Here is a 288,358-nt window from a genome sequence, read left to right as displayed (position 1 = left end):
GAGGGAAGCAGAGGGAGATTTCACACACACACACACACACACACACACACACACACACGAGGAGAAGGCAAAGTGACCACAAAGGCAGAAACTGGAGTGATGAGGCCACAAGCCAAGGAATTCTGGCAGCCAGAAGCGGGAGCGAGCAAGGAATGGACCCTTCTTCTAGAGCCTCCGCTGGGAGCATGGCTCTGATGATACTTTGATTCAGATATCTCTTGGGGAATTGAGTGTGTGTTGCCTACTTCCTGCTTCTGAGCAGACGGAAAAAATCCCCACTGCACAGGGACAGCAAGTTGGGACAGGAAATTGGGACAAGAAGAGGCCATAAGACACAGATGTGAAGCACCTCCTGAATCCCAGAGATTTTTTGCAAGAGGATTGTTGTGATTTTCCTTCTAAAGAGCAAAGTGGTAAGTCATGGCCAGAAAACTTAGGGACGCCACCTGCTGTAGGAAAGAAGGGGATACATTCTTTGTAATACCATGGCTCCAAACCATAGGGCACAGGACAGTGAGCTGAGTGGTGCCGACTCCACCACACCCCTCCTGGGCTGCCCCTCGCTGATTTAAAAGCCACAGAGCTGCCAGCTTGGCCTTGCCCAGATCCCCACCAGCTTTCCTCCCTCAGGGGTAATGCCTTGCTCACAAAGGGGCGTGTGCCACCCCGTGACCTTCCTGGAAATCCTCCCACAAGGCTCGTGTGCCCGGCACCTGACCTTGGCCGTGCCTGGGAGAACCTGAGATCAAAGGAAGGAAAAGTGCTCCTTTCTGGTACTTCAATCAGGAAGAGAAGCAATTAAAAAAAGGAATTAATCTAAGTGAGATGAAAATGCAGATGTAGAACAAAAGCATCTCCATCACCTTGAACCTGCGCTGCACACCGTTTAGCTCCTGTGATTAAAGGCATTTTCACGCCATTAAAAAACCTTCTCTTCTAATGTTACAAATGCTATGTCAGTCAAAGACCCAGAGCAGCCTTGGTGAGGACTGCCCTCTCCTCAGCTGCTTCCCTTGATCCTTTCAGAGGGCTGTTTCAGGGAGGGGGTGGGGAGGGACGTGGAGGGCTTGGGGAATGATGGGAGGGCAGGAGTGTGAACTGAATGGAAAGAGCTATCGCAGGCGTCTCCTCTCAAACAGATCCTTTCTAGTTCCTTGACTCTATTGTGCAGCCTGAGTCCTGGCTGCCAGACGGCACGAGGAAGACAGAACTGGGAAACCACAGAAGGGGCACCTTCCCACCACTCCACGATCCCATCTTTCCGTCTAGTTTGCTGCCTGGTTTTTTGAAATGAGTGGTAACAGTAGTACTCTCTTTCACTTGTTTCTGCTTCTCTAAAGACTTAAGGATACTCTGTTGACCCTCCGAAGGGCAGGGTGAGGCTGAGACCCCAGAGGAAGGGATGTATGCAAAGAAGTGTCTGTTGATAATTCTTTAAGTCATTGGACCTTCCAAGCCAGCCATTCACACGCCCGTCTTGGATTTGCTTCCTCCTATGCGTACCCTAGATCTGACCTGGGCTTTTCCTCCTCTTTCTGGCTGCACATGCTCACCTTGCTGTGGTCAACAGCAGCTGTCAGTCTCAGGATCTGAGGCTCGGGACTTGAGAGAACTTACCCCGCACCTCCCTTTGTCACTCTCCAACACGAGTGCTCCATCCAGCCCTGGGGAACAGCTGACCCATCCTGGGCTGGATCTGAGATGGTTTCTCTCTCTCTCCTTCTTGGACTCTCCTTAAAGAACTACCAACTGGATTGGTCCTGGTGGAAATCAGAACATGTAGTATGGCCTGCTCTAAGCCTGCTCTAAGAGTAAGTCAGGGAAGAGTACTATGGAGGTTGTGTGGTGCGCTCTGGGCTGAGTGGTGGCCCTCTGGCAGTTGGCATCCTGGGTTTGACAGCTAACTCCACCTCTGCTCTGCTCTTTGTGTCTCCAGAAGCTCCTGTGTAGGCCATGCAAGAACCAGGTCCCAAGGACACCTAAGATTTAGTGAATAAGTGTCTCTTACCCTAGGGCCTTTCAAGAGACATCCAGAAGCTTCACATTCATGCACACCTAAACAATGATGGGCTACACTTAAACTACAAGATTTGTCGTGCAAACAGTGTGAAGAGCTCCAGCGTTCTGAAAAGTCATGGTGAATTTTTCACAGCATTCTGACTTAGACAAAAGCAAGGCAAGGTGCTCTCCACGTTTCATCTCCACCTCCCATACCTTCCGAGAAACAGACAGTGCCCTGCTGTGCTATGACACCACTCTTCTTTGGGCCTGTCTGCTGGCTGCTGCACCCCATAGACTCTCACTCAAATTCATCCTCCTCGTGGGTCTCCAGGGAGAAAGAAGTTTTCTGGGCAGAAGGTACTACCGGCCCCTGAAAGGGGTCTACAAGAGAGCCTCCTCTTTAATCTGAAGTCTCAAGTAGAGCCTCCCAAACTCCTGAGTTGTTCCAACCTGAGGAGGGAGGAGAGAGGAGGGCTTGTGGGCTTTCTTTCTCACCATTGTGCACCCTCTTCTTCCACTCCTCAGTTTGGCAATACCTTAGCAGGTAGGAGGAGGAGAGGACCTCAGCTTAGTCCTCTGCTTCCTGCCACCGGGTCATATGTCCTTCCAATCCTCCCAAGCTTGGCTGTTATTTTTCATGTGGTGTCTTTGAAGACTATCATGTATAATAATGATTAAGAAAACAAGCATCAATTGACTGGATAAAGAAGTTGTGGTATAGGCATACAGTGGAATACTACTCAGCCATAAAAAGAATAAAATAACGCCATTTGCATCAACATGGATGGACATAGAGATTATCATACTACATGAAGTAAGTCAGGCAGAGAAAGACAAATATCATATGATATCACTTATATGTAGAATCCCAAAAAATGACACAAATGAACTTATTTACAAAAGAGAAAGAGACTCACAGACACAGAAAACAAACTCATTGTTACCAGAAGGGAAAGGAGGGGGCAGGGATAAATTAAGAGTTTGGGACAGCAGATACAAATTATTATGTAAAAAATAGATAAACAACAAGTTCTACTCTATAGCACAGGGAACTACCTTCAATAGTTTGTAATAAACTATAATACAAAATATAAAAAAGAATATGTATGGTATAACTGAATCTCTGTGCTGTACACCGGAAACTGACGCAACATTGTGAATCAACTATATTTCAATTAAAAACAAACCAACTTCATTAGTTGCATGTATCCTTGGCTTGAGGATTATAATTGTGCCTACCTCAAAGGATGTTTTGTGAAATTTAAATGAGATAATACATCTATAAAGTGCTTAGAAAACTCCTGACACATAGTAGGTATTTGATAAATGTCAGTTGTTGTTATTATCACTATCATTATTACAACTTCTGCCATGACCAGGGCCCCCTCTTTGGAACTGATTTCTCATATTAGTGTGGGGCCCTATGTCTTTGTGTTTGGGCTTCCATGCAAAGTGCCCCCTGATACTTCACCCTCGGCCAATAGCTCTGTCCACCTTGGCTGTTAGGTCTTCAGGTCAGTCACTGGTCTCCCTCTCCCAGACCCGCCCATTGCTGATCACAAACACCTTGGGATCTGTACTGCAGGACTCACTTGGCTGGAGTCGGGCAGTCTTGCAAGAGTTTCCTCATCCATTTGCTTTGTGTTCTGATCCTCTCAACCCCTCATCATAATTAGGTACCAGGTGGACACAGCGAATCACTACATGAGGAGACTTGCTTCCCTCTTCAGCACACGGGGCGATAGGTGAGTTAGTAGTTTGCCTTTGATACTGGGACCAGAGCTTTATTTCACCCAGTTGGGTGGCCTCCTACCTGTGTAGTTGGAGGGTAATAGAAACAGAGGGACCTGGAATGGAGAGCAGTTTTCTCTCTTTCAACTTGCTGCAAATAGCAAGCTGAAACCTGGGCAGTGGCTGGCAGGTAAGGACACAGCATTCTAGAAACACTGCACAATGTGCTAAAACTACTGCAATTGATAACTTGCTTATCATTAGTCAATAAGCCATATTTAATCCGCATCGAATTTCTGCAACATGAGACTCCAGCCACTTCACCCCTAAATGTGTGTGTGTGTGTGTGTGTGTGTGCATGCACACCTGTGCCCATGCTCCATCCACAACTGAGAACACCCCTGTCATCGGTGAGATGGATTGGGCCGTAATTGATTTTCCATAGACAAATGCTTTAAATTTTGGTAAACCCTTTGTAACATCTTAGTCAAATTAAACAGCCCTTTCAAGTCAGATTTATAGTCCATAGGATTCCACTTAACTGAGACAAGCAATGCAATTTCAGGGCAATTTAAAGGGTATTTCATTTAGAGACAGAACCAATCCTTGTCAAGGCCCTGGAGGTAACAAGAAATCTTCCTCCTCTCATTCGGTTGGAAGCGGCAGCAGCCCAGTCCATCAGAGCAGGCAGCCCGTGGAGAGCCGAGAGTGGCTCAGAGCAGTTATATTTCCTGACCCAGGTTCATTGATGAGGAGGTGACCAACGGGAGAGGATGGAAAAGAAGGCAGGATGTACCTACAGCATTGAGAGCCTTTCTCAGACTTAGGAAAAGGTGTCCAGTCTGGGAGCACATAGACTATGAGGCTCAGCCCGGGCTGCAGCCTCTGTCAGGGTACAAGGCTCAGGATCTGAGTCCTGGCTGGAATTCTGCCCTCATCTGCCCCCTGGACTGGCACACTTGAGCAAGATGCAACCTGAGCAACTGTCCCCAGCGGCCCTGGGGGGAGGACCTCAGGAATTTCACACACACATATTACCTTCCTTCACGTTCATCACACTAGGAGGTTTTGATTACCGTCCTGATTTTACAAATATGGATGGCGGGGGTAGATTCAACACTGGGTTCATGTAAATGTAGGTTGAGCTGGGGTTCTAGCCCAAGTCTGTCTGATTCTAAAATCCAAGCTCCCTCTTAACTCACCGTGAATTCAGTGAGTTCAGCTGGAGGCCTGGTAGGAGGAAGACCTGGCAGGTCTGAGACTCACCTCCTTGAAGGTGCTGTCAGAAAGGGGAGCAGATCTTTTCAGGTGGCCGTCCAGCTTCTGCCACGAGGCTCCTGTGGTGGGGAGACAAACAATTTTTGTCTGTTGACAAAGTTCTGTCTTACATCAAGCTGAAACTTCCCTTCCATTGCCCCAGAAGAATGACAGGACTAGTGTCTGAGCCAATGATTGCAGATCTCTGTTCTACAGGACCCGCCGGCCACTTCACCCTCGAGTCTGTGCTCCAGAGAAATGCAACTAAAGGTCCTGCCCATCCTGTTACAGGGTTCTGATAATCAAGAGATGAAGCAAAAAAAAAAAAAAAAGAATCTCCACTCACTGGAATTTGACACAACATTGTAAAATGATTATAAATCAATAAAAATGTTAAAAAAAAGAATCTCCACTGAAGCATTCTACTTAAAAAAGAAGAGATTAAGTAAATGGACTACAACTTTGCAAGTGAGATGAGGAAATAAAGAAAACATACTGAGTTTTTAACTTTATAAATTTATATTCTTATATATTGTTATATATTCTGTAATATATTGTTACCTATTTATATATGTTTATGTTGAGTTTTAATGTATTGAGTTTTTACTGTATTAGTTTTTAAGCAAAATTTATATCATTTAAAAGGCTATCTTTTATGCTGATTAAACCTCTTTTACCGTTTTTTTTTAAATACCCTTTATTAAATCTAAGAAGGTAATCCATAGTTGTGTGTGTGTATGTTTGTGCACAGCTTTATTGAGGTTTATTTGTGTTTCATAAATCCTTTGCCTTGGACAAAATTTAAAATTTGGCAAGTCTGTCATTATCATGAACATGTGCAGGTGTTTTTATGTGTGTGTAAATGTATGTGTGTGTAAACACATGTATGTGCATGTATGTGTCTGATTTACATTTACAGGTCCAGGGTCTCAACATTATAAGAATCACTGCCTTAGCTGCAGAGAACGAACATTTACTGAGGGCCAGTTCTTTCTTTTAACACTCATGACAACCCTGCACAGTAAATTCAAGATAGTGCTGTTTCTCAAAGAATTTCTGTATCCCATCCAATCTTTCACAGTTCGATACCTGAAGATTCAAACCCGAGTCCCTCTGATGCCAAAATACCAGGAATTTGTATTGGTTTTAGTAATTTTTTATTTTTAACTTCACCGCATTATTCAATAGCTTCCTTTCATTCCTGTATGTCTACAGTGGGGTCCTTAGAGTAAATTTGCTGGCTTCCAATATAATCAGTAAATTTCATTAATTCTTTCCCTTGGTGTCCACGCTGTCAAACGCACATGGCTGCGGAAAACATGTGAGACCCAATAGGACAGATGTTTGGAGTCTATAATTCAACACAACCAAAAGAGAGCTATTGGCAAATTTAAACACAGTCCATTTGCTTCTTGGTTTCCTTGGATCAGTGATTCTTAGGAGTTTTTAGGTCCACTGGAAATTAAATTCCATAAAGGCAGGGCATTTTGTCCTGTTTTATTCATTGCTGTATTTTCTACACATAGAACATCATGAACACTCCAAAAATGTTTGCTGAATGAGTGAATGAATGAAAGAAAAGAGACTCATTTGAGCATCTGATAAGACCCATGGACTATCTTCCCAGAAAACGCACAGAGGCACGGGGACTGCACTGTGCATGACATTTTCAGGTTCAATGACCCCTGGAAGCTTATTCACAATGCACAAAAGCTTCGCTCATTTTCTCATGAAGAAAGAGCCTTTGGCAGTTTCCTTGATGGGAGGAACAGGCTCTCTGGCTCAGGCCTCTCTTCCACCTGCCTGGGCACCTGGATAATGTGAGGTCATCAACACATTGGATCCTCCATTGTTTCACCTATCTGATCTGAATGTCTGGGGGCTTTCTGGAACTGAGAGGTAAAGAGAGCAATAACAGCCACCATTCAGTGAGGTTATAGAGTCTGTCAGGCCCGATGTGAAGCATTTTATGTGTAATTACTCTAATCCTCATGTTAACCTTACCAAGTACGGACTGTTATGCCTAGTTTTCATTTATTTTATTTTATTTTTTAATTGAAAAAATATTTATTTTAAATTTTAATTTGCATATAACATATTAGTTTCCAGGGTACAATATGATGATTCTATATTTATATACATTGAGAAATGATCACCAAAATAAGTCTAGTTAACAGCTGTCACTACACAGTTACATTTTTTCCCCTTTTCTTGCAATGAGGACTTTTAAGGTCTAATCTCTTAGCAACTTACAAATATATAGTATAGAATTATTAACAATAGTCACCATTACATCCTCATGACTTATTTTATAACTGGAAGTTTGTACTTTTTGACCCCTGTTACCCATGTTGTCCCCTGCTCCCTGCAATCACCAATCACCAATTTGATAGCCAGACTTTGAAAATCCAGAACCAGTTGTTTCCATGGCTAGACAAAATAATGAAAGCTTAAGAACACCAGGATCTTGCACACTTTGTGAAATGGGCGCTCCTAACTGCCATTCTTTCATTAAAAACCCAACGAACAAACAACAGAGACACAAAGCAAGTGCCCAGATCTGAGTTCAAATCTGCGTTGATGTGACTGCAGACTTAAAAAGTCTTCATTTTTATTACGGAAAATTTCAAACGCAACACACAAGCAGAGAAACTAGTACAATGGAGCACCATGTTGCCTTAGCAACCATCCGTTTCTGCCAATCTTATTTTATCTACCCTGCTGTACTTTTATCACAATTTTTTAAACCAGCTTTTTCTTGATGCCCTCATTTGCATCCCAAGGAAGACATCCCACTAGAGACCACCTGACTCACGTTTAAGTTAGCCATCATTTCGTAGAGTTTAAAGAGCAAGGAATTTGAGGACCATGCAATCTGCTTACTAAATCTAAACCAGAAGGCAGTTTTAAGTTACGCATAGGTGTAAGTAAAGGAGAGAAGAACCAGCACCAGCACACCAAGTAGACTGAAACAGGTTTCCTTTCAATCTGGCGATGCGGGTTCCCCGGGGTCTGTTGAGTCATGCGCTATTCCCCAAAGAACTTGGGTCTTCTGTATTCGTTTCACTAAGGTAGTTCTGGGTCTTTCCTGGTAGCAGAGCTTGGTAAATGAGAGGCCACCTGAGAAGCAATTAAACTAAACCAGAAAATCTTTCCTGTTCATTTCATCTTGTCCTTAAATAGTTTACACATCAATTGAACTGGGAAGAGCTCATGGTGGTTTATGATGATTGCTCCAGTAGGGGTCAGCGCCTAATGAGTTGGGTACTTATCTGTGACCCCAACAAGCTGACTGTAAATGAACGGATAAGAGGGCCAATGGGACGAGTTCTCAAAGCTGCCCAGAGAAATCAAGGTAACGGAAGTCAGTGGAGTGAGCTCTTCAGGTTTCTACTGAGCAGTAGAAGCTGGTGGAGTCAGGTAGATTGAAACACCTAGGGTTTATCAGTTAGAAAAATAAGGTGCTTATCTTAGCTCTTGACAAATTACAAGATGCCTATTCAACCCACTCTTCCTGGGGGGTTCCATGCTTCCTCTTTTTTCTTCACGATATCTGGTGAGCTTGTGGTTCCCATCCTACGATGCCACCGAGGTGGGTATCTTCACTTATTACAGAAGATGTGTGACAGCATCAGTCTAGCGGAGTGGCACAATGACGCTTACTTGCGTGCACCACCACAGAAACATACTGAAAATGGCAAAACAAAATTAACTTACTAAAAGCTTCTGTGGATGCTAATGATCTTTTTGGCCCTGTTTTTCCAGAGCACAGCTCTCCAACTGGAACTGCATGAAAGTAGGACCCTTGGAGGCTTGGGGCATGCAGACCCTGCGGAGGAGATGATGGGCTGGTGGCGTAAGGCAGACAGTCAAGGAAAGAGACGTGCTAAAAAGAAAGAAAATAGGCTCCATAATTTTGCTTTAGCCTCACTTTTCACGCTGTAAAATTACACTCTTTGGAAAGGTTTAAAATTGAGAAAAGCAGGTGGGCTGGATTTTTTGCGTCATCAGCCAGGTGTCTCTGAGGAAGGAGCTTAATTTATTCAGTCCTCAGTTTCCCCATTTATGAACAGTAACATTTAATTGTCTGAGAGGTACTCAGAGATCCTTGGAAGAAAGGCATTCCATAAAAACAAACGGTTCTCAGGATCCTTTGGGGTCTTTGGTCCCAGCACTCAGGCAGCCTGTGCTGTCGATATGAGAGATGGATGTGGCCTGAGAGGGCAGTTAAAAGAAGGACATGGGGAAGCAATCTGAGCTGCTGGGGAGCAGAGAGAGAGCAGAACGGCAATGTTTGGCTGGTTGCTCAGAGAGCCCCTCTCTCCAAAGGAAAAGCTGGCAGAAAGCTGTGTGTCCTATGCGCAGAGTCCCCAGACAATGAGAGATGAGAAATTGGTCTAAGTGGGGCTTCACTTGGGGGAAGCTTCAGCGGAGAAGCAGGGGTACCATCTGCTACCTCCCGCCCAGTACCTGGCTGAGAGGGCCCCCAACAGAGCACGGCCTGTTCTGGAACTCAAATCATGAAAAGCAGCTGTGCTACACCTCCTTAGGCAACCGGTCAGCAACTGTCCACTGCCCCTTGAAATTGTGTCACCGGCCTTGTGCAGTGATAGCCTCTGATGTGTTGAGGGGGGTGAGGGTGCTGAGCTGCTAAGGGCTTGGAAAGTCTACCTCCAAAAAGTATCTGGGTCCGTGGGCATAAAGCAAACATGAATGAAGAGCTGGAGTCCAAAGACAGGCACACACATGCACACACATTCTGGCACGAGTGCCTAACCAAACACAAACACACGTATACACACGGACCAAGAATGCATTCCTGGACAGAGCTGCAGAAGGTTGTCTACTCCAGAAAAGGAGAGTGAAATTACAGAGCTGTTTCATTATTTGCAAGGTATAGTGTTATTCAGCCTAAGAAGTTGAGAAATGAAAAATGTATTTAAACAGACCTTTTCAAATCAATGCCCCATACAATGCAGTCTGCACATAGTTGAAACTCAATATTGATTGTATGGGATAAATGGGGGCAAGGAAGGAAGAGTGGGGGCTGGGGAGATGGAGGAAGCCTGGCTAATTTCAAAGCAGAAAAGATTCAAGATGAAGTGAGGATGCCCAATCTCTCTTCTTTTATCCTGATTAACCACGAAGAGGTAAGTCCCCTTCTCAAGAAATACTGAAGAGGGAGAAGGGTGATTCAGGGTCCAGGGTAGCTTGGACCCGATATTTTCCCCATATCCTATTCTATTCTAGGATGTTTTCCTTCTCGTTGGGTGGGGAGGGGCAGATAGCAGAGTTAAAAATCTTTCTTCTATGCCTTTGCTTCAAGAGGTGGCTGAGTACCCAGCTCCTTTGTGATGGAATCAGAGCAGGTTCAGAGATGGAGGAAAACTGACCCCGGGAGGTAAAAAGAGCCCGGGGAAGGGAAGGACCCTGCACAACAGGACCAGAACTTGGGGACCGAGTGTCACCCTCTGGCTAGGGGTTCTGGATTGTTTTTATGCCTTTGTTACTTTGCTGTTGTTGCTACTGTTTTTTATTTTATTTTATTTTATTTTATTTTATTTTATTTGCTATTTGGGTAGGTTCTTTGTTTATTTTTAACATTTCAGCATCTCTCAGCTGTGCTAAGGAAAATAAGAGAACGTTATTTCTGTCCACACTAGTACACACACAACGGATAAAAGGGGATGCAACTCTGTCAAGGAGGAAGTGTGGTGACAGCAGTGGGAATCCAACTAGAACCCCTTGACCTGAAGGGAAGGCAAACCTCCAAGGAACAGAGCTATTCTGTGAGCTACTGTTCCCTTCCCTGAGTGCTGGAGCCTTGAAGAGTCTGGCCTGCTTTTAAATAACGGTGGTAGTGCTCCTGTGAGAAGTCCCAGAAAATAATGGGATGTTTTCAAGGAGCTGCAAGAAAACACAAGGCTAGATAAAGAAAATCAATCTCGAGGAGTCAGCAGCATTCCTAACCTGGCCCACCAGCACCACTGCAAAGACACAGATCCAAGCCAGAAGGCACCCTCCTTCCCGCCGCCACAAAGCAGAGGTGAGAATCAGGGTGGGGGCCCGGCAACATGTGCTCTTTTGATAAACGTTACTTGGGAATAACAAGCACAGGGGAAAGTGAACAATTATTTTCCAGGAGCTGAGAAGCCAAGTCCCTGCCAGCATTTTTCTGGTCCTGAGGGACACCTGTTTCCACAGCAACCACGACTTGGGGATAAGGCTGCCTTCCAGTTATCCATCCCAGAAAGACATTCAGTCAGGGCTGTCAATTCTGGATGGGCAGAGAGAGCAGAGAATACGAGTCATGAACCTCACTTGGGCTTAGGGGGTCTGAAGAAATCAGTCTGAGGTTCATCCATCCAGGCAACTGTCAGAACCAATCCTGAACTCCACCCTCCTGATGTCTTGCTGAGTTCCTGCAGCTCCTGTCCCCCCCATGAGCCTGGGTCCTCATCCTGACAACCTCCACCTGATGATGACAATGACAATGACGATATGATGACAATAACAAGGATGACAAATGATGGTGGTGATGATGCCACTGATGACAGCATGATGACATCATGATGAGCATGATGACATCATGATGACCATGCTGATAACAGGGGGTTGATAATATTGAATAATGATAAAAATAACAGTCATAATTACAGAAACGGACACTGATGGCTGAGTGCTTCACATGCATTTTCCTATGCTGTCTCACAAAAGCCCAGTGACATAAATGTTATTCCTGACCTGCTTCACTAGTGAGGCAACAGCAGCTCAGAGAGGTTAAATAACCTGTCCAGAGGCACACAGCCAGCAAGGACCTGCTGTATGAACCCAGCTCTGTGTAACACCAGAGTCATTTCTCTCAGGAGCAGGATAGCTTGAGAGCCCACATTCCACAACAGACCACCTCAGCACCATCCTGGTTAGACATCTATCAGCTGTGGGATTTGATGAGTCACTTCCTCCCTCTGTGCCTAAATGTTGTTGTCTGTGAAACACGAGTAACAATAGTAGCTCCCTCCTTGTTTTTTCACAATTGAAAGAGCTAACACATATAAAGCAGTACTTTTCAAATTTTGACCTGCAGGTAAAAGATCTGGCGATCCTGTTAAACTACAGCTTCCATTTGGTAGGTCTGGGATGAGACCTGAGAATGTGTATTTCTGATGGTCTTCCAGGTGCTGCAGGTCTGCAAACCTCACCTTAGTTAGCAAAGCAGTAGAACACTTGGAATTACATATGAGAAGCAATAAAGAATTGCTGGCTGTCACTATTATTATTTTATCTCCCCCTGGCTACAGCCCCCTCTCAGACCTCATGAATGTGTTTTGAGGGTTTTATCCTGATAGCCAGTTCACCTCTCCAAGAACAGTTAGCTTATTTTTAGTACGCAGACATAAAGATAGACAAGCCTCCAATCTGGAGTAGGCACGAATGGTTTAACCCTGTGAAAAGCCTCCTTCTTCTCCATGTGAATAAATTAACTGAACACATGGAGGCTTAACCTCTGCTGGAAACTTCACAAAAATGCCTTTGTCCTCAAGAGCAAAGCAAGGGGACATACCCAGATTCTCCACCCTCGGACCCAAGCAAGAAGTCAAGGAGGAACAGAGTGATTGTGCTACTGACCAGGGCTCCTTAATCAATAGAAATTGATGAGACCAGATGAGAAATTCAGGCAAGGCTTTATTGGGACTTCTGCTGCAGTGGGAGGGAGCGAAAACAAATAACAGGTTCCCTTGCTTGTTCCCTGAGTGGGGGCAAGCTGGTCCTTTAAATAGGGGAGGGCATGGGCGGGTCCAGAGGCCACAGGGTGGCTTAGGTGGTGGCCCACCCCCTCGGTGGTGCTGTGTGCAGGGATAATGCACAGTACCCTGCGTTTTCTCCCCAGAAGTGGTAGTTGGGTTTTTGGTCTTTTTGTATTGTCATTTATAATTTACCCCAACTACACATGTATGCAGTTATTTTTTAATCCCTTATAGTTTCTTTGTATTCTGATGCTTAACCAGATGTTTGTCGAGGAACAGGCACTGCCACAAAGGGTCCCGGGTCCCCAGGTCCCAGTCTGTCTCAAATGTGTCCACAAGCTGACCTGTGTGAATACCAGGATACAATGCCCAAATCCCCTATAAGGAAGTGAGACAGGAGGGAAGGGGGCAGGACACAGCCATTAAAAGAATGACACAGCAATCAGTACCAAGATGGTGGAAAAGTCAATTCCCAGTAGACCCTGAGGCCCAAGATAGCAGGAGATTCGACCTCCAGGGGACCTTGAGCTACATTATACACACTGTAATGTCCTAGCATGGTGACTACATTGTAATGTCCTAGCATAGACCTGCAGGCACCATGACAGCTCCGAAGCTAAGCATGAAAGTTCAAAGAAAGGGCGGTGGCTCAATTCCTGGGAACCCCCACCCCTTCCCCAAAGTAGTTGGAATAATCTTCTCACTTGTTAGCATATAGAAACTAGCAACACTGCAGCTTGTGGTCTAGCTCTCTCTCTTGCCTTCCAAGATGGCCTGCACTCTGTCTATGGAGTGTGTGTCCACCTTTACTTTAACCTTTACTGTAACCACCACCCTCTACCCCATGTGCATGTCTCTAAATAAATCTACTTTTACTCAACTACGGCTCCCTCTTGAATTCTTTCCTGTGCGAAGCCAAGGACCTTCACTTGGCAGGGCGCATGCCAGGGACTCAACCAAGACCTGGGACACAGCCATCCTCTTGCGCTCCCCCACTCTTTTTCTTATATCAGAAGAATCTGTATCCCCAGAAGCTGGGGGGTGTTAACAAGTAGCTCTCGGTGGTCAGCCACTTCCTGGTTGCCTCTGCAGCAGCAATGATGGGTAGAGACGGTGAAACCAAGCAGGACCCTGCGGGACCCTCCCAAGTACACAAGCTTTTCTGTGTCCCCCATTACTTGTTTGTAGTATAAAGGTTTCAGCCTCCTAGGCCTTCCCAGAGTTCTAAAGGGCAGACTCAAACAGTCACTATTAGGGGAGTGAAGGGAATGCAGAAAGAAACAATAGTGCAGCCTGGGGCCTGGGCCCGGTTCCACCTTGGGGAATGAGCATCACACTCTGATACAGATCTCTGAGTTCTTCTACAGGAACTAAGCCCCCCGCCCAGGTGGAGGATGGTAACTTCAGACTGAGCACAAGCACGTGGACCCCAGACTGGTTGGAACCAGAAGGCTGATGACTGAGTTTTCTGGAACACAACCCTGTTACCTCACCACCAACCAGTAAGAGGAGAGTCACACACCCTGCTGTCTTCTTCCCGAATTTTATCCATAAAATCTTCTTCCCTGAAACCCACCAGGGAGTTTGAGTCTTCTGAGCATGAGCCGCTCCATTCTCCTTGCGTGGTCCCTGCAGTAAGCCTTTCTCTGCTCCAAATTCCCATGTCTTGGTTTGTTTGTTCTCACTGCATTGGGCATGTGAACTTGGCTTTGACAACAGCAGGGGCGTGAAGGCCTGGCCATCTCAGCCCAACCACAGGCACCTCTGCAGGGCTCCCTGTCTCTTGAGCTCCCTGGGCCATTGGTCAAGAATGCTCTTGAGCCTTTAGCATCACTGCTGGCCTTGTCTCTCTCCCCACGCCTGCTTCCTCTCACTCCCAAAGGTGCTCTGTTGGCTGCAACCAATTACCACAAACTCAGTGGCTTCATACAACAAAATGTATTCTCTCACAGGTCTGGAGGTCATAAGTTCCACTGGGCTAAATTAGCATGTTGGCAAGTCTGTGTTCTTTCTGAAGGCTCGAAGGGAGAATTTATTTCTTTGCTTTTCCCAGTTTCTTGAGACTGGCTTCTTCTTTGGCTCAAGGCCACCCCTTCCTGCATCTTCAAAGCCAGCAGTGCAAGCATCTTCAAACCTCCTCTAAACCCTATGCTTCTGTTGTCACATCTTTACCCAGACCCTCCTGACTTCTGATCCTCCCCACAGTCCAAACTCTTGAGATTGTGTTGGACTCATCCAGATAATCCAGGATAATCTCCCCATCTCAAGATCCTTAACTTATTCACATCTTCAAGTCCCTTTTACCATGTAAAGTAACATAGTCACAGGTTCCAGGGATTAAGAGGTGGACATTTGTGGGCGTAATCTTCTGCCTCCCACAGGTACTTCTTAATAAATGTGGTGCACACATGACTCCATCTCAGAGACTGTTTTCCAGGGAACCCAAACTGCAACACTACTACCTAGAAACACTGTTTCCAGTCTGTCTTATTTCAGCTGTAGATTCTTGCTAACAAGGGGCGAGAAAGAGGAATAGTCGTGTAGAATATCTAAAGCATGTAAGGATCCAAATGAGCAATCTTCATACACTATGACATCCTGCAAAGTTGACTTTAGAAAATCCGAGTATGTCTGTTTGTGTGTTAAGGAAATACCTTTACCCTAAGACAGGTCAGGTCTTTGACCTTGACTCTTAGGAAGCGATCTCTAAGCTCTTGGAATGACCTGCCTGATCAGAAATGTCTTTGTTTACCTGGGGACCTTGGGCCATGGCTTACAGTTTAGGTGATTTGTGGTGGGGGCCTTGGGCCAGGTGGTATAAGCTAAAACTTCGGAGGAGCTCAAGACGGAGGTCAGCCACGTGGGTGGTCAAGTATGTCTACAAGATGAAACCCCAATGAGCACTCTGGACACCAAGGCCTGGGTGAGCTTCCCTGGTTGGCAGCACTCCTTGAGCACCGTCACACATTCTTGCCAGGGAAGACAGTGCTGTCCGTGACTCCAGTGGGAGGGGACCACAGAAGCTCTACATGTGCAACCCTTCTGGCTTCTGCCCCATCTGTCTTTCCCCTTGGCTAATTTTAATTGGTATTGCTCTGCCATAATAAACTGTAACATTACATCTAATGTCTTTCAGCAAGTCCATGAGTCCTTCTAGTAAGTGACCAAACCCGAGGGTGGTCTTGAGGACCCCGATCTTACAGTCAGTGTCATAAGTGGTCCTGGGGACTTCCAAACCCTGCTTTAGCTTATGCACAGTATTTAGAGGGAATTTCCTCCCCAAACTTTTCCCAGCAGGAACTCCGTGTCTTCTGTATTTTTTTTTCATTCCGATTGTCTCATCAGTGATTCTCTGTACCCACTTTCAAACTAGAGGTGGGTCTTTTCCTCTATGGCTACTGTAAAGCTCCAACCCAGGGCAATGCTGGGTCACTTTGGAATCTTCTTGGCACCTAAGAGGGCAGAGAAATGTCTTGCCTCAACAGCTGAGACTCAAAGTACATTAAATGCCAGAAACTGCTCAGTTGAACCCTTTTTACCATGCCATTCTCATAAATGGGAAATATAAAGATGAGAGGGGCACACTCTAGAGAGGCAGTGCACCAAGAAGACACAGACCAAGACCGCAATGTGATAAATCATGTGCCCCTCCAGGTGCTGATTACAAACAGAGACAGGTGAGGTGTCAACAGGGGTCTTCCTGTGCTCTACCTGCCAGTAAGTTCAGGAGAAAAACCTCACATCACTGCCAACGATGTTTACCTATGTAGTCAGCAAAGCTTTGTTTTCCCTTTTCCTTTTGACCCTGCATTTCCATTTATATCTTTATTTTAATATATTTAGCATGAGTTTGCTGTTTATCTTTATATCTGGACCTCAGTTTTACAGAACTCATCACAATTCTGGCTCATGACACACCTCGATCGTTACTCCCTGCAGGATACAGTGCTTGTTTGTTTGTTTGCTTGTGTCCTGATCTATGTACTGTTAACAATGTAATAAGCAACCATGAACCCACTCCCAAAGCAAAAACTAGATCCACAACAATAACTTCTATTGTGTACTTATTCCTTATTTCAAAACACCTAAAAGAATTTGTACTTTTTTTTTGAGAGTAAACTTAATAAGCTGCTATATAGAAAATTTTCCAAATAATGGCTAACATAAAGAGAGAAATATTAGCTAGAATCCACTCCCTCTTGCCCACTCACCTCATCAATAGTAGTTAATACTCTATTCTGGCACATTTATGTTTAAATATTTTCCAATGGACAGAAAGTTTCACATCCTGTTGTTTTTTTTTTCCAACCACTTGCCATTATGTATTAAACACTTCATTTAACATCATGTATTACATCATTTCTTCTTATTTTTGACACTGAACATTACAAGCCATGTTTGGAAAGCACCATAACTGATTTAGTCATTGGCTTATTGTTGGACATTAGGCTGTGGTTTTTTGAGGGGGATATGATAAATAATATTACCAAATAAATTGTATATGTAAGTATTCTTTCACTTTTTTGTTGAGTTTTTTGTATAGAACTCCAATTCTCAGAGACTGGATGCCTGGGGCTTAGTTTCTAGGAAACAAAGACACACTGTCCAATTGTTTCTCAGGAAGAGAATACCTGTTATTACTGACCTTGGTGAGAAGCATCCCTAGTCTGGTCCCACACTGTCCTGGGCCCCTCTCTGGCCCTCCTTGGGCCACGGCACTTCCTATGGGTCAAGCAGATAACCCACTGGGAGCCCATGATCCCTGACTTTCTAGATCTTGCTCCAAGTGCCTGGGGTCCTGGCATTGCCTGCCTCACCTGACTTCAGGGCTTCGGAGTCTCTTCCCTGGAGCTGTCTTCTCAAGAGCAGACCTTAACTGCAGTGTGCACACCTCGGCCTGGGTGGGGTGGGTGGGCACTTGGAAAGATCTCGGATGTGCAGTTGGGGTGTTCACACACATGTGTACAAAGTCTCTCACGGTACAGATGGAGCTGGGGGAGGGAAGAGGAGTGTGACAGGCCAGGGGCCAAGAGCCACCAAGTCCTACCGAAGAACTCCTGAGAATCCAAGAATTATAAACTCATCCAAGTCAGTAGGAAGGTGTATCTGTCAAGGTAGAGAGACTGAAAATACTTAAGAGTTTGTTATTCTTGTAACTTTTAAATATGTAGACACACGGTGTGTGGGCCTCCAGGCATACTCCTGTCCTGGGCCCCGAGCATGTTGGGTGGAGTGGGGGGGATCTGATATCCATTTCTGCTCCTACCAGCACCTTCAAAAGTGCCTGCTCGCCAACGTTACAAATTATGATCCTCCTTTGTTAATTTGGTGGATGAAAAACAGTATCTCGTGCTTGTTTTAAAAAGTATTTTAAACATACTTGGCCATTCATACTTTTATTTTGTGAATGATTTATGTCCTTATTTATCTACTGTAGCCTCAAGGTTTTCTTATAAGTTTGTAAAGACTCTCTTTACATTAAGGATAGTAAACTCTGTATGTGTAACCACCAACCTAGAGTTGGTAGGTGGTGTCTGTCCAATCCCTACCCCGCCTCCAAAAAAAACCCCAAAACTGCCTGTGATTAGTAGGATTCTGAGGCGGGAAGCCCCATAAAAAGACCAGCAGGACCCCCAGGCAGGGCCATTACTCTTGTGCCAGCACCATCCGGTTACCTGGCCCAGAGGATCTATCTCATTTTGCCTCCGAAACAGCTTACTTACCCCTAAAATTCTATTGGTTCCCTGAGCTCACTCCTGATTGGTTATTTCCCCCACTCCTGGTTGGTTATTTCCCTCACTCCTGATTGGTCCATTTCCCTCACTCCTGATTGGTTATTTCTCTCCCTCCTGATTGGTCTATTTCTGCAAAGCTTGTTCCTAATTAGTCAACTTTTGTTATACCTTATTTGCATATGATGTTGCAAAGTGTAAACTGGCAGCCTATAAAAGCCTGTGTAAACCTACAGACCAGGTCCAGAGCTTGGAGTGTTAACTCCTTTGGGCCTTCTGGCGTAATAAACCTGAGTTCTCCAACTCTCCGAGTGCTGCTTGGTCTCTCGCCTGGATCCAGGTTGTTGTCACAGCTGAGCTATAACCCCGAGCTGTAACACATTTTCCCGCAACAATACAAAGTGGGACCAGTGAGAAAGGAGCAAGTAAAATCTGAGAGAGTTGGAGTGAGGAATCACTAAACCAGCCAACCAGGAAGATGAGGGCAAGGAAAAGACCAAAGAAGGGCATGCCAAGGCAATTCTGAGCGTGCGGACTGTCTCCTGTGACTGGTTCACCACTTGCCAATTCCTGACTGGTGAGCAGGAGATTTCATGTAAAGGTTCTGCCACTGGGAATGCAGTGTGGTATTTAATAAATGCCCGAAGAGTCGAATTCTTGAACTTAGCTGTAATCGAGCTAAACTGAATATCCAAAAGCAGAGTCAGTTCTTCCTCTTAAATGATCTCTAATCAACAGGGGGCTGATCTTGTTGAACCACAAACAACCAAGTCACCACCTCAGGGGCCTTCATCCCATTTTCTTCTTCAAACAGCCAAGCAGAGCCTCTTCCCTTCTTTCGGCTAGTTGGCCAGTGAACGCTTTAATTACAAGTTGAAAGGAATAGAATAGAATCATCTGGTGGAATGGTTTTAATTAGAATTTAGAGAGCTGGGTGAGCAATTAGCGCATCTAAGGACGGGGACTGTACACATATTTGTCTCTGTTGGGCCTCACTGACTTCAAGGAACACTTGACTCAGATTCCTCAAAGTTAAATAAAGGCCATCTAATAATAATGCAGCCAGAGCCAACAGAAGATGATCAAAGCCATCACTTACTCCATGACTTCCAGGTCCCACGGCAGGACTTCATGGCAGTGCCACCACAGACTTAGTTTTAGGACAAGCTGTGACATTCTTAAGATTCTAGCTTCATTGTAAATCCAAGCACAGGGAGTAGAGGGCACAGTGAGGGAAGAGAAAGGGAACGATCATGTTTCAGCACCTGCTATATGCCAACTGAACACCATCTCCTTTCCCCCCTGCACCAGCCTGTGCAGGGGGTGTTAGTAGAGATGCAGTTAAAAAGCAAAAAACAAACAAGCAAAAAACCCCTGAAGCCCAGAGGGATGAAGTCATTCTCAAGTGTGGGCGGCAGTAAGGGCAGAACCCTGGATGGTCCAAGACCACAGTCTTTGCTCCTCCTAAGGGACTGAGACTCCCTTAGAGAGAAGGGGGTTATTTTAACACCAAGAAGAGTTCTTCTTGGAACAGGCTGACTGCTACATCTCAGGTGTGATCTCACGCTCCAGAGGGGAGGTGAGAGGTACAGGCACGAAGAGCAAGGCTGATGCTTCCTGCAGGTCCAGCAGGGGCCACACCACTGGTTCTCAGTCTTGAAATCACTGGGGAGCTTCCCGAAATAGCAATGGAGGGCTCCCACCCCTGGCGGCCTTGAGTTCACTGGGATGGCACACAGCCTGGATGGGAGCACTCTGTAAAATCTCCTCCAGTGACGCTCACAGGCAGCCAAGGTTGTGTACCACGGGGCTCCATGCACAGTGTGCACTGAGGGGAGGGTGTGGAGGTCTCATTTAAGAGTGGAGGTGACGCTCCCCTGAGCTTCAGGAGCGTGGGCCTGTGATGCTGCCCTCAGCTCTAGTCTAGTCCCTGCAGGAGACCTGGCAGACAGGCATCAAGTAACAGAGAGCAAGACCCCAGGTGGGAGCCAGGTTCAGTGTCTAACGGGTACTGTGATTTTTGGCTGAGCAAGTTCACCTGCGTCTTAGCTATCTACAAAATGAAGATGAGAATTACCGGACTGGACTAGAGTAAAGATTTAAAAAATCGCATTCCTGCCATGCCTAGCAGATGACAACTGCCAGTAACTCATGACTCTTTGTTTCAATCGTGCGGTCCTTGAAGGAAGACGTGGACCATACCTGTATGGTTCTCTATCCACAGCACCTGCAGTAATACAGGCCCTTTGTGTGGTAATTGATGCTCCTGCCCCTGAACTTTCCCACTCCAGAGCCACTGCATGAAAGGCGTTTACGCGGTGTACCTCTTAAAATGCAGTAAGCAACATTATCACTCATTTAACATCTTGGTCCAGTGTTTCCTTGTTAATAGGTGTTCCTGAAAATGGAAGCAAATAGGTTTGGGATACATCACATACTAGAGTCTCCCTTTTGGAGAATCACAAGGCATATCAGCAACTTTAATCCTTTAAAAAAAAAACAATTTTTTCAGTGACACAATCTGTCTAACATTGAGTATACCAATTCCAAAACATTTTTTTCCTAAATATATTTAATGGACCACTTTTAGTATCTAATGGAACTAACATTCTATGGGACTCTGTCTGGGGAACCTCATCCTAGTTTAAATTATTTTAAATGGTGTTCACAGGAAAGAGGCCAGGGAAATGGCCAGTCACCTGGGCAAGACCTCGAAAGCTGCCTGCCTTTTGGGAGAGTTTGGCAACAAGCTTTCAGGCTGTGACAGTTGATTTTATCAAGTCCACCACACGTTTGCTTTTACTAGGAAAAAAAAGGTTCACAAATACAGAAAGCAAAAGAAATTGAATTAAGGCATCAAAACACATTGGATTTTGATGAAGTCAATCAAGTCCTCCTAGCTTTAGAAACCTCATTTGTAAAATGAGAATAATATGGCAACCCTGTGGGCTAGGCACTAAGAAACTGTGAAAGCCTCTGGTGCTTTTTGGCAAGTATCTCCCACTCTCTGCCTTCTGGGCACAAGGCAGGATTCTGCCCTGGCTCCCTTGGAGCAGGGTGGGGTCGTGTGACTACCCTGTAATGAGTCGTGAATGGAACTGAGCATATGTCACTTGGGGGCAGGAGACCTTTACTGCTGGTGTGTGTTCTCCAGAGCTACCTTTCTATGGCGAACGGCCACCAGTGCCACTGAGATGAAGGCTCTTCCCCCAGCCTGGGTCCCACAAGAAGCAGAGCCCACCTGCAACGGACATGTAATGTGAGCAAGAAATAAACACAACGTTCAAGCCCCTGAGGTTTAAAAGTTGCTACTGCAGCACAACTTAGCTTAACCTGTGTGATTCAAGAGCCCGATGAGAGAATACACAGCAAATGTCTATCACAGTTCTGGTATGTACTAGGTGTTCCATAGATGTTAATTCTTCCTTTTCTAAAATCGGGAGTAGGGATACACTGTCGACTCACAGCACACATCTGAACACCGGTCACTCCGTCCTGACAAGTAGGTGCAGCCAGGAAAACAAATTACACATCAGAAAGTATGTGCAGAGCATTTTATGCAAACTTGTTAGAAAGATCTTCGTTTTGGGGTTTCCTCGTTTGACTGTTCCTCCCTCCCTCCATCCCTTTCTTCCTTCCTCTCTTCTTTCTTTCTCTTTCTTTGCATAATAAGCTCCTAGAAAATGGTTGATAAACTGAATTGAATTCCATACCTTGGACATCAGCTAATCCTGCTGTTTCTCAAAACAATGTGAAAAGGGAGCACACACCAGATTTCAAAGGCTCCAAGCAGCAGAGAGGACCCTGACTCCAGATGCTCCCCCCTCCTCACGCCTTCCTCTCTTTCTTTCTTCCCTCTCAAGTGGTTCTGGATTTAGCACTTCACCCCCTTTTACATAATTAGCTGCATTTTTACCTCTGCCTTGGGATAACAGCCCAGTCCTCGTTCACACATGCTTATGAACACAAACTAGAGATGTTTCTCATTCGTGTCCCCTAGGGAGGCTGAGCAAGGTGAGCTGCAGGGGGCTCAGGAGCGCGGTGGGTTCACTTGTGCAGACACCTGACCCGTATTCTTTTCCCACCAGGGAGTGAAAGTGAGCCTCTGTTATCCTAACATGAAGGCCAGGCAGCTTCCACGGGAGCTGGGCTGCTTCCCTGCCTCCCAGCCCTCCTCTCCCTGCAGCTGGAGCCTCAGACATCCACCTGCAGATCCCATCCACCTGCAGTTACCCCCCTGCATTCAGGAAGGCCCAGAAACAGGGAGACTGTGGGAACTCTGGCTCCAGAGTCAAGTCCTGCCCTCAAGCCCCTGACATGTGGGCTTTGGCAGAGAGTTCCAGCCTCATTTCCTGCCTTGGCTTCAGTTCTAGAAACAGAGCTCAACCCTCTTTCTGTGCTACCCCAGCCTCCCCGACCTGGCGCGTGTCCCAGCGCCCAGTCACTGTGCCCGTGCTCTGCTCTGGTCAGCGCCTCCCAGGGACCAAAACCCCACATTCAAGGTCACCACTGAGGGTGTCAATTGATGCAGATTACTTCCTTCTCCCTGTGGGCTCCCCACAGAATCCAAGCTTTGTCAAAGCTTTGTCCCTCCTTCACTTATCCTTCAGTGCTGTCTGCTGCCTTCTCCGTGCCTCATCTCAGATTCTGAGACACTGCAGCCTGTCCAGACCACAATTCAGGGCTTTTCTTGATGAACTCTACTTCCTACCTGGGTCAGCATAACTCAGGTGGGACGGGACCTGGTCCAGGGCCCAGCTCCTCTCAGGCTGCATGGCTCTGCTGTGTTTAACTAAACAAAACCTGGGCAAGATGAACAAATTGATTGAAAGATAAGTAAACAATAAAAAAATATATACAGTGCGTGGGCAGGAATCATAAAGATGATTCTCAAAGAACCAAATTTTAGGAAAGAGTATTTGCTGGAACGATGTAATCCACATTTCTTGTGCACTAAGGCAATGAACTTCTCTCTCTTCTTCTCTATAATGGGGCTAAGATCACCTACCTGGAGAGGTTATTGGAAGGGTCAGAAAAAAGGTATGTGGAACACTCACTCAGTACCTGGTATAGACATTTTATCTGGCATTACGGTGTTGTTATCTTTGTGGTTGTGGTTGCATAGCCCCAAATCAGGGCTGCACCCCTGCCCTTCTATTTCCTGCAGTCTGGAGCCTTCACAGCTGCATGCAAGGAATGCAGGAAAGATGCTCTTGACTGGCATCCCTGCTCAGGCCGTCCTTTGGTTCAATGATCCCACAAAGGGGCAAGAGGCAGAGTCTGCAGAGGCTTCTTCTGGGAGATTAGTATCTCCTCCCAGGCCTGACCCACCACTCCACCTTTTTCCGAACACTGTTAAGCGTCTGTGCTCCACAAGGGCTCAGGATGAAATCCTCTCCAATAGGATAAAGGATTCCTAAGGCAGGTAATTCTGTAGACTTTCCCTGTGAGGTCAAAGCTCCCAGCAGCCAGGTGTACCCTCTGCTTCAAGTGAGATTATGCCTGGGCTTCACCGGACGAGGATGCAAAGTGTAGGAACCTGTGTGGTGCTTTATAATCCTGGTCGCTTCTGCAGCAATCATTGTCTGAGTTAGCTAATGGCAGGGTATGAGGACCTCCCACAGAGATTCCATTACCTTGTAATTTCCAGCTTGTTCACTGTTGCAATAAAGCCCCACTTTCTTATAATTCCCCAGCATTCGCATCTCATCTTCTCAAGAACTGAAGTATGTAAGATGCTTTCTGCTGAGGATTCACCGAGATAAGTTACTGAAGTCAAGCAGAGAGGCAGGCTTCCAGCACTTGGCTGTTCATCTCAAAATGTATGGTCATGCTTCCTCTGGAAGGTCTAATGTAATCACAAAACAATGTGCTTTCTATATATTTAAAAATTCATGAGTTTCCTGTACACCAGTGGTAGAGGGGCGAGGACCCCCACACTTGGGGCTCATTAGCAAAAGGAGGCTGGGAAGAGCTGACTCATTTTTGATGTGATTTCTAGGGGGCTGAGATGCTGCAGCTTCTTCCTTCGAAGCCGTTCAGTGAGGAGGAGTAAGGATGTGTATACATACTCATTAACCTTGCCCAGCAGTCCGGCCGTGGGACTGATCTACCCAATGATCGTTCTTGAAAACTGCCGCCCACTCCTGTATCTTGCTCTTTGTATTTGGAGATATGATCCTTCTCCACTCTGTACACAGGCCCCACCTCAGTCCTGAGCCTTCGTGTGGTCTTCTCATCAGTCTCCCTGCCCGAGGTGGCCCCTCTCCATCCCACCCAGCTGGCTGCCATCCTTCCGATCCTCCCAGAACAGTGTTCTTCTCAAAGCTGCCACTGCAGGAGCCTAATCACCAAGGAAGGAATCAAATAGAAATGTCTCAGGGTGGAATTGGAGGCCCAAACACTGTGTCTTTCCTTGAGACCCAGCAGCACGGGCTGTGAAAGATGCAGAGGGGTCTCAAGGGGGCTCCTAGAAGGGAAAAGAGAGAGTCACAAGGGGCCTCGGGCTGATGCTTGTCAATCCACTGCTTTCCTCCACCAGCCAGCTTTCTGACAAAAGACTTGTGGAGTGTGACTTAAGGGAGCGGAAGTTCTAAAGCACAAATTATTCTAACACACGGATTATCTGACACTCTTCCTATTGAGAGGTGGGGTCCGTGCCCTCACACACTGAACGCAGGACATCTCCATGACTGCTTTGACTGAGTGTTGGCAAAAGTGACCTTATGTGTCTTTGGAGGCCCTGACTTTCTCTTGGAACTCCTAGACCCCACGCGAGAAGTCCGACCGCCATGAGGCTATCATGTTGTAAGGAAGCCTAAGCCACATGGAAAGGCCACGTGCAGGTGCTCTGGTCTCAGCTGAGCTCAGCCTCTGAGACATCCTATCCCAGGCACCAGACTTGTGAGTCCAGAAACCTCCAGGTAAGTCCAGCCTTCAGCCATGGACTCACCCTCAGGCATTTAAACATTCCTCAGCCGAGGTCCTGGATGTCATGGAGCAGAAACAAACCATCCTCACTGTATCTGTCCAGATTTCTGCCCCATGGAACCTGTAAGCATCGTTAAAGCTTGTGATTTTAGGCCGCTGAATTTGGGGTGGTCAGCTGCACAGCAGTAGCTAGCGGGAATAGAGGGAGATGGTGAAATTCATCCCCCATCCTTCTCCAAACAGATCTTCTACCCATTTGTGGGTGCCTGAAAACATTCTGCCTGCCTCCCCCAAGGATTCAACAGGAGAAAAGCCCTGGGATCTTACTGGTCAGCCTGTTTTCTCGTTTGGCAGGGGAGGAGAAGTCGTGGGACTCAGGGCAGGTACATTTCAATGAGGGGCAGGGCGGAGAGGAGGCTTGCAGCCCAGGGCAGCCCCCAGGGGTGGAGACAGTGTGGAGCGTCGCAGTGGAGGGCCCTGACAGCTGATGTTGCAGCACAAGGCCTGGGCACGAGCTGTGGGTGCAGAGGGACAAGGCTGGGCTGGTGATCGGAGGTTCATGCCATACAGCCAAGGTCAGGATCATCACCCAAGTACATCTGGCTCCAATCCGCTTCTGGGTATAAAATATCCAAATCTTCCTGATTTCCACTCAGCTCAATTCACCTAACAAGTACCCAGCATCTATTAAACAGGAGCCAGGTGTGGGAGGGAAGTAGCCAGATGGAAAAGATGCTGTAATTTTAAGTCCAAGGGAAATCCTTCTCCGTCCTGTGTACATGGTCTCCCTGGAAAATTACTAAGCTACTTAGGGTTTTATATATATATGTATATATGCCCTTCCAGAAAATACAGCCACAGGAAGGCCAAGGCACCTCCTGCTTTACATTTCTGCCAACTGCAAAGGAGTCTTGTTACTTTGGAGGGGAGGGTAAGGCTGTCCCCTCCCTGTGCATCAGCTCAGAAGAGAGAGGAAGGGCTCAAGCATGAATGTGGTCCTCAGAAAAGGAGCTCGGCAACACCCTCCGGCTGATCCCACTGCTCTGCCAGCTGGCTGCAGAGGAGAGCCTGCAAAAGCCTCCTTAAACCGCACAAAGCCAGCCTAAGAAGCGACAAAGTGGGTTGCAGCTGCCTGGTGAGCTGGCTGCGCCTGATTGCCTGTGATCCCCACTCAGCCTGCGGCCCACACGCCTGCTGACACAGCCTGTTGTGTTGGAGACCTCGTTATTGCAAACTCCCTCCCCACCCCACAGATTCCGTGGAAACTGCAAACATGTCTGTCTTAGGCCAGCCTGCCTGGAAAGCCTTCCGCAGCCTCTGAGGCCCCACTGCCATTTCACTCCTTCGCACACATACAAATCTCACACGCACGAAGTCAAAACAGTCACTTGCTGCTGCTTAATACTGTCCAGACCCGGGCCAGACCCTATCCAGAGGCAGGCAAGGCTTGGTCCCCACAAAGCAGCAGTTCTCAAGTATCCCCAGGGATTCTAATTTCATTGATCTGGCGTGAACCCCTGGAAGCTGGATTTTTAAAAGCTCCCCAGTTGAGACAATGTTCAGAACTACGGCCGTGAGTAGCAGGGCTAAGATTTATTGGGCGCTAATTACATGCCAGGCTCTATGGGCTACAAACTTTCTCTTTTCATTTGTAAAACAGCTATTAGTGAGAGCTTTCCTTTTCGGAGGGGTGAAGAAATTAAGATTTTGGGAAATTTGAAGTAATTTGTTCATGCCACTCCAAACCCACTAGGATGGCTTAAAATAAAAGACAGTCATAGTATTAAGTATTGGTGAGAAGGCAAAGCAAATGGAACTTTTCTCTCATTGCTGGTGAAAATGCAAAATGGTCCAGCCACTCTGGAAAACATTTTGGTTGTTTCTTATAGAGTGAAACATAGACTTATATGTGACCCAGAATTACACTCCTGGATACCCACCCAAAAGAAATAAAAACATATCCATGCAAAGATTTCTACTCAAATATTCATAGCAGCTTTATAGCCAAAAATCAATTTACATAGCCATTACAAGTGAATAAATAAACCAGTTGTGGTTTATCGGTCCAAAAGAATGCTACTCAGTAATAATAAAAACAGTATGGTGGGGAGGATATAGCTCAGTGGTAGAGTGCATGCTCAGCATGCACAAGGTCCTGGGTTCAATCCCCAGTACCTCCTCTAAAAATAAATAAGTAAACCTAATTACCTCCCCCTTATCAAAACAAAAACAAAAACAAAGAACAAGAGTACTGATGCATGCAAAATGTAGATGAATTTTAAAAACGTATGTTGGGGAAAAAAAAGAGGGAAAAAGCCAGAAACAAAATAATCTATACTGAGTGATTCCATTTGTATCAAGCTCTAGAACAGAAAACTCAAATATAGTGACAGAGGTGGATCAGTACTGGCCTGGGGTCTGGTGATGAGGAGTCTGGGTGACTGTGAAGATCATGAGAATATTTTTGGGGTCACATGGAAACATTCTCCAAGACTGTGGTGGTGGTTACCCATGTTCAAAACTCATGGAACTAGCCTTCATATGGCTGCATTTTGTTCTTTATAAATTGCACCTTAATAAATTTGATCCAAAAAATAATTTGGGAGGATGAAGCTGACATGGGATTTCAGTAAAAGTCGGTCTGATTCCAAAGCTACCTCCCCTAAAAGGGCCTGATCTGGGGATAGCATCTCCCAGAAGGGCGGTCCATGAACTACTTAGTCAGGTTGGAATTAGAAGCAAACAGGGGCTGGGCTCTGGGGAGAAGGGAGAAGGGCCACCAGACAGCTGAGAGGGCACTCAGGGAAAGTGTTCCTGACCTTTCAACCCTGACGAGCACTCTGAATGTGTCCACTTGTCATTGTGTCTCTGAGCATCCCTGTCCTCTCACAGGGAAGAGAAAAAGGGTTTCCACCCCGGAAGCTGAAATAGTTTCCAAATTGGATCCCCCGGGGGAGCTTGTTAAAAATAATGATTCCCTGACCTCACTTCCAATCCACCAAAACAGATCCACAGAAACGAGGTTTAGCCATCTGCATCCTGGCAAAGCTTCCAGGAAATTCTGATAGTGTGGGGACCACTCTAATACCAAGTTTCCTCCCAGCTCAGCTGAATTTCCCACAGAGATGCATTGCCCTAAAGATATTCTCAATTTTCTCAACTGCAGTAACATTTGAGCCTGGGGAGTTTTCTATGACCAGCTTCTAAACAGGTCCCAGGATTGAGCCATCCCTCAAGTCTTTCTCTGAGCCATCACCCCACTCCCCATTGTATGAAAACTAGCCCCTGTGGTCAAAAAGACTGGAGATCAAGACTCAGCATAGCTTGTTTCCAGACAGAAGGAATATTTCTCCCAGGGAGACAGCCAAGGTAACAGTCTCTGCTATGTCTCTCTTTCCTTTTAAGAAATAAAACAAAAATTACAAGTAGATTATATCAGGAAAAGTACTTGAAATATAAATCATAGATTGTAATACCTTTCAAGTATTATGAGGAAGAAGTTGTGTGTTCTTTGAGCCTTCATCGATTTCTGGGAGAATCCGATTAGCACACGTGAAATGACAGAGCTGGGGGATCACTGTTGAAGTTCCAAGTTCAGGTTCATGAAGTCGTTTTATGAAGGGTACAGTGTGATAATTCTTGGATTGTGCAAGGCTGTATTTCCCCAAGGTTTCCTGCACATGAAGCAGCAGGAGGAATGTAGGAACCAGCAAAGGGAGGGGCATGAACATCTCAGCCCTGCCGTTGTCGCCCGCCCGTGACCTGGTACTCACCAGCAGACTTACAAACCGCCCTTGGATTCTATATCCTTAAGAAAGCATTGCAAGCAAAACCACTCAGATGGCTCTAAAGACCAGAGAAAAGAAAGGGAGACACCAAGACTAAAGGGATCTAACCTCCATCTAGCAAGGCAACTTTCAAAGGAAACATGATTTAAGTATATGCTCACGTATATTGTTATGACTCTTAGGGTAAAAAAACAGATTCCTTTCCATATGTCTCCAGCCTCATCTCATAGTCTCATTTTCTCCCTCTCTCCTCCTCATGCAGGTGGCCCTGTTAACCACTCCTGCCACAGGGCCTTTGCCTAAGCTCTTTCTGGCTCCTGGGCTATTCCTCTTTTCCTTCTTCACTTAGTTAATTTCAACTCCTCCTTGAGATATCCATTTAAGCATCCCTTCATCTAGAGCTGCTCCCCCTGACCTCTCTGTGCCCAAACCACTATTATAATGGTCCACACACTATGTCATCCCCTTTGTAGCAATAATCGTAATTGTGACATTATAATGGTTTGTGTGGTTATTTGATGAAGCTCACTAAGGGTAGAAACTTCTGTCATATCCTGCTTACCTCTAGAACCTCAGTATCTAGCACAACCCCAGCACATACATACACAAATATATTTCTTAAAGGAAAAAAAATGAATAAATGAATGAATGATCATCTAGTGCAAATTCTTCATCTTGAAGACAAAGTGACATAAGTGACATGCTTTGGGGAGCCTGCTGCAAGTTAGTGACTGAGCTGAGACCAGGACTAAGGGTCTTGCAACTCTAATCCTGAAACTCTTTCTCTGATGCCACTATTTCTACCAAAGAACATTATGACTCAGTGGGGAAAAAAAAGAAAAGAAGCCAAAAGAAAATCAGAGAAAGTTTTCCACTCAATGGATGATTTTTTTGTGCTCAAAAGAGAAAGGATGGTACACAAAAGAAATCATGAAAAGAGGCAGGGGATATTATAAGCAAAGTACTTGATATGAATAATAATGAACAAAAACATTCATGCTTATTGTTTATCTAATTTTGAATTTTAATGAATAGCAGGGATGGTAATTACTCAATTCCTATGTTTATAGAAAACCAACACATGAAACCTCACAGTTCGATATTTATGAAGTGTCAGGTTCCCTTAAATACTCAGCTTGGCAATTAGAAGGGGAGCTATTCATTAACATTTTAAACTAGATAAATAAAGAATAGGGTTGTTATTTATTCATTAAAATTTTAAAAACTGGAAATTACACACTAATTTTTGGGTGTATCCATATCATTTAATTAACCGTGAGTCAAAATGTTACCAAGAAGCATGTGTCTACATACCTAGAAATAGACGTAGCGCCTATTAACAAATGGAATGATTTAATCAGATTAACAATTCAGATTCATCTTTCATTTGTACCAAGAACCCAACTCCAGATACCTGATGATTTATAAAGAGCACTGGCTTTAGAGTCAGGTGGAGCTGGGTGTCAATTACTCTTCTTCAGAGTGACCTTCGGCCACTTGCCCATTCTGGAATCAATCCTTTATCCATAAAATGGGATTATAATCTTATTTTACAGAATTGTTGGGAGGCATTAAAGGGTGTGAAGTATGGTGACTGGTTCAGGGAAGGTAGCTTATGAGTCATGATATATAGAATATTGCTCTGGCCCCAGCTCTGGCCCAGCTGTTTTTATAAGCATCTGGCTTTCTACAGGTGATGGTCCTAGGACATTAAGAGTGGTCACCTGCAAGTTGGTGGTATTTGAGGATGCTAGGAGGCTCTCTGCCTGAGGGTTAAAGCCCAGGGCTCTGTAGTGAAAGCGTTCTAAGCACCAGATGGGGACCATGTGTGTCTGCCTCATTACTATATAGATATTTATGAATGAAGAGTGAACAACTGCATGACCACCACTATGGCATCAACACCTCCAGATGCTTCCTGTGATGCTCAGGCTGCCTCTTTTGCACAGGCCACATGTGTTCCCCAGCTCTCTCCATCGTCCCAGGTTATTGGCACCCAGAGGAATCCTGCCTCAGGACATTATCGGCAGAGGCCTTTCCCTGACAGCTCCATGCCCCAGGGGTCAGGGACTCTATCTTGCTCCATACTTCCTTTGTCTAATTTTCAGTTGGGTTTGAGAGCTGACAGTGTCAAACAGTTCATGCACTGCTCCTGCTTTGCCCTTATCGGGAAGTGCAGTCCTCTTAAATCTCAACACAGTGTCTGGGTCCTGGGAGTTCAGTATTTGCCATGCCTACACCAAGACTGGGGGTGGGATTGCTCCAACCCCTTGTCATGCTTGCTGTCTGCCCATTTCCTTGCCCTATGTCCAGCTTTAACTCTGATTTCATTGCTCCATGTCTCTGCTAGCTTCAGAGCTTCTCAAAGGGAAGCTTTGCCCCTCTTCCCTTCCAGCCAGTACATACGACCATGTGGCAGTGTCCAGAAACCAATTGTGGGGCTCCCCAGAAATGGGAATTGAGCAAGGGTAGACAGTCCTCCTTCTGAAGAGTGACCTGACCTCCTCCCAGACCTCTGACAGAATCTAATATTTCCTACTTGCCGAACAAAGTAGGATAGATCAATCACAGGTTAACTGCCTGCCGCCCCTGCTCTCTGGACACAGGGTCTCCATCTACTGGGGAGAAAGTGGGTAGAGGTACCTCAATCCAGTCCAGGGCGCCAACCAATAGTTCTTGGAATGGGACAACCGTGGGTGCTACCATAGTATACATGCCTTTTCATTCTGATATTTAGTCTCTGGAGCCTTATTAACCCTGGGAAGACTGCCACTCCCAGGACTAGGCAATTCTTGGAGTGATGACTGTCCTACAAGTGCATGTTTTACAAGCAAACCAACCAATCCAAAGCCCACACCCAGCCTCTCCTCTACTGAGCTCTTAAGTTACAAGCCAATATTCCCCTCCTCTGATCAACCAGGACCAGGCACCAGACAACTTAGGACAGACCCTACACCCCAAAGCCTGCTGAAAATTATTAAAACCAGCCAATCCTAAGCCTCTTCACCCATCTATTCCTACTCACAGAAACCACAATAAAGGCTCTTGCCCAGATTTTCCCCTTGTTCCTTCTCCCCCCAGACTGACCCTGTGCCTCCCCATTTTGTCCCTACATACTGTGGCATGACCCCTTCTCTTGGGAACTGTGAGTAACAAGGTATCTTTCCACTGGCAGCTGTCTCCTGACCTGTTGGCCTCACCATACCTGAATTATAATGAAACCTACATTTTTTAAAAGCCACTCATGTTGTCCTCTGATCCAAGCCCTAGTAAATCTATTCTGACCTTCCTGAAAACAGTGAACTCTCAGAGATGAGTTGGATAATGAGCTAGAGCATTAGATGCTCTCTACAAGGAAACAGAGTGAGAAAACATTTTCTGGGTGCACGTGGGAGGCTTCTATGGCTGGGGGACAGCAATCTCCCTCCAGAGCAACATGTAAAAGGGACATTATGATAGAGCATAGGAGTGAAATGAGGGGAATGCTATGGGATACCCAGTGGCACTAAGATCACCCCATATGGGCACCTTCATGGTGGAGCCTGGGTGTGGTTGTAGCAACTGCAAGCAGAAGCCCCCTCCTCCCCAAGGTGTGATGAAGAAATAAACCAAAGCTGAAGAATGCTATTGGCCACCATGAAGCATGTGGAGCCTTGCTGAATGTTTTTGATTGATTGCGCTCTTGTTTCTAATAGAGGTGCTGGAATGGGCTGAATAGTAAAATTCATACGTTGAAGTCCTCCAGTGCCTCAGAATGTGACTATATCTGAGACAGTCTTTAATGAATTATGTTAGAATGAGGTCACTGGGGTGCATTTTAATCCAATATGACTGGTGTCCTTATAAGAAGAGAAAATTTGGACATGGACACACACAGAGGGAAGACCATGTGAAGACACAGGGGAAGACAGCTGTCTACAAGTCCAAGAGACAAGCCTCAGAAGAAACAAGAAACCAGCCCCTCCAGCAGCCTGATTCTGAACTTCTAGCCTCCAGAACCGTGAGAAAACAAATATCTGTTGTTCACGCCACCTGGTCCATGGAACTTTGTTATGTTAGCCCTAACAGACTCATTCAGGCTCTGCTCTCTACCACCTAGGTATGACTGAGAAAGGGAAGAAAGAGCTCTTTAGCACCAAATTTCTCCTCCTCCTCCTCCTCCCCCTCCCCCTCCTCCTCCTCCTCCTCCTTCTTCTTCTTCTTTTTTTTTTTTCACCCAGGCTGCCAGTACACTCTCTCGGAGCCCAAAATTAGATGTAGATGGCAGCGGCAAGTGAAGTTACCGCATCAAAACATGGGAATGGACTTGGCTGTTTGAGCTCCAGCCCACAGAAACTCTTATCTCTCCCAGTGCCCACATCCCTTGCCCACAATGCTGCCATCATCAAAGATGCTTTTGAAACTTGGAAACCCTGAATCATCCATAAATTCAAAACTTGAATCAACTGTGTCATGCTGTGGCTGTGTTGGGTGATCAAGGAGAGTTTAAAGGGTGAGCCACAGCTTTTTAGGTACATGCAAATAAGGCTGTCAGACTTGCAGAACTTTGGGATTTCTTTAAAATGTGGTATCAGAATAAGAAAAAGCTAATACCCTCACCCTTTCTGAAGACTGCAAAGTTATTAGGGAAAGAAGCTCTGTAGGTGAGTCTGGTTGGAAGTGTGGCATACCTAGCCCAGGTTAAAGACAGATGCTTTGGTATCTACTTAGAGAATAAAGAGTAATAGCCAGCCTTCAAATCCAAGATGGTAATTCTTTAATGGCTACAAAGCACAGATGAATAGGAACACTGGCAAGCTGCCTGGTGTAGGAAGAGCACTGGTCTTGAAATCAGAAAACCTGGTTATTAATCCAAGTCATTTACTCCCCACAGACATCTGTTTCTTGATCTAAAAAAATTACCATCACTCCATATCCATCACTCACATAATTAAAAGGGTCAAATAGGAAAGTCATCGTGAAAACACAGGGAAAGTGCCAGACAGAGGTAGGGACTCCTTACTATTTAAAAGGAGATCATGACTTCACCCTCAGGACAGGAGCAACTTAAGCATTTAGAATCATGCAGAAAAATTGCCAGCATGACCTTCCTGCTGTAATTTAGCTTTGACTTTTTATTCTAAGATAATGTTAGACTTAGGGAACAGTTCCAGGACAGCCTTCCTGCAGTGACCCCCAAGGTTAACATTTTGCATAACCATAGTAAAATGATCAAAACTAAGAAATTAACATTAGTGCAATATACTAACTACAGATTTTACTCAGAGTTCCCCAGTTGTTGCACTAACGTCCTTTTTCTGGTCCAGGATCTAGTCAGGATCCCATATGGCATTTGGTTGTCATGTGACCTTTCCTGACCTTGAGACTCTTACTTTGTAGACTGTTTCTCATTTTGGATTTGTCTGATCTTTTCCCATGATTGTTTCAGGAAGGATATTAGCTAACCTTGATCACTTGTTTAAGATGGTATCTGAGTTACTTCTCCACTGAAAAGTGACTATTTTTCCTTTTTAATTCATAAATATTACTTTCGGGGGAGATACTTAGAGTCTTTGCAAATATCATGTTTCTCCTTAAACTTTTACCTGATTCATCCTGAAGGAATTTTTTTTTAATTGAGGTAAAATTGACAAATAACATTGTATTAGTTTTAGGTGTACAGTATGACTTAATATCTATATGTGCTAAGAAATAACTACAACAATAAGTTTAGTTAATATCCATCACCACACATAGGTCACAGGGTTTTTTGTGTTTTGTTTTGCTTATGATGAGAACCTTTAAAATCTACTGTCTTAGCAGCTTTCAAATATACAACCCAGTATTGTTAACTAAAGTCATCATGTTGTTTATTACATCCCCAGAACTTATTTATCTTGTAACTTGAAGTTTGTACTTTTGGACTGCCTTTACCCATTTTGTCCACCCCTCATCCTCCACCTCCGGCAACCGCCAATCTATTCTCTGTATCTATGAGCTTGCATTTTTTTTTTTGGTGGGGGGGTTGTTTGTATTTTCAGATTCCACATATAAGTGAAATCATACAGTATTTGTCTTTCTCTGTCTGACTTATTTCACTTCGCATAATCCCTTCTCCCTTCAAAGCTGTTGCAGATGGCAGGATTCCCTTCTTTATGACTGAATACTCTTCCACTGTATATGTATATCACTTTTTCTTTATCCATTAATCCACTGATGGGCACTTACATTGTTTCCATGTCTTGACTATTGTAAATAATGTTGCTATAAATATGGGGTATTTTTGTTGTTGCTGTTATATTGTATATTGCATATGTATTGATATAATCAGATGAAAAATAGTGCAAATACAATGACTACAGTTCATCATGACCTTGCCTGCAGCAGCTATTACTGTGGTGTTCTAATCATTTTTTATTTCTCTCATTCTACTTCCTTCTACATTCTACATTTATTATTTGGAATTATTCTGCAATGAAGAATCCTCTCTCTTTCTCTCCTTCCTTCTCTCTGTCTCTTCCTTCCTCCTTTTCTGTCTCCTTTAGTTCCTTCTTGCTTCCACTATCCATTTATATCTGCACAAAATCATATTTATTTTATACTTTGGCTTTTAATTCAAAACTAGCTTTGGCCACTAGGAACTCCTTCCACACTGGTCTCTCTGCCTTTCAATATGCCCCATCTTTGTTTCTTTTTGTTTCTTGGTTGGCTGGTTGACTGGCCAATTGATTGATTTGGCTGAGGTCATCTTGCCTTTTGCCTGCCCTAGACCTATAATCAGCTACTTCCCCACATGCTCTACATCTTATCAAGGAACACTAAAATGTTAAAACCACATAGCAAAAAAATTTTAAAAAGTAATTTATATTGTGAAAGATGGAATGTGAGTTTAATTTATTTTCTAGTTTTCTACCAGGTTCCCTCACCATCACCACCTCCTCCCATATAAAAAGGACCAGGTGTTCTCAGGAAACAGTTGCTGGATGCCCAGTATGTGGTAGGCACTGGGTCTACCAAGATGAGTGTCATCCAATGCCATTCCCTGCACTCAGGGAGTTCTCAGTCTATCAAGGAGATGACTTTAGCAGCTATGCTACAGATAAGTGGTTTGTAATACCCAGTAATAAAAAAATAAACCAAACATTTATACTTAACTCTATTCAGCCCATGGAGAAGAGCAGCTGATTTTAGATTCTGTGCTCTTAGACAATGACTTGGCATATGTGATAGACTGAATAATTGTCCCTAAAATGTCCGTAGCCATTGAGTAGGACCATTGTAGTTTGTAGCGGGGGTGGGGAGGGTGGGTTATATATCTATATCCACATGTATGATGTTAATTGCCAGGCCCCTGTAGGTGTCCCATAAATGATCATCCCTGGAACCCATAAATATGTTACCTCATATTGTAAAAGGGACTTTGCAGATATGATTAAGTTAAGGATCTTGAGGTGGGGAGTTTTGCTTGGATTATCTCAGTAGTGAGCCCAATGTAATCACAAGGATCCTTGTCAGAGGGAGGCAGGAGGGTCAGAGAAGGAGATAGGACAATGGAGACAGTGATGCAAGGCCACCAGCCAAGAACATGGGTCCCTTCTAGAAGCTGGGAAAAGCAAGGAAACAGATTCTCCCCTAGAGCCCTACTGACCCATTCTAAGTATCTGACCTTCAAAAAGGTAAGAGAAGAAATCTTTCTGGCAGTAAGCCATGAAGTTTGTGATAATTTGTTTACAGCAGCAGTAGGAACCAAATGCAGCTGATGAGCGCCATGACTGCTGATGGCCACAATTTTATGGTTTCCTGTCATTATCTGTGAGTCATCAGACAGATTTAGAATTGTGATTTTGGTGATTTTGTGTGAGTGGGAGACAACTACTGTGATGTTAGCATGAGGAAGGCAGCTCCGTTCACAATGTTGTCCAGAGTAAAGGGGCCAGGAAATTTCAAAGTGGGGTGGGGTCACATCCAGGAGAATATCTAAGTGTTTGAATGGAGGATGCCTTGTGCTGCTCATGACACATCGTTCCCAGTAACTTGCCCAGCCACAGCACACCCAGGGCCCGTATGCAGCCTCCAAAGAGGGACTAGTCGTTGAATGCCAGCCAAGAATGGAAAGTGAAATATCTATTCTATTTCTTCCCTATTACGATCGCGGCTTCTTTTAACCCTTTGCAGATGTGGCTAAGCGAACAGAGGAAGGCTTTAGAGGGTTCCAATCCTTTCACCCATCCTCCTAACAGGTATTCAACGATTTGGCAGGAAGGGAAAAAAGGAAAAAGATCTTTCAACACCCTTCTGATGTCCAGACTTCTATGAAATGCCAACTCGCCTCATTGGATGCCTGCTGCCTCTTGAGCTCTGTGGGGTTTTTTTTGGTTAAAGATCTGTTTTTCTGTATAGGGATATATAAATTCCCAAAGGTTCAAGCCTACCTCATCAAAAAATATGTAAGTAAACCCAAGGAGACGGCTCATCGAGGATCCCTCTGCCAAATCTACAGGCAAGAAATTCTTCAAAGAATGGAACCGGCTTGCCTTCATTTTTGTCTTCATGTTACAGAATTTCTTCTGCCTTGAAAAAGACTAGGGGCTACTCACTGTTAAAGATCAGATTATCAGTTTGATGTGGTTCAACAGCGCGCATGTCATCCAGGCTGATACCCTTTGCCTGTTTCAAAGACAGACTGTGAGTAGCTCTAATTCCCATTCGCACACCGAGAGATCAAATATGAATACTTCCCGAGGAAATGAGAATAAAATAGGCAGCCCAGAGATGCTTCTGTGCCCCAATTATATTCCATTTTCAGGTTGTGTTCTACTTCTTAAAATGATAGAAAATTGTAGAGTGTTTCTAATCTTTGTAGCTTGGATTGAATTCATCTTCCCTGAATTGTTTCAAAGTGGGCTTGCATTAAAAAGGGCTTTCAAAATAGCCAAGCAGCTGATCTAGATGGTTTGAGACTTGGTCAATTGGAAAATGTTTTGTTTCACCAAAAATGTCACCAAATCAAGTCAAAAGCTAAATGGATCAATTTCGAGTTCTACAGATTTATTTGTATTTTTTTCCTTTCAGATGAGGCAGGGAAAAGGCATTTATTAAATATCTAAAGCATTCCATACACCATGTTGATATTTTACATATTTTATCTCAGAAGTACAAGACAGGTCTGCTCTTTTAAGAGAACAGAGATGCACTCTTTTTTTTTTTTTTTAAAGAAACTATTAGTGTTCTGGATAACTAGGACGTAAGTTCAGGTGTGACTAAGAAGCAGTGTGTTGTGATGAAAACAACAGGTGTTTTGGAACTGGATTAGAATGTTTACACAACCATTTATTAGCTCTGTGGTTTGGGCAAATGCCTTTCTGAACTGTTCGTTTATAAAACGGAGATAACAATATATAACTTGCAGAGCCATCATATTGTGTGTGCCTGTGTGTATCCATACACAGGTGTATATTAAGTACAAGGCCCTAGAGGTGTTTCATAAATGACAATATTAATGAGTCAGTGAGAACTTACTGGCCACCTCCTAATTGGCAGGATCTACGTCAGGCACCGGTACTCCACGGCACAGGATGGCTGCCGTTTCTAACTGTGTTTTCTTACCTAAAGCAATACAATGGGTTCTTCCCGTACAACAGTATTTGCAGAGAAACTCCCAGGAGCAAAGTCACTGTTTCAGGCACCACAGGAGACTTAAGGGTAGCATTGCTAAAGCATAAACAAAACAGTCATGATCCATAATCATCCTGTTCTACTGGTGCATCAGACACTCACAGGAAAACAGTCTGCAGATCGCTGGTGAGCCTTTGAAGTGCAGGGGATGCTGAAGACACCAGAGGTATTCAGCATATGTAGCTCTAGAAAACCAGTTTCCAAAGTCTCATCTTGCAACTGTATTCTTTGCTTAAACTATTTTAACTGAAAACTCACCTCTGGTTGAAGTGACTTGGATTCTCAGTCCCCATTTTCCTTTAAATAATCACCATTCTCACATTTTACAAAAGACAGACAAATTTCTTGTCCATCCCCACTTACACTATTAAAGAAACAAGAACAAAACAAAATAGAAAAACTGCTGAGGTGTTGAACTAAAGAGAATTTTAAGTGTTGGACTTGGGGTTAGGGAAATACATCTCTAATAGCTGCAAAAGAAGTCCTTTTGCAAGTTAAGGAATATCTGATTCTTTGCTTTCAACTTGAGGACTCAATTACAATATAAACTGACAGATGATTAAAATTAGGCTTTGTTCATATATCAAAATGAGCGTTTTGCAGATAACCTGAAAAACTGTCATTTTTTAAAAATTATTTTTCCATCTACCCATTTTAAAATGTAAGTTTCTTAGCAGTTAAATAAAAATTCACAGTGGGAATAAACTTGATACCAACTATTTTCACTTCGAGAATAAGTAACATTTATTCATAGATGAACGACCTAAAGGAAAACTGTCCTTCTACCTCATCGAGAGATGTGATTTCTAATAAATTATTATGTTTAGTAATAATCACACTGTGTTATATATTTCTCTTGTTCTGGTAAATTGGATATAATAATGGTTATGCTGTTTGTAGCTCATTCCACATTTAAAAAAATAAATCTCAGACCATAAAAAATTAAAGTTAATTTCAACTTACATAACAAGAAAGAGACAAGCAGCTTCTGACACCTAGGAGCTGGCCTGAGGCTCACTGCCAGGCCAGAGTGCTCTCATGCCGGGTACCTACAATCTCACCAACACCAGCATCAAACTTGGGGGTGATGCTCTGCTCTCTGTGACTACAATACATAGAGTCTGCAACCATGGTATGTTGTGAGACAAAACAAAAATAAGGAAAGAAAACAATTTCAGAATCTTTTATAAGCACAGACAAAAACAAAAACTGTCTGAGCTCAGGCTGCTATAACAAAAATACCACAGTCCAGGTGGCTTTACACAGCCAGCATTTACTTCTCACGCTTCTGGGGTCGGGGATGTCCAACATCAGTTTGCTGGGAGATTCAGTATCTGATGAGGACCCACTTCCTGGTTCCTAGACGGCATTTTCTGGTTGTGTCCTCATCTGGCAGAGGGGCCAGGGAGGCCCCTTGGGTCTCTTTCATAAAGGCACACATCTCATTACTGAGGGATCCACCCTCATGACCTTATCACCCCCCGAAGGCCCACCTTCTAATACCAACACATTGGGTTTTCAGAATTTCGGGGGACACAGTTATTGTGGAAACCACAACAGTGCCAAACGTTACCATCTCCCAGTTAACATGAGTGACTGTTCTTTACCAATTACAGCTTTAACCATACTCTGCTCTTCTCTCCTTCCAGATAAGATTTATTAAGACAACCAATCATAGACTTGCTCCCACTTCCTGACAGCATTCAATCCACAGTAAGTTCTACTTAGTGTAGCCGTCCCCAGTTACCTAACCAAAGTCCAAATCCTATGATCAGTCCTTTCCAGCATCCTATTACTGAAATGTCCAGCACTTCCCCATGGTGTACCTTCTCCCGTGCTGCAGAGAGCAGTAAGGCCAACTGGTTCTGTTACAGCTGTGCTTTTATGGTGTTCAGCTGGAAGGCACTGGCGGGAAGAGATGTGCCACCAAGAGTCAGCTGATGACTTCATGGCCCCGGACAGACACCCTGGACCCAGTGCTCATGCTCACACCTGAGACCCTCTGTGTTTCTACATGTATGAGGTGCCCTCTGCTCATGGCTGAAAGATAAATCTGTGCTACACTGAGCTCCAATATTCTGTTAAATACTTCAGCACTGGGCTTGTTTCCCCAGGAATATGTTCCCTTCTAACATTTTTGTTTCTCTGATGAGATCTACAGTGTTCTTTGGTGAAATTGCTTTCTAATCTTCTAACACCTGCTCCTATGATCTGTCTGCTTGTCTAGGGTCTTGAGTGTTCTTTGTCTATAATAGGAAACGTCAAAAAGGAAGACGTATCCATGAGGATGCAACCAGAGAAACAGAACCAGTAGGCGCTATCTATATTAAGAGGTGTCTTTCAATGAATTGGCTTATGCAATTGTGGGGCTGGCTCTACAAAATCCAGAGTGCAAGCATCAGGAAGGCTGGAACTCTCGTGCTAAAGCTATCCACAGGCAGAATTTCTTCCTCAGGCAAGCCTCATCTCTGCTTTTGAGATCTTTCAGCTGCCTGAATCAAGCCCACACAGATTATTTAGGATAATCACTTTTATTTAAAACAACTGACTGTGGACTTAACCATGTCTACAAAACATCTTCACAACAATATCTAGCTTGGTGTTTGAATAACTGGGGGGACTGGATTATAGCCTAGCCAAGCTGATACGCAACATGGACCAGGCAGGCAGAATATGGGGCTAGGTCTGATAAATGTGTCCTCAAGCCAAGCCCGGGGTCTGAAAAGTTCACTGTGTCTTCTGAAACTGGTCTCTTTCTCTTGGACAAACTTTGACTTGGGTCAGCACTTTGAAACCTTATAAGGATGTTTCCTGAGTCTTGTCTTGGTGTTCCCGAGAAATTTGTTTATCTTTGTCTGCCCAGAATCAGTTAGTTTTGTCTGCTCCCTGATGATGGCTGGGTGATGACTGGTGTTTGGCTGGGACCCAGAGCCATGAAGGGACACAAGCACTTCCTGAAGAGCTCTCCCAGGCTCTCCGTCTACACTGCAGCTCTCCTCCATCTACAGTAGGGCTCTCCCAGGCCAAACTCTCCTGCCCTCTTGCTTTCTCACCATCATGCTTACTCACCATCATGCTTACTTGTGTGCTGATCTCATTAACTGGCACAATTTCACCAAGAAAAATTCAAAAATGCAGTGGCCACTTTGGGAAGCTTTCAACAGGAATGAGAGTAAATCATTTGAAAGTTAGCTTTGAATAAAAAGGCGAAGACATCCTCAAGAGGAGATTACCTATCTTGTTTGTCTATGAGCGAGAGCACTTTGTTTAACCCTGGAGTCATCCCCTCCTTCGTTTCAGTATTTGGGAGTTAATCACTGACGACCGACTTTTCAATTGTTTGGGCTGATAAAACTGTCAAGTGCATACAAGTTCTATCAAAACCAGCTGCATGCCACACTCTTGTGAGCATATATGTCAAAATATGCTCTCCTACATTGAAATTTTCCATCCTCTCTTTGTAAAGAAAACATAATTAGCCTTTTAGAGCGATGAGTTCATATTTGCCTAGAGCCAGCTGCCTCTCATCTCATTCTTTCTCCCTCTCCTGGGGAAAGAAAGGTTAAAGAGTTAAAGATTTTTAAAAAATCGTTCAGTTTTTAATGTGAGAACTCTATGAACATCTAGCCCAAACAGGCACTCAACAATGTCTGGAAAAAAAAAAAAAGACAAAATTTAAAGCAGCGTTTCTTTTTGTGGATCCCACAAAGTATATTTATGTGGCAGACTTTGCTACTACAGCTATGAGGTAAGGAAAAAAACAGCTTTAGCACCAAGATAAAACAAGCGTTTGGGGCATGAGTCAGTCTTTAGAGCTTAGAACACAATTTTCTTTGTGCAAGTACAGGATAAAATGTCTCATATGTAAACTTCCTAAACTTCCTCCACTGGTGATGAAGTACCTAAGTTACTGCTGTCTCCATAGCTTGTTTAAAATTAAAAATTTATACATATAAAATTATATTCACCTAAATAATGGATGCATCTTTAAAGGATTTAATTTTATGAAATTCTTACAATGCTACAAATTATAGAGATTTAATGTGTTAGCCAAATTGTAATTTTCAGAACCATAACCAACTTTTAAGACCTTAGCAAATGTTTTAATTAATTAATAAATGATCTTGGATGTCTGGACAGTTTCTAAATAGAAAGATACACACACACACACACACACACACACACACACACACACACACAAAACCAACAACTGATTGCTAAACATAATTTATCCTTATTTCTTAAAACGACAACAGATTAACAAATTGTGCAACTGTTTTTAGATATTATATATTTACCTTTGTTCATTGATTTATCCTCATCAAAGTTATTTAAATGATATGATATGAGTGTTCATAGAAAAAAAGTGTTAAGCAATTCTTGGTTTTCTATAATCTACTTTTCTCTTTTGTCTGGAGAAAATAAACCTCTTTAGGGAACTATTTGTGCCATTTTCACACTTTCTATAGACCTCTTTTGATATCCCTGATTTAATTCTATTTATTGATGGTTCATTAAAAAAAAATTTTTTAATGGAGGTACTGGGGATTGAATCCGAGACCTTGTGCATGTTAAGCACACATTCTACCACTGAGCTATTACCTTCCCCATCTTGAGGGTTCATATTTCAAAAAGAAAAACTAAAATTGACAAGAGTCTCTGCTATACAGAGCTGAATTTATTCTCGAAATTTAGGCTTCAGAAATTAAATCAGTTTAGTAGTCGAAATGGATTGCTCTTTGCCAAAATCTATGAACTCATGAGTGACAAAAGAACAAACATGTATACTGTAAGAGTTAAAGGGTTGGATGTTAATCCATGACTTTTAAATGATTTTAAAACAAAAAAGAAAACTGTAATGTGAAAAGACACATGCACCCCAATGTTCACAGCAGAACTATTTACAATAGGCAAGACATGAAAACAACCTAAATGTCCATCAACAGATGACTGGATAAAGAAGTGTGTGTGTCTAAGTGTGTGTAATGGAATATTACTCAGCCATAAAAAAGAATGAAATAATACCATTTGCAGCAATATGGATGCACCTAGAGATTATCACATTAAGCGAAGTCAGACAAAGACAAATATCTTATGATGTCACTTATATGTGGAATCTAAAAAAAAAGATACAAATTTTATTTACCAACCAGAAATAGACTTACGGACATAGAAAACAAACTGTGGTTACCAGGGGCAAAGTCGGAGAGGGATGGATTAGGAGTTTGGGTTTTGCAGATACTAACTACTATATATAAAATAGATATACAAAAAGGACCTACTGTATAGCTCAAGAAACTATACTCAGTTTCTTGTAATGAACTGTAATGGAAAAGAATCTGAAAAAAAAATATATGTATGTATATGTATAACTGAATCACTTTGCTGTACCCCTGAAACTAACACTGTAAATCAACTACACTTCAATAAAAAATAAAAATAAAAGAAAGATTTTCTAAGCACTACAAGAACTCCTATAAAGTGGACAGAAAACTGGCTCACTCCTGTTATGACAAAAAGACACGTATATTCCCCGTAGAGCCCATGCTTCACCGAGATTCTACTTCTTACATGATTATCAGGCTTATACCTGCCTGCGTCACACTAACTGACCCTGTGTGTTTGGGAGTAATTATTAGAGACTACACTAGATATTTTAAACTACCTCCCCTCCCAGGAAGCTCTGGAATGAGTCAAGCTCAGGGTCCTCCAGGAGGGTTTACCGACATCCTCCTCATTCAAACTCTCAGTTTCAGTTCCCACAGGGATCCAAACTTTGTCATGGACCCTAGCAGATGTCATAAATAATACAACATCTTGCTCCAGAAGCCCAGTAAAAGAGTCTAAATTCATTAGCCAGAGTTGCCATGGACAATCATATAGTGCTTGATTTCCTCTAAGCTTGTGGCCCCTACGTAAATACTACAGGGCATGTTAAAAAAAAGATCCCAAGACTCCTGGGTCTGTAAAACAAGTCCTGCTGGATGCTGGGGTATGTTTTCATTGCCTGGGTTTTATAATTTAGGCCTCTTGCTTTGAGACCTGTCACAAGGACCGAAAATCATGTGGTTTCTGGTAACTGCCTGTGTTACAGTTGGCGGAGGTATTCAGTCCAGAGTCTTAAATACTTCTGTGCAGCCATTGTCACATCAGATGATTCAACAACTCATTCTGTAATAGAAGTCGAAGGAAGGACTGACCCTAGCCTGACTACAGTCTGTGTTCTGGGGACACCCTCCTGATCTTAATCAGCCAAATCTCAGCAATCTAGACATTATGAATTAATATCCTGGGGTCTGACTTTATCTTGCCTAAAAGGGGGGCCAAGAAAGAGAAAAGCACCCCCTGATATTCAAGGACAAGCCTGCCACTTACACCCAAGCCTTGGAGTTGTTAGATACTGACTCATGCTTACAGCTAGACCGTGGTGTTCCCCTCTGGCTATCAACAATCTCACTCACAAAGCATCAATATCAGACAGTGCTATCTGCAATCCTGATCAAGATCACATCATAATCTGTCCAAGCATAAAAAAAAAATCACTGTGCAAACCACAAAAGTACAACCACCCCTCCAGCTAATATGAGTGACTGCTGGTGCCCTACCATCACAGCTTTCACCTTGCTCTTGTCTTTAATCCTTCCACATAAGAGTGATTATGGTAACCCATTATAAAATTGCCCCCACTTCCTGACAGCATCCAACCCAGACTAAAGCCAAGCTTCTGTAAACTTTCCTCCAAATTATTTAATCAAAGCCCTCATCATATAATACCCCCTTTCTAACACCCTCTTGCTCAGATGCCCAGTGGCTCCCCGTGGTGCGTGTTCTGCCTTGTTTCAATAAGCAATACACCCAACTTGTTTCATACAGGTCTGTTTTGTTTGGGCTTTAGCTGGAGGGCCAAGAGTTACAGTACAATTTTTTGCTGCAGAGAAAAAATAATAAGAGAATTAATAAAAGTCTTCCTGTGTATATGTGGGTTATTTTCCCCCTTAGAGGAAAACCTACCTGAAATTGAATCAACATATAACGAAGTCCAGCTGAGATTTGCAGTGAGGCAAATACTTGTGAGCATGTGATTCCAGCAGGTCTCAAACCAAGTCTAGCCCTAGACTTTCCTATTCTGAGAACCACAGATGCTTTTTCACTCAGATCACTTTGAGTTGGTTTTTGTCTGTTTCAACAGAACAAAATCCTGGCCGCACTGCCCATTAAGGACGATGTAGAATGACACGATGTCATACCTATAAAGCAAGCTGCATGTGCTAGCTACAGTGATAAAACTCCTTTGCACATCAGCACAAATATGCAGAAATTAAGTCAAAACTATTCTCACTGGATACAATCAGGAGGCAGCAGGAACAGAACCTTCCTTGAATTTTAACTAACCATCTCCACATACTGCCAGCCCCACTGTTTCACAGGATGACAAGGGAGACCTTAATTACCTTCAATACTGAACAAAGAATTTGGGGTGTAAATATCACAAAATAGAGAGAGGGCCTCTTTTACTGCAGTGAGCTTCCCAGAAGATAGTGCAGAAGAGCAACTCCTAAGTGGGTCTATGTTTAAGAAAGGCTAAAACATACCTGCAAATGTGAGCGAAATGCTTTAAAATAAATGCCGTGGGGATTAATTTATATCTTGAAGGTAATAGTTTACTCATTGGACCTAGCAAAGGGGACGAGATTAAACATTTTATCCATACAATTATTTATCAACCCACCTTGTAAGAGTTAGACCATCTTGGCAGACAGCAGCTAAGGCAGGGAATTCATGTAGGACATACAGGAACTACAGTTATACTTGGAACGCTCTTGTTAAAGTTATTCGTTAAGATAGTCCTTAAATCTTAACACAAGTACTTAGTTAATTAAAATGTGTCCAGCTATCACAAGAATTGATATTTCTCAGAATTACTCTCTGCAAATAGATGTCCATGTTCCAACCACTTTCATCAAGAAAGTTGCGTTTAAGTAGCTGGCATCAAAAGACGACAAAAAAACACAACTTAAATATTTACCCCATTCTTTATTCAGTAGAACCACACCATCAGGTTCACCGTAGGCAAAAATGGATGTCAGTCTTCTCTATCCCCCTCTACCAGGGCTTATTGAGCTGTACTGACCCCCAAGCCATGCAGTTAACGTGATGCGTATACACAGACCGGGTAACCAATGATCACAGACCAATCATAGACTTGTTAATAGAGGGGGCATGGAGACATTTTTGGATTTTGGATTTTGAAGAATCCAGTCATGATTCTTATCTGGAAGATAAAGAGCTGTAAAAGGAATACATGGAGGTGGAGAGGAGGCAGTAGGAGCTATGAAAATGTGGAGAATTGATGAAGTCGTTGTTAGGAGCTGCCCTGCTGACATGGATGAAAAACTGCTCAGAAAAAGATACCACTGGAAGCCTGGGAAGCTCAAAGCTTCTCCCAAGTGTAATTATAAACATGTTAATAGGCAAGGTTAGGTGCCAGTGAGCTAGGGCATCATGCCTCCTCACAAAGTAAAATGAATTTTGCCACGTTGGAAGCCCAGCCAAGGATGGCTGCGGTGGCACCTTCCCTGGCCCGTGTAGACCCCCATAATTAAAAGGCTGAATTAGTCATGTAAACAAATTATCCTCAACAAAGGGGTTTACAAATGCTGGCTAATTAGTTTAAATTCCCTAAAGCTTTCCACTGTTTTTAATTCAATAACACAGTGTAAATTCTCCAGTTAGGAAAAGTCTAATAGGAATTGGCAGAAAACTAAATAATTGATATTGTCAGCAATTGCAGCAGTGAGCACCCCAGTGTTATTGTTTGCTGGTGAGCAGGATGGCAGTGATTTCCAGAGAGGATGAAGCACGAAGTTTAATGAATTAACAATAGAAACCGTTGACAGCTGGTGCTCAACAGCCTCTCCATCGGCCCAGCCTCTAGCTGAGAAGAACTTTAAAGTGCATATAAATAGACATACTTGGCTTGGATTACAATAAAGCACCATAGCGACCAGTGCTGTGATGACCAGTTTGGAAACAATCATGAACCAGCTGGGAGACATAGCCAATCACTGACCATTCACGAGCCTCGTTTTCATGATCAGTACAAACAATGGCAATGGAATCAACGCTGGGGTCTTACTGGCCACACATGGAATCATTAACAGAGGGAACGTGAAGATATCTTAGCACTGGAGAAGGGTCTGAGAGGGCACGAGTGGTGTTCTCTAGCTATTGCCAGGGTTTCAAAAATTCTAATGGAAACTGAATACTTGCCCATCATGAGAGAGCCTTAGCCAAAGCTTCTTAAACTGGGGTATGTAGACACCAAGCCTATCTGGTCATGTGCCTGGGAGGAGGAGGAAGGTGCAGAGTGAATATGGCAAGTGCTCCTGGAGCAGCAGTTTTACCTGAAAATCTAGACACACACTCATTTACTACTATTCATTGTAAGTTTGTTTTTTTAATGTTCTAAAGTATTAAGTAAAACGTGGTCTTAAAAGTCAGACAAAACCAGAAGTGTTAAAAACAACAGAGCCCTACCCCCAAGTTCCCCTCTCCCATTCCATGGAAGCAACTACTTTCTAGCACTGTAAGCAATTTTTCTGTTGTTGTTGTTAATTTCATTTTGTTTTCTAAATGAGGTATATCTACTACTCTCTGGTAATTTATTTTAAAACATAATGTAGCAAGTTCTGATTATGACAGATGAGGGTTTAGTTCTCCTCCCCCTCATTTTATCTTTCTAATACACTTACATTACAAGTTTTATTAAGCCCATATTCTGTGTTTTTATTACTATGGCTATAATCATCACTGCTGAGCTGAGGAGACCTCTTTTTTTTCCCCCTTGTAACAACCTCCTGCCCTCTGTATTTAATAATTGTTTTTCCATTGGCTTGGTTTTCCTTGAGGCTAAAGCCCAGTCTTTCCACACTCTACCATGACTCTGAGATATGTCTCTCAAGACAAGTTTTTACAACCTTCTGATAATCGCAGTTTCATCTGTTTTCTGAGATACCCTCTCTGGAGCCGCCTCTAGCTCCAGTCTGAAATGATTTCTTTTTGGACCTTCTCTGTACCACTGTCATTGTGGACTTAACCTTGTCTGTCCTCCTGGAAGTCCTTTACTGCTCTCTTGTGTTGAATACTCTGTTACCTGCAGTTGAATAATAATAATAATTTGGCTACATATAAAATTCCAGGTTAGATATAATTTTCTCTCCAGTTTCTGAAGGCATACTTCCACTGTCTTTTAATTTCCAAAGTTCCATTTGATAAGTCTGATGCATTGTTAGTATTAGTAGTAGCAGTTCTTTGATTTGCTTTCTGAAAACTTTAAAAAATATTTCTCTTAATCCTTTTTTTCTGAATTTTCATGATGATTGTCTTACATGTCCTCTCATTCTGGAGATTTTTTCTGCATGTTTTCTTTGATCATTTCCTCTGGTTTCTTTGTTCTAATGGATTCTCTCACTTTCTTTAACTTTGTTTCCTATTCTCCATTACCTTATCTGTCTTTTCTCCTTTCTGGAATTCTCCAGATTGTATTGTCCAACTTTTTTTTCTGCATTGTCAAGTGTTTATATTTTTAGTTTCCAAGACCTCATTCTTGGTTCTCTAATTATTCCTTTTTAGATCATCTTTGTATTTCAAGGATACCATATCTTATCTCATTGATGATATTAAGTCCTCTTAAAGATAGTTTCTACTCCCTGCATTTTTTTCTAACTTTTCTTTTCCCTCAGTATGGTATTTTGCATATAGGAAATCTTCCCTAAAAGCCTACTGATCCTTGACCATCTGTTCTAATATAAGGACTAGACATTGAAAAGCAGATTGGAAGTTCTGCAAGCATGGATGAAGCTTTTCAACTGACTGACTTCACTACTGAGAGGCCAGCTGATACTTCCGTTGGAAGCCTCCCCCACCCTCATATTGGTGTTTGTATAGCTTTTCTCTGAGGAAATTCAATTTCTCTGGTGAAAGAGCTTCTCTTCTTCTGTTTGGGGGTTACATGCCTGACTGCTAGCATCCTGAAGTTTACTGAGAGATAATGATTGGATTTACTTAGAGAGTTTTACTTAATTCTCCAGATGCTCTCCTCTGTAACAGATGCTTCCAATCCTGCAGCATCTGTAGTTCTGTTTCTCCGGAGAATATGGTTCTCCTGTCCTGTGGGGGCGGGGAGCTGATTCAGCACAGTGGGTGGGTGGAGCTCTTGAGGCACCTGTGACTTCAAATTCAAATCTTGGTGGGGGTTCATCAGAAAGAACTGGCTCACTTTCACAAGCCTCGTGTCTTGATCCTCACAGGTGTTCCCTTCTGCAAGAACATGGTTTAACGTTCCTCCATGCTGCTAGTCACCATTCCTCCCTCTGTTTTCATATCGTTATGTCTTATGATCAAAGAACCATGTATCTTTATACCCTCTCTAGCATTTTTTCCCCATCCATAGACACAGTTACTTGTGTAGAGACAAATAATTTAAGTATTTGGCTGAGAGATTAGCTAAACTGATTAAACAAAACTGAGATTTGAGATAAGAAAAGGAATGTAAGTTTGGAGTCATCTTGCAAAGATGCATGTCTGCACATTTTAATAAATTTGGGTACATTAATCATTTATCATTAAACCCTATCTGAAATACTGAGAAAATAAATCTAAGTTTGGAATTTCTCCCAATGTTTGTGCCACGTTTTTTTCTATCAGAGAAAAGTTAAAAGAAGCAATGGCTTGCTACTAAACTTATAAGTATTATGATATAAGATATCCACGGAATGTATGAAAGGATAGATGGGTTATGCAGTCCCCTGGGTCTGTTTTCCTTGTCTTTAGGACAACACCTGGACCATTTTTAAGGGCACCTTCATCAGTGCACTGTGTCTACAGAATCAGATAGAAAAGGGCTGTGGTCAGTTGATGGGTCAACAGAATGGAAACCTGTTCAGTGAACAAGCTGATGATCAGTTTGTCTGAATTCAATCAGTCGTTTTTCAGAAAGTGGGCAGGTTGATAGTTAAATTACCTCACCTTCAGTTCTCTCTCTCCAAAGACTCAGGCAAGAAATGGCACATCTGTGTTTTACAGGGGGAAAAATTAAGAAGAAAGAGTTAAAGGAAGCCTCAGTGTTGAAACACTCATTTCAGCTGAAATGTCTAATTAAGATTGTGGCGTCTTGATGATTTAACAGATCCAAAAGCAATGTTTTCTTACTGCAACTGATCATAGTTCAAGGCCTGCTAGCCAAGCATGAAGTTTCGTTAATGAGAAATATAAGCATAGAGTCAGGCCTCTGGATACTGCTATTAAAATGTACCTAATCACATTCTTTAAGCAGAATTGGATAATCATGATGAACTGACTTTTTCACTTGGAAGATGAACCCTTCCATTTGATACACTGGCTCATAAGTAATTTAACTCAGAGCTAATTGATACAAAACATCATTGTCCCTAAAATTTACAATAAAAAATAAGCTGTAAGCATTAAATATTTTTCTTTGGAATTGACTCTGCAAGAATGGAAGGGTTTTCCCATTCTGTAGTTGACTTTTATAGCCTCTGAAGCATTAAATGTATAATCTTCCTGTGAAACGTGGCTGAGGCTGGTCTGGCTTACAGAGTTGACTTGATTATCTGCCACCTTGTTCCTCCTTCCAGGCTACCCCAGTTTCCACAGGAGAGACCACCTGGCTCCTACTTTACCGGCATAGACTCCCAACCCTTCAGCAGGATGAGAGCCTACAGGGTTCTGAAAGAATGACCCCACCTACAAATGAGGGTCAAGATATGGGGACACAGTAGAGTGGGGAGGATAGTCTTTTGGGTTTTGCCCTCAGAATCGCTAGCTGGGATTCTATTCAGAATGCTCTGTAATTTACAGGGTGTTTGTTGATGCATAGTAAGCAAAGTGGGATCATATATGATGTCTAATGAGATAGAGGTTAGGAATATAGGTATGAGCAATACTGATTATCGATCAGAACTGTGTCATGATTGGGGGCGGCGGATAAGTATACAAAACTTACTTACAGAGTATATTTCACTCTATTGGGAAAGAGTAAAATTTTGTTTAAGGCCCCTTTCCTAAACGATCTGTGGTTTCACTGACCCATTTCGCAAGCATTTACCGAAAATCTCTCCATGCCAGTCAACTCTGTGCAGACTGGAAATGCCAAGACACAGAAGACATAGTCCCTGCCTTAAAGAAATTACAGTCTGAACCATTATGCTGTATACCAGAAACTGACACAACACTGTAAACTGGCTATCCTTCAATAAAAAAGGAAAAGAAATTACAGTCTGAGAGGCAGCAAAGCAAATCCGGGCCTAGAGTACATCGTGTCAAGCATTATAATATCAGCCTGTGTTCGCTATAGCACTTGCTTTCTATTAGGTGCATGTTCTCAGCACTTTAAATACACACCTCATTTAACCCTCACCATGGTTCCAGAAGGAAGGCATTTGTATTATTTCCATTTTACAAATGGAAAAAACCAAGCCCTCTCCCCCTCCCAGAAAAAGGAGGTAGAGTAGCTTGCTCAAAGTTGCATATCCTGGGCAGTATTTGAACCCAAGCCACTTGGCTCCAGAGTTCATTCTCTTAATCACCACACTCAACAGTTAGGAACATGGTGTGCTTGGGAGCTGTAGGAGTTCACAAGTGGAGCATCTAAATAATTCGAGCAGGGAAGTCACAATGAATGTGACGGGGGAAAACCAGCAGGTGTTAGCTGGAACAAAGAACTCTGTCTGGTAATAACTCAGTACCTCTCTGTACAGTTCAGAAGACAGAGTAAAGACACACACTGAGAAACATACATACATATATATATATATATATACACATGCATACATATATACACACACGTATGTGTGTGTTTTAAAGAGTCAGTTGGAAGTTAGGAAGAGAAGGGAGGGCAGAGCACACGTCTGCAGTGTAGCTGGTGAGAGAGAGGAGAAGCCAAGCACATTACACCTGAGCCTTGGTCCCACCTGAACAGATTTCCTAGTTGAGGAAGGGGAGTTCAAGAGGGGCTTGTTTGGCTAAACCACTGGAGTTCTAGCATTTTCTACCTATTTCAGAAGAATCTCATCAGGAGAGAGCTAAGAATCAATAAGCCCACAGGTTAGGAGGGGCGGTGATTGGAGACCAACGCCTGGGCACTTCTGGGAAGCCTCTTTCAATGACCCACACTCAAATCCAGGTGTAAATGTTGACGCTGGATTCCCACCTATGGCGTCCACATCAGAAAGCTTCTCAGAGACCACAGTTACCCTCCAAGGGCACCAGGACCTACAGACCTTCCAAGAATGACTGCAATACCAGGAGCTGTGGCTCACCAGGGGTTAAATACTTACAATCCTGGAGGGAACTGCGTGCCTTCCGAGGAGCAGGGGGTGGGGGGTCAGACTGCCCCGGGCGGTTCTTGTTGGACATGGAGAAGGAGGAAATGATTAAGGAAGAACTGTGGATAACCAAGATTTGCAGCTTGAATATGTATGCGCAAATAAGGTCATTCTGGGGAGTGTCTGCTTTAGTCATTTCACTCTGTGAACCCCTTGCCTGGAAGCCAGAAAAGGATTTAGGTCCACACAGCCTGGACTCACATCCCTTAGCAGCTGAATCACATGTTCCTGCTTCTGTTCTGGGGTTGGACCTTGTCCTGTTTCTATTCATTAGGAGGGACATGAGTCCCTTAAAGGCTTAAATATTTAATTTCAGTAACAAGGTAAAATGAAAGAAGGGGACCTCTTTCTACGTATGAAAGACCATTAAACTCAGGTTTCAAATTATCTGATGCTAAATAAAGTGTTTTAATTTTCAACCAGAGTGTATTGGGTATGAGTCTTGAATTATCCTCCTGGCCTCTGGGGCCCTGCTTCCCTCCAGTTTTAGTGTAATGATCCAGTCACCAGCCCTCAGAGGAGAAGACACTTTGCTATCAAGCCTCAGAGATTTCTTCTGTTTGGTTTTAGGTCACCCTGTATAAGTTTGGGCTTTTCCTCCAGAGAAATCTAAAGGCCTGGGAGCCAGAAATCCTGTACTTACCTGGACCCACTTCTTCTCTCCCTATTTATTTCTTCTGATTCATATTCACTCAAGCACCATCAAAGTGAGTTCCACTTCTTCATAAAGTTAGTAAATTTATTTGTTGTTTTAGTCCAGAGGTCTCTGAGGTGAGTGCATACTCCTCACTGAAGGGCATACAAGACGTTCCATTGGGGTATTCTAATAAAATATTAAATTTTGTATTTATTTTATTTTTGTGTCATTCTTTCTTAATCTATGTGTTTCAAAATGTACATAAGATATTAACACACATGTGTATGCATATATATACATATATATATCTATGTTTGGGTGTGTATAGAGTACTTGCTCAATTACTTAGAAGGGGTGTACAGTCCAAAGCATTTGTAGATTACTGTCACAGCCTAAAAGATGTGACCTCACACCTTTTGCTCATCCATTCACTCATATATCCGATCATTCTTTCATTCATTTACTCTGCAAATATTTAGTGAGTACCTTGTATGCAGCAAGCCCTTGCTGGGTGCTAAGAAGATGTAGATAAACAGAGCATCGTATCAGCCCTTGGATAGCTTATTGTCTGAGGGGAGAGGCAGAACTTCAAACATAAGTACAGGACAAAATGATACATGCTAAAAACAAGGGTCTGTACATGGCACTCTCTGAGCAAAGAGGAAGGAACAGCTAACGCTGAATTGAACAAGATCAGGAAAGCAGTTATCACAGTGACATCTCAAGGATGAAGTTCTTTCAAGCAGAAGGAGCCAGGATAAAGGCACAGATGCCTGAGAGCACATGACACGATGGGATAACAGCACATCAGCACAAGCCATTTGAAGTGTGTACAAATTATGTATGAATTACAATGCACCTGAGGTGGTGGGTGGGGGCCAGAATGGCGGGCGGTTAAGTGGTAGGAGCTGGAAGTGGACCCGGATCACCTGAATCCCTATACATACATATGCTCCAGTGTGAATTTCACCTTCTAGGTCTCGCTACAAATAAGTGTGACCCACAGGCCAACACTGTCAACACCACCCAGAAGCTTATTAGAAATGCTGAATCTCAGCACACGCGCACACACACACACACACGGATCTACATTTTAACAAACTCCAAAATCAAAATCTTCATTTTAACAAGATCCCCAGGTAACTCGTCTTCATATTAAGTTTGAGCAGCAAAATGCAGATACAGTGAGTGGCAGGCAGGGGCTCAGGAGTCCAGGTATCTGGGTTTGCACTGGCACCATCGCCTGTGTGAGTGGAGGCAAGTGTATTAACTCTTTGTGCCTCACTTTCTTCATTTATAAAATCACCAATAGAATTTTCTACTTTCTAGCATCAACGTAGTGATTAAGTGAGTAATCCATTTAAAAACAAACAAGAAACCTTGGCCCATAGCAAATAATCAGTGAGTATGAAATACATGTTATTATTTTTCCATTGCTCACATATTCAGAGCTCTTCTGTCTCCTTTGTGCTTGAGGAATCCCACCGTGCTGTGCCCATTCAAAGAGCAAAGATACTCTTTGAATGACAGATTCTGAGCTTAATAATCAAGCCAGTGCTGATGACCACCCTGCCCACTTTCAGAGAACGAATTACTTATCCCTAAAAACAATTTGCAATTTTTGAGCACCTGTGATGAGATGAGGTGTTAATGGAATTTACAAACATTTTGATCTTAACAATGGAAGTATTGTCCCCATTTTTCTGATGAGGAAATTGAGTCTCTAGAAGTTAAATAAACTGCCGATGGTCATGCAGTTAAATAGCAGACCTGGGATTCCGCCAGGTGTGTCTCACCCCAAAGGCCATCATCTTTTCAACAAGCTCATCTGTCTTAGAATAGAAAATTACTCCCACCATAAACCTAGTATAGTAGCTAATGACTTACAGTACCATCATAGGACATGTGTTTTTAATTAAAAAATAATTTGAAGCTCACAGAAAAGTAATAAGAATAGTAGAATGAATACCTGTGTACCTTTCACCTAGATTCACCAACTGTTAACACGTTGCCACCTTGGCTTTACTTCTCCCTCTCCCTCTCTCTCATTTGAAATAAACTGCAGGACATCATGTCCTTTTATTCCCAAATACAACAGTGTGCATATTTTCTAAGAACAAGGATATTTGCTTACATAACCAACACACAGTAATCAAAATCAGGACATTTCACACTGATACAATACTATTATACAATCCATAGGTATTATTCAAACACTGCCTATTGTCCCATTAATATCTCTTTTAACAATTATTTTCAGCATTCACAACTGAATTAACTATTATATATCATACTTATCTCACTGTAGAAATTATATATGCCTTTTGTAGAATTCTTGGAAATTACAAAAATAATTAAAAAATAAAATAGCAATTGCAATCACATAATTTCTTCTAGAATTTTGTATGTGCATGGATGGGTGTATGTATTTGTAGACTTGAAATCATATTATATAAAACTATCTTTCTCAATTAACATTATATCCCAAATATTGGGGTCCCAAGTATCCCAAATATTTTCCTGAGGCTAAAATCTCTTTGTAAATAAATGTTTAATAAATGCATATTTCATCATATTTACCTCATCTTTCCTCTGTTGTACGCACTGAGTTTCTATTCAATTTTTTCTTACACTTAGCACTGTAGTGAACACTTGTACACATTATATTCTAACAATTAGAATAAATATAATAAGTCTCAGCAATTTTAAAAGGAGAGCCACTCTTTTGTTTTAGATCCTTTAAGTAAAAATTTTTTTCATGTCTTAAAGCTTAGGCTTTACACAAAACCTACTGAAATAAAAATATACAAACAACCACTTAAGATTTAAATAAAAATATCTAAGAGGATTACATAACTAATTTGACATTTTTCCTTCTCCTCCAGCCATTTGTTCCAGGAGTTCAGGAGTAAAACTACTACAGAAGGACTGGGGTTCCAAATCCAACCCAACATATAACCTTCCACTGGCACAATCTATAAGAAGCCTCCGGTTCATACCAATAAAAAGTTCTGTTTCCTCCTGACTTTATACTTGATGTAGCCTTAATAATACAGACTTGGAATTGCCTAATTCTTTATCAAGCTTCTCAGTTACAAACAGCAGAAACCAACGCTGGATAACTTCAGTAGGAAAAGATATGATGGGACATAAAACTCAGAAAACAAGAGGTGAGAACATGCATTGTCAAGGTCACAGCACAAAACAGCAGTTCCATTCGAATGGTGCTGGTGTCTCCATTTTTGGACACCTACCACAACAGCTTTACTCTGGCCTGCCACTGGCATGAGGAAAACTCTGTCTTTTTCCTATGTGTTTATTCACATCAGTCCTTCAAAGTTAAAGAACTTAAAGAACTGCGTTATAGCATCTGACTGTTCTAGCACTGGATATATGACATGCCCTAGCTTCTGGTAAGAGAAGAGGAAATATCTACCTCCTTTAATTTTCAGAGTGATACTCTGGTTTCTCTTCAGATCATATAAATCTTTCAACTTTTTAATTTCCAGAGTGATGAAAAACTTAAAAGAAGGAACTTTGAAGCTGAACAGCCAGAAATACCACTGGAGGCCACTGCCTTGTTTACATATAATACCTGCATAGCGTTTATCATTCTTCTGATTATTATACATCTATTAAAAATTGTTCTGCTTAATAATTGTAACTATCTCTCATGCATTCAGAATACATCTAAATTTGGTCTGTAACATCCAGCTTTGTTGTAGAAGATCTGAAGTCAAATTCCCCTTTATTGGCAAAGCCATCACTGTAATACTCAGGATTTTAATCACTTTTGGAAAACAAATGAAATTGGAAAATTATAATTTTCTTTGGGTGGATCTAAAGCCTCATTCCTTGGTGTCCTTGGTGACCCTGCCCAGAGAGAGATGCAGTAGACTCACTGGTACGAAGAACACACAAGGATTTATCCATTCTCTTCCCTGTCCCCAGCAACAGTCCTATTTCTCCTGGATAATTAGGTTCAAGCACCTTATTATTGCAAGGAGTTGTCTCCCAGAGAGTGTGACAACTCAGTCTTCCAAAGGCTATTCCACCATACCACATGGCTTGCTACTTCAGAGTATGTGATAAGACGATGGACACCATGGGTAGCAGACCATTACCTTGCTTATTTCCTTGTACAGTGAGTCACTTGTTCAGGAGCAAATGCTGATTGATCAGCTATGTCAGTGCATAAGACATTGAGGAAGCCCACAGATGCTATTAATGGCAACAGCATGATGGACAAGGAGAAAAAATCTAAATCTAAAAATTTCCATTTAGTGAAGAGAGACTGTATGCCACTCTAGGATGAAAATAAGTCTAGTAAAATTAACAAACGAGCATTATCAGCGACTGTCCATCACTAGGTATGTTGCCATAACTGAGACTCAGTGCTGGTCATGATTAACTGGGTAGTGGCAGAAGCCAAATCAAATCTGAAGAGGTTAAGTCTAAGTTCTTGAGTAATGCATAAACTATGTTGCTGCCTCTGTAGACATTTTGTTCTTGAGCTCATTAAGCAAGAACTGAGAAAGGAGATGGCTGATATATTCCTAATCACTGAGAGCTTTGCATTGAAAGCCTTTTGTGGGCTTTCGCATGGGGCACAAATACTCTTTATATTCTGGGCCAATTCTGGGAAATCCACTCACACAACTTCCCCAAAATTCCTTGACATGAATATTCTAATCTTGTTCTCATCATGTCCTAAATCACCTTGACAAGTCATTTTCCAAATTGGATCGTAAGAAATACTGTTTGATGTTGTATTCTCTAGGGAGACTTCCCTTCTCCAAGGGAAGTTGTGGGAGGGCCCACTGACTCATACATTGGTTGAGGTCATGGGATCTTGTGAGTCCTAATGAAGTCAGTCATTTAGATGGCAAAGAACAAAGCTAAAGCCATATGATATTAGAGAATTGTCTAAAAAAATTTTATAGAATATTTAAAGGTTACTTTCCATTTACAGTTATTACAAAATATTAGCTATATTTCCCATGTTGTACAATGCATTCTTGAGCCTATCTTACATCTAACAGTTTGTGCCTCCCACTCCCCCACCCCTATATTGCCTGTCTTACCCATCTCCAGAGGTATCTCAGATGAAAGTAGTTCTCTGCTCTGAAAGTCATGGTTTTCCTCTAGAATTCTAAGGGTCTATGCTGACACTTCCCTTTTGGGTCTTTCCAAAGACTCCTTACAGGATCCTTATTCATCCCAGGTATCTCCAACACCACCGGATCCATTGGATCAAATTAGTCAAGTAGTATGTCAGCTTGGACAGCTATCCTGAACTTCTCGTGTGTCCCACTCAAAACAGTGTTTTAGCTCACATGATACATGGGTTAGAACATGATTCACAAGTGTGTTATATGCTGCCTCTGAAATCCTGAGGCCCAGCAAGCACTGGGCCTCGTTCTCAATGACAGGATAAAGAAGGTGCAGCAGCTTGTCTTTCATCTTAGAAATGATCTGTGCTCTAAAGTACTGAACATCTCCAGCTACATCAGTGTTATGGACACCTTAATCTTCATGCAGATAACTTCTTCACTCTGGCATTCATATGCCTTGTTAGGATATCCTAGGATTGGCCACTAACTACCAACTGAGTTAACAATATGATGTCAAAAATATAGTGGACCAGTGTGATATCTTATGGATATCAAGATAATTCGAATTTCCAGAGACTGTATTATGATAGAAAACAGAAAGGCTTTTATAGGCCTGAGATACACAGGAGAAGGTGTACTGCTGTCCCTGTGATGTAAATGCACACTTCTTTTCATCCTCTTACTAATGTGTATCCAGAAGAACGCATCCACAGCTGCATACTGAGGTCGAGGCTGTGTTGGCCTATTCAGTAAACATACCACATCTGACACACCAGCTGTATTTGAGGTTATCATCTTGTTAAATTTAAAGAGCCCATTACCATCTGTCAAGATCCATCTGGTTTTTCATAGGCAAGAAGGGCTTGTTGAAAGGGGACAGAAAAAGGACTACCACCCCTACACCATTCAAGTATTTGATGTTGGCACTGATTTTGGAATTTCCTCTGGGAATTATTAGCTCTAAACATGTCATGGGGGCTCCATTTGGCCCTTCCTAATATAATGACCCTTAATTTAGAGGTAAGAAAATAAAATTGAGACTTCTACCAGTTGTTAATTCTATCAATTGCAGTTATGTATTTAAGAACTGATGAAATAACTACATGTAGATGTGAAGCCCTAATGAACTTAGTCTGATTTGTGCCAAAACTCCATTTATCACTTTATCTCCATAAGCTCCTACTCTACCTATGGGACTCAGATAGCTTATCAGATCCCCTGGTATCAAATTCACATTTTGTTTAATAGACCCCCAAAATCTAGTCATTTTCCTTTTTTCACTGTAAGGTTACCTTGGCAAAGATATAAAGATTCATTTCAGGAAGGATTTGAGGAAATAGGTAAATATATATCTACATGCATGTATGTATGTATGTATGTATGTATGTATGTACGTATGTATGTATCTATCTACCTACCTATCTCTCTCTCTCTCTTCATACATCTATTGATCATCTGTCTAATGATGTTGTAGATCCTTTGTTTGATTTTATTTCTTTATGGTCACCCAGACTCCCTTTCAATCAGGGGGCTCTCTGGTTCTATAAATTGACTCAGGTCTCGAAAATTTTGTGAGTCTTCTTCTATTCACCAAAGCTAGTTTTTCCTGATTATATAGATCATGCAACAACTTAGCCAGCTGCCTATCTGTTTCAAACTTAGGAACACCATGACTAATCACCATAATAGAAACCTGCAGATCAAGGCATCCTTACGTTCTACTTCAGCCTTCCTGCCCATACAGCAATGATATAGACCTTGCCTCTGATAGTTAAATGCAGCAACCTCTTTCTGCTTTCCCATAATCCCATCATCCCTGTTCATGCTGGGGGTTCAGCAACTCTTGGCCATCAGAGGACAGTCCCAATCAAGCCTCTCAAAGACCCCCTACCAATGAGATCTTTACTGCCTTAGTGAATAAAATGTTCTTGTCCTCAGTTTTTATCAACTTCAACTCATCAAAGTCATGAAACAATTTGTAAGATAATTAATGTCCCTGAAGAATAACTTATGTAGCACAGACTGAGACAGATGATTTAAACTTGAGGTAAGATTATGTAGATGTACTGATAATTCTAATAGGAGGAAGAAAAGTAGTTGTGATGTTCTTAATGAGATAGATGAAACATTTGCCAGACACACATGGCCAACCCACTAAGTAAACTACATCAGGATTGGCAACTGCAATTGGAATGACCATCTGATTCAACTTACAATAATCTATTGCCATTCTTTGAAGCCCATCCATCTCTGACATATGCCAAACCTCTGCTGTTTCATGTCATTGATAGCAGCACTATTCTTCTTGATTTTTCAGAAACAATTTGCTAGTTGGTTAAATAAAAGGAACTTCATGGACATCTGTTCAGTCCATTCTTATAATTGCTAAAGATAATTGTTTCAACTCATATAGATGATTATTCCAACACATAAGAATTGGGAAAAAAAAAAACCTTAGTAAAGTTTTAAAAGCCCAGTGAGCATTTGTAAGATGGACTTGAGTTAAAACTAGACTCGAACTGCTGGAAAGCAATGACATCCTATGTTCCCAGGATTAGTACAAACTCAGAGACATTGTTTAATAATACCCAGACAGCCAGCACATTTATCCTGGTAAACAGTTACAGGTCCCTTTGTGGAAGGCTGGAGGAAAGATTTCTCTAGCTTTTGATACTGTTAGGGAATTAGTTGGAAGCCATATGATAAATTCACTGCAAAATTCCTATGCCCTGAAGTCCTTTACATTATATCAAGCAGTTTCTCACATCTAAACGTCACCCAGAGTGGGCAAATACTGAGTCCACATTTCAATCAACCAACAACAAGAACAAAAAAATCAGAACCAGGGCCAGTTCTTGAAGTAATAAATTGAATCCAGGATCTCAGATGAGTTTACTCATGTCAGAGAATTCAGGTTGATCTAATATTGCAGGATACCTTCCCAGGTCAAGCTTGTTTAGAATCCATTTGCACATATTTCCCTCAATTCCATACTCTTATAAAGCGCAGATTTCTGTCATTCTTCTGTTATATAATCATTCTCCTCATAGTTCTGATGTTGTAATTGGTACCTTAGGGCATCGTGAGTTCTGACTCAATAGCTCTGAAAACTGATAGTTGAAGGAATTACAGGGTCACCAATAAAGGGATAAAGAGCCTCTTCAAACCTAGGGGAGGGGACCTCTTTGGCTGGCCGAGGACAAGAAGCATGGGTTTGGAGTTTGCATATCCTCAGAGTACTCTGAATCCTACTATAAACCCATGTCCTTGTGTCTGGCATGCAGATCTGTCTTGAGCAATGCCTCAACTTTCATGTAGGAAACCGAGTGAGACTATACATTCAAACGTCACTGACATTCAGCAACCAAGGAATTAATTTCTTTATCTATTTTTTGACTACCTCAGGTTTGCTGCAAGAGTTAAAAGGTGTTCTGTTTGCTTTTTTTTTTTCTTTAACCCAGTCAACGTGGAATCTTTGTGTAGTCTGTCTTTGAATAAAGAATTTAGGCCTCCTAGAGGAAAATATAGGCAAAACATTATCTGACATACATCTCAAAACTTTTCTCCTAGAAGAAATAAAAGCAAGAATAAACAAATGGGACCTAATGAAATTTACAAGCTTCTGCACAGCAAAGGAAACCATAAGTAAAACAAGAAGACAACCTACGGAATGGGAGAAAATTTTTGCAAATGAAACCGACAAAGGCTTGATCTCCAAAATATATATGCAGCTCACACGACTTAATAAGAAACAACCAAACAACCCAATCCAAAAATGGGCAAAAGACCTAAGCAAGCAATTCTCCAAGGAAGACATACAAATGATCAATAAGCACATGAAAAAATGCTCAATATCACTAATTATCAGAGAAATGAAAATCAGAACTACAATGAGGTATCACCTCACACCAGTCAGAATGGCCATCATTCAAAAGTCCACAAATGACAAATGCTGAAGAGGCTGTGGAGAAAAGGAAACTCTCCTACACTGCTGGTGGGAATGCAGTTTGGTGCAGCCACTGTGGAAGACAGTGTGGAGATTCCTCAAAAGACTAGGAATAGACTTACCATATGACCCAGGAATCCCACTCCTGGGCTTATATCCACAAGGAACCCTACTTCAGGATGACCACTGCACCCCAATGTTCATAGCAGCACTATTTACAATAGCCAAGACATGGAAACGCTTAAATGTCCATCAAGAGATGACTGGATAAAGAAGAGGTGGTATATTTATACAATGGAATACTATTCAGCCATAAAAACTGACAACATAACACCATTTGCAGCAACATGGATGCTCCTGGAGAATGTCATTTTAAGTGAAGTAAACCAGAAAGAGAAAGAAAAATACCATATGAGATCGCTGATATGTGGAATCTAAAAAACAAAAACAAAAACAAAAAAACAAAGCATAAATACAAAACAGAAACAGACTCATAGACATAGAATACAAACTTGTGGTTGCCAAGGGAGCGGAGGGTGGGAAGGGATAGATGGGATTTCAAAATTGTAGAATAGATAAACAAGATTATACTGTATAGCACAGGGAAATATACACAAGATCTTATGGTAGCTCACAGAGAAAAAAATGTGACAATGAATATATATATATGTTCATGTATAACTGAAAAATTGTGCTGTACACTGGAATTTGACACAACATTGTAAAATGATTATAAGTCAATAAAAAATGTTAAAAAACAACAACAACAAAAAAAGAATTTAGGGACTTGAGCTTGTCATCCTCTTTCAGGAACAAGCTGTTGTTAGAAGCAGCCATCCCTCCCCAAAGACACTGAATTTCTAAAGTTCTTCCTACTGATTTGTTGTAGCAGTCACCTGGTCATCCAAAGATCCTGGGTTAGTTGACCACAAGTGATAACTGCGTCTTCCCATTGCAAGTCACAAATAGCCTGAATACTAATCGATACCATCTCAGTCAGGATTCTTGACTGCAAAGTATAGAAACTGACTCTGGATAACCCAAGAAGAAAGAGAAAATTTCTGAACAGGTGTTGGATAGCTCAGAGAATTATGAGAAGCCTGGAGAACCAGGCTTGGGGAAATTAGCAAAGATAAAGGAAGGCCAGAAGTCTTGAGTTCAGCCAAGGTGTCCCAAGATCCTGTTGGAAAGGATGCAGCCATCTCCACTTTGCCAATGGACACTCACTCCCACCGCTGCTGTTATCACCACCACCAGCCACTAGCCACAGCTGACAAATCTGTCTCAGTTCTGCTCTCATCCTCTGTGAACAATATCTACTGTCTCTGTGTCTTTGTGCGACTTTCTTAGGATTCACAGTTCCAGGCTGGGCAAAATCTCTGTCTTCTTCTCTGATCATCTGAGATCCTCTCATAGGCAAAGGTTTGCCTTATATGCACATAAACTCACAATTCCTGAATCAATTCAATTAACCCACCTTCAGTGGTGTTATGCTAGCAAGAATGTGGAACATTTCTTGTTTTCCAGCCAGAAGAGTGATGATCCAGCCATTGAAGTTTCCCAGCCAGACCCAATCACTTTAAAAATTGCCCCCCAGCTCAGCCAAGTGCCCTGAGCCAAGCATCAAAGGAACATTTATCAGTATTTTTCCCAGGTCTACCTCTTTGAGGGGAGTTCTCCACTCTGTGAAGTGGAACTTCTTTCTGTGGTCCTAAACTTCCCACACTGACATTTCAAAGGGACGTCCCTTGCTCCTGCGTGTTCTGTGTCATGTTTGTGGGGCTGTGGCAAGCACGGTGGGGATACAGCTCATTGAACGCTGCAATGTAGGAGTGACCCAGAGGTCAGACTAAATGCTGTGACAGTCCCAAAAGGGCTGTGCAAGGGACTGGGACTTAGTAAAGCCTTTTTTCATCCAATCTTTCCCATGGGACGTAGATTTAAATTACATTTTTTGTCAACTTTTATTCTCTTCCCAACTTCTCTGTTTGTTTACCATAAATTAACAAAACATCCCCGAGGAAAGGTCTTCAGGGTGTCTAGTACTACTGAAGACTTTTTGTAAATCATTAGCCATGGTACTCTCTTTCTGAAAGAACCTATATAACTGGGAAGAAGTTTCAGCAGGAACTTTCAAACTCTACAGGGCCACGTCATTCCTAACTCACAGCTGGAAAATGAGGCAACTCTGACATGTCATCCCCTCACAAGAAACTGAGTCTTACTCAGCTGCAAAGAATATGGATATGATTAGAAAATTAGCTGGAAAAGAGGTCTGTTATTAAAAACTGAGTCTTTATCTGAATCATTGCAACATTAGAAATTTAGTTGGCACACTGATTTGATATGAAACATTACACTTTGGCTATTTCAAATTCAAATGTAAAATGCCAATAAAAGAGGGGAAGAATTTTACTCTAAGTTATATACTCAGGAGGAGGAAACATACCTTGGCCTCATTAATAATCATATTTATTCACCTTCTATGAAAGAGTAACTACTGTTCTCTGGGAATGCAGCATCTATTCCTTTCAAAAATCGAGCAAAAAAAAAAACACCCCAAGCAGATGTTCTTCCTATAAAATGTTGGTTGAGGAAGATCTGTGTTAACATTTTAATCATTCCACACTTTTACACAATATAAAAATGGGTTGAGTATCCACGGAAGAGAGGACGCTGAATCACATTTCAGAATCACAGCAAGGACAGAACTGGATGTGTGCCTCTCCAAGAGCCACGTCACCAATCTTGCTGGTGAACCCTCTCCCCAGCTACTTTTCCAAGGCAGCAAAGCAGGGTGGAGGAGACAGAAAAATATTAGGTATGCATAATATGAGCTGAAGTGCAGCCAAATAGCATCCTTCCAGGGTATACTCTTGCACGCTGGCACTCTGAAAGATGCAATTTCTCCATTTCCAAAACTCAACAATTTTTCAGCTGCACAGCGTCGTTCCAATAAAACACTGGTATTTTATTCATCTCTTCCTGAAGTACCATGCTTTTATTTTCTAGGCGTCTCTAAATCACATCAATTCACAAAAGATCAATTTCTTGCTGCTCTAGTCAAATCAGATGTTACATGCACATACACACACACCACGGTTTTTTTTTTCTTTCTCGTGCCTGTTAGTCGTAGATTAGAAATTTGTAGTCTGAATCACAAAGCTCCCTAGAGCAGGGACCACGGCTAATAAATGCATGGGATGTATCCAGTATCCCTCGTCCTCTCCAGGCTCAGGTTGCTTCCCTTCACCCTACCTTCCAGCTCCCGGCTCAAACTGTCTCTACCCCAGGGGATTCTGCCTTTGTTAGAGAACCCTTTTATATCTCATCTTAGAAATTATTATTTGTCAGAGTTTACACCAGTGTGAGGGTGCTGATAATCATCAAAATGTATCTCAAATGTAACTCTCTTTTGTATTTCATGTGAAGTCTTAGAACTGAAGGAACCTCAGAGATTTTGTAGTTCAACCAGCTCATTTTACATGTGGGGAAACCGAGGCTACAACAACCAATCAGGACACACAGATCCCAGGGCTCATGCTATGAACTGCATTCTCTTTCCTCCGCTTCAGGGGTAAGCAAACTTTCTAAGGGCCAGACAGCAAATAATTTAGGCATTGCAGGCCATATTCAATGTCTGTCACCTTTTTTTTTAATACCATTTAAAATTACAAAAACCTATTCTAGGTTTTAGAGCCTTACCAAACCAGACAGCAGACTGGATTTGGTTCAGGGGCTACAGTTTGCCAAGTCTTATTCTATTTCACAAGACACATATCAGCCGTCAAAAATAAGAGGAATGTTTTCATTCTCATGGGCCTGTGGAGTGGTCGGAGTGATTTTGCTCCATGTGGCTCATTTTGGGGGCCCCAACCAGAGGGACAATGACTTCTTGGGGCATGTTCTCATCCTGAAGGTCAGAAGATCCCAAGGTGGGTGACAAAAAATGTGCAATGTTAAACTGCCTTAATTGTGAACTTAGACTCAGAATTGCCAAATTGTGCCCTTACCCTGTGCTGTCAAAGCACACGGCACACGCCCAGCCCCATATCAACAGAGCAGGAAAGTACACTTATGTGTTGGAGTCTGTGAGACAGGAGTGACTTTCTGTGGAATGATCATCTAAAACCAAGGACAGGATTCCAGGAAGATGGAGTTGATGGTGACATAGTTTTTAATCTCCCTGAACACCGCCCCCCCATAAAAACAGACAGATCAACTAAGATGGAAAATCAAAGACCTGCAGACAAGGTACTCCCATATACCCCCAAATGTGGCAACCATCAGACTTACGTAATTTAAGCCCCATTTGTGGAACAAAGCAGAAGTAGGGCTATAAAGCTTCCAATGATTCCAAGAAAAGGAGAAACTCAAAGTATCAAACAGCTACTCATTGAAGAGTACCACAGACTAATCCCAGAGCATCACCTGTAACTGGAAAGAGTTCTATATGATCCAACTCATGAAACAAGCTTATAATGAGGTCCACAGCTACTATGGAGCAACTTGGGCCCCATAAACTCTTAAAATGAATCCCTTTCCTGGGCAAAACTCTTTATTAATGATTAATTTCTGGGAGTAGAACCCAATTTTTGAGCAGCACAGGGATAACAGGAGCAAGGAAAAAGAAGGTCCAGATAAAATTGGGGAACAGCAGAGAGCGATCTCAAAAAAAAAAAAAAGATCTCTTTTTAAAATTCATTTGTGTAAATAATGAACAATTGTATAAACAATTTCTTTTTAAATTTTTAATTAATTTGGGGGTAGGCAATTGGATTTGTTTATTTATTTATGTTTAGAGGGAGTACTGGGGATTGAACCCAGAACCTTGTTGATGCTAAGCATGTGCTCTACCACTTGAGCTATACCCTCCTCCTGAACATTTGTGTAAACAATTTCAACTCTAGTTCTGCTTTCTGGGAGGAACTACCACCCATTCCTTTCCTTGGGCTGCTGTAATAAACTAACACAGAATTAGTGCCGTAAGGCAACAGAAATTTACTCTCTTCTTGTTCTGCAAGCTAGAAGTCTGAAATCAAGCCTATGTTCCCTCTGAAGGCTTAGGGACACATCCTTCCTTGCCCTTTCCTAGCACCTGGTGGCTCCCAGAACTCCTTGTTGTTCCTTAGCTTGTGGCACCATCACCTACTCTCTCCCCCATCTTAACATGTTCTTCTCTCTCAGTGCCTTCTCTGTGTCTGTGTCTCTGTGTGTCCTCTCTTCTTATAAAAATACCAGTCACTGGATTCAGGGCATAATCACCTTATCTTAACTACATCTGCAAAGACCTACTTCCACAGAAGGTCACATTCAGGAGGTACCAGTGGTTATAACCTGGATATATATTTTGGGGGAACCAAGTCAACCCACTATACCCTTGACTGTGCTTCCCCTAGTTTTTTCCTCTGGATCTTTTTTGTCTCTTACCTTCTGAGGCTTCAGTGGAAGTGGGTATTGAGAGTATGTATTGTTGAACGAGGCCTCAGACAGTGAAGAAAATTCCCTTAGGAGCCTACTCCTAAGGCAACTTCTTTTATAAAATGTTTTGTGCACACACACTGTGGAACAGAGCCGGGAACACTGCTGCTTCTTTAGTAGGAGGATATGCTCATGACTCTAGCTAGGCAAAGATTTGTATGATTATAAAAAAAAATAGAAAAATTTGATATATTACAGTCCATTAGAACAAAAAACTTAAGCTCATCAAAAAACATTAAGAAAATTTTAAAAGTCACAGACTAGAAGAAAATATTTGCAATACACATATCCGACAAACTACTCATTTCCAGAATGCAAATCAACAAAACAGAAAAACAATCCAATTAAAGATGGGCTAAAGACTTGAACAGATACTTTAAAAAGGAAGATACATGAACAACCAGTAAACCCATCAATCATCAGGGAAATTAAAAACACAAAGAGCTACCTTATATGTGTCAGAGTGGCTAAAATTAAAAAAGGATGAACTACATCATTGTTGGTGACCAATTGGAAGTGTTAGTTGGAACTGTCATAAAACAATAGAACCACTTTGAGAAACGTTTGGATGCTTCTTATGTAAAAGTTAAATATTCGTCTGCTATGACTCAGCAATTCTACTCCTAGGGATTTGCCCAAGAGAAATGAAAACATAGGAGCACAAAAAGGACTTATACTAGAATGTTCTTAGCAGCCTTATTCATTATTCATAATATCTCCAAATTGAGGGGGAAAAAAAAAAACAAGTGTCCACCCATAGCAGAGCTACTTAGCAATAAGCGATGAACAACAGATATGAGCGATGGCCTGGATAAATCTCAACATCATGTTACGATCATAGTGTGTGATTCTGTTTCCGTAGAGTCCAGCAACAGGGAAAGGAAATCTGTTGATGAGAGTCAGCAGATGGGGAAGGGCATGGTAAGAGGTAAGCAACAGATTAGAATGTGGGTCAAGGGAACTTTCTGGCAGGATGAAAATGTTATGCATCTTGTTTGGGATGGCATACAATGGTCAAAACTTACTATGCTGAACATTTAAGACCTGCACACTGTATTTTAGGTAAATTTTACCTTCCCTAAAAAAATCAAGCCCAAGTTTCTTCAGGTGGCTTGGAATGCTTGCTAATACCTAACTTTTATTTCTCTCTCTGACTTCATCTTTCATTTAAACTCTGGGCACAGATTCAGGGCTAATCTCAGACATCGATATTTGCTTTACAAATCTCCATAGTTTGATCCTTAGATCAAATCCAAGTTCTAATTCTGCTCTCTTGTTTCCTTCCTTCCTTTTTACTTTCATTGATTCATTCAATCAATACTATTCTAGGCACTGAATACACAGTGGTAAACAAGCTAAAAAGAAAAGATCCCTGCTTTCCAGGAACACATAGTCTAGGTGGAGAAACAGATAAGAAACAAGTATAACACTTCTGGAGACTGATGAGTGATATTAAATGAGCAAAGCAGTCTTATAACGACTAACTGGTTGCCAGGGAAAGTATTATTTAAGGTGTTGAGGGAGGACGTTAGGGAGGGGAACTTGGAGACGGTGTTGATCAGGGATTGGCAAGGCAGAAATCTAGGGGAAGAGTATTTCAGGAAGAGGGACTAGGAAGGGTGCAAGTCCCAAGAGAGGAATCAGGTCTGAGTGTGTGAGGAAAGGACACGGGAAGTAGAGAGCCAACCAAGGGAGCAACAGGAGAGAGAGGTGGAGGCCAAATTATGCAGGAGTTTGGATTTCATCCACTCATTATAGGTTTAAAGCAGAGAAGAAGCAGGATATGCTTTCTATATTAAATGATTATTTTGGCAGTTGTGTGGCAAGCATACTTTTAAGAGGAAGCAGTTAGGTTAGTAAGAGGCTCTTGTGGAAATCCAGAGAGATGATGATGGTTTGGACCATGACATGGCACTAGAGATGGGGGCTCATGCACACAGTAACTAGATTGAGAGAATCTTGCTCAGGCCTACAGAGAAGGCTGTTCACAGACTTTGGACACGACTTCTAAACCTATGCTGATCACTTCCTTACTTTCTCTGAAATTCCCCAGTGTATCAGTTAAGCAGGGTACATCTTAGTCCTTTGGGTCCGCTGTAGCAAAGTGCCATAGAATGGGTGACTTCCAAACAACAAACACGTATTTCTCACGTTTCTGGAGGCTGGGAAGTCTAAGATGAAGGCAAGAGCAGATGTGGTGTCTGGTGAGAGCCTGCTTCCTGGTTCCCAGACAGCTGCCTTCTCACTGTGTTCTCATGTGGCGGAAAAGCCAAGGGAAGGCCCTGGGGTCTCTTTTATAGGGCACAAATCCCATTCATGAGATGGTTCTACCCTCATGACCTAATTACCTCCCAAAGGCCCCACTTCCAAATACCATCACAATGGGGACTAGGATGTAATATATGAATTTGGGGGAGACACAAGTAGTCTAGAACAGGTCACAATGGTACCATGCAACCAACTATGCCAAAACACGGTGACTTAAAACAACCACCACTAATTCTCGTTAGTCTGTGGGACATCTGGGGATTGGCCCATGACAGACTGAGCCTTCTGTGCATCTGTGGCTCAGCAGGGGAAAGGGGGCAGCTAATCTAGCTGAGCTCCAGCTGAGCGGCTTGCCTCTGCTCCCATGACTCCCACCTCCCCCTCGGAACCAGCACAGGCATGATAGAAGTGTCCTAGTCCAAGCGCAATCACACAGGCGCTTTAATAAAGCCTCCTCTAGTGTCACGTATCACCCTATTGGCCAGAGCAAAGCTCAAAAGCCTAAACAAGGAATCAAGGGGCCGGGAATGTATTTTGCCACTTTATAGGAGGAACTAGAAAGTTACAGGGCACAGGGCATGGATATAGGGACAAGTGAAGGTGTTCTATGAAGGCATCTGCCACGCTCATATTCAGGTTCCCACCTTGGGCCACGAGAATGGCTGGTCAAAGGCAGTGGCTCTTTCAGTGCGGCTGCCCCCTCCCCATTTCTATGTGGATAGCTCAAGGCATGAGTGTTATTGAGGCTGGGTTTGAAGCAGCCACTGCTGCCCAGTAAGGAGGATGCTGCTGCTGCTGCAGCTGCCTCAGTCCCCAAGGATAGGTTCTAAACATGGTAGTTTATTAATATTAAAGATGGCACCTATGACAAGAAAAACGGATACAGCATTCAGTAGTAAAATTGAGTGTGCTTCCTAGAGAATGTCGCACTGCAGACAAATGCAAACTGGGAATACGAATGGGGCTTCCTGAAACAACTCTATAAAGTTAATATTGTAAGCAACGCTGTCAACTTCAAATATTGAGTGCATGTGAGCCACCATGTCTACGAGCTAAATGACACCTGCAGCTCATCTGTCCCCAAGTTGGTAAGACTAAAGCTACAAACTGAGGTTCCACCAATTGCCCAGGTGTGACAAAGAGCCTGAGCCTTGTACTTGGCAGATAATCTCTATCCGGGGAAGGACATGACCTCACCCCAGGTGAGGGTCAGGCTGACAATGAGAGGATACTTTGGACACTGCCTGCATAGGTAGGAAGAAGTGAAGAAAGTTGGTTCTCTCCTTTGGGGAATGAGCTGTTCCAGCTCTTTATTTGTTTTGATAGCAAAGTTACGCATAAAATAATGTGTAAAATGGGTGCTACATAAACAAATCTTCACAGCGGCAGCAAGCTTACCAAGCATAAGGCACTTGGTTGAAGCAGCCAAGCGGCACACGCGTCTCCCGTAGAGCTTAACCAAATGGAGGAAGAATCCTCGCAACTGGCCTTTGTGTACGTGTGTGAGTGTTTAACATGCATTTCACAAACATTCGTTATTATATACTTGTTCTTTAGGAAACATTCTGCAAGAGCTGGTACTGGAAATAAAGGAAAAAAGGAGTGGTTCTGCTCTCGTGGGCAAGTGCTTTCTTCCAAGTGAGGAAGAAAAATGTGTAAACAGGTCATTTGGATGCTGGGTATTATCCTGTGCTATGTTTGTTAGTCTGTGTGCACCTCTGTGTTCCTCTGAGCAGCATCCTGCCTTATAAGCATGCTTGTGACTCCTCTTGGTTCCAAAGTCACCCCAAAATCCAATCAGTAAACTTTAATGGGCATCCCAGGGGTCATGAGCAGGGAAGCCAGGATTCTTGTTCTGTCTTGAGAGGTCATGAGAGGCTAAGGTGGGGAAGATTCTCCAGGCTCCCTCTACTTATCTTGCCTTCCTTCTTGAGGAAGGTCAGAGCTCTAGATGAGGAGGAGGGGTAGGGAGTGGGGAAGACTAAGAATTTAAAGGAACAAATGAGCCTCGTGCTTCCCCTAGCTGAAAAAAAAAAAAAAGCCCCTAAGCTCATATAGCCAGAAGAAGAACATTAAGTCAATGCCTGAGGTAAAGAACCCATAAAGACCTAGGGGTGGCCTCTGGCCTAACACAGTTAGGGGAAAGTTTCAACATTCCTAGTCATTGCAACGTAGCTCTAAGAGGAGGCTCTGCTCAGCGAAGAGTGAAGACTCTGCTTGTGCTAAGGTATTCACGCCCTTCTCCCAGGGACTGGGCTGTTTTCATTTGTCCATTCCCTGCCCCTAACTACAACGGATTGCTACCGGTGCCCTCGGCCCAGTGCCTTGGACAAGTTTTTCTTGCTCTGCCCTGATACAGATGAAGACTTTAGTTCCTTAGAGAAGGTGAGGTAGACAGGTCTGGGTCAACAGTGGCTGCTGCTTCCTCCCTCAGCTGGCACCACGGGGGAGGAATTCTCAGCAGCCTCCCGATTTCCCCTATGAGTGCCTGGTAGAGTTCTTGGAGAAAATCCTGCAAGCCGGGGTAAACATCCCTACATCTTCAGTTCCCAAGGATGTCCCATTAGCAATCTAGTCTGCATTAACAAATTTTAGCAATTTGTGAACAATTTCTAACTGCATCTTCTTACCCACTTATGTGACACCAACAGACATGTGCCCAGGTAAGCAAAAGCTTAGACCCTATTTTATCCATCTCTTCAGATGTTGGTTGGTTATTTGCCCTGCTACCTCAGTTTTCTGATGAGTTCAAGAAAAGCAATTAATTCTCAAATTAATTGTAAGGGTGGGAGCAATGCTTTTCCCAGCTCTCTACATCTCCAGCCTTAGCTACTGAGTGTATATTTGATCAGAGACTTCCTTCAATGTTTCTCTATCTGTGTCCAGAGATTTGGTTTACTAACAAGCGATTCTGTGTTCCACATTTCTCTTTTGCCAAAACTTCTGTTAGAATTTCCACCTGCCTCCCTCAAATAGCTAACCCCATGTGATGGCAGAGTTTTACAGGATGCTACATGCTGTGAATATATCATACATAGTGCTGGGTCAGAAAAGTAACACATTACCAGTTTTCTCTGAGAATCTGAAATCAGCTCTTAAAATGTCAAACATCCCTTTGATGCCCCACTGCACCCATATGGAACATTATAATTTTCCTACGAGGGAGGTAGAGGACACAAAATTTACCCATGTAAGTCAGTGAGATACTTACTAAATGCCTACTATGCACCTAGGGTGGTTTTAAGCTCTGTGGAGGGCTATGAAACATGACCCTTGTTTTTAAATTTTTGGACAAGAAAGGGCAATAACCCAGACCTCTAGTTACATGAATTCAAGTGCTCATAATGTTTGGGTGCTAAGAGGGTAACTAAAACTGTCAAACTTCCACTTAGGAAGACTCTTACTCCCATAAATACAGTCCAAGCTAGAGAGCCCCAGTATTTACCAGTAGTAGACAGGCTGCCCCTCATTTGCTTCTGATGTATCTCCTGCCTTCCCAGTTACTGATCCTATTTCACAGCTATGACTACTTGGCCTTTAGACGTAGCTTTGCCCCTGAATTCACTCTCTTTCAACAAAGAAGGAAATTAATACCTGCACTTCTCCAGTGATGATCTCCATACATCCAGCTTCATTTTTGCTCTAACCTCTGTGTCTGTTTCATGCTTTTCCTAGTTGCATCATCCCAGTGTAGCTGGCTGTCATAAAGTAGCCTTCTAGTATCTCTCAGTGATACATAGGTGCTTGGCACCACTAAAGCCCAAGACACCCTTTTCTTGCATCCCTCTCCCCCAGGTCGGTCACTGGGTGACATCTGGAGGCCTGGGAAGCAAAGCAAGTGTAAGTGGTGAGGACAGAGCCAGAGGTATGGGTGACATAGAAATGAAATACTATTTTGTGGGTTAGGAAAGATAATCTTTGGGAACCTGGGCTTCTATGTTGATACCCTATTATATGAAAACAAAGCCAGAACAGGAAGAGAAACAGGCACTTAGAGGCATGAGATTTGGAGTCATACTAATGTGGGTTCCCACCCAGGCTCCACAGGTGAGTCTACTGAGTGACCTTGAGCAAAAAACTCAATACCTCCATGTCTCAGTCTCACAGACTCCTATGAGGATTACATGATGTTTTACACAAAGCACTTGGCACATCATCCGGCCCATAAAACATACTCAATAAATTCGAACGACTGTCATAACTGATGCTGTAAGTGGACGTTGGCCACAAAGTGACAGGAAGGAGCCCAGTTCCTAACACAGTGAAGCCACAGCTGGAGAAATAAGGAAAACATGGTTAGATTCCTGCCCAGCTGATGTTAAACAGAGACTCTGGCTGTAACTAGATGTAGCCAAGGTGAGGCGTTTCAATAATCTGATGGTGTCTATTTCTGGTCCACATCCTTTTGTCAATGCAGAGGGAAGAGGAGACACTACTCTTCCCTGAAACTTCCTATACACCAGTCACCATGCTAAGTACTTATTATTTTCATTCTGCTTAGTTTATCAACTGCCTTTCACTCAACCTGTCCCAACGTTCACAGCAGTCCATGGAGGGTTAGGGGCACTGGTATCATAAACTCCTTTCCAAATACTCAGTTCTAAAAGCAGTTAATACCACCCCCTGAGCATGTATTAATGTGGGGACCCTGCCATGTGCATGTAGACATTCCCTTTCCGAGGGTTCCGGTAAGTCAGCTCCTGGGACATTCTGCCTTAAGGCATTGCTATTGTGGTCACATTCCAGCGTGATAAATAATCTGAACAAGCTTTCTCAGGTGCAGTATTTATGGTTCAGTTTGAAGCAAAGAACAGTCAGAGGCAAAGGGTAAAAACTAATTTACGGTAACATCACCAAGGATATATAGCAAATAGCTGTAAACAAGTATGTACAATATAATTAAAAATATGATAACATTATAAAATAGGATGATGGCTAGTTAGAGAGGAAGATCTATCAAGTAGGAATATGTGTATATCACTTGAAATATTGCCTCAATTATTTGAAGTCATCAGCTCAGGCACTTCATCTCAAAAAACAATCCTTACAAATGCAAGCTTCAAATGACAAACGCTGTTTATTTCCACACTTGGTTTCCTTTCATCCCATCTGCCCACAGGAATTTCCCTTCAGTGTCTGTTGCACAAAGAGCTGCAGGACAAGGATAATACTCAAATTTTTGAACTAACCAGTCTCATTCCTAACTCCTCAATGGATCTTAGCATGAGAGTCAAGTTAGAGACAGCATCCTTAAATCTCTCAGAGTAAAACACTCAGGAATACCCATGAACGAGAGCAAATGGGAAACATAAAAGCAAATGGAACGGTTCACTAAGAAACATAATGAACTTTTACTGATACCATTCCAAACGGGTGAACCAATTCTCTGGATGCAAAGGAGCTCAGACAATCACCAGGTAGTGTGAAAACCTGTAGCTTCCTCAGGATCCCACAAGAGAGAGAAAGTGGACTCCTACTGGCTGTGCTGTGTAGTTTCCAGCCCTTCACCTTTCTCAGCAAGGCTGTGTCAACCTTTACAAAATTGATCGTAAGTCATTAACAACAACAACAATGACAACTCGACACTTATCTCTAGTTCTGAGCCGTTCTCCTCAAGCTACTTCTCATGTTTGACTTCTGGTTCCTTCCAGCTACAAAACTTCCTCTTTTCCCACTTCCATCCCAGCCTCAGCACTTAGCACTTAGTCCCCTTTTCGTGGCTATGATCAGGATTCTTCTCACTCACTTACTGTTTTTCATTATCTGAAGCAGCTTGAAGAACCAGTCCTACCTGATTAATTCAACATCTAGAACTTTCTATGATTCACTTTTTTTTCACATGCAACTTCCCATATGGTTTGCCTTGCCCTGGTGCACAAGTAAAGACCAAGTTCCCACTGAGAACCTGGCTTGTGGTGGTTTCTGAAGTTTCCTACAGTATGCCCTGGCCCACCCAGAGTCAACACAGTGCCCCGCTAGTGTCCTCACTATCTGAATATTCTGAGTTAATACAGTAAGTGTTTTCACTGTCCTCGCCATAAATTACCTGGAACTTTTTTTTTCTCTTCCCTTTTACTCATTCAAATGTTACTCGCACTCCATATTCCAATTCAAATTTACCACTTCCATGAAGCTGCCCTCACTTTTCTCTCCTCAATCATGCTCTTGATTTAATTATTGTAAGGAGCAACAAGATCTAAAATAATGATTTATAATTGCTTTATATCTCCCACAAGATTTGGGATTCCTTGAGAAGAGGGAATTACATCTTATTAACATTTATCCTTCTTAGTGCTATTAAAAAAACAAGACAACAGACCCTAAATGGAGTCACTTATGGTAAGCCCCACATCACCAAACTGATACTTTATTACAGTTTCAGATCTCCCAGACGTGGACTCTTAAACCAGTCAGGAATCGCCTGATCAGCATAGTTAGGTAATCTGCCTGATAGACCCCCGCATCCCCTAAAGGAAAGTGATTTTGCAAAAACCAGCCTACTTTTTCGACCAGTATAATTCCCTTGTTCTTGCTCCCTTCTGGCCATTAAAGTCTTCGCTTTCGCACAGCTCCTTGGAGGGAGGTCCTTGCTATCTGCTAGGTTGGATGCTGCCTGATTCAAATCAATTTTTGCTCAAACAAACTCTTAAAAGGTTTTTAATATGCCTCAGTTTAACAGTTCTGGTGTCAGAAGTGGGAACTGAAGGAGACTCTCCACAGCCCCCCAGAAGCAACAAGGAATCAGGCAAAAATACCTGTTTGAGCCCCTAGAGCTTGCTGCTTCCTTGCTGTCTCTGGATGTCACGGGTAAGACTCTTTCAGATTCCACCTCCACAGCTTTTGTGCTATGAACTCTCAGACTTCATTTGAGCATTTCTTTATCTGGACTGGGTCCAGAAATCAATTAGAGTTGATCTGAGTCTGACTTGGAAACTGGACTGGGTCTGGGGTCAGACTGGGGCTGATTTAAGCTGATCTGCATCCACTGTCAGGGCTCAAGGAAATAAAATTTTGTTTTAAGGCTGCACAAGCAGGTTAACCTTACCAAAGATAATTCTGAATTACAGTGGCACAGTGGAGAACTTTTAACCTGGATAAGCTTATCCATTTACGAGGTGTCCTAGAGAGAAAAGGGTTTCAGCCAAGCATTCACCATAAAGGGTAGAGCGAAATGTATTTTTCCTCCTCTAGAGTTTCTGGTGGCCAGGATGAGATGCTCTGGGACACCTCACTCACTCCAGAACCTGAAGAGGGGATCCTAGGAAAACTGGTAGCAGCCACCAAAGGGTAAGTATTCTTACCAAAGTCAGCTCTCCTAGATCTCTATCTGTAGTGCCTGGTTGAGGGGGGAAAGTAAGATTTCATGTTGTCCCTTTCTTTCCAAATCCAGATTGGCAGACAAAAACTATTTCTAAGAATAAGATCATTGAATCATGACTCATGAATTTGCTTTTGGGTAACCATTGGTTGTTGATCCTTCCCCTCCCAGGGTTGGCTATTGTCTTCCTGTTTGTCTTATTTTGTGTCCTGAAAACTTGACTTGGAAACTGTCTGGTTGGGGGGCCCTAAAATATGACTGGAGAGTAATGTGGGTTGCACCTCCCTTGCAGCTAGATATGGCTAAACAGAAAAGTGGGTTCCATCCACGGTTAGATCTTACCACTGTTGCCAGTTCTCAGAGAACTGTCTAAGTCTTTCTTTGGATTATCTTTTGGAGTGGCTCTGGACCTTGTGAGCATAATATCTTCTGCCTTCACTTTGAGGACACATTTTTCATCCAAGGGGGGCTGTTCAATACTGCCAGGAATATTTGCTGTTTGCCCCAGCGGAAACTTGACAAGGTACTTGATTTTTTTAAATAGTTCTATAGTCAGAAGTTAGACAAATTGGAAGCTGATATTTGGAGCCTGATAGAAACTTTTTTAAAAAGAGTTTATTCCCTAAGCTAAAATGAAACTGTACTCAAAAAGAAAAAAAATTAATTCTGAAGCCTTTTGTCAAAGGATTTACTGAAACATTCCAAGACACACAACTCTAAATCTAGAACCTAGGAATCTTCTGATTTCCATCTTAGGTGAAGATCTTCTCCCTGATATAAAGAAGCAAACATAATATAGTTGGATGGGTGTGTCGGCCTCTGTATCATTCGGGTTACAATCCAATTCTGTGAGGACGCAAAAACAACTATACTCGCCTTACACATTTAGTCTTTACAAGAACAGAAATGTGGCTCTAGAAACAATTTAAAGCCTATCTACCCTTTTTACTAGTCCCAAAATCTCCCCTACTCATCCCAAAAGCCTGACAGATACTGTAAAAGACCTGAACTTGGGGGAAAAATGTTCATCTTCACAGATCATGCATTCTTTCTCTGTGGCTGGACTTTTCTAGGAACCAAGGTAATTCTTATCAAAAAAAAAAAAAAGGCTGTCGTGAAAATTAGGCCTGTGAAAAATCTTAGAAGTCTCTTCCACAAATATTAGTGAAAAGCTTAAGCCACCTGCCATCTGAACAGATAAACTTACTCCCTCTGCCAGAAATACAATTTGGATCCAACTGTTCTTTTATAAACTAGTGAGTTTTATATTACCATACCTATCTCATAGCTAAAATTTTCAAATGAAACCTGTAATATCTCTGTTTACATCTGTCTCTATGTTTATGTATGTACGTTATAAATGTGTGGCATTTTTCTACATTCAGATGGTATTGCCAAAGTTAATTTGTAGAAAAAGCTCTATTTAATTGGCTTAAAGAAAAATAAATGCTTATCAAAGTAAGTATTCTCTCATAAAATAGAAACTAACCCAAAAGTATTTCAAATTTACATGATCTAGGATAATCTTCAGTAAATAAAAGCTAGTGGAAGTTTATTGGTTTAATTAAAATAGGCATGTCTTCAGGGTCATCAGCATTCAGTTTAGTTCAGACATGCAACCTTTATTCTACCTGGTTTTACTAGTCAAATAAGTTACCTCACTTACAGAATTTCTCAGCAAGAAAAATAATTTCTAAGATGACGGTTAGATGTTTAATGTCTTGTGAAATATGCATAAGTAATCTAAACTTAATTGTTATGAACAAGTAAATTAAACAGATGTAAGAAGAATAAAAGTTTATAAACTTTTCAACAGTGATGAGGTTGTATAAAATACATTTACTTAAAAATAGTTTCTAAAATCCTTTGGTAACTTGAAACCTTGGAGTTTTGCTGAGTTAAGTTAAATGGTAGAAACTAATCGACTATCTAGATCATTTCCAGATAAGGTAAAATACTGAAACACGAATTAATCAACATAAATTTCTACCTCTGGCTCCTCATTATAGAAAAAAAAACTAAAGATTTTAGGGTCTCTCAATAAACATGTTTTGCGCCACATTAAAAAAGTTACTGTAAGGAAGAATGAATTAGAAATTATGAAATCGATAAATTTGCCAATCCACAGAATGCCAGGGTAATAGAGTCCATAACTGATTATTTCTTAGTCTTCACTATAAGGAATTAAGATTCCAAGGGTTAAGAATTCTAATCGCTACATGTAATTAAAACTAATTAGACATAATAAGTGTGGAAAGAAAACAACTGTATAAGAAGGAGGCAAGGAAGGTAAAATGATTGCTTCTATGCTAGAATCAGAAAGAGGGGGAAAAAGGACAAAATCTAAATGAATGTTGAAAAGTTGTAGAAAGTTTGTGAAAAGGAATTGTGGGAAAGAACTTTTATGTGTGGTCAAATTGGCTAAGTTTGGAATGAATTTTTTTAAATTTTTAAGTGAGTTTTAATATCAAAGGTACACTAATACAAAATTAGAGTTTGGTTTTCTCTGTTAAAAGGATGAAATCTTTTTGAGGTATTGGTCTGTTCCTGTTAGGAGATTTGAAAGGATTTTCTTTTACCTCTTAAGTAATCTCTTTAGAAAGCAAAGGTTTTGTGTTTTACTTTGCTTCATGATGTCTTTATCAAGTCTTTGATTACGCAAGAAAATGGAGTCTTCTCAATATTAAAAGAGCTAAGTTTTGCTCACAACTATGCAACCTTCTGTATATGTCTTTAAAATCTTTTATTATCACTTTGGCTTAAGAAAGTGACTTCTTCAAAAGGGTCTTTTTTTCTTTTTTCCTTTTTTTTTTTACTTAGTTGATTCTGACTGGTTTGATTCTTGGGGATGGATATTGGGGACCATTGCTCCAAACTGCACTCCAGACATTAATATCCTGCTTATAATAATCACCGTAGTCTCCCTGGTGCTCTGTATTCTCTCAAAAGCTTTAAATCCATGTTTGCAGGCACTACCTACCAAGCAAATGATCTACATAAGGACAGAACACTGCAAAAGGAGCAAAGAGAATAATGGACTTAAAGAATGTGAACACCACACAGAGATTCAGCAAAGCGGTGAGTGCTCCAGAGTGGTGATGGGCAGTGACACTAATAGCTCAAATTTTTTATCAAGTCTCAGTTAAGCTAAGAGTCTGGTAAAGACGAGGAAATAGTTAAAAAAAAAAAAAAAGAGACAGAGACAACAAGCCCATAATGGAGTCACTTATGCTAAGCCCTGTGTCACCAGAGATTTACTTAATTATAGTTTTAGCTCTCTGAGAAATGGAATCTTAAGCCAATCAATCAGGAATCTCCTGATCAGCACTAGTTGGGTAATCTGCCCGATAAACCCCTGACATCACCTAAAGAAAAGTAACTTGCAGTAATCAACTTGGTTTTTTTGCCTGGCAAAACTATCTTGTTTCTCTTCCCTTCTGGCTATAAAAGTCTTTTGTTGTGTACAGCCTCCTCAGAGCTCCTTTCTATCTGCTATGTTGGATGCTGCCCAATATGAATCAATTTTTGCTCAAATAAACTCTTAACATTTTTAATATCCCACAGGCTATCTTTTACCAGTGCCTAGTAAAATTGTTGGCCCATAGTAGACACTCCATAAATTATTTTGATGGATTGAACAGGGAAAAATGTTTGGCAATTATAGGACGGACATTTGGGGGCCATATATAAGAAATACGGCAATCTAGCAATATTATTGGGGAAATCCAGCAGTAAATATTGGAGGAAAAGAATTAATCTATCTCAATTAGAGTCTAGCCAAGGGGCCACCAAGAATGGACATTCTGTTAACTAACCCCTAGCTTTGGACTGAAGTCTGAAGTGTCTAACACTGGTAGGAGAGGAAATGATAGATACAGAAGTCAAGCAGAATAGATAAAAAAGAATAAGAGTTTATGTATGTATATGTGTGAGTGGGACACTGTGCTGTACACCAGAGATTGAGACATTATAACTGACTAGATGTCAATAAAAAAAATTTAAAAAAAAAGAATAAGAGCTGACCTGCAGTGCAAAAGACATGCCAAGCACAGTTCAGGACACTTTACATGTATTACATATTTAATCTTCACAAGCTTCTGAGGGTTATTCTACTTTTTAGAAGAGGAAACTGAAACACTGAGAGGTGAGGCAACTTGCCTAAGTTCATGTAGCCATTAAGCAGCTACAGCATTTCTCAGTATAAATATAATCAGTGCCCTAGAAAAGAGAACTGAACAAAAGAACATAAAATATATTTAAAGAAATAATTCAAGAAAAAAAACTGAGAAACAAAAGATTTGAACTTATGTATTGAAAGAATACAGTGTCCCTGGAAAAACATGATATAGAGTCAACGTTACAAAGATAATAGTTACTAGGCTTCAAAGATAAAGAAAGGAGGTAAAAGTGAAGCCAAGAAAAAAGTACCAAATTTCTCTTACGAAGAGGAAAAGAATCATCTAGCCTCCCATCACTCTGTACCAATGTTCATCACTAGAAAATACTCGAGCAATAGCAACAGAGTCTAATTTAAGAATTTCATATCCAACAAAAATGTCACTCAAGCATAAGAACACAAACACTTTTGTTCCTACAAGAGCTTAGGTAATGTGTTCCCTATAAGCCTTTGTTGAATAAGCTTCTGAAGAATGAACTTCAGCCAAGAAGTGAATAATGATGCAATGCTGGCAAAAACACTGGAATTGAATCCAATTTACCACAGGACTAAGTATAAAATAATTGAACCTGTGATAGATAATGACAATGGGTATTTGGGGATATTTCACATAAAGGAAATATTGCAATCTAGAAATTATATAATTAACCAGAAATCAGAAATTATATAAATAACCAGAATAAAAGTAAAAAAGGAGAAATAAGTGGAAAGGTAGTATTGATACCCTAGTTTCCTCATCTTTTATGATTGAGGATCAAAAGATGTTCTTTAAAACAGATCAATTAAGAATGTTTTAATTTAAAACAAATAACAAAGTCAGGGGGAGAAAAAAATCCCAAATTACATACTCGCCCTTTTAGTCTGGTCTAATGAGGTTTCATTTAGTGCTTTCCTGTTGGGATAAGGGAAGATGTATTTAGATAAAGTACAAATGAAAGGGAATATGTCTGCAAATGTGATGCAGGAGATAAGTGCAGAGATGAGCTTCACCGTGTATTCCAGTGGAGTTCTGAGAATACTTCTTACTGATTCTGACTGAAGCTGGAGGGCAGAAATAGAAATCCCCTCATATTTAAAGCTTTGGGTGGGCGAGGTGAGGTGTGGGAGTCAAGGTGTAGGTCTCAAATAAAGGTTAAAAAAAAGATTGCAGTTGACAAAGATGGAGGTGTAGCAAACTAATGAATGGATGAGAGATTCAGGCACATTTAAATAGAATATGAGCAACTGAAATAGCTTTATACACAATTTAAGCAGCAATTTAAAGTTAAAAAAAAAAATTTTGCACCAGTGCTCAGAACTTTCCCTTCAGTGCTGTCTAATCACCTTCCAACAATACGCCACTTGTACCTCGTGGTCCAGTTTAATCCTGTCCCCTCTGGGAAGCCTTGACCAGCTTCACTACAAGAAGCTCTGTGCTGCATCTCTATCCTTATGGCTGTGCTTCTGTCTCTGTCCTGCTCAAACTCAAGGGGCCATTTATTTCAGGGATCACCTAATCCCTCAACCCTACATTCATGCACTCCAGCAGCCTGCACATGTTTCTGAAGAGAGAGGTACAGATGTTGAGTCCCTGCTGTGGGGAAGGAGACAGGTAGCTGAACAGACATTGAGAAAGATGTGGAATGACAGTTACACCTCAGCTGAGGTTAAAAGCAATATGTTTTTAGACATTACCAGGGGGTCTGTGGGTAGCAGAGGTCCACACTCGGATCTAACAGGTTTTAGTATCCCACCTACCTGGTTTTGAATTCTGGTTCTTCACTTCCTTGCCCAGTGGACATTTGACCAAGTCATTTCATCTCCCAATGATTGTGTTCATCACTAAAACGGGGATCATAACATAAAGGCTAAAGTCCTTTTATTCTGAGACACAAATTCTCCTTTGACCTTGAGTCCCTCTCTAGCTACAGTCCAATATCACTCCTTCTTTCTCTACAGTCCAGTCTTTGAAATAGCACTTTACACTTTCTGCTTTCCTTTATCTCTCCTTCACTTCATAAACAGCTACAACCTAAGGTCACTAGCAGTCTGCTCAAATGCCACATTTTCACCAAGACCTTCCCTAATCTCTCAATTTATAACACTAACCTGCTTCAATTTAAAATAGCAAACTGCTTCACCTCTGGGTACTCTCCTCCCCCTTTCCTGCTTTGTCTCCACAGCACTTACCAACGTCTAACATACCACGCAATTTATTTATCTTTATTGCCTGTCATCTGCATCCACAAGGAGAATGTGAGTTGCATGAATGCTGGGATGTTTGGCTGTTTTGGTCAGTCCCAACACCACTGATGTTAATAAATATTTTTCAGGTGAATGAATGAACATGTGCTATTCGGTCCTGCACCTACTGAACCTGTTTTTGCTTCCTTTATCTTTTTATTGCCCTCTTGTCCCTAAGTCTCTCCCAGGTTTTCATCATCACTTTCATGGACATTTGCTCCCAGTGTAAGTTGCCCCTTCCTTCACCCACATCTTAAGGATCAAGATGCTCCCAGGGTTCCATATTTGTTCTTTTTCTCTTCTCTCTCTTTCCCTAAGTTTGATGATATGTGAGACACTGTTCTAGCAATTTTCTGTGTATTTACTCACATAATCCTCAACCTGAAAAGTGAGTATTTACCATCAATAGCTCATTTTATAGATGAGAAAACTGAGGCACAAAGAGGTTGCTATCTTACCCAAGGCTGTGAAGTGAGTAAGTGGTAGAGCAAGGATCACTCCCAGGCAGTCTGGGTTCACAGACCTTGCAGCTCTTAACCATTTGGTAACAATGACCCTCCAGATATATTATGAATACTCCCATATCTGTATCTCCCAGGCTGGACAACTCCTCTGACCCCCAGACTATTGACTGACCTCCAGAAATATCTGGAACTCAATGTAGTAAATTCTGAACTTCCCCAAACCAGATCCTATGTTTCATCTTCATCAACAGCAACCCCAACCAGGCAGTTGACCATCCAAACCATAATTCAGAAAATGAATCTTGAGACTCTCCATTTCCTCATACCCATCCAACCTCATGACCATATAGGTTAAGTCTGCCTTTTGACCATTATAGAATCGGACCTCTTCTCACTGAGAAGCACATCCCTTGATCAAGTCCTCTAACTCTTCACCACCTTCAGTCTTGCACTCCTGTAAACACAGATGCCAAAGTGAGCTTTCCAAGATGCATGCAAGGTCACCCTCTTTCAACTGCCCTCCTTTATCAAACTCCTTAGCCCAGCTCTCAAGACCTTCTATGATCTGCCTCTTGTCTACCACAACCCCCCACAAAGGGCTGCATGAACCACACCTCTGAGGACAAGCTCCCTCCCTGTAGTTGGACATATTTGGAGTTGAATTCATCTTCTCCACCTCCACATCCCTAGGAACTACCATGTGTCTGGCACACAGATATTGGTTCAATAAATGAATGGCTTCCTCTGCAACCACTGCTCTGCTTCCTGTTCCACTCACTCCTATACGTCATCTACCTGGTGGGTCTGCATTTATCTTTCACAGCTTAGTTACCCTCTCCAGGAAGTCTTCCCTAACTCTCTTCCATCCCAGCCCAAGCTAGATACCTGTTTGTGCTCCCATAGCCTTCAGCATAATTTTATTACAGAGCTTACCACTGGAGTGGTAACTGCTAGCTTGCTTTCCTTTCATCCACTCACATTCCTACTCCCCAAATCAGCTGTAATGAATTTTACTCCGTGTAAAATTGGTGGGTCTAAGAGAGCTTTACAATTGACACAATGAAGAGTTTCTTAACAACATTAGAAAATCTGCTCTTAAGGAGTTATATTTTTTTGAGCAGGGATAGCTTCACAAGGATCCTTTGGAGACATGTCTTTCTTTTACTGGTCTCAGGAATGACTTAGATGTTGCAGTGCAACATGTTAATGAACCCAGTGAAGGCTGAACCTGATCAGACTATCCCTCCCCATGGCTGCCTAGAAAACCGAGAGCCCATTGTAGCTCATGTGCACAGCTCTACGGTTTGCTTTTATTGTTATAATAGCCATCATTTGCTCAAGTTTATTGAACAGTTACTTTAATGTTAATAATAACAGCAAATATTTGTAGAGTTTACTATGCATCAGGTTCTGTGTTAAGTTACTCAGGCTTGCATGATACTTAAAATAACTTACAGAGCTAGTGTTGTAGCAGCAACAAGTTGCAGGTCACAAACTCAGTTGTGCACAAGACAAAACATTGCTTATTACTATGTCTTCTCTGCTTCCCCAGAGCTATGTCTGTGTTATAAAGGGCTTGCTTGGTACCAAGGTATCAACAGACAACCTGGGCTGGGAGTGAGGCCTCTGCTCCTGGGTGATTCCATCTGTCCTCACTGGCATCCCATTAAAGAGTCTTTGTTTCTATGTGATCTGTCACCATTCCACACACAAGGCTGTATCAGGCCAGTCTGCCTAAGCCCTCATTCTCTTAAGTCTACCCTGAGTCCTGGCACCTCCTCAGGGTCTACCAAAGGTGGTCCAGGTCCCTTTGTTCCCAGATCCCCTTTTATTGTACATGTTTCCTCATTGCCTGCCACCGAGGGCTCGACGCGAGGGAGAGAAGGACATAGAGATGAATCTCAGGGTCTCTACTCTCAGTGTCCACTCTTCCCTTCCATCCTCCTTTTCATTCTTCTTGGGAATACGGTTAAGTCTTGGTTTAGAGGGGAGAGAGGGGCTGATTGGGAGTGCTTATCATTCAATGCATCTGATCCTCTTAGCCTAGGCTTTTGAGACTCAAAAGCCAATAATGATTGATATTCGCTGTGCCATCCCTTCTTAGAGCAAGTAAGAATATTTTAGCTGACTCTGTGTGTTGGGCGAGGGGGCCCCAAGACCACTTCTAGACTCAGTGATTTGCTAGGAGCACTGGTAGGAATCTTCAATATACTCATGCTCATGGCTACGACTTGTAAGAATAAAAGGATGCATACAAAGCAAAAGGCGCACGGGGCCAAGTCCAAGGAAATCAGATGCAAGCTTCCAAGAGTTCTTTTTGGGTGGAATCACACAGGGCATGCCTAGTCCCCCAACAAGGAGCCGTGCACACACATGCGAAGTGTCGTCTACCAGGGAAGCTCCCTAGAGAGTCAATGTCCAAGGTTTTCATTGGGGGCTGGACATGTAGGCACCCTCTGCCTCGCATGTTCCCAAATCCCAGACTCCCAGAAGGAAAGCAGGGGTTCAGCATAAACCCCATTGTTCACCCAAACAGTTTAGGCCCAGTGAGGGCACTCCTTCCAGTGAAAGTGGTGGGAACCTCCCAAAATCCAAGTTACCAGATGATGGCCAAGGGCCAACCTTGTGAGCAGGCTGGAAAGAAGGCCAGGGGATAAGCCTGAGTTTGTATTTCCAAACAGTATCCTGCCACACATCTGTTACTCCCAGTTTATGGATGAGCAAACAGAAGCCAGGAGACATGGAGGAACTGCTAAAAAAAATTTTTTTAAGGCAGTAAAGCTTAGGTTTAAATCTTGCCCTGCCTGATTCCAAAGTCTATATCCCTAATGGCTCACCATTCCTAGCTGTACTTCATGTCTCTCATCTTGTTTTTACCCTTATGTTCCACCCTGCATCAACTTTATTATCTTGTACTTTAATCATTCTTTTAAATCACCTTCAATCTTTTTCTGTAGAAAATCCTCTAAATCAGTCGACAGTTTAGCCTTCTTCCTCTTCCTCCACCACCCACCACGAGCTCCTTGAAGGTAGAAGCTGTGTCCTCTTGCTCATCCTCACAAACTAAGTAAATGAATAATAGCGTTTGTGAACGGGAGAAAACTCAAGATCAGGAGCACAGCACGCCTGAAAGTACAGACAACGCGGAAGAGCATCCCTGGATGTCTCCAAGGCCTGGTGACAGCTGGCAATGCCACCTTCTCCACATGACCCTGCTCCCAATTTAGTTCCTTCAACCCCAGTCCATCTTCTCATATGTGGGGCTCAGCAAGACTGTCTGTATATCATCCATTTATTGGAGAGGGCTGTTCTCCTTAAATGAGAGAACCATCTCAAATGTATGTGCACCAGCAGCTGGCTGCCTCCCGACAGGGGCTAAGGAGAGGAGAATCAGAGGCTGAAGGAAGAGTTATTAAAAAGCTCCTATAAATAGTGAGCTGTGAGTGATTGTTCCCTTGGCTTGACCCGGCAGCCACCGCCCTCTGGCATCCTGTCTATACATCCATCACCTGTCTGTACATCTGAACCTGTGTCATACGTCTGCACACAAGTAACATGCAGGCGCTCTGACTTCTCAGCAAAGAGAAACTGGGGGCAAAGGTTTACTTTCACAAATGGTAGGCAGTCACACCCAGTGACAAGTGACTTGAGGAATATGTAATCAGTAGATTTGAAGGAAACATCAGTAATGTACGTGGTATGCACCCAGGAGAGGGAGCAAATTGTTGGCTGGAGAATTTTGTTTTTAATTAAACAGGTAATGTATGCCTGCACTTAGTCCTATAAATGAAAATGTATTCACCACAGAGGCATGAATCCTATTAGGCCCTCCTGTACATAAACTGTACGGGTGATTACCACTGATTACTGTACTATTAGAGGTTTGTGCGTGGAGTGGCTTGATTGTAGCATGCCTGGCTTCTGAAAGGGCTCCCATGTGCTTTGCCTGAATTGTGGGGAAGCAGCAGGGCTTCCGATTGCCTGGCAATGCAATTGTGGGTTTGAGGAGCTGCGGGTGGGGGACACAGATACACGTGGTCGAAAGCAATGCATGCTTTCTTCACGTGGGCCAGGGAAAGGGAAGAGAGGTCCATGTGGGAGAAGGTGGCATCCAGGAGGTCTCACGAGCCTCTTATCCTGAGCACAGAGCCTGGGTGCAGATGCCCGGGGCAGGTACCTGCCCTGATTGCTGAATGATGCCATCCCAGAGGACTCAGAGACCATAGTCACTTTTATTCTGTATCATCCAGAAAAATCATGCCTGCAGCCTAGGACGTTCCCTTCAGATATTTCTTACTCTTTTGGGAAATCACAAATGGAGGTAGACCAGTGAAGCAAGCTACGTTCACCTGGGCTTTGCCCATCACACCTCTCCTTCCTGACCTGCAGACGGGCTCTGCAGGCTGCCTCTGACCACGTTTTGTCCTTCCAACTTATTCACTCCCTATTTGCTCTTCCTCTACCGTGGACTCTGTCTCTTCATCATTTACATTTCACTTCCATCAAAAACACATGTGTGTGCTACCCAAAAAGGTCACATATTTCAATGAAATAATCAGAATATGCAAATGCATCTTGTCTCAGCTCAGCCTACTCTAACAGAACACCCTAGACTAGGTGGATTTAAAACCAAACATATTTCTCACAGCTATGGGGGCTGGGAAATCCAAGACAAGGTGCCAGCAAATTCTGTGTCTGATGAGAACCCATCTCCTAACTTGTGGATAGCTAGCTGCCCTCTGTGTCCTCGCACGGCCAAGAGATCAGAGAGCTCTTATCTTTTTCTCTTCTTATAAGGACACTAATTCCAGCACAGGGGCCCCACCTCTGTGACCACATCTAAATCTAATTATGTCCTCCTAATAGCATCCCATTGAAGGTTACGGTTTCAATGTATGAGTTTTAGGAGCACACACACACACACAATTCATAACATGCAGAGACAGAAAGCAAATTTGTTGTTGCTAGGGACTGCGGGAAGGATTAGAGACTCCTTAATGGGTAAAAGGTTTCCCTCCAGGGTAATGAAAATGTTCTGGAACTAGTTATACAACAAAGGTGGTATAACTTTGTGACAGCACTTAATGCTGCTGAATCATATGCTTTAAAATGGTTAAAATGGTAAATTTTGTTATGTGTGTTTTACCACCACCATAACAAAAACAGTTGACCTAATATGTGATTAATTTACATGATTTAAAAAAATTGGATTTAGCTGTGAACAATTGATAATCCCTTGCTTTTAATCAAATTTGTGAAAGGCTGAAGCCAAAGGAACAACTAGTGGTAGGAATTTCACAGACTGTAAAAGGCATTAGATTAGAGAGTCTGGAGTATCTCTTGTCTTCGACCATCAATTACACCATTACACCAGTCACTATACACTGGTCACTATACACCGCGATGGGAATTTGTATGTAAATAGTGTAAGAAGGTCCTCTCTCTCTCCCTCACATTTTTGTGTTGGTAGGAAGTGCATTTTTATGGGCAATTGTTGCTGGTTAATTCAACAAACTCAGTCTTAACTGGCCCTGTCCTGTCTCTCTGAATTAGTAAATCAAGGGTCTGTCTCCAGCCAACCAGCGACACCCTCTCTGCTTCCCTTCGACTGAAACTCATTTCTTTATACACAATCGCCCACTCCCTTCTTTCACTCCCCAGAGTCTCATTCCTACCCAGCTTGCCCCATCCCTACCTCCGCCCTCCTTCCAAACCAATTAGAGCGTAAGTCTCAAATGATTACAAACACAATTTTCATACAAATAGATATGAATGAATGAATACATGTCAGAGTTTTATTCAATTCTTTACTGAGGAAACCAGCAGGATGACAGGACTGATTTGACGGAATATGAGAAATTAGGACTTACACAATCCAGGGGGAAGAGAAGGCTGAAGTAAGACTGCCAAGTGAGGTACAAAACCAGTTAATGCCCTACAGGGTAATAACACATTTGGGGTTATCTTCTTCTTGTCCAAGCAGAAAAAAAGAAACCCATCACGCCTCACCAGTTTTCTACAGACTGCTCTCTAATTGTACAGGACTGTGAAATGTCTGGGCCTGCATCAGTTTTTCATCAAATCCAGTTACAATCCCAAGAGAGTCAGATGACCCTCTTCTGGACATATTAGAAAAAGCTCTAATATGGTATTAAAAGGTCCAATCATCATTTTGGCCTTATTTCCAACTTTTGCATTTTTTTGCAAAAAAGCTTTTAGAAATGTGATTATTTTTCTGATATGTCAGCCTGACTCAGCCAGTCCCCAGCTACAATCAAATACTCATCTAGGTGTTGATAATCAGTTGACTTTAAGTAAGGGAAATTATTTTGGATAATCTGGGTGAGCCTGATCTAATCAATTGCAAGGCCTAAAATGCAGGGCTGGGGCTTCCCCAGGAAGAAAAAATTCCTCCTGGGAACTACAGCTTCAGCCTGTCTATGATTCTCCCTCCCTGATGGCATGCATGCCCAATAGATTTTTGTATTAACCAGCTCCCAAAATCACATAATCTAATTTCCTGTAATAAATTAATATAAATCCTCCCTACTGATTATGTTTCTCTGGTTGAATCCTGACTGACACACACTTTTTATGACATAAACCCATTGCTCTTCTAATAGTAAACTCCCATATTCACAAAGTAGAATGAGGTATCTTTCAAAAAGTAGGTACCCTGTAAATGTCTGTTGGCTCACACCATCCAGGAAATAATCTCTACTACCAAGTCTCAAGAGATGGGTCAGCTGGTCCTTAATGAACAAAAGAAGAACAAACAGAAATGGATTTATACTGCCCAGAGGAAAGAATATGATTCTCCCTTCCCTGATTAAGAAGATGGATTAACAGTCTCCCTCGACCAAAATTTCATCAGGGTCCCTTAAGCTTGCTTTTTGGGTCCCTGCCTGCTGAACCCACTTTTAGCAAAGAATCCTGCTATAAGTCAGTTTTTTTGAGAATTCCCCTACCCTTGATATCCAATCAAGTTCCTCTCCCAAAACCCTCGACAACTAACCAAGTTCCTCTTAGTAACTTTCCTTGCACTCCCTCACCCAGCCCATTGACTGTATGTCCCCATTGTCCCTGTTGCATTTGGAATTGAGTTCAGTCTCTCTCCCCCACTGCAATAGTTTTGAATAAAGTCCTCCTTTTTCTATTTTAAACAAGTGTCAGAATGACTTTTCTGTAACAGTACTAAAGAAATGTCTCCATGAGTTTCGCTTTATGTCTCCATCAGAACAAGAGGTATGATTTCCTTAGCCATCACTTCCAGACTGGGAGAAGAGGGCACATTCTTAATAATGACATGACAGCATGTATTGAATGTTCACTTTCTCCAGGCTCTTCCCTAAGTACTTTACAAGGATTATCTCCTTGTCCCAGACCTCTGCCCAAACCTTTAGTAGTCCCTGCCTGCAACTTACACCATGAGCTCAATATCCTCAGTTGGTTTGTCTGTTGATCTTGATACTCAGGGAATTCACCACACTTTCTTGCTGGCATCATCAGCAAAGAAAATATCCATGCCCCTGGTGTCTTAGTACCTGGACTTTCTCAACTTGAAGTGGGTCAAGTTTGTCTTTGGTCCCTTCAGTCAAACCAGCAGGCCCCTGTCCCCTATTCTAAGTATCGTTCTTCCCAGGAATCTCAAGCCCTCAGGATCTTACTACTTGTTAAATTCTAATTAATGGATCTATTCTATAACTGCATGAGTGTGAATCTCAACTCCAGAGTTTGACGTTTGAAATCACCTCTCTGAGGGTGTTTCAAGGCTTGGTTTTCTTCTTTAGGAATTCCAGGCACCTGAGGTTTTCAGGGAGGCATTGTTTTAAAGGTAGGAGAGGAAGACTTTGTCAGTATACACAAAAGCCCACTCTGTACAATTAACCCCATTTCCATACGCTGACATCCGTGAAGAGCATAGAAGACATAGATGGACAAGTGAATATGTGAACACATTTGGGAAAAGGAAGAAGTACTAAGTTCTGTGCAAAAATGTTTAGGTATAAACTAGAGTTGACTTATGTTAAACCTTTACCCCTATAACTATTTTGATGCCATGGCCTTGGTCCTTGACCCATCAGCCTGAGCCCAGCTGACCTGTAAAAAGAAATAGACCCTGACATGCAAGAACCTTTCTGTCTCTTTCCTATAATCTGAAGGACTCTGGGAAAAGGACCATGGAGACACTCGAGATCCTGACAATGATAATTGCAGCTGGGCGCTAAGAGAGGACCCCAAGCCCCACAAACCAACACCTGGCAGAGGCCATCTGTAAACCAAGCAGAAGGTCAAACAGGAAATATCACTTAAACTCACACCCATAAGTACCAACAACCCACAGCAGTGCCTCTTGCTCATCAGACAGAGCCCCCCATCTTGGACTAAAGAGCTCAGTAAAAAAAATCCAAGGTGAACAAGCACCTGCCAGCAGGTCCTCCTGGAAAGCTTTTCTTCGTGGGGCTGGAATGGCTCCCAGCAGCACAACTCTAGCTGCACAGCCTGCTTTCTGACAAAGCCTTCCGAGAAGGAGAGTGAGCCAGGTGGGCCTGTCCAACCCACTTAGCCCAGGTGGGGCAGGCACCGGGCATGTCAAAGTTCTGTAATTAACCATTCACTGCTGCCTTCCACAAACTAAAGCTGTAATTTCCCAAGACTATCCAAGGTGACACAGGCTCCTCTTCTAAAGGCATTAATTAGGAACATCTCATTCCCTGTGGCAGGGGTGGAGCAGATCTTTCCAACTGGAGTGTGTGTTTATTTAGAGCTATTACCACATAATATTTACAAGATACTTAACATGCATTAATTACCCTGTAATGAACTCTATGACTATAATATCAATGTTCTGTCAGGACTGTAAAAATGCCCCCTTCCCCACCACTACACACACACTTTTTTTTTAATCACCCTGAGGGTAGAAGAAAGGAAAAATTAAAATTAATTGCATGCCCATTAAATGCTTATTTTTAATAGAAAACTTGCAAATGATGTAAAAATGCAAAACAGGGTACCCAGTAAATCAAAAGCAGATAACACACACTTCTAGACACACTCTACTGTTTTTATGAGCATGTTTTACAATCCATTCATTATGCTGTCTGTCCTTTTGAAAGCTGGTTATTATATACCTCATACAAAGAAACATGTGAATGGCTGTGCAACAAGCCATGAAAATCCGGACAAAACTGAACATTTCTGCTGCTATTTGAATCCGCCTCCCTCAAATCTCTGCCTGGAGGATTCTTACAGAGGCACATCCTTGTAACACCCACTCAAAGCTTTGGATCGAGGAGATAGGGGGAAGACTTGCCATAGCAGCTCATGATTCAAGATGGTGGTTAACCAAAAAATGGTCAGCCACTACCCTAAGTCTTTACGTGGTGGTATTTTCTCTAGAGGCCAAGAGATGAAGTAAGGAGAGCAGGCTTGTACAGACTGATCTCTCATAGAATCCCAGTCACTTATATATTTCTCCCCCAAGGTAAGTCATCTTTGTATCACCTGGGGCAAATCACCCTCCAGGCTATCTTTCAATCATGGGAGCACCTTAACTCACCAAGCAGAGTTGAACTGACTTGGTTTGCAGGAAAATCTTCCCAATTTAAGCCAAAATCTTGTTTCTCTATAAATTTCACTCATTTGTTCTAATGTTGACCTCTGGGCCCAAAGATAGTCATAAAAGACTTTTCTCCCTCTTTTACTTGACCACGTTTTTAGTATGTGGTAACAAGCATACATTGCCTGAGAGTGTTCAACTTTCTGGTGGTGTGAAGAATGTCTTTACCTTGTTAGAGGTCAAGCATAAAACAGCTGTGTTTATTTGGAAATTTATCTATGGACAAATATAGAAATCATAGGTTCTTGACCTGGGTGTTCACATGGTAGTTCATAGTGGCCCTGCTTTGCTGGGATCCTTATTACCCACCCATAAGATGGGGGTGTCTGTCTCCCTTTCAGATTCTTGTTTTATTTCTTCAGTGGTAGTCACCTACCTGGAGTCTATCCCAGTGCATTTGTTCATTTCCTAATTACAGCTTCCAGTTTTATGATAAATGCAGGGAGCTTCTTTTATAGAGCTTACAACTCATGACAAGCATGCAATAAAAGTATGAAATGAACATCTTATTCCAAGAGGAGGATTACAGACAAGAGGACTAGTTGACACGAATACATGCTGGAAATGATCCAGACAAGAGGAAAATTGAATACATTTCCTAGGTAATGCCCAAACATTGTTTATTTTATGCTGCTGAAAAAATGTGAAAATTATATATTGAATTGTTTCTTACTCACACAAAGAAATACGGTGGTGCAGTATTGACATCCCTTTGGGTTGTATTTCTTGGAGCATGAAATTGAGAGCATGCATTCAACAAACATATACTGACATCTATTTTGTGCCAGATACTGTGCTAGATGCTGGGGACAGGACATCCGTGGACACTGCCCTAGAGGTATTCATGAAGGACAGACATACAACAATGATTATAATCTGTTGTGTGCTGTCATCAAGACACTTCTGCTTTGCCAAGAAACCACAGAAGGGAGAGCAACGAACTCACCCTGGCACAGCTGAGGAATCCTTTGCAGAGGCAATGATAAGCCAGCTGTGTATGGAAGGGCAAATCAGATTTATGGAGCCGATGAGGGTAGGAAAGACATTCCATGCAGGAAAAGCAACTAGTCAAGACTGGTAGAGTGAAAGAACAGGGCAAATTCACCAACAATGTTAGTTCATTATGACTGAAATGAGGGGCAGGTGAGCAAGAAGAGGAAGAGGAGGTTGATAAGGTGGTTTGGGTTTATGTCATGCAAGGCATTAGATGCCTTGCTAAATAAAGACTTTGGGGTAAATTATGAAGGAGATATGGAACAATTTGAATTTTTTGAGCTGGAAAAATTAAAATTAGGTTTTTGTGGTAGGAATAGATGTTATTTGGCAGTTGTGGGAGACGGAGTGGCGGGCTGACTCAGGAAGCTAAGAGGGTATCTCAGTCATCTAGGAAGGCAACGACAAGGGCCTGGCTACAGGTGTGCCTGTGGACATGGAGAAAAGGAGACAGAGGCAAGAGATGGTCAGGCTGTAGAGTTGTCAGGGTCTGGAGAATTGGTGGATGGGGCAGAAGTAAAGAGAAGGGGGAATCGTGAGGATGCCTAGGGTTTTTGCTTGGGAGATTTGGTGGATGAAGGCATTAACTGAGATGCATTATTGGCTCATTTTGGGTTCAACATTCTTAAGATTGAATATGTTGAATTTTTTGGTACCTAAAGAATATACATTGAAGAATTCAGAAAAGGCAGTTCTAAAGTTTAAGAGAGAGGTTACCTTCGGTGATAACTGAAAACATGAAAGAACAAGATGACACAAAGAGACTAATAGTTTAAAACATGGAAATACCTATTTAGGGGACAGATAGAAAAGAATGAACCCCAAAACAAGATGGAGAAGTGTCATCCCAGGTATAGTAGAAGGAGCAACCAGAATACATGGATTACAAGGATGGTGGTGGTACCCAACAGGGAAGGCCAAATGCCCACGGCCCTGCTGAGTTCCACACCTAACTACTTGCCACATCTCACCCTGATAGCAGTTTAGATCTCCAGGTTTTCCTTTACTAAAGTCCAACTTCACCTACCTTGGGCCAGAACTGGCCTGACATCTTTTAGTTCTGTTACTTCTCCTTTGAGCTTTGGCCCTCTGTTCAATCCTTAGTAAAGAAGTCTTCAGACTCTTCCACAATAAAGACATTACCTCCCAAGGTGTACCGATCCTCCTATTTTCCATCTAGGCACTCAACCAGCAGTTATGGGACTGTAAGCTAGTGGTTCTCAAAGTGTGGTTCCACAACCAGCAGCTGCTGCACCTCTTCTTGGAAATACAAATTCTTGGATTCCATGCCATATCCACTTAATCAGAAACTCTGGGCGTGGGGAGCAGCAATCTGTACTCTAATAAGTCCCCTGGGTCATGCTCATGCCCATTCAAATTTGAGATTCTTTTTTTTTTTTAAGCTGATGGTTGTAGCCTTCTAAATATCACAGATTCCCTGAAAAATTGTGCTAAGACTCCTGCCTTTGATAATGGATAGATGGAGCCTGAAATGGTGAGTCTAATGTTTTCTGTTTAAATTACATTATGTTTCAATCATAGATGATATCTGGAGTCTAATCTACACAACGAATATTTCCAATCCGTTTCTTGGATCTTTATTATTAGCTAAATGGGGGGAAATGGACAGAAGGTAGGGTGACTGGCTATTCAGTGATCAAGCATTGCTAAAGGAACAGTAACTAAATGCCAAACGCATGAAACGGGCATCTTTTTCTTCATCTTTCAGCAAGATGATGGGTACAATAGGCTTTACTATTTCTATATTTCACACTAAGGCATATAATGTGTCTTTCTTTGAAATAATTGGACAAATGATATGTTTTGTGTTTATATATTAGTCTACAAGTCTGTTCTGCAAGGTAGTTGGAGCAGTGTAAATGGAATCCATATTAAAATAGTAAACTAAAATATAATATTCAGATAAAATGCTAGTCTTAGCCCAGAAGGGGGCCCTGGGAGTTTCCTCCTGTGCCAGATTTAATCTTTTCAGCTGCTAGAGTAGGGCAACTGGTGGTGATCTGGGGTGGGGGACCACAATAGCAGAAAGGCACTCAGCAGGGGCAGTGATTATCAATCCCATGAGCTGACTGTCATCTTACCTGAAAGAAACATTAAAATTACCACAATAAGATATTTGTAACTCATTAAAAGTGAGATTATCCTTGTTGCACCATTTGTAGGTGCCTGATCAACCCCACAGTGCCATCCCCTTCCTGTCCTCTGTCCTGAAAACTTCATGCCTGAACAAAACCAGCTGGACTGAAGGACTTGAACATCTCCCTCCAGTTTGGACTCTGTCATTTTACCAAGTACGGATTATTTATTTATATATCTCCGCATACATTTTTCAATTCCAGTTTTTTCCAGTCTCACAAATCACTCTCCACATCCTTGCAGCTGGTACATAATATACAGCAGTAAACGTTTTACTGAGAGAATGGAAGCATGGCGAGGTGTGAAGGTACTGGAATAGAAAATAGACTGATCCGGGTTGTGGTCTGGACAACTGCATGAACAGGTTTTTCTTAACGTTACTTCCTTCCCCTAAACCTCAATTTCCTCACCTCTGAAATGAAAATATACAAAAGCTTCATTCTTCTCTGCCTTTACCTGCATGGATTAAATAAGAAAAGAGAGGCAGAAAACTAACGATTTGTCTGGAAATTTCACCATCCCATCCAAAAACGTCTGCTAGGCTCTTCAGAAGTTTCTGGAAGATCCAGGTGGGGGCTCCATTTCGAGTGAGCAGGAGTTGATTTATGATTTGGTCCAAGGGCCATGAGAAACTCAAGGGTCTAAATTGCTGTTTCCTTGAAATTATTCCATTCCAATGAACTCAGATGGAATGAGGCAAGAGCAGGCTCTCATGGAAACCCCAGTGAAGCAAAACTGCTGATTCTCATGAGCCTCCAATACGCCCCTGATAAATCTGCTGACACGACCTAAATCAGAGCCTCTCACAAGGTTAGCAGGAGCCCATCAACAGGGACGAAGACGTAAAAGTGTCTCCTGACCTACGTTCCAGGAGCTAACCCAGGCCGTTTTTCTATCAGTCTTTGAAAACAGACCTCACCTGATGCCACACCCTTGTGTCAACCTCCCTACAGCGACAGCTGAAGATTCAGTGCTTAGAATGCAAGTTTTAGTCTTTTAGAGCATTTCAGATGAACAGGCAAGGGTATTTTAAGGCCTCCAGAGAATGGGTGGGGGTGTCATTAGGGGAGCAATTAATACTAACCAGGATTTCTTGAGAACTAAATGCCATGCAATGGCTGTACTTTACATTTGACATCTCATTTAAATCCACACGCAAAGTAACTAGTTTACAGTCGAGAAAATGGAGGCTTTAGAGAGAGCTCAAAATGTGTATCTTCTGAGAGATTCTTAATTGACTTAACTCAACCAAGAGGAGCTGATGTCATCCAGAAAGGAAAGTGCAGATCATTTTGGAATCTGATTTAAAACACCAGGAAAGTTTATGTCTGCTCTTTCTTTTCTGCTGGGTAGGATCACATTTTGCAAACTCTTCTGCCGAGGTTAGCACCATTTCAGGAGTGTTTGTTAAAGATCTCTCATGTTATTCAGAAGAAATAAAGAAAGGAGCCTGTGGGTTTCTGATGTAGTGTTAACTCTTATGAGAGATGGGAAACAGGAAGCAGGAAGTGGACTTTCAGGAAACAGGAAGTGCAGCTGCGAAATTATCACAAGCAGGAGTGTCATGGTAAAAACTGTAAAATCGTTAAGAAACAAGTATAAAATGGACACGACTTTGGAAACCTCAACTTTTAGAAAAGTCCTGAGTCTTTTGACAACCAAACCATACGTGGGAAAGAACTGAAGGAAAATAAATAGTGGTGTAATATTAAGGTCAGGATGTTTTCACCTACAAAATGGGTGTCAGAGAAGTTGCCCTTCACCTACTGAGAATGACTTATAAGAGGGGTGCGGTGACTTTGTGGGGGGCCCCATCATCCTCTCTGATAAGCTGCATGTTCCTGGTCCATGAGACGGGCAGGGGCTTCCAGAAGGTGTGGGAGAAGTGACGTGCTTCATGCTGGGGAGTGGAGACCCTCCTCTCTTCTTACAAGACTGAGTCAACCTGGAAAGGAGGAGTCTGAGCTGCTCAGGACGTGCCCTTGGGTACAGCTACTGAGATAAACACACCTCCTTGATTCCCTGGGTTTTCTCAAAGGGACCTTAGCTGTGACAAGTGGAGGCAGCTTTATGGAAGCTCAGTGAGAGTTTTGTGAGCTGACAATATATACTACTTTCAGACCCAAAGAAGGAGAAGGAGCTGGGGAGGAGAAAGGGGAGGAGTGGGAGGGGGAGGAGGAGGAACAGGAGGAGGTGAAGAAGAGAGCAGTTAGGTTAACTTTGCCAAATCAGCACGATGAGACTACCAAAAGTTGAAACCAGGGGGTGAGCAGAAGAACATGGACAAGAGATCAAAATCAGGTTTCTGCAGGGGGAGAGGGAGCAGGGGTACAGCCAGGGTCCTGAATGCAGCTGGCCATATGAGGGGCACCAAGTCAGAGCGCAGTGTGTGTGCAAGCCCAGTTCTGGCGACCGAACCCACAGTCAAAGGGAAATTGACACTTTGCCTTCAACCCTTTAAATAGAACCATTTCCACCCCCCAGGAAAGTTTATTATTAGAGCCAGTAAATATCCAGATTTTGCCTCTAACACTGATCCAGACAACTGCCCGTTCACTCATAATAACCACCCTCCCCTTACTCTCATGTTACTGGTGATCTATTGCCGCATCATGACCAATGCCAAAACCCAGGCCTGCCCAGATTCAAGAGGAGAGAACAGAGAGACCTCACCTCTCCACAGGAGGGTACAGAGGAATTTGTGGCCGTGTTTTAAAGCTGCCACTCTCCTCTTCTTGGGCATCTCTCACCAGCCCTGCCTCTTCACGCTGGAGTTTTGACTCTTCTCTGGCCTCCTTGTTCTCCTTGACATATCTGGATATGCACTTCCTGCATTCGTCCTCAGACGCAGTTTTGGTTATTTCATTTCTAAAAACTATGGGCAAAGTGTCCCCAGGTTTGTACGATTTGGGCTGGCCTCACGCTGATCTATGCTAAGTTTACTGATGCTAAGTTCTGTGCGCGCATCATCTTATTGAATCCTTATCATAACTCCTTGCTGAAGGTATAATTATTTCCCCTTTTAAAAACAGAGGAAACTGATGCTTGGGGAGATTAAACAATTGTCCAAGTTTCCACAACTAAGTAAGCGGAAGAACTACAATTTAAACCCACAGCCTTGATGGCCATGCAATTCGCTTCTCTTGCCAACGCTGCTCAGTGAATTCTCCCAGCTCTTTGCACTTGGGCATGCAGGATATGGCTGTGTTTTCTGCCACCCCTGCATCATGCTTGGTTGGGGGCCATGAAATCAGTACCAGTCAACACATTGCAAACAGAGGTAATAAACGTCATTTCTGGGGCAAGCACTTAACTGCTGGTGAAAGACCCTCCTCTGGAGCTTTCTTGTTTTTCCAGCACTGAGACTGGTGTTATTTGAGATGGTGGCTGCTCAGTCAGCCTGAGTCCCTGGGTGACTGCCCCTGCCAACCCACTGGGGACCTGTAGCACGAGTAAGAAATCTTTGTGGTTTTAAGCCATTGAGTATTGAGTTATTGCACAGCATAATCTGGACTGTATTACCTACCTGACTGACTATATCATCTCTGATCTTTAGTTACCCTGACTATAAAATGGGGCAACAGTGACTACCTAGAGGGACTATTGGAGCTACTGGAAATAGTGTATGTGTTTAAAATATCTAGTTCAGTGTTTAAGCTAAAATAGGGCCTCGTAATGCAGAATGTTGTCACTGCTCCATACAAGGAGAGCACACAGCACTGAGGGGAGCAGGGACTAGGCTGGTTCAGCCTTACTTATGTGGACAGTCCAAAGGCTCACCCCATTGAAGACCCCTTATTAGCACCCTAGCTGGCACCTATCAGATGCCAGCAGGGTAGCTCCTGGCTGAGGGACATCAGAGAGAAAAAAAAATGGCAGAGAATGGAGAAAAGCATAGTTATTATGACTTATTATGAGTGTGATGTTTGCCAGGATCAGAAATTGATGGTAGATAAGACTGCAGCCAGTAGGTGAAATACAGAGAACGGAACCAAACCACTTCTCTGCTACTCTCCCCTAATTTTGGTCACAAGAATAACTTTATGGAACTGAGGTTCCCAAAATAGGTTTCTTTCATAACCAAGTAACAATCAGGTAGGAAAAACATGCTCTGAAAGCTGAATTTCATTTCCTTCTAGATGAGAAATTTTAAAAACGTCCCCTAGTAGGAACCAAAGAAGTGCCTCTTATTCAAGTAGATGCCAGTCTATGATTGTCCAATTATTCGCTGCATTCTGCCTTTGATGGCCCAGATGTTCTCAATTTCTTGTAATAAATTCTTTCATCTGAAAAGTCGTTCTACTCAGAAATGCAAAATCCTCTCTAGTTTGCCAGCTTTTTTTTTTTTTGATGAGCTGGTATAATTAGCCTTCAATTTGCTTATTGTTTTGCAATAGAAAGCCCAAGTTTAATTTCATTTCTGTAAACCTGTAGACAAGAGCCGACCATTCCACCATTTAAGTCATTTTCCTCATTACAATCCACTTTGGCTCTGCCCACCCCCATCTCCATCATCAAGATGAAATTGTGGGAAAAAACTTTTTTTCCTCCTTATTTTTCTGCTTAAAAAAAAATGAAAGAATTCTCCCCTTGTGAAATATTTAAATTTGATTCAATCATAATACATCTTCTGTACTCTCCTATTCTTGAAAAAAGCAAATGTACTTATTGTTATATGTCATGATTAATCAATTGATTAACATCTATAGTCACCAATCAAAGCATACCAACCAATTTTTACTGAGCTTCTTACATGATCCCATACACCATGTAAAACCTTGTGGCAGATACAGATATGTATAAGGTAAGTTCCTGACCCACAGGTCTATTTGTGGAAGTTAGGCACATTTATAATAAAAATATAAAAATGACCAATAATAGATAAATTTAGCCTTGTATGAGGGGTTCATGTTGGGACATTGGTCTTCTGCCTTCAGACTCAGACTGAGACAGAAACTATTCAATCAGCTTTCCCAGGTCTCCAGCTTGCCAAACATAGATTTGGGGATTTCTCTGTTGTTATGAGCCAATTCCTTATAATACACAAGGTTTCATTTCTCTGAAGAACCCCAAAGAATACACTATCTATTAATTTAGGATAATAGGACCTAAATCATTAAATGGTATAATAGAGAGAGAGTACTTAGAACAGTGTCTAGCACAAGTTAATGCCTCTGAAGATTCACTGTTACTAATCTCTAAGCTATGGTATGTGAAGCTTTCAGACCATTTATATCTCAGAATTGCCTCTCCAGTGCTGATGCCCTCATCTTAGGCGGCACCCCCCGAAGACAAAATTGATGCATCTTTGAAGCACTTGGCTGATGTATTCATCTTCTCCTTTTGTCATCTCACTCAAAATCATATCATCTCCACTCAGTGGAAAATGATTCTGTTGGGTCACACACAGATTCAAACAGAGAAACTAGAAATAATCAGAAATTACTTATACCAGTGGAAGGTCAGGTGGGTCCTCATGGGCCATTCTTCCAAGAACATTTTTGGTAATTCTGAGGATTAAAGAGATTTGTGAAGGTTTTGTGAGCCTTTCTTTTTTCCTTCCCCTTCTTCTTCCAGATGAGAAAAGTCCTCCACAGACCTTTGTCGAAGAATAAACTTCCAAGGCTACCAATTTGGATCTCAAAAGCCCAGATTCAAAGAAACCCTCTGTTCATGAGAAGACACCACTATCTGAAATAAATGCTGAATGAGTATCAGCTAAGGTACACAGAGAGCAGATGGGAAATAGATAGCTACGTTACAGATTGCTCTGTGAATTCAAGAGGCCTTTGTCTGAGGACAATAGCAATAAGAGCAAATATTCAGGTTTTTAGTTATGGGCCAGCTGGAGGATCAAGCAAGAAATCAAATTAAATCTAATTGACTCAGCAATGCCAGTACTGTTAGTACAGAAAGCAAGCGCCACAAGACACCCTTCCCCAGGTCTCCTGGCTCAACTCCTGGAAATGGGGCTGGATTATACCCAATCTAATACTTCCAGGTATCCTCTGGTTAAGTACAGTGAGGTTTTTATTCTTTCTAATTAAAGAGGGTTGATTTGCAGCCATGAAATGGTTCCCCTGTGCCTTTCACCAAATGAGAATCTTCTTAGGGCTCTAGACATGTTTCAATAGAAAATGTTCTCCATTAGTTATTTGAGTGTTACTAAATTTAAGCTCTGTTAGCAGGATGACTGGGAAAATAATCATCTCTCACCCATAACTGTGCTGTCCCATCAATGTGAACAATTTAACGGTCAGGTTTGGTTTTACCCACAACTGCTGTTGGCTGCATTTTACTCAATGAGAGAAAAGAGAGAGAGAAGAAAGAGAGAAAGAGAGAAAGAGAGAAAGAAAGAAAGAAAGAAAGAAAGAAAAAGAAAGAAAGAAAAGAAAGGAAGGAAGGAAGGAAAGAAAGAAAGAAAGGGAAAGAAAGAGACAAAGGGAGAAAGAGAGAGAGAAAGAAAGAAAAAGAAAGAGAGAAAGAAAAGAAGAGAAAGAAGGAAGGAAGGAAGACCTATCTGTATCTGTGTATCTTTTTGCTCCGATCTGCTCTCTACTCATATGTCTTATTTCAGCTGAAGGCATCAACATTCACCTAACCCATCATCCTTGGCACCTCCCTCTCACATCCAAGTCCGATCAATCACAAATCCTGATAATTCCATCACCCACATCGCTTTCTTATTCATCCCTTCCTCTCCTTCACTTGGCCATTTCTCCTGTTTAAGCAAGAACTGTCATGGGTGGGTAGCGCTAGCCAAAAGGCACTCTGGAGCTCCAAGTGGAGAGGAAAGAACCGGTTGAGGGCAAGGGGGTGCTAGCTTTGGAAACTGATTTAAGTGAGAAGAATGAAACTTGCCAGAGATGGGCTAGCAGGTTAAGCCACAAAATGTCACAGATGTAAGATAACTAAATCCAAACCAGAGTGTTTATCTGAGTGGTCTGATTTAAAGGGACTGGGTCAAAAAAGAAGGTATGACCCTGGATAGTAGTCATATCAACAATAAGTGGAAGTTAAAACCATGGCTTCACAGGTCCCTATTTTGGTTCAAGTAAGACTAACTATGTAAAGCAGGATCAATCATTTTTAAATCAAACAAGATCTAACAGCCTCTTCCCCAAGAACACACCATTTAAAATAGTTTATACACACATTAGCGCCTCAGTGGCCACTGTTCCCCTAGGGAGAAACAATCAACAAATGTATGAATGATCTTTCTGCTTTCATTTCTCAATTGATTCAGGCAAGGCAACAGGCCTCAGTTTGGGCAATTATTGATTATGTGTAACTGGAATTGTATTTAAATTTTTCATCTCATGGTTATTCTCAGAAAAGAATTCTCCTACCACTCTCAAGGGCTGATAGCTATAATCAAGCTATCAAGCTATCGTAATAACAAGAATTACAATAATGATAATAACAAGATACTTGTATCACACTTTACAGTTTATAAAATGCATTCCAAGATGCTTTCACATATATTATCTCACACATCAAAGGGCGTTTTCCGACATTAACAGAAATGGGTCTTGAGAGTGAAAAGGATAAACAAAGTGAATGAGCTTTTGAGAATTAGTACTTTATCGTCTCATGGCAGAACCTGTCTGCTCATCCTAGGTCCTCTCAGATTTCATTCCCATTCCTGTGTATACCAGTCTAAGAGCCAGCATCTGTATTTTTCTAGTGGCCTGGTCTTGGGCTTGCAGAATCCACTCAGCCCATGTATCAGATGGGATGGAAGTGACAGGGAGTTAACATCTTCCCAGGATGTTCACATCCCTTAACCAATGATTGAAGAGTGTGGGAGTATAAATACCCCAACTCCTTGACCCCTTGGTTAGGGTAATTTTGAAGTATGTGTTTTACAGGATTTCTTGAAGTTTTCCTACAGGCTTAAGTGTAGTTGTCCACAGTAGTAGCAGGGGTTTTGGATGGGTTCCCCTCCTACTCCTAATACCTTCCTATTACCCAATCATGTACTTCAACCCTCCTCTCAGAAACTGCTTCTTGGGTGACCCTGTTCAGACAGTGTCAAAATAACAATAAATATTCTGTATCAACGGACAGCATGTGACATACAAAAGATAAAACTCATGCTAAACTGAACACCCTGAATATCCATCTGAACATCCATTTAATTCTTTAAAAACTCTCTCACTTGTCCATAATAAGGTAGTAACTGCTATGATCATGCATTTGTCAATACAGCTCAAGAACTGAGCCTTGAGTATACAATATGCTAGACACTATGAATAAAAATGAAATCACTGACCTTGACATTCCAGAGTTCATGGTCTGGAGACTGGAGACAGAGACCAAAACAAAGTTTTGACACAGAGTGGAACAGTGACCATGAGCTGAGGTTATGAAGAGGAAGGATTGGCTGACTATTCACCAGTGGTCTCCTTAAGGTATAAACAGACTCTGATACACACAAAATCAGCAGAGCCAGGGAACTAGCCACTTCTGATTGCTTACTATTTGTGGCCTGAATTCACCATCAGAAGAATGGGTGTCAGTAAGACATCATCTCACAATCTAAAACAAAAGGACAAAACCAAAAGTACTGATCTTAGCAAATCCTCAGCAATCTCATCATTTGTCACAAACCTTGTTTGTCCTATCAGAAAAATTGATGCCTTTCAACAAGCTCTTGTATGACCTGTCTCAGAAGACAGAGTGGAAATAGACAGATCAAGTTACAATCATGTTCTGCTGGAAGAAAACAAACGCTTTCCACAACAATGCATCAGAGAACAAAGAGCAGGGTGCTTCCTCCAATCTCTATATCTCTGCTTCACAGAATGAGAGCTGAGATGTTCACTTATGTGTAAAATCAGCTATCCCCATCTCTTCCTTCCATTTTCACACATGAGCAAGATAATTTTAGGACAAAAAATACAGCATCTCTTTATACAGTTGATAAGAAACAGATGCAACATGTTTCTCTAAGAAGCTGTACAGAACAAATATATTAAAATTTTCAAAAGGATTGTGATAAATTTGATGGTAGACTCAACACTGATTGCTGATAGGTTTGTCCGGGATCAGTCAACTACATAGGACGAGAGCAGAAATTTAAATAGCAGGCTGCTATTAGAGAGCTATCTCCTTGCTTTCCAGACAGCCACATTCTGCAAGTTTCCTTTTATGTAGTACGATTTATCTTAGTCCTCAAAGTGGTTTCTATTACAGATAGACAGGCAGCAAGACCTCAGAGAAGGAACGGCTGCAAGATCTTTCTAGGCAGCCAGGGGCTTAGGGAGTCCCAGAGAATTTCCTTGGACCTGGCAGAATGATGTCCCTGTGCCCAGGTGTGACCCAGGACAGACAGAGAGGGAAGCAGGCCCCCAAGGGTTGTGCTCACAACTGCACAGCTCTCTCACTAAAATCAGCCCCTAGAAGTTGAACACACTCTATAACTCCAATTCCTCACCTCTGGTTCTCTCTATATACATATTCCATTCAGCCTTTCCCATCTTTTATTCTGCAGAAATCGCTTGTCAAAAGCATTAACAACCTCCATTGCTAAATCCAATGGTCCGCCCTCGGTCTACAAAGCACTTCATGAGTCAAAAGCATTTATCACAGTTATTCACTTCCTCCTCATCAGTTCACCTTCCTCATTTGGCTTCCAAGACCCCAGACTCTCCAAGTTTCCTCACACATTGCCTTTCAATTTCCCTTGATGGATTCCTCTTCTTCCCAAACTCTAAAGATTAGAGCACCTAGGTCTTAATCCTCCCTCTCTATGTTTTTTCCCCAAACTCAGAGCTTCAAATAAAATTTATATACCAACAACTCTAAAATCCATACCTCTAGCCTAAACATTCCTCCAGATCTCCATGCTTGTACATACAACTGTTAAACATTATGAGTTGGACATATTCATATGTTTAGTCCAGACTTCTGAATCCCCCACCTCTACCTGTCTACCTAAAGTCTTCTCCATATCAGTTGATAAAAATCTTAAAGACATATTTAAGTTTTCTCCCATCCCATTCAATCCATCTGCAAATTGCATCGGATCTACCTCTTCATTGTGCCCCAAATCTGACCTATTCTCATCATCTGGTCTGAGCCGTCATCATCTCTGCCTTGTAACTGGTCCTCCAGTTTCTACCCTTGCTCCTTCATTTTATTTCCCAAACAGAGCTAGAATTGTCCTTTTAAAATGTATGTCATATTATGTTCATACTTCGATTCAAACTCTCCAATGGCTTCCATTTCATCAGAAGAGAAGCCAAAGTTCTTTCCGTGTCTGCTGGACCCTTGAGTCACCACCATCTCTCTGCTCTCTCTTCTGTTACTCTCTCATCCCTGAGTCCAATCTGCCCACACAGGCTTCATTTGTTTCTTGAACATACCTGGCATCTTCCTGCCTAAAAGCTACTAAGCTTGCCTTTGCTTGGCCTTCGTCTGTCTAAAATTTTATTCCCCTTGATTTTTGTTTAGCTCATTACCCTCCCACCTCCAAGACTTTGCTCTAATGTTACCTTTTCAATGAGGCCTATGTTAACCACCCTAGTTAGGAATGCAACTCAAAAAAGGAAACCCTTCTACACGGTTGGTGGGAATGTAAATTGGTGCAGCCACTATGGAAAACAGTATGGAGGTTCCTTAAAAAACTAAAAATGAAGTTGCCATATAATCCAGCAATCCCATTCCTGGCCATATATACAGAGAAAACTCTAATTAGAAAAGATACACGCACCTCAATATTCATAGCAGCACTATTTACAATAGCCAAGACATGGAAGCAACCTACTGTCCATCAACAGATGAATGGAATATGGAATACTATTCAGCCATTAAAAATGAAATAATACCTTATGCAGCAACATGGATAGACCTAGAGACTATTATACTAAGTGAAGTTAAGTCAGAAAGAGAAAGACAAATATGATATCACTTATGTGTAAAATCTAAAAAAATGACACAAATGAACTTATTTACAAAACAGAAACAGACTCACAGACATAGAAAACAAACTTATGATTACCAAAGGGAAAAGGGAGTGGGGGAGGGATAAATTAGACATTTGGGACTAGCAGATACTGACTACTATATATAAAATAGATTAACAACAAGGACCTACTGTAAAACACAGGGGACTATATTCAGTATCTTGTAATAACCTATAATGGAAAAGAACCTGAAGAGAATATATATATATATACACACATATATATACATATATATATAGTGATTATATATGCAATAGTGATTTATAGAATATAAAGGATATATATAAAACTGAATAACTTTGCTGTACACCAAAAACTAATACAACATTGTAAATCAACTACACTTCAATAAAAATAAATAAATAAAAGAAGAAATGCAACTCAATACCCTACTTTGGCATCCCCTCCATCTCTCTCCCTGCACCTTACTTCCCCATATACCCTTCTGGTATGATGTACAATGTAGTTATTTATGATGTTTGTTGCTACTGTCTTTCTCCTCGTGCTAAAATATAAGCCACAAAAAGACATGGATTTTTGTCTTTTCCATTCACAGATCTATCTAATGCCAGCATCTACAAGAATGGCCAGCACATGCCAGGAACTCAACAGATATTAGTTGACTTAATTACACAAGTAAATGGAAAATTTACATGAGTACACAGAAAAAGTGGGAGACAAAGTGGGAAACAAAGAAACCAAGGGAATGCGGTGGATGTGAAGGGGAGATGGTGGTCCAGAGTGACCCCTACTCCTGTCCTTCCCTGAATCCATATCCTGTCAATAAACCTCATATTCTTCAGCGTTTGAGTGAGCCCCATTGCCTACCACCTAAACATCCATAATGAGAATGAGCATCCAATTTCTCCCCTGCGTGGGAGTCCACAGACCCTGCTCTTATGATAGGTTAGATCAAGGTGAAAGACAGCATCCAGATTCGAGGTTCTGTCCATGGGGTGAATCTCTCAGCTATCTAAATCCTATTCAACCTTCAAGGGTTGTATCTTTTAAGACAATTTTCCTGAGACTAACAGAACACTAACTTGCTCCACCAGGCATGTTGAGATTTGATTGTATTAGGTTTTTCAGTTGATGTATTTGTGTTCTTCCTTCATTGTGAAATTGTGTCTCTCTACAATAAATGTGTAAGCAACTTGAGAGGACGCACAGTAACAATGGTTGCTATTTATTGAAATCTTTTTTGGTGCTGTGTGCTGTTCTAAACTCTTACACGTATTATGTCTTTAAGCATTGCAACAACCTCCACAGGAGAGATGTACTATTACCTTTATGTACTGATGAAGATACAGAGGCCCAGGGAGTTATGCCAGCTTGTCCAATGCTATAAAGCTAGTTAATGGATGAGCTAGGATTTATACTTAATGCAATCAAGCCCCATATCCCATACTCATAAGCACTAAGCTATTTCAGGACTTTTCCATTGATGTCTTACAGTACATTCCAAGGTGGTATTCAAAATATCTTCTTTAACTTGAAGTGTGGTCCAGAGACCAGCAGCATCAGTATCACCAGAAACTTAGTAAAAATGCAGAATCTGCTCTCCATTCACTCCTTAATGCCACAATCAGAACCTGCATTTTAACAAGATTCCACGTGATTAGTATGCACATCAAAGTTCAGAGGCACTGAGAGATTTAACAATTTAAATTGTATTAGTAAAAATCATGCAGAACGAGGAAGGTGAGGAGGTGTCTCAGGGAAGAACCGGAAAGTCAGAGTAGGGGTGGAATGATGGGTGTATAATATCATGTCTTTTTATTATCCACTGAATTATTTATTTCAGTATTTCAACAACAGTATTAGTTGTAAGAACCTACCAACTGAAGATTAGTCTCTGGGTGTATTGATGTGCTATGAATGGGTTAAAAGTGTGTTGTGTGTTGACCTCAACCTCTTAGCCATCTTAAAACCCAAAAAAGAAGTTGGAGTCACCAGAGATCCAAATTCCAAGTACAGAAGTATGAATAGCTTAATCTAGGGTTCCTAAGAAGATGGGCCGAACAGAGGTGGCTCTAATAATGAATCCTCATAACTCAGCAGGCTTAATGAGTGACACACAACACCTGTTGCTTGCCATAATTCTGAGCTGCCAACGAGTTTCACTATATCTTGGACAGCTACATTGCAGCTAGCAGTATGGTATACCCCAATCCACCATAAACAAGGGGTCTATAAACATGCCAGTGTAGTCTGTGTTCCAGAAACCTAAGCAGTTGGGTGCACAGGCAATGGAACAGGAGTTGGAGATGAAGAGGCTGAGGTATCAGCAGGTGTTCCTGGCAGAGTAGCTCCAGGGGGCCCTGAGTCTCTGCCTTCACACATATTAGATGCTTTTGTAGCTAATATGCCCTTTTAGTGGCATCCAGGCTAGCTGCAGGGTGACTGCCTTAACAATGCATGTGTTTTCTACTAATTAGAGCATCATCATTATTTTGAAATACTTGATATGAAAACATTCTGTTGGATTTGAATCCCATTTGAATTATCACAAGAAATTTCAACATTACATTTGTCAGTGCAAAAAAAAAAAAGAGAAACTGTTAGCTCCTTTAAATACATTTTTAACTATTGCAAATTTTTAACAGTTGTGAAAATGGTTTTAAATTTTTTATCACCTACCAGTATGAATACATTTTCATGCCAATGGTGACTATCAAAGTTTGAAAAGATCATCACTAAAAGGTCATTATCAGGAATTGAGTATAGCCTTGTCAAGCACAAACCTGATGCAAAAATTATGTTAATGGAGGATAATGGCTGAGTAAAAGCCAATCAGACCAGCCCACCTGCAGATAATAACTATAAACTGTGGCTATCATACAAAACAAATAGCCACCTGACAGTGCTGGAGAGTGTACAGAAGCCAGTATTTTCCATTGGAGAGTCCATGCCCACAGGAGAGTTGTATGGAGTTATTTGTTATTTTCAAAATGTTTAGCCTGAGGCCAAACATGGTTGACATGAAGAATAGGGGGATGGGGGTACCAATGAAAAAAAATCACAGCTTTCTGTCCAGGTGAACCACTGAATCTGGGTCAACAGTGGCCACTGGAGAGAGAGGCAAAATACCAGAGATAAATCCCCATATTCTATCTTCCCATAACTCTGGATAACTCATAAACCAGGCATGCATCGAAAAGAATCAAAGCAACTTGACTAAACACTACAGATCTGAACTGAGATCAGAACTAACAACCAAGAAATAAAGATTATGGTTCAAGTTCAATTAAGTTAATTGCCCAACAAAACAAAACCAACAAACACTCATTAGGGAAAAAGAAAAGAATCCAAAATCTCCACAACTGAATATTCATAATATCAAGAATGCAGTAAGAAATTATCTGAAATATGAAGAAACAGGAAAATGGAACACATTCACAAGAGCAAAAAGTGACCTCTAGTCAACTTCAGTACACCCCAAGTATTCAAATTAGCAAAATGCATTTTAACACAGCTATTATAACTAACCTCAATGAAGTAAAGGAAACCATGCTAGAGAGGAACAAAAAGACAGGAGGTGACCACAGGCAAATAGAAATAGTAAAAAAGAACCATATGGAAAGTCTATAAATAAAAAAAAATCCAACATCTGAAATTTTTAAATTCACTGGAAAGATTTAAAAGAATGGCAATGACACAGGAAAGAGTATGTGAACTTGAGGAAAATTTAATCAAAATTACCCAATGTTAAGAACAAAGACAAAAGAGACTGGAAAAAAAAAATGAGCAGAGCTGCAGTAACCTAGTAAGTAATAAAAACCAGCCTAACATATGTGTAATTGGAGTCCCAAAAGGAGAGCGGATAATGGGGTATAAAAATTTTTTAATAAAGTATAATTGATTTACAAGGTTTTCTTAGTTTCTCATATACAGCAAAGTGATTTAATTATATATTTTTATATTCGTTTTGCTATAGTTAATTATAATATATTTAATATCATTCTCTGTGCTACACAGTAGGAACTTGTTGTTCACAAAGGGTAGAAAAAAATTTTGAAGAGATGATCAATATTCCAAATTTGATGAAAGACATACAGCTTTATATGGAAAGCTGTAAATTAAATTACAACTTCTATTTACAAAAAAAAAAAAATCTTCCAGCATAATAACATATGTAAGAGAAGACACACTGCTCTCCAAATCCATATGCTCTATTTTCATTCTCAGAGGCACAACATATAATTGCCATTTTAATGACAGTGTCAATAATTATTTAATGCAAGTAGAACACATGTCTTCACTGGGAAGCCAGCAGTGAGCACTCCCTGGACACTACAAACAACACAAGCCACGTGGGTGCAGTTATACAGCCGATTGACTGCACTGTAGATACAGAACACACACTACTCACCAGTGGCAGACAAGTGAAATATAGTGGAACTTAATGTCTGTCACTTGTGCAGTGTGTTTGTAAATAGAGCCTTGATGGGGATCGATTAAAAGGTGGCAAACTCAGAAAGAAGACAGGGAGTGGCTGCTGTAGGGAGGAAGAAAATAAGGGAGAATTTGTGAAGATGTCATGTGCTTTTTTTTATCTCAGAAAGACCAGAAATTCTCTTTGGCAGATGGATATATCTTAGATGAATAAAAATGAGAAAATAAATTACCTAATACATTACTTAGATATACTGTGCTTAGTAGATAAAAATTTTCAAGGTAAGATTTCCACAGCAGGAATAACAAAACAGCATTCTTGATGACGATTTCTACAGCAAAAGTGACAAAGCAGCATTCTTGATGGCATGCAAGATGGGGGACCACAGGTGCAAATCTCTGTGCTCACTTTTAATGCCAGGACCATAAATCAGAAAACTCACTTTTTCAGAAAGGTTTCTTGTAGTCTTGTCTTGCTTTGTTAGGGTTCCATTCTTCTTGTTCACCTCTAACTTATTTCTAAGTGTCCAATATGTCCTGGTCTCCAGTGGTCAAGGAAATCCCTTGAAGTATGTCCCACCTGATTGTTCTCCATTATATATACATTTTTCTTTTCAATACTTACCATTCCAAGGTGCTATATCCTTAGTGTCCTGTACTCGGCTAATTATCTTCATAAACACAATGAGGATATTGGGAGAATGCAATAAAATTCAATCACTCTCTCATATCGGATGTCCTTACTAAACAATTCTTACTCTAAATATGCATGAACTATGGGAAACCTGAAAATAAAATAAAGGCATCATCTCATGAGGAAGGATTGGTAAATGTGTAATTGATGAGAACTGCTGCTGCAACTGAGCAGTGACTGTGTTGCAGGGTAAGGATGGGTGCTTTGTCATTTAACCTCTCCCACAGTACCATGAAAGAAGATGCCCATTCAGCTGAGGATGAAACTGAGACTCTGAGAGATTAAGCAACTGGGGTAAGACGAGACAGAATAAATAAGGAAGATTAGAACTCAGTTTCAAATTACTGATTTTAAAGCACATGTTTTTCCACTATACTTCCTCTCTTACAAAAGGTGAATTTTCGCTGCAGGAAACTCAAATACCTAAATAAGTGGCTTGTCTGCGAACTGACGGGCATGGGCATGTGATCAAATTGTAGATGGAAGTCATGACCTTTCTTGAAAAATATTTTCTCCAAAATGTGTTTGTTTCCATTTGGATCCAGGAGCATGACTGGCATCATTTTAATATTTAACCCTTCCTAATTAATAGTAATAGTAACAATATCTTACATGTGAACATCTTTTCAATACTTTCAAAGTACACTTGTGACATCACTTGAAGTACCTAAGACTCTTTTCAGTCAGGAAGGGAAAACATTATCCTGCCCATGTTGCTGATAAATCAACTAGTACCCCGGGCACACAGTGACCTCAAGAGACAGAATTAAAACAGGTTTTCCATCTGGTGGCACAGTGCTTTTAAAGCTAAACCACGTGCTCCTTGAGGAAAGGAAATGCTTAATGAAAACACAATATTAAATAGAACAGTAGAATGGCTCTGTTAGAACTGAAGTAGGACACTGAAGTGATGTCACTGATTCCAACTCTGCTTTCAAACAATTCCTCTGCACTTTCAAAATAATAGTTCACTCACATATTAAACAAAGAAAACAATGGTTGAACTTGGGTAAAAAATAATATATGTGCAATCTAAAAGAGGAGGTGTTTCTTCTAACAATGATTAATGATAAGAAGTTGAAAATATACTTTATTTATTCATTTATTTTTAAAATGTCAGTGACTGAGACTAGATTAGAGGCCATACACTGTGTGAGGAATAGATCTAACTTAAATAGTCCAGCAAAGACAATAAATAAACAAATAAACAAACAAATGAAGGACAAAACTAACAAGCCCTGGAGAGGGAATGGGAATATCAGTATCTAAAGCTGCTACAATACATTATCTAAAATTCCCAGTTTTCAACAATGAAAAAATGAGGTATACAAAGAAAGAGGAAAAGTGTGACTCACACACAGAGAAAAAAAAGCAGGTAAGAAAATCAGCCTTTGACAGGTCCCAGATGTTGGATTAGCAGACAAAGATTCAAAACAACTATTATAAACCTGTCCCAGGAACCAAAGAAAACCAAGCTTAAAGGAGTAAAGTAAGACAAAATGACAATATCTCATCAGATTAAAAATATCAATAAAGAAATAGAAAAATACTCAAATAGATGAGAACTTCCAAAATCTGAAGAAAAACATTAATCTACACATTGAAGAAACTTAATAAATTCCAAGTAGGATAACTGCAAAGTGATCCATACCCAGAAATATCATACAAAAAATGTGGAAAGACAAAAACAAAGAAAATTTTGAGAGTAGCAAGAGAAAAATGAATAATCACACACAAGGGAATCCCCCCAAAATTCACAGCTGACTTCTCACCAGAAACAATGGAAGTCAAAAAGCATTTAGATGACAACATCAAAGTACAGAGAAGAAAAAAAAAGTGTCAAACAAGAATCATATCAACCAAACTATCTTTCTAAAATGAAGACTAAATAAAGTCATTACCAGATAAACAAAAAACAGAGAATTTGTTGGAATATAAAAGAAGTTCTTTAGCCTGAATGCAAGTGACCCCGGACAGTAATTTCACACAAACACACACACACACACACACACAGAGGTGCACAAGTGCGTGCAGAGACACAGACACACACCAGAGAGCACTGGTAAAGGTAATCATGTGAGTAATTCTAAAGTTTCTATATTTCTTCTCTTTTCTTTTCTTACTTGATTTTAAAAGCAACTGTATTAAAAATATGTATGTAATTGTATTGTTGGATCTATAACATATAAAAATGTAACATATTTACCAACAAAAGCACAAAAGTGGTGAGTGGGAACAAAACTGGACTGGAGTGAAAAAATGACACTAGATAGTAAGTAAAATCTATAAGACATACGAAGAGAACCAAAATTGTAAATACGAAGATTAATACAACAAACTATGTAAACATACATATATATGCTTGTGTTTTTACTTCTCTCATCATCTTAAGATTTTTTGTATCTTTAAGATAAAAGATTATATAAAGTAATAATTGTAACAATGCATTCTTGGTCTTATAACACATATAAATGCAACATACATATAGAACTTATTATACAGAAAAGGGAATAGAGCTATTTAGTAGTAATATTCCTGAATAGCACTGGAATTGCTAGTGTAAAACTGAAGTAGAGTCTGACAAGTTAAAATGCATACTGTTAGACTTAGAACAACCACTAAACAGTATGTCGTTTAAAAAAGTCATTGAAGGAATTAAAATGTTACACTAAAAATATCCACTTAATGGAATTGAAAGCACTAATGAAGGAAAAAGAGGAATGAAGAAGAGATATGAGATATATAGGAAATAAAACTATAATGGCAGATGTAAACCAAACTGCATCAATAATAACATTAAATATGACTGGACTGAACAATCCAACATAAAGGCAGAGATTGTCAGACAGAATAAACAAATAACGTCCAATAATACACTGCCTATATACGACACACTTTAGATTCAAAGATACAAAAAGGTTGAAAGTAAAAGGATGGGGAAAAATAATATCATTCAAATAATCATAGACAGCTGGAGTAGCTATTCTTTTTTTAACATTTTTTATTGAGTTATAGTCATTTTACAATGTTGTGTCAAATTCCAGTGTAGAGCACAATTTTTCAATTATACATAAACACACATATATTCATTGTCACATTTTTTTTCACTGTCAGCTACCACAAGATCTTGTATATATTTCCCTGTGCTATACAGTATAATCTTGTGTATCTATTCTGCATATGCCTGTCAGTATCTACACATTTTGAAATCCCAGTCTGTCCCTTCCCACCCACCGCCCCCTTGGCAACCACAAGTTTTTATTCTATGTCTGTAAGTCTTTTTCTGTTTTGTATTTATGTTCATTTAAAAAATTTTTTTAGATTCCACATATGAGAGATTTCATATGGTATATTTCTTTCTCTTTCTGGCTTACTTCACTTAGAATGACATTCTCCAGGAACATCCATGTTGCTGCAAATGGTGTTATGTTGTTGGTTTTTATGACTGAATAGTATTCCATTGTATAAATATACCACTTCTTCTTTATCCAGTCATCTGTTGATGGACATTTAGGCTGTTTCCATGTCTTGGCTATAGTAAATAGTGCTGCTATGAACATTGGGGTGCAGGTGTCATTCTGAAGTAGGGTTCCTTCCAGATATATGCCCAGGAGTGGGATTACTGGATCATATGGTAGGTCTATTCCTAGTCTTTTGAGGAATCTCCATACTGTTTTGCACAGTGGGTGCACCAAACTGCATTCCCACCAGCAGTGTAGGAGGGTTCCCCTTTCCTCCACAGCCTCTCCAGCATTTGTCATTTGTGGACTTTTGAATGATGGCCATTCTGGAGTAGGTATTCTAATCTCAGACAAAAGCCAATGCATCAGGAAGATATAACAATTATAAACACATATGCACCTAACAACTGAGCCCCAAAATACATGAAGCAAAATCTGACAGAACTGAAGGAAGAGACAGACCATTCAACAATAATAGTTGGAAACATCAATATTCCCATTTTCAGTATTGGTTAGAACAACTAGACAGAAGATCAACAAGGAAGTAGAAAGATTTGAGCAACACTATAAACCAACTAAACATAACAGACTTTAAAGAACATTCTACCTACAAACTGCAAATACATATTCTTCTAAATGGCACAAGGAAAATGCTCCAAGACAGACCATATGCTTGGTCATAAATCGATTTATCAATTTATGAGGATTAAAATTATATAGAGTATATTCTCTAATCACAATTGAATTAGAAATTAATAATCTAGGGAAATTTGAGAAGTATATAAGTATATGGATATTAAACAACACTCTTTTAAATAACCAGTGGATCCAAGAAGATAACACAAGGGAAATTACAGAATACTTTGAGATGAAATGAAAATAAAGACACAGCATGCCAAAATTTATTGGATGGAGCCAAAGCTAAGCACGGAGGAAAATGTGTGGCTGTACATGTGTATGTTACAAAGGAATAAAAATTTCAAAACAGTAAGCTGATCTACCTTAGGACACTGGACAAAAAAAGAGTAAACTAAATGCAAAACAAGCAGAAGAAACGAAATAATGATTTCATTTTCCCAAACGTGACTATGGGAACAGAGAAGTAATATTTTGGAAAGAAAATGGAGCTGAATGGGGAGTTTGTCACCAGGCAGAGTAGAGTACAACCTTCCACGAGTAAAGGTTTCTAGTAAATGGTAACAAAGACAAAACTGAAGCTCCTCAATGTCTCTCTGGTGCCTAGACGAGAATCTGACAGAACAGAGGCTCAAGGAGGAACTGATTAATTAATTAATCTTTTTTGTTAGGAAAAGATGGCAGGGGTACTGGGATATGTGAAAACTCAAGAGAGGCTGGAGGAATAAACTCTTGTCATAAAGTCACCCAGCAGGGAAGGGCCACCACACGTTTTGTGGAGACACTGTGGTTGCTTCTGTATCCCAGAGGGATAATGTGGTTCTCTAGAAGTGAGAGCACTGGGAATTACTGTTGATTGATTTGGTGTTCTTTTGAGGCTTTGATCCTTTCCAGTGTGCCCCATCCCACCCACTCCCACCTACTCCCCCACAAAAAGCCTTCTAGCATTCAAAAATGTGTTTCAAAGACAGAAAGCTTGGGGTTTAACATGGTGTGTGTCTTGTAATTAGAATAATCCTCCATTGATCATTCCTGTATTCAGCGTGTGGTGCACTAAGGGCCACCTGCTTTCCACACGGCAAATATTTCTTTCCTAGGGAAAATGCAGTCCTAAAGTGATCACATGAACTCCCGGTGTTCTCCTATTATTTTAGTTACATGGCCTTGAGCTCCTAAAACAAACTAAATTTTCATCACACTGGATTAAAAAAAAAAAAAGTATCAGCCAGGCTGATCTATTAGGAAAAAGGTAGGTTACACAAAATCAAATGGAAATATACAGCAGCTGCTCTAAAAAAGAATTGCTACCCTAGAGAATTCTCTCTTCCTAAATGGCTATAAAGGCCCCACGCTCCAGAAAAGTCAGAAGAAAAATTACCTCCCAGCTTGTGCGTTTATTTTTATGGCTTCAGTTGATTGTTCCCTCCCACTCCTGCCTACAACACACCCCAGTGCCTATCAATTCCCAGACCTAATCCTACACCAGTTTTCAAAGTCCCAACTGGGCCCGTTTACTGAAATGACACGACACGGTCGGTTTTTGCCAGGCATCCGCGTCAAGCATTATAAAGTGAATGAGTCTATCTGTCTTTATAAGTGCATTGTGAACTTTATAGTTTAATATTAAACTTGCATCATAAAAAATGGCTCATAAATGGCTAATAAAAGCCTAGTTTACAGCTTATAAAGTGTATCAGTACTTCACACGAGTTTGCTTAGGAAGATTTATGTGCAAGCTTTCTGTCTCCTGGTTAAAGATTATCCACCCCCCCCAAAAAAAAACATTAAAAATAACTATTGGAAAAGGGCCCGCTGGTTGAATTCTGCGTGGCACCAAATTTGAGGCATCCATGAAATTCAAACTGAATGTGCTGGTGCTAATTAACGTCACAGGAAATGCCTGGGGTTCAGAGAGGCCCAGGGTGGGTGGCTCCTTGCGGTCTCCTTGGGAGGTACAGCAAGTTCAGACAAATTGACAGTAACCTTGACCTCAAGTAACGTCTGCACAACCTTGAGTATGAAATCGGGTGTTAGTCCCAGGTCTGAGGGCACAGAGAGCCTCATGAAAACAGCAGAAAAGCCAACATGCTAAGCTTTAAACCAGAGAGTCAGTGGGCTCCTGCCAAGAGCACTTGGAAACTCCTCTAATGACTTCTGCGAGATGGCCCGCACGCTCCTCCTGCCTCCCTTACTGTCTCCTCTGCTACTGGTGATATATGTGCCTGCAGTCCACTCACCCCCTCCACCCTATTTCACTTTTTATTGCCCATTGCACTGCTTTATCCAGGTTTATATACTTCATCATGTTCTCTGCTGTCACTTCTCTTATTTCATCTTCGATTTTTATTTGAACTCAGTGGCTGGCAGCTGTGTTGCACCGCTGTCTCCCCTCCTGTGCCCCTCTGTGCTGTCAGAGAACAAGCTCCCTTATTACATATGCACTTCTAACTCTTGAGACACGGGCCGGGAGGCAGCATTCTGTGGTACAATGCCCTGGACACGGGGGTAGGAACCTGGGTTTCTGCATTGGTTTTGGTCACCAGGTAGCTGCGATGCTCTGGGGCATTTCGCTCACTTTTGAGAAGGTCAAATGTAAAAGGGAAGTGACAGAACTAAGTGATCACAGAGGTGCCCCATCAATTCTCAGAGGCTGCTTTGTCTGAAAAAATGTGGAAAAGAATCCTCTGCCTCCCACCCAGGCTGTTATTAGGACAAAACGAGATTATGGCTGACCAAGATCTCGGAATAATCTAGTGCTCTTTGCAAACCTACAAGATTATATTAATCATTAAAGGGTGATTTCAGCACCTTTCTTGTCTGTATACTGTTTTTTGTTTATTTGTTTTTTTAACTCAAAATCAAGCAATCAAGAATTGCGTCCCTCCTGTCTTCCCTAAGGGAGTAGACCCATGTTCTGTCGAGAGACATTCAATCCTCCTTGCATTTACGAAACTAGGTGCCAGAGGGAGAAAGTCAAAGAAATAAAGATCAAACAGTCTGCCCTCACTTAGTCTTGTAAAGAAAACAGAAATCCCAAGCTATTTCATAAGAAATAGCACACATGAGGGGAGGAGAACTGTTTGGGGGCCTTCCTGAAGGAGGAAAGACTTAGCTACCTCTTGGAAGCAGCACTGGTTCTCCATTAGCCTAAAATGTCATCAAATGTGTTTTAATTTTAGAGATTTGGAAAGTAAGGAGCTTCTCTTTAATGAAGTGCTTCATCTCTGCCAAATACTGGTGATGAGAGCTGTCTGGGCTCACTAGGTAGCAATAGGCATTCAGGTCCTTCTGAATCTCCATCTCAGCACATCAAAGGAAAGGCAAATCTTTTCATCAATTGTGGCAAATACAAAATGAGGGTACTCCATGGTCTTCCTTCTTTGTCCTCTTTGATTTGAGGAACTTCTCCTTCCTCCAAAAAAGAGGTGTAGCTCGAATAAAAGTTTCATGACTCCACCTCCCCTCAGATAAAGATCAAAGGGGGAGGATACCTGGTCCAAGGTCAGTTCTTTCCTATGGTTCACTTACTGAATCTGAGATGAGATGGAGCTTTTCTGTGATGATCACAAAGCTGGGAAGATGGTGTGAGATGGAGAGAGGTCTTTGGTGGCCTGGAGGCTCAGCTTCCAGGTATCTCAGTTACTTTCCCGTCACTCTAGACTATAGGAGAAAATGATGTCTCCATCTCACTTCAGCCAGGTGCACTGGGCTCCTGGCACTTGTGACCCAAAGTATCCTCACCAATGTATCCAGGCATCACAGGTCTTCAGAATCAAGCCTCAGGCAACTCTTCCCAACTCATTTCTGACCAGTTGCTCACCTGTTGCCTAAACCCTCATTGTGGAGAATCACTTGTGGTTTCCCCACACCCACCATGCCTGTTCACAACCCCATAGCTTTGCACATCCTTTTTCCTATGTCTGGAACATTCTTCCCTGACCTATCTGTCTGGAAACCTTCCATTCTTCTCTCAAGGCTCATCTCAAGCACGATGACGCCTCTAAAACCTCCAACTATGCTGGAATCCATAGTTTTGTTTTCACTGAAGACACAATTGTTGAAGCATCTAAAGAATGCTCTCAAACCCAGAGGGGTCTGCCAAGACCCATAGGACTGACAGACACTACTTCTTCCACCAAAGAGTTAATCGTCTAGTTGAGTAAGATTCATTTCATGAAACAATATGAGAGAATACACAATCAAGCCCCAATTTGGGCAGCACAGATTTTAAATGCCAAAGGAGTGGAGAGGAGAAAATCCATCACAGCTGATTCTGCAAAAACCCCAACCCATAACTCACATGCATACAGCAGCTAAAAATAGGATACTCTCACCAATTGTACTGCCACCAGCAAATTACTGAAATTTTCTCCCCACTCAGGGTAAGGGATTTAAAAAAAAAAAAGGTAGGGAGGAAGAAGAAAGCACAGGATGATAAGCATTCTTATCTAGGAGGGGAAACAGAGAAGAAATGCAAATGAGGTTGTCAAAATTTGCCTCACTTCTCTCCCCAAGCAATTCTACTTCTGGGTGTTTATCCTAGAGAAATACTCTGAATGCACAAAGAGTCAGCGTTGTTAGTAATGGAGAAAAATTGCAAACGAGCCCATCAGTAGGAGATGGGTTGAACACATTTTGTTATAGCTGTACTCTGGAATCCTACTGCCGCCATTAAAAGAGAATGGTGTGTTTCTTTATGCACCGTCATGGAAAGACCATCAAAATCTATTATTACACAGAAAAAAAATAGTAAGTTGGAGAAACACTGCTATGGTATGATGGAGTTCATGTAAAACACGGAGGCAGAAAATACCATATCTCCACAGTCATTCATTCAGTCAGCCAGCCCGTCAACAATTATCTATTGGCTCCTATTATGCGCCAGGCAATGTCCCGAGTGTTAGTGAATCCACAGTAAACCAAATAGCAAAAACACTTATCCTCCTGGAGTTTCCATTATAGTAGGAAGAGACGTGCAGGAAGCAAATAAGCAAGTAAGATATGCCATGTATCAGATGACGGTGAGAAGTCTGGAGTAAAACCAGGCAGTTAGGTGGGGGAGGGGACATTGCTACTTGAACAGAGTGACAGAGAGAGCAGAGATCTGAAGGTGGTGAGGGCGGTGAGGCTGTGTCGGGGGTGGGGGCGGCATTCCCAGCAAAGGGACTAGCCAGTACCAAGGGATGGGGCAGAGTGAGTGATGAGGGGAGTAGAAGGACGTGGGACAGAGAGGTTTTGAGGCCACTTCACGCAGAGCTTCAGAGGCCACTCTGGAGACTCTAGCTTTTAACCTGCATGAGACAGCAAGCCGCTCGAGTGCTGGGCAAAGCATGACGTCATCTGAGTTCTGTCTCATCCAGGCCACTCTGGCTGCTGTGTTGAGAACAGATTATTGGGGAGCAGGACTGTAAGCCAGGAGACCATTAGGAGGCTAACAAAATGAGCCAGCAAGAAACTCTGGTGACTTGGACCAGGATGATGGCAGGGGAACTGGGGAAAAGTGACTGAATTCCAGATTCATGTTAAAGGTGAAGCCAACAGGATTTAGCGATGGAATGAGTGCAGGGTATGAAAAAAGAGGTTGCTTTCTTTTCTCCAAAGCACTTAAAAGAATGAAATGGCCATTAACTGAGGTGGAGAAAACTAAGGGAGGAGCAGGTTTAGGGGACGATGTGTATACAAAAAATGAGAAGAGAAATGTGTGGATAATTTATGTGCTTTCCCTATATCTCCTCACATAGTTTTTGCTTTCTATCTAAACTGGTAGCTAAGCTCTGGAATTCCTAGAGCCAGGGAATTGAGTAGGGCAGAAACAGAAGTAACTGGCAGTCCAAGGATCATTCTCATGGCGTAAAAGACATACTAAACCTCATTGAGGAAATCCTGTGGCGTCTTTGAAGCAGGGGACCAAAAAAAGTCTCCCAAAGGTAGAGAGCTGGAGAAAGGGCACTTCCCCAAGTTGCGTAGGAAGAGAGAAGTCAGAGGCGTCCTGCTAGGGATCAGCAGAAACTTGGAGAGGAAGCAGGATGGAACGGTCCCTAGGCTCTGGTTCTGGCCCCTGTGCAGAATTTCCAGCCCCTGAGCAGAATAAGGGCAGCAGAGAGAGCCATAACTGAGGAAGACCATGAGAGCAGGGACAAGGACGTCTGAGAAGTAACCTGTGGGGACTGATGACCAAAAAGAAAAAAAAAAAAAACCCACGGGTACCTGCCATTCCTTAGAACTACACAAAAACCCAGTTGGCCCAATGCAAGGGAAGAACACCAAACTCTGCAATTAAATGTTCTGCCAGCTTGCCAGAGCAAGGGGTTGGAATCAGATATTACCCTAAGTTACGGAAAGTGAAAAACGTTATTTCTTCAATATCTGAAATTGTGTGGTTAGATTTATGTCCACCTGAAGGGAAAACACGAATCAACTTGTCTAAAAGAGGACAGACCAAACAGCTTTATTCTCTGAGCTCTGTGTTGTTTGATTATCTCCCCAACCAAAAAAAAAAAAAGTGTATGTGTGTGTGTGTGTGTGTGTGTGTGTGTGTGTGTGTATCTGTGGCATCCTTGTGTAATTAGTACTGTTTTCATTCTTACCTCATTTCAAAGCCCAGCTGTTGAGAAATCCTGGTAAAGATCCCTTTTTGTCCAGCACTAATCCTTTTGTCACCCTGTTTTGCTACACAGATGGATTTTTATTCCATGCAATAATAAAAGGTTTCTCAAGGAAAGGAATATAAATTCATTTTTCTTGTAAATGAAACTGTATTTTAAATATGCCAGGTAAAATAACTCAATAAAGAAACTCCACAAAAGCCACTTATCAAGTGAGCATCATTCTGTGCACAGACACCCCTGCCCCCTCAACAAATCTGATTTGAAAGATCCCTCTGCTTGGTAGAGCTGATTGCATTTAAGTACACCATGCTTTCAGACATACAGATCTGTCTCCACAATAGCTCTCTTGTCACATCATCTTGTTCTGAGACTAAGAATCTTGAACAGGAGGGAAAGACGTATAGTTTGACTGCAGATCGTTGCTGCAGGAGCAAGATCAATGGTAGACAAGTCACTTCAGGGAAGGTGGGACTGCCTCCCAGTAGCTGCCTTGTTGAGGAAAGGCGAGAATCTGTCATCTCCAGGGGCTACTCAAACAGGGAGTGATCAATAAACTCAGCCTTGCAGAGTCTTCATATGTGATGACTCAATAGTCCTCAACAAGCCCAATGGGCCAGGGAGTCCTCCCAGGCTCACAGACCCAGGTGCAATAGGAATTTGGAGAATGATGGGCTGCAATGTGCCAAGACTCCTAGAGTCCCCATCAGCATCCTTGAACCTGACTCGTGTCCAACCTCCCATGGCTCCTGCGATAAATCTTAGACCTGCAACCTCCAGGTTCAAGAAATCATGGGAGCCCTAATCTGGGAACATGCTTGGTGCCTGAGTTGACCTTAATCGAGTCGTCCTAAGAGAGATCTGCCAAGTTGCTCCAAAGGACATGGGACCAAGGATTGTAAACACCCGGCTGTCCTAGTGGCTGAAGAATCTGCCCCCTTCCGCGTTTTCCACAAGCCCCTTCCAGGAGGAACTCTGATCCCCTGAGCCTCAGCTCCAAGGAGATTAAGTCTTTTGTAAGAGAACAATAAGGCTGGTGTTCCCCACTATGGCAATGAAGGCACGCCTTCCACTGTGGATTCCAAAGCATCCTTCCTCTTCATGCCCAGCCCACCAACAAATCCTGTCCCTGTGCTTAGGTAACAGCAGGGAGAGGTCAGGAAATTCAGCCTCATCAGGTCTTCACATCACACCTACCCCTGGATTGGCTACATTATTTGTGGGGCCCAGTGCAAAATGAAAATGTGGGGCCCCTTTTTCAAAAATTAATGAGAATTTAATACCAATCAGAAACTGTTAAGAATTTCAAGACAGCATTAGCTGAGCATTACACTGAGTGGAAACCCTTGTCTCACGCCCTGTGAGACAGCACGTGTTGCATGCCTGTGAGGCTGGCCTTGCCTACCCCATCTACTCAAGGCCCAAGGCCCAACTTTGTTCAGCAGTAGGACAGCAATGCTTTCCTGGGGTCTCCCTACCTCAAGTAGTGGGCCCTGGGGTAGACAGAGGCGAACAACACAGGCCTGCCTAGAATGCAAGGGATAATGAGCTGGACCAGCAGGGTTGTCCTGGAGTCAGGCTGGGTGTAGGGAGGGAAGAAAACAGATTACTAGGATGGGAACTTTTCAGGTTATAATAGGCGGAAAAAATCACTTGGGGAGTCATTTTAGGAGGTTAAGGAGGTAAGAGAGGGAAGGGAATTTCTGAGTATCTAGAGTAGGCATTGGCCTTACTGAAACTTTCCAACTGGAGGAAGCACCCTCCTTATTATACAGTTGAGAAAACTGAGGCTCAAACAGTAAGGCATTTGCTTGAAGTTATGCAGGTAGCAAGTCATGAAGAGGTGTTACTGTGTCTTTGTCTTAAGGAAACCACTTTGAGACATTTTTGGATATCTTTACTAATAGCCTTAAATCTTTGAATTTCACCAGTGAAGGAATAATAACATGAACTCAATACATTTAAACTATTATTATGTACCAGACACAGAGCTGAAGGCTTTTGCATGTGTTTTACATTTAAACCTCCCCCAAACACTAAAGTATGGGCACTATTCTTTCCTAATTTTGCAGTGACTGAAAAGTTAAGAAAACCATCTATAGCTCCCCTGTCTAGGAAGGGGCCAGCCATGCTTTGAATCTAGAAGTAGCTGTCTCCAAGACCATTAACTGTGTCCTTCTGCTTTCTTAAACTGAGGCAAACATTTTCAGCACCGGGTCGGAATGTGAGAGAAGGTACATGGAGATGCAGACAAGCCTTCTTTAAGCTTGTGCCTCTCAAAGACTATGAAGAATCGGTCTGCCAACACCACAGGCAGTTACAAAATATGGTGTTCCAAATGCACAGAACTTCTAAAGATCATTTCCACAGAGAGTTTGGATCTGCAATAATAGCAAACACCATCAGAATGTAAACACAGTAGAAGTTAAAACTTTGTTAAGAGAGTCAGCAATCGGGAAATCTAAAAAAGGCAGAAAAACTGGTTATTGGTCCAGGAAACATCACTGACCAGTGAGTGTCACTGGGTCTCTGGGGTTTGTTACTTCCATTGGTTAAAATGAGATTAACTGGAAGATGTAACTTCTCAAGGCCTAATTAAGCTCTATGATTTTTAGAATTTCTGTTACCCACAAAACTTGCAATAGTGCTTATTCCTTTCTTTGTCCGTTTGTTTGTTCATTTATTAGGTTGCTTGAATTCAAAGGTTTCTGGGCTTACCTTCCTGAGGAAATCTCTGATCAACTGCTAATAGCAGATAAAGGCATCTACCAGCAGAAACACTAGACGACAGGTAACGTACACTGTATCTTATGATTGCTCTGGATAAACCAAACTGCAAAGTCCTGGAAGTCTCCTTTCTATCCTGAACGCTATCACTATGATGCCACTGCACCTAGCAAGCACGTTGAAACCAGGCAGACCCGTCCTCAGGGCCAGGTCGCAGAAGATAGCGGGGGCCACCCCAGCAGGCTGTTGCCTGACATCTGCCCTCAGGCAGCAGCATTCTTCCATGGCTCCCTGCATCTTCCCCCTTCCTGTCCTCTGTCTGCATTTTGACCTTTCTTGGCTCAGTAATCCTTCCCCAGGCCGTCACTTGCCATTGATCCTGAGCACACATTAGGTCTGTGTATTTCTGACCCTCAGAACTATTTTTTGCACACAATTTCCACTTGTCTTCCTGGCTTCATCTGCTTCTGGCTGCTCCAAGGAGCCACCCACCCACTCAAGTTTAATCCCCTAGGATACTACTTGCCGGGACCTCAGAGACTTTGACCTGGTCCATTACAAGAGAGGTGTGAATTACTGGACATCAGGAGGGCTTGGCCTCATTTCTTAACTTTGCTTTAGTTTCCTCCCAGAGAACTGAGGCTCATAATACACCATGTTAGTTTGTGTTAAAGATCAGAACTCAAAATTTTGCAACTCAGGATTAAAAGTCCAGTGATTGAAAGTGACAAAGAGGAGGAAGGGAGGTGAGAATAAAGGAGAGAACTCCAGCGGTAAACCTGAGAATTTGCATCCAGAAAGTTACCCTGTTATCATGGGTACCAAACGAAACAGCTGAGATCAATTAAATTCACTGAAATTTGAGATCAGTCATTTTACAGAAAATGATTTTGATGAAATTAATTCAATCTGCAATTCTGTTTTTTAAGCAGCAATAATGATTCCCTTGGCTAAAATACCGGGCTTTTAGGAGGGGAGGGAAACTTTATGATTACCAAGTGGGGTATCCCCCAAGAGTTCTGGCTTAGATCTGTAGCTGAGCCAAGACATCTGGCGATTTCAAAAATTGAACTTGATCTTTAACAAATATAGACACAAATGTGAAGAACATAAAATCACTCTTTAGAATGAGTCTTAATGGGCTGCGTTGCCTTTCAGAAACATTTTCTAATGAGCATTCGGACACGAAGTGATTCCAATTTGTGATGCATTCGAGGCAAAACCAAGAGGAGAAATTGCATTTGCTTTTCCCCACTGGGTTGTTCAGGGCCCCAGACTGACGAGCCTGCAACACTCAGCCATGGGCAATGTTCTTCACGTACAATCACCTCGCTTGCTGGGGCTGGCCCAGGTGGAGCCCTACAGAACTGAACTGCAACAGACCCACAGTCCTCACGCAGCCTAGGCAGCAGACAGCAAGGGAGGCCCTGTCTGTGCCAGGCACTGTGCTAGGCACCGGCTGGACAAAGAAGAGGAGCAAAGGATACAAAGATTGGAGACACACACAACCCAGCCTTCTAAAGTCCTGATCTCCATCCTCCCAAGTTCTTCGGATGATTGGCCTTTGAGAAGCCTCAGCCTCCCTCTGACACCCTCACAGATGCTGACTATCAATATGTATCCCAGTTATTTCCCTGACATGGGACAGACTGTGCATTGATTCATGCTTTGCTGATGCCCCTGGTTGGTGCTGACATCTCAATGGTTCCCTCCTTCCATATCTTGGCATTAAGTTCACCTGGACAAAACAGACTCTAAGCTCGCTGTGTGGGCCTTTTCCACAGGTACCAAAACTCAGAGAGACCCAACGTATGATGGAGAGATTTTAAAATTTCAGGCAAATGGTTAGTCTCTTTCCCTCGAGCTCTCCTGTTACTTCAGCAGCTCTAGGGAGGCGCCCATCACTGGCCCCAGACCAGGCATTGAAACAACAATTAGAGATGGATTCAGCCTAAGAGCCAAAATCAAGGGGAGAGAATTCCTAGGCCTCGGGAATCTTTGTGAGTTCCAGGGAAATACCCACACTCCATGTGGTGTATCTGAGCTGGTCGCTAGTCCTCAAAAATTCCATTATGCAAATTACAGGATGTGCCCCCTTGGGACAGGTACAGCTTCAAGGGCCCACCGCTTAGGGAGCCTCTCATTCTTTGGACTCCCTTAGGACAGACACGTACACACACACATCTTAGCAAGCCGAGCTGGACTGGACATCAGCCCCACGCACCCCTCGGTCACTGTCCTTGCCCTGGTCACGACCTGTTCCACTGTAAGTGGTGGCTCTGTGTCAGGGAACGGTTGCCCTGCTTGGCTCCTTCCCAGACTCTTTCCTGTGCATTTGCTCCTGAAAAGTCCACTGACAGGATGCCTCTGGCCTCCAAAATGACCCGGGGCAACTGCTCATCAGTAACCCATTGCTTGCCTTAGGGCATTACCTGGGCTTCTCTGGAGAACACCATCACCCTTGGCAACCGCACCAGGTGCCCTGCTCCTAGTCCCCTGAGATGTGAACATTCAGGATCCTGGTAAGACTTTATAACTGCTCACAACCAACAACGTGGAGAAGCCAAGAACCTTGCTCTGCAACCAGGTTGTCTACCTTGCCATTCACACTCCATCCTTTCTTAGCCATCTAAGCTTGAGCAGGTTTCTTAAGCCATTTGTGCCTCGGTTACCTCCCTTATGAAATGAGGATAATAGTATTATAATAATATTAGCCTCACAGAATTTTGGGGAGGATTAAGTGAGCTAGCACACAAAGAGCACTAAGAGCAGTATGTGCTCCAAGCAACATTTAGCACATAACTCTTAGCATTATGTGATCTAATGGAAGATCTTTTATTAGAGCAAATACTTACAGCCCAAACCGTTCTACCATATGCCCTCAATATTCCTGTACAGTTGAAAATTGCTCAAAATAAAGTTCTGAGGAGCCACAGAGTAATTCTAAGTGAGAGACATGGGTCAGCCTTTTCTTTTCTTTAGTGCTGGGAGTCAGGTCTTGCACAAGCAGGACTGTATCACACAGGTGCATAGCAATATACGTGTTATGGGTACATAAATAGGGCTGCATTTCATGTGCAATAGAAAGCCCCTCTGAAACTCTGTGAGCCTCGTTTCCCAGATCTGTGAAATGAACAATAATCACACGAGACAACACATTCAGTGTGTTCACCAGTTCCTCCCCCTTATTTCTCAGTCTCTACACAAACTCCTGTTCTTGTTACCCTTACCATCTTGCTTCCCTTCTCTCTGCCCATCTCTCTGCCAAAGCATCAGAGCAAAGGTAGAAGGGAAAAAAATTCAAGCATGATCTACCTCCCCGAGAGGGCCCATAAACCCGTTGCGCTGTGTTCTCTTTTTGAGCACGGTAGGGCTCTCCCCTCTAGGCCCTGATTTTGTGCCCTATGCAGTGAAGATAAAGAAGAACGGGAACCCCACCTTGGAGGGGTTGTAAATTATAAGTGAGTCTTACATGAAATTATGCAGATTTAAGTGCCTGGCATTGCATTCAATACGCGTTGGTTCTTCTTTCTACCAAGGGTGCTGCTTGGAAGGCGGATCCAGATCAGTTATAATTTTCCTAAAACTCAGCACACACTGGCCTGTGTATAAACCTTTTCTGTTCAGGGTGATTTTCCTGCCTGGCATCGCTCCTCTGTCCTTTCTCTACCACCCTGTGTTTCGCTGATGGCAAATCAATGGCACATTTTTCTTAAACAGCCTGCACTTGGTATTTTACAACCGACCACGAGGGCCCCCGCCTTTTAATTACTCCTGCTGAGCCCGGCACTATATATAACACTAATGTTTCTGGGACTGCCAGCAATTAAAACCAAAAATAAATAACACATTACAAGCTGCAAACCCAGCTAGGCCCGGGGATCGCTAAGGATGGATAGAAGGCTTTTGTTTTTAATTGCTCACGTTTCTCCCAGGCCCTGCAGAATGTAAACACCTGACAAAGAGCTGTCGGCCAGGGGCCAGAGCAGAGGAGGCCTGGACTTCAGTCTCCTTCCTGAGGCTCTTTCCCTTACTCTGGGCCCCCCAAGGAACCAACTGACATTCTTCTGCCTCAGTGTTTCACTCTGTGAAAGGGAGGTGTTGGTGAACACAGCCGAGTGTATGCACACACCTTGATGAACATGCTGTTCTGGGGCATAAACAAGCTATATTGACTTTTGCTTTTATTTTTGTCTTTCCAGTTTGAGTAGAATGCCAAATGGGCAGTTTTGATGAATGCTTACCTTATTTCATCTATCGAATGTGCAAGTTTCATACCAGAGTTTGTCCACAACCAGGAAGAGCAACTATAACATCAGATGGTTAAAGCTCTCTTTGAAGCACAACTTGGACAAATAATTATTTTTATTTTTAGCTGCAGGGAGTTCTCGTGCAGTACCCACATCCAAGGGTTGGCTGTGCTGCCAACAGCTCCCAGCTGGGGGATGCAAGAGGTCAGATTCACCCAGAAGGACACTGAGTGTCACGCAGCCCCTGCCTCTCGCCACACCTTCCAAGGAGCTCTGACTTTTTTCTACCTCAAAGACATAAGATTAAAGGATCAAGGGGTCCTGACATTGTAAATGCATCTGACACACTGGGCAAAATTGCTCTTAGAAAGACTGCACCTGTAAAACCTTTGTTTCACACGATCAGGAACGATTCTTCCTGTTGGTGCTGCTGCTTGTCTCCTTAATGTTTCCTCCCAGAACCAAGAACCGGTGGACTCCAGACCAGTTTCTTCCCTGCCTCACCTCTGAGCAGCCTTCTTGGTGTGGCTGAGACAGAGCAGGAAGGCACACGCTGCTGCTAATCCAGGCAGGGCTCAGCACCCGCCTCGCCAGCAGATGGCTGCGTTGTGGCTGAGACCCCCCCTCCCCCAGTCTTACTGCCTTGACTGCCAAGAAATGCAAGATGTGAAACTCAAACACACCGGGGCAAATCCACATGCATTTCCTTTACCCGTGGGTGTTGGCGGCTTTGCTGCAGGCAAAGCATCTCTCTTAAAAGCAACAAATAATCAGCTTTGACAGCAGCAGTGCTGAACTAACGCTGACTCATGAATGTCATCATTGTTCTTTCCTGCTATGGGCATTAGTCCATGTTCAGCCCTAAGCCAGAATGTCTGCATAGAGAACAAAGCTGATAACGGCAAGGATGGCTTTATTGGAGGCTTGCTGCTAACGCAGGTAAACAAGTGCAAGGCTAGGGGAAGAAACAATCAAAGACAAGAAGACAAGAGGGCCCATGATTATAGTGTCCATTTGTTCCTTCCCCTTGATGTCCTTTCAAAAGGAGGGAGCCTGTGAGTGGCGGTTGGTTCCATGAGATGTGCCAGCCTGCCTTATTCATTAAGCTCGAGAATCATCATGTGTTGACTGCCAACAAGCCAAAAAAAGTACCAGCTCTCTCCTCCAACTCCAGCATTGCTTGTCCCTCTCCTGCACCTGTCAAAGCTCAGGGCACCAACCTCCCAGCCCCGAGGGAGGACTGAGGAAGAGGGCAAGGGACAAGCTGTCAGCCGCCCGGCTGTCTGGCACAGCCCAGCTGGAAGCTCAGGCTCATTGCCTCTCCATGTCTTTTCAAGTCACATCCATCAACATCCTTTTTTCACCCTTGTCAGGTTCCTGGCCCCCACCTCCACCCTCAGCCCACCCTCGGATTGGTCTGCTTTCCTCGAACAAATGTTTTATTTCTCGCGTTGATGGATATCTTGGCACTGACTGCAGCCCAGGCCACACGCTGGATTGAACACCATTCCCATTTAATTTGAGGGGTACTCATTTTTCTCTTGCAAATATGGTGTTTAGATGGTTCAGGTTCCTTCCTATCCCTGCTCATGGTGCTGTTAGACATTTTGGTCCATGAGAGAAGTGTTAGAAAGGGCTGGAAGAGAATAGAATTCCTCCCTTAGAGTGCAAAGAGGGCACAGCAGGAAAGGCCTGTGTGACCCTGGGGAGAAAACGAAGAGCCTTCGTGTTGTATTCCACAGGAGCTGCAAACTCAGACACCTTCAGGGCTGGACAGATTAGACAGATGTGGAAAACTAGCCTTTGTACAATAACAGGGAGGGTGGGGCATAGGGGAAGTGGCGTGCCTTCAAAGGGCTTTCAAATTCAATGTGAAAAAGAATCGCTATTCAAGAAAAACCATCCACAGACCACTTTACAGAGGCTGTGTGTGTGCAGTTCCTGGAGAGCAGCAAGTATCTGGCTTAGAGTGACAGACACCTGGCTGTCTGTCCTCAACTCTGCCACTTACTAGCTGCCTGGCTTCACCTTCTAAGAACCCACCTCCCGGTTATGAAAGGGAAATTATATGACTCACAGCACTGTTGGGAGGTTGCAGGAACTTGTCTGTAGGGAGCCTAGGAAGATGCCTGGCTCATAGGGGAGCAAATAAGTGTTGGGTCCCTTTGCTCTGAAGTCTCAAAGAGACTTCACTTTCACTACGCAGACAACAGTAGTGGAGGACCCATTCTCCAACAAGCCAGGCAAATGGACCTGCATCGAGTTGTGACAACAGGTACTCTGGGAACGTCTGGTCAGTGAAGGAGCCTCACTGGTGTCTAATAATCCTCAGTGAAAAATTCTTTCTCAAGTAAGAAATCTTGGAAATAGATAGGGAGTCAGTATCATTCATTCACTCACAAACTCTTACTTAGCACCGAGCAGGTATGAAACACTGTGACTTCTGATTATAAATCAATAAAAATGTTAGAAAAAAAGGTAAAAAAAAAGACTTGAATAAATGCAGATATATACTCTGAAAAACAAACAAAACAAAACAAAACAAAAAAACACGGTGACTTCTGCTTTGCTGCTTCTGGGTTTTAACTTCCAGCCCCAGAGCTTATTACAAGCAGTTCAGATTGATGCTCTGATTTCACTCAGCTCACGGAAGTACACAAGGAATATCTTTTCCTTACCCAGCCATAAATATTGATCAGATGACTTTTTAAATCATCTAATTGCTAATTGCGCATCTGCTTAGCAATGTCCAATATTCCCTCAAAGCAGCTGCACAGGATCCTGAACTGTAATTTTCCTAACATACCCGTCAACATTCACGCCCTGCTCTAAACCACCTACAGAAACGTTCGAGGCACTTAAAACCACAGCTGGTTTTCAGCACTCACACTGTAATTCGCCAATTACCAAGGCTTAAAAAATCATTCCAGGGTGGACCAGGAATTATGTAAACCACAGATATAACAGTGATTATACCTGGCCCTTCTGGGTGGCTCTCACCTCAGCCACAGGAATCACTCTGCAAATACTAATTAGTTGCATTCATTCGAGGATGCCCCGTGTGGAATGTGACAGTCGCTGGAAACTGGAAGATGTGAACACAAGGCGGGCCGGTTTTGAGGGTGGTAAAAGAATTTACCAAAGGCCACAAGGAAAGTTTAGGGAAGTTTAATAGATAGGCTGCTACAAACAGCCAGCCACACAGAAGAGGGGGTGCTTGTATGAGCAGCAAGGGTGGCCCTGCAGGGCCTTTTACTGGAGGGGGGGGCTATGAACACAAGGAGCAGGAAGCAGCATAATCAAATTGTGACCTGATTAGTTGTAAGATCTGCCAGGGGCTTCTCTGAATTAATAGGGTTTGTGACTCTGATAAGGGCAGGATGTGTGGCCTGTCCCCCTAGGGTATGGTGAGCCTGGCTATTTCCTGGGGCAGTTAGTTTTGTTTAAGAGAAGATGTTTTTCTCTTGCAGAAATACAGGTATGTGGTGGGTACTGCAGTGGGGAGTGGGGGTAGGGGTTTTCTAAATTTAAAGCGGCTTCAGAGAGCGCCAGCCAGTTCCACGAGCATCAACCGCTAACTATTGTTTCAAAGACATTATAAACCCACAGAAATGTTTAAATAGGATACTCATTTTGTATTGCTCACAGCCAGCACCTATTAAACTGCCAAGAACTTATCTGGTGCTCAATAAATACTTGTTCAATTTAATTAGCTGGTTAATCTGAATATTAGCTATAACACATCCAATTCAGAAAACCACAAACATTTAATGAACACAAACGGTAAGCCAAGCTCTTGAGAAATAATAATGAATAAAGCATAGCCCCTGGTCCCAGGGAGCCGACTATGGCATGGGGAAGACAAAAAAACAACAATAATAATTCCATTATAAAATTTAAATTCTATAATGGGATAAAAGCCAAGCACCGTGGGAACCTTAGTGATGATTATGTTTGAATAGCAATGTGTGCGTTGTGGGATTGGAAGGTAAAAATGCAAAGGATAGGATTAACAGAAGAGAAGATATTTCAGCCATTCTTCATGGGAGGACTCAGGCAGCACTAGAGGAGCATAAGTAGTTTCAGGCAAAGTAAAACTGTGGTTGGGGGGAGTGGGAGGAGGGCTCTACAAAGGGGAAGCACAGAGTAATTTTAGGGTGATAGGATTATCCTTTATGGAACTGGGATAGATACATTTTTCTGTGCATTTGTAGAAACCTATAGAAACCTCACATCACAAAGAGTGAATTTCAATGTATGCAGATTTAAAAAAAAAAAATCAACCAGTAGATGAGGGGATCCCAGGATGAAACACAGACTGTGACAAAATAACCAAAATGTTTTACAGATATGTGAAGGGGTTTGGAGAAAGAATCACTCATCTAAATTACTTTGGAAAATGTAAGGCAAAAGACAACTAGAAGTCTACATAAATATGGTACTCTAGTTAGTAAAGATGTTTCTCACTGGGTTATAGGTTAAAAAAATTCTGAAACTGTTTCACATGTGTACTGGGATTGAATTAATAAGTAAACAGATGGTGAGTCGTGGGAGCCAGGTTTATCACTATCAATGAGGGAAATCATAGACAAGCAGGGGGGAAAGGCTTGAATACATGACCAGGTGCTATACTCTGAGACATTAATGTGAACTCCCTTTCAGCTTAATACAGACACAGGTGGGCTGAAATCATTATGCATGCATGTGTTAGTATACACACATGTAATTCCTGGCTCTGTCAGCTGGGAGGGCCTAGAAGCAACGACATCCCAGTAGCAATAAGCACATGGTGTACCCATATCTTGGTTTTTAACACCATTCCCCAATAATAAGAACCAGGGTTCCTTGGAATATGGCTGATTCTGAGGCCAGGGCAGGGAAGACACAAGATAAGCCCAGAACATCTTGTAGTCCCCAAAAGATAAAGTTCTCAAAAAACAAAAGGATAGGGCCATAAAAATAAATAAATAAATAAATAAAGATTGTAGGAGCCAATTTGAACGACTCTCAGTGGTCACAGCTGTAATAATTTGAGAAAGAAAATAGTGTAGTATTGGATGTTAACCCAAAGTATACAATAAACATTCTTAAGTCCATACTGATATAAATAAATAACCTAATAAATAAATGTGACCTCATAGACAAGTGTTCCTCACAGAAGAATTCCAAGTAACTTATATAGATACTTCCCCTTCCAGGAAAAGGACCTTCACCTCCCATACACACACACACACACAGGTTGAGTGTGTGACTCACTTAGTGACATGCATTTAAGAACACAGGGAAAAAATTTTTTAAAATTTAAAAAACTTTTTATAAAGGGGAAAAATAAAAGTAATTTTACAGTGAAGACATTTGGAAAACCCCTAAACAGATGATCCAGGTTATGAGCATATACCTTTGACGTGATGAAAATGCCACTTCACCTCTGTAGTCTTTCTCCCCGAAACCCATAACATCAGCCTAATCATGAGAAAAACATCAGACAAACCCGAATAGAGAGAATTCTACAGAATATCCAGCAGCATTCCTCAAAACTGTCAAGGTTATCAAAAACAAGACTTGGAAAAACTGTTGCAGACCAGAGGAGACCAAGGAGAGACGACAATTAATATAATGTGATATTTTGGATGAAATCCTGGAAAAGAAAGAAGACATTAGTGGGAGGAAAACAAAAAATCTACTGAAATCCAATAAAGTCTAATGTTTAGTTAATAGTCTCAAGCCAATGTTGGTTTCAACAAGGGGGCAAATCAGGCAAGTAGTTATAGAAATGAGGGTATATGGATTAGAGATGCTCTGAGCTACAGAACTTGATGTGTAATCAGATAGGCTAATTAGATTAGTCTAGAAGAACGAGAGAAGTCAAAGATTTCTGAGTATTTTTACCTTAAATAACTGAAAGGATGGCTATGCTTTTTGGGAACACAGAGTTTCTGCATTTGGGAGACATTCCTACATATATATATTCAAGGGAAGGAATTTCCCAAACTTGGTTTTACAGTGCAAAATGCCTTTATATTGAATCTGGCTCTTGGAAACAAGCCAAATGGGGGATATGGCAGAAGGTTAAGGGGACAAGTCATGAACGTGGTTGGAGCCTGCGGAGTATGGAGTACCTCTAACAGATCCAGGTGCAAACACACAGCTGAACTCCAGACCTGACCTCAAGGGTGGTGGGGGTTGGGTAGGAAGCAAGTGCTGTCCAATGGAGTCCATATTAAAAATGCCCTGGAATAGTAGTCTCCCCATTTCTACACTCAGTTCAAAACCATTTTCAACATGATGATAGATTTCTCTCAACACAAAGCTCTTTTTAAAAATTATTACATGACATTCAAGAAATAGGTTTCCATCCACCTCTCATTTCAGCTTTGAAATCCAAATGTGCTCCCTCCAAATGAACTTGACATGCCCAAGGTCAAATTGACAGCATGGGCTATGGTGTTAAGATCTTATAATTACTCTTAAGTGATAGCTAAGCAAAGTCGTGCAGTATAAGTTAGTGTAAACATGAAAACTAATTAGAAATCATTTGAAGAGGCAATATGACATGGTGATTAAGAAGACAGACAGTCACTGACAGATGACAAACAGAACTAGGTATGGATCTTGGTTTCAACGCTTGACTAGCAGTGTAATCTTGGGCAATTTAACAAACCTCTTAAGCCTCCATTTCTTCATCTGTAAAATGATATTTTAAAAAATGGTGTCTAGATACAGTGCCCCACAATAGGATAATCATGAGAAATGAATGACATGCTTGGCACATACTAAGTCCTTGAATAAAGGTTAATTCATAGTGGTAACAGTATAGTAATAGCAGTAGTAATGTTTGTTACTTAGTTTCATGGGTAGCGTAATTCTGCATCATAACTAAGTTTCTTGAATTATTGTAGAAATGTTTTTAGTTATATAGTCACTCATCAACTTGCCAAGACTGTGTCATATTTTACAGTAAATGAGTAATAAAACATTGGATCAATTCATTTTGTCACCAGTTTACGACTTTAGGAAAAAGGAGGCTGGTTTAAAAGAGGGGAAATAAACGTGAGTCTGTTATGTCTTTTTATTTATAGTTTTTTCAGGTGGTTGGCATTTTTAAATCCTCATTTTAAGAGGAAAAGTCAGTCTCACAGCTGTGATTTTTCCCATCTTTGTAGAAAAACATGTCTTTCCTAACACCTGGAAGGACTCCAGAAGGAAGCTAAGGTGATATCCATTGTGATGTCACAGACTTTCTGCAAAAACTTGATGAATGTGCCAGGCCAAACAGAAATGAATGTTGTAAGCAAGATTACAAGGTTCGTTAAAACATCAGCAAAAACAAATCCCACCTATTTAAGGGATGACATTTGATGGAAGCACAATGGAATTAGCTCTCTTTGTAACAAAAATTTAAGGGCGGTTACCTTGTAAGAAAAGAAAGAAAGTGCAATTAATTAACGCCAGTAGTGGTTGACCATAATGGAAGAGACACAACGCGCCACCATTCAGCTCATTTGTTCGATGCAGAAGACACTTCTCATGCAAATACACCCATTTTATTTTAGGTTATTAGTTAGGTGATGGATTGAAACCTGGAACTTTGAACATAGCAAAGAATATTTTCTTCAAGTCCTTTTCACACATACCCAGCATGGTGTCCTGCACTTTGTGGGCAGCTAAGAACTGTTGATAATTTTGATTTTGCAATGAGTAATTAGAAGAGAAATTAATTCTAAATATGGAGTGTCAACAAGTAATTTTAAATATTGTAATTGATTTCAGAGACAGAGGACAAAACAAAGCGGGGATTAAAAGCCACTCAATAGCTGTGAAGTCATGGGTGCCTGAGTCTCAGGTTTGTTATCCACAAAGTGGGGATATAATGACGGGCTACCCAATACACCCGTTCTGACCATGAGGTGAGAGGACAGCTGTCACACTCTCAGGACACAGCCTGCAAAGATGTCAGATACCCACAACTAGTCCTCTGTCATATTAGTCCCCTTTGTAAATAATTAGCAAACACCTCTCAGTGGCTGCACTCAGTGGGAGGTATAATTTCTCCTCTACTCTTGCAGGGTCTCTGGCTGGACCTAAGAATTAAATTAACATAAAACAAATCAATAGGAGAAAAGCATCCAAATTTTATTTTGTAATTCTCACATATCCACGGAGGCTTCACAAGAAAAATAAAGACCCAAAGAAGCAGTGAGGGCCCAAGCTGACACACTAGGTTGAAAAAGAGTAGTAAACGGTGAAAATGTGACAAGACAAAGGTGTGCGGGCTAGCACAGTTAATCGCGGAAAAGAAATTAGGAATACAAAGGCTAGTTTAACAACATCTGTACAGATTTCTCTCTGCCTTGATTCCCCGCCTCTGGTCATAAGAATGTTTCTTTCCTGCTGGTACAAGGAGGGCAATTTGCATGGCGGTGGTAGGTTTTATCTCCTGCTTTCAAGAAGAGAAAGGAAGGTCTAAGTGCCCTTCCTGCATCCCCTGTTCTTCAAATTGCCTTTAACTTAAAGTACTCAATGTGAGCCAGTGGCGTATTTTGGGGTGACATATTCTGACATCCTACACAGCCTTTGCTCACTTAGGACACAACCCAAGTCAAAGGCAATAAATAAGAACTGCCTTGGGAGGTGGGAACCCTTATTACACCTACCTCACTGATGAGAGAACTGAGATGTAGAGATGCTGACTTGCCCAAGGGTGCACAGAGCCAGAACTTGAACCCAACTCCCGTTGATTTAAGAGCAACTCTTCACACTATTCAATGACTGCCTCTCTCAGAGGGGCATGAAGGTCACCAGAATATACGCTCCCCACTGTTGCCAGAGCTGGCATCAGACACTTGCTCAAAACCTGACAACCCCACACTTTTAACAGGATGGACATAAATCTTTAAGGCACAAAGTACAGAAATAAGAAAGGAAGTTATACAAGAGATAGACAAAAACCAGATGGAACCAAGATGGCAACGACACTGACCTCCAACAGACCCTGAGTCTCATTATACACTGATTTTACTACATTTACATATTAAATGACACACCCACCAATGCCCTTGACTGAAAGTCAAGGACCAAAAAGGATCAAAAGAAGGCATGCCCCACTCCCTCAGAAAGCCCTGCCCCTTCCCAGTAGACTAATACACATCCCTCCCCTCCTCTCTTTGTCTTTATTCTTTAAAATCAAATCCTTCTAACCACCTGGGCAAGCTGATCTGCAAACTAAGTTCCTTCTCCTCCATTCCTTGACCACTGAGTAAAGCTTGCATTGCATCAGTCTCAGCTTGGGTTTTGCTATTTGGCTACATGAACTCAAATGGAAAAAGAACCTTTCCCAGTGGAGGCAGAGGGCTTTGGCTCAGCTAGGGCCCAAGCAAGGGTCCATATGACTTAATTCAGCAACGGAACCACCCACAAAACTTCCAAAGCAGTGAAGAAGGGGTGAACTTGGGAAGGCATTTCAGAACCCTCTCCATGAACCCCCTTTTCACAAAAGCAGCTGATATGATCCCGATGGGATCAAAGACTCCCAACTCCAAAGATTAAATGGCCCTCAACCCTGAAGATGCACAGACAGCCACTATTCTGAAGCTGCTAAGACCAAGGCGGAGAGGGTCTGCCCAGGAGAAAAGCGCAGGGGCCACCTGGGACTCAGCCCACCCCCAGCCTAAAGATGGACGGAAGGCTCTCATTTCACGCTGGAACAGTTATTATCATACATGAGTTTCCTTAAAGATTTTTCTCAAACCATATTTTTATCTGGTTACAAAAGTAATATATATTCAGTACAATAGACTTGGAAAACATACGAGTAAAGGGAAGAACACAAGTCACTTGCAATACCACTACCAGACACAACCACACTTAACAGTCTGATGCACTAATTTGTTTTATGCAAATATGCATATTTTAAGAACATGAAAAGGACACCATTCTGCTCTTGCTACTCTGTAATCTGCTTTTCAGGTAATATTTCATCCACCTTTTCCCAAAGCATGAGTGTTCCCCTCTGAGGCCACTGATGGCTCGTTTCATGGCTGCAGGCGTGGTACCCTCCTTTGTGCATTTATTACAACTTATCCAAACAGTCTCCAATTCTGAGATGTCAAGGTGGTTTCTAGCTTATTACTACTACAAACCATGCTTTTTGTACAAACATATTTAGCCCAGTCATGATGATCTCCCTGGAATAAACTCCTCAATGTTAACTGTTGGGCCAAATCACATGCCTATTGTCAAGGCTTTTGAAGAACATTGACAAAATGACCTCCACAAAGGATGCTACTCCCACTATCAATGTATGAGGATGCTGTCTTCAAAAACAAAGAACAAAAGCCTGCTCAACATACACCAGAAACTAACACAACATTGTAAATCAACTATACTTCAATTTAAAAAACACCTGCTCAATTGTTGAATGCAAGCAGTTCTGCTGATACCTTGTATAGTCAAAATACAACTAAATAAGAGTAAGAACAAGTTTATTCTGTCCTCTCTACAAGGCTTGCTCTCCTTGCAGGAACTCCCCATTCTCCTCTCATCCTCAGTGCTTGGAGAGCACAGCCTTAACTCTATCAGCAGTTTATCCTGGAAACAATGGTGCCCATTTCCTATACCTCCCTGGATACAGCTGAGGTAATCCATTGGCCAGATTCTATCTAACTTTGTAAATTCTCAACCATTTCCTATACCTCCCTGGATACAGCTGAGGTAATCCATTGGCCAGATTCTATCTAACTTTGTAAATTCTCAACCTTTAAAAGACAGGATTGCTTTCTGGGTTGCTGACTCAAGGGAACATTCCTTTGAAGGTAAAAGATCTATCAATATATAAAAGAACTGTACATCTGGGCAAATCACCCATCAACTCAGATAATCTGTCTTCCTGGAAAACTACATAACACTATTTAAAGTTCACTTCTAAAATCCCAAACAGGTTTGACCTGTTTGGGTTCCCTGAGTCATAAGAAAGTCTCATTGATCCTGAAAACCTAAAAAACCTGGGATCATAGTAAGGAAAGATTGGAAGCTCCTTATAAAATAAGTTGTTATTGGAGCTCAGGGTCAATTCAGTTCCAGTCTGCTGGAGAAAAGCTAATTTATGGCAGAAAACTACGATTAATCTTAGAATAAACAATATTATGACTCAAGTGAGTTATGAGTTACTGGATAGGAAACACATTTAGCAGAACATGACTTATTCAGACATGTAATTCGTTCCTTAGCACGGTAAAGTTAAGTGTGGCAAAAATGCCAGAAACAGCTTTGCAATTGGAATATGCAATTTAAAATAAGTAAAGATTACTCCCAGGTAGTTTATTGCTTTAACTACACCCAGGCATGTCCCTGTAGCAGACAGCATAATGACTCTCATTTCATTTTTGGTTTGTGCCAAATATCTTCAGTTAGTTTTGCTTTATTGGCTTCGTGCAATTTATTGCAGCACTAGAATGCGATTGTAATGCTACTAGTATTTTAGTTTTATCTTCCACTGGTAATTTTTCTTCTTTATGGTGACTATACTGTCTGCATTAATACAAGCCATAGAAATTACGCAGTGTGGATCCTTGTTTTCGGCAGCTCCTTTTCTCACGAAGAGCAGAACCATAAGGGCATGAGAGCCAACTCCCATAACATGGGGGTAGGCAAGTATGCACCAGGGGAGAAGCAACAACGTAAATAACACTATTCACAACTCAATAAAGTGATTGATTTGACTAAGAATTACTAGAAAGCCTAATTTTCCCATTGATTCAAAAAGAGGTGAAATGTCCTTTAAAATCTTCTGTTTGTAACTATTCTTCAAATAAGTCCCTGGAATGCAGACCCAGTGTTCAAGGTGGTAGCTTTTGGAGGAGTCTAGAACCCTTCAGACACTCTTTGAAAATATATTTAGTTAGCCTGGTTTGTAGTCATTGATTTGACCAACTTCACAACATCACTGTAATCTGCTAAGGAATTATTTAACTATTTCCAATTTCCTGAAAGTTGGCTAAGTCACGTGCCAAGTATGATATTAATTATAGTTAGACCAGATCAAAAATCTACAGCATTACCATAGTGGTGGTTTTGCGGGACGGGAAGAAAGAGGATTGGATCTTCCAGCCCTGAGAGCTCCTTATTCTGGTCACCTTTGCAGAGCTGTCCAAGAAAGGAAACAACTAAGTCAGATTAGTCATTCAGGCTTGGCTGAAAATACATTTCTCCACCATTTCCTTGCATCCGGCCTGTGTATTGTTGCAAACAATTTATCCCATAGACTAAGGCATCCCACAGACTCTTCAACAGTCTCTTGTTAAAATCCAGGATTCCAGGGAGAGGTAGCACACAAACTGTGACCAGTCACTGCTTCTGAATAACATGAGTTTGTTAAACTGATACATAAGACAACAGAGACATAGCAGAATAGCATACGGGATGGTTATATTTTGATGGAGACAGGGAAAGTTCTGCACACAATGATCTTAGCTGGCACATTGCAGTAGGGGCCCAGTGGCAGTCAGGAAACAGCCTGGAATAATGGGCACCAGTGGACAGGAGTACCAGGAGGGCACAGAAAGTGAAAATAAAAAGGCTTCATAAAAAACTAAAAGTAATGAAGAATAATAACAAGTGTTGGCAACTACGTGAAGAAATTGAAATCTTCAACCCTTACTGGTAGGAATGTAAAATGGTATAGCCGTTGTGGAAAACAGTCTGGCGGTTCCTCAGAAAGACCAAGCAACCCCGTCCCTAAATATATACCCAAGAGAACTGAAAACATGTTCACACCAAAGCTTCTACATGAGTGTTCATAGCAGTGTTATTCATAATAGCTAAAAAGTAGAAACAACCCATTCAGCTAATGAATGGATAACCAAATGTAATCCTTCCATACAATGGAATATTATTTAGCAACAAAAAGGAGTGAAGCACTGACACACACTACAACATGGATTAAACTTGAAATCATTATGCTAAGTAAAAGAAGCTAGTCACAAAAGACCGTCTACTGCAGGATTCCATTTATATGAAATGACCAGAGCTGCAAACCCATAGATGCAGAGTAAATTAGTAGTTGCCTAGGGTTGGGGGCTATGGCAGGTGGAGAGTGTCTGCTAACAGGCATGAGGTTTTTTTGGGGGGACTGAAAATGTTCTAAAATTAGATTATGGTGATGATAGCATGACCCTGTGAATATACTAGAGAACACTGATTTGTACACTTTAAATGAATAAATTAAATGCTATATATAGTATATCTCAATAAAGCTGTTTAAAAAACTAATTATACCTGGAGTTGACCCAAGTTCCTCATTCAGTCCTGTTACCCATATTTCTAATTAACTTCTAACTTATTCTGAAAGAGCATATAAATGGAAAACCTACTCATGAAAAATATAAAGAATGTGAACCCCAAATCGAATAGATTTGAATCTGAGCTTCGTGAACACTTTCTGGATGCCTGAGTTTGACAGTTTGCCTGGATCATGATGGTTCGCTCTTGCCGTGACCGAACACTGAGTACAAGCTCCCCAGCCTATTTGCCATCCTATCTTGCTGTGAGGAAACAACTATGTCTTCAAAATAAATTCCAGGTTTTAAGATTTCATAAATAACATTCTGAGGCCCAAAGAATTAAAAAACAATGATAATAAAACCCAATCACTCATTAGAGGTAGGTTTTTTTAAGTGAAGTATACTAGATTCACAATGTTGTGTTAGTTTCTGGTGTACAGCACGGTGATTCAGTTATATATATATACTTTTTCATTATAGGTTATTACAAGCTACTGAATACAGTTCCCTGTACTATATAGTAGGACCTTGTGGTTTCCTTAGAGTCAGTTTCAACATACTCCTGATTGCCATCCAACACATCTGAGTCACCAGGGGAATGATGACCTGGCCTCTTAATATGAATGTTTAGGAAGAAAAAAATACAAACTTGAGAAAATTGACATCACCATTGGAAGACACAAGAAGTTACACAGAAATTCTTCATGTTCAAAGCCTCTCACAAACAACTTCATTTGCCAAAATTTTACTTTTAATGACATTTGGATTGAGCCTTAATTGATCTGGTGGCAAAGCTGCCCACAACATGACTTCTGTAAGGGACTGTAGAAAAATAAGGAAGGACCGACAACTGAGATTTCAGTCTGAAGATACGAACTCTCCATAATTCACAAACACCAGAATTTTCGACACCTGTGGAGAAAACTCATCCACAACAACACATCTCGTTATCTTTAAGACAAAGTGTAGACGTTTTACCCTAATCTTTACCAAATATTCTGTATCATAAAATTCTTTAGATTGCAGTTGGGGTACACATGGGGTAAAAAGAGTTTACCCTATCTTCAGAAATAGCTTTCTGTCATCCATCAAATGTTAGCGACTTCTTCACTTGCTGGATTTGTTCTCACAATTCCATGTCTTTCTTCTCAGCAAGCCTCTGAACCAAGCATCTTGCATGAAGAGCAAAAAAGCTTTTGGGTACAACTTGTCCACAGGTACAACTCTACACTCTGCTTCTTACATGTGATAAATCTTCTTAAGGAGTTAGTTATGAACAATGAAGACTTCATAACACATTTGTAAGTCTATCATCAGCCTTTGATTCTGTGGACAGGGACTGTCTCTGCACTAAACTTGATGATCTTGGCAAAAATCCCAGATGATTAACATTGCCTAAAACCTCTGTCATAATACTAATGCCAAAATCAGAATGGCTAGGAATGATCTTAAGCCAGATAAAATTCCATTTTTTTTAAACAGAGTAAGTCAGGGCTTTCTGAGTCCTACTTCATTTTAGCTTGTACATAGGAGGCAACTTGATTCTTATTTCAGATGCATGGGACACCTGCCCTCACATCAGAGTTAATAGGAAGATGGATGAATACACTGGGGTGAAGCTTTTCAACAGGAAGAGCCTTAAGACCCAGCTCAAACTGTAGGCTAATCACTATCAGAAAAGAGCAGCTCGAATTCAGCTATGCCAAAGAGAAATGATTGATGCAGGCAGGAATCTGTCAACGTTCAAACAGACTATAGTACAGAGTTCCACCCATCAAGTTACCACATGCCATAATCTAAGGGGGTGATTTTTAACTAATTCAGCCTGGTGAGCTACCAGAGGACTGCTTGCTTCCAAAGAGGCTTCAGCAAGGACTCCCCGCCAATCCACCTCATGTCCAGGGAGCCAGCTAGAAGCATGGCTTCCAATTTTCCTTGCCAAAATGCTCCTTTCCTGGCTCAATAATAGTACCTCCAATTAAAAAACAAAATCCCCAGTACTTCCATTAAAAAAAAAAGAGAGAGAATTATAGCGCCTCAAACAAGAACCTCTCCCAGCATTCAACATACATTCCTAGCTTCATTCTGAGGAAAATACTTTCTTGTCCACAGCCTCTCCTGTAGCTTACCACTGTGCAAACTTGAGAAAGCCCTTGCTTCGGGGCAAAAACACAGGCTTTTTACAACTACTTTCCTGAACAGAAAGGCATCTTTGTCCATGGGATTTAAATACACGTCTGTTGCTTCCCTGGACAATACAGTAGACTAGCCTTGAAAGCTGGTACACTGAAGTTAACCGCACGGTCGATCGGAAAAGGAGGGGCTTTCTGTTTGTTTGAGGGTTTGTCTGTTGTTTTATGGATTTTGGAACCTCATAAGGCTCACCAGGGGATGGAGAACCAGGTTTGAGGTTCAGCTTCCAGGAACAATGTCCAAAGTCACTCCGCAGAACCAAGTCAATAAGGACGCCGTTGACGCTGGCCCTGAGCTCTGGACACTTGGATTGGCCCCTCTGCCTCTAATACCAGGAACACCACTTTGCCACCACCGCTGAGAAAGTTCCACACCCCGGCCTACGTACAGCTCAAGGACAGCCCCCTGTTGCTCAAAGCTCACTGTCACCAGCTTTCTTAATAGTGGTCCTAGAGACTGAACCCAGGACCTAGCTGGGTTCTACCTCTGAGCCATTTCCCTCCACACCGCCCCACCAGCTGTCGCCATCTTCAATGGCGGTGTCGCTCGCAGGTCTTCCCCACCGTGTGCACCAAGCTGAAGTGTCGCACACACGCTGGGAACTCTACTCCCAAACGGCAGGTGCCAGGCTTCTGCACACAACCCCCTACAAGCAAGTGAAACCAGTCTGAGCACAAAAGAAGAAGGGATTAGACCTTAAGTGATTGTTACTGACCTTTTCCAGTCAGGCGCCAACTGGGGTCCTCCCGCCTGCTGTCGTTGGCGCCAATAGAAGGAGAAGGAGTTCGGTTCTGAAGCAAAGTCTTACTGTTTGATGGAAGAATAGAGAGGTGCGAGCTGACGCGCTGAGGTGCACGCGCTCCCAGACAGGCTGCGGACAGCCGGGCGGGGGCTGGGGGACGGCTTTATAGGGTCTCCTCAGTGGGGCGGGGAGGGGGCGGGGTCTCCGCGGGCGGGCGCAGCTGTGCTGCTCACGCTCCAGAGCACAGAGCGCGGTGCTGCGCGGCGTCTCTGCACACGGCCCGCCGCCGCCATCTTGAGCTGTGGTGTCGTGCACAGCGCTTGTGCACAGCGCTCGCCCAGCTGAGGTGTCGGCGCCGCCGCTTCCCGCTCCGGACACTGGTCTGAAGAGGCAGGTGCAAGGCTTCTGCCTGCAGCCCTGTGAGCAAGTGAAACCAGACTAAGCACAAAGAAGAACAAAAAAGGTTAGACTTTATTTTACTACTCAAGACTCTCTTGTTGTTTCCTGGGAGCTGTTAACAGGCTTTGCCGGTGACAAATCCCTCCTGTCTTTTGTCCTGCTCCTTGAGGGGCCCTGAGGGGCTGCGGTCCAACCCCAGCAGCGGCCTCCTTCCTGCTGAGTGGGGGTGTCGTCAGAGCCCCCGGCGGAGGAGGCGCAGAACTGCCCGCAGCTGCCTTCAGGGCTGTTCGCTTGTCGCCAGGCCCCAGCCGGAACTCTTCCTCTCCCTGAATGACCACCGTTTGTCTAGCCTTTTGGAAACAAAGGATGCCGGGCAGTTTAAGATACACGGCCCAGATATCAGCAAAATAATAATGGTCGCACGTCAAATGCTTCCTAAAAATGAAGGTTTCTGTGCCTTTGGCCTGTAAGCAGGTGTGCCCTGGTGATGAGGCTCACCATCATGGCCTGAGTGTCCCTGTTACACTTCTGTTGTTTTTTGAAAGAGAAACTTCTGGTCAGAGGGAGGTTCACAGAAGTAGTCAAGGGGTCCGTTGCCCCAGATTGTCTGGAGGCTGGGGCTCAGGGACCCTTTTCACTCGAGTCCCCACAGAGTGACCCCTGCAACTTCAGGGCCGAATTGGTGGTTAGGATCACTGAGTAGGGTCCATTCCACTTAGGAGTGAGCTGGTCTTGCTGGCTGCCAGTTTTCCAGGTTTGGGGGTGCACACAGTCTTCTGGCTGGAAGGGGTGGAGGGCCATGCCAGTGGGTGCAGGCAGCACCTGGTCCCCATATTCAACGAGGGCTTTTACGGTTTCTCCTACCTGGAGGAGTCAGATAATCATGCTGTACACCTTAAACTTGTGCAGCAGTGTACGCCCATTGTATCTCAATAAAAGTGGAAGAAAAAAAGTTCACTGATCTCTGCCATACATGGTCAGTCTAGTTTCAGTGTGACTATTAATAATAAACATTACACTGTTGAGTTGTTCTGTTTCAAGGAGGTCAAGGTGTCCCTTCTCTCAGGGTTGGGGAATGACTACCATCCACGAGTTCAAATGAACTTACAATTAATTTAGCCCTTGGGGCTATCCAGTTTTCTTGAGTTTCCTGACTTAGGTTGGCTAAAGCCCTTTTCAGGGTCTGATTGGATCCCCTTAATTTCCCTGACGATTGGGGTCTACAGGCTGAGTGCAAAGTCCATTTTACACCTGGGGTACTCATTAGTTCCATTGTCAATTAAGACACAAATGCTGGGCCATTGTCACTTTGTAGGGATCCTAGGAGACCAAACCTGAGGATTATTTCTTTCTATAATGCCTTAGCCAGTTTAGCTCCCATTTCATTTCTATCAAAGAATGCTTCTGTTCACCCAGAAAATGTCTCCTAGCACCAAGAGTTACCTGAAGCTGCCTGGTACTCTTGGCACTCTCAGTATAATAGCTGAATCAACCTGCCAACCTCCAGGAGATGTCCCTCTGGTCTAAACAGGCCCTGTCTGAGGGACGTCAGAGGGTGTCTGGTGTTGAGGGCGTTCATTGTACACACGGGGCAGGTCTCAACTCTCTGACTGATTTCACTTTTCATGCCAGGAGTTACCATGACCAACTAACTGTGTACAGGGCTTGCCTCCAGGAGTGAGTTCCCGGGTGAGCCTCCCTGATGGCTTGACAAGCTGCATTTGGGGAAAGAAGTATTGCCCCGTGTTCATTAACCAGCCACCCGTGGCCTCCTGGGTCTCTGTTGAAGCCCCATTTGCAGGCTTTGTCTAATTCTCCCTTTGGGTAGAGTAGGGAATAACTGGATGAATCCAGCCTTCCAGGTATAAGGGGTAATTGCCGAGTTTCTGGTTCTAAAGCCACACTTTTGGGAGTTGTGTCTGCTTTGTTGTTTCCCTGGGTTATCTCCACGTGTCCCTTTTGGGGATCCCTGCAATGAATCGCTGACACCTATCTTGGAAGCTGTAGTGCTTCTGAGATCCTCAGTATGATTAAGCCATGTTGCACCTGCTTCTTCTCTGCAGCAAGCATACCTCTCTCCTCCCAGATAGCCCCGTGTGCCTGTAAGATAGCAAACACATCAGGAATCTGTATAAACATTTAAGATCTTCCCTATCCAGAGCTCTAAGGCTCTGGTGCAGGCTATCAGCTCCACCTTTGGGGCAGAAGTCCCTGGGGGGTAGGCTTCTTCTAAGGCTTGAGTCTGGGAAGTTACTGTGTTTCCCCATCAGCCTTTTTCCTTGTCATGAAACTGCTCCCGTCTGTGAACCCTTCCTCTTCGGTGTTTAAGAGAAGCTCACTTCCAGGTCCAATGACTGGACTAGATCTTGTCTGTGCTTTCTATACAGGCTTGCTCCAGGGGCCCCATTTCTGGGGGTAACAGGGTGGCAGGATTTAGCAAGTGATGGATTTTTATGGTAGCTCCTGGGTTGTCTAAAAGCACAGCCTGAACTTGAGTTGACCTTCTAGGGGCTAGTGGTTCTTTCCCTTTCAGGTGCCTGGACCTGGTGTGGGGTCCACATGCTGATTGTCTGACCAAGCATTAGCTTTTGGCCGCCTTTAGCAGGGTTGTGGCAGCTGCTACTGCCGGTAGGCAAGGAGGCCTTTCCTTAATGGTCTGATCGAGTTGTTTAGAGAAATAATCAACCACACAAGTAAGGGGCTCTCAGTTTTTGAGCTAATACCCCAAGGGAGAGTCCCCTTCTCTCATGAAAGTAAAGGTCAAAGGGTTTAGCTAAATCTGGGAAGGCCAGGGCAGGGGCCTGAAGTAATTGCTTTTTCAATTCTTGGAAAGCTCCGTTGCACTCTTAATTCGATTTAGAAGAATCTTTATCCTTTCCTTTCAACTTTTCATACAGAGGTATGTATTAGACATGATAGTTAGGGATCCAGTTGTGGGGAAAACTCACCCATCCCCAGGAAATCCCTAAGCTTCCTTTTAGTTTTAGGAAGTGTGAGGCTGCAGGTGGCTTCTTCCCATTTTTAGGGTAGGCTTCTTTGACCTTCTGTGAGAATGAAGCCTATGTAGGTCACCCTAGTTTGTGATATCTGAGCTTTTTTCTCGGATACCTTACAGCCTTTATTGGTGAGGTGTTTCAGAGAGGTTGCAGTATTTTTGTCAGAGGCCTCCTTAGTGGGGCTGGTGATCAGAATGTTGTCTCCATCCTGGGGGAGGGTTTCTTCCCCCAGGTGTAGATCTTTTGGGTACTTAGCTAGAGTTTGACCAAAGATGGTAAGGGAAATTTTGAACCCTTGGGGCAGGACTGTCGAGCAGCATTGTTGTTTTGTTGAGTGTTCGGGTGCTGTAAATCAAAAGCAAACATTTTTTGTGACTCTGGGACAAAAGGAATACAGAAGAAGGCATCTTTTAAGTCTAACACAGAATATCAAGTCCTGGTGGACAGTAGAGTGGCCAGCAGGGTGTAGGAATTAGGGACTGCTGGATGTATATCATTGGTGGCTTCATTGACTGCCCTAAGCCCTATACCATCTGGTATTCCCCACTGGGGTTTCTTTATGGGGAAAACAGGGGTATTAACCTATTAATCAGCCAACTGGCATGGTCTAATAAGGCCCTGGCCAATTGGGTCCTGTATAACAGGAGCAAGGCCCAACAAGGACAGAGAATGGACTCTTTTCTGTTGGGCCACGTACATCTGGTTTTAGATGGACTATCATGGACTCCTAGTGCTCGTCCCACCCGTGCCTGGGCCCAGACCTCAGGATTTACTCCAGGGAGGTCAAATTGCTCTGTCTGGGGAGATTTGTTCTCAGCCATTAACAATACTGTCTTGTGCCCTTTGTCTAAAGGGACACCAGTCTCCCATTTGTCTCCCATTAGGTGAATAGTGGCCCCCAGTCTATGTAAGATATCTCTTCTAGCAGAAGCATAGGGCATTCAAGGTCATACAGGAAGGAATGGGTGAGCTTGTGTTCATCCAATTGGCACTTTAATGGCTTTATGAATGCCTGCTCTTGGGCCTTCCTAGATACTCCTATAATTTTACAACCCTTGTGACCAAGTTTGCCTGATCTTGTATTCAGAACAGAGTAAGTAGCACCAGTGTCCACTAAGAATTTGATAGTCTTTCTGCTCATGTCCAGTGTCAGCTGGAGTTCCTCAGGGGTCAGCTGAAGTGCCAGCTTAGGATCCCTCTGGCCCCATCATTCATCTGTTTGGACCGTCTGCCCGCAAGGATAGTGGCCAGGATCTGCCATTCCCATCCCCCTTTGGGGATGGTGAGGGTTTTCTCTTTTCCAGTGTCTCTCTTGTTTACATATGGCACACTGATTGGGTCCTAGTTTCCTTGGCTTGCTATCCCTCAGTGAGGACCAGGGATCTTTCACTGGAGTTGAGAGTCTCCGTGGGTGGTTAGTCCAGATTCCCGTGACAACCTGTTAAAATTGGAAGGCAACAGCCAGTAGGTGGGCTTGTCTCCAAACCTTCTTATCCTCTGACTTTTCCTCCTCTATATCTCTGTTATTAAACACCTCGACTAGGGGAGAGGTAAGGGTATCTGGTTCTATTTCCAGTTTCTGAAGTTTACACCTAATGTCGAGGGCACTTTGGGAAATGAAAAAGGACCTCAGGATTGCCTTCCCTTCCAGTGACTCAGGGTCAGTGTAACACAGGTTTGAAGGCATCCCTCAGGTGCTCTAGGAATGCCGAAGGGTTTTCAGTTGGCTCCTGATTGATTTCCATTATCTTACTCCAGTTGGCAGGTTTCATTTTTGCTACATGGATTCCCTTTAGGATTACATTTTTATAAAGGGTTCAGCCTCTGTCTTCCTCCCCATTCTCCATTGTCTCTGTGGTCTCAGTTAGGTTTGCCATCTGGGACCACTTGATTCTCGGGTCTGAAAATAGCATGACCTGTGTTGATTCTGTTACTTATCTTTGTCTGCTTCCTTTCAGGCTTTTGAAAAGACTATGGTTCTTTCTTCTGCCATTAGGAGTACATTGAGGAGGCTCTGGATGCCAGCCCAAGTGGGGTCATGGGTCAGAAGGATACCCCTAATCAGATGACCTGGAAGATTCCTTCCAAACTTTTGTCACTTCTTGTCTGTGGAGGAGTATTTGAGTAGCAATAGGTGGACACCCTCAAGGAAGGAGAAGACTAGAATAAATGGGAGATATGGCTGGAATCTACAGCTTCCCTTCTTAGTCACCATTGCTTATATGGCCCTTCTCTGTCCCATGAGCTTTTCACTCCCTCTCACCTGCCTTCGTTCATTCGGGCTGCCATAACAGAACACCATAGACTGGGTGGCTTGTACACAGTAGAAATCTATCTTTCACAGTTTTAGAGGCTGGGAAATCTGAGTTCAGGGTGCCAGCAGAGTCAGTGAGGAATTTGGTGTCTTGTGAGGACCCACTTCCTGATTCATAGACATCTGACTTTTTTGCTGTGTCTTCACATGGTGGAAGGGGCAAGGGAGCCCTCTGGGGTCTTATAAGGGCACTAATGCCGTTCTTGAAGGCTTTGCCCTCATGATCTAATCACTTCCCAAAACTTCCCCTCACCCACCCCCAAATACCATCACACCCTTTGGGATTAGGTTTCAACATATGAATTTGGAGAGGGCACAAACATTCAGCTTATAGCACTCCCCTTACTGAGGCCTGAATGTTCTAGGTGGCCAGTCATAAAAAAAGAAAAAAAAAAAGGCTGATTTTTGTCCCACCTCAGTTCCCCTAAACTGTTTCAGTCCATCTGTGCAATGAGATCCGCAGAAATGCACCATGAAAGGAATGAGGCTAATTTGGCAGAGGGTAATTTGGAGCTCAGAGCAGGAGGAAAAGAGGTTCTTCAAACATGAGGGCCACTCCACCAAAACTAGCTGGTGGAGCTAATTCAGTATTACAGCACAGACACAGGATGCCAAAAATAACCACTTACCTTAGTCCTGATCCCTTCCAGCTACTTATGGATGCTGAGGGTCAGCAGATTAAACCCTGTGCCCTTCACCTGTCAGGCATCAGGGGTTGCCTGAAGGTTTGGCCTTTAGTGGCTTTGTGTCTCTCCTTTATATGCTGTTGCCTTCTCAGCTGTGGATTTGAGTGATGAGTTTCTCTTATGAAGTCAGGGCATATACCTTATTACAAGGACTTCAGACCCCGTATTCAATTTGTCAACCCAAATGATACAGCCCCTGAACTTGTTTGGAAAACATTTTACAAAAATTAAATTACACTCTTGCCATCTCCCTCCCAGTCTCTAGGGGAAATGAAAGCAACCTAGTTTAGCAGTCTTTGTGTGTTCATTTTTGGTTGCACTGCTCGATGCTGAAATGGGCTCCAGCTGGGGAGCTGCTCTCATTCAGTGAAAATTTATTGTTTATTTCATTTTGTGTTTTTTTGCTGTCTCCATTATTGTATGGTAAACATTTTTCCACCAGCATCGCTCCAAGCCTAGAGAATGCACCATTTAAGTTTCAGAGTCACACCTGTTTTCTATTAGTTGTTGTCCGTTATTTTAATTCTCTGCCTATTGTGTGTGTTCTGAAAATGTACGTAAATCAATGTCTTCATTCAAAAATGAGACCCTGAGTAGCATTTCACAAGTAAAATTTGTATTATCCATATCAAATGTAATGAAGACTTCCAGTGAATAACTCTTGATTATCAGGTGCACACATCACAGGAATCCAAGAAGTGGAATAATTAGGAGCAACAAGAAGGTTTCCAAACCACAGATTTCACAGAGCAACCATGCTAAGTGATTGGGTAACAGAATAAGGGTGCTTCAAAAGTGCTCTCTGGAGAGTGAATGTGAATGATGCATTTAATGGAAAATAATCAGAAACATGCTTTTGATAGAAAAAGAGGAAAGGAGAGAAGAAGGGGTCAAGAGATCCTGCTTCCAGTCCTATCTCTATGAGTAACCAGTTTGATGAGCTACTGCCTCTTCTGGAACCCTCCCCCTCCCCACTTCTTTTTCTGTGAATATGAGAGAGTTCCATTTGCCCATTTCAGATGAAAGAACACATCTGCAAAAAATGTCAAACCGTTGAAGACTACATTCATGCAGTCTCCCATACGTCTATATCGGTGTGATGTTTATTTTGTTAAAATAGATATTTGAACTAAGTGAGTCTATTTGACAAAAATAGCTAATTTATTTTTCCTTAAAGAAGTCAGAATCCATTGAAGTAAACAGCAAACACTCATGTAGTTATCCTCAGCTAGGCTCCTCATCAGAACCAGAGAGCACAGAAACTGATTTGAGTGACTCTTTTTTTTCTCAATTCTTCCAAGAGTGGAATATAAGTAGTACCTTTCTAGATGACCAGAAGAGATTTTAATTTTTGTATACAGTGGATGTCTTAGGGCATTTAGTAATTAATTCTCTGTTAGTGCCCTGGTTCTCATAGTTCTTCAATAAATGTTAGAATATAGCTTTGAATTTTTTAACCTTTTTTTGAGTGTATAGACCAGAGCTTCTCAACCTTTTTTATAGTCAGAGCACACATAGAAAGGGATGACTTTGCATGGGACACTGTGGGAAGCAGAGTACGTTGCCTGTGGCCAGAGGTCATGGGTCTAGGCACAGCATGGACCCCCAGGCCATACCTGGATGTCCAAGGACCTAAGGGATCAATATCTTGGTACATCAACAACCTTCACGCAGGATGCAGGTGCTTAGGCACATAGGTTAGGAATCTCTGTTATAGGCTGAAAGTGGGTGCAGCACACACCAAGAGAGAAAGTCTAGATTTTCCTGGAAAACATGGATGGAATGGTCAGGAAAGTTTCATTTGAGCCATGTGATATGCTGTGATCTCTTTACAGGGCTCTGCTTTGGGACATTTTGATTCGCTTCTACTTGCAGGTAAAATGTCCCCTAAAGACCCAGGTGAATATTGTCTACTTGGACCTGGTTCTGCTATACCCCACAGAATGGGTTAGAAGAATGTGCCTGCCCCTTGGGCCCCTACAGGATTAGTGCTGCTTTTCCCAGAGAGTGTGGTCCTGGGTGCAGAATCTACTGCCTATATTTTCTCTATGCATGTGCATTGAGAGCAATGTCACTGATCCAAGTCTTTCTCTGCCTCTTCGTAGGGGTTGGTATTTCATTAAACCCAGGGTCTAGAATTCTCAAGTGCTTGGTGTGGCAGACTTTTGAATCAAGTGAAATATTCCTGATCATCCCATCCATGTTTTCCAAGGAAATCTCTTGACTGTCACTCTAACTGCTACAGGGAAGGATTTCTTAGTCAACCCATCTTCTCTCAGCTTTGCCCTGGCTGTGGCAAGCTCAGTATCTTGACTTTTTCAAGCTTTTCTATTTTAAGCCCAAGGTGATACATCTGTTAGTGGCAGAACCAGGACTAGAACCCAGCTTTTATGACTTTTCATACAGGGCTCTTTCAGCTATACCACACCACCTCTTCAGAAGATGGCCTCCAAGATGATACATTAATACTGGGAAGTAGGATGATGGACATGAACATTAAGGGAGTGTGTGTGTGTGTGTATGTGTGTGTGTGTGTGTGTGTATGTATCTATAAGTTCAGAGTGGTAGATTTCATTGAATGATGAATGTTGAAAAAGAAAAAAGGTGATCTTTAACATGCATGCATATCCTGACTATTCTTTCCTCCCAGATCCTGGTTCACACTGTGGTAGATTGAATCATTGTTCACGATTATTCACCCTTCCTTTTATTGTAATTATGCATTCATAGTCTTTGCCATTTGCCATTGTAGCAACTCCACTACAGAGAAGTGTTATATCTTTCCCTGTACTAGCTTGCCTTGGCTAATGGAATGGACAGGGGGCCAGTTCCAGGCCAAGACCCTTAAGAGGCCTTGCATATTTCTATTCATTCCCTGTGCTCTGGCAACATGTATTGGAAGGATTTTCTGTAGGTAGCTGCTGCTGCTGCCCCATCAGCTTGAATCCTGGAAAGAACACACATCAAGTAGATATCTGTCCAACCTGTAGCCTAGGACAGAGCCATCTCGTTAAGCCCAGCTTAAGTCAGCGAATTCATAGTCAACCCACAGAACCTGTAGTATGAGAATAAATGTTTATTGTTGTAAGATACTGAGTTTTGGGGTGGTTTGTTATGCAGCTTTATTGCAGCAGTAGCTGACTAATACAAACATTGTACCACAGTTGATGTTTGCCAAATACTTTATTTTGGAATATAAAGAAGAAAAAAATTGGATTTTCACTAATATTTTCTCTGTATATCTTAAGGGCAAAGAAAATGTGCTTTTCTCACAGTCACAGCACAACACTGTGTCTTTGATAGTCTATAACATGTTTCTTTGGTGTAAGAGGAGAGGGAAGTTTAGAGAGTTGCAACCAACCTTCTCAGGTATGTCTTTATGTAAAGCAAGAGACTTTGGGAGACAAAAAATTTGTGAGAAGGCTGTTCCATTGTCCTCTTTTTAAAAGAGCATGAAGATAAAATGATAAATGATAAATGTGGCTATGGAATGATTTCTACCAAATGCTGGATGCTGAAACCTATACTCTTAAGGCTAAGGAGAATTTGCTCAGAGTTCTGGGCCTACAAAAAGCCCCTGATTTATTCTTTCAGTACTTACGTCACTGATTCCTTCCCTTTAAGGGATAAACATGACTGACTCTACCACAGTCTAAAAATCACCCTCCAGACTCCAATGTTCATTGCTAGTTACTGTCCCAGTCTCTCACCTCTTTCTTATGGTCAGACTTATGGAAATAGTAGTTTAGAACTGCTGCCTCCACTTCCTCACCTTCTATACACTTCTCAGCCCATTATGGTAAGACCTCTACCTACCCCTTCTCCCCACCATTGACGCAGCTTTTTAAAAGGCTTCCAAGGACCTCTGCGTTTCCTAGGATTCTGCTTTTCACAAGACTAGTCCTCTGGGGGATTTAAAACTATCTGTCATGACTTCCATTTATTTTATTTTATTTTGCCAGTGATTCAGTGGTTGTCTATTTGAGGTCATAGATATCTTTGAGTTTCTGATGAAATTTTCACTATGGATCCTATCTCCATAAAAAAAAAGTTTCTATTGACAAACAAAAGTTTGAATATTTTTTCAGGACAAGTGTCCATGGTTAAGAATCTTTTGATCTTCTGTCACAACTAACAACTGCCTATAAGTTTCTATATCTGCTTTATGGGTCCTCTTCCATGCTTGTCTTTTAAATATGCCATTTTTTTCAGGGATCAGACCATTTTCATCTTTTCACATTCTATAAATTCTATCTGTGTGACTCCCTTCACTCTCAGGCCCTGTATGCTGGAAACCCCAAATCTACATTTAATTTTTTAAAGGGTGGCCATTCATCTCCTTGGTGTCTCTCTGTGATGTCATGATTTATACTAAGAAATATGCAGTTTGTCTTCATCCATAGTTTCTGGCACAGAGCTCCTAAAATTCTGAATTTACTATGATGAGAGAGATAAAGGTATATTTTGTTACGTTAAGGAGGTGACTTTTGGACCACACCTAAGGGTGGGGGCCAGTTGCCAGGGAAACAACCAAGTATTTATTTTTATTTTTAATACTTTTATTGTGATATAATTCCTGTACAATAAACTACACATATTTCAGATGTACAATTTGATGAGTTTTGATAGATGTATATACCTAAGAAATCTTCACCACAATCAGCTGACATTTCTATCACTCCACAAAAGGTACAAATTTCAAACTCCCAGTTTATCCCTTCCCACCCCGTTTACCCCCTGGTAACCATAAGTTTGTTCTTTATGTTTGTGAGTTTTTCTGTTTTGTAGATAAGTTCATTTGTGTCCTTTTCTTTAGATTTCCACATATAAGTGATATCATATAGTATTTTTCTACCAACCAGGTGTTTAGAAGGTTGGAACTTGCAGTCCCACCCCACACCCCTGACCTCTGGGGAGGGGAGAGGGGCTTGAGGTTGAATGAGTCAGGAATGGCCAATAATTTAATCAGTGGTGCCTTTGTAATGAAATCTCCGTAAAACCCAAAAAGATGGGGTTCAGAGTGCTTCCTGGTTGCTGAACAGGAGGAGTTTCAAAGAGAATGATGCTCTCAAAGAGCATGGAAGCTCTTTTTCCCTTCCCACATACCTCGCACTATGCATCTTTTCCATCTGGCTATTCCTGAGTTACATCCTTTGTAATAAACCTGTAATCTAGTAAACAGAATGTTTCTCTGAGTTCTGTGAGCTGCTCTAGCAAATTAATCCAACTTAAGGAGAAGGCCATGGGAACCTTCCAACTATAGCAAGTTGGTCAGAGGCACAGGTGATGACCCGAGCGTGAGACTTGCATCTGCAGTGGGAGGGGGTGGGGGACAGCCTTATAGGACTGAGCCCTGAACCTGTGGAATCTGGTGCCCCTCTCTGCATACACAGTGTCACACTGAGATGAACTGTGGGACACCCAGGTCTCCAGACATGGCTTTTATTTGCTGACTGATGCTATAAAGTACCTTATTCTCTCCCCCTGCCCCTGCCCCAAAGGTAAGCAGAACATTTTAGCAGATGATCCTTCAAAGAACAACAATATAACCATTAACTAAAGAATAAGAAGAAGTTCTAAACAGACCTGTAAGGTAGAAAGAAGTTTGGATGTTTATCTAAAAATTATTTGAAAGAGAAAGAATAATGTATCCAGGCATTCTGGCAACTGAGGGCTGCATTCTGGCAAGCAGTGGACTAGTCAGTGGAAGAGATAGGGGCTGGTTCCAGCATGTTCCTAGTCCTGAAGTTCCACGAGCCTGGGTGGCTTAGAGGAGGCTGCATTCCCTGCTGGGCTTTGTTTTCTTCTTCTGTGAAATGAAGGGAGAGAAGCAGATGATCTCCCAGGTCCTTCCTGGCTCTAAACATCCATGATGTATGGTGGTTTGAATTCAATTGATTATTTTCCAGACTCTTGGTGTATGCCGGCTTGGCCCCAGCTCTCCCCGCTCAGCCTTTCTGACAGTGATAAGTTGCAAAGTCATATAGAAGGGAGTTTTCTGTCTTCAATTTGGGAGATATATCTAGCTCTATTACTTGAGGTAACTCAATTCAATTCACATTTGATTCAATGTTGACTGAATAGTTACTTCAGCCAAATTACAAAGGAGTCTCCTGGTTTCCTTTGTGAACCTTGGGGAGCCTGATGATTTTCCACTCTCTCTCCTTCAATCAACAAATGCTTATTGATTGTCTACTGTAGCCTAGGTATTGAGCGTTAAAGATAAATCAAATGGGACCTCTGTCTTTTGAGGGTGTACCAAGTAGTGCTTTAAATAAAACTGACTTACCTGAGTTACATTCCTGACTCTCCTATGTGCTAACTAGGTCACCTGGGTAAAGTAATTCCACTTATTTAAGCTTGGTTCTTACTCTGTAGAAGTAGGGATGATAGTAGAATCTATTTTATTGGATGCATATAAAGACTTAATACATAAAGGCTAACAACATAGTAGATGCTCAATGTAGAAAGAGGTCAGTGGCTCATGTGTTATAATACATACAAGAGGTCCAATCACTGATTCAAAGTTTATATAAAAATGCTTAGATTTTACTTAATTTATGGGAACAGAATGTTTACTTAATTTATGGGAAGATGACTGGGCTTGGATATAAGTTGGGGTCTTGCAGAGAAGAAAAGGATTGAAATTGGATTCTAGACTGAAGACATGGTAAGACAAAGGTTGGCAGCATGCATACGACTGGGGGATGCTAAGGTGCCTGTGAGAATGAGGAGAGAGAGAATCTCTAGCATCCCTTGGAGATAAAACAGGGACTGTAGGTTTTAGGCAGAATCTCAAGAGCTCTGAATGCCATGGCAAAGAATTCTTCCGTCAGTGGGGACCCACTGAAGCTTTATAAGAGAAATGACATCACACCTTTATTTTAGAGTTTGGATCTTGGCAGGAAGGCCAGCCTGAAGCAGAGACCAGCCAGAAAGCTCCTGTAGTGTACAAGATGAGATTCAAGAAGGCTGTATCCGAATTACTAAGAAGTGGGGATGGAGGATGAAGGAGAAGTTTGCAATTAAGTTTTTGAAGTAGAGATGATAACTTTTGGCAGTCTACTAGATGTAAGAGATGAAATAAAAACATGAAATGATTCTGAGATGTTTAAGCTGGGCCTCGTGGTGACTGGTGATGCAGCCAACTGAGACAGGGTTGTATTGTGCGGAAAGATAAAGTTTTTATTTGCTCTAAATGTACTTGTGAAACTCCTTCTAGGCTTTCTTCTTTCATGGGGTTCAAAAATTCCTTAACACATCCTGTAAGTTACATTGGGATTTTGGCATACATTGTAGATATAAAACAGACTTGGAAACTGTGATTAGGGAGCTGTTATTTAGAGGAGGAGAGAGCCATGTGGTACCACGAGGAAACAAACAGGACCACAGAATAATGGCAGTGGGGGAAGAACCAGTGTAATGAACTGAGGTGGCTTTCAAGCAAGGTCCTTAAAGACAGAGGAAGGTAACCTCTTAGTAAGGTGGGAGCGGAGCCTTCTAGGTGAAGGGACTAGCATATGCAAAGGGTCTGAGCAGCAGGGGTGGAAAGGAAACCAGTGTGAGGGATGAGTAGTTGGTAAAGATCATGGGACGAGGCTAGGAAAGAAGACTAGGGACATAACATGCTGGAATTTGTAGCATGTCATGGGAGTGGGGTACAAAGAGAAGTATTTAAGCATAGATATGGCACCACCAGATTTCTAAAAGAAAATTTTGTGCACTATGTGGAGGAAATGTGCAGTCAGGAACACTGGGTTAGAAAGCTATTCCTTTCTAGGGATAACAGTGCATGTCAGGGAGGTGGCACAGAGCAGAGCTGGAGAGAAGGGTTGAGGTACGTTTTGGAGGCGGTACTCACAGGACTTCATCATGAAGTAGATATGGATGGGAATGAGGAAGAGGGTGGAGTCAAAAAGAACTCCTGAATTTATGCCCGAGCAACTGATAACCGGGGCCCATTCATTTACAGTGATGAGGGGAAAGAAGGAACAAAAGATCAAGAATATAGGTTTAGAAAATGATCTGTGAGACACTGAGAGGTGATGCCAAGTAAGCCATTGGGCATATCAACTTGGAGCTCAAAGAAGAGGTGTGTGCTGAATATAAAATATTTGGAGTCATCAGCAGTCACCTGTTTAACAATATTTATGGAGCACTTAACTATTCCCTAATAAGTGCTGGGAATAAATCAGTTGATATGACAGGCAAGGCACCTACCCTCATGCAGCTCATGCAGTTTACATTCTAGTAATGGAGCAATGGAGATAGAAAAATCAAATAAGCATGCAAATAAAATTACTGAATTTGATAAGCGATGACATAGAATAAGCATGGGAAGCTGTGTAGCCCCTTTGAGCAAGGAAAGTCTTTCCGAGGAGGTGATGTTTTGAGGACAGGATTTCAGGAGGAGGGAACGCAGTGTGGAAAAGCCAGGAGCTGGGGAAGGGCTTGGCATGCTCAGGGAACTCAAAGAAGTCCTTGCTGCTGGGTTAGGAGAGCTGAGAGTGAACAGCTCCAAGCTGGACATTGGCTGTCTCCCACATTGACATGAGTTAGAAGGAGAGGTTGACCAGATGGGTAGCTGATGCCCAGCAGGCAGCTAGAACTCCAAGCCTGGGGAAATCTGGTTTGTGCCAGAGGTAAGAATTTGGCAGTCATAAGTGTAAATGTGGCACTGGAATCAGTGGGGAGACAGACAGGCTTGCCCTGGTAGAGAGCATGGAGCAGGAAGAGAAGAGAACCAAGCACAGAACTCGGGGAGAGAATGAACAGTTTCCGAAGGGGGACCTAGAATAAACAGTCTGAGAGGTGAGAAGGAGGAAGCAGAGGCAGGCGATGTGTGTTAGGGAGCAGCTCAGAGGTCAAGTCCAAGGGAGTGGGGGGACGGAGCAGTAGTTAGAAATGCCCTGGAATGACTGAATGAAAGCGGGGTTGCAGGGGGCTGGCATGAGCACAGGAGGTTAGGAGATGGATTCAGCAGGCAGGAACTCTTGTTTTAAAACATTCACAGAGGAAGAAAAGATGGACTGGGTAATTGTTTGAGATAGAGAAAGTATTGTGGGGGAGTTTCTTTGTCTTTAAGAATTAGTTTCTTTCCTTAGAATGGGTTCAGGGCCCAATCTGGGCCTCAGTGCTGAGGCAGCAAGTTTTCTTGGGTTTTTGGAACTTCAGGCTGTTGGGGCTAAGACAGCCACTCCCCACTTGGCCCCAAACCCTTGCTTTTGGCTCATGTGAAGGACAAACAAATCCACTGGGCAAGCAAGCCTGGTGTTTTGGTCCAGTATATTCTCCAAGCTTTAAACCACACTTGCTCTAAGCTGACTGGTAGGTCCATCATACCCCGTCTGATTCCCAGTTCTCATGCCAGCTCCTTCATCTTTAAGTCTTACACACAGTAGGTGCACAATAAGCAGTTGTGGTTTGGTTGGGCAGATGTGATGGACAACAAACTTTGTGGCTCCCAGAAAGGAGCAAGCATGGTCTTATCATGTGGTACGGGTGTCCACTAACCAGCCATTCATGCCACGTGTGTGGGTGCATGGTGTCCCCACTGGAGAGACTCTGTCTAGGACAGATATGTCACTGACTGTTCTTTTCAAGCATGAGGAATTTCCTTTGCCAATGCCTCCACCTTCTAATTACATTTAAAAACAGATAGTGCTTTAGAAAGACAAATAATATCACGTAGCAGGTACCGGGGAAGTGGAAATACAGCCTAGCCAGTGTGTGCATGCCTCCTTTGAGATTCAAGATGTCAAACTGTGTTACTTTGGTTATTGCTTTACAGTATTTCAAATCGCGTTACATTATATCACGCCACTCTGGAATATGAAGTGAGCCCCAAACTGTCGGATAATGGGCAAACACAAGGGTTGCCTGACAGTATGAATTATCCTTGAGTGGTTTGGCATAAAGTAATCATACCACTCTTTAGGGAGAGGGGAAAAAAATAGAGCTAGATTCTCCGGACCGAGCAGCAGTGTAATCAGATTCACTGACCCACTCCGGCAGGCTGGCCAGACCAGAGCCCTCATTGCACTGCACAAGCCACACCAGGCACACCTGAATCTGAGGGTACAGAAGCTGCGACAATCTGAGTCTTTCCCAATTAATAGAGCTGTTGCTCACCCAGCAAGGGAAATTAGTGACAGGTGGAAATGACCATTTAATTCATCCTGCAAGGCTGCACTTTCTCAACAAGCTTGTAGCAGCCTGATTCAATGACCCTGTCACGCCGTCACAGAAAAGTGGCACCACTTTCTGGGGACAGTATGATTCACAGCTTGGAGGATGCGGCTTTATTTTACAAATAGGCATTTCACAATCTGTGTGTGTATGCCTGTGCCGCTTTATTTTATCAGCAAAGACTTTCTATTTTTAAAAGTCCTTTTTATAATCTGGATTTGTGTCTCTATTAAAACTGCAAATAATCAACTGTGGATGGTGGCGACTCAGGAGAAGATGTCCAGTGAAGAAGTCAGGCAGCACATCCCAGAGGATGGCTCCTTGCTCATGGGTAGACAAGTGTCCTGGTCCTGGGGTCAAGTCACACCAGGAGGAGCATATTGAAGGCAGACTGAGGCCAACTGACAGTGTAAAGAGCCAGAATTTTTATTAAGAGCAGCCGAGGTTGGTGCTGGGCCAACATTACTAAGCATCACACTGAGGCTGGAGCCTGGGCACAGTGACAGTCAGCAAGGTCACTCTGAGAGGGACCAGGATCAGGTACGAGGCGAGGGTCAGGAAGAGAGGTTCAGAACTGAGGTGGGACTCGCGGATAAGTGAAAAACCAAGCGAGGGCCCTTGCTTGCCTCCACATTGACTTCTGACAACTTCCTGACTTGTATTCTGTGATCTAGCAAGTGGGTCTTCTCTCTGCCCTGTCTTTCCCCCACACGCTGACATTCATTTCCTTAAGATGCATCCTTGATCCCATGCTTCAACTACACAAATTGAAGCCTTTCTTAGGACTTAGGAAGACTTTCTTGACGTCTCAGCTGGCCCTGGTTTCCCCATCTTGTGAGCCCTTCTTATAAATAGTTCTTGCCTTCCTATAGCATTTCTTGGAAATTGAGTCAACTCCCAAGTGTCCCAGGAAATCCTTCTGAGGTTCTGGAGCTATTTGTCTCAGCCTTTTTTAGAGGATCATGATTCTGAAACCAGGAACATCTGATGGCACAGGCAGACCCTAATCAAATGAACATCCAATGTGGGGAGACAGTGAGAGGCTGGCAAGAGAATCATGGGGTACCCACCCAGAGGCTTGCAGAACTGTGTGTTTCAGTTTCCATCTTGGGGCAGAGGGTAACAGAGGGAATGCATGAAAAGTCAGAGACACCTCCCTACAGTGGGATTTTTTTTTCTTGCTCCATATGCAGACTGTGAGACTTCTCTCTCCCCACTACCCTTTCCCTGGTTCTTGAGTGTGCTCGCTCACGGGAGTTCCAAGTCCCTGGGGCTCACTCAGTCCATTGAACCAGGGAAGCTTTCTGGGGGTCTCTGGGGATCTGCTCTGGGTACCTTCCCAGGGGTGATGGCACTTAGCAACACATCTCTCGGTCCCCCAGAGACCTGCCTCAGGGGATTTCCTGCTCTTCCAGGGGAAGCCTCTGCAGCCTGAGAAGTAGCTCCCTTGGTGGTTGTGCAGTCACCCCACAGAAGGCCTGACATAGTGGGCTCCTCACCTGCCCCCTCCCCCTGCTTCATAACATGGTTGCTGCTGTGGGTCTTGAATTAGCTCTGTCAAAACCCCAGGGGTTTGTGATTTAGAAGGTATATTAGTCAGAGCTCTTCAGAGAACCAGAATCAAGAGGGCACCCATCCATCATCTATCCATCTATCATCTTACCTACCTATCATCTATTATTTATCTGTCTATATTATCTATTGATTATCTATCTATCTATCTTAAAGAATTAGCTCAAGTAACTGTGGGGTCTGGCAAGTCCGGAATCTGTAGGACAGGCCAGCCTCCTGGAAACTGGGTGGGAGTGGATGTCACAGTCGTGAGTCTGAATTCTGCAGGGCAGCAGGCTGGAAACTCAGGCACAGTTTCTACGGTGCAGTCTTGAGGCAGAATCCCTTCTACTTTGGGGAATTTCGCTCTTTACTCTTAAGGTCTTCAACTGATTGGATGAGGCCCACTCAAATTACGGAGGATGAGCTGCTTTACTCAAGGCTTACTGATTTAAGTGTTAGTAACATCTTTAAAAATCCCTTTATAGCGGCATCTAGACTGCTGTTTGACCAAACAACTGGTCACCAGAAGCCCAGCCAAGCTGACATCAAATTAACCATATAGAAGGAGAGGGCCATACTGGGTGAAAACTTAAAAAAAATAAAAAAGACAACAAGGGAAAAAGATACCTACTCTTCTTTTATGACTGAGACTTGATGTCCTTTATTATGGAAAGACATCCCTGGACCTACCACATCCCATCTTCCCAAGGACAGGTGGGGTGCCTCTTCTCTGTACCCTGCTGAGTGCCTGTGGTTACTGCCTTTACCAGGCTGTGTTGCAATGACACATTTATGCACCTAGCACCCCTATTAACCGTGGGCATTCACCATGCCGGGTCTTTAAGATTTCTGAAGAAAGAGAACTATTGAGCACGTAGGTCTTCCTCAGTATTCAGAAATAATATACTCAGTATTTATTTCATTTGTGTGCCCCCAACCCCTGCCCCTGTTCTATGGCAAATAAGGTTAAAATATCCCTCAACTGGGTTTTGCTATTTAAGTCTTTTTGTAAATAACCACTTATGGGTGAGCTGAATGGGACAGTTTTAGAAAATGATGGGCGTTTCCCAAATCCTCCCCTAGTGTGAGGCTGGGCTTGGCTGTGATGTGAGCTGAGCAATCCAGGCTGGTGCTTCAGATCCTACAGACGCAACAGACGGGTGAATGGAACCTGCAAAGATTTCAGATATTTGAAACTGATAAAAAGGTAGAATTTAGAAAAATTGTAGATAAATGGGTCCAGGTCAAAATCGTGCTGTGGTTAAAACTCCCATGAGCTGTCAATAAATACGAAGAGTGGACTTGCTTGTAGCTGAACAGAGAAGCAGGATTCAAGGGGTAGGGGCTGAGTAGAAACGGGTACAAAATGCAAACAAAGCATGATGGATCTGAGACAGTTAGTGGGAACAGTGAGTTTATCCCACCGTAACTCATGGAATGTAAACTTGGACTGACTTAAACCTACCAGATTGCAGGTGTGGGATATTTTCTCTATTTTCCTCAAGTTAAGTGATTCATGGGGAGAAAAAATCATCATTGGAATGCAATGCAATACTAGTTTTAACTCATTGAAATTATTTTGATCTGGGTTATGGGGCCTTCACATTTGTTAGAGACTTTCTTTATAAAGTTGACGTAAATTAGAAACATTCTTATCTGTGTGTTCAGTATTTAGTAAAAACAGTATAAGGAAAGAAATGATGAACTCTTAGAGCAGTAGGGAAAGAAATTACTTCCTGCTATCCTATCTTTGGCTCATGGACTTCTGTGTATATTGACACCTCAAAAATGGATGGTGATCTTATGTCTTCACCCCTAGATTTATCTGTGTTGGTGTTAGGATTTCTGGAATGCTTGTGATGGTGTTGAAATAAAGATGGATGAGGAAGCTGAGGTGCATGGACACCTAAGAAGGAAGGAGGGAAGGGAGTTGGGAGGGGAGCAGATAGGTAGATCTAGCCAATTATGGAGCTGAACTTAACCTGAATGCCTTAGGAAAACTGTATCTAACAGGATTACTTGATAGCATTCCTGGCTCAAGTTCTAGCACATTGACTTCCTGAGACTTTGAAGCCAGAAAGAGACAGGGTCTGTTTTTCTTAAGAGGAGTTTTGTTGAGAGTTAGGGACTGCAAGTGATCTTTTCTTCTTTATTGACTCATCAGAAAGCTCTGTGTTTCTCTTCCTTTGCTGCTGTGTATAACCTGGGCCTGCAGAAGTTACAGAATTATGGATTCTTGGTCATTTATCCAATATCTCACTGCTGGATAAGGTCATGTCTGAAGATGGGGCTGAGCAGGGCTTAAATGCATATACTTGTGGCAGCCTGAGCAGGTCAGAATCTGAAAGTACCTCCACCTGTTGGCTGGTAACCAATCAATTAACTAATCCAATGACCATTTATTGAATGCCTACACTGTACCAGCACGGTAGCTACAAGAGCTGGGAAGAATTCCAGGTCAACAGTCAGAACAAGGTAAGGGTAAGATGACAGTCAGTTGGTGGCAGGCCAGGGAAGGGTCTGTGTCTGGGCCAGGACTGCCCTAGTCAGGAAGACAAGCCTCTTGTCTAGGAGCTGGGGATGGGCAGAAATCAAGGCAGACAGTAAGCAGTGGAGGAATCTATAAGAAGGGAGTAGGCCCTTGGGCACTATTTTGGGTTGGATTGTGTCCCCTTCAAATTCATATGTTGAAGTCCTGCCCCCAGGACCTTAGTGTATGTCCTTATTTAGAAACAGGGTTGTTTCAAATGTTGTTAAGATGAGATCATACTAGAGAAGGGTGAGCCCGCCATCCAGTATGACTGGTGTCCCTACGGAAAAGGGAACATTTGGCCACAGAAAGGCACACAGGGACAACACCATGTGAAGATAAAGGCAGAGATCTCCAAGATAAGGGATGCCAAAGATTGCCAGCAAACCCTCAGAGGCTAGGGTAGAAGCATGGAATAGACTCTTTTTCATGGCCCTTAGAAGGAATCAACCCTACTGACACCTTGATCTTGGATTTCCCACCTCCTGAACTATGATGCAATAAATTTGTGTTGTTTAAGCCACCTAGTTTATGGAACTTCGCTATGGAAGTCCTAGCAAATCAATACAGGCATCAGCCCAACCAACTCCTGCCCCTGAAACAGGGCAGTCTGGAGAGATGGGAAGAGGCTGGCTCTAGAAAGACAAGTACTATATCCCAAGGAACCCAGACCCAGAAATGAGGGTTCTGGTGCTGAGGGACATGCAAGCTGATTCCAGGGGAGCTGAGCTTCCTAAAGAGGCTGAGGGAGGGTGGAGTCTCTAGGAAAGATTCAGTCTCACCTACTGATGGCGAGGTCAGTGCTCTGCCCAGTTTCCCTTTTCTTGCTCTGTGTGTGGCTTTCTCTAGGTTTTGCGTGTGTCCCTCCTAACTGTTCACACTTGCAACCTTCGTCAACTGGTTATCCTCAGGCTACCGGAGATTCACCCAGGTGAACCATACCTGAAAGTGCCTAGGGATTTAATTCTCTCACCGCTGCCCCCTGTCGATGCCTCTGAGAGGAACAGCCTCCGAGGAGTAAATAATACTCTAGGCGTATTAGTTCCCTATGGCTGCTGTAACAAGTAACTGTGGATTTGGTGGCTTCAAACAATACAACCTAATATATTACCTTCCTGTTTCTCTGCTATGTCACTGTCTCAGGTCAGGTTGCCTCAGAGACAAGAAAGAGATGGAGGATGTGCTCTGAGGGGAAACTGATCAGGGAGCTGTGGAAGCAGGTAGGGGAGGGGAAGAAGTCTAGCACGGGTTAATTTCTAGTGAAGTCCTGATGTCAGCCCAGCCTCAAGGGGACCCTCGTGAGGCAGAATAACGGCTCCTACAGACGTCAGACTCTAATCCCTGGAACCTGCCAGTGTTACCTGATTTGGAAAAAGGGTCTTTGAAGATGTGATTAAATTAAGGGTTTTGAGATTATCCAGATGGGTCCTAAATTGCCATCAACATTGTCCTCACAAGAGAGAGAGGGCAGAGGGAGTTTCAGCAAACTGAGAGGAAAAAAAGATCAAGGCAGAGGTTGGACTGATGCAGCCAAAGCCATGGAAGCTGGAAGAGGCAAAGAATGGATTCTCCTCCAGAGCCTCCATAGGCTGCAGATCACCTGGGTTTTGGCTCAGTGGTACCGATTTTGCATGTCCAGCCTCCAGAACTGCGAGAGAATGTCTGTTGTTTGGAGTCACCCAGTCTGTGATATTTTGTTAAGCAGCCTCAGGAAATGGATCCAGTGTTCATACTTGGTTCTGCTTCCTTTGCCTGGAGCACAGCCAGACGTGCATCTGTGACCTGTTTGTTCCCCTTCAGAGTCAGAGAAGAAGCCCAACCATGATTCTACCTTTGGAAGCACAGAAATACGACCTGAGGATGTGTGTCCTTTCTACATAAACCTCTCTCTGGTTTTAAATGTGCTTATTTACTAACAAGTAAAATGATAGCAGACGTTGTGGGATTACTTCCCATCCAGTGTCACATAGTGGGTCTGGCTCTTGCCACAGTGTTTTGTCTTATTGACAGAGACCCAGGCAATGTGAGTGGAAAATACATCAATGCCAGTTAGTGGACAGTGATTTGGCTTAATAAAAAAAAAAACTGTTGTTTAAGAGTGCGCTTTTAGATTATTACGCTAAAGAGAATGTTGTGGATCAACAGAACTGAATTTTTTTCTTTTTTTTTAATTAAGGAAGAAAGTGTTCCCATTTGGGGGCCTATGCTGACAATCCCTGTGTGTGAGTGATGGAAAAGATTAGGGAAAAATAATATAAAGTAGTTATCCCAGGGCTCAGGTTAAAATGCAGTTGGAAGCACCCACTTAGTAGTTCATTCACTAAATCCAGTCCACAATGTACCCAACTTAATGATCAGGGTTTTTTTGTTTTTTTTTCTTTTAAAGAAAGCTCGGTTCTTTTTTTTTTTTAACTAATCTTTTTTATTATATTATTTATTATATTCTGGTAGAATGTGGGGGAGGTAATTATCTTTATCTATTTTTAAGGGAGGTACTGGGTATTGAACCCAGGACCTCATGCACGCTAAACACGTTCTCTACCACTTGAGCCATACTCTCTCCACCCCACCAACAGTTCTTAAGCAAATAGTGTTATATTAAGGCTCCAACATAGTAATAAATATCCTTTTTGCAGTTGTCCTGTTTTTGCATGTCTGTTTGACACTTTTGTGAAATCACTACAGAATCAGAAACTCCTTGTGGTGGGAGAAGAAGACCCCAAACTTGACATAAACGTTGACCCAGTTAAGGACATGAGTTTGTGATGTACTGACACATTGTTTCTCCTGTTCACTGCTTGCCTTGTGCAAGACTGAGGAAACTAGGTCTAATTCACCTTTTCTCTCCTTGGCGCACATGGCCTGGCACTCAGAAAGTTCTCAACAAACATTTGTCTCCAAATGTGGGTTCATTTCAGTTCAATAAACACAGAGAAACCAAAGATTCTGATGTTGTCACAGTAGAAAGCGGTTTAGGGGCAGGTGATACAATCTATCTCTGGTCACTGGTGGTTTTGCATAAATTAGATTTGCAAATGAGTGAGAGTCCGCTTTGTGAGTTAGATCATTGTTTATGTAGGACTCAGTGAAAAGAAGCCCTGGCCTTTCTAGTCTTATCAAACTTCTTAGCAGCATCTGATTTTCTGGGTCCAGTATATCTGTCTGGATTACTTGAGAACTGACGCCTGCCTAGAGATGGGGATGGGCAGGGTGGAGGGCAGAGTGCTTCTTATAAGGACTCTATTCTCTTCTCTGAGCCCAGGATTTTTATCGCCAAGCCCCTTTCTTCCCATTGGCTGAGTGTGACTCAGGAGGGCACTCAGTCCATCCTGTCTGGCTCCACTGAGTGACATTGTGGCTCTCACCTTGACATCTCTAGCACAACATGCCCTACCTGTTCTCTGCCTCCAGTCAGCTCCCCACAGTGCCCACCTGAGTTCAGGGGAGTCCTGTTGCACTCGCCTTGTTCCCTGAAGGGAGGGGATTAGACTGCCCTATTCATAAGTCCCTTGAGGGAAGAGAGCGTAGACCAGTAGATTAAACAATTGACTTAATTTTTCTTCTTTTGCTTACTGTTGGTCCCCTCCTCCTCTTCCCATGGTGTGCCTTCCCCAGTTACTCACATCTGGGCTCACTGATGCACCTACGCAGATGTAGCCAATCCCTCACCTACACGTGTTCTTGAGCCTAACCTGACTGAGCCCAGATGCACTTAGACGCTCCATCTCTCCATCCCAGGATATGCCTTTGACTTATTCTTTGGGCAGCTCTGATCCTTAGACAGATGTCCCATGGCTTCCCCCCTGGTTCCCAACTGAACCCACAGTCACACCGCCTCCCATTTGCTAATGGAGTCCCAGTGCTTGATTTCCCCTATGCTGTATGCTAGAACTTGAGCTCCCACTGGCTTCTCATCCTCAGTCCTTTGAGTAACCCCAGTCCCTGGATGAGAACAGGGACATTTCTTATTCTTGACCAGATCCTACCCTAGATGAAAACTACTGGTGCTTCTTGGGTTTCTCTATCTGTGTACTGTTTTTATGACCTAAAGCCATACTTATTCATCTACTGGGAACCTCCAGTTACATCAAAGACCCATGGCATCAACTGTTTTCCTGAATTGTGCTGAGAAAATGCCTAGCCCTTTGGGCACTGGGCCATGCCTGGTTTGCTGACTCTTCACTACGTACCTGGCTAATCCCCTGCCCCTAGGGCCTGGTGGACAGACAGTTCTCACCTGCTTCTCCTCGCTGCTCCATCTCACTCTAGGAAGCTGCCATGCTTTACCAACAAATCCAGAGATAGGACTTTTTGTTTCAAGAACATGGAATTTTAAGTAGTCCAGACAGCCAAAACACAAGCAAGAGCGCACATTGAGATACAGAGGAAAACAATTCCACGCCATATGGGAGATGATACCGAAACCCATTCAGAAATATATTTAATGCCTCAGATGCTCTTAAGTGTTTTTAAACACTTATACTTGACTGAAATGACTTTATACCCTTGTATTTCTGTGTTCTCTGGTTGTTGTCTATGGTTACATGAATCATGACTTATAAAGTAACACAACAATGTCTTAAAACAAATGTCCCACATTGACTATTACTAATTTGTATTATGATTTTTTTCAAAGCTCTTCCTTAGACCTTACTATTTTGCATTAAAACGCATCTAGTGCTTTGAAGTTGTCAGTGGGAGTTTCTGTGTTTGTTTCAATGTTCAGCTACTGTGCAAACATTTTGCAAATTTTAATTTGGGTTACAAGACATGGAAACCAGGGGCATCATTATATCACACTAGAACAGTTCTGCTTACATGTTAGCGAGCACCAGAATCTTGTTACAAACTGGAAAATTTGTTAAAATACAGAACACAATACCCTCTCACCCTCCAGGTTTTGATTCGGTAAATCTGGAGTGAGGCCTGGTAATTTGCATTTCTGACAAGTTCCCAGGTGATGTGAATGCTGCTGGTCCAGGGACTACATTTTGAGAACTTCTGCACTACTGGGGCATCAGTTCTTTTTTTTTTTTTTTTTCAAATGAAGTGTAGTTGATTTAGTGTTGTGTTAGTTTCTGATGTATAGCATAGTGATTCAGTTATATACATATATATTCATTTTCATATTCTTTTTCATTATAGGTGATTATAAGATATTGAACATAGTTCCCTGTGCTATACAGTAGAACCTTGTTGTTTATTCTGTATGTAGTAGTTTGTATCTGCTAATCCCAAACTCCCAATTTATCCCTCCCCCCATTCTAATCCCTTTCCCCTTTGGTTACCATAAGTTTGTTTTATGTAGAGCAACAGTCTTGATCTGGGTCAACAATCTTAAAATGTATGGGTGGGATAAAGAAACACATACAGAATGACCACAGCATGCATATATATATATATAATTGTGACTAATTAGAAACAAACTAAATGGCCAATAGCAGGATAAGAGATTAAATAAAATGTGTTGTGTTCATATAGTGGATCACCAAACAGAGTGAAAAATGAACTGGAGCTGTGTCTCTAAGTCCATCCATGTTGCTGCAAAAGGCATTCTTTTATTCTTTTTTATGGCTGAGTAGTAGTCCGATTGCATTTGTTTTTAATCAGTCCTTGAATGCATATGAAATTGTCAAACCATAGATTGGAAGAAAGAATACAGTTTCATAGCTTCTTTGTTTCTAAGAAGTTAATAAAAGCCACTCTGTAAAACTAAACTTGGCCTGCCAAATACACTTAATATTTCTAGAATGACTTACCTCCAAATAGCAGTTTGGAGCATTTTCAGAATTCTGCTAAGAGTTCAAAGATGTGTTCACACTTTCTGGCCCTCCCTGATCAGAGGTCCTGACGTGTACACACCGTGGACTTGGTGTGTGGTTGGTGGGGTGAGAATACCAACATCAGAGAATAGACGGGTGCAGCCACACATTACGCAGTGGACGAACTAGAAAGTATTGTCTGTAATAACTCAGAAGGTAAGCTGAGTGCCTCTAAGGCTACAGCTCTGATGGAAAAAATGAGAAAACAGTGTTATTGGTGCCTGCTGGATTCCCGTCGGCAGAAGGGGGATGGGGGATTTCCCCCCTTTTCGGTGGTTCTCTGGTCCTTGCTTTATCACCACTGTGTATGTTGCATGTGTGAAGGGCAGATAACTTTCTTTAGGGCGTGATTTATCATACCATGAGGAGCTTTGTAAAAATGGGATGGAAATGACTCTTCTTCATTCTAAGTTCCTGTGCTTTGTAGTACTGAGTAAGATCCAAGGAGGGGGTGGGTAAATGCATGAGTGGAGAAAAGGTGTGGGGGGCGGCAGGTGAATATTGATGGGCAAAAGAAGTGGCCGGGGAAAGGTGACTCACTGCCCACCAAACTCTGCTTTTCCAAGGATGAAAGTTTTCCTGGGAAGTGGCTGCCCAGCCCCCACAGGCATCATGACTGGTTCTTGCCATGAACTGTGCCTAAAGGACCACGTACAGGCTAAAGAGGTTAGAAAGTGGTTGTGCCTTTTCCCCATCCGCTGGCTGGACTGAGGGAACCCTGAGGCCAATGAGAATGGGACAACCACAGAAAGAGGAAGCCTTTATCCCTGAATCACCTGGTAGAAGGCTGCTGATCAGCCAGGAACCACACCTGCTTCGGCCAGAACTGTTGTTTGGATCAGAAATACATTTATTTTATGTTAAGCCACTGATGATACGAGTTTATTTGTTACAACCAGTATTGTTGCTGAAAGGAAGACACTCACACAGAATTTCAATAGGTTTGTTTCATGGCTACATGAGGAAGGGCAGATATAACCCAGTTATACCGGGTACCAAAATCAAAGACAGGAAGAGAGTAATTGTTCTATAAGATGTCTGCACTGAACAGTCATTCTGGAGTCCTTCCTTTGGCTCTGGCTGATTGCTTTCAGCTTTGCTGGGAGGCTGTGGGATGTCACCTATCCCTTTTATTGTCCTGCCATGCTGGTTTTTACCGAGCACTTGAGTAAACCAGAGGAGCTTTGTGTCTTGCATTAGGGAGCTTTCCATTTTTTGCTGAAAGAAATGTGAAAATGCATTCCATTTGCCACTGGTCATGCTGTGATGACAGATAATTAAAAAGTTTAATCAATCTTGTTTTGTCAGCATGACTTTCATATCAAAAAGGGACTGTGCTTAAAAAAACCAGCCACAAATAAATACAAAATTTAGGACTGTGAAGCATCAATAATGAGGTGTGATGATGTTGAGGAATGATATCTCACAGCGCTGTCACCAGACCTCTTGTGTGTATCCAGTGCTCGTCTTCCACACCTCCCTGTGCTTACATTTGCACATCGTTTTCATTTATCTGTTTGCCCTTCCTGTCTCACAGATCACTGCCCCAAGTGTCACGGACATGGATGGACAAGGGCCTCCACAATGTAACTTACTCTTCTCAGCCCACATAATCTGTCTCAGCGTTTAGCATGTTCAGAACAGGCTTTTGAGTCAGGCGAGCCCATGTTCAAATTCCGATTTTCCCATTGTCCAGCTTTGTGATGTCATCTAAGTGGCATCTGTTCCTCTACCTGTAATTATGGATACATTTATCAGCCTCCTGAAAGCCACTGTGATAGTCGAGGGAGGTAGCACGCACAGAGTACCTGGCATGCTGTCTGGTACCGAGTGCTGAGGCTGTGCTCTTGACGATGTGAACTCTTTTCTGCTTCATTTTCTAATGCAGGGCATTTTTCTCTTCCACAGGAAATAGATTCTCAGGCTTGATGACTAGAATTTATCAAGGGTTTAGTTGACGCCTCTCCCCCTCCCCATTGCAGGGAGCTTGCTTGGAGGGTTGGGCACCTAAACAAACCGTTACACCCCGCGTGCTGATGGAGGTGTTTTCTGGGTGTTCCTGGGCAGCGTGCCTGCACTCCCTCCCGCAACTCCTGGAGAGTTGTATGTATTGATCTTACCCATTTCAAAGAGGAGAAAGCTGTCTTTCCTTTGGAGAACACGAGAGAGTGAGGTGTGAGAAGGCTCGCAGTCAAGGAAGATGCTTTGCATATGGATGCCTGCTGACTGTGTCTTGAGGCTTATTCCTCTGCCAGAAATCCTGGAGAGGTTCTGGCAGAGAGGCTGAAGCTGGGAGTTGTGAGAAGGTGTCGTTTCTGGTGTGAGGAGGCAGGGAGCTTAGTTAAGGGTATAGCTGCAGTCCAAGTAAAACTTGAGTTTCACACGCAGTTTTAATTTTGTTTGGTCCCACTTGGCGGTGGCTTCTGAAGGTTTGCGTATGGATGTTGGCTGCTGCACGTTCCCTTCTTGTTTTGCTTCTGTCTTTATTCTTGGTTGTTCCATTGCTTGCCGCTCTATCTCTGCAGATCCAAACTGTGCCCGTTTCTCAGACCCAGCTGATTTTTTCCTCCCTTCCAAAAGTGTTTCATGGTCAAATTCACTCTATAAGTGATGCTTTTTTACTTTATTCCATTCATTACATAAGTATTCAGTTTATATTATAGCCAGTGCCCAATTTAAGGTTACTTCCTCATTAGTTAATTTATATTTTTCTTGGTTTTCCAACTGGACAGTAAACTTATCAATGCAGGCCTTCATTCATTTAATCATCTGACCAGTCAGTATTGACTAAGGGCCCTCCAGGGGCCAATATTGTGCTAAATTGCTTTCATACAAGTTATTTTATTCTTTACAAAACACCCTGAGGTAGTTATCACCCTAGTCTAGTTAACACATTTTTCCTGGAGCCTTAGATTTCTTAATAATTTGTCCACAAAGCTAGAGCCTGAATCATACAACACATAAGTACAAGATCTAGATTTTAAGCACTGTTCCCAGAGTGAATGGACTCAAAGTTGACCATGCTTGCTAATTGTTTTGTATTCATCAGAGTAACCAGTTATGTGCTTCATAGGTAATTAAAACTTAATACATCTTGATCATGTCTTTGGAAAGGACACTGTAGGGATGCTTTCTAAGAATGCTTCTTCACTTTTGAACTTAATATCCTCCTGTATTTTAGAAAAGCTAAATGGAATTTAAGACAATTTGTTTAAACCGGTGCTTAGAGTTTTGTTGGTAATTTTATGACAGCTCTTAGAATGAAAATGATCTGGTATTCACTGAGCTGTTTGTATTTTGCTTATGTGATTTGATTTAGGGCTTGGCCCAAACTGGTGAGGAGGAGGAGGACAAGGGGCAGAGTGGGAGACTGCCAGGGTCTTGATCCAGGCTGTACTAGTGCTTTCAGAAGACTGATATTATCCTGAAATCAATACTTAACAGCCTCAGTAACCAGTAAACCTCCTTCATGGATGGAGTAAAGAGTTGGGAGCTCCTAAAACATTTTCAACTGAATTGTTCTCTAGCTGCCCAGGCTTGGTTTTTAATTAAGCCAAGGGGCCTGCTACCTGGATGCTTTCATGTGCAGAGTGACCATTAGTCAAGAAATTAAATTCATAGTTTAAAATATCCTGTAAAAGGAAAATCTCCAGGACCAGATGGTTTCACTGGATAATACTACCAGAAGTGTAAAGAAATAGAATCCCTTCCATGTAATGTCTTCTAGAAAACAGAGAGGAAGGAGCATTTGCCCACTTGTTTTATGAGGCTAGGATTACCCTGATACAAAACCAGACAAAGCAGGTATAAAAAATGAAAGCTGCAAACCAATATCCTTCATGAATATAGATGTAAAAATCCTCTTAAAATATAAACAAATCAATTTCAACAATATGTAAAAATAAAAGAATATAACTAAGAAGACTTTTCCCTAGGAATGCAAAGCTGGTTCAATATTCAAAATCCATCAGTGTAATCCACCATGTTACTAGTCTAGAGAAGAAAAACCAAATTATTATATCAATTAATGCATAAAAAGCATTTGACAAAATAAAACATCTATTCATAATAAAAATTCTCAGCAAACTAAGAATAGAAGTGAACTTCCTTAATCTGATAAAGGAAATCTGTTTTCTAAAAAACTGTAGTTAACATCATTCTTAGTGGTAAAAGATGAAATGCCTTCCCTGCAAGACTGAGAACAAGGCAAGGATGCCCACTTTCATCAGTCTTACTCATCGTCACATTAGAAGTTCCAGCCAGTGCAGTAAGGCAAGGAAAAGAAATAAGAGGCAGACAGATTGGAAATAAATAAATAAAACTGCCTCTATTTACAGATGTCATGATTTTATACAGAGAAAATCCCAGGGTATCTATAAAAACCTCCTGAAACTAATTAGTGAATTTAACACAGTCACAAGATACAAGGTCTGATCTATAGATTTAATAAAACTCCAACGAAAGTTCAAGCATTATCTATCTATAGATATAGACAGAATTATTTTTGATTATGTAAAAAGGCAAAGGATTCAGAATAACTGAAATAATTTTGAATAAGAAGAATAAAATGGAAGGAATCACATTACTCAAAGACTTGCTATAAAGCTACAGTAATCAAAACTGTGTTATTGGTGAAGGGCTAGATACATAGATCAATGGAAAAGAAGAGTCCAGAAGTAAACCTACCTAGCTTTGGCCAATTGATTTTTGACAACTGTTCAAAGGAATTCAGTGAGAAAAGATAGTTTTTTAAGTAAACGAAATTGGGGCAATTGGACATCTGTATACAAATAAATGAAACTTGACCTAAACTTTGTATCTTATACAAGAGTTAATTCAGAATAGAGAAGAGAGACAACTGATTTAAATTAAGACGTAAAACTATAAACGTTTAGAAGAAAACATAGGAGGGTATCTTTGTTATGTGGGTTGGACAAGTGTTCTTAGTCATGAAACCAAAGCATGGTTCATAAAAGAAAAAATTGGAAAATGTGGTTTCATTAAAGTTAAAACTTTTAGTCTGTGGAAAATACAACTGGAAAAGACAAGCTACAGACTGGCAGAAAATATTTGCAAATCACATATCTGACAAATAATTTGTATCTAGAATATATAAAGAACTCTCAAAACTCAGAGGTTAAAAAAAAATTAGAAAATGGGTAAAAGACTTGAACAGGCTACTTCACCAAAGAGCATATATGAAAGTCACATAAGCATATGAAAGGATGTCCAAGATTATTAGCCATTAGGGAAATGCACATTAAAACCATGATGAGATATCACTAGATACCTACAGGAGGGCTAAGAAAAGAAAGAAAATTGCTGATGATACCTTTACCTCAGATGAGAAATAACTTGAACTCTCATGCATTGCTGGGATGCAAAATGGCACAGGTGTTCTGGAAAACGCTTTGGCAGTTCCTTATAAAGTTAAATATACACATCACATGACTCCATAATCCCACCCCCCAGGTCATCCTGGGCAAATTAACACTTGTGGTCATACAAAAGCCTACACATGAATGTCTGTGGTAGCTCTGTTCATAATTGCCCCAAACTAGAAGCAACACAGATATTCTTCCATGAGTAAATAAAACAGACTGTGCTCTCTGCACAATAAATACTACTATGTGATGGAAAGGAATGGATGCTGTATCAGCTCTTCCTGAGTGTCTCAAGCTTGCTGGTCGTTGGATGGGACTGACACCACCAGCTCTCCTGGGATTCCAGCTGGCTGACACACCTGTAGATTTTGGAACTCACTAGCTTCCATGATCACATGAGCGAACTCCTTATAATAAATCTCTTTCTTGATATACACACCTACACATATACATGTATTCATAGCTCTAAAGGGATAAGGTAAGGAGGTTTTTGTGGGTGATGGAACAATTTGTATCCTGTTTGTGGTGGTGGTCACATGAATCTCTCCATGTGTTAAAAATTCATGGAACTATATACCCGCCCCCCAGGAAGCCAGTTTTACTGAGTGTTAATTTAAAAAAATAAAGATGCTTTAGGAAAGTGAAGTAGGAAGAGACTAGGAGGTGGATTAAAGGCCAGAAGGAGTAGAGTGTCAGGCAAGATGGGGAAGGAGATTTGAACGGGGCTTCAGAGAATGGCTAGGACGTCAATAACAGAAAAAAAAAAAGTAGACAGTGCCTGGAGGGGATTGGATGCCAGCCAAATGAACCAGAATGAACCAAGGGGAGAGGCAGTACTCAGACTCTGAGAGCTGTGATGGTAGAGGTGCAGGCTTGGGGGAGAGAATTACGCCAGCAAAGGTGGGTCAGTCAGTGCCTAATTACAACAGTTCTGAATATCTGAGTGAGACATTCCTACCTAGTTCTTTGGGGGGTCTTTGCAGTTACTAAATAATTCTGAGCAGTGATTCCATACCAGAAATCCAGGAGGATAAAATTCCGGGGGATTTAAATCTTCCCGAAAGCCTTCTGGGGGAAAAAGACACCAAAAGAAGATTTCTTAGATATTCATTTGTAAAATTCTTTCTTAAGTTTACCAAGGAGACCCTCTATAAAACATTGTATCCACTAGGGAAATAACTCAGGGATTGATCTAAATCCTTTAGTCTCAAAGTATTTATGTCAACATCTGTCTCAGGCAAGGACCCCGTAGGAAACAGATGGCACACTCCAAAGTAAAAGCTGTGAAGACTGGAGTGACAGGGCTATTTACACAGATGTGGGCTGAGTTGAGGGAACTGATGGGAGGGAGTCAGATGTCCTGGGCTGGTGATGGCAGGAAGAAGGCTCCAGAGAGGGGAGTGGTCCGAGAGGTCTCCAAGAGCTGATGCAATGGGAGTGTGGCCCTGGGTGGAGGAACCAGCCCTGCCCAACCACTGCCCAGTAGGGAGGGAGCTGAGCCGGGAGGAACACTCTGACCTCTCTCTCCTCCTGTCTTGTAGTCTTCTGGCGTTTTCTATGGGTTCAACTCAAGGGAGCCAGAGAGCACCACTGATGGAGTCCACAGTGGTCAGTCTCCTGGCAACTGGGGTGGGGGTGGGGAGAAAGGGGGAGAGTGGATCTAGGGGAGGAATGGAGAATAGCCACTACACTGTCATAACGACCATTTGGGTTCAGGTCCGGGACCTCTGTTTGTAAGGGCTGCAGGGAGAAAGGAGGAAACTGGGGTGTGGACGAGGGCAACCTAGTTAAATGTGGGCTGGCCTTCCTCGGGTCCTCCGATAGCCTGACCAGCCCTGGCCAGAAATTGCTTCCTCTGTGATTTGCTCTAGCAGAGCAAGGAGCTTTCAGCACACTCATGTATTTATGAAACACTTACTATGCTGCACTAATTGCTTGCTTGTAAGTTCGATACCTAGTTACACCCGCCCGACACATACAGAGGCCCTAAACAAACACTGAGGGAATGAGATGGGTCCAGTTCAGGGCTCCCAGTGAGATTCTGCTGGGAGATTCCCAGTGATGAGGGCTCACATTTTGGGGCTGGCCCTTGAGGCATTGCCTGGGGACCCAGGCTGGCTGGCTCCCTCTCACTGCCTTTGTCCTACTGTATTCCCATCAGTCAGAGATAAGGAGAGCTGCCTGCACTAATGGGATGGAGCGTCAACCACAAAGAAGTGGGAGTCATGAGAAATTATGAAGAGGGAGCCCTGGGGAGCAGGACGCCTCTTGCAGCATCGTTCCTAATTAGCAGCAGAGGTCCTTGGGGGACCCTCGGAGACCAGCTAACGACCATTAACTCCGCAAAAGAACATTGCCATCACTGTCACCCTCCCCGAGGTTGCTTCTTTAGTCCTCATGGGAGACTTGTTTCCTTGGCAGCTTTTGATTTGGGCAGAGGCTTGATTGGGTGACACTGAGAATGCCCCGAAGCTATGCCCCCGAACTGTGCTATGACTGATAAAAATCATAGACATTTAGAATTGGAAAAACCTTAGAAAGCATCCGGTCCAATTTAATTCACTCTAATGACAGGAAACCAAGGCTGGGACAGGCTGAGCTATCTTTATTGAGCATTTATTAGGTAGGAGCCAGGCTCTGTGAAGTGCTTTTTTGCTCGTACTGTGTACAACACACCACGAGGAGGGTACTGTCACACAGGGTACGCCTACAAGCTAGGAGACCTCCAACTTCAGGCACAGTCTGCTGTCTGCTACTAAGAGCCGTCCCCTAAAGGACCATGTCCTTGAATTCGAAGGCATGGGCACTAGGACAGTGTGACACATCCCTTAAAGAAATTCAGACAGACTTCTTTGTAGGGCCCTGCACTGTCAGTCAGGGTTTGCTGACTTGGGGCAGTAGTTGGAGCACCATTAGCCAGCTGCGTGGCTGACCCCAAGACATCCAGGTGGGGTTGTGGGAAGTTACTTCCTGATCAGGTCCTCCCATACGTGCATGAAATGCCCTCATTATGACATTGACTGAGTCTGTCTCTGGGTCTCTTAAGACCAGTGTCACTGCCTTGTGACAGAGAGCTGTCTTCCAGTGTGTCTCAAAGTGTTCTTGTCTACCAGTGACAGGCATCGTTGCCCTCCCCCGTGAACCTTCTACTCACTCACCCACTCATGCATTCACTCATTTTATTCCAAGCATTCGTTGAGTATCTACTACATGCCAGGTACATTGGATGCAGAGATGAAAAAGATGACTTGTTTTTTTCAAACTAGCTTAACAGAAAAGAGAAGTTTCTTATAGGGATATTGGGGTGTCTCACCATAGCATAGCAAGAGGGGTGATGGAAGCAGCAGGCATTAGAATTACCTTTCATCTCTGCTTCCTGTGCACTAGCTTTGTTCTGTTACTCACAAAATGGTGGGAGATGTTATAGCAGGTCCAGCCGCCTGAAGATAGCCTGGCTTTCTCTTGGTTCAAAACCCAAATTTTCGGAGAGGAAACTAATTGGCTCAGTGGTCCATACCTGCACCTCGTGGGGAGGGGAGCCACTGTGGGTGTCTGGGGCCCCGGGGTGGCAGAGCCACCCCTGGGAGAGGGGCGCTGAGCCCACTGGGGTCCCCTTGATCATTGTTGCCTTTGAGGACCTTACCTGAAAGTGGAAAACAATGAGGAGGAAGTCTCCAAATGCTGTGAAGAGCTCTGGAAAAGAGGCTTTTCTTGACTTTAGAGCTCCAGACCTGAATCAGTTTGACAGGGATGCAGAGGGTTCCATGTAGCACACAGAGCTGAAACAGCTGCATCTTGAACACAGAAAGGTATGTGTGTCTGTGTGCATGTGTGCACACATGCGTGGGGGCCATGGAAGGTTGGGATGTGGTGGCTTTCTAGGCAGAGGGGAAAACATGTACATAATATAAAGCAGCCTACAGAAGCATGGCCCTTGCAGGAACTACAATTATTTTGGAGCTGCAGTAGCATAAAATACGAGGCAGCAAAGGGGCTGGAAGAGATGGGGAACACTCGTGTATGAAGGGCCTCCAGTACTCCTACATCTCACTCAGCCAGTTTGATCTTATCCCATGAGTGCTGGAGAGCCAGCAAAGAATTCAGAGGCAGGGAGAAACACGATCTAATTTTCTTGTTGGGAAACTCACTCTATTTAGGGGATGTGTAGTAGGGAATTGAAACCAGAGTTGGGGAGTTGAGTAAGAAGGTGTGTTTGTCCAGGTCCTCCAAGAAGCAGAAATGGAGACAGGATTAAATATGCAAAGATTGTATTAGGGGAAACACTTGTGAGTTTCTGCAGAGGGAGCTGCAGGAGGCTGGGAGAACCATCAGACAGGGATGCAAGCCTGACCACAAGCGAAGGAGAGGGAAGGAGGTAGGTGTGGTGGTGAGAGTGTTCTAGACTGCTGTGTAGTCTTAGGAAGGTTTGGAAAGGCTATCAGGGAGTCCTCAAGCCACAATCTGCCATCAGAGGAGCATGTGTCTCCCAGGAACAGGCCTGTGTGTTTACCAATCACCCCTCCTTAGACATTGAGTTTCCTGATGGGACTGTCATGATCAGTCATTGGCAGGGAGCCCCAGATCAGGCAATGGATTTCAGAGCATTCAAGCAGTGGAGGCCCTTGGTCAATTACAGTCCCTGCAAGGTACATTCTCATGGCTGTTGAAGAAGTATAAACAATACTCCAGGAAGATTATTTAATTCGACTAGTTAGATATAAACTAGATTACCAGCAGTGCAGGAAAAGCATATGAGAGACACCAGAAAGTATGATCAATTGGAATTGGTAATTGATTGATCATTAAAGGGCTGTTATGTACCATTGTGCAAGTTGTGCCCTGCACAACTTGTGTGAATGTCTCAGGCTGCCCAAAGATATGCAGCAGCCTTAGATCAACATTGCATTTTATTTCTATATCCTGAATGTCTGATCTAGTGCTTGACACATGGTAACCATTTATCCAATGTATGTGGAATATGAAAAAATACAACTCCTGCCACCACGGAAATCATTGTCTAAGGAGTGCTTATCAGTAAATACACAATTAAAATACAACATTATATATAAAAATATAAAATTAAAACAATGGCCAGTACTTATAGCAGGAGCAAGAGTGAGCTCTGAAGTTTATGGAGCTAGCTAGTAGCTGATGGGTGACTAGAATCATCTATTTTGTCTCCTGAGCCAGCCAGACAATTCCCAGGCCTTGAATCAATCAGTTTGGACAAGTAAGCCAAAACTTGAATTTTTCAATCAACTTTTATGTGTCAGGCATAGGCATAAATGATTCAACAATATTCAGTAGTGCCACCCATGTTCCAGGCACCATCCTAGGTGCTGGAGAGTCGAAGAATGTAGTGTTAGGAAAAGAGTCAGGATAAAGGAAATAAGGAATGTGTGTAGGGGAATTGGGGTGTGTGTGTGTGTTTGTGTGTGTTGCAAGAAAGATTTGCTGTTTTAAGTAGGGTGGTTAGAGAAGGTAGAAAAGGCCTCATTACTAAAGGGATTTGTGTCCAGATTGAAAGGGATGAAGGAATAAACCTCCTTGAAACCTAAAGGAAAATCATTTCTCTGCAGGGGGAAAATAGAGTGGGCAGTGAGGTTGTTTTAGAACTGCAAGGTGCAGGCATGGGAGAAGGAGAGAGAGAAAATGAGAGAGATGGAGAGAGAGAGGGGTTAGGAGGAGGTGGGGGTAAGACTGGGTGGCCTTAGAAGCCTTAGTCAGGACTTTGGATTTCACTTTGACTGACAAAGGGACATGGACATCTTTGGAAGATTTTGAGCACAGAGCCATGGGAGCTGTCCTATTTTCAAAAGCTCACTCTGGCTGCTGGATTGAAGACTACAGGGAGGCAAGACCAGAGGCAGAGAGAGAAGTCTGTGGTGGAATTAGCATTCTAATTCAAAGTGATGATCTTAAGCCCCACCGGATTCTGAAGTGCCTTTTGAAACACCAACACACGATTAAACGAAGTGAAGTAGGGTTTGCTTGGTAAGTGCATTTTAGAAGGAGGAGAATTATTTGACAGTTGATCATCAGTGTATTGCACATGCCCACTCTTAAAAACAACCATTTCATTAACAGCCATTTCAAATTCCCCAGCCACGCTGATGGTGGCTGCACTCCTCTCTCTTCATTTTAAACTCAGTTCTGTACTCTTTAATCACAAACTTTGTTTAACCATACGGTCAAAAACCTTGTTTAATTTCGGTTTTCAAACATTCTGTTCTTGTAAAGAAACAAATGCTTTCAGGAGAGTCTGCTTCAGAGGTACCCAGGAAGGAAGTTGCAGACCGAAAGTGTAGTTGCTGTTGATAGACTGTTTTCTCATTTAGTTATCACCTTTCCAGATGCTTCCTCTGGAAAACCTTTCTGTTCCCTTACTTGAGAGGAATGTTACATTCCCAGATTTAGAAAAATTAACCACAGGGTTTTCTCATTCTCAGTGGCACTAAAACATTGTTAGACCTTAACTTCTCGTTGCTGTCAGAAAGAAAGAATGGAAGCAGGGAAATAAAAAGAAGCTGAGATGAAGTCCTTTTAAACTGGAAAAGAGGTTAGACGTGAACTGGTAATTAATCCTGACTGTTTGACAAGGGGCATCTACCTGTATCTCGGATGAGACAGACTGGAAGCCTCTGAGGATCTGCGGACACATCGCTGGGAGGAAGCTTTTAATAACACAATTAATAACACAAAAGGATGCTCCTGATCTTTGGACACTTTGCCTCAAAGGGTCAGACCCCCAGGAGAACATCTGGGAGTGAATTAAAAAAAGAGTGTCTGAATAAGGCCTTGGGGATGACACCACATTGGATTAGGTGGGAATGATGTTAACGTTGGAGAGGAGAAAGTACTGAATTGGATCTTGGCCATCCCAAGGGTTAAGAATTTAAAGGAGGGGGCACATTTGTCAGCCACAGTCCCAGCATCTTGAGCACCCAGGGTGAGACTTTCCGAAAGACACAGAGCTCCTTCCCTTCTATCAACAGTGCAGTTTCTTACTGGCGAGTTGTTCACTGCTCCAGGCAGAAACTGAGGCCCTTCATGGGTGTGATGGGCCAGTTGAAGTTCACCAGGCCTCTGGCTTCATTCTGACTCATTAATTTATGACCTCTCTTCTCCCATGATGTGGGCATCACATGGCACGCCTCCTGTCTCACTCCTTTCAGTTTGATGATTTGACCTTTGCCTTGTCCTTTAATCCCACGTGTCCTGCCCTTGCTACCCTAGGTCACTTACTGGAACTAGCAGTCTATCCCATTGTAGAGATGGTCTCCCTTTGTTATCCAGTGGGTCGCTCAGGCTCTGGGACTTTGGTTTATACTCCAAATGGTTGATGGGTGACCATCTCAAGAACATGTGAACCAGGTGCTGGTTAAGCAGCCCTGTACCCTGGGAGGCAGCTGCGTTTAACCAATGGCCTGAGCTTGACTAGTTCCTTGAGTAACAGCTCTACCGCTTACCAAGGATGTGAGCTTAGGTGAGGTGCTTTCTGAGCCTCCATCCAGGACTTGTACCTCAAGGAGGTGATAAGAATCTCATGTGGCAGCAGCTATGAAAGGGCCATTGCTCAGAACATGTGTTTTCTGTGCCTGTGATTAGAGCTTGATAACTTGGACCAGTGGGCTGGTTGACTTATCCATTAATGATCCAGACCCTGACCCTGCCAGCCCGCTGAGATCTGTGGCACCTACCTACTCTCATCTGCCTCTGTTGCTCTTGTGGTTGTATCCCTCCACTGCACACTTTGGCCAGACCCCTCCGCTCGATGATCCTGCCCAGGGCCATCCTTTCCTCACTGGTCCTCTCCCTTTTTACCTCCTTTCCTGCATTATGTAACCTCACTTTGCTCTTCTGGAACATGGGGATAACAGTAGTACCCACCATGCAGGGAAGTTGGGAGTTTGAAATTCACATGGGATATTTAAGGGGATGCAGTCAGATCAGGTGTATAGAGCGCCAGCTCCCAGGGAGCACTCAGTGGGGGTTAGCTGCTGCTGCTGTTGTTGTTGTTACTGGGTTTAGTCTGTTTGCAGTTATCCCCCTCGGCTTACTCTCCTCCCAGCAAACAGTGCTGTGGAGGACCCTGTGAACAGCTCTCCTGAATCTCTTGCCTCTTCCTGATTTTTAACTCTGTGTTCTCCTCCACTTGCTTTCTCGCCAGCATCCCTCCTTCTTACGGGATGAATGGAGCAGCCACATGCTAAGAGCCTACAGGAGTAAACTGAAAGAAGCCATGTCTTTCCTCTCTGACTTTACAGTCCACACAGCCTTTAGAAAACCAGCCCTTAGGGTAGGGACATTATTTCATGCAAATGAGTGAAAATTGGGAATGTTCTGACAAAGGAACGATGATTTTTTCTTCTTTGGGGTACTGCATGTTCATAACATCATGCTGTATGGGACCTGACCCAGGCTGGCATCCAACCAGATCTGTTTGGCACTATCCAGCGATCTGATGCCAATTTGACACCTTCATACCTGAGGGGCTGTCTGTGCAGAGGCTGATGACAAGGCTTGCTCTGAGGCATCCCTTTGTCTCCTTGTTGGGAAAGTGACAACAGTTAACGTGACGTGTGCTCTGTGTTTATTGCTTTCAGTGTGCTCCTTCTGCATCTTATCAACGACCTCTAACACAGATCCTATGATGGTGGGTTTCGTATCTTAGACCTCTTACATTCCTTCCAAATGATTCCTGGCATACTGAGTTCTTTATTCACTAACTCGAAACAGATACTGTTCTTGAGTGTTTCTTTGCCACGAGCAGAATCTCAATGTGCTAAAAAGCAATTAAGAAGGGGGGGGTAGAGGGTGGGAAGGGATAGACTGGGATTTCAAAATTGTAGAATAGATAAACAAGATTACATTGTATAGCACAGGGAAATATACACAAAATGTTATGGTAAATCACAGAGAAAAAAATGTGACAATGAGTGTGTATATGTCCATGAATGACTGAAAAATTGTGCTGAACACTGGAATTTGACACAACACTGTAAAATGATTATGAATCAATAAAAAATGTAAAAAAAAAGAATAAATCAAGCTAACAAAACTAAACAAATTAAAATTAATACTAATTCCATGAGATGGATAATATTGCTTTGGTGGCTCTAAATTGCAATCTGCAACATTAAATACGATACCCAAGGCAAAAAAAAAAAAAAAAAGATAGGAGCAATATTTGAAATGACAGTGGTTAATTTTTTTCCAGATTGAGGAAAAAAAGAATCTTTATAGTCCAGGAGCAAAATAATTTCCAACCAGGTTAAATAAAAATAAAGTTATACTGATCATATCTAGTTGAAACTGCTGGACACTAGAGACAACAAGAAAAATCTTAAAGACAACCAGGAGAAAGAAGATTACTGGGAAAGAAATGGTAGGGGTGAGGTGGAGAGGGAGAAATTAACCACACAAAAATAATATTTAGAAAGGCTATCTCAAAGGCAACAAGAAAGTCCAGACAAGAAAGAAAAAAAATAATGACTAATCATTTATGGTTTAAAAATAAGACATAACTAAAATATCAGACATGAATTATGTGAAAGTAGGTTATAAGTAAGTTACTTATATTTTGGATGAGGAGCATAAAGATATTAATTAATTTTAGACTTGGTCAGCTTAGGCTACACATTTTAGAAATTTAAGGGGAAATCCCTAAAATAAGAGAAAAATAACTTCCAACAATTTAGAGGTGAAAAGTGGAATAAAGATGCTTGATTAGTCCAAATCAAAACAGTAAAGAAGGAAAAAAGAACATAAAAACACAAAGTAAGGTGGCAGAAATAAAATACTAAGAAATAGTAGAGAAGAAAGTAATAAAATTGACAATTAAAACATGGAAATTCTACGATCAGATTACAAATTTTCAGTATAGACTCTATTAAAAGTCCCATTTAAAATATAGTGACACAGTATACTTAAAAGTAAGAGGAAGGAAAATGATACACCTGACAAATATTAACCACTGTTGCTGTGGCTATATAACTCTCAGGGAGAACAGTTTAAGAAAGAAAATATTAATAAAGTTTAAAAAGGTTATTGTTAAATGATTTTAAAAATACTAGGAAGATATAACAAGGAAAAAAGATATAGAAATGCATTTTCCTGTTATTTATGCATGTATAATTCTCAAAAGGTTAGAAACTAGATTAGCCCTACTTGAACAAACTTCCTTTTATTCCTTGACATCTCTCCTTGAAAGTTTAGAACACTTTTGTCCCAGGAAGCCTTCCATTATTGATTTTTCTAACCCTTTTCTACCTCCCCCTTTGCTGGTATGTGGTATATTGTATATTGAGTTAGATGAGAAACCTCACAGGAGCTTTGTCTTTTATGTGTTTGTAAGTGCCATGTACCCTTACAACTAGTATAAATAAATAATAATCATCATCTTGGGATAAAAATAAAACATTAAAGTATCAACCTTTCAAACGAAAAAAAAAAAAAGAAAGTGAAGCTTTTGAAAAAAGATACTCTCTCTTCTGTCCCCCTAAAAGTTGGACAGAAGAATAAGCTATAATGAGCTGGGTGGCATTGGTCAACCTGACCTAGAAGGTCTGTCTAAGTTTGCATGAAAATGATGGCTTTATACAGCCGTGCTCTGTTCCTGCACTTAACCGCTTCCCTCTGTGGTAGTGAAACGTCAGAGCCTCTCCCAGGGATGAGTCTTGCCTAGCAGTTACTCATGTGCTCTGCTCTGCCGACATCGCTGGGAATTGCCTGCCATATGGCTGAAAGCACACTTTCGCCCTTTGCTGGTTAGCTGCTCCTCACAGTAATGATTCCGTTTTCCTGAGTGAATTTAATTGCAAAACAGTAAGTAATTGCCCAAGTTGGCAATAAATAAAGGTGTTGGTGGCTCTCCAGGGAGTGTTCCCCCCATTAAGGCTGTTGTGTATGTGATTATAAGGTTATGGCCCCTCTATTCTGTGGAATGGTCAAAACCTTATTAGAAGTCCCATTTGTCAGTCCCTAACCTCAGCGGGAGTGTGAGGGGGACCAGGTGATGAGGGCCTGGAGCCCGGGATCTAAATGCTTCTGATAATGTTTCATTTGCAGAAGGAGAAGCAAAGTAGAGATTTTGCAAGCTCCACGAAGAACCCAAAAGGAGCATGGTGACCAGGATTATGTGGATTCAGTCCTCAAGGGAACCTACTCCCCCAGTTGTAGTAGCAGCAACTGGGGTCCAGAACTATCTCTGGTTAACTGGACTGTTTTTTTTTAATGATCTAGTTTTTGCTTTTTATGATTTGTTATTAGATCACTATAAATATAAAACTAGATATCTTTATTATAATATATTTATACTATTAGACCATACTTATACTCTAGTTCCAGCCAAATGCCCACCCCTCAAACCCATGATGGATTTTGTAAAAAAGAGGACCAGTGACAAACTTTTAAGATTTTCTTTTGCATCCTTGATCGGGGTGTACCAAACATCTGTGGGGTGTTTGTTCAGTAATCATTACTCCCTCAGTCTTCCTTTGTCTTCTCATGAGTAGTGAGTGTCTTTTTCCCCAGTCATTCTACCCCAAGGAAGAATTCCGTGGACTATACGAGAAAGTACTTATGGTCCAGAGCTTCCCTGAGAAACCCTGGCTGTAGGCAAGGGCGTAGAGAAGAGGCTTTAGTTTTGGGGTAAGGGAGGAGGGAACATTCCAACACTCAAGACAAAATAAATGAATCGAGGTGGGGTGCAAGAGGGTAGGAAGGGGAGCTGAGAAGGTGGGTGAAAGGTAAAACCCAAAGAGTTTCTCTTTGCGTACATAAGTGTGTCTTTGCAGACGTGAGTGGGTGTGGGTGGCGGTGGGTGCTGAGAGGCAGAGCACTGGGGTAGAGGGACGAATGGTAACGAGCAACGTGTGAGAATCAGTGGTGGTGTTAGGACCCTCTGGCATCTCTGGGGATGCCATCACCTGCTTTCTGCTTTCTCTGCCTGCAAAGTTTAGCTCGGCCAGCTTGGCTTTGCACCCCTCGGCATGGATGTGGGAGCCACGGTAAGGTAATTAACACTCAGATGTCTGACACTGAAATGTTTGGAATCCTGCAGTGTGCTGGGGTGGGCAGATTTCAGGGGTTGCTGCTTCTCAGGAACAACCAGCTGTTCCCTCTCCTCCCAGAAAACAGAACAAGATGAGGGCTTAGGGAAGAGAAAGAAGGATTTATGTGGATTTGGTGAGGGATTTCCTGGCTGTGAAAACACAAAGGGAAATACGATCTTTGGGATGGAATGCCTGCCAGAGATCTGAACTCTCCTTCCTTCCTGTAATTCTAACAAGGAGGAGAGTGGCTCCCCTGCCTTCACTATGCTGTTTCTGGACACAGGGACCCAGTCCAGATACTTATGCCATGACCATCCCAACCCCCAGTTAAAAGAAGAACATTGATGCCAAGAAGAATCAGTAGTCATTTTCCCACCTTCACTGCACATGTGTTGTACATAAAGCCAGTTATTTGAATGTTTTATTTCAATATTGGAAATAATGATGGTTAACACAGAATGACTTCTAGTGGAGCACGCTCTTGTTAGAAATTGGTTCTAGCTAGTTGCAGGGAAAGTGGCCGGCCTGAATATATTATCTGCAAATGATTCAAGTGGTAGATAGCATGTTGTATAGAAGGTTACGAGCCAGGAGACCTTAGTTCAAGTTCTGTCTCAACTTTGTGGAGCCTCAATTTTATCATCTGAAATACAGAAATGATTGTCTTTATTTCTCCTGCTTTAAGGAGTTTTGTAAAGATCAAATATTATATGTGGAGATGTTTGGAAAACTGTAAAACATGGGGTGGAATAAGGTATACTCTTGCTTTTATTCACATGGTGAGTTCACTCCTTGTCTTAGGCAGTATTTATGAAATTATAGGTAGAGGGGGAAACCATTAAAATGAGTTAGGTAGTGTATAAACAGTTGCTGAATCTGAATTTAGCCCAGGATAGTATTTCAACACTGAATTCAATGTCATTTTCCAATATTCTGTAGACTGTAAAGCATTCTTCAGATTTAAAAGATCAGTAAGATAGCAGTATTAACATTTGTGGCATTGAAAGTGTTGTGGATGAGAAAGAAGTTTTGGAGTCAGGGTTCACCTCCCTTCTGTTGTCCTGGCTCTGTGATTTGAGACGTACAACCTTCCTGAGCCTTAGTTTCCTCATCTCTGAAAGAGAGATAATAATGCTAGTATCAACCTCATAGGGTTGTCCTGAGAATCCAGTGAGTTTAAACATGCGAGGTTCATCCCTCAACGCATGTTAACAATTGTTACAAGAAGTACTACAAAGAAATGATAAACTCTCAGGGTTCCCTGCCTCAGATCACTGACTATATTCATGATCTGCTAGGTTACCATGCACCATTTTCTTAGCTTGATACCATTTAAACACATATTATGATTATGAAAATGGGCTCAGTGCATTAATCCAGAGTTGTTACTTGTTTCTTGAAGATATTTTAATGGAAATATAATTCATATTTTTTAATGGAAATATAATTCACATACCATAAAATTCACCATTTTATAATTCAATGGAATTTTTTTAGGCATATTCACAAAGTTGTGCAGCCATCACCACTATCTAATTCCAGGACATTTTCATCACCCCAAAAGAAACCCATACCCATTAGAAGTCACTCTCTATCCCCCCATCCCAAGCCCCTGAAACCACTAATCTACTTGCTGTCTTTATGTATTTACCTATTCTGGACATTTCATATAAATGGAATCATATAGCATGCACCCATTGATTCTGGCTTCTTTCACTCAACATCGTTTTTTCAGGGTTCATCCATGTGGTAGTATGTATCAGTACTTTTCTCTTTTTTATAGCCAAATAATATTCCATTGTATAGATATACCACAATTGGTTTTCCCTCCATCATTTGAGGGGCATTTGGGCTGTTTCCACCCTTTGGGTATTGCAAATAATGCTGCTATCAACATTTATGTATAAATTCTTGTGGGGGCATAGGTTTTCATTTCTCCTGGACATAAACCCAGGAATGGACTTGCTGAGACATATGGTAACTCTGTGCTGAACTTTTTGAAAAATACATTTTGCTTGTTCATCTGAAGTTAGCATTTGATTATTTTTTTTTAGTCCATGCATGAATTTTTCAAATGTTACACAAAAAAGAGAGAGAGAGAGCACTGACTCATCCTAGCTGCTCAAGTCATAATCAGGACATGCTACCATGAGTGACTTTGGAACATGAAATCCTGATGACACCTCCCTAGTGAAGCACCTAACCTTCATGTGCTAGAACCAGCCAGGAGATGGACTTCAAACACCAAATGACAAATGGATAGAGCTGGAGTACATAATATTTCTTCAAATCTAAGTTGGCAGCAGAGGTGGAAGCAAGATGGCGACCTCTCAACTGTTCTCATATGTGTGGAAACATGTGCTCTAAGCTGGTTCCTACTACCCAAAACCTTCCCTTGAATAAACCAAGAAGGAATCAGAATGTGGCTGATTTGGGAGCATGATTGCTGGATTATATAGTGAGAGTATGTTTGGTTTTGTAAGGAACCACCAAGGTGTCTTCCAAAGGGGCTGCACCATTTTGCATTCCCACCAGCTATGAATGAGAGTTCCTATTGCTCCACATCCTTGCCAGCATTTATTATTGTCACTGTTCCAGATTATAGCCATTCTAATAGGTGGGTAGTGATATCTCACTGTTGTTCAGCAGATAAGTTCGTAACTGTTAAATGCTATGTAGGAAATGAACAAGCAGGTCTTACGATAGAGGACAAGGAAGACTAACCTAGAGTTTCAAAGGAAGGTGACTTAAAGCTGGAGCCTAGAGGATAAGCATGCGTCAGCAATATAAAGGTTATTTGCCTGTTTGCTCTCAAATCTATTTCCTGCCCTTTCCCAGTTCTGCTCTGTATTGCAAATGGCTGGCCCTTGTAAATTACACTTTCCAGACTCCCTTGCAAACTGGCTTCTGGCTAGATTTGGCAAATGGGAGGCACTGGCAGGAGTTTGGAGGGTGGGAAAAGAGACAGATCATGGTGTATCCTCACTTCTCTCTCAGCTTTAGGGGGCATTTCTGCAGTGACTGTGTCTCTCTCTCCATGGCTCAAGAATCTGCTATTCAGCCCCTTCCTCTGTAGACCAGCTCCTGCTTGGAAGCCCCCACTCCTGGGTTCCATTAATACCACCTCCCCTTTGATCTCTCCCTCCCTGAGTTTGGCAGCACCTCTCTGCAGGTTACTAACATCTGGGTTGCCTCACTTTCCCCCACTGGCTCTTCCAGCTCTTCTAACACTTTTGTAACTAATTTCCCATAATTAATGTCCCCCTATTGAAGCAGTGGGGTGTGCATTTTGTTTACGAAGAGTGGACCCTGATTGACACACTGGAGTTGGATGTTGAAGGGAAGGGATTGCATTTCAGGAAGAAGACGTGGCTTAGTCAAGGTCATAAAACCTGGAAGGAACTTTGAATGTTTGAAGGTTTGTGAGAAGGCCCAGTGTGCCTGGAACACAGTGACCTGGACGGGAGAGGCAGGAGAGAAAGTCAGGGAATTAAGCAGGGACAGCTCATATGGGGTCTCATATGCTCGTATAAAGACTGGATTTTATTCGAAGTACAATGAGAAATCTTTGAAGGGCTTTAAGTATGAGTGTGATCCCAACAGAATCAATCACTTCCTCTTTAGTGCCAGCTATGCTTTGTTGTTAGTTGTTATCTTATCACATTGTATTATGAGTTATTTTCTTCTAAGTCCCCACTAGACTGTGAATTTCTTAAGGGAAGGGTCCCTGTCTTAATCTAGTTTGGTTTCCCTAGCAATTAACGCAATCTCTGGCACATAGTATAGGAGCTTTAAAAATATCTGATGACTACAGTTTCCATTTTCTCTCCCTTAGTATTTTCTTATGACTTTATTGGACCCTCAAAAATGGTGAATTAAGTTGTAACATCAGTGGCCCCCGGTGAATCATGACTCCTGGTATCCATGTCTTGTGTATTGCCCTCCCACACTGACGGTGGGTTTGGCCATGTGACTTCTTTGATGGGACTTCAGCAAACACGAGGCTTGCTCTTGGCACATTGCTGCTATCACACAAGAAACTTGACCTATTCTGCTGGAGAAGCCACATGGAAATGAACTGAATCTTTCCAGCTAATGGCCCCGTGGAACCACCAGGCATGTTAGGTGAGGCCATCCAGGGCCACCCAGCTTTAGCTGGGCTCCAGCATGACTGCAGCTGCATGAATAACCCCCAGTGAGGCCAGCACAAAACTTCCCAGCTGAGCTCAGCCCAAATTGCAGAATTTTGAAGAGAAAATTATTGTTGTTTTCAGCTACTATATGTTGGTGATTTATTAAACAGCAATTGGTAACTAATAAAGGTAGAGATGTAGAAAGTAGGATAAAAAAGATGAGCCTAAAGCATGCTGAGTAGGGAAGAGAGGCTTGAAAGAAAAGTGTTAGAGGCTCCAGAATACCTTCAGAGAGGCAGGACCACCCTATGGAGAATGGGGGATGGCGCCATGGTGCCTTGCTCTTCTCAGCCCTAACCTTGGCTGATAAACAAGGTCTGCCTCACCCCCAGTGTGAATTTGATCTGGCTGGGAGAGTCATGAAAAGTCAAAATCACTCCTCTCTCTGCTGCCTTTTTCTGACATTGGAACTTCCTCCACCATGTGCTGGTGGCCAGCCCTGAATAAGAGCTTCCCAAGAGTTCCTTGGACCATTGCTGACTTTCTCATTCTAGTCCTGCCCTTTCCCTGCCCTGGCACCCTCCCTTGGTCTTGAATTCCCCCCTTCTACCTGGTTTTTGGAGCAGTCTGCTGTCCCCTTGGTAAAATTACACTTTTGGGGTTCATGTTGCCATCTGCTGTGTCAAGTACCTGGTGGTAAACATGAATCTCTAGAAATACTGCTCTCAGCGGTGGGTCTGGTGATACGATGGTACACACAGAGGCACAATGGAGGGTGGGGACTGCAGAACTACGTGATTTTTGTAGGGGGGACAATGAAGCAGGCAGAGACCATGCTGACTTAGAACAGAGCTCCAGGTTTAGAGTGGGGACTCCAGGGCCAAAAAGATGACATCTCCAATGTTCACAAATGAACCAGATAGCTCCCACTTGACATAGCATGTTGGAAGGAAGCAAAGGTCCATGCTTAAAGAGAACTCTGGGCATTTACAGCGATCCAGGTCTGGCTGCAGGCAATGATAAAGGCAACACATAAGCAATGGTCACAGCACAGAGTGATGAGGTGCAGGAGTGTTATGAAATCCCTAAGAAATAAGTAGGCTCAGTGGAACTTAGCCAGCACAGGGTGGAGGTGTGGCCAGTGTAGACCAGAGCAGGAAACGCCTAGCTAATTAGTTAAGGGTTATCATGATGTCTTCAGTAGGGAGTAGACAGACATTAAGGTCACTGAATAGCTTGCTGGGTCACGTTCATGCTTGCTACACGGTATACAGTTCTCACTCCAGGGTAAGAGTTCAGCATTGTCAACAAACACTCTAATTGCCTTCTTGATGCCCCCATGAAGTCTTCACCATCTTTTCCTCCAGTTACTTATGAAGGTACGTGGGGTGAGTGGGCATTGTATGCAACAAAGTAGTGGTTTCCCGAAGAGGCTAAGTTAGGCCCATGAAAAATTAATTCTTGACAGGTATTTTTATGCTACACCTGATTTGGGGATAATGGGCCACTGACTTTCATAATAATGATTGTAATAATTACTTCCCTCTCCCCATTTTCTTATTGAGGTGAAATTCATATAATATAAAATTAACCATTGTTATGGGTTTAATCATGCACCCCCCCCACCAAATTCATATGTTGAAGTCCCCCAGAATCCCAGAATAGACTTCATTTGGAAATATGGTCGTTGTAAATGTAATCAGTTAAGTTCGGACAAGATCCTACTGTAGTACGGTGGGTCCTTCAATCCAGTCTGACTGATAGCCTTATAAAAGGGGGATCTTTGGACACAGAGACACACAGAAAAGAGAACATCTTCATGTCAAGGTGAGAGGCCTAGAACTAGTCGTGAAACCCCTTGATCTTGGGCTTCCAGGCTCCAGAGCTGTGAAACAGTACATTTCTGTTGTTTGAGCCACTCTAGTTTGTGACACTTTGTTATGGCAGCCCTAGCAAATCAGCACAACCGTCTTTAAACAAACAGTTCAACAGCATTTAGTATATTCACAATACTGTCCAACCACCACATCTGTCTAGTTCCAAAGCATTTTCATTATCCTCCCCCAAACCCCCTCCAAAAGAAATTCAACCCCTTAAGCAGTCCCTCTCCATTCTCCCCTCCCCCTAGCCTGCGGCAACTTCCAATCTGCTTTCTGTCTCTATGGATTTGGCTATTCTGGGTATGTCACATAAGTGGAATCATATAAATATGTGACCTTTTGTGTCTGGCTCCTTTCTCTTGGCATGAAAGTTACTACTTTTTATTGAGCATCTTCTGTGTACCAGCAATGGGACATGCAATTTATAATCTTCACAACAAATTTGCCAAGTAGAAATAAACTTCCCACTTTTCAGATAAAGAAGCTGAGGTGTGAACCCTCCTTCACTGCTGGTGGGAATGCAGTTTGGTGCAGCCACTATGGAAAACAGTATGGAGATTCCTCAAAAGACTAGGAATAGACTTACCATATGACCCAAGAATCCCAATCCTGGGCATATATCCAGAAGGAACCCTACTTCAAAAAGACACCTGCACCCCAGTGTTCATAACAACACTATTTACAATATCCCAGACATGGAAACAGCCTAAATGTCCATCAACAGATGACTGGATAAAGAAGATGTGGTATATTTATGCAATGGAATACTACTCAGCCATAAAAACTGACAACATAATGCTATTTGCAGCAACATGGATGCTCCTAGAGAAGGTCATTCTAAGTGAAGTAAGCCAGAAAGAGAAAGAAAAATACCATATGAGATCGCTTATATGTGGAATCTAAAAAAAAAAAAGCATAAATACAAAACAGAAATAAACTCACAGACATAGAATACAAACTTGTGGTTGCCAAGGGGGCAGGGGGTGGGAAGAGATAGACTGGGATTTCAAAATTGTAGAATACATAAACAAGATTATACTGTATAGCACAGGGAAATATATACAAGATCTTATGGTAGCTCACAGAGAAAAAAATGTGACAATGAATATATGTTCATGTATAACTGAAAAATTGTGCTTTACATTGGAATTTGACACAACATTTTAAAATGATTATAAATCAATAAAAAATGTTAAAAAAATTAATAAAAAATTAAAAAATAAAAAGAAGCTGAGGTGCAGAGAGTCTAAAGAGCTTTTCTGAGATCTAGCAATCTCCTGAGTCGTATTTCTGACCAGCCCAGTGATTCTCCCTGAAGGTCCCTTGCCCTGACTTTCTTGCTGGGTGGATAGCTCTGCACGTCTAAAAGAAGCAGGTGAGAGAGACTTGTCCCCCTGTCAATAGCCGTTGCTTTTCCCACCACTGTTCTCATCCTTTGTGCTGTCTGAGTCCTGGAGGCTGGCCTCTACCATTGGGATCACCTGGTTCCTTTGCCCTCTGGCTTCTGGTTGGATTTGCCCAACAGGAAGTAGAAGCAGAAGATGAGAGGGCTGGAGGAAAAGATTGAGCTATTTTTACCCCCTGCTTCTTCTCTCCAGGGCTCTGTCTTGGCTCTTACAGGCTGTTTCTCCTCCACAGCTCCAGCCACACTCTTTCCTTCCCTTGTCCCTTCAGCCTTGGGGCAGTGATGACTTCCTTCTCCCATTGACCTCTGAGTGCCTTACCACCTCCTTTGGTTCCCTAAGAATTTCCTTCATTGGAGTCTCTTCATTTGAACCGTCTGGGGTGGGGTAAATTCTCTTCCCTGCCAGGACCCTTTAGGGGTAACTAGCTAATACACCAAACTTCGTGGATCATTTTCATGATTTTGGCCGTGTCAGCACAACACCTGGACTGTTGCTCATTTACTGATGTTTCTGAAATCATTTCACTTTTGTTTGTTACTTACCAATTACTTTATCTTTACCCTAAGCAATAATACCCATGATGTCATGGACTTGATATGAAAATTATACAGTTCTTCCTACATATTAAAATATATACATAATTCTTGAACAGAAACTGTATCTAGGTACCACTGCACGTCATCTTGGGCTAGATGATCTCGTAGGCCCTTTTCATCTCAGACAAGCTGTGATTCTAGATAAATGACTGAAACTTCGGTGCTTGTCTTAAGTCAAGAACATCTCAGCGGTTGATAGATTTAAATTGTTTTCTTTCAGCTCCATCGCTGCCATAAACAGAGATGAGGAAATAGTTCTCCTCTTTATTCTTGCATTGATGAAAAGCTTCTAAGTGCTACCAAATGTGGAAAAATCATTTGGGCTTTCATTGTATTGTTGTGCAAAGGACGAGGATAAATCTGATTTTGTGAAGGATGAAATTTTCTTTCCTCAGGTGGCCCTCACTGTGGGGGTTTGGGAGGAAGAAAGAAAAATGGAAACTTTACTAATTGTATTCAGTGCAGGAAGGCACCCAGAGTCTGTGCACATTGCTGGCGGAGAGGCGAGGTGTGGGCACTGCAGCTGTGAACAAATCCTGGTAGACAGTGGTTTGAGGGCATGTGGCTCTTCTGAGAATGAGGACAAGGGGAGACTCCATCAAAGCTTAATCCAGAACTGGTATATCACTTTTCTAGCTCTTTGAAACTTGTTCCCCTGTCTCTCATCACAGCTCTTCCCTTTGACTTAGGCCTTAGGGCTCAAGGAACCTGGCTATACCCCTTCCCAGCTGCATGACCTCCATTCGCTGTTCATTGAACCCAGGTCTCCTTACGCACTTTCACATGCACCAGAATCTCCTGCAGGCCATGGAAAACACAGGTTGCTGGGCCCTGCACTCAGTGTGTTTGAGTCAGGAGGCCTGGGGTGGGGCCTGGGAGCTTGCATTTCTAACAAGTTCCTAGTAAGGCTGGTGCTGCTGGTCTGGGGACCACACTTTAAGAGCCCTTGAAATAATAATGCTGAGTGTCTGCCATGTGCCAGACCCTTGAGATGGAAAGATGAATGAGGTAGAACCCTTCCTTCAAGCTGCTTACTTTGCAAATAATTCAAGCTCACCGAGGGTCAGTTGCCTCATCTGTAGAAAGAGAATAATTATCCTTATTTCACAGGGCTATTGTGAGAATTAAGCGATACTGAGTCACAGACCTTTGCTATTTTAAAAGGACACATCTCAAGACCTTTGCAAGTCCCCAGTTCTATGAATACTATTAAAACATGTAATTTTCTCCATAAAACTTAGTTAAGCATAAGTGAAAATTTTAAGTGACCCTTTCAGGCCCCTAATGATTTCCTAAATATAGGATTAAAGCAATTTATAAAGCAATTAAAATAAATTCTTGCTGGAACACTCGCTGAACAGTTTCAGAAATTACTTTCTCTTGAGTCCTTATGGAGTATTGGGTGCCTCCAAGCGACTACCAAACTTGATATTTTACCCTTGAATTTATCCAACATTTCTTTTCACTTTCTCTTTATTTCCATTATTCATATTTGCAGCTGGCTAATAAGCAGGATCTTTTCTTCTATAAAGACAGAAAATATTTCACACGGACATTGAATAGAGGAAGCAACAAGGCCGTATCAAGTTATAGATGCTGACCAGTGAGCCAGGTGTGCTCACTAGCTCAAATCTCTGCTAATATACTAAACACACTGCAGGACTTCCACATTGCACAACTCCAGAAGACGTCTTCCATATTGTACATCATGTCTCTTGGAGGTGTGCAAAATGGTGGTGTTGCCTCTCCACACGGAGGTCTAATTTGTAATCATGTTGTAGACCTTCAGGTTACCTATAAGATTTGGAAACTAAGATTTGGAAACTCAGGTTAACTTTGCAAATGCTAAGGCTCTGCTTGGTGTTAAAGTGCCTGTCAGAATATCTGGAACACCACCAATTTCCCAATTACCCTCTTTCCCAGCTTCCAGCTTTAACTTTGGTGTTTCTGGCATTGGCTCCACTCTTTTTAACCTTGGATCTTAACATGGCATCCCCGCCAATTCATTCTGTTGCCCTGGGCTAGCCAAAGTTTGGCTGGCATTTTGCCCACCACTGCCCAGTAACCCTCCCCAAGACTTTTGGCTGCTTCAGTCTCTAACATACCAGCAGGAAAAGCAAGTTTGAGTTTTGGTGCCAACTCTTCCACTGCATGATCCAGAGCAAGGGGAGTAGACCCTTAGTCTTCCTCCGTAAATGGCTCTCTGCTTGGCTTTGCCTGTCGCACTGCTAAAACAAGATACTACAGACTGGTTAGCTTATAAACAACAGAAATCCATTTCTCACAGTTCTGGAGCCTGGAAGCTCGAGATCAAGGTGCCAGCATGGTCAAATAAGGGATTTCTTCCTGGTTGAAGACTTCTTACTGTATCCTCACCTGGCAGAAGGGGATGGGGAGCTCTCTAGAGACTCTTTTACAAAGGCACTAATCTCATTCATAAGGGCTCCAGCCTTATGATCTTATCACCTTCCAAAGGCTCCACCTAATACCATCACCTTGGGGGTGGGTTTCAACATGTGAATTTTGGAGGGAACTTATTCAGAACATAGCACCCATAAATAGTTTATGTTTGGGGAATAAAATGATAGAGAATCCCAGAGGCATGACATTCATTTGCAGGAAGTGTCCTTGTATATCATCTAGATTGGCTAACTCCTTTATTTTTATAATATGCATAAAAAAATTTTGTTAGACTCTGATTTTCCCAGAGAAGGTCTACTGCATCATGCTTTGGATGATGAAAACTGAGTTTAATAAAAAATTGCTTTCCTATTCTCTTCTGAATTTGGGAGATTTGGGTCCTGTTAAACAATGGTCAGCTTTCCAGATCAAGGAAAGTTTCTGCTTTCCTCTGGATGGATTTCCTGTGGCCAAGACTTTTTGTAGAGCAGCCAGGGCTGTTTGTGTGGGAACCTCCTCTCTGCTTTACCAGTAATCATGATATTTAGGGTGAGAGCTCCCAACAGCTTGGAGAGCCCGATGCCTGTAACTGGGGCTTTTGGACCCCCTTAAATCATTCCCTGCGGCAGCTGGCCTCTGTGACTCACATCTCTGTCTTTGGGGTTGTTTTTCTTGTGTGAATTGCAGCAGTTCCTTTTTAACTTGCAAGCTACTGTTCCCAGCAAGAGCCCCAGCCATTTCTGAATATTCAGAAAGGCCAGCACTATAAGATGGCTGTTTAAAAATTAACACCCATTGCTTGTTAGCTTGAAGAGACGCAGAATGCTCAGTGCAAGGAAATTCTGAGTCCAAGTCACCTTAGGTTCTTAGTGCTGGGGAGACCTCACCGCTCATGTCTGGCACCCACGTTCTAACTCTATTACTTGGGGCCATCTTAGTCTCTTCTACCTCTCTGGAACAGCTGTTTAGATATTTGAAGACAACTGTCTTACTTTCTCTATGGCTTTTCTCTTCCTAGCTGAGAATGCCAGATTCTAAAACGATTTCCAATACGACACAGTCTTGGTTTGCAACACTGCCCTGGACACTTTACCCAACTCTTTGGTTTGTGTCTTTCTTACAGTGGGGTATCTAGAAATAATTGCATTATTCCAGGGGACCAGAGAAATGTGTTTTGGGAGCACGACCTCCCTAATCCTAAATAAAATAATCTGCTTATTTAACACTGCTTGAGGCAAACCATAGACGGAATTATGTACATACTTTCAGTAAAAAAAAAAAAAAAGAAGAAGTAGATTAAAACACCTTTAATTGAAAACTCCAGTGTCCAGAGTTCTGGAAAACATCATTTAAACATAATGATGATTCTGATAGCTACCATTTATTTAATGCATACATTTTACATGAGTTATCTTATTTAATTCTTATAATCCCATGAGGCATGTGTAATGAATTGTAATCGTGCCATTAAATCCCATTTTGCAAGATGAGGAAACTGAGGCTCAAGGGGACTCAACAGTCTGCCAGGGGTGAGTACAAAGTTGAAAGCCTGTGTATTTTCTGCTACACTCCATTACTTTTTTTGGTGTTGGATGGTCAGGTGAAAGGAGGTGCTTAACTGAAGGACTTGCTGCCTTCACAGAACTGAAGGTGTTATTATTTATAACAGAAGATTTTGAATCTCAGCGGGGGATAACTACCGTGGAGAATGCAGATGGAACATTCGAAACAGACACCCTCTAAGACTCCGTGATAAATACAATTTTCTCAGCTTCTAAGCAGTGTAGATTTTCCAGACCAAAGAAAAGCCTGTGAGCTTGTATCTCTGTGACATTATAGCAGCCTGAGGGGTCCAGCAGGTTTTGTCAAAAATACGTAAGTAAATAAACACAACAAAATGAAAGCAGTTATGTTACGTGTCATGCAGACAAAACAAAGGATTGCATTATTCCTGTCTCTTCTGGCAGTGCAGAGGAATCACCTAAAGGGTGTATTTAAAGGCAGATTCCCTAGGCTGTGAGACTCATCCAACAGCTCTGGAGTGGGACCTGGGATTTCCGTTTTATAAAGGTTTCCTGGGCTCCTGACCTGCAGATGGCGTTGGAACCAGACTGTGGACTTCCAACTTTGGACACTGGGATGACTTAAGTCTGTTAAGCAACCAGCCCCTCATAGAAAACCACCTAAGCTGATTTTTATTTGCTGAATTGAACAGTTGGCTGGGCATTGCAGTTTCATGCACACTTAGCACATGCATCAGATCACCAGTCTTAAGGATAACGGTGACACAAAAATGTACACAGGCTCCCATGCCAATAGATCCAGAAGAGATTCATGGAATTATCTTCCAGTTAAGCAGCAAATTCTGTAATTATCAGTATTCTTTTCATGTACTGTGAGAGTCTGCATAATTTCCCTCTGGTAGAATGCAGAGAAATCAAAACAATAAACTAAGAGATCTACCAATTCATTGGAGCACAAAATTTAAATCCGTGTTTGCTAACAATATTTCAATTTCTGGGCAAATCTGACATGGAGAGACTGAATAATTATATTTCCATCTTTGCTTTGGGAGGAGTCTGTTTGTTGCTTTGGTTAAGAATGCTGAAAACCTGGAACTCTGTACTGTGATATTTACTTTCATCAGATAAATTTATTGCTTAAGATTGTATTGATTTTATCTTATAAACATACTCATCAAGTGATTGCTCTGGGTCATAGAGGGAGAGACATTTAACATTCAGTTAGCCTTTTTGAATGCTGAGTCCCTGCCTGAAGACAATAAACATTGAAAACATAGTAATAATTAGTTGTATATTTGCCTCATAGTTCACAAAACATTTTGAAGTCCTTGACCTGGTTTGATTTCCTCCCAAACTTTTGAAGCAAGGAGAACAAATTCACCACGGAACTTCTTTAGATACATAGCCATTTACTCCATCTGTGTGTGCTTTTTCATCAATTTGTATTCAAATTTGTTGATGATGTGCGACTCCTGAGAATCGTGTCCTTAATAGAAAAACTTCTATTAACCCAAACTTAACCTGAAGAGGCTGTGTTTCACACTCTATTTATAGAGGGAGGTAATTTGAAATGAAATGAGTGGATATCAAAATGACTAACATTTTACTCTTGCAACTAATTAATTAACAAATTTATTCGTACATCCCTCAAGTACATGGTGAGCGTCTGTTATGTAACAGGCATTTCCTTCCCAATCTGAAGATGGTATTGGGCGGTCTTGAAGAACACAAGCATACTGGCAGATTTGGTTGTGAGTCCCTCCTCTGCCACTTCTCATGTGACCTTGTACCTGCTGCTTTTTCCTTTCAGTTTTGGCTTCCTGCCCTATAAAATATGGATAATAGTATGACCCGGTATCATCTTGGGGAGAGGGGTGAGAATTGCAAGGAGTAATGTATTCAGAGTGTTTACACAGCACCTGGCATGTAAAAAGGGCTGAATACATTATAGAACAGAACATCACTCTACAGGAAAAGCCACTGCTCAGAAAATTGACCACCTCCAGCGAGGACACTTCGGCTCTGTTTGATGGACCACATGTCTAGGGTGGAAGTGTTACTCCCTTATTTAGAAACACTCTCCAGAAGACATTCAGAGGCTCACTCCTTGTAATTAGCCATTGTGTCAGTTTGCATTATTTTGGTTATAAGTCGGAGGAAAGAGAATTTAATAGTTCTTGTAAATTGTCAAGCACTAAGACTAACTTTAGGCAAAGCTTGATGCATTAGCTCAAACAACCAGGACTTGGTTTCTCTTGGTCCCATGTACTTCTTGTGACTTCCTCCCAAAGCTCCATATGACAGCCCCACTTCAGCTCCCGAGTCTCTCAAGTGGGGAAAAAAAAAGTGGCTATGGCAGCTGTGAGTTCCACAGCTCCACAGGGCCAGGACAAGGCTGAGAGGATTGAGGCACTTGCCTTGGATACACAACTTAAGTGGGCACTAAAAAAACTCAGGAATCAAGATGCTTAATATTTTCAGGCTACATGTAAAAAAATAAAAATTAATGCAAAAATCTATGATGAACAGAATATCAAAGATTTAAATAAAGAATCAGAATCAGTTGAAGAGAGATGCTTTCTCCCACTAGTTTCAGCAAACATCTTTTTGCTCTCCTGGGCCCTGACTAAGTTATGTCCTCTCCTGGAACCAACAGCTGTGACCAGAGGAAGGGGTAAGTCCATTGGTTTCAGCTAATGAGGGTCTTGTTCTGGAGCCAGAGGTGGGGTCGGTTGCATTCCAACCAAATGATAATGAATGGGAAAGCTGGCTTCAGAAAGAAAGCCTGTAAAAATGAGTACGGTTGCTCAGGGAAAGGAGCATGAATCTCAGGTGTCAATAAGAGACGTTTCACTTATAGTCATTAATTTAATTAACCCCATTCCATCTTTTTGTCAGATCCCAAAATATCTGAGGTCTTTTGCCCACTATCACAAACTGATATTTATCATGATTGTCAAAAGTCCGTGTTCTGCTTTCATTACCTTCCCCACCCCTACTTTGTTTGCTTTTAACGAGGTTAAGAAGGAAGAGGTGTTGGTGTGGGTAAGAGGGTTCTAAGACGATTGGGTACCCTCGGGCAAACACTGTGAAGGTAGACAGGGATCAGTGACATTGCAGCCCACAAGGTCTTCTTTGTGTCTGTGCACAGCCGTAAGAACTGTGTGTGTGTGTGTGCATGATTGCGCATGTACACACACTGGTCCACATGTACCAGGAAAGATCGTTTTTCTGAAAGACAGCTACCAATCCAAACTGCCTAACTTGGGGAGTTGGCAACGTGGTGACTGTCACAAGCACATTCTCAGCTGTTCACACCTGAGCACTTAGTATGTGTATGTTATATATAAGGTGTCTTTGTGTACAACAGTTTAGTCAAGGTATGCAAGGCTGGTATTTTCACTTCTTTCTTTTAACAAATGAAAAGAGGTGCAGATACTTTACAGAAAAATGTAACTCTAAGGACAAATAACTAGAAAGTGGCTGAGGTTAGATTTAGATTCAGATCATTCTGGACTTAAGGTTCACATTCTTTTTGGCATGTTTGGCCTGATGGAAGGGGTAGACATTAGACCCAGAGTGAGGAGGCCATGTCTGCTCCCAGTTCTATAACTGGCTGTCCTGCTTTGGGCAAGTTGCTTCCCGTTTCTGGGATGTAATGTTCTTATATACGCTGTAAGAGTCATTTTTAGGTTTGTTTTTAGTGGAAGAATGCTTCTTTAAAATGGAATCTTAAACGACTCAAAGTGGGCTCTTCTATGGAGATTGGGAAGTGGGGAGTTGGAGTCGGGTGGGGATCACAGAGCCCTGTGGGTTCAGCAGCCCTTCCTTTCCCCCTGGCAGCTCCGGGACAACCCATGGAACTCTCCGGGTGCTGGTGAACACAGTGTAAAACCACTGAAGTCCTTTACAGTCTGGACATTTCATGGCCATGGTTCTGAGTGTTCTTTGAAGGAAACAGAGAAACAGAGAAATTAAGGAACTTGAGGCAGGAAGTAAGTGAGGAGAGAAGAAGGAGGACTCAGATATTCTGGCCGACAGGAGCACACACATTGGGAAACCCCAGGCCACTTGGTTGGAGGTAGAGGGAGCAGCATGAACTTCATCTGCAGAAATGCTTAATGCTCAGTTTCCTGCTTTGTTCCCTGAAAGTCTTTTTCTTCCCTTCCTTTCCAGACAGACCTTTCATATTCTTTTAGAACAATCTCACTGTCCTCTCTGTGAGTTCAGAATCTATTATGGGGACCCTCACAAACCATTGGTATGATACATATTGAAGTTGATTAGATGGCAGAGGAGATAATAAGACTATTAAACTGGTTTAAAATGGGCTGGTTTCAAGAGCTGTAAGCAGTTGGTAAATAAAAAAAAAAAAGGAAACTCTTTCTTTTTAGCTCTTAAAAGAAATCCATAATGGGTTTTCCTCATAAACTGCAATTATTTTTAAATAGCACTAATGAATAATTTAAAGACCCACTGGGTTAGGCAATTAGTTTTAAGTGTGGATTAATTGCTTTCTTTATAATATTCCATATTCTTTTTTTGCATAACATGGACAATATTTCATCTTCTTTAAAAATATTTTATGTTTTTTCTAAAATGTTCTGATAGGTGGGAAGAGCAAATGCTGCAGTCCTTGTAAAATGTGAAGCTTCTGAGCCGGTGCCTGCCCCTGTTTTGAGGGAACTAACAAAAGTCCACCCCCTGTGCCCACCCTCCTGGTAATCCAGTGGACAGAGTGTTACCAAAGGCAGCAGCTATCAAACTTTTTTGGCTGTGACGAACAATGAGAAATTGTGGCCCAATACAGACACATTGATGTAAAAGTTATATGAAACAGAAGTTTTAGAATATAAAGCTTAGCTGTCTATCATGCTCACTAATGTTTGCCACTCTGGTGCACTTAAAACATGGTCCAGCAAGATAACTTTTGGAGGAAGGAAGTACGTTTCTGGGGTGGCTGGCCAAGTTCTATTTCTTGACCTGGGTGGTGGTTACAAAGATGCTCACTTTGCAGTGATTCACTAGGTGGTACCACCATTTCCTATGGCTATCTGTACCTATGTTTTATTTTGCTGCATAAAAATTAAGTCTATATTCCAGCAGTTTGGAAAACATAATGTTAGGGGTGCAGAAACCTTCCTGCCCATCTTCATTTTGATTTTAAAGCAAAGAGAGAAGGTTAAACTTAAAAAAAAAAAACAGCAACAACAACAACAAAAACCCAAGGGTGATTTAAGGGACACTGGAAAACAATAGAGCAGCAGAACCACTCCTCTGGCCACGATACAGAGGGTGGGTGGGGAGAGCTTGAGAACCAAATTCACCAGTCACATTTTGAGATCCAAATCTATCCTCTATCACCCACTGGTTTTCCAGAGTCATTGAACAAGCCAGGGACTTAGCCAAATGAGGCTCCCACAGGTTGAGGTCTGCAATATCGTTGGAAGGAGGCATTCAGAGAGAGACAGAAAGAGATTGAGAGAGAGGAATTACACGGGGCATTTTACTGTTATGAACTTCAAACTTGGAACCTCTTTCCACCCTTTCAGAAAGAGGTCCACTCTCTTTAATCTTCTCTACCTCAGTCAGCTTCCTCTAGTGGGTGCCTGTAAGTTAACATTGAGTGTCTATTTCCCACATCTTATTGATCTGACTGTCTTGAAACTGTCTTAAAGAACCAATTGACCTTCTTTAGAGAGTTGTTTCAAACAGTATATATAGAATGGTGGGAACTGAAATCTTGGGGCCTGGCCTCAGTCCTGACTTGCAGTAGCTTCCTGGTCTTAGGCAAAATGGAAAGAAATGTCTTTTCATCAATTAGGTGCAATCAATTTACTATTTTACCCCTCCAAGGACACAATGGCATGAAGCTATTATCTCCCAGGTAGTACAGTTTTTACTTAGTGTTCAGAAAAATTATTCAGAACGTGAAAGTAAAGCGAGTAGCATGTCCCTTGAACGTCATGAATGGCCCCAGACACACCCAAAGTGGGGAATGTGTTTTGTTCAACTCTGTGCTTACTGTGGGATAAAGATTCAGACTATGTGATGTTACGCGTTAACGTGGAGATTTTTGTGCAGCAGAGATACAAGTAATTTCTGTCTGATTGAACTGATAACCCCAAATATTCCAGGTTATTAACCTTGTTGAACCTTAAATGATTTTGTCTCTAACCCAGAAATCATCTCCTGGCATTTCTGTAGTAAATTACCTTTAAATACCTGGCCCCTCAAATATTCTTTGAACAAGTCTCAGCATATTAGTGGTTCCTTCATTAATTAATTGAATAAAATCTTTGACATGTGTTCATTTCATGTTTACATGAGAGTCAAGATTTTATCTTTTGGAAAATTATGCTTTTTGTAGGCTGCTTTACAGAGATACCCAAGTGGACTAACCTGACAGGACCGATTAAACTGTATTGCTTGAGAAATGGCATCTCTGGGGCTGTGTAAGCCCAGGCACGTCATTTCTTGCTTCCAGAGTGAATCCCAGGCAGCAGCAGAACTCAACTTTGCTGGCTTTCTATTTCTCCAGGTTTCTTCTGTTTTTCATGTCTACAGATTTTATATTTTTGTTTAGTCTCCCCTTGGGGTTAGCAACAATTGGGAATTTGGTTTTACGGTCTGTCCTTCTGGGGATCTCTGATGAATGAGTGATGGAGGTCAGTTCTCTGCCAGGTGAGACAGGGATTCTGGTTTGAGTCTTTTTTTTTTTTTGGTATGTTTTTCTATTGGTGAGTATATATCAATTAAGGATTTCACTAGGAAAAAATAGTTTTTTGAGATCCGAACCAGGGAATTTTTGTGTTTTGGTGATTATTTCTGACTTGAGGCTGGAGCTGTCGAACTGAAGCTGTGAGCTTTCTTTGTGTCTGGAGGTCTGTGTCTGTGACTCAGAAAAGGCCTTGATACCTCATTGTACAAGTATGAAGTATTTTCCTGCCTCCAACTTAGATTATTACATCTTAAAGTCAAGGAGCTCTCATCTGACTAGTTTTCAGAAATTGGTGAAATTTGTATAAATCTTGTATAAATCTCATATTCCCCAAATTTACGGAAAATAAGTAAACTACACTTTAAAATAGTAGATTTTAAAAATGCTTCTTAATGAAAATGTTACCTCATAAACACATTAGTATAAGAATCCACATTCACAGAGTTAAGATAAATCTTTGGAAAAACTAGACTGGTTCAGTAATTTTGGTTTAAAAACTAAACAATAGCTGTATATCTTTCTCTTGATTTTATAAGTATGAAGATCTTGGTACTTTTTTTCTCATGAGCTTCTTAACCTGGCTTAATGAACACATAAACTAATGTTACTCCTATAGAACATTTAAGATTATAGAAATTGTAAATTCTGTTTAACTAGATTGAAAGACAATTCTAAACAATGTTTTCATGACAGCATTTACACTGTGTAGTACGTCAGCTTGGACATAATTTCTGGCATCTTTAGGTAACTTGAAACCTTGTAATGAAATTGAGTTAATTGATGATCATCGTTTACCTAGATACTGTCTGAGTAAAAATGGATAATGAAAACTTGGTTACTAAGCATAATTTTAAATGTATATACTTGAGTTATTACCTTAATATGCTAAAGAGTACCTGTAGGCTTCCATTTATATGGCATTCTGTTATAGGTAAAAATATAAGGACAGGAAACAGATCAGTGGTTGTCAGGGGCTGCGAGTGGGATTAGGGGTTGAATTAAAAGGAGTGTGAGGGGATTTGGGGGTATGTGTGAAGACCTGTTTCTTGCCTTGATTGTGGTGGTGGTGGGTACGTGACTGAATGCATGTCGTGTATGGTAACACCAGGACTCTATACTATGAAAGTGTGAATTTGACTATGTAAATTACACCTCAGTAAAATAATATTGGTGCTCAGAGCTATATCAGGAGCAACAGTGATAGAGAAATGCAACTATGTGTGCAAGTTGATGGGATTGGGTTTTGTTTTTCAAGAAAAATAGAGTGTTGATCTGTCCTAAAGTGTCAGTTTGTTCCAGAATACAAGAGCTGAGTGAATTTGTACAGGATATGAAAGAAATTAATTTTATTTGTCTGGGGTTTATAATATCAGAGTCTGAAAAGAGGATACAAAATGTGTTAAAATTTTGGCAAAGTTTGCTCAATTTTGATGGACCTATTCCCAAGATTATGTTTAAAAAAAGAAAGAAGAAAACTTATGCTACGACTATATTAATTCATAACATGAATTTGGCTTTCTCCCTGTTAAATGATAAATCAATTTTACAGCTCTTATCCACGTAGTAGTAGATATTCTGTGTCTCACTAGAATAATTTTCTAGTCTTTGTGTTGACTTTATCATGTTTTGATTATTCAAAAACAGCAACAACAAAGAACAAAGATTCTTCACTGTAAACGAGCTCAGATTCCTACAGTCATGTTGCCTTTAAAATATTATATTGTCACTTTGATTAAATAGGTAACCAAAGTTTCCCTCAGGCATCCATGATCCTATCTTAATCAAGTGACTAAATCTCCTTTGATAACTCTTTTGACTTTGCCCAAGTTTGGATCCTAAATTGAGAAAAATAAAATGACATTCCCAGGATATTTTTCACATCTAAAGCAATATTTTAGATTTTCAAGAGGTCCCCAGGAAACCATAAAGATTTGTTATTTTGCCTTATAAAAACAGATGCTGGAAATAATTAGATTTTTCTTCTGGTTTGCTTCAGACCTCTAAATCAATTCTGCATTATCATAAGAGTTGCGTCTGAGAAACTGTCAAATCAAAAGGGGTGTTCAGCTCTCCCTCGGTTAAGTTTCCATAGTTAAAATTATATTAATTCAAGTATTTCAGAAGTTGTAAGCCTTATAGGAATGCGCTGGAGATTGGTCAATACTCTCACTACCCATAACATGTTCTTCCCCTCAGGGGAACCAGCAGTCAAACTCTGATGAAATAGTTATGCCCTCTGCCCCAGTACTGAACTTTATACTCCATTCTGATATTACCTATTACTGTAATAAATTAACCAGGGTCATTCAGTTTCGTAATCAAAGAGGTTTCTGCTTTCTTCTGATGCTTGCCTGAAGGTTCTACAGGCAAGAATTTGTGTCTTCAGAAAAAAAGGGAAGCCTTAGAGTCTCCTGGAAAAGGATTATACCAAATACTCTAAACTATTGATATGTCTAAGAATAGACTCTTATGCACATGTTTCTGAGCTGACGTAGCTGACCCAACTTTCAGATTGCATCAGTAGACAGCCAGGATTTCGAGGACTTCTTTTAGTCCTTGTGAAAGCAGAATGCTTACCCAGACCCAGCAGAATGAGAATCAATTATCTGGGAATGAACAGACGAGGGAAATTTAATTTGGGTTGTTTGTTTGCAATATTGTTGATGGTGTTTCAGTGTTCTATATTTTATGGGCATACAGGAAAAAAATGAGAAAGCCTTTTATTCTTCTTCAGTAACCTTACATTTAGTAAACTTTGCTTTTAAACTGAAGTGAAACTTTTACTGATATATGATTCTTACCTAATCCCCTAGACTTCAGAAGTAAGTATTTTTTCTGCGTCTCCTTATTTTTATGGCAATATGGTTTTTGCGTGGATTCATAAGAACCTGTCCTCTTTTTTTTTACCAGAATATATTTGGACAAATCAATTTTGCAACCAAGCCCATGACTAGATGTCACATTTGAGGAGGATTTTCATTTAATTATGTATGACAAACCCATTATTAAGGAAAATTACTATGGTCATTTTGTGGTAGCCCCATGGGGTGCCTAGGTTACACATTACTTCAGGGTGTAACTGTCAGGGTGTTTCTGGATGAGCTTAGTCTTTGGATTGGTGGAGTCAGTAAACTAGATCATCCTCCCCAAGATGAGTGAGTACCATCCAATTTGTTGAGGGCCTGAATAGAACAAAATGGCAGAAGAAGGTAGAATTCATCCCCTCTTGCTTCCAGCCTGCCTATTGAGTCTGCTCCTGCCCTTGAACTGGGATTTATACCATTAACTCCCCTGGTTCTCAGGGCTTCGGACTCAGACTAGCATTATACCACCCACTTTCTGGATCTCCAGTTTGCAGACAGCAGATTGTGGGGCGCCCCAGTCTCCATAATTATGTGAGCCAAATCCTATGATAAATCATTTCCTATGTATGTATATCCTATTCGTTCTGTTCCTCAAGAGAACCCCGACTAATGCAATTACTGACCTGCTATGTGGAGCCATTGCCCACAAATCACCCCCAAGGAAGCCAGCTTGGTATCTGGCTTACAGAGTCCCAGCTGGTAGGAAAGCCCGCCTCCTGCTAGGACGGGAACCGTCACAAATTTGGGGGACCTCAAGAAGAGAGAAATCCGTCCCCAAATATAGGTTCATTCACCACCAGGTAAAATCTGGTGGAAAGAGTGTCTTGTGCTTGTCTTCCTAGCCTTGGGTTAGAAGAGCAAATAATAGAGGTTTTCAAAAGTCCAATCCAAGATTCCTTATAAAAAACTCCACACAGAAGTTGCTCTGTATGAAGGGGTCTAGAGCATATTTAATGAAGCATGTGTGGTTACTAAAGACCTTTTTTCTTTTTGCACATATGTAAGTTAGCAAGCTAGACATACACCAGCCTCTTTGGAGATTATTTATGATATAAGGAGGGTGGTAGAGACTCCTGAGCTGTCCAAAATTTGGAAATTAAGCCAAAAAAGCAGGTGACACATGCTTTTGCTGTCCTGCAGGAGCAGAGACCACCCAAATTTAGCGGGGTTTATTTTGTTCAACTCATTGTTCTATATATATATATAAATTTACAGTCTTTCTTTTAATTTCATTTAGAGTTTAGTTTTTAAATTGAAGTATAGTCAATGTACAATGTTGTGTTAATTTCTGGTGTACAGCATAGTGATTCAGCATTGTTTAAATTGATTCAAGCTTCCAGATTTAGTGAAGTTATATATGAACTTTGTGGATTTTTGCTCAGTAGAGATGCAAATGATTTCTGTCCAATGGAACAGATAACTCCAAAGTTTACAGCTTACTGCCCCAGTGGACATTGAAGGACTTGTGTCTAGTCCAGAAATTTCATCCTAATAGTTTGCTTAATTGCCTATAAGGATCTAGTTCCTTATATGCTATCTGAACCAGTCTTAACATATCAGTAAATTTTGGGGGGAAATGAATTAAATTGTATTCAAGTGCTCAAAAGGAAGCATATCAGGGGTAGGAGAAGGCTGTCAGAGACACCCAGGATGGAGGCGATGGCAGTTTGGACTAGACTTGTAGCAGTGAGCACAGTGGAAAATGTCAGATTCAATGTATATTTTAGAAGTACAGCAAAAAGAACTTACTGATGAACTTGGTATGAGTGCAAGAGAAGGAGAGGAAATAACACTAAAATGAATAAAAATGTTCATACTGTACAGCACAGGGAACTCTCTTCAATATCTTATAGTAACTTAGGTGAAAAAGAATTTGAAAAGGAATATATGTATGTTCGAGTATAACTGAAGCATTGTGCTGTACACCAGAAATTGATATAATACTGTAAACTGACTGTACTTCAGTACAAACATATATTACACACACACACACACACACTAAAATGACATCTAAGTTTGTGGCCTGAGCAACTGGGGAAATGGCCGTGCCATGTATTGACATGGGTCGTAGGGAGGACAGAAATTTGAATAAAGAGGAAACCAGTATTTCTGTTTAGGACATTAGATTTGAGGTGCCTTTGAGACATTCAAGTAGAAACACAAGGCCATCTGGAACTCAGAGGCGTGGTCAGTGGTGGGGAGAAAGTTGAGAGTTGTCAGCTCATTTGAAGCTCTGGGACCACACATGATAACCTGAGAAGAGAGTGTTGATGGTGGAGAGAGAGGCATGAGAAGAAGACCTTGGGGCTCTCCTACTTCTAGGAGTCTGGGAAGGAGGAGGGCCTGATATAGGAGGTGGAGAAGGGGTGACCTCTGAGGCAGGAGGAAAACCAGAAGAATGCAGTGTTCCAGAGCCTAGAGAAGAACATATTTCAAGGAGGCGTGCTTAGCAATGTCAAATGCTGCTGAGAGATTGAGGATGGGATGAGGACAAAGAACTGACCATTCACTGGACTTGGCCTCACCTGGGTCATCAGTGGCATTGATAAGAATCCTCTCAGAGAAAGGATAAGGAGGAAAGCTCAGTTTTTACAGAATGGTTAATAATGTTGATTTTGGAATTAGCCAGATGACAATGATTGCAGCCATAATTATGACTCAGTGTCTGCCCGGTGTTTTACAAAAATTATCTAACCCTCTAAACAATGCTGTAAGTGAGATAGTGCCATCATACTCATTTTATAGATAAAGAAATTGAAACTAAAGTATTTTAAAAAACTAGTGTCATAGCCCATCAGTAGCAAAACCAGGATTCAAACAGAGCTAGCTGACTCCAGAGCCATACCTTACCCATTTTGATAAACTACTTTCTATAGGTGGTTTAAAGCCTGTCCTATGGGCTAGCTGTGTAATTTTGGGTAAGTTACTTGTCTGAGACTCAGTTTCCTACATTTGTCGTAAAATGGATATCTTATTGCATACAGGGTTTGCAAGCATTCATTGAGTTCCGTATGCAAAGCCTTAGCACAGAGCCTGATACATCTGGTGCTGCTCACTCATGTACAGCTAAGGAAGTCAGGCCCCCAAGAGCCCAGAGAACTTGTCACAGGTACATGGAGCGTGTCAGAGGGAAGGCTGTGCAAACTCCCTGACTTCTGGTCCAAAGCTCGAGATTTAAAGGACCTCCAGCGAGCTCTCTTTCTTGGAAGTCCCTTACCTGGGGACCAGAATACTCTTTGATGCAGTTCCAGTGCACCTGTGAGCCACTAAGAATAGTCCCTGTGCAGGCGACAAATAACTCACAGTGTCATTACCTGCCTGATGCCTTTTGAAGCAGCACCATCCCCAGGAGTGCTCTGTCACTGGAGTGACAATCCCTCATGTTGTGCAGTTCCCCAAAGCTGACACTTTGCTTTTGTGTTTTATAATGCCCAAGACAGATCACAGAAAGTCACCAGTTCGTTTCAGGAAGCAGAAGGGTACACCTTAGGCTGTCCTGTGGCTAAGTAGAGGAAATGTCTGATAGGTATGTATTATGTATTTCCTTTTCAGTCTGTCTCAGCTGTGGTTTGCTTAGGAAGAACATTCTAAAAGATTAAATTTGATTTTGTAGGTTCTAAATCTGGGAGGTTTCCATGATGCCTTAGACTAATAATCATGGACAGTGACTATGGAAGGAACTCAGAGAGTGTTAGATCAATGGTCTTTATATCTGAGGGGACTGTGAGACCCACCCCTCCACCCACAACATGTAGCAAGGGCAAGGCTGGGAGATGATGGATTAGGACTGTGGCCTCCAACCCCAGCCCTTATCAGAACAGGTCTATCTGATTTGCTTTACACACAGTGCATGCTACAGACAACATTGAGCGTTAAAAATCACTAATCTAGTCTAAGTTTCTTATCTTACAGATAGGGGAACTGATTTGTCCAATATACAAGACTAAGCCTGTCCCAGAACTTAGACTGGAACTCAAACCCCTGACTTTCCATAGGGTTTCCCCTCCCCCACTCAGTAGGGCTACAAATTGACTTTAATTTTTGACCCTACTTTCAGTGAACATCAGGCATCAGTAAACGGTTTCTGTGAAGGGTTAGATCATAAATAGTTTTCAGTTTTCAGTCTCTGTTGCAACTATCTGGTTCTGTCCTCATCATGCAAAGCCACCCTACACAAAACAAAAACGGGTGAAGGTGGACAAAGGGTACAGATCTCCTGTTATAAGATGAATAAGTTCTGGGGAGGTGATGTACAGCATGGTGACGTAGCTAATAAAGCCATATTAGATACTTGGAAGTTGCTAAGAGAGTAGGTGTTAAGAGTTCTCACCACACACACACACACACACACACACATGCGCACGCACACACACACACACATAATAGTAACTATGTGAGGCAATGGATGTGTTAACTGACCTTACTGTGGTGATCATTTTGCAATATATACACATATAAAGTCTATGTTGGACAGTTTAAATTTAATATTCTACGTTAACTATGTCTCAATAAATCTGGAAACAAAAGGAAAAAAGGGGAGGGCCTGTGCATATGATAAGTGATGTATGTGTGTTGTTTTAAGCTGTTGATTCAGGGGCAGGAGAGTTAAATTAAATGCCTATTTCTCATTAGCTGTGTGAACTTGGGAGTGTCATTTAGCCTTTCTGAGCTTCGGATGCCTCATCTTTTGAGTGGTGATTATAGTACCTACTACCAGAGATTGTTGTGAAGATTAAACAGGATAATGTATTAAAGCTCTGCTTTAAATCTTATGGTTTTTTTTAATCTACAAATACATAGCATAGTGTTTTTCTTTTAGTATCAACTGAATTCTCAAAGAGATTAAACTTGAAGAGAGATTTATCCTTGCAGCAACGGGCACTGTTCTCGAAGTTGTAATCCACTGTGGAAATGGGGGATCATTTTGACATTTCTCATGGATCATCAGAATATTCTCCAAGGCCTGAGAATGGATTTTGAGATGTCTCTTAGGCTGGAATTTTAATTACGTTGCTCACATGAAAATTTGCTATATCCTGCAAATAGAGATTATAGCTAACATCAATGCTGAGCGAGGACTGCATTATTTTAAATTTGATTGATGTCATTCTCTTGTGCATTCCTAAAAGAAATCTAGTGAAATCAGGTGACTCACCACCAGTCTTAAGTGATACTTATTAGCATGGTGATTATTCAATAAAGATATTCCTAAAATGTAGGAGGCACCCGAACAACTAGACTCAATTGCCTGCTGAAGGCTGTGCGTATTTATTTTTTCCCAATTGTTACCAAGAGTCTAATTTTAATTTGTTTGCTATTTCTGTTAATACCAAGGCCTACTTAGTATATCCATTGAAAGTCCTTAAGAATATTAACAGGGAATCCTCCTAGAATTACTAAGAGTTTTTATGTTTGTGAATTACTCTGACACACTTTTAGTTTTAACTCACATTAGGTAGATTTCATTATTAACAAGAATATGTGCAAATTAAAATGAGGCTTTTAGCATCCTAAACACACTGCACTTTTAAAGAAAGCAAGTTTGAGAAAAAATTAAGAAAATGCATTTTGTGAAAACAAAGTTACCAAAAGTAGAGAAAAGAAACCAAATTTAACCATACCAATAAAGACATACTGATTGTCTTTACAAACGAGTATTGAGAAATACTTAAAAGAAAGCGAACTGGACTGGAAATCTGGAGCCTGAGTTTCAGTTTTAGGTCAATTTTCTAAAAACCAATCTGCTGACAGATGATTCATTGTATGGTTAACTTGTTAAATAACAAATTCAAAGAGTTTGCTAAATTTACTAAAATTGTGCTTATTTTAAACTGCTGGATGAATTTTTCTTTTAAACAATAGGTTTAGAGGATTTCAGCAAAGTTTTAGATGATCAGTTTTCATTTTGCCTTCAGAGCAAGATTTTAGGAACTATTCATCCTAGGTCTGGTCCCAGGCTCCCATGCTAGAGCGCAGGGAGCAAGATCAGAGGGGACCCCCTGTGCTGTAGGAAGGTGGAGAAAACAGTCAGCTGAGAACAGCCTGGGCTGCAGACCCCACCAAGGGGTTCTAAGCAGCAGAGGGCAGAGGTAGGGCAGGGCAGGGTAAACCAAGTGCAGAGGCTAAGAGTGGGGAAACCCAGAGCAATGAGGGGCAGGGACTGGGGGCAAGAGGCGGACTGGCAGTAGAGGAGGTGAAACTACTGGGCAGCGAGAGGGAGACCTGGTTATGCCGAGGATAAGAAGGTACCTGGCTAAGGAGTTCAGGCTCCCCACAGTCCTGCCCAGGGGTCTAGTATGAATTGCTATAAACCTAATAAGTGGTTAAAACTGAAGCAAATTTTTGATGATTTAGGAAACTCAGAAATTAGTCATTGATGACTTGGCATTTGGTGGAATGACATTTGGTGTGCTGACTTTCCTCAAACTGACTCAGCAAACTGGTTGTTCAATGAACTAGTCATTCAGAAACCAGACTCAGCTCCAGGTGGAGAGGCCATAAGGTGGACCATGGTCAAGGCATCGTCCTCTGTGGGCCTCCAAAGTGGAGTAGCTGGGCCAGACCAGGCCAGGAGAGCACAGGGAGGCCCTTCCCTAGGGAGGTGCCCTGCGGGGAGGGAGGAGGCCGAGGAAGGAGGGTTCTGAGCCTGGAACCCCCATATCAACCCGGCCTGCCCTCTTTTGCCACATAAGATTTCAATGGGTAGGGTAAGTGTTGTGCTGTCAAAATCAACAGAAACGCATTTTGAAAACCACTAGAAAAGATAATTACACACCCTTTGGAATAATAATAGTTAATACTCTTTGAGTACTTACTATACCCCCAAAAAACACTGTGCTGAGCACTTTAAAGACATTTCTTCATTAATCCTCCCTCTTGCCCTTTGAGGAAGGTGACTGCCATCCTTACCTTATGAGTGAGGAAATGGTCTCAAAGTGTGCCCAAGGCAGGGTCTCTGACCTTTTCCCAGAAAATCGTACTTTGTAGAATATCTCCCTCTCTGCAAGCTGCAAATGACCTGTTGTCTGTCTCTTTTGATCTCACTCACATCGGGGCTTCCTAGGGGGTCTTAGGCAGCCTTTGGGACCACTTTCCAACTTGATCCTGCCCTATTTGCTGAAGAGAGGCTCCACTCTCCAACGTGAGTAGAGTCAGCCCACCCACTTGGGCTCTCCCCATTTTGAATGGGTCTCACTGCCTCACCTTTGTGGCCGCTTCCTTTCTTTTCTCCATGTCTAGCCAACCCTTTGCAGCACAGTCTCCTTCCCATCTTTCTACAAAGCCTTATGTGTACTTACAATCACAGCTTTGCACAGCTCACTGACCAACAACTCCCTGATCAAGGTACACACAATTCAGCTTTGCAAGATGCATAAGTTCTAGAGATGTGCTGTACATTGTGCCTGTAGATAGCAGTGCTGGCAGACACTTACAAGTCAAGAGGGTAGATCTCATGTTAAGTGTTCTTACCACAAAAAAAAAACAGAAACCAATACAGAGCATGCCTACCAAGTTCCCCACACTGTGCATGGGATCTTGCTTCAGTAGGTATAGCCCAAGAGTTCTAAGGTCACTGCCTTTCCACAGACAGGGAAACAGGCACAAGGGTAAAGTCACTTCCTGAGTCATGCAGCTGCTAAGTGGCAGAGCCCTACTCCCCGCCGACCACTTACTGCTTCCTCATCCCTGTCTGCAGACCCCCACCACCCTCCCCCCCAGCCACAGGGACTGCCACTTCTTCCAAACTCCTCTGACTCTTTAAAAAGCAGTTCACAGTTCTTTGGCTCTTTGTTTGGGGTGTTTGCAATTGTAAGTTAGCTTTTTAGAAGTCTATTTCTCCCCTATCCAGCTAGGACATGAGGCTCCTGAGGGTCCTTGCCCCTATCATGTCCCTCCCCGGTGTCACCACAGAACTGGGCACGGGATTTAATGACGTTCTTGTGCATTCTTCAGCCAGCACTGGAAGCCATTTCTCCCCGGGAAATTATGGCTTTTGGTTTGCTCTTACTGATTACCACAGGGATTTGTTTTCTGCCCTGCTACATAAATATCTTTATGGGACAACTGCTGCAAGTTCTTCAGGGAAGCTGTGCTTCATGGAGTCAGCCCTTTCTTCAGCTCCCGTAACAGTTGTCTGCAGACGTCAGCAGCTCTGCGTATGGACTATTCCACCCCAGCCTGTCCTGCCCAAGTGAGCAACCTCGTAGTCTCCCCAACATCAGCCCCCTTCTCCTTGTAAGATTCTTAAGTGGCCTAGTTTTGCTCCTCAGCACTCACCATTGCTGTTTTGGGTGAAGATTGGGGGACAGATTTGGGGCCACATTTTTTTTTTCCTCTCTTCTTAGGGATGTACTTCAACCAATAGCCAGAATTTATAAGAGGAAGAGGCCAAAGAGATCTGTGGTGGCTGAGGGTGAGGAGATGCCATACTTCTGGGAACAAGGAGGAGAAATCAGAGTAGAAACCCCACCCTTCTCCCCACTATTCTCTTACTCCTGAGGAAAACCTCTGTAGGTTGCTCTATCCACTGCGGCAGAGAGAAAACAGCTCGCCCAAGATGTCCCCATCCTAATCTCTGGAACCTGTGAATGTGTTACTAGGTTACATGGCAGAAAGGAATTAAGGTACAGACAGAATGAAGCTTGTTAATCAGATGACCTTAAAATAGAGAGATTAGTCTGGATTATCCTAGGGCCCCGATGTAATCACAGGGTCCTTAAAGGGGGAAGAAGGGATTGGAAGAGATATCAGGGAGATGGCAGCTAAGGACTCGGCTCAATGTCACTGGCTTTGAAGGAAGGAAGGAAGGAGGAGGAAGGAGGCTGTGGTGCAAAGCAAGCAGCTTCTAGAAGCTTAAAAAGGCAAGGATTCTCTCTTAGAGCTTCTAGAAAGCAAGGCACCCTGCCAACACCTTGATCTTAGCCTGGCAAGTTCCACATCAGACTTTTCAAACGTAAGGGATTAACTTTGTGTTGTTTTTAAACCACTAAATTGGTGACAATTTGTCACAGCAGCAATATAGAGTTAATACAATCTATAAACCTTAAATACTCTCAATTTGTGAACCATTTGTCAACTAGAGGAAAAACTCATATTTGAGAGTCTACGTATTGTTGTTTTTAGATTTAAAAAACTATCTTGGACTACAAACCTGGGTATTTCCTTTTTCACCTGTTTCACTAGAAAAAACACTTTCTAGTGGTTTTCAAACCTTGCCATGATTTTCTTAAGATGTATAAAAAGTTAAGCTCTGGTCAACTGGTCAGTTTGGTTTTGCCTCTGAAAACTCAAAAAGCAATTTTGTATTTGAACCAACTTTGTTATGATGGAGAGACAGCCACGGTTGCTAAGAGAAGCTGCCATGGTGTTTCCATGGGAACAATTGTTTTCAAATCAGGAATAACAAGCTCTAACTATAAAGAGCTAAGGTAAGGAAGACAGTGGAGGGATCTACCTCTTCCTCCTCATTAAGGGGAAACAACCTGAGGTTTTCTCCCAGTTCATTAAGTTCAACAGACATTGCCCTACTACTCTGTGAAGGGCAGTAGTAAATCCATGAGTTTCCGATTCAAACAGATTTTGGTCTGAATTCCTGATTCATCTGTGCCATCTGGAAGACTTAGAGTTAAGATGCAGAACTACCATGGGACTCCATTGTCATAGTCACTAAATGGGGATTATGGTAGTAGTACTTACCTCCTGGGGTGGGTGTGATTACATTAGGGAACATATGCAGTTTGTCTCGCATGGTGTCTGGAAAGTAGTCAGAGCTTAATCCCTGATGGCACTATTACACTCAAACGAGAGACTGGTTGCAAGTCTCCAGATTATGCTTCCAAAACCAACGTGGAGAAAGACCTTTCTGAATTTCCAAACTATCAGGCACTGATATAACTGGTGGGCAGCTCAGCCCACATGTGAATCACCCTGAGGCAACCACACCTGAGCTAGTCTATATTCTGCACAAGCCCCGTGCTCCCGTGCTTGGCTGTTCTGGAAACACCATCAAAGCTTCAGCAAACTTGCTGTTGGCTTCTGCCCTTTTCTCTTGGTGGGCCAAGTGGACTGCTGCTGATCGAGGCACCAGCTTTGAGGGTTTCCATGCTAGATAGCATTCTGATCACGTGGGGGCAGCAACTGTTTCTTTGATTTCACCCAAGGGTAACTGGTGAGGAGGGCAGGAAGGCAATTGGGAGGGGGGCCAGGTCCAGGCCATAAGCAGTCACAGGGACTTGAAAGACTGGCTGAAGAGTTTGCAGAAGCTTTTCACCACCATGAAGTGAAAAAACTCAACTGAGTCCAAGGAGCCAAGTCTAAGATGCAAAGCTGGGGTAGTAGCTAAATGTTGGGTTGAACTGGGAGGACTTGGCAGGAGAGAAACTAGAGGAGGACCACTTGTCAGCAGAAGGACCATAAGAGGATGGAGTAGAGTACAGATGATGGAGAGGGCAAGCCTGGGGAAGCGCTGTCCTGGGGGATGTGTGTTCCTGGCTTGGCAAATCCAGGGGGTCATGGTGAGTTGTCTTCAAGTCCTAACCGGTCAGCTCAGGCCATCAGGAAAACTCAACTCACCCACTAGCAGAATCAGCCTTCATATAAGAAATTTCCATCTGGGCCCAGACTCAGGAAATGTTGGGCCTTCTTTAGCTGGTCTGTTCCCATCTGAGGTCAGAGCTGGGGAATTGCTCAGGTATTCCTTTTCACCATTGGCAGCTGGAAACCTTAGAGCCGCATGTGTGTTCCGTGCAGAACACGTGCATAGTCTTGGAGGCATACATGTTAGATTTAGAGCTCCTCCTGGGTTCATCTTGTGTTCCTACTCTGATTTGTGTTTCTGCCTTACACTTGAAAATAGTTGAATCTTGCTTCTGAGATAGAAAGTATGCTTTTAAACTTAATTTGTCTTCATTTTACAAATAATTATTTTGTAATTTCACAATAGTATTACCTATGGTACAGTTGTCTATAATCAAAACTATCAGCATCTATGGTAGACTCATGTGTACTGTGTCTATGTTACAATCTATAATCAAAATAGCGCAGTCTTCCTTATGCGAAATGGAAAACAGACAAATATAAGAAAAACTGGTCTCTAATCCCATTACTAGTAACGTTTTGGAACACGTGCTCTACTTTGGAGTCACCACTGGAGTAAGAAACGAGGCTTTGGCCTTCTCTTCCAGTGTTCCACGAACTGAGTGGCCCAGATGCTTAGGTGGAGGAATGACTTCTAGGGGAGGATTTCCTGTTGGAAACGTAATTGCATTTGGGAATAATTATAGAGGTCGTGACCGTGTACAGACTGCCTCCCGAACAACCTGGAAACCCAACAAGGCCTGAGCTAAAACCGGCTCGAAAATGAGTTGTTTTAAAAACAACTGTTAACGGTCATTAGCTGGTTACTGGCTGTTAGCTGATTTCAATGAATTCTGAAGTTTTCAACCAAGTTTATGTGGACGAATAGCCTGAAACTAGGGTGGTAGCAAGGGTAAGTAACAAAAAGGATATCAAGGAGCAACTCGATATGTTAAGCAGTTGCTGAGTTGTATTTCTTCACACGCCCTGAAGAGGACAGGCATGGGAAAAAAAAAAAAAGAATTATTTAATACGGCATTGTTTCATTAATTAAAATTTTTATTAGCCTATAATTATGTAGTGCTTTGGAGCATAAAGAATGTCAGAGAACTTTTCTCTTATATCCAAAATAATAATAAAGCTGTGTGCTACACTATTAGTTTGTCTAGTCTGTCTACTAGTGTTTACTGAGTACCTATTTTGTGCAAAGTCAAGGACCAAAGATGACTTGCTCCTGGTCCCTACCTTCAAGGAGCTCTGTGCAACAGAGAGCACACTGCACTGTAACTACTTTTTTTGTTTATTTGCTTTGGTGGGGGGAGAGGTAGTTAGGTTTAGTTATTTATTTTTGGAGGGGGTACTGGGAATTGAACCCAGGACCTTGTGTATGCTAAGATGCGCTCTACCATCTGAGCTATACCCTCCCCCCATAACAACATGTTTTGCTTCTCTGAGGGCTTTGGAAGCACAGGGAAAGAATAAATTGAGGCAGCAGGGGATGGGGTCTCTCAGACAGAGGACAGAGTGGGGAGAGCAGGGCTTTTGAGGTAGTGAACAGTGAGCAGCACAAAGGTCACCTCTGGAAAGATCCCAGTTGGTCTGAGTGGCTCTGAGTGTTGCTGGAGAGTTGACTGGAAAGAAGCAGAGAAGCTAGTGGCCTGCTGCTGCTGCTCATCCCTCCTGCTGCTGCTTCCTTGCCTTGTTCCCACACATTAATAGGCCCTGCTGCTGTACTCTTGGTCTGGGCTCTGTTGTCTGGGCTGGCTGCAGGCTGTGTGAGCATGTAAGGACGTCAGCAGTTGGTAAGTGCTCAGTCCATGTCAGCTACCTTTTTTTTTTTTAATTTTAAATTTTATGTTGAAATGTAGTTGATTTACAATGTTAGTTTCAGGTGTACAGCAAAGTGATTCAGTTACACATATACACACATATACATATTTTCTTTTCAGATTCTTTTCCATTGTATGTTATTACAAGAAACTGAATATAGTTCCCTGTGCTATACAGTAGGACCTTGTTGTTTATCTATTTAATATATAGTAATGTATGTCTGTTAATCCCGAATTCCTAATTTATCTCCCCCCACCCCTTCCCCTTTGGTAGCCATGGCTTGTTTTCTATGCCTGTGAGTCTGTTTTTGGTAAATAGTCTGTTTTGCTGTAAATAGAATTTGTATCATTTTTTTAAGATACCACATGTGAGTGATATCATATCATATTTGTCTTTCTCTGTCTGACTTACTTCACTTAATATGATAATCTCTAGGTCCACCCATGTTGCTGAAAATGGCATTATTTCATTCTTTTTATGGCTGAGTAATATTCCATTGTGTAGGTGTGTATATATAATATATATTTATACGCATATACACACCACATCTTCTTTATCCAGTCATCTGTGGATGGACATTTAGGTTGTTTCCATGTCTTGGCTATTGTAAATGGTGCTGCTATGACCATGTCAGCTATTTTCGTTATCAAAATAACCAGCTTCCATATTTCTAGAGAGTTAGTCACTTGGGTTTGTGTATCCCTTAGACAGTACACACAGAAGCTTTATGGCCAAAGGGAAGTAGTTCCACCCTGGATAAAGCCTTTTCATTGTAATCCCAGGAAGATCTCTTTGATCTTCCCCAAGAGAGCACCTTCGCCCCTGACAGCTTTCCATGAGAGAACCTTGGCTCTGTCCCTACCCAGCACTCAGGTCCCAGTGGACAAGAGGCCAATGGAGAGAGTGAACCAGACTGCCATGTTTCCCCTGGGTCCAGGCTGGGGACCTTGTGCTGTGAGTTCCAAAACAAGACACAGTGTCTCATCACCTCCACCAAGGTTTCCAGAAGAAGGTAGATGCCAGGCAAGCATGTGAATGTGGAAAGACATCCCTTCAATTCTTCCTTTTGTGGGGAATTGCTGACATGCCTGGAATTTCCATAGTATGGAAACCCACAACATGTATGCTTTGCAGTGTCAGACCTTTGAGTTTAAAAAGACTTTAAAGAGTTTGAGAACCTGGCAATTAATCAGTGCTCTCTGCTCAGAATGAAAGCACAGAACGGTTTGTTGTGTCTCGATCCACAGATGGCTATGGCTGGATAAAATTATTTTTTCTCTGTGGTACCCAAAACACCCATTTGTCTGATTTTCCCCCTCATTTTGTGATTTATTGTTTGCCATTTGGTGCACGTAGCTCGGGATTGTAGTGAGTCTGCAAATCATTTTTTGAGAAATCGATGTTGCTGGTATATTCAGAATAACACCCACTGGGTTTTTGATAACCATGAGATTCTCATGATCTTACGGTCAACTGATGGGCTGTCACTGACTGACAGATCCATGCTCTGTCCCTTGGTTTCCTGGTTTCTGTCTGAGCAAAGTGCAGGAGTCTCAGCACGCTTATTCATGACTTGGATTTACTCTGTGTGTTTGTCCCATTCCGTGGAAAGACTATACTTATTTGGCCTCTGAGACTCATTTATTCCACAGTCAAGTAGCATTTATTGAACTCCTACTCTGTGCTGGACACTTAGGATGTGAAGAGATGCAGGCCACCATCGCTGTCCTCAGGTTGTTCACACTGGGGCAGAGGGACAGGGTTCTGAGCTGTACAGGGGTACAGACAGGGAGGGCAGCCAGACCAGCGGTGAGTGGACACCTCTGCGTGAGTGGTGGGAGAGGCTGACAGGGAGACCTGGGAATACTTTCTCTTTAGAAAATTGCCCATTTTCTGTTCAAAACTCAGGCAATATGGTTTCAGCCAGCTGGGATTCCACTTTCTTCTATATATGAGACCAGAGACGAGGCAGACACACCTGACTTAGTGCCCCTCAGGCAGAGTGGAAAGAACTTGGAACACTTTGGATATCACCAAAGTTCTAGCAAGTTTATCAACTCATTTGCTTTCTCTCTCTCTCTCAGTTTTTCCTTCTATAAAATGGGGATCATCTGCCTTGTTGCCAGGATCCGGTATAACACCATGTATGTGAAAATTATATTCAGAAAAGCCTTGTCTTACGACCAAATAGGTAAGACAGCTTGCTCATCTATGTATTACCAATTTTCTAATCTTTATAACTATTGAGATTAAGAAAATACAGATTTCACTTTAAAGAATTGCTTCATTCATAATATCCTGTCATACTAATTGTTACCCATTTCTTCCAACAATGAATAAAAGGTATAATGGTTACCATTTTGGAGGAGAAGCCTCTTTGGATTTTTTTTTTTTTTGATTATAAAAAGAGCACCGGATACTCTGAAATGTTGGGAAACCTTGAAGATACAGTGGGAGGTATTTAAATGCCATGCTCTGTTTTCTGCTCTGGGTGGTTTGTGAGCCTGTAAATTATGCACCATTCTGAAATTCCCACAAACCTGGAAAATGAGCAAGAAATTCCAGCTGGGCAATAGTCATCCATATTGTGCTTTTCAGCCCTGCTGCTCTAACTGGAAGGGACTAAGGCACAGAGGGAAATTGGCTTTCCTCAGGTCCCATCTGTCCAGTTTGCCTCTGAGATATCAGGAGGTGGAAAACTGGTACGGGCAGCCCAAGGTGAGAGCGACCCCAGCCCGTGGACCTCTTGGTCCATCTTGGACAGTTCCTTCACCCACAGGGATGGAGCTGTCACGCACTGGACTGTGATGTTCATCTCTCAAGGCGTAAATTCTGTCTGTTCTATGTCGTCTTGGACTGAAAACTAAGGCATGGTATTTAGGCTGTCTGAATCCCAGTATGAGGATCTGTGGAATGACAGTGTACCAGTGCAGGCCCTCCAGGAAGGGAATGCCAAGATGTAGTTAGAAGTCCGTGAGCCTCACCTGTGAGAGGGGAATGGGAGGAGCCTGTAAGGTCTGCAGACTTTTATGGTGTGGGCAGGGAAAGCTGTCGGACCATTGTGTGGGCCTGGATGCTGTGAAAGGAGAAGAGAGAAAGGGGGATGGGGTGGGCAGAGCTTGAGACAGTGGTGCAGCTCCTACATAGTCTTAGCCAGCTGAATGAGTAGCTCCAGCACAGGGATTTCCCTTAAAGGAGTCCCATGCTGGGACAGAACTGGCCAGGCCCTGGTGCCCCATCCAAGCTTAATCATCGTCTGGAGACACTCTGCAAAGACTGACCTTAGCCTGAAGATTGCAGTTGAAGGCTGCCATCTGAACACACTCCTTATAGCAGAATGGCAAGTTCTTTCTTGAAAGGAGATCTGAATGGCATATCGTCATTGCTGCCATTTTTTTTTTTAATGACAGGCCAGAGCAAAGCCATCTCCAGTGTTTTAATTTAAGCTATGTTTATGTCTTCATAAGACATTTAATATATGAACATTTGAGCTCAAACACAAAGGAAAACTTGCTATGTTTCCTTGAGGCCCAGATACACTTCCCCTGAGCATCTGAATGTGTTTCACCAGAATTGGCCTCCCAGGCCTGTGCTCCATTATGAGTTGGCAAAGTTAGAGGCCCATTGATGAGGCCTGGGAGATCTCTGGATGAACACAGAGGGAAAGCAAGTTCCAGAGCAGCCTGCCACACAAGGAGGAACTGGATGGAGCTCCAGGACTTCCCAGAGAGGGCCTCCCACCCTCCTCGTCAACTCTTCTCGGGACTCTTGTCCAGGCCCAACTGTCTATGATGTCTTTAAGATCCTCACTGATTCCTGACTTGACATTTCAGTTTTGGGAAATTAGAATTTAGAAAACATAGTTCGCTTTCACTTTTTAAAATGATGGGTTTAGAAAGAAGTTGAATGGGCCCCCAGACAGAAGGTAACTACCCTTGGGCAGAACTGAATCAGGTCTTCCACTGATGGCTCCATGATCCCACTGCAGCTGTCTTACCTGCTGTCTTAAGGTCAACCCATGAATGTCCTACTCTGCTCTGTTCCTCCCCTTCCAGCTCTTGGCCACCCATCAGCCTCCCATCTTTGGATTCTGGCTGTTCCTCCCAGTGTTGCCATCTGGTGCACCAGGCCTGCTCCTGCTTCTCTGGCCTGATCTCCGGTTGCCCTGGTTTCCATCATGCCATGCCCTAGTATCCCATGTCCCGATACCCTTTTCTTCTTTAGCCACTAACCTGCTGTCTGCTCATCTTAGAAGGGGAAGGTGGTATTGCACCGTTTGGCTGGATATAAGCATTCAACTAAAAAGGAGATGAGACTGTGACTTTCAAAGTCGTGGATCAGGGACACTGGGAGAAGGGAAGGGATAGGAAGAAAGTAACAATGATGAATAACTGTTTTGGATGCGAGGGTAAGAGCTTGGATGTCTGTTATTCACTTCCATGCAGCACCAGGTTGACTTGGCCGAGTTGGCTCTTTGCAGGAGGGGGTGGTATTATTTGCCCCTGTGCTGGACAGTGGGATGTGCTGCTCAGGACCCCCTGGAGAAATAAAGGATTTATTCTTCTGCTGTTAGAAGTATTGCTGGGAGACAGCCCTCAGCTTTCAGTTCTCTCTGGAAGGTGCCTCAGCTGAAGAAAACTGCCTTATCCAAGATCACACATTTTCTGGGGAAACCTCCATCCAAAGACTGGCTGATGCAAGGGTTAAAGGTTCAGCCTGGACAGCTCTGAGTTGCCAGCCCAGCCTTGGAGCTTCCCACGAAGTTTGCTGAGATCTTCCTTGAGATCCTTGCACTGTAACTCAGCTTCTCCCTCTGCCCAGGCCCACTTTCTCTCCTTCCCTTTCATAGGTACTGATCCCAAGAGAGCTTCCTAATAAACTTCCTTTCCATTCTAGAATCTGCTTCCTGGGAGAAGCCAACCTACAACACCTTGACTTACATTTCCACCGTATCTTAGACAAGGGATGTTAGTAGTGCAAATCTCCAGCTCATAATCGTAATCCATCATTGTGAACTAAAACTCTTAATGTTTCAAATCAAATATTCATTGAAAACCTACTCTTCTGTAAAGCACCAAGCTGAGTGATGTCACTAGGCATTTGCAGATTGCCTCAGTGCGTCCTGCAGAGAGAGAGGTAATATAATTAAAATGAGGATTTTTGAGTCCCAAGGCAGAGGAAGATGCCGAGAACAGGTGGGCCCCAAAATAGATAAACTAGTCCAGGTGTAAGACTTGTCCCAACAAGGTAGAAGTTCAAAGTTGGGTGTTCAAAGGGGCAGTGGATAGGTAGGATTGATTTGGGTCAGCATTGAGTCCAAGGCAGGAAGACCTAAGTAATCACAGGCTGGAAAAAATAATGCTTAAGTTCACTGGGAGTGGAACCCTCACCTTTTCTAGTCTCAGCTTTCATGTCTGAAGACTGTATCATCATAGTGCCTGGCTGTCATGAGTTTCAAGTGAGTAGGTGTTGCAGCACAGCACCTGCCTTGCAGTAAACCTCGATTAATGTTAGCAAATATGGGTATTGTTACATGTCCCTTTGCCTTAGAATGTTTTGGCCTCCTCATACTCTCCCAGTTTACTGGGATGTCTGCACTTTGAGAGCTATTTCAATGCCCAGTCTCATGGTGGTGGATCTCTGACCAGAATTGCAGCCACCATATTGTTCCTCAGTCAGCCCTCCCTTGCCTGCCCATCCACCCCTTTCTCCTCCTTTCAGAGTGTCTGGAACAATGGAGGAAACCTGTTTGATTACAGTCAAAAGTCTCTCCGGGAAGCTCCAACCCTTTTAGGGTAATTTGGCATGATTTTATGGAAGTGAGCCTTGGGGAAAATTCAGATGTCAAGCATAATTTGGCACTTGAAACATGAAATAAAAAGTCTTCTGATTTCTTTTCATCTACATTTCCCCTCCACACTCTGTCCAGCCTTCCGCCTTCTCATTAAGGGTCATTACCCCACAGTGGGGGCCAGAGGTGGCGCAACAGTAGCAGGTGGCAGTCTTTTAACCCTCCCTCCCCCAGTGTCTGGCACAGCCATTGCGTCTCATTCACTTACTCAGGCATCTCTGCCGACCCCGTTTTCTGAGTGCTGTCAAGGCAGGATGCTTTAATGAATGCTGAGATCTCAACTAGAGGAGATGATGAGTTAAAGTTCTCTTACATGTTATATCTGTGTCTATTTTATTCAAAAGAAGACAAAACAGGAAACTTCTGTCTTTTCTCAGGTTAAAGATGGTGCATCCAGAAGGCTTCTTCCCTCCCCTTCCACCCTCCTCCCCAGATGAGGCTGGACTACCTGGTTGATCAGACCCTGAAGGTTGGGATTCCAGCTCCACCATTTATTAGTTGGTGAGTGACTTCACCATCCAGAGATGAGTGATGGTGCACCTGAGCTGAAACACTGCCTGGTACCCAGCATTGACCTTGCAAGCAAATAAGGAATATGGCTGCTGCTTCAGGTCCACTCCCCGATCTCAGGTGAAGTGTCTGCTGTGGTCCCTGCTAACCCAGAGCTGTGCAGGGAAGGGAATTCTGGGAAACATAATTTCACCTTAGCTAACGTGATGACACAGAACAGATCCAGAGTAAGGACTATAAGAAACATATGTCAGATGCTTAGCCTGTAAGGACACAGTCATCATGAGTTCATTCCTCTCCCCTTCCCCTCTTTCATCAGCCCTTGTTCACCTAGTTTTTGTACTTGCCCAAGGGGTAAACATCTCCCCCTTGGCGGGGAGATCAAGATCCAGTTTGAGAATTGTGTGTGTGAGTGGGTGAGTATGGTTGTTGGTGGAGGGGCAGGCAAAGGGTGCATGCCATTCTGAGACCAAAGAATATAGATTGGGGAGAACCTGTTTTTGACATTCTGAGCTCTCCTCTTTTTGTTTTGTTTTGTTTTGTATGGATGATAGAAAGTTTTGCCTACTTTACTGCTCACATGTAAGCAGTGTCTGCCCCAGACTGGGAAAAGCTAGCTTCTGAGAGAGCTGATACCACTGCTGTCCACCTTATTCCTCCTGTCTTTTGTTTTCATGGGGTTCATGGATAGAACGCTATCTGCCCATACAAACTGGGTCTTCTGGATTTTTTAAAACAATTTTTTTATTATTAAGGATAACTTTGTTATCTAAAATATGATAGGAGATTCTTTTTGGGGCACTAAGTTGCCTGAAACACTAGGGTACTCAGTTCCAGGAAATTTAACTCCTGTAGGAAGCCTTTGAGGCCATCTCATTGTCCTAATCTGTTGGGAGTTCCCGATGCCCAGCCACAGAGATGAAGAGCTTGTTTTTCCAGTAACTCCCTCCCCGGCTGGTATATGTGAGTGGAATCCCCCTTGTAAGCAGTGAGACAGAAACCAATTAGCACAGCTATTTCCTGGGTCTAGAGGGACAGCACAGTGTCTGCTGTGAGGGCAGGGCTCCCCTTATCTGGTCACCCCGAGTCTTCTTGGGTGCTCCTCCTTTGGATCCATTTGGTTGATCTGGGTCCAAATCTGTCTGTCTTTGAATCTGTCACTCAGTAAAGGGCAGTTATACTTCTGTTGATTATAGGACATACAAACAATGCGTACAAGTTGACCAGCTTTCCAAAGACCTTGCTTGACTTGGGTTTATAATTTCTACAAAGTAAGAATTTTTCTGTTGGCCCATTTCAAGATTACTTCTTCACACATTACCCATACGTTGATTTGGACAGTTACCGTGGTCACAATTTCCCTAGTTGATAAGGGCATATAGATGGTGAGACAAATCATTGGTTGGCTTTGTGCCATTTGATGTCATCATAGGTCCTTGAAAACAGTAGGAATGGACAAAGCCCTAGTTATGGCACATAAAGCAAGGGGTCAGAGTCCTTCCTGAAATGGTGTGAACTTTCTTATTTCTAGACCAGTGATTCTCAAGGTGTCATCTCTGGACCAGCAGCATCAGCATCTCCCAGAACTTGTTAGAAATGCAATTTCATGGGCTCCATCCTGGACCTACTGAATCAGAATCTCCGGGTCCCACACACTGTATTGTAACCAGTCTTCCAGGTGATTCTGAAGGGAGCTTAAGTCTGAGAAACACTGCGCTAGAACTGGAAGCAGACTGATTTCCTTGATAGTTGGACATTTTCTTAGACAGTCCGTGGGACAGGCTTATATGTTGGAACAAGTTGGAACACTTAGACAAGAAATGCAAGATTTTCTTACTGATGCCTTTGTTCAAGTCCTTAACTTTTACAGATAAAAACCTCGAGGCTAAAAAAGGTGTGGGTGTGGGAGGAGCTGCCCAAGGTCACATAGTTGGCTGCAGAAATCAGAATGGCTTTTAGTTCTCTGGATTCCCACTTCCATGTACCTTCCATTTAGGTCCTCAAGACGTTGGGAGGATGGATGGATGGATGATTCAGGAGGCCTGTTGGTGTAGGCAGTGCATTGTGTTGGGATTAGGATCAATTTCAAATTCTGTTATTTTCTAGGGAGAATCCTTGCACCCTAGTTTCCAGCCTCAGTTTCCTTATCTGAGAAATGGGGACAACAGTCCTTGTTCTTGCCCTGCCTTCCTCTGATGAGGTGTGAAGGGATCTGTAAACTGTAGTGTGGAATCTGTCCATGAAGCAGTGGGAGCAGCTGTAGCAGCAGCCCCTGCTGCCTTTTTACCAGCATCCAGTGTCCCGGCTGCCTTGCTCTGCAGACAGGAGGGAGCCCGCAGGCCTCAGGGTTGTCAAGGAAGCCACAGAGCTCTCACCACGTCGAAAAACTATCCTCTCCTTTCATTGACTAATTCAGATGACAGCCTTTCCCATTCTGGTTCCAGCTCTATCAAAACCAGTGAAACAACCACTTATGTGATAATCATTTTATCACTCGGCTGCTATTGTAAATAAGGGATGGAGGCCCCTGTGCAGGGCCATCTTTACAACAGCTCCATCTAAATGCAAATGTAGATCCCCTGCCAAACAGAGAGGTGAAAGCTTTCCTATTAGCAGGCAGGAGATAGGAGAGTTAATTTAATGCTAAAACATTCCCAAGCAAGGAGAGCAATTTCCCCCGTTGAGCAGTGGCCTCATTTTCTCTCCATGACCACCGGGCCCATAATATGATAATTTTTACCTTTTTAAACTTTGCTGAAGGAAAAAGGACAGTCATCTATCTTTGGAAATGGCTCCTTCTGCATTCATTTTTATCTACAAAAATGCAGGTATTTGTCTATTTAGTGAATGAATGGCCTGGAAAAAGCTAAAAGATGAAGATGAGTTCAGTGCTGTGATGTGTGGGGATCCAATGCCCGCACTTGACTCTGTGAACTCCCCACAGGCAGGCTTGCTGTGTGATGGTATTTGCCCAGCCTAGACTAATCGGCACATTTTCTCCTCCCTGTAGCCTGTCTCCCTGGGCTAAGAGAAGAGGAATTGAGGAGGAGAAGGGAAGAAAAAGGATACGGACAACCAAGTCCATTCACACTGCAGCTGTCTTAGCAGTGGGTTGGAGGAATTAGGAGGGGCCTTCTTCCTTTGGGAACCTCTTGGGTCAGATGCTGTTAGACTGTATGGCCTGGAGCACGCACTTAGCCTCGCTGAGACTTCTCATCGGTGTGGGGATTGGAGATAGTCCACGTGGGACCCTGGGTAGAGAGAGAAGGGAGTAAAAGCTGTCTGAGCCTGTTTCACAAAGCTTCCAGGGCCTGCTTCCCTGTATCATCCCCCTCGCAGCCCCTTCCAACCTCGGGAGAAGGTGATGTTAGGCCCATTTTACAGATGAGGAAGTGGGGGTGAGTGCATGTTCTGCTCAAGGCTGCACAGCTAGTGGGGAAGCTACAGTGGAGCTTCATGACTCGTCAGTTCCAAATTTGTGAATTGGCTGACTTGCTAAGATTTATCTATGATCATCAAATCACTACATGCTCGTTCACAGGCATTTGTGAACGGATGTGCTTAGACCTGAGAAACATTTGAGTTGCCCAACACACACGTTTGCAGCAGAGGTCGAACAAGGTGACACTCTGTTTCAGCTCAGACTGTCAGCAAGGGTTCTTTTCATGGTCTATTTAGTGCTGCGTTGTTTGCATTTTTATGCTTTTGGTTGATGATTTTGCCATTTCAGGTGGCCCCCCAAGCATTGTGCTCGAGAGGTGTCCACTGTTCCTGAGTGCAAGAAGGCTGGGATGTGCCTTGTGGAGAGAACGCATGTGTTAGATAAGCCTTGTTCGGCAGAGTTACAGTGCTTTTGTTCACTGTGAATTCAATGTTAATGAATCGACAACATCTATTAAATGAGGTGTCTTTAAGGAGAAGGACAGATAAAATCAGTGCATTGACTGGCTGATGAAAATGTGTTTCCCCTAGGAGCAATGGTTCAGTATTCGCTAATTCAGGGTTTGCGGTGACTTTGTAGAACATGATTGCAGTGACTCACAAGAAGTGACTGTACTTTGGATCAGTTTTGTTTGCCTCTCCTGATATCCTTGAGGAAGGAAGGGGAGAGGCTGTCAGAGGGGTCTGGCCCTGCCCGATGGCACTCTCACCCCTGCCAGATTTTCACTGGAACCTCTGAAATGCCTCAGTATCATTAACACCACCACCACCACCACCACCGTCATCATCATCTACGTAAGTTCACTCAAGTTGTTTTCTATTATTGCAATCAGAGCAAGTTAAAGATCTGTTCATAAACCCAGTTTACCACTACATGTGGGGGCTTTGACAGGACACAGAAAATGGACTCTGGAATCCCTACCAATCAAAGCACCCAGTGCCAGGATCCCAGACGTTTTTGGGTCAGCCCTTGGGCTGTTTCTAAGTTTAGAATCTGTCAGATGTGTCAAAATAATCAGAGAGATTGTGTCTGAATCCAGCTGTTGTTCTAAGAGTACTGGGTAGACATATGCAGCTCTGGTGAGACTTAAAAGGAAGGACCTAATTCATAAGCCGTGATAAAATCACAGGAGTTGAGAAAGACAGAAACAGAAATCACTCAAGTCAGTTTCACGGAACACGGCGTGGCCCTAGAAGGACAGCGGACTCTTTTATTAAATAGAGCTGGTTGGCTATAATCTATAAAATCTTTGTGAAACAGACACTTTGGAGCCACCATGCTTCCAAACATCTTTTGTTTACTTAGTTAAACCAGGAAAGAGGAAACGTGTTCCTGTTCCTTATACTAGTTGATTTCTCTTGTTTACTAAGTGTGTTGTGTTCAAACCCTGTTCTTTCTGACTCCAAAGTCCATAAATTCATTCACCATGCCAGTGGTCTTCAAACATTAGTGTGCATAAGAATCACCCAAGGAGCCTCAAACATTTCTGATCTTTGGGTCTATTCCTCAGAACTTCAGAGTCGGTGGATCTGGGGAGGGCACCCAGGAATCGGCATTTTTTCACTGACACAAGGACTGCAATTTGAGAAATATTTTAGTACCCTAGTTTGCCCTCAGAAAGGTAGCACTTATGAAAAAAGGGAATTATATGCCAGCTTCACGCACTCAGAAGCCTTTTATAAATTGGGAGAGGAAACTATACCAAGACCCATTTTCCTTAAAATAGGGGTTGATTTTGCTTTTTGTTCCCTTTATGAAGATTGAAGCTTCCTTTTCCCCTGCCATTTTCTGTGGGATTATGACTTTTTTTTTTTTTGGCCAAAGATTATTACCTCAAATAAAAAATAAGAAGTATTTCTCATCCCGCTACAAAAATGTATGCGTGGGATGAAGGTGGTCCCCAAGGCACAGTCAGTGAGGAACAACAGGATCCTATGAGCACATCCTGCTTTCATTTATCAGAGCAGGCTTCAGCCATTCTATCCTATTGTAAAGCATTTCACACTCTCCATAGAGAAACAGTCTATTATTTCTAGTAAGAACTGAATGCTGGGGATTCAGGCTACATGTCAGCTACCTTGAGAGATAGATACTTGGAGTTTTTCTACTTGCCTAGAGCCTGCTCTGTTTTCCAACCAACTTTCCTTGAAGGGATCAACCTCTGAGCAAGGCAGGAAATGGGATTTGAAGTGCCATTGATTCATTCGGCCTAGCTCTTTTTATTTTTCCTGTCTGTGCCCAGAAAAAAAAAAAATGCACCAGGGAGTCAGGAGTTGGTTAGGTTTATCTGAAAGACATGCTGAGGGTAAGGCAATGTAACAAATTAAAGAGATAAAAGACAGACTTCAACAATATAGACGACTTACACTAGCTGTTCCCTTTTGGATGTCTTTGCTCCAATTAATACTTTCTACAGCCTTAAGGTAAGATTATGAAGTAGGTAATAAGATCCTTTAAATCCTACTGTTTTGAAAGAATTCTTATTGTCTAATTCCCTTGGCTTTTCTATAATGCTTTCAAGAGGTTTCAAAGCCAAAGTCCCAGAAATGTAGGACTTCCTCCCCTTCAGCCCAGGAGATAAGTAAAAATAATTGATTCTTCAGGGCCCTTAATTTGTCAGGATTGTGAACTGAATCCTCAAAAGATCGGGGTCCATTTGTTATATAAATGTTTCTGGGATGAAGAAAGCTGAGGTCAGAGAGTAAAATTTGAGTCAGGTGGGAAAAAAAAGAGTCTTAGAATTATCTGTGTGTGTCTATACTCAAAATTTTAAATGACTCCTGGACATGTTAATGAAATTATGTATATGAAAAAAGAGTTCCCAGCACTGCTACTCTGGGATGCTGGGCAAGCCATTTAATACTCTGGTCTTCTTTTCCTCATTTCTGTTGGATGCATCGTTCAGCTTAGAACCAGAAATTCTAATGATGAAAAAGTCTCTCGCTCTTTCTGAAGGGGAGTTTCCCCAAGTGTAGAGTGGGAAGAAGAATGACTACATTTGACAGTTATTGTTCACTCATGCACCCAATAGCTGTCATCCATGCAGTCACTCATGGATTCGTTATGTGTCCATGTATTCGTTCATTCATTTATTCATCCACTCATTCTCAAGCCCCAAGCACGTGTTAGGTTCTAGGACAGTGAATAAGCACCATATCTAACTTGAAGAAGCTCTAAGATGAAAGAGTTGACATGTGGGTAAATAGTCAATCACAACATAGAGAATTTAGATTTCTAGGAGGGGGCATGAAAGGGAGCCGGGGCAGGACATGGTCCCCTCAAACCACGTGCAGGAGTTGGGGACAGAAAATAGCATTGATTGCCAGCCTGACACCATCCTGTTTTCTAGCAGACTAAATGCTTTTCCTGCAATCTGTGCTTCACTAATCCAATCACCGTAATCCCTCTCTGGCTGGAGATTGGTTTAGGCATGGGTTTGTCACACAGTGCTGCTCACTGAGAACTGAGAGGAAGCTGGTAAAGGATTCTGAGAAATGTTTCCTCACTCTTAAAGAGAGACTCTCAGGGACAGAGAGAGCCCTTTTCTTCCTCTGGACGTTACGGGACCTCGTGTTCTGCCTAGACCCATAGCAGCCACCTACAACCGCAAAGGAGCCAAACAGACAGGCGAAGGATGTCGGGGCAGAAAGATGGAAAAAGCAGGGCCTTTGATGACATTATTACCAGCTGAATTCACCAACCTGCGATCTCCCTTATCTAAAGACTTCCTGCTTTATGGCAGAATACATCTTTGGTGTATTTAAACCAGTTGAGTCAGGGCTTCAGTGGCTTAAGATAAAAGAGCTCTAGCTGGTGATATGATGGTTGATTCCTGAAGAAGTAAGAGACACTCAGGGGATGAGAGAGAAGACTGGCGTTCTAAGTGAAAGGAGACACATTGGTGAAAGCTCTTGGAAAGAATCTGACTCACTGAAGAAACTCAGGGGGCAAAGCCTCAATATAAGTGAGAGGTGGAAAAAGATGAGCCTGGAGAGATAGTAGGGTCCAAGTCAGGAAAGAGATTGTGTATCTTTGTGACAGTGAGGTAATCCCTCTTTGCAAAAAATGTAAAAGACTGTGTATAAGGGAGGAGTCAGGGGACCACCAGGTCCCCTTGGCACTGATGTTTTTCTCCACATTGGCGTCCCTGGTTTGCAGAACTCCAAGAAGAGCCATTCACACTATACTCCACATGAGTGCCACTCCCACGAGCACAGGACGTCCTGCTTTCGCCCACACAAGAGTGCAAATGACACCTCCAGCATTCTGTGCACAGCAGCCTTGGACCCCACTGGAGATTCTGAGCTGAGAGGTGGTTCCTGATGTGGTCGTGGCTGGAAGGACACACTTGGGCTGCCCCACTAGCCCCACTGGCCATTCCCTGCTAGCCTCATCTTCACACTGGCCAGTCCTCAGCCAACCCCAGAGAGTTAATCGAGGCCACGTTATTATAGCACATCCTCTTCACTCCCAAGACCTCCATTCTTGCACTCTATTAGGAACCAATAATGAGTGTGCACACATTATTACCTTAAAACCCACAGAAAGGTCAATGCTGCTTTCTTTTATAGCAGAGTAATCACACTCCCTTGCAGGATGGTAGATGCAGATGTGATAAGTCCACTGCTCTTACAGGAATATCTCATCTCCCCATCACGCTGCCTGGAATTTGTGGGAAAATATCAAAATGCTTTTCATGTTCATGTCTTTGTTTCTGCCTGTTTTCAGAAGTGAGAAATTAGGTTTTTTTTCATCTCTTCACGAATGAGACTCTGATAGAGACGTTTGTGTTCTTACTTTGGAGATGTTCTTGTTCAGAGGCAGTGCGTTTGGAAGCTGATGCTACACAGGTGGGCCAGTTTCCACGAGGTACTTTGGTCCATGGTGGGACCAATTTTGCTGCTACTGAAGCATCAGTAATTGTCTTCATTCTGATGATGGCTGAAAACAGTGCCAGGAAGTGCAAAGATCTGCCATTAGTTGGCTCCTAGACAAATCACTTCCCATTTCTGAGTCACGGTTTCCTCATCTGGGCCAGCTGTGTGTGCTCAGACTGTCTCCATAGAACACAGCCACACCGCCTGGAGTTCTAAATTGAAGAGGGGCAAGGCAGAAGCCAAGGGGTGGTCTTCAGTCCACCCACATGAGCCCATTTGAGACCAGCTCTTCTGGTTCTCATGGAAGGTTTCAGCTGTTACCTGATGGCAAAGCCACTTAACCCCTGTGGTTGGGGCTGCCTGCCTAGCCTGTGACCAGAGGGGTGGACAGCTGTGGTCAGACAGAGGTGCAGAATCCACTGTGCTCTGCTCTGTAAAAGGAGACTGTAGGCTTGGAAGTAGAGTTTGGACTGTACAGAGCCCCCCACCTGGCCACTTTGCCCATTATTGCTCCCACCTTTGACAAGTTCAGAAGTTGATCCTCGCTATTTGTGGATTCCGCATTTGTGAATTCACCTACTAAAACTTTTTTGTAACTGCAAAATCAGTAGCTATGGGCCTCTCACAGTCATTCACAGATATGTGCAGAGTGGTGAAAACTTTGAGCTGCCTAATACATGTTCCCAACTGAGGTTGAACCAGGTGACATTCTGCCTTGTTTTAGCTCATGCTGTAAGCAAGTGTCCTTTTCATTGTCTATCTAGTACCACTTTTTTTTTTTGCATTTTTGTGCAATTTTTTGGTGACTACCCTGGCCTCTGAGCATAGTGATGAAGAACTGTCCGGTGTTCCGAAGTGTGAGAAGGCTGTGACGGGCCTTAAGATGAGAACGTGTGTGTTAGATCAGCCTTGTTTAGGTGTGAGCTTTGACCATGAATTCAATGTTAATGAATCAACAATACATATTAACTAAGATGTCTTTAAACAGAAACACACTTAAAACAAGTATGTTATGTATGGATTAGTTGATGAAAATGTTGTGATCTGAGGCTCGCAGGAACCCAACCTTGTATTTCTCCTAGGAGCAATGATTCAGTATTCACTAATGCAGAGTTCACCAGGCCTTGTGAGAACGTAACTTCCGAACATAAGGAAGTTCTCTCCTCTGTGTTAAGGAGTTTACCATAGGCGTGTTCCATGGATGTGATCACATGGTCACAGAATCCCTGAGTTTCTAGGGCAACCTCTTGGAAAAGAGCCAAGATGGGTGGTGACCTAGTCTCTGCTTGGATAATCCTTCTGATGGGGTGCTCAGCACCATATAACATATCTCACTTTAGCTCTGAGGACTGGGAAATACTTCCTTCTAGAGAGCTGAAAAATCTGCTCCTTGAAACTGTTCCTCTTGGTCCTAATTCTGTTCTCTGGGGTCTCACCAATGCTGTCGGCTTTGTTTTCTAATGTATTATTTCCTACAAATATTTTAAATGGTGATCTTTTTCTTCTTTCCTCTGTCTCTTTTCTCTTCCAACTCTGACTTCTTCCTCCTTTTTCCCACCTTTCCTTCTCTTCTCGACTCCCAAACACTGGGTTTTTATCTCTGCCACTCCCTCTAGGCAAACCACCTCCCTGCTCTTTCAACCCTTCTACGTATGACATGAATCTGTTCATTGAACACTATCGGAATGTGCAGAGCAAAATCTTTGTTTTAATCTTTGTTGGATTCAAATGTATCTTACATTTTCAATCAAGCCTCTTTCCATTTGTAGTCCTCTTTCTTACTCAAATGTGTCCCTGGATTTCATTTGCTAATTCATTTTAAGTTGGTCCCATTTAAACCAAACTCTTTTAAATACACCTGCTTTAGAAATGGGCCACCCATACCCTCAGGGTAGAAGAATGACTGTGATAACCGTAGAAATTAGCTGTGCACATCAGTAATCTGATAACGGCATTTTTACAGAGTTCTTAATATATGTAAAATTGTAGAAGCTGGGTCACAATTTATGAGGTACTATTTATATATTTTTTCCCTTGAAAGCAACTCTTTATTTTTATAATAGCTCTTTAAGAAGGAAGGAGACTTCCTTGTGTTGTAGAGAAAGGAAGGGATTCTTTAGGATGGGAGTGTATGTATGTCACTGAAAGGATTGCTGAGCTGAGGGCAGAGAGAAGGATTAGGGAGGCATGACACATGCGAGCAGACTGAAGGAACACCGCATGTGTATTACAGGCTCTCCCTTCTTTCACATGATATTTCAGTGCAGTATCCACTGAATAATTCAGAACTAGTATTCAACCGATGGCTTACCTGGGATGGTTTATGAATGGGATGAAATAGAATTAGAAGCCTTGATCCCACCAGGGACTATATATTCTCATTCATAGTTATCAGGATTGTTCTTTATGTTTAGAACAAGAAGAACTAGAAGTAAGACTTGGATAGAAAACAAACAAACAAACAAACCTACCTACTTACCAAGCCTTTTAAAGAAGCACGACAAATAATAAAATAATTAGATTATGCCTCAAATATAGCACACTATTCAGTTTCGCCTTGTGATTTTGTCTTTCTTTTACCATCTTCCTAGACACTAGGAGTCACATCTAAGTGAGTTCTCAAATATAGAGTAATGAGTATTTCATATCCAGGGAACTAAAGAGTGCACTTAATGCATACTTTCTGACTCTCTAGCTGTCTAAGGGTTTCCCTGCCTTCACAGTAAATGGCAAGAAGCCAACTTCTCACCACCACCAGCACAGTCTGTTTACCCCACGCTCCGTGGGGTCAACATAAGTGTGTTGCTAGAAAGCATATTCACCATCTGCAGAAGCAGAAATGATGTGGAACTGAAGACCAACTGTTCCGGTGAATCAAAAATTGAAAAGAAGTGCTCTGACCCTACCGGTGAAAGTTGGATTTAGTAGTGTTCCCAGTGCAAATCTCCTCACTTCTTTCCTACCAGATTCTAAGCCCTTGCTTTAATTTATGTCTTAATTCCTTGCTTGATTGATTGGTTTGTCTACTCAATTTTCAAAACCACTTAGTGGCATTGTATTGTTCCAATTCCTTTAAAAAATTCTACGTAGACTTCTATGGGTGCGAGCTTCTGAGTTTGGGTGTGAGTGTCTGTTGAATAATTGAAAGAGATGAGGACATTTGCAGATTAATGGCCACTTAATGGTAGGATGACAGAGTTGGGAATAATTCAGCTGAAGGAAGATTCACTTGATAAGTTGGTATTTTTGGAGGGTGGAGTTGAGGAGTAGGCAGTTTGCACAGAGAAAAGCAGAAACATTTTATTTTTAAATTATATTTGTTCAGTGGTCACAAATCAAAGAAAAGTTTTTATTGTTGTTGTTCAAGGCAACGTGTTGTAAAAGATTTTATACTGACTTATTTCAGATCGAAACGTGTGCTTACCCTGGGCCAAGTGCAGAATGTGACAATAACTTTGTTGTCCAGAACACTTGCCTATGATGGAAATTTATTAACAGTTATAAGATTTTATTGGTATTACATTCCAACAGTGTAATGTGGTCTATGGCCCATATTTCTCTATTGTGTAAATAACTGCTAATATTTATGGGGCTGAGCTAATGAGCAAGCTCACCAATCCAAGGGGTCTGCACTCTTTTGATGGCCCTTTGATTAATTCACAAGCATTTGTTTCCTAGCTGTGCCCCAACAGGTGATTATAAGCTTGATGACAGCAGGAGACCCTCGTACTCCTGCGGTGCTCTTCTCAGAGTCTGCCATGCGGCTCTGCATTTCAACGGCTAGAAAGTTTCATGAGTACATTTCCATGGACGGCTTTCTGAGCCCAACTGAGGTTCACCCTCTCCTCCTCTCTCTCTTCCTTCCTCCCTCCTGCCTCCTTTCTTTCCTCTCTCTCTCATCTCTCTCTTCCCGCTCTCCATGCCTCCCATATTCTTTGTCTCTCTCTCTTTCCCTTTCTTTATGTATAAATACTTGCACTGGTATTACTCTTCCTCTATTGCCCTCTTGCCTTTTAAGAATGAGCTTTTGTTGCCTTTAAAATGTACCAAAGGAAGCATCTCAAATGCACGTTCCTTTGACAGTTATGAGATCTACCCATATCAATTCTCTGATGAATAGATGCTTGTAAAGCCCCCTAGGAACTCTCTTCCTGGGGAAAACTGAGCAGACACTCCACAGGCAACCCAGGTGCTGAATTCCTGTAACGAGTTGCCTGAAAGCCCAGCAGATGTTAAGGTATCTTTTCTCAGGTTTCTCCTGATTGGGAGGAAAAATTAGACAATTGGCAATTGTGCAGGTGTGTGAGCCAGGCAGAATGAATGTCAGGGGTGACACATCAGGATATCATTTCTTACGTGAATAGGAACATGGGTGTTGCATTTTAACTTCCAGATTCAAAAGAGCAGAACTGTGGGGCTTTCTAAAGACTAAAAGCATTCTAAAGTGGGACATTTGCAAATTAATGTTTTGTGGAAATAGGAAGAAAGAAGTATCAGGACGGAAAGCCATGGGGAATAGAATAGATGTCAGTCCTAAATGTGTGCCAAGTAAATGTAAGGCTTGCAGATAATGCTGCCCCAGGCCCATGGCACTGAGTGACCTTATACTGAGGATCCCTGGGCTAACAATGGGGTCAGAAGTTCGAAGTTACCCAAAGTCAGATCAGCAGGCATCTGGCAATTTGTCTATAATCAGATAAGAAATGAGTGATGAGGTAAAGTCAGCATGAATAAACCAAGATCGTGTTTGGCAATTTTCCTTTTCTGGAACCCGTTGTAGGCCCTTGGGATCAGGAAGGAACACACAAGTAGATGTAGGTTATTTTTAATTGTCTCAGTTTGGTGTTCAACCTTGGGTTCATGAAACTTCACCATAGTTTTTTTTAAAAACTGAGTTGATATATAAATACATATTAATGAAATAAATCAGAAGAGGACCACCCTGTACTCACTGTTGATAGTGTGTCATTAACAAAGGATGGTAATTAATCCAGTTTGGGGGCCAATGACTCTGAAATAAGTTACTGAAAATTGTATGTCGTTGCAGCAAATGAAATGTTCAGACACAGAAGGAGGGATCTTTGCATCTTAGAAGCTGTTCATGTGAGAAACACCGGGGCACTTTTGTTGAGCAAAAGTTTATTCCAAACCCACAGTGAAGCAAGGGACCATCATCTTTCCTCTGAGTTGGGGTGTTCTCAGGGGGGAAGCCATTCACATAAATCATCTCAGGGTAGTCCCCTAGGCCAGGCTGACCTGCACTGGGGTGCTTCATTTGCTGGAAGCAGCTATCATTCAAGGAACAAGTGCAAATTGTGGCCTGGAAATGGAGCCATGGGTTATAGCAGAAGAGCTTAAGAGGAGAGACTTTGAGGCCTGGAGCAGAAGGGATCTGCAAAAGTCTGGAAACAGAATGCAACAAATGAAGTAGGGAAAGGTTCAGGATGTGGGTGCCACAAAGCAGGAATGCCATGAGTGGATGCTCATGGGGGTGCTGGCTGTGTGCTGGAGGACAGGTAGATAGGCTCATTGAAAGGCACAAGCTGATACAAGAGCCAATGGAATCTCAGGTTGCATTAATAGGAGTCGAGCTTTAGGAAAGGGACGTGATGGTCCATTTACATTATGCCCTTTTGAGATCTCATCTGGACTATTGATGTTCAGCTTTGAGCACCAAGTTTAGACAAAGGTAAGATCTGAAGTGAGGAACACCGAGCTGGTGCAAACCATATCCAAGTGACTGACACACTCACTAAGTTATGGCTTGTGAGCTGGCCAGTCCTTGGCATAAGAAAACTAGAGAAACCCCAGAAAGACAGCAGAGTTGGGGGTGTGTTGGAGAGTTACAGGCAAATGTCACAGATTCAGGACTGTTTGGCCGTGGCCAAATTCAGAGCCTCAGGTTTGCTGAGTCCCAAGGATCTGACTGCAGAGCTGGTGGAGAGTTACAAGGACCAGGGCTCCCTAGAAGGACAGGGCAAGGGGTGCAAGGCAGGGAGGTAAAGAAATTGGAATTTTGGACAGAGAACAAAGACAGGGACTGGGAATTGTGAGGCAGGAAAGGGAGATAAGGCAGGGAGCCAGGTATGGGCCACAACAGTAGGAGGACCCTGGGTCTTAGAATGGGCGTGGGTCAGAGTGAGTCCACCGCCCTCTGAGCCACAGGTGCAGAAGCTCTTCTGTTCCCTGTGTGGAGCTGAGGTTCCAGGCATAGTTGTAAGGACATTCCATTCGTAAATATCAACAGTGGGTCTGAGGCTAAACTGTTAATTTGATTCTTGCTGTAAAGGCTTAGTCAGCTTTTTTTTCTGCTCACTTGTATCTCTAATGTTTACTCTTATAAATCTACAAGTCTCTGAATCTGGGGACTCTGCACTTCTGTTCATTCCTGCTTGCAAACTGGCTGCTTATTTTCTGAGCTTCTCTCTTGTACCACTTGCCCCAATGAAGCCAGCAGCAATCAACACACGAACTTTGTCTTGTAACTTATTTCGCTAGAGCTACAAGATGTTACTTGTGTTGTAGGTTATAGCAGATAACAGTTTGACCACGTATTTCAGCCCTGCATATCAGGGGTTGCCATCCTTCCAGTGTCTCATAATGGTTTCCTTACTGTAGACTGACCTCCTGAGTCCTAGTTAATTCCACACATTTGAGGTCCGTGTTATGGCAGCACCTCACTTTTAGGTACCTTTTTTTTTTCTTTTTTTGGTCAGAATAGATGAAAAGATGTTGCAGTAGCAAATAATCATGACATTTCAGTGGAGATATATTTCTTGCTCATTCTACAGATCTCCCTAAGGTGGGCTGGGAGTGTGGCTTTCTGTCTCCCCGACTCAAGCCCTCAGACTAAAGAAAACTTCATCTCCATGTTGTCATGTTTTCCAGGTCAGGAAAAAATGGACGTGGTGAATTGCACACCAGCTTTTACAGTTTCTGTCTGGAAATGACATGTGATACATTTCATTGACTAGAACAAGTTGTGTGGCTAGCTTACTTTTCCGGGGCCATCCTACAATGTGACATGTACCTGAAGACAGAGCAAGAAATATTTTGTGGATAGCACCAATGATGACCATGATAACAACAGCTGATGTATACCAATGCCCCCCCCACTTTTTTTAAACAGTGCTCTCTATGTATTAACTAATTTAAATCTCATAAGTCTCTGAAGTAAGGACTATAACAAATAATTATTTTAATAGATGAGAAGATTGAGGGACAGAAAGGTTAAGAGACTTGCCTAAAGTCATACTGCTACTGAGTGGTAGAATATACTTTTAACTCATGCTCTTAACCCTTACAGTTCACTACCTCTTATGTACTGCTGTCGGGCTGAAGCCATATGCTCTGTAACTTGCCTGGGTACCACAATACTAGCTGCCTCTGCTAGAGAGAGTAAGAGGTAAATGACCCCAATCGTGGGCACTAGAGGGACAGCGCCCCGGGGGCACAGGGTCGGCTGAATGAACAAGAAAAAGGCAACTATTGTCTGGGCTTCTGTGATCCAGTGGGGGCACTTTTCCTGTTAAGCAGAGCGCTGCATGCCTTTGAGCCTCGGGATGTGTCTGAACCTGTGAGTCTGAAGGCAGAGGCTGGCCCCGCTAGTGGAGGTGAGGATGTCATTAATTTCAGAGGCTCGCTGCAGTGGTGCCCAGCCAACCAGGTGATGCTAGCAAGTCCCCGTGCAGGCGTCAGCACAGGGGGGCTCCTTGATTCTGCAAGACCTCTGCTGCTCTGCTTTGCCTCTGGTAATTGAGCTGCCTGACCTCCGTGGGAGTCTCCCTTCTCCTCCTCCAAGGAAGGAATTGATTTGTCAAACATATACCCACATTTCTCCACCCGGGCAGATTCATTCTCTCAGCGAACTACACATCATGCTCTCAAAGTCAAGCACTGAATCCTGCCACAGGCAATACCGAGGATTGTAGAACTCCCTATTTCTTCTCTTTCTGACATCTCCGAAATGTCAAGATATAAGTAAGTCATTTATTTATTCAGCTGAAGCTTGGCTATAAAGGGCATATATATCAGGTAAGTCTAGAACCTCTGCTAGCAACTCAGGACCCCAAAATAAATAGCCTTAAGTTTCTTTAAGGACCACAGCCATGTTCCCATTAGGGATTCCTAGGGCTCCTGGTGGGCTGTGCAAAGTAACTTCCCCCCCCCGTTAATTAATACATTGCATCCTGTACCTATAGGCTGCATCCCCTCAGATCCCACATCATTGGGAGAGGTGCTAAATACTAGAAATATACCTTGTTGTTTTAAGTTTTTAATAAGGAAAAATAGATGGATCGAAAACTGTACCAATCATAAGTGAACATCTCCATGAATTGTCACCAAAGGAACACACCTATTTATTCAGCATCCAGCTCAAGAAATAGAACATTACCAGCACCTCAGCAAGCCCCGCTCATGTTCCCTCCCCCCAAATATTCCCCATCAATGTAACTACTATCATGACTTTTAATATAATTAACCTGTTTTAAGCCTTAACGACATTGTCTCATGCCATGTGTATTTCTTTTCCCATAATGTACTCTCCATGTGACAGACCTTAGGGGGAGTGATTGGGTTTCTCTCCTTGGCCCATGAACCTGTCACAAGGAACACATTCTCTTTTGATTGCCGACCAGAGGGGACCAGGGTTGCAACTTTTCTCAGAATTTGGGGGCTGCATTAATTTGGGTCCTGCAAGAAGCAAACATCAAGCCATGGAAATAGGCATTCAAGAAATGTACTGAAGAAAATACCTGTGAAGGGTAAAGGGCAGAGTGAGCAGGCATAGGCCAGGAGAGCGTTCAGCCCACAGTGCCAGTCTGGCACCTGTAGAACGACAGAGGAAAGGAAGGAAGACGCAGCTGAGCAGGAGAAGCCTTGGACTGTGGGTAGATTGTCCTTTGGAGACCTGCTTCGTCAGGCAGGAATGGCCCAGCCCTTCCCAGTCATCAGGAGCAGCCCAGGGAGGGTGTGGCTCAGAACAAATGCTACAGAGGAACTAAAGGCACCGAAGCTGGATTCCTCACAGCAGATTCTCAAAAAAGGGGATTCTAACTTAAAACGCTAAAAATAGAGTTACCATATGATCCAGCGCCCCCATTCCTGGGCATATATCTGGGGAAAACTCAAATCTGAAAAGATACATGCACCCCAATGTTCATAACAGCACTATTTATAGGAGCCAAGACAGAGAAGCAACCCAAATGTCCATCTACAGAGGAATGGATAAAGAAGATGTGTATATTCATAGAAAGAAATACTACTCAGCCATAAAAAGAATAAAATAATGCCATTTTCAGCAACATGGATGGACCTAGAGATTATCACATTAAGTGAAGTAATTCAGACAGAGAAAGGTAAGTATCATGTGAGATCACTTATATGAAGAATCTGAAAAATGAGATAAATGAACTGATTTATGAAGCAGAAACAGACTCACAGACATAGAAAACAAGCTTATGGTTACCAAAAGGGAAAAGGGCAGGGGGAGAGATGAATTAGGAGTTTGGGATTAGCAGATACACACTACTATATATAAAATGGATAAACAACAAAGTCCTATTGTATAGCACAGGGAACCATATTCAATATCTTATAATAGCCTTATTGAAAAAGAATATATATATAACTGAATCGCTGTGCTGTACACCAGAAACTAACACAACAGCTATACTTCAATTTAAAAATGAGGGTAATCCAGGTGGTTCACCTTCATGACCACCCAAGGTGGCTTCTGTGGTGAATGCATTGGCCTCTTCATCTGTCCAGCAGTTTTGTCTCACTGTCACTGTCATAGTCAGAGAGTAGAAAGTCCAACTGCCCTGGGTTGGAGTTGTACCTAATGCCTTCACTTCCTAGCAGTATGACTGGATTTCTCTGAGCCACAGTTTCCTCGTCTGTAAAATGGGAGAAATTGTTTCCACGTCATGAGGTTGCTCCTAGAGTGTCCTGTATTTACGTAAGATACAGTATGTGACATGAAGCAGGTGCTCCATCAAGTCCGTTCCTCCAATTGCTTCCCTTGCCGGATTTCTCACCCTCTTCACCAGTGCTGAGTGTGCACTCTTCCTCAGGAATCGCTTTTTCTCATGGGCAGGGTGCATTCTGCAGGGCTGGGTCCTAAAGCTGTGGGCTCCGAGGAGGCAGGTTCAGTACACACCCCTCCCCACCTTAAGCCGTGGATCCCTCGGAGGTCTGGAGGGCCCTAAAGCCCCTTTCTTGGAAACCCATTTCTGAAGAATCAAATGAAGTGAACGAGATCAAAGAAGAAACCAATTATGCTAAAACTATTCATCACAATATCACAAACACAAATCTGTGTCACAGTCATAGATCTCTTTATTAACACCTTAGATAACAAGTTCTAGTGGTGAGCCCAATAATGGGCCTAATTTTAAGTCATGACGAGCATATTTGAGGTTTTGTGGTGTCTGCAGCAGGCGTGATGCGGTATGAAGACACCTGTGGTTTTATTCGGGAGAAGGTCTCGGGCACTGCAAGTTCTCCTGCGGTTTGTTGTCTGCACCCATAATGGCGGGAAATGGCAGATTTCAGTCAGAGGTAAGGGAAAATTAAAGATGTACTCGTTTTTGCCTCCATCCAAATTTATGATTACAAACCCCAGGTAAAGACCTCCAGCCTGAGATGAATGGTAAAGGAGTCTGCAGTGAGTTGCCAAGGCCTCTGGATTCTCTTTCTTAGTGATGTGGGCACATTCAGTCGTGTCATTTTGTCCCTCCAGGGTGGTAGAAGCAAAGGAGCCCTGCGCATGTCTGAGAAATTCTCATGCCTCAGAATTACTTTCCAGTTTGTCTGTAGAATGCAGCATTCCCATTTTTTCATTTTCTCCCTCCCTTCGCCTTTCATTCAATGAAGGCAGCATGCATTTCCCGCCATTCTAACTCAACTGGAAGTTCCAGATCAGGCTTCCTTTTGGAATCCACCTGGTGGGTCCGGTGTGAGTTCAGGGGTTTATCCACCCCAAACCTATCCACTCACTTCTGAGACATCTGAGAATCTTATAATGGGGAAAGTTTCCATCCCAATGGGGAATGCAATCCTACGAGCTGATTTCACATGGCAAGCACCTACTGTATTTTGTGGAAGGCAGCGTGCTGCATGCTGTTCATTTGTTTTCTCTCTTAATCCTGACAACTCCACAAGGAATCACTTGTTCTCATGCTTCAAAGAACACACTGGAATCAGAGGGTTTAATAGTGTTATTGAATAACATACCCAGGACACAAATTTGAAGGGTAGCTCTACCTTATTCCAAATCCTTGTAAAGGATCTACCAGCCCTCCTTCACAACGTTCCTTAGTTAGACTCAGGCATTAAAAAAAAACTGAAGTAATGAAGAGGGAGGTAATAAGTATGATATTAAGCATGTCAGTTTCACTGCCAGGCTGCCTGTGTTCAGATCCTCCATTTGTGACTTATGAGCAATGTGACCTTGGATAAGTTACTTAACTGCTCTGTGCCTCAGCTTTACCACTTATAACAGCTTAATCATGGTACCCTACAGATGTGCTGAGAATTAAGTGAATTAATATGTTTAGGGCACAGAGAACTATGTCTGGCTCATCAGAAGTGCTCAGTATAGCACAGGGAAATATACACAAGATCTTATGGTAGCTCACAGAAAAAAGTGTGACAATGAATATATATATGTTCATGTATAACTGAAAAATTGTGCTCTACACTGGAATTTGACACAACATTGTAAAATATTATAAATCAATAAAAAATGTTTTAAAAAGAGCTCAGTAAACTCTATTTGATACTAGGTTATTAAAACAAACTTGGCTACAGCAGGCACAGGATGAAAGCTGTCAGTGACCCCCACCACCCCGCCTTTAAAATTCTAAGCCACGATGCTGAGCAAGGTACTGACAGTCTGGTCTCTGCTGACCATTTCAACCTGAAATCCCACAACTCCCTGACTCTTCAAAAGTTCGGGTTCCAGCATCCAAACTACCAGGGGACATTCCACTGGCCATGCAGTTTGACATCCTCAGGCTTCTGCTCATAATGCTCCTTTATTGCCATGGAGTTGTTCCCGCCTTTCTTCATCTGGTCCTTTAAGATCCAGCTCAGGGGTCTTCCCGAGCATGTCCTGCATAAGTCCCCAGGCTGATAGGGGACTGTGCCATCACACCATCACACTCATCAGTAAGCTTATACAGACACACCAACACTGAGTGTAGACATAGACTATCACACCTACATTAAGTGTAGACTTACCCTCCTACACGGACACGGCAGATTTACCATCATGCTGACACTGAGTGTCTGTTCAGTGATGTGATCTGGGTATAGTATCTGTCTCCTCCCCAGGCAAAGATTCTTGAGGGTGAGAAACTGTCTGTGTCCTGTTGAGAGACCCATTATCTCAAGCTATTCCATGTGGCTGCAGAGGAGAGGTCTTCGACTCCCCTTCCAACTGAGGGGGTGATATTAGAGTAAACTCTCTCCACCAGCTTATTTGTGGCTCCTCCTCAAGGGAAGAAGAGTAGCTGGCCTGGTTGCTGAAGCCCAGTGCCTACTTTTCTGCAGAAGGAGTGGCTTCAGGGATAAAGGCCACTGCTTGTACCTGGTGCAGAGTCCTTGTCTCCTGAACTACTTGTGGCAGGTGGTGTGGATGCTTACATGCCCTGCTCTTCCTCTTGTCGGAAGTCCAGGCAGGGCATGCTCTCACAAGCCCGCTATCCCCTCACCATGTTCCATTCTGTCTTCCTCTGATGAATGAATAACCAAGGTTGGCAGGTGCCCTGTAGTCTGGTTACTCCAGTACCAGCTAAGAAGTAGGAAAATCTGCAGGGTCTGGAATCTGTCTGCCTGTTAGTCACTTGTGGGTACTGGGCATGCTTTGTATCATGTTCTTTGTGAGCATATCCATCAGTTGGTGATCAGCAGAGTGAGTCAGTCTCCTGATTCCCAAGTTTTACATAATTCTTCTTAGCATTTTATGTATGCATGTATGTATATATGTATGTGAGATATGTATATATATGTTTATCATGTGTCAGAGCCCAGAGGAAACACTGACACGATAGTAACAGTAAGACTAGCAATAGCTGCCATTGCCTGAGTACCTACCATGTGGCAGGTGCTACCCTAAGCACTTCATTCACATGCTCTCATTTACTCCTTATGTCACTGTATGAAGCAAGTATGTTATATCCATGTGGAAATGGATATAGAGAGTTTGAGTGAGTTGTCCAAAGTCATACATCTTGAAAGTGGTAGCACCAGGATTCCAACCCATAATTGCAGTTGGGGTCCATGTACTTTACCTCAGTATCTAACAGGGACAATCAAATATGAAAATGATTCCACGCAATAAAAAGTTACAGGTGTCTCTAAGGAGCCCAGGTGAACTCAGGTGCTTGAACTGAGCCTGAATAGGTAGATGGTGGTGGCAAGGGCCCTCTGGTAGAAGAACACACACAAAAACTCAAGGGTGAGGGGTTCTGTGTGGCCAGAGTGTGGTGTGGATGTCCAGTGGGGTCGCGGTGGGTGGTTTGCTTGGAGAGGTAGCTAGTGCTGTTCCTATAAAGTAATAGACAAAAACGTTCATCATAAATGTATGTGAGAGGGATAGCAGCTTGCTCAAGAGAAGCTTTACTAGTATTTCTCAACCAGCACCCTATAGGAATTTGGTGTGAGATTATTCTTTGTTGTACACAGAGAGCCCAGAGTCCCTGGCCCCTTGGTCTAGACACAGTGACATCTTCAGTCATAATGTAATGCCTCACCTCTTCCACAAGCCTCCTAGGGTGGAGCCAGCCCTGACTGCTGAGACCTGTAGCCATCTAGACTAAGCTTCTCAAACCTTAATGTGTGTCAGAATCTCCTGGGGGCATGGGTGGACTCTAGTACCTGAGTTTTGGATTCAGTAGGTCTGGGGTTCGACTTGAAAATTTAGCACTTCTGGCAAGTTCCCAGGTGATGCTGCTACAGCTGCTGATCTGGGGACCACCTTTGAGAACCTGGTGAAGTTCATCACTATATAGACCCCCTGAGATGTAGCGGATCATCCCTACCTTGGCTAGGGCTTTAGCCCCTGCCTGTGAAAAGCTCTCCAAATGCTCCAAGAACACTCGGGACCACAACATGCCTCGAATTCTGCCCAAGTCCCAAGAGCTGCTGGTAGCAAAGGCACCTTGCACATTGGCAAGCCCTGCTGCATTTTCTGTGTTCTCAAGCACTTTCTTTTGAACAGTCAGATGAAGAGCAATTACTGGCTCACTCTGCACTTCTTTGTGTCCATTTAATCTGTGCTGATTTGTGGCTGACATCTCTAGTAAGCCACTCGGACATCCCCTACAGATACAGCAGTCACAGCCCACAGGAGCCACTCCTGACTGGTGCAGGTTTATTTGCTGTGCGTATAGCACTTGGGATCCTGGGCTTGGCTCTGGAATGCTGATGGTAGCTTCTATCTGCGTTCCTTTCTCTATTCCTCACCAACTGTAGGTCACTCAAAAATGAGTAGCTGGAAGGAGCTTGATAACGTTTACATACGGCAGAAAGTTGGACTCAGAGCCAGGGAGAGAGTTGTTTAGATCGGGCTAAACTCAAAACCCTAACCAAACCCAACTACATTGGGCACCTAGCCTTGAGCGAGCCTGAGCTGGTTCTAATATCTTTACTTTTAAAGTCTCCCATGTACTCATCTCCTTTACAATAGTAATGGCCCCATTTACTGAGTACAGACTCAGTGCCGGGTGGGTGCTCAGGACTCCCTGGGCATTATTTAAATTAATCCTCATAGGAATGCTGTGATTGTAATATTATTGTACCCATTTGACTGCTGATGAAACTGAGACTGAGAGACGTTATATAGTGACTCAGTGAAGCATCTGGGATTCAGATTTTTGCTCTAAGTGATTCCGAAGTTCATGTTCATAAATCAGAATTAGCAGAGCAGGCAGTGTGGATACTGGCTGTGTGGATACTCTTATTTTCTTATTGAAAATGGCCATTTATTTCCTTCCAGTTAAAAGGCAGAGGCATAATGTGGTCATGCATTGTGTGTGTGTATGAGAAAGGGAGAGGAGAGAAGTGGGGGACTGAGATAGTGGGAGGAGTTGATAATAATTTATGAAGCTTATTACAACCATATACAAGGATGTGTGGAAAGATGATGATATATTAGACTTCAGCAATCTTAAATATATCTCGATTAGGATAAAAGTAACTACAATTTTAATGCCTGATTTTTAAAGTCCATGAAGTTCCAAGTAAATCTAATAAAGGGCAGAGAGAGCAATGAAGGACAGATAGAGGTCTGTGGGACTATTTGAAGTGGGTTGGTGGGTGGAGCAGCTACTTAGGGAATTGTCTGCTCAGCACAGCCTGCCCTCTGGGAAGTCCCACCAGCCTCACCATGAGATACGCAGAGAACAGCTATATTCCTTCCTATTGCTGAGTTAACACATTGACACCAACTTTAGCAGCTTAAAACCAGACCCACTCATTAGCTTGCAACACTTTAGATAGAAGTCTGGGTGGGTTCAGGTGGGTTCTCTGTGTAGGGTCTCACAGGGCTGAAAGGAAGTTTCGGGCGTGTTGGGCTTGTACATGGAAGAACTAAAGAAGATTCTGCTTCCACGCGCATCCAGTTGTTGGCAGAATTTAGGGGGTCACTCCACTCCAAGAGGCTGATCTCTGATCTTGCAGGTGGCCCCTCAGTCTTGAAAGCCCTTCCCTTGCTTTGACTCTGTCTGACTCCCTCTTCTGCTGTAGCCAGAAAAATCTCCTTCTTTTAAACATTCACCTGATTTAGTCAGGCCCACCCAGATCATCTTTGAATTTAAAGGTTAACTGATTTGGAACTTCAATTGCACTGGTAAAATGCCTTCTCAGCAGTCCTTTGATTCATGTTTGATTTAATAACTGAGGGACAAGAATCCTGGGGCCTCCCACATCTGCCTTCTTCCTAAATGACCTTCTTGTCATCAGTGGTTAGGCTGGGAATTGTCATCTGACCCAAAGCTGAGCCACTTAGTTAATTTCCTAAGATACTTGGAAGTACCCCGATTCTGCCTTGGAAAATTGGAAGAGATTTATTTTATAAGCAATGGAGAGCCTTGGTAAAGTTTTTTTAGCAGGACAATGACATTGTCAGATCTATGTTTTTTAAAAGGGGTGTCAAAAATCAAATGTAGCAATTTAGAAAATGGAGGAAGTTGAAGGGTCAGTTAGGATGTGACCCAAGGTGGCCAGGGCACTTGGAAGGGGCTGGTGGAGGGAACAGAGTCAACATTTTGGTGACAGAAATGAAAGGATGATGACTGGGAGATGAGGAGAGGAGAGGGAGGCCTGTAGGGATGGTTCAGGAAAGATTCCCAGGACTTTGCTGAAGAAGTCTGGTTCGGGAGTAATACTGTTAACTAAGATCAGAAGGTGGGATGACACTACAGGTCCCACAGAGAACTTGTGCTGTCCCCAGACACACCCTCCTCCCATAGATGCTTTTTAAGTTCGAAACAATTGTGGTAAAATACACAAACATCAAATTTATCACCTTAACCATTTTCATGTGTGCAGTTCAGTGGTATTAAGTACATTTACATTGTTGGGCAACCATCATCACCATCCATCTCCAGAACTATTTCCATCTTATAGAACTGAAAGTCTCTACCCATTAAACACTAACTCACCATTCCCTGTTCCTCTCAGCCCCTGGCAACCACCGTTCTGCTTTCTGTCTCTACGACTTTTTGACTACTCTAGGTTTCGCATTTAAGTGCAATCATAGTGTTTGTCTTTTCATAATTAGCTTATTTCATGTAACATGATGTCCTCAGGTTTCATCCATATTGTAGCATGTGCCAGACTCTCCTTCCTTTTTAAGGCTGAATAAAATGTATGTACCACACTTTGCTTATCCGCTCATCTATTGGTGGGCATTTGGGTTGCTTCCACCTTTTAACTATTGTGACTAATGCTGCTGTGAACATGGGAGTACAAATACTCTTCAAGATTCTGGTTTCAATTCTTTGGGATATATACCCAAAAGTGGCATTGCTGGATCATACAGGAGTTCTATTTTTAGCTTTTTAAGAAGTCATCATACTGTTTTCACATTTTACATTTACACCATTTTACATTCTGACCAAAAGTGTACAAGGGTTCCCATTTCTCCACATCCTTACCAGCATTTGCTGTCTCTTGTTTTTTATTCATTTTTATTTTTATAGTAGTTATCCTAATAGGTATGAGCTGATCTATAGATGCTTTTTAGCTGAATATTAGTTTGTGCTATCATTTTGTGTGATCAAATACCGTGTGTTCTGGTTTAGGGTGCAAGAAGGCCACTGGAAATTTCCTGGGGCATCTCAAGGTCCCTAGGCCCAAGGGTGCTAATGAACGTGTTTGATCAGAGTGGAAGAAAAAGTGAGGCATTGGTGAATGTTCTTAGAATTCTTTGAATATGAGATGTAGGTCAGCATCTGCTTGATAATCCTGTATGTGGATTTACCCTAGAAACGTTCCTTGTACTTCTTCCAGGAGGTTAAGAGGCAGAATGGAAAGGGGAAAAAAAAAAACCATTATGGACAATTCAGCATAAATACAAACACTGACTGGCTAAGCATATGGCCCATTATTTCCTTTGCTGAATTGAATCCCACCAGGACAGTTGCCAGACCTGGAAAAAAAAAATCTGCTTGTCACAGGGCTCCAAAGTGAAGGCTGACAGCTTTGTGAAGGTTTTCGCAGAGTAGCAAGGTGTTTGATAATTCAGGCTCCACGTGTTCTCTCTCTGCTAAACTTTTATTCTGCATTTACAGCATCTCCAAAAGCACGTTTCCCAAATGATCCACCTCCATTGTCAGTAAGAGTCTATAAGATCATTTAAAATTCCAGCCCGTAGGTTGTCTCACACCCTCCCAGATACCGTTTCTGATGGAGGATGATTGCTCACTTCTTTCCTTGGAGTGGAGAGGTAGGCATGGTTCAATAATACTTTCCCGTTCTTTCAAGAAGTACTTAAGAAAGAGAGACAGAGATGAGAAATGGGCAAAAATCTCCCCCTGAAGTTTATCTGTAGAAACCAGGGTGGTCCTGATCCAGAAAATCAATTAATTGACAAGTTCATGTATTCATTCATTCAAAATGTGGGTATAACTGGCAACCCCATTCTGATTTGTCAACTTTCCAGCTCCTGACAAAGGGTGGGCTTGTTGGAAGTCATTGCCATCCCAGAGAGATGGTCGAAGAAGCACTGAGCTAACTGCTAATTTTTTGCTGCTCCACCAGAGTATCGAGTAGGATCCCGACAATCTGTATGCTTGGCCTCTGTTCCCCGGCTGCATGCGGAAGTGCCTGGAATTTAGCATTACGTTTCTGGCTTTCACTGGGGGAACAAGCTAAGAACTGGCTGGGAGAAGAACTCTGCTGCGCTTTTTTTTTTTTTTCTTTTCTGTAAAGCAATGTTCTTCTCAGTTCAAGACACCGTTACTTTTTGATTATACTATTTCAACAGGCTCTTCATTGGTCACTGGGCCTTGATTCTGGCCCCATCCTCCACCATCCATTTTCCACACTGAGTAATCATTCTAATCATCCTTAAATCCATATTTCATCATGTTGCTCCTCGTGGTGACAACGCTGCAGCGGTTCTCCCTTGGCTGCAGAATAAATTCCAGGCTCTGCTCCAGATCCCGCAAGGGAGGCCCTCCACAGTCTGCTCCTGGCCCATGGCATCCCCCGCACACTCTGGACTCCAGTAAGACCAGAAGTGTAAGCTGCCCTTCCCCAGACCCGCTCTGCTCTCCTTCTCTCCACTACTCCAGCCTGCTCATCCCTCTGCTTCCCCCTGCTTTGCCTAACTCCTGCTTCAAAGTTGGACTCACTGTGGAAACTATCCCCCCCTCCTCCCCCAAGGCCCCCCAGTCTGGGTTCCACGCCGCTCTGCGAGCTCCTGTAAACCCCCACCAGATCTCTGCCTTGGCGGGTATCACGCATTTATCCATCGACTTGTTCACCTCCCTCTGGGCTGTGAGTACCAGGCAGGCTAGTTAACTGTGCATCCTTGTGTCCCTGGTGTCTGGAATAGACCTGGCATTTAGTAGACTTACAGTAAGTGTTGGAACAAAGAAGCCCCAAACCCTCTTCTGTGCCACAGATATGTGCCTCCCTGTCCCATTGCCAGAGTCACCTCATGATGAAAGTGTTCATCCCCTTTGGGCAGTCAAAGGTCTTAGCACTCATCACAGACACACTAATTACTGCTCCTGCCCTGGTCCCAGAAGTGATGTGCTGCTAAGCAGGAGAATGAGAAACGGAGAGTTTTGTGGTGGACCTGTGTCAGCAGCACCCTCACTTCCCTTTGGGATATTACCTTTCAGCTCCTGAAGGTGTGGTCAATCCAGGAGTCTCTGAGGACTCCTTCCTCCAGATCCAATGTCCTCATCCCTGGTGGAGAAAGGTAGGCACCTAATCTAAGCTCAGCTCATGGGAAAGATCTATTCTGGGAGCTTAGAATCTTTTAAATGAAGGAAGAGGAGAAGAAATGATCAGAACCCAGCTGGCCCTTGTGCTGATAGGGAGGAGAGGAATGAAGAAATCAGGTACATGAGTTCATTTGCGTGTTTATAACAGAAAACTCCCAAATATCTTGATGGTTTATGTAAGATAAAAGTAGATTTCTCCCACATATATAAAAGAAGTCCAGGAATAAGCAGCCCATGAATGATAAAACCATTACAAGAAGACATCAGAGACCTAAATTCCTCCCACTCTGTGTCCCTAGGCTATCAGCCTGTCCTCATAATCCATAATGGCTGCTAGAGCACCAGTCTTCACACAAGTGTTCCAGGCAACAAGATGGAAGAAGCAGAAGGAACGAGGGAGCTCCTCCTTCTTTTATAGATATTTTCTGGAAATTTCATACTATTTTTATTTGTATCTTATTGACCGGAACTTATTCATGTCTGCATGTAGCTGCAAGAGAGGTTGTGGAATGTACTCTTTCAAGTGACTGACAATATTCACTGGTGGAAATCTTGATGATGTTATTAAAGAAGAGGATAATATATATTGGGAGTTAACTAGTAGTGTTTTTGCAGTATTTGTTTCTGTTTTGAGAGGGGTCAGGCTTTGAAGGACTGCTTCAAGATGAGTTCACAGTATTGCTATTTGTACACCTGGGTAATGACTGAGCTGGGGTGACAGTAGCCACAGCAGCAGGAGAAGCATACACCTTTGAGGAGCTACCCAGTAACAGGCTCTGTTCTGGGCCGTTGTGTGTGTGTGTGCATTGTTTAACCTGAACCTAGCTGATGACCCTGCTGTCAACCCCATTATACAGATGATGAAGTTTATCCTTGATCTCGCAATGCCAGAACTTGGTTTGAGTGCAGACCTAACCTGAAAGCTCATGTTCCTTCCTTGTCCACACCTGGGTGCCCTGCCTTCAACATCAGAGCAAAATCTCTTTAGTTGGTGCAATGCTCAGAAGTGCAGTTTACCTCGAGACCAGCAGGCAAAGGCCCTATAAAGGGAGAAGGTGAGTGGTGGGTCCCTAGTCCTGATGGATGGGACAGGCTATTTCATGATCACTATCTTATGAGATGTATGATGTCTTCATTTTATTTCTGAGGTTATAAAGAAATAGGAGCTAGCTTTTCTCTAAGGACCATGTTTTGACTATTTCTTTTTACTTCACCTCTCAAAATGATGACTAGTGACCTGTGAACTTATGGTGTCCAGTTTAGGAAGGACTCAGATTGAACAAACAATAGTTTAGTTATTTAACATTGTCAAGAATCTAGTACTTCCCTTCTGACAGGAGTAAAGTTACTCAGCGAAAAACTGTGCATGAAAAGTCTTACAAAAATCAATCAATGTGTGTACCTACATGTATTCACTGCTAAGAAGAAATAACCAGTTCACAGTGATACTGGATAAGTGTGTGTGTGTGTGTGTGTGTGTGTGTGTGTGTGTGTGTGTGTGTGTTTGCAAAGGGGGATGTTGGACAGAACAGAATAGAAATCTTGTGGGTGGAACTTACTGAGTTAATGTGGTTTGGAAATGCACTGACTCAAGCTGGTTGGAATTGATAGTAATAATTAAAGGGACCCAGCAGCTAAAAGCAAGGTCACGGCTTAGATTTGCCAAGCCAGGCAGAAATGCATTGAAAATCCATATGACGAGAAAGGCACGTGATAGGGATGAAATGATTCTGATATTGGCAGGTTTCCATTTCTCAGCCTAAGTTACCCAGCTGAGACGTGTGGGCGCCACACGGTGACAGCTGACAAAATAAATGTATTGATGGAATGATCAGCCGGTTCCCTGCTGGGCGACAGGGGGATGCCAGCAAGATTGGAGGTCTGTGGCCACTTATCTGAATTGGTCATCATCCAAGCTAGTCATCATCTTCACCATTGAACTAGGCTTTCTCCTACTGCAGCATTTAAGGGAAGTTCCTGGAGACCTGGACACAAACCTCTCGCCCATTAATTTTTTTACAGTGTAAAGAAGGGGCCAGAAAATGCACCTGAGAATAGCCTCCTGTAATAGAGGGGTGTCATACATAAGGTATGGGGTTCAGGGGACTGAGAAGGAAGGGATGTCCTTGTGGGACATAAAGGAGGGCCAGAAAGAGTGCCCTAAGACAAAGAAAGCCAGTACCAGGCACCCAGGAAATCAGACAGTATGGCTTCCCTTCCTGCTGGCAGAGTAAGCAGGAACCATCTACTCTGTGGTTTTGAATGGGGTGTGAAGAGACTTCAGCCCAGACATTAATGGACTGGGCTTGCAGTGGGTGGAGAGAGGAGACAGCAGACTGACCACAAGAGAAACTGTCAAGGTCTTTCTTACAGCCAGCAGAGCTTACGGACAGGGCCTCAGGACAGCCATGAGGCGGGGCACAGAGGCCAATGTACTGCTACCCTGGTAAGTCCTCTGCATCTGTATGTATTTCCCTCACTTGATGCTCAATTAACAGAAACACTATATAACATGTGTCACACTTCTTAATAAAGAGTGATTTTTCAATAATTCAGATACTCTTAGTAGTACCAGTAAAGATTTGTGCTGCCAGGTAGTTCACGAAGCTAATTATATGGAGGAATTTTAAAGCACCTTGTGGAGTTGGTGCTGTAAGAAGAGAGCCATCTCTTCATCCTACCTGGCATCATTCAGTCATTCATTCATTCACTCCCTCTTTCATTCATTTATTCATCACATAGCCATTGAGTCAAGTTCACCTCAGTAGAAACACATGGCAAGTTCATATGAGCTGGTTTAAAATTGAAATGCAAGTGTGTTTTGGACTTAGAGGTATATGTGAGCAGGAGATTATTTGCTTTAAAAAGGACTTGCCAATTGATTTGCTTCTCCATGTTAGAAACATCCTTGGTGAACTTGGTTGTCCTGTATGCCTGCCCACCACTTTATAGTTTATAAATGACTTTCCCGAATGCTCACGTGGGCTCCATAGTAGCCCTGCTAGTGGGAAAGGCAAAGGTTATGGCTTGAATTTCACAGATAGGAGAAGGTCCCCCTGAAATGTTAAGTGACATTCCCAGCCTTGGAAATAGCATGAAATCTGACTTCCACTCCGGTGTTTGCTCTATTTTATCACAGTCTGCTAGATAAATCTGCTTCAGTTTGGCACTTGACGGTTTACGTTCTCACATTCATTACTTTGATTATCTTCACAGCGATCCTGTGATACAAGTCAGTTATCATCATCATCGTCCTAAACAATTATCCCCATTTTGTCAGGGAGATAATTGAGGGTCACAGAGGAAAAGATCTTCTTCCAAATGGAACCAGTATAAAGCAACACATAATGGATGGAATTAGTCAGCTGCAGACACAATCTATTCTAAGAGCCTTTATAAGTGTGTTGCTAAGGAGATTTGGGGACCACCAGACAAGCTCATCAACCTGGCATGTCTTTCAGTCTAACCAGGGTGGGCCAGACTGCACTCAGGATGAGCGTGTAAAGGAAAGCCAGTCTCAGCCTAAACGATCACTCCTAGTTTGTCTAAACAAAGACTGTAATAACAGAAAGGCAGTATTTGCATCCAGTCTACAGAAGGAAACTCAGTGAGCAAGAACCTGTCAGAGCTGCTGAAAGAAGGTTATTCAGTCTAGGAACAAGTATTCTGCTGGCTGGTGGGCGCATTTCTTCGTAGAGTGAAGGTAGACCCCAGGCTGCCAAATTGAGTGGCTTTGGCTTTATGATCATCCTGGTCTCTGATCAGTTCTAGGTGCCCTACCTGGCCCCAAGTGGGAGAATGGCTTCCCTTGGATCCTTGCCTCTAGGAGAGAGAATGGGATGATTGCTGATGTGGAGGAAGTATTTTGTGAAGCCCCCTCCCCCACCAAAGAGTAAGGGACCCTTACTTACCCGCTGACCCTGCTGATTTGGTCATCAGCTGTTAGGACCTCTGGAAAACCTAATAAAATGGAGATATTTGTCTAAGAATTGAGTCAGACTGTGAACTTTGCTGGCCCTGCCATGCACTGTCCTTGGAGATGAGTGGGCAGTCTGTACTGTCGCCTGGCCACACCTGGATGTCTTTTCTGCATAGCGGTTTAGCACGTAGGCTTTCGGATAAAGGCTCTGAGTTTGAATCTCCATCCTGCCACTTAGTAGCAGTGGAACCTGGGCAAATTATTCACCATTTATGAACTCCAATGTCCCAATCTATAATATAAAAATGAAAACATTGTCTGCCTTCAGGGTCCAGTGAAGACGAAATGAAATGATGCACTGTGTATTTAACACATAGCACTCAAGTTAAGGTTAAAATGTAAGTAGCCATCTACATTTCACATGGCTTCCAAAGACTATCTCCATGTCATCAGGAGGGGTGCACCTCTTAAAACGTCCACTTAAGTTTCTTACTAAACTTTGCAAATGTAAACAGCAGTTGTCTATCAGTGAGTCTCAGTAAGGGTATATACATCAGAAAGTGTTGATGGGGACTGACATAGGCCTCCGTGGAGGTTCTGATATCCCCGGGGCTTGCTTCCCTTCTGTTCCCCAATCGTCTCAAGGAATGACTTGTGTGAATGAGAACTAGAATTCACAGGGGGACATGCATGGTATCCCCCACCCTCTCAAAGGGCTGGGAGCCCCTGACAGGTGTTATCCAGTGTCCCACGTGGAAGAGTAGGTGGGGACCTCACCTGGTCATCAGCAGTCACAGGGCCAATGAATGGAGAATTTCTCTATGAGGACCAAGGAGGTTAGAAGTGTCCAAATGGGTCAACATGAAGTGGGGCATTGGGAGATGCAGGCAAAGGTACCTGCATTGAGTGGTTCTGAGCTTCCTTTGCTTTCTTCTACCTGCCTTTGGTGGAGAGGCAACTTATGGAGAGCAAGGGACCTCGCACCTGGCTGGATCATGAGCCTGAAACCAGAGTCCAAGTGCCAGTGCCAGTAGTGCTAGCCCCGTCCTGGCACGGCAGACCCCCAAAATGTCCCTAGGGAAGGATGGGGGAGTCTGAGCCCATGGTGGTGCTGGAGGAAGGTTTTGGGTGAGAACGGATGCAGAAGTTGGATGAAACAGAATCAAAACTAAGAGGGAGGGGGTGATTTCAAGTGGAGTCAGAGAACATGCACAGATTTGAGAGTCCAAGACCAAGCTGGGTGGAGCCAGGAGTGAGTTGCCCCTGAGACAGGGTGCCAGAGACATGATAGGAAGACTTCTAAGTGATTCTAAAGCCAAATGGTATAAACTGAATATGTGTCTCCCCCCAGAATCATATGTTGAATCCTAATTCCCAATGTGATGGTGTCAGGAAGTGGGGCCTTTGGGAAGTGATTGGGTCGTGAGGATGGGGCTCTCGGGAATGGGATGAGTGCTTTTATAAAAGAGATTCTGAAGTGCTCCCAACCCCTTCCACTAGGTGAGGACTCAGCGAAAAGACAAAATGTGCCCTCACCAGACACCAAATTTACCAAACACCAAGTTGATTGGTGCCTTCATTTTGGATTTCCCAGCCTCCAGAACTGGGAGAAATAAATGTCTGTGATTGATAAGCTACCTGCTCTGTGGTGCTTTGTTACAGCATGCCGTGCTGACCAGGCCACCCAGGGAAGTCACAGAATCACAGACAGCTGCCAGGAGAGGACATGTGAGAGCCAGGCTGAGTTTTGCTGGACACCCCAACCCGTTCCGACTTTTATTCCTGTTCCCTCCCTGTGGGATGCTGCTGTCCCCCGAATACCTTAAAGGCACCCACACCTTCTGGCCAGTCTCCGTGTTCACCCTCAGAACCCTACCTGCAGCTCTGTTCTTTATTGTCTCTTCTTGCCCACTTGTAGCCATGTGGCCCTCCCCAGTCAGAGCCCAGAGCCCAGACCTCTTTCTGTGCTGTGGCAGGCATAAAAGGGGGCTCACATTGCTCAAGTGTGTGCTGCTCACCATCTGGGTGGGGTCGGAGGAGAGACAGAAGGCATGAGGGTGTGTGTGTGTGTGTGTGTGTGTGTACGTGTGTACGTGTGCATGCTGATAGAAATTATTATGGGGAGAGGGTGGTAGAAATTATTATGGAGAGAAGGTGGTGAGCACAGGACCAGGAGGATGGAAAATTAGAAAATAACAAACTAAATGCGGCATCAATATGCAAAAATGGGAGTGTGCCTGGTGGAGGAAATTACAGGTCTATCAGCTTAATATTCATCACGAATGGGAGAACGCAAGCTTTTTATTGTACGCAGGAGTGTAATTAAATCAAGGAGTTGGACTAAAATTGGTGGCAGGAGAGGCTCGGGAATTAACGGCAGCTCCTGAGGTGCCTTCTGCCCGAGCAGGGTGCCCGGCAGCCAGTGCACAAGCCATCTCGCCGTCATGGGCGTGGGGGCCAGCCTCCCACTGAGCATAGATTTTTCCTTTGCTCCTCTTCCTGTTCTGTTCCTCATCTAACACACAAGCTCTGTTGTCCTCAGGCTATTTGAGGACAGATATACATGAAAAGCACAGATTCAGGCTTCCAGAAAAAAAAAAAGTGCTTGTTTTGTCACTGGAAATAGAGAAAAATCCCATGAATGAGGCATGAGCTGAATTCCAGCTCATCAGGGCCCATCTCGGCTTGTGTGCTGGTGTGAAGTCATGTTGGGCAGACCCTGACGCGGAGACTCAGTAGGCATATTGCAGAGGGAGGAAGCAGCATGTTCCAGTTAAGAGGCTCCAGCTTCTGTTCCTTGATGGATGGCAGTGACCCTGGACCCAGGACAAATCATACCTCTGCCTAAGAGCCGTAAAGGGCCCCGCAGTCTTGGTTAACATAGTTCCCTTCTGGTCAGTGTCTGTTTCTAGTGGTTCTTCCACATTCGTGGCTCCACTTCCCCTGCCTCTACAGACTGAGGTCTGGAATACCGGACCCAGTTCCCATCTTTACAGTCCTATCTCTAGCTTCCCGTTGGGTCATCCAGCAGACCCCAATTCTGCGGCTCTCTACCCCGGGCTTGTCCTGTGCCATGTTCCAGTCGAGGATCTGGAGATTCAGAACTAAGTAGGACCCAACCTCTGCCCCACAGGTAAAATGGGGGAGGCCAGTAACCCTGAAAATGTGAATGTGGAGTTAGGTGCTGTGGGGAGAAGCCACGGAGTAGCAAACATCACTGAGGGCTCGCTGTGTGCCCTGCACAAGCGTTCTGAGCACTTTACACATATTGTCAAATTCAGTCCTCATGAGAATCTGAGAGACAGCTACAAGTATTATTTCCATTTTACAGATGAGGAAAGTGAGGCTCAGAACCCTGTAGAGCTGGGATATGAGCCCCGTCCCATAGAGTCCAGGACGCCATGCTCGGTAGCTTTTATTCCTACTTCACTGATTTGCTGAAAACCCCTCTCTTCCCCAGTGAAGCCCAAACACTGCTTTCACTTACGGCCTGTGACTTGCCTGTTCCTAACACCTGGAACAAAAGCTCTTCAAGATACCTGCATGGCTAACTCTCCACCTTCATTAAGTATTGCTCACATGTCACCTTTTCCCTGGGACCCTTGCCCCAGCCTCAGCATTACCAATCCACCTGTTCTTATTTTATATTGTGTAACACATACTATTTTCCCATATGGTTTACCTAGTTATCACATTTGCTTAGTTAATCTCTCTCTTTACTGCAACGTAAACTCCTTGATGGCAAGGATTTGTGTCTCTCCTTATTCACACTTACGGGCATTTACAGCTATGCCTGGTATACAGTGGGTACTCAACAAATGCTTGCTGGTGGAGTGAAGGAATTGATGAGCACCGTGAAATGAAATAAAACCCGGTGAAGATCCTCAGTCTTCATTTAAACATTTGTTCAGAGTTTGCTCTGGGAACCAGATCCTTATTGTGCTGGAGTTGGAAAGTTTGGCTTCCTTCCAGAATACGTGTCCTGATGCTGGCGGCCTGCTCATCACCTGGGCACGCACTCAGCTGTTCTGCACCTACCAGCTCCAGGGGGGAAGCCCGTGGCTAGCGTCCAGTCCAACTGGCTGGTGCCCAGGCCATTCTGGCTGCCCAGTGTTTTGTGTGTGACCGCTATTGACCACTCCCAGAATGGGCCCTTCAGTTTGTTTGCTCTGCCTCCCTTCTAACTATCTGATCACTGTATGTTGTATTTTGTAACCCCTAACCCTCAACCCCCGGCTCAGCTGCTGGATGAACATGGTCAAGTTACTGAAACCCTCCATGTCTCACTCTTCCTCATCTATAAGCTGGAGGTGGCATTTTCACCTCAGATAGATCAAGTGAGATAACAAACATACGGAGCTGAGGGCTGTGCCTAGCATGTGTGCATGCACTCGATAGATGTTAGCAGTCAGAATTATCACCTGTGTTCTGCCCAGATGGGGCCATGGGGTCCATGCTTTATTCTGTCCGGCTGGCTGTGGAACTTCCTGGTTGATGTCCTAAGTGAAAATGGATTTCCTCGCTGGGAAGGAACAAAACTGCCATGATTCTTCCCAGGTAATGCCATTAAACTGCCCTCTTGATAGCATTAGCTCAGGGGTGGTTACTGTGCAGCCAGTTCTGTACGGGCTTTCACAGGACCCAGCCCTGGCTCAGCCATGTAATACGTCCTGATAAATGCTGACTGCTTCCCTTTCCTCCCTGCTTCCCTTCAGCCCATCTTAGCCCCTGTGTGCCTCTCTCCCGAGGCTCTGCCCTGAAGGAATACACACTCCAGACCCTGTTGCCGAGGTTTTAAATAGCAGGGAGCAGGGAGCAGGTGGCAGCTGCTCCCCCCACCCCCACCCCCCTGGGGGTACCACTCCACATTGGCAGCCTCTACGCGGTTGAACGCGCAACATAAAAACCCTGCTTTGGAGGTTTTCCCGTGTGATGTTGTCACTGATTAAATGAGCTAATGTGTGTAAGGCACTTAAAACAGTGCCTAGCAATTGGGGAAAATTACTCTTAAAGGATTTATTATGAGTGGTACCATTTTAAAAAAATGTCTCTAGGTGATCTACCTTAGGCTAGGTTGAAGACAAAGGTTCTGGCTCCCACAGATCTAAGGAATTCTTATCAAGGGGGATTGTCTCCCACAGATCTCTTTTTGACAGAGCCTGTGCACACCTACACCATCCCAGCAAGATCTATCTACCTGCATCCTTCCTCTCGCTGGATGGTTCTTAGGGTCGGGAAAGTGGTTTCCTGGTCACCATGTTTGAGATATCTGGGGCCCTGTGTTAACATCCAGAGTCCCCCAGTACCCCGCGTCCAGCTGGGGACAATGTCCCTTTTCACACAGGAGTCAGAGGTGTCAGGCAGGGTTAGGAGCCAGACCTCCTACCTGTGGCTGTGAGAACTTAGGCAACGACCTGAGCTCCTGACACTCAGTCATCTCATCTCTGAAATGGAGATACATTGACCATCTCAGTGTGTTAAAGAAAGATTCAACAAGATAGTCTATGTGCTGGGCCTGAAATACAAATGTTATTTCTCCCCCACATACTGTAAAAGCTACTCATTGGCTCCAGGGTTTAAAATCATTTTGGGTAATTATAAAACTACATTCAAACTGATCTTCTTAAAGCCATCTTCCCAACCCCCTAACCTTTCTCTTGCATGTTTCCATGAAAGCGAGTTATCTTTCACTCATTTCACTTACCTGCTTAAAGCCTTCACTGATGCACTAATCAGACTTTCAAAACCCTTGTAATCTAGCGCTTGTTTATGTTCCCATCTTCACATACCATCTCTTGCACACGTTCCCTTCCCGAAACCCACGCTTCCTTCATGTTGAACCACTCTGGTTCCTCAGCATGCCCTCCTTTTTCATGCAACCCAACCGTCACATGTGCTGATCCCTCAGTCTAATCTGCATTTCCCCATGTTGAGCCCCCCAGGGAACTCCTTTGCTTCCACTGAAACTTGATCTAAATATTATTCCATGGAAGAAGTGTATCCTCTCAAGGAGGAAGTATGACCTTCCTTGACCTTTCCCAACCCAAGAATACTCACACTTTTCCTCTATAACATAAATATATTTTTAGTTCTTATGGCTGGCTCTATGAGGAATATAGCTATAGAAGTAACAGAAAAGTGGATGAAGAATGGCCTATGTAAAAAAAAAAAGTGTTTGGTATTTCTTTTTTATTTAACAAAACATCCAGGTTTTGGTGGTATCTGGCACTGACTCAGGATCTCAGTGTTGTCATCAGGAAGCCAGAACTTTTCTATCCTTGTATTTTTCCATGCTTTGAGTGTTAGCTCTCATTCACATGTCTGTCACCTCTTGGTTGCATTATGGCTGCCCTAGCACCAGGCATCACATCTTAGTTCAATGCAAAAGGTGGAAGTTAGTGCAGCACTGGCCTTGTCTGTCCTCTTTATACAAAAGAACAAAAGCTATCCCAAAATATCTCATTAGATGTCTGCTTATATATTGTCTGGAATTATGTGACTAGCCTACTTCTAGCTGCAAAGGAAGCTGATAAAGTGAGTATAGAATTGCACACATCACCAAATCAAACACAACTGGCATCTGCAAGAAAAATGGGAGAAGGGATTGAGTATTGGGTAAATGATAGTGACAACAGCATCTGCCACATACAGTGTTATAATTCTTTTGTTTCATGTTTTTCTCTTTACTAAACAGTGGGCGCCTTGAAGTCCAGAGCTTATTCCCCTCTCTCCAGGACCTACAGTGCCAAGCATAGAAGGGGCTCATTTAACATTTACTGAGTAAATAAATGAAACCTACACAAATCTCCCAAATCCCACCAGTTTATACACTATATAAAAGCCAGTTTTATTCTTGCTCAGGAAAGAGCCAGGTGTTTGGCTCACTTCATATAATCACTTGTTGTTTTGGCTTCATGTGGTTGTAGCCAAAGCTTCACATTGGGGCTTATGCAATTTTCTCCTGGGGAAGCACCGATATTAAAGTCTCTAGATTGCCAGTTCCCAGAAGCTGGAATTTGGTTCGGATAATAAAATACTGCAAAGTCTTTCACTCTCAAGAAGCTGCCAGCTGACACAATATCATTATATTAATTTTCTGTTTAATAAAGCATCTTAGAACCCTCAACATGGGCTGCGTGTGCCTGCCTGGGGACGGCAGAAACACGAGGCAGCAGTTCACTTAGGGCAGGACGTGCTAGATAAAGGAATCTAATTGAAGTGTACAATATGCTTACCGTGTAGCTGCTGATAAAACATTACTGCCTTTTTTTTCTTTGCACAGTACAAAAGATAAAATCAGAGCCACTAAATCAAAATCCTATTTAACAGTGTTCTTTAGTCTAGGGTTGTGTCCCTCTGTGGTTTGTAAGGGATTGCCCCTTGAAAGGGTAGCCCTGAGATTCTTGTTACCGAAGGAGTTGTAAGGAGGACGTCATTGTAGGCTCATAGGAGTCAGGGACAGGTAAACGTGGCTCCCGGCAAGAGGGAGGTAAGAATCCGTGATCTGTACGAAGGCTGAGGTTCAAAGCTTATTTGCTATAACTCCAAGTAACCTTTAAATTTGGGTTAAAGAGTGCATGTAATTGCTTCTTAATGTAACCAGCGAAAACTGCTTATGGTTAGCTTATGTATCTATCCAGAGTCCACCTATTTGGGTCTTTGGCCACCAGCCTGAAAACTTGTTGCCTTTTTTTTTTTTAATGATAGTCCTAATTAGGACCTAACCTGAGAGGAAGCAGTGATAGGAATGTTTTTTATTCTTTTTTTAAAGGCATTTTTTATTGAGTTATAGTGATTTTGCAATGTTGTATCAATTTCCAGTGTAGAGCACAATTTTTCAGTTATACATGAACATACATGTATCCATTGTCACATTTTTTTCACTGTGAGCTACCACAAGATCTTGTATATTTTTTAAACATTTTTTTGAATTATAGTCATTTTACAATGTTGTGTCAAATTCCAGTATACAGCACAATTTTTCAGTTCTACATGAACATACATATATTCATTGTCACATTTTTTTCACTGTGAGCTACCATAAGATCTTGTATATATTTCCTTGTGCTATACAGTATAATCTTGTTTATCTATTCTACACTTCCCTGCCAGTATCTACAAATCTCAAGCTCCCAGTCTGTCCCTTCCCACCCTCCTCCCCCTTGGCAACCACAGGTTTTTATTCTATGTCTATGAGTCTGTTTCTGTTTTGTATTTATGTTCTGTTTTTTTTTTTAGATTTCACATCTTATATGGTATTTTTCTTTCTTTCTGGCTTACTTCACTTAGAATGACATTCTCCAGGAACATCCATGTTGCTGCAAATGGCGTTATGTTGTCGGTTTTTATGGCTGAGTAGTATTCCATTGTATAAATATACCACATCTTCTTTATCCAGTCATCTGTTGATGGACATTTAGGCTGTTTCCATGTCTTGGCTATTGTAAATAGTGCTGCTATGAACATTGGGGTACAGGTGTCATTTTGAAGTAGGGTTCCTTCTGGATATATGCCCAGGATTGGGATTCCTGGGTCATATGGTAAGTCTATTCCTAGTCTTTTGAAGAGTCTCCATACTGTTTTCCACAGTGGCTGCACCGAACTGCATTCCCACCAGCAATATAGGATGGTTCCCCTTTCCCCACAGCCTCTCCAACATTTGTCATTTGTGGACTTTTGAATGATGGCCATTCTGACTGGTGTGAGGTGATACCTCATTGTAGTTTTGATTTTCATTTCTCTGATAATTAGTGATATTGAGCATTTTTCCCTGTGCCTATTGATCATTTGTATTTCTTCCTTGGAGAATTGCTTGTTTAGGTCTTCTGCCCATTGGATTGGGTTGTTTGTTTTTTCTTATTAAGTTGTATGAGCTGCTTATATATTCTGGAGATCAAGCCTTTGTCGGTTTCATTGTCTGCAAAAATTTTCTCCCATTCCATAGGTTGTTGTTATGTTTTGCTTATGGTTTCCTTTGCTGTGCTGAAGCTTATAAGTTTCATTAGGTCCCATTTGTTTATTATTGCTTTTATTTCTATTGCTTGGGTAGACTGCTCTAGGAGAGATGTATGTCAGATAATGTTTTGCCTGTATTTTCTTCTAGGAGGTTTATTGTTTTTTATTCTAGATGTGATTATTTCCACCTCTTCCCTCTGATGATGGAACATAAAGAAAATCTCCACCCAAAACTGGGAATGCCCTTTCCCCAGATGTTGGGCACCCTGAGCCTGGTGCCAGACTGCCTGGCAAGGTCTCCCCAAGATCCTTGGAAACAGTGGTGGCTGAGGCTTGATGGAGCCTTTTCATTGACAGTGGATGCTTGAATGTGCCTTGGAGCCTCTTTTTAGGGCATGAGTCAGCCACCTTTTCTCAAGGAAATGAACATCTTGCTCTTTCTTGCTGTTTTCATAGAATCTTCAAGGTCTCCACATAACCAATGATGACAAAGAGACAACATGACATTAGCAAAAAGCAGTGTTTAGTGAAAGCAAGTACTGACAGTTGGTCAAAAAATTTTTTTTAACATTTCTGTACCTGGCCCAAGGAATCAGAGATAAAAAAAGGAGCTTTTTAATTTCTAAAATATTTATCTAACCTTCAAACTAACAAATAGCAACACTTAATACCAACAGAGTTTTACTCTGCACTAAACTCTTTATTTTAAACTAAAAAAAATTTAATGTTTGTCATAAATACCTCATGAATGAGGAGAGAGAACGGAAAAAGAGGAAGAATTTGAAACTGAGGATGTTTAAAATGGTTTTTATCGCTACACAAAAAATATTCTGTGACCAGGAGTAAAATTTAATGCCCTCCAATCATCGTTTTTTTCCTGCCGAAAGTAACATCTCAGAACCGCTGCTTTTTGCTGTGAATGAAGACTAGCCTAGAGAGGACCAACTTTTACCAGGTTCCCGGAATCAACAGCGTTCAATAGCAGTGGTGATCTCAGGGTTCATTTCAGCAAGTTGATTTCATTTGGAGGTCCAGCCCAGTTTCTATGGCTAAGGTTTGTGAAGAGCTCCTGCCCTTTAGAATCAGCTTATAACTCTTTCTGTCAGCTCCTGAAGGCAAGGACCATTTCTTGATAAGCTTTGCAACAAACTCTATTTTATTTAGTTAGCAAACTAACATACACAGAAAGTATACAGTGCTTTCCTATATGCCAGGTGCTTACTAAATTAACCTGTTTACTCCTGATAATAACCCAGTGAGTTAGGTGTCATTGTTGTCTCCAAATTGTAGATGAGGAAACTGAGAAGGAGAGAGTTTGTGCACTCACCTGGCGAGCACCTGGGGCTCCGGAATTTAAACCTATGCTACTGAAACTACATTCTTAGCCACTGTGCAATGTAGCCTTGCTGTAGAACCCACCATGGTGCCTTATACATGTTCTGGGAACACATATACTGAGTAGATGAACCCAACACTCTCACTTCTGAACTGAGGTTTGCTGTCTGAGGTCCACATGTGTCTTTAAAATCAGCCTTGGATCACTCATCAAAGTTCTATCAGTAGTAAGATGCTTGCATACAGTGTAGGACATTTACAGTAAGTGCTCATTAAGTGCTTGCTGAATGTACTGTTTTCAGAATAATAGTCTCTGTCCTTTTTTAAAAAATATTATTTCTTTCCCTCTGCTATTTCCATTGCTTCATGTTCTTGGAGGCATATGTGGATGGAATTTGTAGGGTCAACTTATTTCATGGGAAATGGCCATGTTTGCATTTCAAATAAACCACCATCAAATTAGTCCCCCTACCTACACAATCTTTCCAAAGATAATCTTTCCTCAGCTCCCAGGTAAATGAGTGAATATCTTTCCTCCTAAGTGGTACCAAAGAAAAGATTGTACAGAGCAAGACCATTTCTAACATATTTTCTCCCCTGCAAGATGCAATCTAAAAACTACTTGCTATTATGGCTTGGAATAAGATATGTTATTAAATAAATGACAGGAAAAAAAGAAGACATCCATCAAAGTGTCTATTTCATTCCTGTGTACAGAGCTTTCCTATATCCAGAGGGAGTCAACGCACAAATCATGGGTAACAATGTCTTAAGTAGAAGGAACAAGAAATACCCAAGGAGAGACTCTTATAAATTGTGTCTTCTTGCTCTTAATCTAACTGTTTCTCTTTGGCATTGTCTTTCAAACGAGGAAATGGATGGTTGCTAGCTGCAGAGAGAAAATGAGGCATTTGGAGGCAGATGCTCAGCAGTGAGGAGCAGGCTCTAGGGTGGCCGTGACTTTGGGGAAATGGCCATGACCAGAAGGACATGTCATGGAGGCAGCATGCATCTCATCTGAAGACCAACTAGGTAGCGGGCCTTAGAGAGAGGCTGGAAGCCAAGCTCTGTGTAGCAAACATCTACAGAGAAGGGGTGATGGCTGTCTCAGTCCCCCTCGTAGAACAGCCCACCACGGTGGGTGTGAAAGGGAAGGGAAACAAGCATCATACAAATGAAAATTCTCCCTTTTATCGCAGTTAAGACCATGAATAATGGCAAAAGTAGAGGCAGAAAAAGTGGTGAACAGTCCATTTGCTTTGCCCCAAAGTCAATGGGTATCTGAAGATGGTTTAGGGCAGGTCCATGTGCAACCTTGAATGCCATGCTAAGCAGTATGAGATTTACTCAGTGAACATCAAGGGCTTCTAGAGGTGCGGATAGAGTACCTGATTTTTGTTCCAGGAACTTCATTCTTAATGACAGAATTGATGTCAGAGGCAAGACAGCGAAAGCAGAGAGACCACTCAGAAGCCATTATAACAGACCATGTGACAGAAAACATCAAGGCTGAAACTTACAGTGGTGATGGTGGGTCTCAGAAGGGGGGTGATTATCTAAAAGATGCCATGCAAGTAGAATCAACAGTGCTTGACAGTTGGGAATGCATTGGTTCTGTAGGTTAAAATGACTTCCAAGTATACCATGGTTCCAGCACAATAGAAGATTATTTCTTGCTCAAATAACAGCACTGGGCAGATGAACAGTTTGGAGAGGCTGCCCTTATCCACAATGACACGTGACGACTTCCACTAACAGAGACTCTGCCATCTTCAACACACAGCTTCCAAGGTAAACCTGGGGATCATTGCAATTCCACACAGCCTAAAGATAAAATAGCATGGAGGAGCTTGGGTGGGAAGTTTCCAGGCCTACAAGTGACACACATGACTTCCGTCCACATTACATTAGCTACAGCTCATTCACACAACTGTATTTGACGTCCAGGTGACCTGAGAAATGTAGTCAAATTGTGTGTCCAGAAAGTGGAGGGGACCGTGGATTTTGCAAGCTAAGCAGTCTTGGCCACAGGCTAAACAAGCAGGGAGATGACAGAGTTGAAGATAAGTTTTCTAACATGTGTGTTTGTTATTAGAGTGAGGATATCAGTGGGGTAGGGTGTACAGGGGGATAAGCAGGTTGATGGAGGTGATAAGCTCAACTTTGGCCTCATTAGAAAAGAGGGAAGACTGAAAATGTAAGATAGAGAACAATTCAAGGGTCAGTGTGCTCGAGGAGTAGGGAGCAAGTGAGACCAGGATTCCAGGAGAGTTGGATCTTCAAGGACTGAAGGGCATATCATGGGAGAGTAGGAAGAAAGGCAGAAGACATGAGTGAACAGATAGAGAACTTCTGAAAATGGAGAGGAAGCAAGCAATGCATGAAGCAAACTCAGCAGAGACTAAAAACTGTGTGTGGAAAGACATTGAAAGGGACATTGCAGGGATGACTTTGAGAATTAACCAAAGATGGATAAATAGATGGTGACCAGGGTTCAGTGAGGGTGGAGGGCTCATGCAGTGGAGTGGATCAGCACATTTATACTATGGTGATTGCTATTATGGGTCTCTGAGGAGTGGACCACAGGCAGTGGGAGTGATGTTACTGATCATAGTAGGTGACCAAGAGGATATACGCATCCTAGGATGTTAATGACTGCAAGAAACATAGTTGATTCTGAGTTCTAGTTCACATAAGAAAGGAAAGAAATTTGACTCAGTGGGAAAAATACAGGTGCCCAGGCACTGGAGGCAGAATTATGTTCATAGAACCAAGTGTAGTAGACTTGGAAAGAAGGTGAACGGAAAAGACAGAAAGTTGAAAAGAGAGATGGGAGTTAGCAAGATCGAAGGCAGTGTGGTTCAGCCTAGCTGGACACCCCAAGGTGAGGTTTTATGTTTACATGGTTGAAGATCCTTATAACAGAAGAGTGTTAGACTGGAGATTTCAGGTGATTGAAGCCAGGGTATTAGGCAGGCTCTTAACAAGGACTTTGAAACTGTCCAGTATGTTGGGAGGTGGGAGCGGGGCGAGGCAGAGCAAAGGTGAAGATGTGAGCCTGCCCTCCAGAAACATGGTCAGGGGGAGTGTAACTAGCTCGTAGATGCTGGAGATGTGAAGTAGCGTCTTGAGGTGGCAGACAGATGGCAAGAGCTGCAAAGTGTCAAGATTTGCTGTTCTGGAACAACTGCCTGCACGTGGTGGTGGTGGCGGGCTGGCAGACTGTCAGTCTCTTTCCTGCTCTAGTAAGGAGTGTGAGGCAAGGGAAGCATCCCTCACTGGGACAGGAATGGGTCCTCCAGGCGATAATTAAGGCAAAGTCAATCGGGACACAGAACAATCTAGGAAACAGTGACTCATGCAAGAGCTTTCTTGATGACAGAATGAGGGCTTCAGAGGGTACAGGGCTGGTAGTGAGTGGTTGGTGGGGTTGTTGATGGGGATGGACCCAGGGAGGGCAGGGACCAAGCTGGTTGGACATCTGGAAGGGAAGGGGGTACAGCTGGTCAGAGGGTTGTGGAATCATAAAAAATATAGAATCCAGGCAAAAAGCTGGGTGTCCCTGAGCCCTTGTGGAATGCATGTTAATGGGGTGCTGTGCGGAAGTAGTATGACCTTCTCCCCCCGCCCCAGAAAAGAAGATTCCTGGCATTTTAATCCCTTAGTAAGGAGCTATGAGATGACATTTGATTGTGAGTTGAAGGGGCCTTTTCTACTTCCTGCATCATTCAAATGTAACTCTGTTTTGAGATTGCTTTCAAGATTCAATAATTGCTTTAGCAATAGCTATTCTGAGGGGTCTCATAACCAAAGAGGATGTTCATTAAAGTCATTGCCTGTGTCCCATGAGGCACAGGGATGAGCACAGAGCAAGCTCAGACAATTGCAGTACATGTGGGGAGGAGAAAGGTAGAGTGAGTGGTCACTGTGAGCAGGAAGAGCAGACAGGACGGTGCTGCAGATCTGGGTGTCAGTGGTCGCTAGGAACTGGCCGGGTGAATGAGGGTGTGTGGGAAGATGCAAGCAGGGAGAGAACTTAGAGTGTGAGTCGAGGCAGAGCAGCTTGGAACCAACCGGGGTGCTCTTTCCTGGCCCTGGGGTTCAGGGGTTCTCTCTGTGAAGATCTGGATGGTGGGGTGGGGGTCACGAATGAACCCTGACACTGTCTCCTCCTATTTCTGCAGTCAGTGTCATGCTGCAACATCAGAGAAGTTTTTAATATTCTAATATGCTTTTTAAAATTCAGATATGATTGACATGTAACGGTGTAAGTTTAAGGTGTACAACATGTTGATTTGATACATTTATATCACAGTATGATTGATACGGTAGCATTAACTAGCCCCTCAACTGCATCACATAATTATTCCTTCCTTCTAGTGGTGGAAACAATTAAGATCTAGTCTCTTAGCAAGTTTAATTTTTATAATGGTCTTGTTGTCTATTCTCACTGTACTGTGTGTTAAATCTCCAGGAGTTATTTAGCTACTAGTTGCAGGTATGTATCCTTAAACAACATCCCTCCTCTTCTTACACCTCAGACCTTGGGAATCACTATTCCACTCCATGTTTGGGTTTTTTTGTTTTTTTTGTTTTTGTTTTTGTTTTTAAGATTCCATATATAAGAGATTTCAATCAGTATTTGTCTTTCTCTGACTTATCTCATTTAGCATAGTGTCCTCAAGGTCCACCCATGTTGTTGCAAGTGGCAGGATTTCCTTTTCCCATGGCTGAATAGTATTCTGTTGTATGTATATACCGCGTCATGAGCCATTCATTCATTGATGGACACTTAGGTTGTTTCCGTATGTTGGCTATTGTGAATAATGCTGCAGTGACTGTGGGGGTGTATGTATCTCTTCAATAACCTGTTTCCACTTCCTTTGGATGGACAGACCCAGAAGTGGGATTGCCAGGTGGTATGGTCGTTCTATTTTTAATCTTTTAAGGAACTTATGTACTGTTCTCCATAGTGATTGAACTGGTTTAAAATCCCACTCACAGTGAACAAGGATATTCTTTTCTCCAGGCCCTCACCTACACTTGTTATTGCTCGTCTTCTTGATGATAGCCACTCTTGCAGGTGGGATGTGATGTATCTCATTGTGGTTTTGATTTGCATTTCCCTAATTCTTAGTGATGTTGGGCACCATGTATTCTAGAATTCCTTAGGTTTTGTGCATTTGTGTAAGGGTGTGTGTGTGTGTGTGGGTGTGTGTGTGTGTAATAATCAAAGAAGAGACTAAAAGAACTCCCACCAGCTAAAAACCTGGAGGGAAGGGGAATGAGGCTTTCCATTGGGACCTGTTTTGAGTGAAGAGAAGCTTACATAGGTTATTGGATAAAATTTTCAAGCCCACCCTTTTCAGATCACTACAAGAACAAGACCTTTCATCTGAATTTCCATCAAAGAAGTAGACACCACTGCCTCAGAGTATTGGTGAGAATGAACACAGTGTGAATAATTCTGCGGTCTCCACAGAGTGTAGTATCCAATAGGGGAAGCCAGTGTGACTGAGGCCACCGTGAATTCCACCAACATAGGTAGCAGCTCGCTGCTGTTTTCCACCTATAAGGTGCCAAATCCCCAATTTACCATTTCCCCACTTTCCAGCTAGAACTTTCAGCGCCATCTAATATATTAGTTATAACCAAGAATGAGTCTTCATGTCAAACAGTTCAGAGATAACATCAATAGGAGTGTAACTTGGTATTTCTTGACTACCTTTGTGTCGGGCACCGAGATATATTTCCATATGTTTATGAATGTTAATCTTTACATAACCTGCAATGTAGGTGTCATTACCCACATTGCACAAATAAGGAGACTGGGGCACAAAGAGGTTAAGAAACATACACGGATGAGACCTCCGAGCTGGAGCCTAACCCTAAACCCACGTGACTTGTCCTCTGCTCCAGTATTAACAGCTAAGACTCCCACAACGTAGGACAACCAGCACATGCAGCCTTTTTTCCCCAGGTGATGCTGCTGATGTTAAATTTCTGAATTAGAATGATTTGAATACAGGAAGGGAAACGGTCTACGATCGGTGTGCACGATGATGCTTTAGCGGGGGCTGGGGGGAGACCCTGGGTCTAGGACGCCACACAGAGGCCGGGTGTGCTGACATGCTGGCCAACTACTGTCTGCATTTCTTCTTAAAAGAGGCTCTGAATTATTTTTGGTGGCTCTTCCCTTCCCCCTTTCTATGTTTAGAAAGAAAAAAAAATGAGTCATATGTTAAAGCTAATTTTACTGCCAGAAATTTCAAGTCTGTGTCTACTCTCCCCTGTTATTATCAGGAAAGGAGTTTGTAAAAACTTAGTGCTGGCAGCTTGCATTAATCCATCCCAGCTTAGCAAATTCCCTGGCTGGTCGTCTGTGCTTAATGCAGCTCATCTCATCAAAGCTAGCCTGTTCCAAAACTCTTAACTAAAGTCTGCTGCTCATGGTCCGAGGAGGCTGAAAATTAATTCTTATCTATTCATAAATGGAAGTACAGACACTTGAATAAATATTGCACGCTTCCTGTGGTAGCTAATACTCTTCCACATAGACTTAACAATGCTTCATTACCTTTTTATCTGATCTTGGGTGAAGTCATGAATGCAAGCAAAAGATGATCAGATCTTTAACCCAAGTACAATGGAAGGTTTCAAAGTAAAGCCAACCTGTTAGAGATCATTTGAAATCATATATATGACATTTAAAATGTTATATAAGTGTGTGTATGTATATTCCTATATCTCAAGATATAAACAGTGAATTGTTTATTTCATGGAAGTATGTACATAGAACACTTGCTCAGTTTAATATGTTTTGGACACTTACCAGATCCAAGGCATTGTACAGGCACATTGCAGTTACAGTAGACCCTTGACATTTGAGGACCATGACATTTGTGGTTCTGAATACTTTTCACCAAGCCTGAGGCTCCATGGGACGCTGAGATCTGCATTTGTATGTTGACTCCCATAAGTAGAACAGGAGCAACTCCCAGCCAGACACACCTCTGGTCACCAGCAGCACTGGTACCTCCCTGTGGCTCCTCGCTCGTCTCTCCTCTCTTTGCCCTGTATCTCATGAACCCTGAACCATTTTGTCACTGGTGACAAAATGAGCCTGAAAAGATACATTAGTACCTTTCCTGGAACACACAGTATGACACTGATAAATTTAGTGACACTGGTAAGCTGAGGAATTGGCAGAGTGTCCACCAGTTGTCCTCTCAGATGTTTGGAAATTTTTATTTTTAAAAACATGTCTAGATTTAAAAAAATTTTTTTAGAATGCACACATGTCCATCCTAAGACTTCCAATGTGAGAATAACATATTCACTATTTGCATTTGTTTCCATCGATTCACCCAGTCATTTTCTCATTCCACAGATGTTTGTCCAGCTTAGCAAGGGAACTGAGACCTGTTACAATTACAATAGTGGTGGTGATTATTTATGATTACTGAAAATGAGAGGGGTCCTGTGTGGATGCTTTAAATTTTGTTTTTAATCAGCAGTTCAGCCTGTGGCATAAAGTAGTGCTTTGGGACTTCAGAAGGGAGAAAGGAGGTTAGTGGCCAGTATGGAGAGACCCACCCTTGAAGGACGGATCCTCTTATCACTGTGGTGACTAGCTGTTGGGCACACTGGGATTTCAGCAGCAGAGCGGGGCAGAGGAGGGGGAACTAGGGAACATCAGGGGCTGGAGTGAGGGCTGCTCTCCGCCGGAGGTGACCTCCTGTCATCTAAAGGGTTTCAGGTAAACTGGCAAAGGAAGGCACTGACAGGTAGGAGGTGAGTGAATACGTAGAGAACTGAGTGTTATTCCAGGCAGAGGAAAGCCGACAGTGAGAAGCTCAGAGATGGGATGTTACAAAGAGTGTTTACAAAACACTCTTATTTGGAATGCATGGTTTAAACAAGAACATGGGAGGGTTGACTCAAATTGTAGAGGGTGGCTTGATTTCCAGCAAAGCAGAGGAATATTTTTGCAGAGTCAGTCTATGCGGAATCCCACTGAGAATTTTTGAGTAAGGAAATAGTAAGATCCACGTGGATGTTTTCAGAACCTCTCTGGCATTTAGGGATGTATACCTTTCCCTACCAAACCGAGCCCAGTAAAAGAGCCCAGGGCTGAAAAGTCGCAGTTTCCGCATTCATCATGGCAGCGAGTGCTTTGTCTCGGTTGACCCAGGCAGCACCTCTCTTCTCTCGGAGAGCACACCTCTGGGTTCAGTGGGGTCAGGGAGCTAGTCACCCATACCGTCACCTCTTGTTAGGAGGGTGAGTTTATAACCCGTGCTGAGTCAACCACAGTATTTTATCCCCACGGTCACGGTCATTCTTCCAAGCAGTGGGCACATGATGCAGACCAGATCAATCTAACTCCTCCCCTAGAGGAAGAAAGGATACCTTCGGTGTGAAGCTCTCATACTCTTTGAGCAAGAAGTACAAAGACACAGTACAGAGTTCCTGGGACAATATGCATTGTACGTAGTAAGGAAAGATGGGAGAGGGAGAGGGGGTGGGAGAAAGAAAAAGGGTAGGGAAAGAGGAGGAGAGAGAGAGAGAGAGAGACTGATTGATTGATTGATTTCTGATGCTCTTAGGCCTTGGACCTGGCCCAGTGTAGGCCAGCATCACCCTGGCCTATGTGTGGTTTCAGTACATCAGTCAATATAATTTTTCCTTTCTAATTAACCCAGTTTGAATTGGTTTCCATCAGGGACACGATGGAGAATTTTACTCACTGGAAATTCTCCATGAAGGTTGTCACCCACACATAAAACAGTAAGAGAAAAGGGGATAGCACCTCTTTGGGTGGAGAGTAGAGGGGTGTCCTTGGACTCCAGCTATGCTGGAGACACCCCCCACTTTTCCATGGTCTCTGTGTTCACCAAATCCAATCCTGATGTGGGTGGTATGTGGGAGTGCCCCCACCCCCTGGTGGTGAGGATGTGTTAGCGGAGCAGGGAATAAAGACGGTGGACAGAGTAGATAGTAGTCAAGGAGTGAGAGGCAGGGATAAATGCCAGTCTCTCTGGGCTTTTGGAAAGCTTGTTTGTTTTTGCTTTTTCAGGATAAAGTTCTTAAACAGTTGAAAGATATGAGGGAATTGGAGATGAGAATAAAGCACCCCCTCCCTTGAAAAATATAAAAGCCTTGCATTGGCTTATATATTAGCAACTCTTCAGGGCTCCTCAACAGGAGCTTGCAGAGGTTGGGATCTAATCAATGCCTTGGGCTCGTGAACTGTGTCTCTTTGGACAGGGCTGCACGCAGAAAGGGGCCCTGGGATGTATTTGGTTACTTGTTAGTTGTCACATAAAGGGTCCTGGTTAATACAACTACTAACACAACTAATGCAACCATCTGCAAGAGTCGGCTTTGGGTTGGCTCCCAGCTGATCTCTACCATGTTAACTTACTAGCCAATACCCTTCTCCGTGTTCTCCCTGAACTCACTAGGAGAGAAACAGTAGGGAAGAGAGAGACAATTGGAATGTTAATTATCACCCATCAGAGGAATCCCCCCTGAGCTGCATCTGTGCTTCTACCTGCTCCCCTTCCACCTGTGGTCAGTGCCAGCGGCAGCGCTCACCTGGGCCACATCAACGCCATGCAGGATGGACAGTCTGACCCCAGCCTTAGTCTGCTTTGCATGTAGCTTTCTAACTCCTGCCTGCTTTTCTCCTGCTCCCCAAAGCCCTGCTCTGTCTCTTCCTTTGAGCCTGCCCTTGGTCCCAGGACAAGGCGGTGCCGTGCTCCCAAGGCGTCTCTGGGAAGAGGGCAGCTCCAAAGATGCTGCTACAGAGTGACGCCTTGTCTTGACAACGAGATGAAGAGTTGGTGTCTGAGTGGGTGTAGAATCAAGTTTTTTTTCCTTTTTGTGACTACGTTAGAATTAACTAACAAATGCATTCTCAAGCGTCGACTGAGCAATTATTTTCTGCAAAACCCTGTCAGATACTTCTTCAAAAAGTATCCGTTTAATCTTGACAACCAGGGTATGAGGTAAATGTTATTTTTATTAAGAAAAGCAGGGGAGGGTATAGCTTAAGTGGTAGAGCGCATGCTTGGCAGGCACAGGGTTCTGGGTTCAATCCCCAGTACTGCCTCTAAAAATAAATAAACAAACAAAACAAGCAAGCAAACAAACCTAAATATCCCTCTTCCCCCCCCAAAAAAACCCCTAAAAGATAATTAATTAAAATAAAATACAAAAAAGAAACCTAGGTGGTACAACTGGAAATCTACTTTGCAAAAAGAAGAAAAATTTTGTAAGAAAAATTACAAAAAAAAAAGAAAAGCAGTTTAGCGTAGTGTCAAGGGAACAGGCTATGCCCTAAAAGCACCCGGTTTTGAGCACATGGTCTGTCAATGAATAGATATGAGTTGGGGAAATTCCACGGTCATCTCTACTTCTTCTTCCTCAGCATTGGAACAAACCGTATGCCAGCTACCTCCAGGGGCTGGAGTGAGGATTAAGCAAACTTATACATGTTCATGTTAGCTATTACTGTTAGTATCATGGCAACGTGAAGCTCAGAGAAGTTAACGGCCTTCCTCAAGGTCACATGGCTAGTAAGAAGCAGAATCAGCATTCAGCCCAGCCCAGCCCCTCTGGCCCTAGAGACTGGCGGCTCAAGAGGTGATGGCAGCTTGGTGAGGGAGGATCTTTGGTGGGGGCCTGGCTGTCAGGAGGACACGAGGCGCTCCAGGCCCTGCGGTGGAGATCTTCAGAAACTGCCCCACCAGCTCTCAGAAGTGCTGCACATCAGTTGCTGTGGAGCAAATCCCTTGCAAACAGAGCTTGTGCAGAGTGAAATAACTGGTGCGAGGCCACGTGCTCTTGTGGTTACCGTAATAATGCACTGTGTCTGCAGAGAAGCCAGGGAAAGCCATTGCAGCTGAGCGACCCAGCCAGCAATTGTGCTGGGGAGCAAACCGCAGCTGTCCACAACCTGGGTCCTGCTGCCTGCACTGTGTACGGATCCGGTACCTGCTAAGACATCTGCAGGTAACTAGCAACTAGAGTCACAGCAGAAGGGCTGTTTTTTCTGTTCTCAGGGAGCAGAGAGCCTCCCGGCTGGGCTCAGCAGGACAGGCTGCTCTGGCTGGGGTTCTGTTCCTCATCTCTGGCACGTCCTGTCCAGGAAAGTGACATGTGGCCTCACTTGCCATCAGCCAGGCTGGCAGCAGCCCTCAAAACCCTCATCCCTAGGCCATTCTATTTCCAAAACAGCAGGCAGGTGAATTCATCCCTGGAAAGCTGCAAAAATGGACCTTTCCCTTCCTTCCAGTGGAACAAGCATTGAAAGGCACTTTTTAAGGAAGAAATGTTGAAAATTACTGTTCCTAAGTAGAAATATTTTTATAAAACATTTATCCATTGTAGACAAGTCAAAGAAGAAAACTTCTGTTAGCTATAGTCTCATGATCTGAAGATAATCGTATTAATATTTTGGTATCTATACAGAACACTTATCTATGCATATGCAGCCTTTCTTTTTTTTAAAACAAAAATGCAGTCATACTGTACTTATTTGTAGCTGGCTTATTTCCCTTAACAGTAGATCACAGATGCTTTTTCATGTCGTTAAATATTCTTCCTCACTGTCATTTAAAGTAAGTGAATAGCAATTTATTGCATGAATATATTCATTGTCAGGCCAGTTCTGTTGAAGGATATTTAGGCTGTTTCTAGTGTTTCACTCTTTGTTACAGAATAAAAGAACAACGTGTGGCTCCTCTCCTCCAGGAATGAAGTGTAGACTCAAGTGCAGACACTTGGTTGGAAGGAGGTTGCTTGACTCTGGTTAGGCACATTGAAAGAACTCACCTGTCAAAAGTCAGGCTGAGTAGGCCATGTTCCGATCCCATGTTGAATCACCCTCGTGAAATCTGTCGTTCCTGATGGCTGGTGATTTTTGCACAAATGTCAGCCTACAGTTGGCTGCTGGCCTTTTCCAGATTGGAAAGACTTGCTGTTGTGCTGCAGGATGTACATGGCCCCCTAGGGTGGCAAGTCAGTCTGCCATTATTCTTTCTTTTGTTCATAAATTTAGCAAACACTTACTGAGAGCTCACAAAGTGGTAGGCTAGCCCCTGAGGATTTACAGCAAAATATGAAGAGTCTTTGACTTCAGGGAGACCTTCGGGTTACATTCTGTGGGACACATTCTTTTTCCCTAGGGAGTTGCTTTCTGCTAGGTCATCTCCTTGGAACATTGAGTGCTAAAATGTGGCCTGGCCCAGCTATCATGTTCTGCTGTGATGGAGTTGCTTACATCAGACCACCCTTTCTGCCAAGAATAACTAGAACAGGTGGACTAAAAATAATAATAATAATAATAATAATAATAATAATAATAATAAGCAAACAAGAATCCCCAAAAATGTTTGAATCAAAGAATGATAACTCATGATCAACATTAGGGCTAAAAAGATCCCTTAGACATTAAATGTTAGTAAGAGGATAAAGTGAACAGTTTGCAAATAACTTTGACAATTTAGAAAAAAGGGATGATTTTTTTGAAAACACAATTTACAAAAGTTGAAACTAGAGGAAGTATAAAATTGAAGATACCTACATCTAATAAAGAAGCAACATTTCTCATTAAAAATATTTCCACAAAGAAAACTGCAGACTTAGATGCCTTTGGTGGTGAAGTCTTGCAAACATTTGAGAAAGAAATAATACCATTGTTACGCAAATCTTTCCAGGAAATAGAAAAAGTTGGGACACTTCCTAACTTACTATGAGGCCAGCATAATCTTGCTACCAAAAGAAAGGAAAATTCATGTTCAGCCATTTTCATGATACTGAAAGAAAAAAAAATCATGTATAATCACTTTTGTGAACATAAAATTTTATTTTTTTAAGTTTTAGCAAATCAAATACAGCAATATATAAAAAGGACAGTATCATGCTAAATTGGGTTTATTCTTGGAATGCAAGGTTAGCTTAACATTGGAAAATCAGTCAGCGCAATTCACTACATTGACAATAAAGAGGGGAATACTATAATTATTTCATTAGACATAGAAAAAGCATTTAATAAAACTCATAACTAATAAAATTTCACATGTGCTATGAAAAGGAAAAAAAATCTTAAGAAAGAAGAAATAGAAGTTAGAATTTCTTAACATATAAGAGAAGCATGACAAAAAGAGCTATAATGAATATAATGCTTGGTGTTGAACTATAAACAATTTTCTTTAGAGTTCAGAAATGAGACAAGGATGTGCATAATCAGCACTTTTATTCACCACTGTACTGTGGTTCCTAGCCATTGCAATATGGCAAGAAAAAAAATCATTATTTAAGGACATAAGGACTGAAAAAAGAATAAAAGTTGTATTCACAGATAACATAGTTGATTTTAAATCCAAAAATCTGTTCAGATAAGTTATTAAAATTAATAAGTGAATTTAACCAGACCACTAGATACGAAGACAATATGTGAAAAAAACTATTGTTTCTTTGTGCTAGCAACAAACAACTAGAAAATAAAATTTTTAAAATACTGATTATAGTAAAAAATATAAAATGCCTAGACAAAAATCTGAGAAGCAGAAATTTATTACCAGTATATTAGAAAACTGCCAATATCTCTGAAGGAAATTAAAGAAAATTTAAATAAATTGGGGATGGACCATGTTAATGCATTGTAGCAGTAAAGGCATCAGTTCTCCTAAAACTGATCTATAAGTTTTAATAGAACCTCAGTCAAAAACTCAACAAGCTTATTGTGGGATTTGAGAAGCTTTTTTTTTGGTAAAAAGTCATAGGAAGACACAAAGGGCCAAGGACAACTAAGATGACTTTGAAGAAAAACAAAGTGTGAAGACTTACATTTCCAGGTACCAGGACCTATTGCAAAGCCCCTATAATTAATGCAATGTTTTGGTTCAAGGCAAAATAGAACAAAGGAACGAGAGTAGAAAAAGGCCTAGATATAGTGATCTTCTGATATATGAAAGAGGAAAATGACATGGAGAAAGAAAGGTCTTATTATTTTGAGCTGGGTTAATTTTTTATGTATATGGAAAAAAAATAGTGATCTTAACACCACTTTAAACCATATCAAAAAACTTCCAAACAGTATTGCAATTAAATGATAAAGGGAAACAAAAATGTTTTTAGAAAAAACAGGTTACTATCTTCATGGTAAGGGTAGACAAAGAACTTTTTAAGCCAAAAAACCTACTAACTATAAAGGGGGAAATGATACAGTGAACTGTATAAAATTAAGAACTTTGTTTCATCAAAAGATGTCATTACAGATGAATAGATAAAGAAGTTATGATATATATATTATACACACACATGCATGCACACACACACACACACACACACACACACAATGGAATACTACTCAGCCATAAAAAAGAATAAAATAATGCCATTTGAAGCAACAAGGGTGGACCTGGAGATCATCATTCTAAGTGAAGTAAGCCAGAACGAGAAAGAAAAATATCATCTGATATCACTTATATGCAGAATCCAAAAAAATGACACAGATGAACTTATTTACAAGACAGAAACAGA

The 288,358-nt window shown here is 42.6% G+C and overlaps 2 long non-coding RNA genes across 4 annotated transcripts; one reads left to right on the top strand and one right to left on the bottom strand.

The window, feature by feature from the left end:
* Positions 1 to 53,895: 53,895 nt before the first annotated feature.
* Positions 53,896 to 147,702, bottom strand: LOC140686966 (uncharacterized). The gene is made up of 3 exons (XR_012060973.1): positions 147,567 to 147,702; positions 143,438 to 143,522; positions 53,896 to 54,069 (listed from the first exon to the last, which is right to left on the bottom strand). It is a non-coding gene; the product is annotated as an uncharacterized lncRNA (long non-coding RNA).
* Positions 147,703 to 147,890: 188 nt separating this feature from the next.
* Positions 147,891 to 263,585, top strand: LOC140687124 (uncharacterized). Of its 3 annotated transcripts, none has more exons than XR_012061240.1 (7): positions 147,891 to 148,056; positions 227,535 to 227,641; positions 231,679 to 231,802; positions 259,492 to 259,571; positions 260,454 to 260,651; positions 261,970 to 262,042; positions 262,813 to 263,585. It is a non-coding gene; the product is annotated as an uncharacterized lncRNA (long non-coding RNA). The 3 variants fall into 3 exon arrangements; XR_012061241.1 differs by lacking the exon at positions 147,891 to 148,056 and adding an exon at positions 221,693 to 221,998; XR_012061242.1 differs by lacking the exons at positions 259,492 to 259,571; positions 260,454 to 260,651.
* Positions 263,586 to 288,358: the final 24,773 nt, after the last annotated feature.

Source organism: Vicugna pacos, chromosome 18 (genome assembly GCF_048564905.1).
Source record: "Vicugna pacos chromosome 18, VicPac4, whole genome shotgun sequence".
Taxonomy (NCBI): Eukaryota; Metazoa; Chordata; class Mammalia; order Artiodactyla; family Camelidae; genus Vicugna; species Vicugna pacos.
This window is presented reverse-complemented; position numbering and strand designations above follow the sequence as displayed.